General features: G+C 43.1%; 13 protein-coding genes, 2 long non-coding RNA genes and 1 pseudogene across 18 annotated transcripts in view; 7 read left to right on the top strand and 9 right to left on the bottom strand.

Moving 5' to 3' along the window:
* The window catches only part of LOC121684412, a 16,348-nt gene extending 7,854 nt beyond the window's left edge, over positions 1-8,494 (top strand). The window contains exon 3 of the long non-coding RNA XR_006023125.1: positions 6,156-8,494. This is a non-coding gene — a long non-coding RNA (uncharacterized LOC121684412). The remainder of the gene's footprint in view (positions 1-6,155) is intronic.
* A 20,566-nt stretch (positions 8,495-29,060) lies between these two features.
* Positions 29,061-34,002, top strand: aipl1 (aryl hydrocarbon receptor interacting protein-like 1). Its single transcript, XM_042063891.1, has 6 exons — positions 29,061-29,389; positions 30,040-30,219; positions 31,048-31,236; positions 31,936-32,112; positions 32,392-32,533; positions 33,130-34,002. Exons 1-6 carry the CDS (start codon positions 29,294-29,296, stop codon positions 33,426-33,428), a joined length of 1,083 nt encoding a protein of 360 aa, XP_041919825.1. The 5' UTR covers positions 29,061-29,293; the 3' UTR covers positions 33,429-34,002.
* A 3,926-nt stretch (positions 34,003-37,928) lies between these two features.
* Positions 37,929-49,282, top strand: trarg1a (trafficking regulator of GLUT4 (SLC2A4) 1a). The gene is made up of 3 exons (XM_042064760.1): positions 37,929-39,157; positions 46,515-46,641; positions 46,986-49,282. The coding sequence occupies exons 1-3, from the start codon at positions 38,753-38,755 to the stop codon at positions 46,994-46,996; spliced, it is 543 nt and encodes a 180-aa protein (XP_041920694.1). The 5' UTR covers positions 37,929-38,752; the 3' UTR covers positions 46,997-49,282.
* Positions 49,283-49,948: 666 nt separating this feature from the next.
* On the bottom strand, positions 49,949-85,576 carry gosr1 (golgi SNAP receptor complex member 1). Of its 2 annotated transcripts, XM_042063596.1 has the most exons (10): positions 85,448-85,576; positions 84,212-84,323; positions 83,960-84,047; positions 83,740-83,847; positions 83,264-83,355; positions 83,023-83,049; positions 76,686-76,760; positions 58,798-58,827; positions 55,122-55,204; positions 49,949-53,289 (listed from the first exon to the last, which is right to left on the bottom strand). In XM_042063596.1, the coding sequence occupies exons 1-10, from the start codon at positions 85,476-85,478 to the stop codon at positions 53,165-53,167; spliced, it is 771 nt and encodes a 256-aa protein (XP_041919530.1). In that variant the 5' UTR covers positions 85,479-85,576; the 3' UTR covers positions 49,949-53,164. The 2 variants fall into 2 exon arrangements, with proteins under 2 accessions (XP_041919530.1, XP_041919531.1); XM_042063597.1 differs by lacking the exon at positions 83,023-83,049 and having other exon boundaries at positions 85,448-85,493.
* Positions 85,577-96,933: 11,357 nt separating this feature from the next.
* Positions 96,934-114,411, bottom strand: cpda (carboxypeptidase D, a). The gene is made up of 21 exons (XM_042063678.1): positions 113,638-114,411; positions 112,761-113,008; positions 107,773-107,915; positions 107,458-107,627; positions 106,716-107,155; positions 106,292-106,483; positions 105,709-105,876; positions 105,484-105,593; positions 105,253-105,355; positions 104,902-105,044; positions 104,488-104,657; positions 103,620-103,925; positions 102,401-102,596; positions 101,883-102,015; positions 101,522-101,668; positions 101,070-101,168; positions 100,866-100,924; positions 100,608-100,739; positions 99,462-99,647; positions 99,195-99,297; positions 96,934-98,067 (listed from the first exon to the last, which is right to left on the bottom strand). The coding sequence occupies exons 1-21, from the start codon at positions 114,294-114,296 to the stop codon at positions 97,841-97,843; spliced, it is 4,134 nt and encodes a 1,377-aa protein (XP_041919612.1). The 5' UTR covers positions 114,297-114,411; the 3' UTR covers positions 96,934-97,840.
* Positions 114,412-115,606: 1,195 nt separating this feature from the next.
* On the bottom strand, positions 115,607-118,518 carry cryba1a (crystallin, beta A1a). The gene is made up of 6 exons (XM_042063644.1): positions 118,484-118,518; positions 117,881-117,947; positions 117,533-117,651; positions 116,730-116,871; positions 116,388-116,530; positions 115,607-116,017 (listed from the first exon to the last, which is right to left on the bottom strand). The coding sequence occupies exons 2-6, from the start codon at positions 117,917-117,919 to the stop codon at positions 115,870-115,872; spliced, it is 591 nt and encodes a 196-aa protein (XP_041919578.1). The 5' UTR covers positions 117,920-117,947; positions 118,484-118,518; the 3' UTR covers positions 115,607-115,869.
* Positions 118,519-120,315: 1,797 nt separating this feature from the next.
* crybb1l3 (crystallin, beta B1, like 3) lies at positions 120,316-123,715 on the top strand. Its single transcript, XM_042063643.1, has 6 exons — positions 120,316-120,389; positions 121,329-121,402; positions 121,645-121,763; positions 122,030-122,162; positions 122,336-122,478; positions 122,581-123,715. Exons 2-6 carry the CDS (start codon positions 121,337-121,339, stop codon positions 122,747-122,749), a joined length of 630 nt encoding a protein of 209 aa, XP_041919577.1. The 5' UTR covers positions 120,316-120,389; positions 121,329-121,336; the 3' UTR covers positions 122,750-123,715.
* A 371-nt stretch (positions 123,716-124,086) lies between these two features.
* Positions 124,087-136,673, top strand: unc119a (unc-119 homolog a (C. elegans)). Its single transcript, XM_042064461.1, has 5 exons — positions 124,087-124,545; positions 133,361-133,474; positions 133,726-133,825; positions 135,317-135,489; positions 136,070-136,673. The coding sequence occupies exons 1-5, from the start codon at positions 124,257-124,259 to the stop codon at positions 136,180-136,182; spliced, it is 789 nt and encodes a 262-aa protein (XP_041920395.1). The 5' UTR covers positions 124,087-124,256; the 3' UTR covers positions 136,183-136,673.
* Positions 136,674-139,391: 2,718 nt separating this feature from the next.
* On the bottom strand, positions 139,392-163,761 carry foxn1 (forkhead box N1). The gene is made up of 9 exons (XM_042064615.1): positions 163,730-163,761; positions 162,386-162,557; positions 160,837-161,127; positions 157,684-157,749; positions 157,316-157,449; positions 156,154-156,250; positions 144,409-144,616; positions 140,123-140,581; positions 139,392-139,732 (listed from the first exon to the last, which is right to left on the bottom strand). Exons 1-9 carry the CDS (start codon positions 163,759-163,761, stop codon positions 139,479-139,481), a joined length of 1,713 nt encoding a protein of 570 aa, XP_041920549.1. The 3' UTR covers positions 139,392-139,478.
* Positions 163,762-175,563: 11,802 nt separating this feature from the next.
* On the bottom strand, positions 175,564-180,746 carry LOC121684527 (annotated as a pseudogene).
* A 15,960-nt stretch (positions 180,747-196,706) lies between these two features.
* On the bottom strand, positions 196,707-201,464 carry LOC121683404 (rab proteins geranylgeranyltransferase component A 1-like). The gene is made up of 2 exons (XM_042063022.1): positions 201,340-201,464; positions 196,707-200,539 (listed from the first exon to the last, which is right to left on the bottom strand). The coding sequence occupies exon 2, from the start codon at positions 200,523-200,525 to the stop codon at positions 198,516-198,518; it is 2,010 nt and encodes a 669-aa protein (XP_041918956.1). The 5' UTR covers positions 200,526-200,539; positions 201,340-201,464; the 3' UTR covers positions 196,707-198,515.
* On the top strand, positions 200,597-211,174 carry slc46a1 (solute carrier family 46 member 1). Of its 2 annotated transcripts, XM_042063024.1 has the most exons (6): positions 200,601-201,432; positions 204,846-205,237; positions 205,370-205,830; positions 207,085-207,168; positions 209,773-209,929; positions 210,499-211,174. In XM_042063024.1, the coding sequence occupies exons 1-6, from the start codon at positions 201,115-201,117 to the stop codon at positions 210,554-210,556; spliced, it is 1,470 nt and encodes a 489-aa protein (XP_041918958.1). In that variant the 5' UTR covers positions 200,601-201,114; the 3' UTR covers positions 210,557-211,174. The 2 variants fall into 2 exon arrangements, with proteins under 2 accessions (XP_041918959.1, XP_041918958.1); XM_042063025.1 differs by lacking the exon at positions 209,773-209,929 and having other exon boundaries at positions 200,597-201,432.
* Positions 211,175-211,890: 716 nt separating this feature from the next.
* Positions 211,891-218,090, bottom strand: sarm1 (sterile alpha and TIR motif containing 1). 2 transcript variants are annotated; one of them, XM_042063020.1, is made up of 9 exons: positions 217,432-218,090; positions 216,354-216,755; positions 215,618-216,236; positions 215,252-215,464; positions 214,960-215,051; positions 214,528-214,854; positions 213,875-214,064; positions 213,619-213,740; positions 211,891-213,424 (listed from the first exon to the last, which is right to left on the bottom strand). In XM_042063020.1, exons 1-9 carry the CDS (start codon positions 217,512-217,514, stop codon positions 213,307-213,309), a joined length of 2,166 nt encoding a protein of 721 aa, XP_041918954.1. In that variant the 5' UTR covers positions 217,515-218,090; the 3' UTR covers positions 211,891-213,306. The 2 variants fall into 2 exon arrangements, with proteins under 2 accessions (XP_041918954.1, XP_041918955.1); XM_042063021.1 differs by having other exon boundaries at positions 216,354-218,090.
* A 283-nt stretch (positions 218,091-218,373) lies between these two features.
* vtna (vitronectin a) lies at positions 218,374-248,160 on the top strand. The gene is made up of 8 exons (XM_042063023.1): positions 218,374-218,528; positions 218,768-218,887; positions 219,236-219,853; positions 220,159-220,298; positions 220,415-220,571; positions 220,667-220,819; positions 247,041-247,580; positions 247,714-248,160. The coding sequence occupies exons 1-8, from the start codon at positions 218,468-218,470 to the stop codon at positions 247,833-247,835; spliced, it is 1,911 nt and encodes a 636-aa protein (XP_041918957.1). The 5' UTR covers positions 218,374-218,467; the 3' UTR covers positions 247,836-248,160.
* On the bottom strand, positions 239,927-242,849 carry LOC121683408. The gene is made up of 4 exons (XR_006022776.1): positions 242,351-242,849; positions 241,279-241,466; positions 241,092-241,184; positions 239,927-240,607 (listed from the first exon to the last, which is right to left on the bottom strand). It is a non-coding gene; the product is annotated as an uncharacterized LOC121683408 (long non-coding RNA).
* A 17,122-nt stretch (positions 248,161-265,282) lies between the features above and the next one.
* The window catches only part of scarf1 (scavenger receptor class F, member 1), a 7,009-nt gene continuing 1,776 nt past the window's right edge, over positions 265,283-270,515 (bottom strand). The window contains exons 4-11 of the mRNA XM_042064411.1: positions 270,032-270,515; positions 269,285-269,503; positions 268,904-269,032; positions 268,532-268,635; positions 267,892-268,009; positions 267,494-267,618; positions 267,011-267,148; positions 265,283-266,648 (exon numbers count right to left, since the gene is read on the bottom strand). The exon at positions 270,032-270,515 is cut by the window's right edge and continues 51 nt beyond it. Coding sequence (XP_041920345.1) covers positions 265,501-266,648; positions 267,011-267,148; positions 267,494-267,618; positions 267,892-268,009; positions 268,532-268,635; positions 268,904-269,032; positions 269,285-269,503; positions 270,032-270,515 — 2,465 coding nt within the window. The 3' untranslated portion in view covers positions 265,283-265,500. The remainder of the gene's footprint in view (positions 266,649-267,010; positions 267,149-267,493; positions 267,619-267,891; positions 268,010-268,531; positions 268,636-268,903; positions 269,033-269,284; positions 269,504-270,031) is intronic.

Below are 270,515 nucleotides of genomic sequence, written 5' to 3'. Positions count from 1 at the left end.
TTTCAAATGAGGGAGAGTCAGGAACATTATCATGTCAACTGACAACCCACCATCCCAATAAAAAAAATCTCTATCCCCCCCACTAACTAACTATCCCCCCCACTAACCCACCCACCATGGCTGCACACAGACCTGCGGTCCATGTTTTGGGAGAGATTTATGGAAAGTCTACTCTCCTCTCCCGGCTCCCGGGACTGATATTAGCAGGAGATTATGGGAATTCCTGGAGTGGCTCTGCTACTTCCGTGTTTGCCCCACAGTCCTTTCCATTGTATAAGCGGCGTGGAATTTCCTCTTTTGCATCTAAACTATTTTGTTTGCTTGCTTGCTCGCTCGCCCGTGTGTGTTTGCCGAGTGAGGCCTCAAGGAATGAGTGCTGCAGCATGAAGGTCAAGGTTCAAAGTTTAACTCTCACAGCTACTCTGAAGGTGGGCCCTACAGACCCATCAGTGGACAAGCATTTCAACTTCCACTCACACCAGATGCTCATTCATTTTTTAAGTGGGAATGTGGCAAGCAGGGAAGGCTTATACGTTTATTTTAAAGTTACAAATGAATTATAAACATGCTATGCAAGGGACATAGTTCTCCTGCGAAAAAAGGAAACTAAGAGGGACTGCGTTTGTGTGGATGGGGGTAGTGGCGGTGTTCTGCAGGCTAGGTCCTGTTGGAGGCAGTGGCGTGGGGTGTGCTCTCAGTGTGTCCCCTGCTGAAGGAGACCGTGCTGAGGGCTCAGCAGCATTCGAGCAGATCAGCCATTTATGATGTGTCTGTCTGTGTCTATGCAGGGCATGGGGGTGAGGAGCATCCAGCCAGGGTTGAGGGCGTTTAGAGATAGGCATCTCTCTCTTTCTCTTTATCTCTCTCTCTCACACACACACACACACACACACTCACACTCGCTCTTGTGCTTGCTACGTCACGTCGTTAAAGGCAGGATGAGAACCCAGCATCATTACCACGTCTGGGAGCCTGTGGGCTTGGGGCTTCGTGGAATCCAGCTGGCAGGATGTGTCTGTGACGTCTGCGGCCCGGATGACACACAGCCTTCACTTCCTGTTTACTGCCACTCCCCCCCCCCCCCCCCACCCCCCACCCCCCACCCCCCTCCAATCCCACCTCACTTTTCCCAGTAGCCAACACCAGTGGGTCTCATGATACATCTGAGGAACCATTTATAGCTCATTCTAAACAAGTCACACTGCTCCACGCTACTTTACATGTAAATGAGTAAGATGCCGTTCTGAATGTCATAGGAGTTCGGAATGGCGTCTCTGTCAAGTGGATGTGATTCATTGGACTTGATGCATTGCATTGAGGCCTGGTAAGCAGGCGGTCCTGTTGGATAGTTTAGTGCTGTTGTTAGTGATTATGGGTAACTGAAAGGGCAAACAATGTAAATGTATCAGGAATTATAAGTAAATGCTGTAGGTAAGTGGATGAGGTGGTGATAAATTATTTACAGTGGCCACAAATCTAAAGGGTGCACTCTCAAATCAGTAGGACAGGCAGATGCTGCTCTTCTTCTTCTTTTTCCAAGGTGTGTGGTGGACCACTGTAAGTAAACGGTAGATGTGTATAGTAACTGTTTGGTAAGGAATTTGAAGTAAAGGTGTGTATGTATGTGTGTGTATGCACGTGAGTATGCATACTGGGTAAAATGTAGTGGGATACACTTCCGGTTGAAAAGAATCTGTGCAATTTTCCGTGCTAGCTGCGTCAAGTGGCACTTCATAACTAAAATGGATTCTCTGTTTTCCCAGAAGGCTCTAGCGGTTTCCATCCAGAGATTCTTGCTGCATTCTGGAGGGAATGCCAATTTATGGCTCCAACCTCAAATTATTCAGAGCAGCAGAGAGGACAAGAGTGCTTCCAGCATTTCCACCACTGGGTGTGTCTCTCCCTCTCTTTCTTTCTTTCTTTCTTTCTTTCTTTCTTTCTTTCTCTCTTTCTCTTTCTCTCTCTCCCTCTTTCTTGCTTGCTCTTGTTGTTTTTCCTTTTCTCTGTTTTTGTACACTTCTTTCTTTCTTTCTTTCTTTCTTTCTTTCTCACTCTCTCATTTTTCTCTCCCCCTTTCTCACTCAGTCATACACACACATACACACACACATATACACACACACACACACACATATATATACACACTCTCTCTCTCTCTCTGTCCGTCTGTCTCTCTGTTCTTTTTGGGCTTTTGCTTGAGGAGACAAGTATGACAGGAATTTCACATCTCCAGCCACGGCCTCTGTGAATGGCGTGGAGCTGCAGTTCCGTAGAACACGCTGTTCCTACTACATAATTGTTATTGCTGTTTAGCTCGGGTTTTATTTTGGAACGCTGGCTTCCTGTGCAGAGGAAAGGCAAAAAATCAGGATTTTACATGAATTAAATGGCTCTCCCTCCACCCCCACCACCCCCACCCTGCACCACCCACCCCTTGCTCTCCTCCCGGCCCCCCCTCCCCTCCCCCTTTCCTCCGGCCGCCCGGCTTCCTCTTGGTTATTCATCCGGGTGCTGAAGAGAAGCCTGACTCATTGATCCGGGTGTCACGTTGATAGATTTATATGGCCTGTTATTTACTGCTTTATGGCGGACAGGGAGCCGCTGGGATTGACTGCGGAAGACTGACCAGTCTCGCTCGCTCGTTTGCCTGCACTCTTTCTTTCTCACTTGCTTTCTCTCACTCTCTTCCTTCCTCCGTCTCTCTTTCTCTCTATCTCTCTCTCTCACTCAGCCTGTCCAGATTCTTCTCTTAGTTTAGTGGTCAGATGAGAAGCAGTTGCAGGATTGTGGTTTATATGCTCTGTGTGTGTGTGTGTGTGTGTGTGTTTGAATGTGTGTTAAGGGTTAGCGAGTGCACCACCTGGAGAGGTTCCCATGACTGACTCCGTGCAACGAGGTGTGTGTCTGCTCTCCTTAGATGTGCACGGCACCAAATTTGGGCCCATTCACCCGTCGCCACCAACCTTTTAACTGCCACGTCGAGGGTGGCGGCGGAGTACGGCCATTTGCGGAAGGGCAGTGACCCGGCTCCCCACGTCACCCCGGCAACTGCCGTCCTGGCGGAGGGAAGCTGGAGAGAAGCAGGCAGGAGAGGAGAGGTCTGAAGCACATTTTTTTCCCCCTCTCCACGTCGCCACAGGTCTTTGATTAATGGCTTCATTTGAGGAGCGGGGCGCCGTGCTCCTGTGACTTTAGGGGGGATGGGAGGGATGGTGGGGTGGGGCTGCATGGTGGGGGTGCTATTTAGGCCACAGGGAGTAGCATGTGGCTGAGCAGAATGGGAAAGGGGGGTGGTGGTGTGTGTGTGTGTGTGTGTGTTAGGAGGGGTAGCAGAGGATAAGTCACCACACCAGGCAGCCTCATCTTCAGTCTGGTTTGCCGGCTGACTGTAATTGTTCTGGGAAATGTCCACATTGGACAATAAATCACTCACTGGGAACAGAGTGTTCCATGGCGACAACGAGCGAGGTTGTGTGCAACTGTGTGTGTGTGTGAGTGTGTGTGTGTGTGTGTGTGAGAGAGAGACAGGAAGAGTGTAGTATGCTTGAACACTCTCGTTTGTCCTGTGGTGGGACCAGTCCAGTATCCACCCAGCCCACCCCACCCGCCCCCCTCCAGCGGGGTCAGGATGAGGTTGGCATTGTGTGCTCTTGCTGGGTGGGTACTGGCTGCCCGGGTACAGCGGAGAGCACAACAGTGGTTTGGGGCAAAGCTGTTTTGGTCATTTTGGAGGTCTAGGGTAGTTGGCTTCACAGTGTATTTTTAGAGCGTTGGACAAGTGCATCGGCCTGCTTGTTGCCCATTGTCTTGGATGATGGCATTGCCATGCCATGCTCGGTAAAGTATAATGTTCCAACTGATCGTCAAATGTATAGTGTAGTGTTTGTGTGCGTTTGCGTAAATATTAGTGTGTGCGTTTGTGTGTTCGAGAGAGATGAAGGTCTGCAAACTAAAGAACATTGAAGTGCAATGAGGTGTATCTGTGCGGGCGTGCACATAAGATAAAATGTGTGTGTGTGTGTGTGTGTCTGTGTCTGTGTGAGTGTATGTATGTGTATGCATGTGTGTGTGTGTTTGACTCCTGAAACTATACTCCTCAGTTGTCCCTGCTTGTAGCCTCCTGGACACAGAAGGAATTTTATCTCCAAACTAGAACAAAGAACAATTCAGGCATTTAGGTGTCTGATATCCACACGCCGAAGACACGGCGGAAAACACAACGGAAAACAGGGTGGGGGTGGATAGGGGTTCACCTAACCCAGTACGATCGGATTGTCACAGGCAAACCACATTTGTAAATTCCTTTTTCCGGTACACACACACACACACACACACACACACACACACACCTTTTACCCTAGTCTGGTTTCATCTATCTGGCAGTCAGTTGAGGAGTTAAACGAGTGAGGCCAGATGAAACAGGGCTTTGCTGTTTGGCAGAACCAGCCATTTCCGTGTCACAGTGTGTTTTGAGAGAGCAAGTGTGTGTGTATGTGAGAGAAAGGGTGTGTGTGTGAATGTGTGAGGGAGAGAGAGGGAGCGAGAAAGAGTGTGTGTGTGTGTATGGTGCCTCTGGCTAGTGCTTTGCGCTCTGGCTCTTTCCAGCGTGGCGGTGGTGGTGGTGGTGTGGTGTAGCTCCGCTCGGCTCAGCTCAGCTCAGCACAGGCAGGGGTCGATGGGTTCGTGCCTCTGCCTGCCTGCTTGCCTGCCTCCCTGCTCACCCAGGGCTCGTCCTTGAACCGCTTCAGAAATGCACGGCCACAAAGCAACCTTTAACACACTGGCTGGCCCAATCAATGTCTCTTTGAGGTGCTGTGTGCAACCCCCCCACAACCTCCCCACCTCTAAAAAAAAAAAAAAAAAAAGAAACACTCAAGTCTTTAAGCATTACTGCACGCATTGGTGTCGAGGAAGTGACTGCATACTGAATCTGCTGGTTTTATTTTTAGAATGAACTAGACATCAAATTTTAGCTTTTTCTGATAGTCGGATGTACAGTAGTTCAAATATAGCCTACTTTACTTTTTTTTTTTAAAAACACATCTTTGTAGGAGATTGGCTTTTCTCCTGTAATTCAGTAGGATAAAAGTACCCAGTTGCCTACATGCGCACAAGAGTATTCCTGTTTGAGTCGGACAGCAGGAAAGCGATCCTGATGATTTGACGATGAGGTTTACAACACGAGTCATGAAATCTGGAGTGTTTGAGCGCTGAGGAACTCCAGAGCTGAGCTGCCGCACGCGCCCACACGAGTCCAGACCGCCTCTTAAACACACGGCCTGTGTTCCCTGGCGGCCACGCCGCTCCCGAGCTCCCGTTAAAAAAAAAAAAATGAAGGGGGAACTCGAATAGAAACAAAAGTTCTTCCCTGCTGATCAAACAGAGCTCCTTCTCTGTCCCCGGCTTGTCCGCAGGGCCAACAGTCTGTCTGTATTCAATTAGGAGCAGGGGCCGAGGAGGATGGGGGAGAACAGGGAAGTGGGGGATGAATGTGCCACTCAAATCGCCTCCCCTCGTGTGTGTGTGTGTGTGTGGGTATGTGAAGATATTAAGGCTCAACCAGTAGGGCCTGTGGTGTCTGTCACAGACAGTTCTCATATGAAGTTCCAGGGTTCAATCACACACACACACACACACACACACACTCAAAGTCAATCTAAGCTTTGTCTGGCTAATGCCACAGTAAAGTGCCATAAACCCCGACAGGCCTGTGGCTCTGGGTGAGGGATGAGTGCACACTGTGGCCTGTGCGCTCTGAGGGCTGGGGCATTTTTACAGTGGCCGGCCCGCGGCTATCATTTAGCACTGGGGAGAGGCCCAGGAGATGGGGTGGGGCGCCAAACGGATACTTCTCAGCTCCACTGGGTGTTTTTCAGTGGAAGGACTGAATGTTCACTGGCTGAATGGCTGGAGTGAGGGGAGTTTCTTTTTTTTTATTTTTTTTTTTTTTTTAAATGTGTGCTAAAAATAGGTTTGTAAATGGGATCAAAAGAAGAATTGAGAAAAGAGAGAGAGAGAAAAAAACAGAATCCAGAATATTCCTTGTCTATAGCTCTCACAACTACACACCCACTGTCTTAACACTTGTTTCGCTTTCTTTTTTCCTCTCTCTCCTTCCCTCCCCTCCTCCCTCCCTTCCCCTTGTCCACCTGCAGGGTAAGTCTGTCCAGCAGTGTTCTCGTGGCCGGGAGTGAGCAGTGAGTGGACCGCCATGATGGACTCACCTGAGGGAGACCGTGCTCACTGGCTGACCCGCAGCAGTTCTTCACTGGCAAGCTTTATGTTCTTGTGTACCAGCTAAAGCTGCCAGCTGAAGAACTGTTGTGGTTGGCTCTTGCCCTGCACACACTCTCCTCTCATGGCCACCCCCCTAGCACCAGAACCTCCGATGCCCCACAGAGAGGAGGAGGAGAGGATCTCTTGGGCTTGAGGGAGGTAGAGCTGCAGCTGAAGAGTAGCGCTCTCTGCTTGCTCGCTGAGGCTCGATCAGACCAGACATCAGACACAACATATCTATCTCTACTACCCACCCACTGCCCCTCTCGCTTTCTCCCCCTACCTCTCTCTACCTCCGTCTATTCCTCCCCTCCCTCTCTCTCTCTGTCTTCTTCCATCCCTCCTCCCCTCTGGCCAGCCTGCCTCCCCTCCTCTCCTCACTCTCGCCTGGCCATCTCTAACTGGCTGAGCATTTTTGCTCAGGCATAAACAAAGGCAACTGGGCAGGGCCCGTGCTGACTCAGCCACATTCCACACCCTGGTCACGTCCCCCCACCCTGTCCTTATTTGGGTGCGGAGTAGGGCAGGGGGCTGCATGATGTTTTTACAATGCAAACAGGAACCAATAGCCTCCATACATCTGCCTCCATCCCCCTCTCTCTCACCCCCCCTCGCTCTCTCTCTCTCTCTCTCTCTCTCTCTCTCTCTCTCTCTCTCTCTCTCTCTCTCACCCCTGCTATCATTACTCTCTCCTTTGTGGCTGATGGCAGAAGAGTAGATGATGAGGCCTCTCCCTCTCCCCATCTCTCCTCACTGTCCCTGGGTCTCTGACTGGGACATGTGTTTCTGTTTATTAGTGAAGTCACAGCGTTCTGCCAGAGAGTTGATGCTGAAAACACTGGTTGGTCATGGAACCAAGGCTGATATTTTTTTTTTATTTATTATTTTTTTTATTTTATTTTATTTTTTTATTTTTTTATTTTTTTGTAATTTTCATTGTTTTGTGTTTTGTTTTGTTCCCTTGCCCCATGGTCTGAATGCCCTTGCTGATTTTGTTGTTGTTGTTGTAGGTTTTTGTTCGGGCTGAATGTAACCATAGACACGCACACCACACACACACACACACACACACACACACACACACACACACACACACACACACACACACACACACACACTTTCATGCCACAGAGGCCAGCCGGACCTCGATGCGTCGTAAATCGTACTTCAAGGGCGAAAGCCGCCGCTGAAAACAGGATATGAAAAAATGGCCTGCTGGAAAGTGCCAAGCCAGATGAACACAAAGGTAGGGAATGTTCTCTAGATACCAGATGCCCACGAGGAGTCCAGTCAAAGAAAGAGACAGACTTTATTCATTTAAAGTCCATTCAGTTTCTGTCAGCATCACATAGCATAGTGTAGCAGTACGGTGTAGTCAAAGAATTGTTTTTCAAAATAAAAGATGCATAAAATATTCAGGAAATATAATTTCTCTTCTCTTCTCGCTCTTTCACTTTTTCTTCTTTCTTCCTACTCCCTCTCTTGTCTCGCCCTCTACACTCATACTATACCTGCCTAGACTCGTGCACACACACACACACACACACACACCCTGTCTACAGGATCGCACACACACACCCTGTCTACAGGATCGCACACCTCTTAGATCTTCACCCTGTAAGACATCCTACTTTGCTCATGTAACAGAGCCGCCACACTCTGACCCCTGTGCAGGGTTTTCCCCGGTCATGGGCCAAGGTGCCTTACCTGATCCTCTCTAGGCTGCAGCCAATGTGGCCCCAAGTACATTAAAAGATTGCAGAGGGTCCTCTCGGCTCCGGATTTGAAGCGACACACCTAAGAAGCCTGTCTTGGTCAGAGGTTCAGATGGTGTCTGTGGGGCTTAGACCCCAGGTTGCATTATTATTATTCTTTTCTAGATTAAATATAATTTCTGCTGTTTGTGTGCAGAGTAAAATATGTATATTTGTATTTATAGTGAAGATTAGCATGTGTGAGTGTGTCCTTGGGTGCTCTCATGGACTATACCTGCTTACCTGGTGCAGTCTGCCAAGAGGATCAAGAGGTCAGACAGATCGGCTTCTCAGAGATCACATCCCTTTGTCACACACACACACACACACACAAACTCACTTGCTCTGTAATTTGGAAACTGGGTGAAGGGTCACAAGCAGGAAGTCCTTGCTTTGTCGTATCAATAGCCATGTCAGTGACATATTTTTGAATAATCAGTTCAATAAACTCCTAAGCAAATTAATTATGTTGTCTGAGTGTTTTCCCTCTTTATTATTAACCATACACAATGTTTTTTTCAAAGTACAATACCAATACGATTTTATTCAAACCAATTACAACAATTTCTACAATTGAAGAACAACAGTCACGCCTCAGTAAGTTTAGGGATTTTTAGAGAATCAGCACAAAGTATTACGAGTTCAAGTAGATATGCATTGTAAGTTTGAGAACGTGAGGCATGTTAGGATTGTCCGAGGTGTTCAGAATGGAGAGAGATTCTTGAAGATGGAGAGGGACTCCTGCTCTGCTGGCATTTGAGTTTTCATTTCACCGTTAAGGAACTAAGTGACAACAGTGAACTGTGACTGCCTCGTTGCTTGCCAAAGCTAGGAAGTTTAAAAAGAGACATTCAATGAGACAATGGTTGCCCCCATTCAAGGAAAGCTGAGCACTGTGTGATGATTTGAGAATCTGTGTGTGTGTGTGTGTGTCACTGTTCTGACAAGTGTGCTGTAGGCTGTATGCCCCTCAACCTCTCCAATCCTCCTGTTGGATGACTCATCTCTCTTCACATGCTCTGACAGGGATCGGGGAGCAGAGAACACATCGGGCTCCGTACCAGCCCCCACCCCTCACACATGCGCATACACACACACACACACACACACTACCTCTCTTCCCGTCCCAAACCATGTGAAAGCTGCTTAAAGAGATTATCCCAAGTACCAGGCTACTGGGAGATCATTAGGCCCACACCTGACAAAGACGGTGTTGCAACGCTGCTCCCTCATCCCGCAATCTCAACTTGACCTCTGCATACCAGGGTCAGCGGAGTGGGCAGGCCATGGAGCGCTACATGAGGAGATGGGATGGATGGTCATGTTTTACTCAAATGGGCTGAGATACTTAATGTGTTTTTTATGATTACTAGCAATTAGAATTCTTCTAAGTGAAAGGTATAAAATAACATAAATATAAAAATGTAATGTACTTCAAAGTAAAATGAGATGTGATCTGACAAAGATATAAAGAGTTAATTTATACTGTTAAACAAATGAGTCTTACTGTGAGAAACTATGCTATGCAGTGGGTTCACATACTGTAACACGCTCAGTTTGACCTAAAAAAGTGCTCTCCAGCGGCCATTTTGTCTGAGTGGAAGCGAGTCACATGTCTCTAGACAGTGACTCAGTGCACTGCTTCCCCGGGTTCTTCTGCTCTACTGCGGCTGTGGCCTAGTCTCTCTCTCTCTCTCTCTCTCTCTCTCTCTCTCTCTCTCTCTTCTCTCTCTCTCTCTCTCTCTCTCTCTCTCTTTCTCTCTCTCTCTCTCATACCCACTCAGTGCACATACTGTCCCTGAGTCTACACCACATCTAAACTGACCCTTGGTAAATATGAATTCCAGCACATGAGTCACTGCACACACACACACACACACACAGACAGGATGTGGAGTGAATTCCCCTATATGTGCACTGAGAATTGCCATTGGAGAAGAAAAGAAAATGGCCGACCGCTGATATTTTTCCAAAAAACTATCATCTGTAATGCTGAGATGGGGGACGGGGGAGGAATAGCAGAGAGACCCTTTCTCTCTCCATCCTCCACGCCCCCATGCATACCCCAGACCGGAGGGGAGCGTCTGTGCCTCCTGCTACCAGAGGCCAGGCGGTCTGTGGGACTCATTAGGGGCTCCTGTAAAACCCACCCCTGGGTGTCTCATGGCAGCAGATGACTCAGAGTGGATGTACGCACGCTGGCTACGCCTGCTGTCTACGCCCGCCACTGACTAACAAGCCAAACCCCCACAGCCCTGTATACGTTCTACTCAACACACACACACACACACACACACACACACGCTAAACACACACATACACGCTAAACACACACACACATGCTAAACACACACACACACATGCTAAACACACACACACACACACACACAGACACACACATATGCTACACAGCTCGCTTGAAATAGATGCAAGAGATTTGTGTGGATGATGGGAAGAGAGGAAAAAGGTGGAGGAGTTTTGAGCTCGAGGGTGGGAAAGAGAGAGCGCGATAGAGGGAGAGAGAGTGATACAGAGAGGGAGAGAGAGAGAGCGATAGAGGGATAAGGATCATTGTGGGCCTGAATGAAGGGAACAGGAAGAGGAGAACAAAAAATGCATTGTGAATCTTTAATCTGCCGCTTCTGTACCTTCACACTTAATCCCGATAGTGACGTCAGGTACAGGAGCTGTCAGACAGACAGACGCTTCTCTCCCTGCTCGGCCGCAGGCCGATTATGTAATCCCACGGAAAGTCTGAGCCGGGGGGACACACACACGCACGAGACAGACAATCTTGTTAAAGGGACATGGTTCCCAGGACATGGTTCCCAGGACATGGTTCCCTCTCAACATCTGCCATTCGCTGCAGGTTACATACTCCACACCCGGAAGCGGTTTAACCAAGAGAGTTAAAGCTCACCCTCCTGCCCGCCAACCTCCCCCGAACTGGCGCTGATCCGGGTGAGATGGTCCATCTGCAGCTGCCCTCTACAGACACCACACCCAAAAGAGGGTCCGCACAAAGAGCAGTGGTGGCGCTGGACTGGGCTCCAATCGGAAACAGGTCTGGGTCCGAACCGATCCCGGTTCATACAGTGTTTAGGATGTGTGGGAACTATTAACATACTTATTTATTTTGTAAAAACTGTCCTACTGCTGGTGGTGCTCCCATGTGAGGAGTCTGGGCAGTAGCAGTCGAGTGGAGCTGCTATGTTTCCTAAAAGGTCAGAGGGCACAACACTTTTGGAACCTACTGGAGGAGGTAACTCAGAGTTTACTATGTTTGAAAATAGCACAGGTAATTAACACCTGCTTAACACACACACACATATACACAGGCATACAGTATGAACACCCAACTTCTCTTTTCCTATCTGTACTCCAAATATGTCCTCAGAACACACACACACACACACACACACACCTTTTACCCTAGTCTGGTTTCATCTATCTGGCAGTCAGTTGAGGAGTTAAACGAGTGAGGCCAGATGAAACAGGGCTTTGCTGTTTGGCAGAACCAGCCATTTCCGTGTCACAGTGTGTTTTGAGAGAGCAAGTGTGTGTGTGTGTGTGTGTGTATGTATATGTGTGTGTTTGTGAGTTTGAGGTGTGTGTGTGTGTGAATGAGAGAGCGAGAGTGTGAGAGAGTGGGTGGGTGGGTGTGTGTGTCTCCTCCTCATGTATATGCTAAGTCACACTATCCGCACACACTCACTGACATGTGTAACCTGATCTTTGTTCAGTTCTTGTATGAGTTAGCTGTCATGGTCAGTTCCAGTTTCTTCGCTGCTAAGCTAAGCAGAGAACAAGCTGTCCATGTGAACATGGTGACATGGCAACAGACCAATGGGGACAAGCAAGAGAACTAATGCACAGACATTGTTTGGTAAAAGAGGAACGACAGTCTCCACAGTGACTCTTTGTTTCCCTTCCACTCTCTCTCTCTCTCTCTCTCTCTCTCTCTCTCTCTCTCTCTCTCTCTCTCTCTCTCTCTATGTAACTTACATAGAGGCTGTCCTATGGTAAACCCACAGGTTACGTAGCTGAAATCATGGAATTGTGCTGTATATGCATAGTTCTCAGCTGGTTCCCGAGGCAGCAAAGGCTGCTGAGGCCTCTCTCTCTCTCTCCCTCTCTCTCTTGCTCTCCTCTCTCTCTCTCTCTCTGTCTGTAATCCACATGTAAGGCCACGTGAGAACAGTCTGCCTTTGATTTACCCAGGCTATGGGGCCCTATTGGGATGTGCGCCGCATGTGCGCTCGCATACTTCAGGAAATTGTCAATAGCTGTTCTCGCGAGCGGAGAGCACAAGTTCCTCTTCCTCTCTCTCTCTCTCACTGGGGCCGACAGCACATGGAAGCCGTTACGACAGACATGCGATGGACGGATATGCCAGGCAGACAGACAGACGGATGGATGGATGGATGGATGGATGGATGGATCGTTTTTTCACTGTTTTGCCATCTCAGCCTGTCTGTGTTGTCATTCTCTCTGCCTCTCTCCCCCTCTCTCTCTCCATTCTCCCCTCTCTCTATCCCCCCCTCTCTCCCTCATGCACCCATGGTTTAATTGACCCAGTTCAGGAATGCCTCAGGAGAGGGATGACTCTGGAGGGTCATGGAGTGCGTCTGGGAGCGGTCAGCGCTGTCAGAGCAGGCCGTCAGACGCCCCGTTGTCTGCTGCCGTTGCCGCTGCTGCAGCAAGCCATCACCTGCGGCGCCACGCTCCGCCACACTCCACACTAGGCATGTGCAGGAGAGCGCAGCTGACACCCCAGAGAGGAGGCGGGGAATACTACCGAGTCACACACACACATGAGCATGCCTGTACACATGCACGTACATATCACACATACATACAAAATGTACCATACAGACAATAACATACACAATTACATACAATAACATACACAATAACATGTTATATTCATTAAGTTAATGACTTGATTTTGATTTATATCTGTGAGTTTATTTTTGTCTGTTTTCATATATAGTATATGTACTATATATGGTATCAGTGAAAACATTGTGATATACGTTCAGTATATTTCCTCTATAAATTTCAATTAGCTCTAATGGAAAATAGCTCATATTGACTCCAGGGGGGGTTGACACAGGGTGCTCTATGCTTAATAATAATAATTCAGCCCAAAAGCCAACCCTCTATTTAGAGTCAGTCTTATATTTAACCCAGACGACCAGACACACATACACACTCTGCAGTGACACCCCTGCCTTCAGCACACATGAAGATACTGGGTGTATTGAGGACACCCACTTACATTTTTTCCCAGAAGTGTTTGCAAATCCTCTGACCTGAGACGAACTCCAGATTACTCAAGAGCACAGATTTCCCCCTAAAGTCAGCTGGAGGTGCCACTCTATACTACCACAGCCTTTTGCATCACATCGAAAGTCCCCCTTCCTGTTAATATAGGATTATATCTGAAGTGACATCATTAAGCTGGAAATCCACCATATGAATTCAGGTCCCACTTGTTAAGATTAAATAGGCTTGAGGAATGTAACACTTACATATTTCATAGCAAAATTTACAAAAGAAATAGGCTCTGTTGGTGTCTACAAAATGGACCCAATTTGTGGAAGAAGATAGATAGATAGATAGATAGATACTTTATTGATCCCCAGGGGAAATTCAAGCAAGCAGTCGAACAAACATTAGTGAAACTCCCTACATCTGAAAGGGATTTAGTCCTTCTCTTAATAATTAATTGCAGCATTAGTCTTATGAATGGGATGTCCATTGTCATCAGACTCTGCGTTGTTTTCCTCTGCGTGTGTCTTCCATAACTGTCCTGCCACCCAGGGCGTTGCAGGGTCCCTGCGTGGGAGTGTTTAACTGACCCCTGACTCCAAGGCTCTCTGTGGGGAAGAATGCGCTAATGCAGCGCAGCTTTGGCTTGGACCCCACAGCTCCCAGCACGGCTCTCTGCCTGCGTCGCCACAGTCCGCAACGGTCCACTCCCCCCTGGGGACCGGTGCTGACCAGTCACGCCAGGCGCATGCCGTACTGTGGAGTGCAAAACCACAGACCAGAGCTCAGCAGAGCATAGCCTAACTTAGCATAGCTCAATACAGCACAGCCTGCTATGCAGAGCTAACATAGCTCTCTGTGTAGAACACAACCACAGGGTACAGCAGCACAACGCAGCAGTGCATAGCTTAACAAAGCATTGCATAGGAGAGCACAGTATAGCACAGCACAGCTGTTTATCATACAGTTACCATACAGTTTACTACTGAGCAGCCTACAGCACAGCCATAGCAGCATACCACTGAACACAACGGCATGCCATTGCATATGACAGAACAGCAACTTGAGCCATGTAGCACATGACAAAGTAGTATTGAATTATATAACATATGCTGTATGTACAGTGCATAGAAGACTGCAGAAGCTAATAACGTGTTATTATATAATGATACAATTTTTAGTCTAGTGTCAAGTGTCTACAGGGTGCACAACTTTGAGGAGCACTTCAGCTGATGTCACGGTGGAGTCATGCCATACTACATTCAGCAAAACAGTGGAACACATCATAGCACAGTGAACAGCAATGTGGCACAGAGGAACACATCATAGCACAGTGAACAGCAATGTGGCACAGCCCACTGGACGTGTGCATTGGGCTTGGCATCCTGTGGGACTCAACACAAAAGAGCGCATTTTTACAAGTCCAAATAGACTGTGCAGGATGAATAACAGAACAACACCTCAGTCTCAAACTCCAGTGTTGTCGGGTGAACAAACACACTGTACATTACGAAAGCCTAAACCAGAAGTGGGAGTATGTGTGGTGTTGGTCAGTGTGTGTGTGTGTCCTGTAGGAGTGGCCAGGCGTGTGATTAAAAAGTCCCATGCAGCTTCATCGGTGTAGGCTAGAGCACAGACTGAGACGAGACTCCACAGCCTGTCTCCACTGGGCTGAGCAGAGCAGTAGCAGAGCTATACTAGACCACTAGACAGGATGCAGTACTGTGGTGGTGGGGCAATGCACATGGTCCCGCACAACCTCACAATCACAGCATGGTGCCAAGCAGAACAGCATATTATATAAGAGCACAACAGGGCACTGTGCAAGGCCACATATTAGCACACAGCACAGTCAAGCCAGCTTTACTGTTGCAGAGGGCATTATGAATCCAGAATGGCAGCATGGTTGCAAAAAAATCGACACAGCTTGGGACAGCACATAGTTTGTGGTAAAAGCAGTCCTATCTTCTGGCTGCATTTTCCAGAATCTACTATCCTATAAGACATTTGAGACGCCACAGTGATAAAAAGGGGGAGCTAAAAAATGACTGCCAAAATAGTTGGGGTCCAAGGACATTAAAAGAGATCAGGTTTGTAAAGGGTGCTTTTGAGATGTAATAAGTCACAGGTTACCAGTTATACTGTAAAAAAATGTAATGAGTACTGTATTCACTTTTTCAATTACTTCATCCAAATAATGTACCAAATCACATTTGATTTCTACATGGTAAATAATGCAAAACAATGGAATGGTATAGTCTACATAGTAGCCCTCAAGTCTACAGAAAAAGTAAATAATCGGATTTACTGCCCAACCTGAAAGAAATATAATTTGGTATGTTCACTGAGCAGACCTAATTTCTTACCAAATGGGGATTTCTTCAACAGGACATAAGCAGTCGTAAAAACATAGTTGGAAATGCAGACCACATGTCTTGTCCAGCAAGCTGCAGATGGGTGCCATGCATGTCCATGGGTGTGCATTAATAGCCTATCAATAATACTGTAGCTCTAAGTATACATCTTTGAATATTAAAGTAGAGATCTTTACAGCAATGAGACAGCCTGTCAAAATTCTGAATGATACATAGGCTATAGGCCTATATACCACATTTCAATACTAGTTATTTTAGACCTTTGTGCTGCTTTCAAAGTATTGATCATCCTATTTTACAGAGACTCTAAATCCTGAACAAATCCTGAATACAGTGCCCAAACCCAGCTTTTGGTTTACCTCTCTGTCTTCCGCTGATCGATGATCATAGTGAACATTCACTTATATAAAAGTAAGTTATGTAGTTCTGCAAGGTTCACTTCTTGTAACCCTGCTCATTTCTTTGTACAGATTTTTTTATCTGTAAAAAGCAGTGTTATGCTGTTTGATGATACCCAGCTGATGAAACTGCAGCTATTACTATTGAAGACAATGTCAAAGCATGGATGTCTAACAAGTTCATGGTCCTTTTCTGTTAATTTTGCCTTTGTGTTGTGTGATTGCATTTGATTTCTATAATGTTCCTCATCGTAAAAATTCTAAGAACTTGGGGATTTCATCATCTATAGTTCATAATATCATTCAAATATTCAGAGAATCCAGAGAAATCTCTGTATGCAATTGGATGGCCACGATATTCAGGCCTCAGGTGGAACTGCATTAAAAACAGACCTGAATCTGTTATGATGCATGGGCTCAGGAAAATCTCCAATAACCTGTTCACACAGTTCAACGCTGCATCTACAAATGCCAGTTAAAACTCCACCATGCAAAGAGGAAAACTGTATAAACATGATCCAGAGACGATGTCTTCTCTGGGCCTGAGCTCATTTAAGATAGGCTGAGGCAATGTGGAAAACTGTCCTGTGGTTAGACCAATGAAAATCTGACATTCTTTTTGGAAATCATGGATTCCACATACAGCTAAAGACGGTTTCTTCATAGCTAATGAGTAGAAAATGCATTGTTTTGTCACGTAAGGACTCTGTTGATATATTACAGACATTTTGAGTCTGTTAAGAGGCAAAAAACGTTTAGATTATGCTCCCAGAACTAGCATTGTAGCCTAGGAGTACTGGCCATTAGCGGCAGCTACTCAAGTTCGGTAGCACTGATTTTGGTCGTCATTTTTCCTATCGACAGTAGGCCTACTCGACGACGTCTAGCGATCAAGATCCATGTAAAAATCGGCCGGATTTCTCCTTTAATATTTTGGAGCAACACATATGCTGCCATCAAGATGTCTTTTTTAGGGTCTTGAATATTCCCATTTGGCATGTATACACAAGTCAGGCAAGTATAGGACAACATTTTCATTCTCAATATTCCAGCAACTGGTCTCCTCAGATCCCAATAAAAAAGAAAAAGGTTATGCAACACAGTGGTCAGCAAGCTACTTTTTTGAAACGTGTTGCTGGCATCAAATTCAAATTCAAACTCAAAATGAACATACATTTTCAAAAAAAAAAAAATGTGTTTCAACGACTGATATGTTGACGGCACTATTTTCAGTAAAAAATGGGGTTTATAAGATTTCCTAAACATCCCATTCTGTTTTTATTTACAATTTACAAAGCGTCCCACCTTTAAAAAACAATTAAAAAAAACAGGGTTGATGCCATAGGTAGTGTAGCAACATGAAACACAAACTTATGGGAGTGACCGAATCAGTGTATGTTTAGCATGAAGTAACCATCAGCCTTGGTGACACAGTGTGGAGGTGTTTATGGTTTTGGAAATGAATGGCAGGGGAAAGACACCCAGCCAAACCCCATTTAGACTCACTCAATACCTCAGGATGGACCTTCTGTAATGGCATTTAACATGTTTCACACCTGAGACACACAAGGAGGTTAAAAACTCACTCCACGGGACTGTCTGATCCCACAGACATCCCAGAATATCCCGGTCAGCTGGTCTCCAAGGGTGACGGAGCTAAGCCAAGCCCACGTGAGAGTGTGAAGGTGGTGGCTACGTCAGCAGGGCCATGTGTGTGTGTGAGATTGTGTGTTTCTCTCTTTCTCTCTCTCTTTGTGTGTGTGTGTGTGTGTTAGTGAGTGCATGTGTGTACTGCACTGGAGTCAGAGTGTGTGTGCGTGTGCCCTTTGTACTGCCTGCTATGTGCGTCGGTATGTAGCTAAAGGTCGAGAGAAGGCACATGGGGCTCAGGAAAGGGAGAACTCTGGGCACTCCGTAGCCATGACACCCGGAGGCCAACAAAGCCTCAGTTTTCCAACCTACTGTAAAGCAGCTGTATGTTAAGGGCTGTATCCCAGAGAACTCTATATGACTTTAAAAAGACTTTTCACATATCAAATGTATACCTGTTTTTATGTACTTGCTGTGTGTGAGAGAGTGTTGGTTGGTTTTTTGTTCTCAGTCTGAGCAAAGACAATTAACTCACATGAATCCAGCATCACATAAATCAATTGTGAATTAATCAAAAAAACACATCAGTCTGTTGGTATTGGCTGAATGAATCACAGGTTCAATAAAATGATGAGTCACCCTCTCCGCCCTCTCCACCGGCGATGTAGCATGCCTACCGCGCCAGGCAATGGGTCTGGCAATAGCATCGCTCAGCACTGGAATGAGTTTCTAGAACATTCCCATGGATGCCCCATGGCTGGCGCTGGGACAACTCCTGTCTGTGAGGTGTGTCTGCAGGCCCAGACAGATCCTGATTCTGCTCCTCGTGCTCATGAGTGCTCCGGCTGCTGCTGCTGCTGCTGCTGCACACGCCCAGTGAGCCCAGCCCCAGCCCAGCCTCGCCCCGCTCCTGTCCCCAACCACCTCCTGCTGGAAAGCACAGGTACTGCACTGGCATTTACTGTGCGTGCAATGCACACACACACATACACACACACACACACACACACACACATAGAGAGAGAGAGAGAGAGAGAGAGAGAGAGAGACATATGCTCACTGACTGTCTAACCTTCATACACACAACCATGTAAAAACGCACAGACAGATCTGTCTCTTTCACATGCACATACTAAAACAAATCAATTCTTTTTTTACGCACACAAACACCTTCAGATATGCACATACATACTCTCATACACATACAGTACATACACTATCTCAGTTACATGCACACAGAGATTGACCTCAATAATATGCTTAAATATCACACATACACACACACACTCTCTCTCTCTCACACACACACACACACACACACACACGTGCAGTGGGGCAGATGTGCCGATATGATCACATGCAGAGACATGTCTCACATGCAAAAAAAAAGGTAAACATGATCTTTCGTATACAGACCAACAATCTTAGGGGTGCACATATACATACACAGATGCACATGTACATACATACACTCTCTCTCTTGCTCAATACATCATTCTCTCTCTCTCTCTATCTCTCTCACAGACACACACACACACACACACACACAGACACACACACACACACACACACACACACACGCACAGATGAGCTCCCTCTTAGTCTCTCACGTGAACACACACGGACACCTTTGCACATTCTGTGAGCTCTCCATCCTGTTTTCCAGCTGAGAAGTGCAGCCAGTTAAGCACCACAATGCTTAGCAGTGTGACAAACAAACCATTACGAGACTCTTCTGTCATTAGCATGGAAGAAGTGAGAGGGAGAGAAGTAGAGAGATTTTACCTAAGGGGTGACACAAACACTATTAGATTCCCGTGTGATGGCCCTTCTGCAAGCTTGGGCAAGCCACGTGTGTGTGTGTGTGTGTGTGTGTGTGTGTGTGTGTGTGTGTGTGTGTGTGTGGTGTGTGTGAATGTGTATGTGTGTGATGAGACAAGCTGTTTAATCATGCTGCTAAAAGTGGCAACATACAAGGCTCCGTGACCACATCCCCCCACCCCCTCCCAGTCTTATCTAGGGCGTCTAATGTAGCCCCCCCCCCCCACACACACACAGAGATGGGCAAAAATACATCAACATTTATTAAATACATTAAGTGTTCGAAATTGAAATACGAAATATAGTGGCCACGACATGTATCAAAATAAAATACTGTATTTTTCTTTTTTGAAAATTCTAAAAATATTATTTAAAGGGAGCATGAAATCTCTTTGCAAACCTTCCATATCTGTCTATTTTATCTCTTCCTTCATCAGTACACTGACTCGGTTGATTAAATAGACGGTGTTTGAGAGACAGAGCTTTTCTCTGCCTACGAGACATGCCGACTATGCTGACCTGCTTGTTCCATTTCACAGCCTAAATACTGTATCAGAGATGCACTCAAAAAGTCATAACTGAACTTAAAAGTGGTATAAAGTGGAGATAAGTCCCTGACATTGTCAGTGCATGCCCAGATTGCTTGATATTGCACTGTGCAACGCTGTTGATCAGGAAGGATCATGACCCTTTTAGTTGTTATTTACCTACCGTGTAAGAGCTAAATGATGTTATATTGCCAAGGGGATAAATGTGAATTTTTCATTGTGTTGCTTTAGGTGATACATGGGGTAACGTTTTGAGCAATATTACAGGGCAACCACAAAACCAGTTCCATGAATTCCAATTGGATAATTCAAGTTCTCAAGAAGCTGATGATTAAAGTTCTCAAGAACACGTTACTCATCTTGCACTGGATCATCTTCCTGAAACTCAAGAAGTCTGGTCAAATTTCTAAATCAGCACCAGTCGAGGCTACATTTATTATTTTGCACTTTTATGATGTTATCACCAAAAGTATTGTTTTTTCCAAAAATATTTGGCAGTATTTGTAAACTACAAAATACACACCTAATAAGTAATACTAAGTCATTTTCTTCAACCCAATAAAATACAAATGACAAAATACACACACACACACACACACACACACTGCATCCCACAATCTGGAGCTTGAACCCACCCAGGCTGCCTATTAGTTACTTGGCCCCGCGTGCCACCCTGGCAAGGCTGTGGACTGATGCCAGCTGAGACGGAGTGTCAGTGGAGAGTGGTGAGTTTGCAGTGGAGTCCACAGGGATACCCACTGCCCGACTACCTGCAGCTCTCGGAGGGCTAACACACACACACACACACACACACACACACACACACATACAAGAGCACAGACTGGGACGGTACAGTAACGCAATGTGGCATCGCGCCCACGCAGTGACATTTCAGCCAGCCAGTGAGTGACATGGAGTGGATAGAGTTAGAATCTGAGGAGGAGGTTAATATGAGACCAGACTTGCTGGTGATCAAGACGAGGATGTGACAAGCCATAAAGACCAGAATTTACTGCATCCTTTATTTAACATTGCATGACATAATGCACTATTTAAGGAAATGGCTGAATGCCTGTGTGTGTGTGTGTGTGTGTGTGTGTGTGTGTGTAGAGAGAGAGAGAGTTCACATGCAAACAGCTTATTATTATGTGAATAATAAAAATGTGGCATTCCATGTACATGTAAATGCTTATATGTGTCTTTGAGTTAGTGTCAGTACATATCCTCATGAATATCATGTGTCTGTGTGTCTGTGTGTGTGCGTGTGTGTGGCCGGGGGTTTGGGGGGTATAGTGTTCTGATTACAGAGTGCTCTCTTACAGAACCAGCAGGCTCTTGAGGGCTGCGGACACCTCCGGACACTTCAAGTAAGAGCTGTTCCTGGATTAACATTCTAATGTTGTTCCTGGAACAACAACCCTTTAACCAATCACTGCCATGTGATGTCATCAATGTGAGCCTTCTGCTGCACCCATTGCCATTTTGAAATTTCCCTCCAGAATGAGGTCACTACATCTTTTATCTCAATACAGTTAAGTCCTTGCATAGTTTTGTGTAAAATAGTAGTGAAATGAAAAGCAATGAGCAATCAGAGATTTATTACCTTAAATGGTGCTGGACCAACTTCCTTGATGACCCAGGAACAACTTCCGTATGATGGCCCTGGACCAACTTCCTTATGAAGACCCAGGAACAACTTCCTTATGATGGCCCTGGAACAAACAAGCAGACAAAATTCTTCTTCAGCGGATTGTATAAACTTACCTTATGTAAGCTTTAATGGTAATATCCAGGGGCAGAAATTACATTTTGAAAATGTGCACATCTACTAGCCACTGGCAGATATTTATATATTATTAGCAAGCTAATTAAACAGCTCTCCCTACCTGCAATACATCAACACCCTGACTTCATGGTTCGACAGCAGCTTCCTGGATCTCAACATCGCCAAGACCAAGGAGATGTGGCTGGGAAGCAGCAGGAGAGGAAGTAACAAAGACTCTGTGCCCACCTGCAAGCCAATCAGCATGAAGGGTCAGGAAGTGGAGCTGGTCACTCAATTAAAATATCTCGGAACAATAATAGATCACCAGTTACAATTTCAAAACCATGTGGACTACATATTCAAAAAAGGGAGACAGCGCCTGGCCCTTCTGAGGAAACTCAGGAGCCTCAACACCAGCCAGCGCACAATGACCATGGTCTACAAATCACTGACCAAGAGTGTGCTGACGTTCAACATCGTGTCATGGTATGGGCACCTTTCGGTCAAACAAAAGAACACACTGGCACAAATAGTCAACCAGGGCGGAAAGATCATTAGGCATAAACAACATCAACTCTCACACCTGTATTCACAGATTTTATTTAAAAAGGCATTACAGGTTTATCAAGATCCAACTCATCCCCTCCAGCTGCTGCCATCAGGATGGAGACTTGCAGTCCCAATGGCAAGGAAGAATGATTACAAGCGGTCATTCATTCCATCAGCCGTGACCATCCCTAGCAAAGAACTGCCCATAGTCAGATAAATGTATATGCGGTTAGGCACTTTATGTATTTTACTCATTATTATTTATATATTTTAACTCTTCTCTGGAGCAAACTGGACTGATTTCATAGTTTTTACCTATATATTATGTTTATCTATTTATTGTGCATATTGTTGTCTGTGATGTGTGTGTGTGTGCTTCTTGTATGTCTTTATGCCACTGTCAAAGACAATTTTCCATTTTATGTAAGTTTTATGGACATTAAAGAAGTCTAAGTCTAAGTTCATTAGCCTAAATAGATAGATAGATAGATAGATAGATAGATACTTTATTGATCCCCAAGGGGAAATTCAAGAGTATATATGAGTATATAAGAGAAAATATATGGTTCCTAGCCTAGCAGCTAACATTGGCACAAATTAGCATAGCACCAAGATTGCTAAATTAACTTCAAAGTTACTTCAACTGCTGGGTCCCCTCAAAATAAATGCATAAAAAACAAAGCATAGCCTATATGCATTGTCTATATTCAATGAATTTTGAGAAACTCATTTGTTATCATAATTGTATGGTCCCTAGCCTGGCTGCTAACATTAGCACAGATAAACTTGGAACCAAGTCAGCTTAATCAAAACGGCAAGGTGCATATGTTTAATGAATTTGAGATTTTGCTCTGAAAAATGTTACTACTATTACACAAAACTATGCAAGGACTTGGAAGGAATGAGAGCTCCTCCGCTGCTCTGTTTATTACCCTGCTGTCCAGGACAGAGATCTTTGAGTCATCTCCACTAAATGTTGTACAACCAATACTACTCCTACCTTTAAAAATCTGCTATCTGAGGACGGAACTGAAAACTCTTTTAATTTCCTTAAAGCCACACTCTGTTTCCCTTCCTCTCTGTCTGATGAGAGGAAAGAGGGAAGCCATTTTGAGACTGCATAGGTGGCATTGTCTTGGCTATGTGTGTATGGTTGTCGGGGAGAGCTGGGATGAGGGGTGTGCTTGTATGTGTGCACTTGTCACAAGGAAGAGATCTAACAGACAAGCAGGCAGGGACAGGGTGTGTGTGAATGACACAGGGGGTGGGGTTCAGACCTCATATCATGCTGTCACATCAGCTGTGGAGAGCAGGCCAGGCATACACACACATGCGCACACACGCACACATGCACACACACCCTGTCTCATGCTCTGTCACATACACATTTTCAATAATAAATGATACTCTACTCTACTCAAATGCTCTCAGACAGACAGACAGACAGACAGACACATTCACATACATACTCTTTCTTTCTTTTTTTCTTCCCTGTATCTCTCTCTCGCTCTGTCACGTACACTCATTCAAATACTCTCAGACAGCACACACGCACGCACACACACACACACACACACACACACACACTGCGGGTGGCAGCAGCCTGGGGTATATCTAATAAAGTACCAGCTTAGTCCGGCTCAGCTGCACGAGCATCCAGTAGTTTCAGTGGGCGGAGGAGAGCGTTTGAAAAGGGCAGAGATGAGCTTCCTGAGGAGGAGCTGCGGTAGCTCCACACACACACACACACACACACACACACACACACACACACAGACACACACCCTGTCCCCCCTACTGCTCCCCACCCGCTGGGGCCTGTGCCTGTCTCCCCTCAGACAGCACTGCTGGGTCAGCGCCACGTGTCACACTCTGACAAGCCCAGGGAGGGCGGGACGCTCGGAGTCCTGCTGTCTCACACACACACACACACACACACACACACACACACACACACACACACACACTTCTTCTCACACATAAATATACACTCCCTCTCTCCGTACACACAGACTTGCATTTCTTTCTGTCAGACAAGTGCCTTTACATACACATACACACAGGCACACACAAAGGGGCAACACACACGGACAACACACACACACACACACAGACACACACACAAAGGTACGCACACACATTCCCCAGTTAAGTGCCCAGGGACAATTCATGGTGCGACGTCAGACTCATACTCATCAGCACACTTTCCCCTGCCTTTGCTCATTACCTTGGTTGGGCTCCAATCACAGAGATGCAGTAAGCTGTTAGTCTGCATGTTAAGTGACCACTAATGCAAGTCAGTTGGGTGTCTATTTGTTTGTGGCTTTGACAAGACATCCATCTGAGAGCACACAAATGCATAAACATACTCTATGTATGCATGTACACCACACAAACTCAAGCATGCAGGCATAGACACATGCACAGGCATACACATACACATGGACAGGTGTGTGGAATCGTGATATACTGTACATATGCACACACGCACACATTTTACACACTTATTAATGTTTGGACACACACATGCATACATATTCACATGCTTCAGTACACACACACACACACACACACACACACACACACACACACACACACACACACACGAACACGCACACAATCTGTGGAATAATGTGTGGGCTGAGTAACGTAATCATGAGTCATCCTGACATCAAATCTACCACTCAGTGTCATGAACATCTGCTCACATGCAAAGCAGGTGGAGAAAGGATTGTTGCACTGGATAAACCATACACACACACACACACACACACACAACACACACACACACACACACACAGGAATACACACATTACGTAACATATACATAATGTATATATGCAGACATTAAGAAAAATATGCATAAACAAACATTTAGTTGTACTGTACACTGTGTCTGTGGTTTATTCACAACATATAAGTGTGTGTGTGTGTGTGTGTGTGTGTGTGTGTGTGTGTGTGTGTGTGTGTGTGCATGCGTGTCTGATGTTTATGTGTTCAAAATCTTTCTCAGTTTCTCAGCCATAAAGCCATATGGCAAGTTTCACTGGTAGTAGTCCTACCCATGGCAACACACTCAATGCTAGACCTTGGAGTGAATATATTCTGCACCTACAGTAGAATGATTGTGTGACACCCAAACATTTTCAGTCAGACATTTTTCAGTGAATGCATAAGAATTCATAAGTCTGTTTTTATCATAATATGAGGTGTAATTGGTCAGTTCCAGTAACTGATCCACTTAAACCAGCCTTCCATAGAGACCGTCATACTCATAGACTGTCACTGGTCACACCAGTGTGATGATTACAATGTTCTAGTATGGTAGAAGGTAGAATGTTTTTAAAAGTATCTGAGTTCATCAAAGTGGGATTCTATAGTTTCTATAATTCTATAGCAATATAGCATGAGTGAGAGTGGGATTGGTCATGGATATTCCCACGGGTGTTGTTCGGATTCACATTCCTTTTTTTTATCCGTTCCAAGAATGTTTAAAGCACAAAGTGTAAAGTTCCAAAAGAACTCTTCAGTTCTAAAGTAGAGCACAAGGATGTAGGAGTTCCTCTTCCATTTCACTTCCTCTTTGGGGTCACTGATTTATACACTCATCTACAATACATCTGGCAGCTATTTTCATTCATTATGAAAGCACACATTTTTATCATTTCTTTCTTCCTTAACAGGCCTTGAGGGTTGAACTCTTGACCTTTTGCAGTGTCTCTCTCACCACACGTTATCAGCTGAGCCTTGGAGTGTGAGTGTGTGTGTGTGTGTGTGTGTATGCTTGCACGTGTGTGTGTGTGTATGTGTGTGTGTGTGTGTGTGTGTGTGTGTGTGTGTGTGTGTGTGTGTTTTCAGGCCTGCCAGCACTCTCTGAGCCCCAGCCTGCTTCCCGTGGGAGGACAGCTTCAGCAGGGCCTGGTGGCTCATTCAGCCAACCACCCACACATACACACACACATGCACACACACACACGCACACCCACCCACCCGCACGCACACACACCCACACATACACACACAAATGCACACACACACACGCACACTCACCCACCCGCACGCACACACACCCACACATACACCCACACATGCACACACACGCACACCCACCCACCCGCACGCACACACACCCACACACGCGCACACACACACACACACACACACACACACACACACACACACACACACACACATAGGCACCCCAACAGCCACAAGAGGGCGATAAACTGTCTCATAAAAAGAACTGCTTGGGCAGGGTCCAAGCACACATACTGAACAGTTGTGCAAGAGTGATGACCACATGATGTAAGGAATGCAAACTAAAGAACAGTTTGTTGCTTTGGACAGTTACATTGGATTCACACTCAAACACATAGCACATGCACGGCTGTGTCCCCCAACACAAATGTCAAGACACCAGCAATCTGTGCACTATGCAGATATATTCGGCAGGGATATCTATAAATAGGCCTTCATTACATATCACCAGTACTTAAACACTTACAATAAATTTAGATTTCTCACTATCAGCAGAGGCTGTTAAAGGAACACGCCAACTTTTGGGGAAATGAGCTTATTTGGCATCTACCCTAGTTATGTAAGAGCATACATACCCATCTCCTCTCTGTGTGTGCAATAACCCAGTCTGACACTGTTAGCCTATCTATCTTGGCATAATTCACTGAAAGTGGGTTAGACCAGTTATCATATAGCTAGCCTATAGCTAACAGGGATCTAGGCTGACTGGTCTAATCCACTTAATGCCAGAGGTGGATGAAGTACATAATTCCTTTTCTTAAGTGAAAGTGTAGCTACATCATGTCAAATATTACTCCAAAACAAGTGAATGTTGCTAAGTCAGATTTTTACTTAAGTTGAAGTACAGAAGTACTTGCTTTTAAAAATACTTAAGTATCAGAAGTACCAAGTATTTTTCCTTTTTAATGTATTGTAATGTAATGTTTATTTGGACATTAATAGGATATACATCCTTTGGTCGGTCATAGGACTTGAAAAGACCTTTAGTTCCTTACATCCAACAAAAACATTTTACCTATTGTCGTGACTTTGCAACTGTTCAAATGGATACAATAATATAATTTAAATCATTATTCATTCTCTGTTCACAAATCTAAAACAATTTCATTAGCCTAGAAATCTAGACGTACCCTAGCGGCAACAAATTACATTTGCTTCCAGGGCTAGTCTAGCAACTCTCCGTTGGCTTGTGAGCTCGAAAAATTAAACTTCTATCAGGCCAATCAAATCGTGTATAGAGTCGTTAGGCGGGCTTAACGTAATGATTGATGCCAGAGTTGCAACGGTTTGGCTTGAATTCCCTGCTACTTGAAAACAAAGAAGATGGATGTTGCTGTTGGCCAACAGTGTGACACGAGTTAAGCTTGTTTTAAGTTGGCAAAAGTTTAAACTAGCCAACTAGCTCCGCTGGTGGGAAAACGCATGGGACTCAGCGCTGTCCTATTGCGTGCAGAGGGAATTTGAAAGACAACCGATTATCCCGCCCCTCGGACTGAGCACTGCGAACGGTGAGTGCCCAGACCCTACATTTTAATGTGGGTCTGGCTCGTCAGGCTATAATTTCATTCCAATTTCACAATGATCATGGAGGATAGCCTGGTTAACACCATGCCACTTCTTAAATGTCAATTGTTAACAGGTTTGTCTGGGTTCTCCCAGGCTACATGGAGGATGTTCTGATGAAGAATCTGTTGTCACCATCATTACCACAGCCAATTCATCCAAGTTCAAATTGAACTACTAAAATGAACTTCAAGATGCTCTATCACATTATTGCATTTAAAGAATCAAATGTGGTTAAAAGAAACAAGTACTTCATGTTCATATTTCAAATGTAGTGGAGTCAAAAGTACAGTATTTGTTTCCAAAAATATTAATACTCAAGTACAGATACTCAAAAATCATACTAAAGTACAGTAATCAAGTAAATGTACTTAGTTACTGTACACCTCTGCTTAATGCTTATATGAATCAAATTCCACATAAATATATTTGTACTCTATATAATATGTATGTAGTGTATTGTTGATGCTTGACAGCAAAATCTTGAAAAGATTCTAATTCTGTTATGCAACAAGAGCTGTTCCTGGCGGTAATCCCTGGCTGTCTTTACAGAGCAATAGTGCTCGTAGGCTGTTCAAAGGCTCGAGCTCCGCGGGATGTTTCTGTGCGCGCCGCGCCGAAGCACGTCACTCAGCTGGCAGCCAGATGTGTGCAGCGAACGCTGGGGTCACTGAGTCCATTTCCCCAGCCCCTCCGCCCGTAATCCCAGGCACATAGCTGAGGACCACCGTGTCTGGCAGACAGCATTGGAGGTTGGGAACAGGGTGGGGAGCTCTTTTTCCAATCTCTCTCTCTCTCTCTGTCTCTCTTTCTCTCTATCTCTCTCAGCTTCATGTGGGATAAGGTACACATCCTAGCCCAGGTGTTTTGATGGAAGAGCCGAGGAGTTCTGGCAGGTTCCAGACCTCTCGAGCAGTAAATGGTAATCAGAAAGAAGTGCTGAGGTGAGGGCTTCTATGGATGAATGGGTCCAGGAGAGGGAGGGGGGAGGGGGAGTTTCTGAGCCGTAATCTCATTATCCTTGTCCTTTTAATCCCAGAGAAGCGTCGGGAGTCTATAACCGGCTCTCTCACACCAGCACACTTACTTGCACTGCTCATACAGGGGAATCTCTTGCACTGCACTCAAACCCCAACACACACACACACACACACACACACACACACAGTGAATTTTCCCTCACAGGGTTGAACGTGCACATTTACACACTCACTGAGACTCACACAAAGACACAGGGAAACACACACACACAGGTTGATAGTATCTCCAACATTCAAAACGAACACATCCATTCTTCTAGGACACTTCTAGACCTGTTGCAGTTCATACAGATCCAGACGAGATGGATCAAACCATGTGTCTTGGAGTGGAGGGGGTCAAGAAGACCATCCTATATGGTGGCACTGGGGAAATACCTAAGTTCATCACTGGATCTAAGGTAAGGACCTGGACACGCCACAGCTCAATCCTGGCTGAGATTGCACAGTTCAGTATTTAGAAAGATTCACAGACAAAATTGGTTTCAACCTTAGCGTCAACACTCATGCAGTTAAACATGCAGTTAAACAACACTATATTTCAGGATTGGGACCTTTACAGTGCATTAGAAAACGACCCCAACATTACTGAATCACATGTACAGTAAATAACCTTGAAACTGATATAGGTCACTATACAATCTGTAAATGTCTCCTTTCATTCAATCTTTAGCAGACACAGGCAGAATGGGAGAGTCAGGGTCTGACAGTTTCATGCACTCTTTTAGCAGCATGTTGCAGCCACTGTAAACGCATCCTGTTGTTGCCTCATAGTAAACTGTGGTGCTGACCAAGATAAATCAAAAAAAGGAAAAGGGTAGATGTGTTACTTTTTCTGTCAAAACTGTTGTTTTAGCTGTTTTGCCAGCTGTGTTCAACTAACTTGGAATTAAAAGTGCTGAAATCTTTGTTTTGTCATTCCCAATATCACACACACACACACACACACACACACACACACACACACACACACACACACACACACACACATAAACACACACACACACACACACACACACACACACACACACACACACACACACACACACAGGTGAAGTTCCACTTCCGTACAATGCTGTGTGATGATGACCGCACGGTGATTGATGACAGCAAGAAGGTGGACATGCCGATGGAGATTGTGATCGGCAACATGTTCAAGCTGGACATCTGGGAGACCCTGCTCGCCTCCATGAGAATTGGAGAGGTGTCCGAGTTCTGGTGTGACATAACGGTGAGTGAGCTCATGTTTAAGGAAGTGAGAGGTGCATGTCCCATGTCCATTGTCTCAGATTACCCAATGCATCCTCTTTTCTCTTCTTCCACCATACAAATGAATGCTTACTCAGGGCTTAACACTCTCAAAATGAATGTGTTGTCCCTATCTGGACACAGAGATGTGTTAAAAAAAAAACAACGCAAGTTGTATTGTTTTCAATGCAAGTTGTGTTATTTTCAACACAAATTGTGTAACAAATAAATAAGTGAAACAACACAGTGTTAAAAACGATTCAAGTTGTGTTGTTTTCAACACATTTGTTTTGAGAGTGCAGATATGCAGAACTAATTTGTTTTAGATGGAAAGTTAAGTTGGGTTATGAGGAGGCCTCGTGGAGGTAAGGGCAGTAGTGCTAGCTTTGATAGATATTTGTTTGCGACTTTAGGTTTTTAGAAAACACTTTCACACGATTACACGTCCAGTGTTGTCTGATTAAACACCACCCTAACTGTGATTGACAGATGGACTGCTTAGAGTGGGTGATAATCTGCACCAGAGCCACCTTTCTTAAGCCTACTCACTGAGTCACTGCTGCAAATCCATTATCACATCTGTGCCATAGACACAGCTAACTTAATTTAGTCTGCTCCTACCTAATCCATTGGCTGGTAGTTATTTATAAATTGGACAGCTGTTGCCATTTTTGTGTGTAGTAGTTGTTGAGTTTTCACATTCTTTCTTTTTTCATTTGTATTTGTTTTAATGGGTAAGATATGAATAGTGTTATAAGATACAGTGTTGAAGTGCTAACTGTGTGAATGACATATCGTCTCCTCCTGTCAGCACACTGGCATGTACCCCATCTTGTCCAAGAGCATGCGGCGCATCGCAGAGGGCAAAGATCCGACGGATTGGCATATCCACACCTGTGGCATGGCCAACATGTTTGCCTACCACAGCCTGGGCTACGACGACCTGGACGAGCTGATGAAAGAACCAAAGCCCCTTTACTTTGTGCTTGAGCTACTCAAGGTTAGAGGGCATTGTTATAGTATATAGCAAACACAAATACATACATACACACATACACAAACATATACTGTATACACACAGACACACACACACACACACACACACACACACACACAAACACACACATACACATATACTGTATACACACACACACACACACACACACACACACACATATATCTAAAAACCCCACCCCACCCAAGACATACACTTAAAAACCAGCCTGGCAGAAATGTTTTAAATATCAGCTATTAGAGTGGCTTTCATGATGTATTTCCTATAGAGAGCACAGCACCTTATGAGCCTTAGGTGGGCTGAACTGGTGGTGTATTGGGCCATGCCTGGCCACTACAACTAGTGTGTAGCACACAGCTCTCTCTCTCTCTCTCTCTCTCTCTTTCTCTCTCTCTCTCTCTATTGCTCTCTCTCTCTCTGGCTGTACACTGCAGTGGCCACCTGTGGCTTTATGGGCCATTATGAGGGACCAAAGAAGTGCTGACCCCAGCAGAGAGAGATGCAGAGGAGAGCAAGGGGAGATTCTCTGTCTAGCGGGACATAAATGATCACAGCAGCTCACAAAATGGCCACTAGGATGTGCAATAGGACCATGTACTGCAGTCTAACAGATATAGAGTGGTTTATTGTGTGTGCATCTGTGTGTGTATGTGTGTGTGTGTGTGTGTGTGTGTGTGTGTGTAGGTGTCCCAGCCGAGTGAGTATAACCGTGAGACCTGGGCCCTCTCAGATGGAGAGAGAGTGAAGGCTGTGCCTCTGCTCCATGCTCAGGGCAACAAGTTCTTCAAACAGGGACGCTACGAAGAGGCCATCCAGAAGTACAAGGAGGGCATTGTTTGCCTCAAAAATGTACAAACAAAGGTACAATGAAAGTACTACCTCTGCAATGTTCAAGTTATGTCCTTGATAAACAGAATGATTTGAACAGAGGTCTCTCAGCAAAAGATTTTGGGAAAAAAGCTGAACCTTTATTCTATAAAAATGTGTGTAGGGTGTATTACAATGTATTTCTGAATGTTTTTATTGTGTGTGTGTGTGTGTGTGTGTGTGTGTGCGTGCGTGCGTGCGTGCGTGTGTGTGCGTGCGTGTGTGTGTGTGTGTGTGTAATTGTGTGGTTGCGTATTGTGTATCCTTAATTAGGAGAAGGCATGGGAAGTCTCATGGCTGAAGCTCGAGAAGATGGCGAACACACTCACACTAAACTACTGCCAGTGTCTGCTTCGCACAGAAGAATACTATGAGGTCATTGAGCACACCACTGACATTCTCAACAAACACCCAGGTAGGCTATGACTGTTCTCTCTGATGCATCAGCATATGCACTCATGCTTACCTTAATTAAAAAATTGTTCAGATGGTCCAAATAGAACTGAGGCAAGGTTCAGATACAGAATGTGAAGATCCCTCCTAAATATTCATGCAAACCACCTGGATTAAGAAATTAGCAAATGTCCTTGTAGCATGAGGTCAAGCCGAACTTACTCAAACTTTGAAGTAAAATGTCTGGGCTCAGTGCAAGGATATAGTGAAATCTTTGCTGGACCTTTAAACTGGCTCTTAAATTCCAATTCAATTCTTGAATTTCACTTGCATTTCAATTTAGGTAGCAAACAGGAAGCAGAATTGCAATTCAAATTGTGCACAACCCTGACTCCTGGACATAATATAGGTGGGATAAGAACAGTATATTAGTATGTACTGTGAGCTGTGTAGCAATTCAGTTCAATTCAATTCAAAGTTGCTGTATTAGCTAGATCCAGTTAAGATACAGTTTGGCCAAAGCACAAAGAACAATAAAAAATAACACATTCATGTGTAAGATAATACTGACTAAGAAAAAAAACAGGCAAATTGGCATACCCTTACCTGTTTTCACAGGCATCATGAAAGCCTACTACCTGAGGGCCAGGGCCCACTTAGAGGTGTGGAACGAGGCGGAGGCTCGGGAGGACTTTGAGAGGGTGCTGGACCTGGAGCCTGGCATGAAGAAGGTGGTGACGCGGGACCTGGGCGTGCTGAGCATGAGGATGGAGGAGAAGAATGAGGAGGACCGCAAGAAGTACAAGGGCATGTTCGAAGAGAAACGCAAGCAGCGAGAGATGGCACACAACACAGAGTCCGAAGAAGTGGAGCAACAGACCGGAGAGTCTGAAGTGTCCGACACACGCCAGGCGTGACTGTTGACGTTCACTGTGTTAGATGAAGGAGAAAGAAATTAGCATTTTCACTGCTGTGTGCTGAATGTAATGGAGTTGGAAATGGGGTGTTGGATGTTGTTTGCTCAGTAAGAATGCAATGCTGTCACACTAAGAGGTCTGAATAATTGTAGAGAATAGATCAGATTCAGTCTAGGCAGCATAAAAGTGTTATTGATATAAACATTGTGAACACTGGAAGGTTATGAACTCTAGTCTGAATGAAAGAAACACCATTTAAACACTTAATTATTTATTAAGACATTACTAAAGCATGAACTTCAGCATTTAACATCAATTATTGTTTTATTATAGCCTACTGAAATCCATGGTTTGACTGTTACACTTTCTTAGATACACCTTGCCGTAAAGCATTATTAGATACTGCATGTGTAAATGGAGTGGATGAATGCATTTGGCATACACCAATGTCTTACAGTCAGATTACCCTGCTGTCTACCCATTCCCTGTTACAGGTGATCAAACACTGCCATGATGGTGTCCTATAGCATCATAAGATGTACTACAAGGCATATTGCATTGTTTTGAAAGTAACTGAAATAAACAGAAATAAACACAAATGTGTGTTATTTCTCCTCCATTTAGTAAGAGATTGGAAGATTACTAGATTATTCTAGTACATTTGAAAAAGGATTCAAGTCGAGTCAAGTCGAGTTATCATAAAAGGAGCAAGATATCTCTAATAATAATCTAATCAGAAGAAACAGTGGCAGTTATCTATGATGATTTCTATCTTGAATAACATCTTCATTTCAAGTTAGAAACTGATCACTTTGGAGAACTAAAATATTCTTCAGTGGAGACCATATTTGGTATGTTACTAATTTACGTAGGCTACCAACCATCACCATGTATTTTTATCCAATTTGGTTTGTAATACATTGTTCAAAATGACCAAATATAGATGGCAGTATTGGTTGTACGTAGACTGTAATGGATGGAAGCTTCACAAGATCAAGATCGTCATCTTCCTTGATTATTACAAGTCAAATTACAGTTATTTTGACACTGGACATTAATCATACCTTCTTGTTTTTTAATGCTGTAGATTAGAACAGTGGTTCTCAACCTTTTTTCAGTGATGTACCCCCTGTGAAATATTTTTTTAGCCAAGTACCCCCTAACCAGCGCACAAGAATTACCGCTACGCTTCAACCACGACTCCATCGTTTGAGTTTTGACAGTGATTGACAGGTGATGGCGGGTGGCATGTGACAGGTGGGGTCAAACCATCCTGGTATGGGGGGGACACTGGGTTTTTAGGATAATGAAATTGAATAGCCTACTGAAATATAAAATTCATTTTATGAACTTATATGTTCCTGAAATATTTATTAAATAATTGTTTTTAAAGTATTTTTGCATGGATTCTACTTTTTTAATATATGTATATTTTAAAATCTCACGTACCCCCTGGAGTGCCTTCACGTACCCCCAGGGGTACACATACCCACCACTGGATTAGAACATGCTTCTTTTAGGACAGTTCATATTATTTCAAATTGCCAATGTTTTTGTTTATCTTTATACAAACAACAACATCGTATGAGTTTATCACAACACTCACACAGGAAAGAAGAAGCACAATATGTGGCTTGCTATGTGACATAAATTGGCCTTAAATTCTGGGAAGGACTGCTGAACTACATTTAGATGAAGGGCTGTATCCTGGACTTATGGGGTCTTCCTCTCATTCACTTCACCCAGGATAGACACTGTGGTGGACGCATATCCATAAAATCAAACAGAAAGGTCTAGAATCTTCCATCTGCCATTATAGGTTGACAGTTGATATTTAATGGAAAGTATAGCACAATGGAAAACTCCTCAAAGTGGCTGAGCAAACTGAATGAACTGAATATTTGAGTACGTTGGTTACATGCCCTTCGAGCCAACAAGACTGATATTTGAGTAACCTTTCGTCAACAAGAACAGTTAACAAGAGAGAATCAATCAACTCACTGTAAATACAAGTGCCTCAGGCCTAGATTAGCCATTCCTGAATGAGCTGGAATGTAGTGTGACAAAAACATGCTCATATGCAAAGCACATAAATAGTCTATAGGTAGTAGCCTATATACTGACTCAATAAAAATAGAGATGAAGATACACAGTCTTTAAAAATATGTGTGATACGCCAAAATAAATATTTTCCCCCAACCACAACTAACAAGAACCATATCCTTGCATTAAACTTATTCAAGGGTACACTCATCACAGTTTTTGTAACAGAAAAGGGCAGATTTTGACGATTGATCTGATGTTTTGGCTTTGGCTGTATGTGTGATCACTAACATCAAGTACACAAGCCCACAGTCAGAGATCACTATACAAAGAACAAAATGTACAGTAAGTGTGTGTCTTACTGTAAGTTATCAAATGGAAGGATATTGGTTCCGAGCAATACTGGAATGTCTCGGATAACCATATAACTCCATATGTGAGTGTGTGTGTGTATGTGTGTGTGTGTGTGTGTGTGTGAGAGAGAGAGAGAGTGATGACTAATGCTCCAAAGCTGACTGCAGTGAAGGACATGAGAAGGGCCACAACCCAGGTCGATGTCATTACATCATATGGAGCTTACTTTCATCCTGAGGGAATCCCTCTTCATTGTTATGCTGGGAGAGACACAAGATGCACGCAGTGTGGTGCTGATAAGAACAATGCAGACTTAGTGAAGCTGCTTTTCCTTCAAATGTATTTTAAATGAACTGAATGATCAGTCCATCAGCTCACAGGATTAATAAAAGTGGAATGAAAACAGATTTGGTAAAAGCAGGGAAAGACAGCTACACTACCAATTGCTAGGGGCACTGCAATGGCACAAAAATGGGAGACATATACAATACTTATCATATGCAGCTATATGACTTAAATGAAATAATCACCTAATCATGAAGAAATACACCATCCTATATGATATAATGGCTAACAATGCTACTTAAAAAAACACACATACATTCTCTCAATCGTACTCAGGTTGAGAACTATCCCTTTCTTCTCCAAAGCTATTGAAAGTGTGGCCTCCGTACAGGTCTCAGAATTCCTCTCACAGAATAACCTCGATCCAAATCAATCTGGCTTCAATAGCGGCCTCTCAACTGAAATGGCTCCGTTGTTTGTGAGCTCAGTCCTCAGTACTCAAGCTAAACGATCAGCTGCTTTCGTTAACCAGTACATCCTACTTTCCATACTCAGATATGGGTATCAAGAGCACAGCAATTTCCTGCATCTCACTAACTTCACCACAAGGGTACCCCAAGGCTCGATACATTTATCCGCTCGCAAAGCTTCTCTCATGTCTTCTTTATTTTGCTTTGCAGATTATACACAACTTCGAGGTTGCGAAAAACATAGGTGTCATGATTGATTTTAAAATAAATAACTATGGCCATGTTGCCTCGGCTCCTGGTACAGGCCATGCTCACGGTACAGGCCATGGTTAGGTCACTGAAAGACTTTCGCTGGCCCTTTTAGCCAGTGAAACAGCGGGGTGTCTGTTGGTCTTTCATCAAACCAAATATTCACGCCACGCCACCGGTCTGAAATATCTCTAAGGCCCGTTTCACTCCGGGTTCACTACGCAGTTGTTTTCTTTTACTATCTATGGTTTCTGGTTATCAGCCCACAATGTTAAGCTAATTCACTAACTCAAGATCCATCATGGATATATAAAACGATAAAAAAAAAAACGACAACAAAAAGGATGGAGGCATAGGATGGAGCAAAGCTAGATGAGTTATTTCAGATGGGCAAGAACAAGGTAAGCAAAATTGGTGTGCTTGTCAAAACGTTAGCATTACAGCTGTTTAAAGCCATATGTGCACAGTATGCTAGGGCTGTATAAAATTGTCCAAATGAATAGGTCGTTGTTAGGCGTTGTTGTTGTAAAGATATTGCATGTGGATGTTAGTAGGCCTAACAAACGAACCTAAAAAGACAAATATTATCAGCACTATGCACGTGGGGCATGGTGGGGGGCTCTGTAGATGGGTGTGCATACCATAGCATAGAATTCATTCCTGCAGGCGCCCCTGGACACTGCATGCACACTCAATCCAAATTCTTCTCTGTGGTTCCCCTATGGTGGAAAGCCCTACAAGGGGCAGGGGCGTTCCTGTCTATCTTCAAAACTCTTTTGAAGACCCAGCTCTGGCAAGAGGAGCCTACCCCCCTCTCTTAACACCAATACACTTAACTTGTTGCACTTACCATGACGTTCTTCTCTATCCTGTCTAACCCTCTACAACCCTAACTTGACTCCAAATGCTTAACGAAATGAATACATGTGAATGTGTTATGGCACCTGAGCCTATTAGAAACGTGTCGAGTATCACAAATCTTATATATGTACAACTACTGTATAAATTATGGCTGCACTTTATTCATACGTGTACCCAGTAGCTCGAAGAGAATCACATCAAGACTGAACCGCGACAAAATATGTGACAGCAGAACCTCGCTGATAAAATTTCGCGTAATGCTAGACGGTATTGCAGCATGCCCCCAGGGGAGCTGGAGCAATAATAACGCAGCAGCAAGAATCCGCCCCGCGTACTGCTCACTCTTGGCGCCCCTCCACCACAGCGGTGCTGATGCTGAGGGTTGTGCGGTGCGCTGCTCTGCTACAAGTTCAGCCAGTCACTCTTGTTGCTGCAGCGTGGAGAGATCAAGCCCTTTCAAGCGGCGCAGTATCGCTGCGGAAGCACAGCACGTTCTTTGTTTGTACACAAGACTGCCCAGAAAGTGACTTTGTTACTAGAGATTTTCCCCTTAAATGTTTACATGTTAAATGCAAGCACGTCGTTTTTCACAAGGATGCAACGGGGAGAGAGCGCGGGACAGGAGGCTTTTGAGTGATTTGTTCCTGTGTGGAGTTTTTTGTCGTTGTGGATGGATAAGGCGCGTGCACGTTCAGAAGAAGATGGTTTTCTGATGACTGTGGATTGAATGGAGCTGCGGAATTGAAGTAAATTAATTACTGTTGATCCAGGAGGAGGGATGCCCATATGCCCAAAAGGAGAAGCAATAGAGGAGTTCTGTCTTTTTATCTAATTGCCCAAAGCTCGCATTTATAATTTAATTCATTGTAAAGAGGAGACTCTATCTCCAGCTTTTATCAGATTTATACAATAATTGTAAAACTAAATGATGAAACATGAAGAGAAATATGTTTAATTCACGTATGGGAATTTAGCATTTCAAAACGTATCGATTACACAAGATATTTTCTTGAAGACCGGGAGTTTTTTTTTTCCATACATTTGTCGCTTTGTGCTTGAAGAATGGCGATTAATACAGATCCAGAGTTTGAGAAATCCACCCTGGGAGAAAATGCCGCCGCGCAGCCCCCCGAGTCCCATGAGACGGAGAAACTTCTCAGCGTCACCACCACCGAGCCCGGGGGCAATGGGATGAAGATGTCCAGCTCCTTCACCGTAAATATGGGCAGCGACAAAGCCTTGGATGCTGACCAAAACGGCCACAGTGTGCCATTGAGGTCTGGTTCCGCAGGGCACCTAGGGGCTGCTCCGCTGTCCCCGTCCCGAGTCAGTTTAAGTCGCACTTCTTCCACTGGGAATGCCGCGCAAGAGCAACAGAAGCCCAAAGACTATCTTATTTTGGTTATTCTGTCCTGCTTTTGTCCCGTCTGGCCCCTCAGCATCGTTGCACTGGTATATTCAATTATGGTAAGTAGCCTACCCGTCTTTGCCAAAGCCCCATGTGAACACGTTCATGTCCTTAGCTGGAGAACAAAAAGATTTATATGGTGTAAGAAGGAAGAATATTATTGAATTCATAAAAATCACAAGGGGTTTCACGGGGGCTGTATGGTCCTCATGGTAAAACCTGCATTCATCATATTTCTATATGTATGTGTATTCCTCACTGAATCCAGAATGGGAAAGTTTTTGCTTAGGACTTACTATACACACATTTGTCTGCCCAGATGCTCCCATTCACACTTTTGGTAAAGAGGAAATACGCACTGAACACCTGTCCAGGTGCACCCTCGGGCACATGCGAGCTCCTGTCACTTAACACAGCTGAGATGAATGATCAACACAGTAGAATATTGATTTTCATTGTGTAAAAGTGACTAAAGGCATAATTGCTGCTAAATTGTACGTTTTCACAGCCAATCATTTGACCTTTGACAAAGGAAAGTACAATGACATAATCAAGTTGAGAAATTATGTAAAAACGTCACAACCCCAAAACATCCAACTTCCATATTTGTAAATCACATTTTTTAATCTTAACAGACGGTGCATTTCAGTACTAAAGTTACCTGAATAACGACGTTAGCCTTCAGTAAATGCCATATATTAGAGGGTGTAATTTGGACAGTGTTTCACTTGCAGGGCGTGGTGCCATTCAGTCATTCTTTTCCATTGGTTTGTGTAGCCCTACATCCAGTCAGAAGAAAATTGGACGTTTTGAACAGCTGAAATGAATGCAAATATTGTACTGAAACGGAATAATGTGTGAGTAAGCGTTTTTCACGACCGTGGCACACGTGAAAGACTGTTTAGGTCATTGTGCGTGAAGTTGTTCGCTTGGTGCGCGTTCAACACTGCAGCTCGGACTCAGAGACTCTATGTAATGTTTTGTGTGAGAAACGTCTGTATTGCCTGTGTCATGCGTGTTTGTAGTGCAATATGTTCGCGTTTCATCCAAGCATTTCAGGTTAGCCTTCGGCCTCTGGAGAGGTTTCTTATCCAAGTATGTGTGTTCTCATCTGGACGGTCGGTCTGAAGGCAGAGTAAAGAGGAGAGTCCACGGAGTCACACCGATAGATTAGGCTGACAGTGGGACATGACCCAGTGCAAAATTAGGCTACTGACCTAGACTGCAGTACATAATGCACCGACTGAGGAAATTTCAGATGTCATTTTCACAAAAGTAAATGTAAAATAACCCTAGAATTTATAATGTAACTTACTTAACAGACGTTTACTAAAACACCAGAGACAAATCTGAACATTAATATTTCCATGAAGCTGTTTAATTAATAAAGGGTGAAAAGCTACTTTTTGCCATTTTATTTTGGAGGGCTTTAAACTCAAAGGTTGAGAAATTTCCCTTAGAAATAAATGCCAAAAAAGTGGATAATTAAACTTCAAAATGAGGTAATAATAAATTGATGATTTTGGACCCACAGTGTTTCATCTTTAAAAAAAATAATACAGGTCTGCAACTCTGAACTGCAGATTCATCAAAAATATTTTGTCTTTATACACTAGCCTTACAAAGTGTTGTATAATTAATTATGTCTTGGCTGGAGATACGGAATTCTAAACCCATTTTAATTATAACCTTGTAATTGAGCCAGCTTGGAAGTAGAATGAAAACTTCCTGATACTGGCAAACCCTGATAGGACTATGAAAGAACTGATGGCCAGTGTGACTGACTCCTCTAAACAACAAATGAACTCATGAACAAACATGAGCAACTCGCATAGAAGCATGCTCAGCAAAGGAAGAGTGGGAGGGAGACCTTGTCACCAGTGACAGTGAGTAATACACATAAACTCTGTGTTCATGTGAGCCTCTTGTCCGTTTGGAGGTGTACAAACAGCCTTTACCTTCCCCTCTGTTTGTGAAGTCCCAGGAAGAGACAGAGGGAGAGGGAATAGGAGAAAGGGGGACAGAGAGAGGAAATAAGAGCTGGCATCTAACTCAATACAAGGTGAGAGGAGTCAATTAGCTGCTTCTGCAGAGGGCCGTTTGCAGCAGTTAGACATTAGACATCTCCCAGATAAACATCCCCTCTATGACTTCCCCTGGAGCAGTGGAGAGAACCCCCACCCCGCCACACACACACACACACACACACACACACACACACACACACACATACACAAACACAAACACATACACACACACACACACATACACATACATAAAGGCACCACTGCTTCATCAAAGGCAGGTAGACCAGTCATGTGGCCTAGACTGTGGACAAACTGGAATGAGGTTCCAGGAGAAAACCGATTTGAGGAAGGGGATTTCCTGGTGGCAGTTTACCGAAGCAGAAGCCTAGGAGTCAATTAAGGGGAGTGGAGGGCTGTGGAGTAATGGCCTTTTATTGCATTGACCCAGCTCTGCAAGTAGAGCAGGCAGGACGCAGGAAACACGCAGCCACCACCACCTCAACGGCTGCTGCTGCTCCTGCCAGGGCACGCTTGGCAGATTTACATGTGAAATACGGGCCATTGTGCGTGAGTTATGAGTGAGTATGTGTGTTTGTGTGCTGCTGGGACTGCAGTGCTGATGGCGTTAGAGCTGCATGTGAGTGTAGTCAAATGGATGCACGTGCAGGAGGTTTCTGTTGATGTGTGTGTGTGTGCGTGTGTGTTTATGTGTGTGTGTGTGTGTGAGTGTGTGTGTGTGTGTGCATGTACGGCATGGGCAGAGGGTATAATGGTTCAGGTGTGTCTGTGTGCAGTTAGTCATTCATCTATTTTTGTTTTTTAAAACTTGACTACCCTGATTGGCATTTAACTAATGAGAGGGAGAATTCACAAGGGGGACCCAGATCTCTCTTAGACCTGCACAAAAACCAACCTTGATCAAATATGGGCTGTGAGGGGAAAGAGACAGTGTTCAAGAGCAAAGTCTAAAGGGCAAGCAGTCAGATTCAGCCCATGATCGGATATCCAGCACCTGATTGGCTGTGGAGAGTGAGGCAACCAGGAGATGGATTCTGTGTGGCTTTGCGTTTAGCAGGTTTACCTCCTGCTTTTTACAGTCACTAAACCCATACCCCCCCCCCCCCCCCCCAAGTGCCGCGTTCCCTTTGCTGCTGGCTGGCTGGGCTGCTCTCTGTATTATTAATGGCTGAGGCTTGTGAGAGAGCACTTAGCCCCCCCCCCCCTCACACACACACACACACAATCTCTCTTTCTCTCTCTTTCTCCCTCTCTTTTTGTCTGCAGTAGAGGATGCTGTGGGGGATTGCTGGGAGTGGTGGTTGGTCGTGGTATAGCAAGAAGGATGCCGATAGGTTTGTCAGGAACGTGTATTGGCCATCGATTGGCCTTCCTCCAAGCCGAACATGTGGCATGTGAGGAAGAGGAGGAGTTTGGGGGGGGGGGGGGGGTTGGGACGTCTCACATTCATGAGAGAAATACAGGCATCCCTGCCTTCCAGGCAAATCAATATGCCCATTTATCATGAGTAGGCCTGCTCCCCCTTCACCCCCACCCCCCACTACCCAGCTCCTGGGCTCTGGAAAAGCCACCCTGAGACTGGCTCAATCCCACTGCTGCTCGCCATTACTCCCGAAGTGACATTAAAGCGAAATGAAATCCTCTCGGAAAGGACACGGCTCCCGCCTGGAGTGTACGGGGGCTTGAAATGACAGCCATTCAGCTCTTTTTTTTTTTTTTTTTTTTTTTTTTAAAAAGAAGAAATTCCGGAACATTAATAATAATTTTTAAAAAATCGTACTGTAGAAGTTCCAGAGGTATTGCACAGAAGGAGAAAGTTACGGGGAGCGTAAGTGCACCTCGAGTGGACGGCTCTCTATCACCGTGCTCTTGTTTTTAAGGGCCTCCATTGATTGGAGGCGCTGATGCGGCTTTTCGCTGTGATTGGACTTTGGATCAATAGAGCTTTGCTGCCCTGGCCACATATTATACCTCTGCTAAGATATCAGGGCCAGTCTGCAGTATTTGAACTCAGACTGGGGAATGTGCCGAGATGTGTGTGTGTGTGTGTGTGTGTGTGTGTGTGTGTGTGTGTGTGTGTGTGTGTGTGTGTGTGTGTGTGTTCGGGGTGGGTGGTATAGCTAAACAAGAGGGGCTCACTTTTTGATGAAACTATGTAAAGCTACCCCCTACACCCCGTCCTGCCAGGAGAGCAGAGCAGAGCAGGGGGGTGTGTGTCTGTGGTCCTAATCAGAGCTGTGGAGCCAGAGAGAGGTGTCAGAGAGGGAGGCCGACAGGCAGGGGGACGTTAGCCTGCACACCCAGCCAGCCTGCCTGCCTGCCTGCCACTCTCAGCGGTGGAGCTTAGCTGTGCGAAATCTCAGCAGCCTTGCCGAGACACTGTGGCGACAAGGAAGTCCACTGGGAAGAGAGGGAGCAGGGGAGAGAGAGAGAAAGAGAAAGAGAGCAGGAGAGAGAAGAGAAAGAAAGGGAGATCAAGAGAGGGAAAGAGAGAGAGTGTGTAAGGGAGGGTGAGTGGGCTTCTTGTTTTCCTAGGCTACAACTGTGACAGCTGTAATCCTATCCTTTATTGTAAATCTCCCTGTCCTAAGCAAACACAGCTCAGAGTGGAGCACGGATAGGCCATTAGCATAAAGTCATATGTGCTAACACAATGGGAACTGGCAGGACACACTTTCATAAAAGGCCTACTCTGAATGGTGCAGTGATGTCATTGCACACTAGGAAGCGAGTGCAGGTGTTTTTCAGAAAATGAAGGCAACATTTATTATCTTGATTTTTATATTACTGCCAGGTTTCCTGGCATCTGATTATGTTGAATGGAGTTCTTGTAAATGAAGATTAATGCGGAACGAAATCATAAAGTAAGAGTACACCAGTTAAATATAATTGGGAAGAATCTGGTCTTGTAAAACAACTTCTATTTTGATTTTCATTGGTGACTTCTAAAATATTGCCAGCAAGAATATTTGTAAAGGGGCTTTTGAAGACTTTTTTGAAGGTCCACTTCAGAACCAGTTCTAGGATTTTGAGGGATTTTGACAGCACTACTGTCCGACGCTACCAACCCTCCCAATTCTGTCCCATCTCTTTGTAAATGACACTATTGCATTTCAATGAGAGTCGCTCTTGCAGTAAATATCCTTTCCAAATTTCCCACCTGCTAAAATACATTTTCTCTCTGACTTGCTGTATTATTGCCTTACAGTGAAGTATTTTAAGCTTCCACATCTCCACCCCCACCCTGCAACCAACAAACCATAACACATACATTATTCAGGGGGTGGAACAGGAGGGGACTTTTTAAAGAAATTGTGCACTAGTTGGACTGTGAACTTTAAGTCACCTACAGGATGTAGTCAGGGTTTCTTCCAATGCCACTTGGACAGCACTGAGGGGTGGAGGGGTCCGTAGGCAGAGATGTAGTGGAGGCTAAACGCAAGTAAACACAGTTTATCCACCTCTGACATGTCAGAAATAGAGTTTATCCACCTCTCAAAAGAGTTTATTCACCAATTGCAACTTTTTACATTCAAAAATCACACTTTATTATCCACATTCACAATATGTACACTCACCAACATTCTAGGAACCATTTAATACCACTGGTATTGTTATAAACATTGGACAATAACCTCCATCATCATCAAACATGTTCTGAATGCCTTTTTTAAAAATCTGATACGGCATGGCGCAGTCCACCTCACATTGATCACAGAATTCATAGTTTACCCACCTCCTATTTTACCATACATCTCTGTCCAAAAGGGACACTGACTTTAGTCCTGCATCCATTTCTTAAAGACCAATGTGGGTTGCCTGAGGGGTCTTACTCTTAGCCTAAAATACCACAAACATATGGAATCAGGATGTGTGATAAAATAAGGCATCTGAATGAGATTGTCATGATAATATGAAAATGCACCACTGAGTGTTTTGAGGTTGGCCACTGCATCTACAGTGTGTGTGTGTGTGTGTGTGTGTGTGTGTGTGTGTGTGGTGTTGTCCTGGAGGGTATGGCAGGTGGTATTGATTTCTTTAATGCAGTCTGCTGAAGGGACGCCCTCCCATGGGTGCAGTGAGAGTTAATGGGAAGATGTGGCGGAGGGCCACTGGTAATGAGAGCACAATGCCATTGGTCAGGTTTCTTGTGTTGTCCTGGTCAACTCAACACAACATATAGTCCCCTCTGACCTCTAGAGTCATGGAGGAGTCGTTCCCTCCAACCAACCCTGGCCTTTATCTTACAAGCTCTGCTGGTCCATCACTCTGTAAAACTGTTTAATTGAGCTTGTGCGTATAGGTCAATAGAAAAGTGTAGTCTCTCTAGCAGTTTTTCGTAGCCTTGGTGAACCCAGATGAACCTATACATTTGAATGTGGAAAGAATCCCATTGACACCCATTTCAGAATCACCAAAAACCCAGGATCCAATCGCAAATCATTTTAACATGATGACATATGATGGCAGTGCATTCAACACAACCAATGGCAGGGTTAAACAAATATGAAGGTTTATTTTCTTTGGAATCTTTAAAACAACTGCATATAAAACCTTCATTTACCAGAAAGAGCTGTTTGCTGCACTTCTGAAATGATTTGGTAAGACTTTAATGCACCAGTTTAAGTTTAATTTCACTGTTGGTTACGCCCCTGGAAGACGTAAGTCAATTAAACCTTTCCCGGCCCACTCTCAATCTCAATTGAGAAGCAGTCTGGTGTCAACCAGGCAAAGTTTTTCTACCCTTCCTGCAATTTCAGCCGGTTTCAACGACCCATGTGCAACAGCAAATAAAGACAACAGTGTGTAACAACAGTCACACATGCTGCTCAGAAGCACACACTTGAGAGAAATCTGAATTGAGAGGAGCATAATGCACTGCACACACCCCTCCTACCTCACTGCCTTAATGGTTTCCCAATGAAAAAGTAAACTTGAGGTGTATATTATGTATGTAATAGTATTTTTGATATTAGCTTTTTGCACAATCTTTTTTAATCAGTGGCGATGTTTCACGTGCTTATCGGTCAAAGAGTATCTGGTTGAGATCACTGATTTATCTTTCTTTCCTTTCAAGTATTTCTCTGCTGAACATCACTGGAATAAGTTTCCCAGCTCCATGTAAAAAAGTATGTCTCAGTCACAGGAATATGTGTCCTTTATCCACTGGCTGTTTAGCAACAGTTAGTTTCCCTTACCTGCATGAGATGGAGAAGACAGAGGGCTTCTCTAGTGTTGACTAATGGGTGTTCATTCATATTTGAAAAGGATGCACTCAGTGTGGTGGGTTTCACTGTGGTCTCATGCCATGTTCCTGTCCCGTGTGTGTGTGTGTGTGTGTGTGTGTGTGTGTGTGTGTGTGTGTGTCCAGTCCAGAAACAGTCAGCAGCAGGGCGACTTGGATGGAGCTCGGAGACTGGGGCGTCTGGCTCGCCTCCTCAGCGTCGTGTCCATCATCCTGGGCCTGGTGATCATTATTGTCTACACAGTAGTATTAAGTAAGTAAGGCAATACAGCATCTTTTCCCTGCTCCCCAAGACCTATGTCTGCTTGTGTGCCATTTGGTCCTTTACTTGTCATCAAATTTGGAAAGATCTATAGAGAATTCCATCACAGAATGCAGATCTTTAAGCAAAAACACTGAGAGTTGGGGTGGGGTTGGTAAGGCATATTCCCACAGCTGTGCTCTGGCTATAAATATGAAACCTGAATGCACATAGGTCTTTCATACAAATCTCTAACTTTCATTGATGAAATGACTGACGAGGTGTGTAGGAGGTTCTCTTAGGCAGACTGTTATACAGATAGGACTAACCTTGTTTTTCTCTCGTTTCATCAACAGCAACACAATGAAATTAACATGCCGAAAAACAAGCAACAGCAAGGCCACGTATCATTAGAAAATACCTCCTTCTCAGCAACCGACAAAAAAAGAAAAAAAAACAACAAAAAAAACAGATGCAAAGTAAATTCATAGGTGCAAGTGATGCATGCTTTAGGGTTACAATATGCTTGATGAAAAAGAATATAAAACCTGATATACTGTCCAACGTGTCCAAAAGTAATTAGTGGTTATGACTTGCATTCAGTACACAAGCCGCACTCAGCTGTGCAGATTCGATGAGAGAACAACAGAGGAAGAAGCTGACGGAGGTTTCTCAGTTGTACAAGGACCACTGGGCCTGAAGGGAACCAATGGACTTTGCATAACCATTCTTTAGTCCCAGCTGACTAAAATATATGAATATATTTGCAACATACATATTATATATATATATAATATATATATATATTGATGTACATTTTTAAAGAGATTTGTATGCAGTGGTTGCAGAGAGTCAGAGAGTCACTGTTTGTTGGTTGCCTTGCTGCTAACTGTAGGATTTGTACAGACTGGCAAACTAGCTGGGGAAAGGGAAACCATGAAGATGGGCTGTGGTTTTTATTTTGGCTAATTACTTTGTAGCGTTAAAAAATACCACGTGCATGTCTCTCTGAAGCATAGGAAGCCAAACGATTTTCTTATTCAAAGAGAAACTGACTCGACGAAAATCATTATTTCTGTGCCAGTGAGAAAAGGGTGTGGTTCCAATAATCAGTGGTAAATGTACATACTGTGAGATCAGTGCTAGAAAGTCCCAGAAACTCATGCGCCTCTCCATATCGATAACGCATGCCAAGCCTGATTGAGCCTGACACACCCCAGATTGCCCCCTGTGCATGGGTGCAACTGAGGAGGCATGAAGAACCCCTGGACTTCGTCCAGCTCAAACCCCTGACCCCTTTCCCTGCCCCTACCCGACTCCCCTGATATGTGTACTAGCCGTCCCCCGATACCGTGTAGTGCAGTATACTCTTCACCACTGCACTATGCCCACTACCCACATACAGGCCTTACCTACTGTCAACCTGTATTTGTTCGATTATATATACATGTATATTTATATATCCAAGTTTATGTATTCACACAATATATAGGCATGCTTTGAACAAACAGTACACCATCCCTCACGGAAATCCCTGTTGCAAGTAGGCTGAGGCCAATGCAGGGTGGGTACATTGTGACTGGAGACACTGTATGGTCTTAATAGTACTGTAATGCGCACACTGATCTGTGACATCATTTAAAAAAAATGCCCATTTGGTTTTTGTCAACTCGTGCACAATAAAATTTGCCCATCTGCCCATTACTGAGAAGTTTGGATTTTTTTTTACTACTGAATAAGCAAATAGTGGGTCTTTCATAGGGATTGGTTGGCATAATACATATTGTTCAGTCCTACTTTTTGACGTTTAAGACTTGATGAGCAAGAAAAGCACTGGTTCAGTGAAAGGCATGACTGTCATAACGGTCAACAGTTATATGGTGCCTGGAAAGAACACAGGGAACTATTTCCTGGGTTTTATGTCTCCGAGGTCATATCTGCCGAGTACAGACGAAGACTCTCCATTCAAAGATCCCTGGAGATAAAGCTCAGGTGTACTGATCAAATTCTTTCTCAGCCCCAAGTATAGACAACAAAGCACTTGATACATGCTGAACATCCCCCATCCACAGTCACTGAAAATGGGAGCTAAAAAACCCGTCCAAAACCTTTGACCAAAAAGGCACCTTTCACATTCAGTTACACATAACTCCTCAATCAGTGCACTGTGGACATTTTCCATTGCTGGTTTTCCAGAACAAGATATTTTGGTGACCTCTATCTAAAAGTGTTCAAGCATCATCTAAAATGTGCACTGATCTGGACTGAGATTGAAAAAAAAAACATAACTGTGAAATTTACAAATGATCAGGACCATACATTTGATTGAGAATAGTGCATCTTCTTTTGTATGTATATTGTTTTTTTTTTTTACAATGGCCAGTACAAAATTTAAGAAAATGTCAGTGATGTCCAACTCATGACTACTATTTTCCACTGAAGAGAATGATTTTACATACTGTCTTGTACGTCGCACATATCTTCAAAGACTGTTATTGTGTATTCAGTCATCCACTGCTAAGACCTTGAATGAAATGTGACTTTCTATCCATGTATCTTTTTAGCAGTTTAGTTCTCTTTTGGATATGTATGTTTTTCAGACCTTTATTGTGTACCTTTCGCATGTATGGAATAAACTTTAACATGCATGGACCATGGTGAGTCTTATTTACTTGTAAAGTTATGGTTTAAAATACAATAAATTAAATACAACAGTAGGTGGATTCTATAAGATATTGAAAATATTATATTTTTGGAATATTTCCATACTGGACACTGCTCTTTTGATATCCACTACAAAATGAGATTTTGAAAAAAACCCTCTACTGATTAGTCTGAGACTATTCTGTGATCAATGTGAATTAAATCAACAGTTCAATTAAAATTGAACAGTTACATTTCAACATGAGTAAGGGGAGGGGAGTATGAAGGCTTACATACAACACATACGTGGGGGTGGTTCACCCCATAAACTGACGCGGACACGTCTGGTGGATGTTTGCGTTATGTCAGTATTGTGGCCTTGAACAAAATGTTACCCAAAATTCGTTCTATTTGAACACGACAAGAAGTGAAGTCCCCACCCCCCACCACTTTCCCTTAGAAACACACTTACATAGACACCCGCCTTTATTTTTAATGGTCCTGACTGAAGTTACCCTGAATAATGGATGACCTAGGAAATGGCACAAGATCTACTGCCTGTTTGGGCACTTCGGTCTGCAACGGTTCTGTAGATCCCCAGATCTGCCTCACGCCATGTTTGCACTTGCATGCCCACATCACACATGCTCACAAACTGCAAATATGAGAGCTTGTATTATTGGTTGATATTTTTTATTAACAATAATCATATACAGAAGAAGCATTACAATAAAAATGGTAATGAATTACACTTTGCCTTGGCAGAAGCCTAAACAACCAACAGTCAGAACCTCAAGCAACTCATCTATTTATCCATAAAAGAAAAAAAGATTTCATGGCAAGGACACCAAACCGTTCAACAGTCTTTAAAACTATTAATCCAGGGCCAACACAAGCTAGAAAAAAGCTGAGAGAAAAGTGTTAAAATTACCAACTGAAGCATGTAATTAGATTGTCATACACTCTCATCACATATGTTTAGATGGGTCGGTAACTCACTAGTCATACTTAGATCAAAAGGGGAACAGTCTTCCAGCAAGTCTAGATTAGGCTGTATGCTATAGCATGGAGGGTCATCAGCCTGTCGTACTTTGCGCACGTTTACTCTTCCAGAGGTCACAGTGAGAGGGGAACCATTATAGTCACAGTACACAGTATTCCATTACGCTCCAGTAACCAGCTTATTAGTCAAAAGGCCCTTAAATATTCACAAGCACCACACTGTCGTCATCACAGCCCAGAAGCTCGAGGCAAGCAGAATATGGAGTTGTGCTGGAGGTTGCCAAATGCAAGTTGTTACACACACACAAAGGGGCTGATTTCTGCAAAAATGCTAACAGATTAAAATAAAATGGTCTGTTGGGCAAGGGCCACTGGCTGCTGTTTAAAAAAAAAAAGTTCTTTCACAAGCAGAAAGTACAATTCAATTGCTGAAGTGATGTTGCCCTGCTTGGCAATACCAATCTTGGCATTGGTTACCAATTGTAGCCCAATTCTTTTCCGTTACACAGCATTCCTTTGTTACTTACTTACTTACAAGAGCCAACAAATGTTTGACTGCACTTTACTTGCAACGTGATGTGGCGTTCATGCTGTCAGAAGTGTCAGTTTGGTAAATGCTACAGGTGTGCAATGGGGCATTGTTCAGACAGCGCAGCACAGGAAAGGCAGAGGGCTGATTACAGCCTCCTGGGGAGAATGGTGTGCTGCCCTCACCCCCTACAGCTCCATTGCACTCTCTATGTCCATCCCTCCCTCCCTTCATCTCACTATGTCCATCCCTCCCTCCCTTCATCTGTACATCTCTATCACTTCATCTCCATCTCTCCAGGCCTCTGTGACTGTGTTAAATCCTCAGTTCCATTACTAGGAAAAATCTCATTATGCTCATTGTGCTGTACACTATCACAATGGCCAGCGGATATTTACTAAGCCATGGTCCATGGCTCCAAAACGGACTTCAAATCATTAGAGCATTCTTCTACTGACACACCCATTAACTTTTGAAGGAACTCTATTCCCATAAAAATGTCAGATGAGCAGATACACAAATACGGTCTGACAGATCTGATAGTTGCTGTTCACTGATAAGTGTGTTGAAACACCAAGACTTCAAGATATACCATCCATATGAACACCATTTGGTTTTCGGTCTAATCTGCTTTGCCTATACAGTATATAATTGCACCACCACCTAACTGACTTGAAACAGAGCTGCTAAGCATATAATTATATCTATGTACATTATTTACAGAAAAAGAAAGGTCCTTTTAGACTTCTATATGCTGACTGTGTGCAGACAACACCTGAAATCCCATAGAAACTTCAGAAAAAACATTCACCAGAGGATGAAGCTCACCTTCAAATTTACTTCAATAAGACGCAAGTACTGGTACCAAAAATGACACCTGACTGTAAAAACCGCACATGGAGGGAGAGTATTTTTCAGACAGGAATCTGAAGAATGGATTTGCCATCAGATGGACGTGTGGATCCAGAAGGTCATGAACAAACATTCACGTCTTGTGCTTCCACCAGCAGACAGCAGTGAGATCCTTGGCCAGTGCTGATGCTCTAACAAGGTGCGAGAATGATGAGAGCCCCTAACATGGCCAGCTCTGCGGTGACAGAGCCATCAGAAATGGATAGTACCCAAGAACCCGATGCCTTCACAGCCTGCTGCCTCAGCAAAGCAGAGCTGTCGGATGCGGAGGAGGCCTTGTTTGTCAGGAGTCCAGGATGAAAGAAAGTGGAATAAAAAGGAGCAAGGGCAATGTAGGAGCCAAAAGGCAGTGTGTATTGTATGACTTGCGGTGAAAGGTGCTATCTAGACTTCCACTGCTATTTAGTAGCTTCTCCTGCAGCACCTTTTGGTGCTACAGGGTTTATGTGACAGCCTTGCTGTACGTGTGCTTATTCCCCTCACTCTTCCTCCCGCTGTGTCTCTCCCTCTCTCAAAAAACCAGGGATGTTCAACTTGTATATTCATCAAGGAGAGAGTGCTGGCCCGTTTCCGCCATCACGCTCCAGTTCTTCAAGATGCCATCAGCGGCCGCCCGCGAGGAAGGCAGAGACGCGCGTACGATGGGGAAATCTCACGGTCACGATCGGCCGACAATGCTCTACTTTCACAGACCTCTGTGGGAGATCCCTCTCTCTATTACGACCAGCCTGAAACAGAACTGTGTTTCAGACTGGGCTTGCAATGCCTTCATCATGCCAGGGAATATATCACAACATGTCAGTGTTGGCTTTTTTCTGTATTTGGATTTCTGTATGTGTTTTAAATCCCTGTTATGGGGTTAAATCTTGAAGTTGGACGAAAGCTTCTTGAAAGTTTTTGAGTGCCTACTGTCACACATTTTTTAAACATTTATATGAATAATTTATTAATTAACAGGATACATAACATGATGAACATCTTCCTTCACTAAAATAACCATCACATTAAAATGTCTTGCTTGGAAGGAAAGAAAGGGGAAACAAAATCACCACAGAGGGTATAATTTCTTGTTGACTTCCCTTTCAGAGCAAATGGCGTTACATTACATTTTTGCTTCTTAAAAAAAAAAAAAAAAGATCCAGATTAGTCATATTAGATATTTGGTCTCTGTTCCCTTCTCCTCACCCCGCAGTATAACTGTTTGTGGGGGGAGGATGACCCCCCAAAAATGCTTCAGGATTGCACCAAACTACCACCCCTCCCGTTGATAAATACAAATAAGGAAGTCCATGCTGGCCACAATCAATACCATTATCTGATTAGGCCAAGTGGGCGTTTGCTTAGTAGCCTCCAGGGTCCTCCTATTGCTAAGTCCATCCTTCCGGGTTCCACCACAACTCGCACTATGCCAGAGGGAAATAAAAAGCGATTGGTCAACTCCCGTGTCCGTCAGTGAAATGCGTAGAGCAGCAGAAGGATGGTGCAAACGCCAATGACTCCGCCCAAAATTAACGAGTCCCGCCTCTTCCGCAAGTTGATTCGCTGGATGAGGCTATTGATGGCAGGAAAGCGATCTGAGAGAGAGAATTGGTCAAGGAAAAGAAAAAAATAAATACTAACCCCATTGCCCCTGATCCTTCTCTGATCTCAACAGTCTCTGTTGCCCTCATCTTTTGTAATTGTCACAATGGTGAGAATGCAGCACTGAAGTCACATATCCAGTTGAAACACAGAAAGACACAAAACAAAGGTTTTCTTTTAGATGATGTTCATTCAGCTCAACAGCAGCATGTCTGCTGTAAACATGAACTCCAGAGTTTTGAGAGAGAGAGAGAAAGAGAGAATGATTCTGTGGAGAACTGGATTAGAGCCTGCACTAAGGTGCTTCAGTCAGCTAAAATGGAGCTGAGATGGGGACTAAAATAAACTGCTTTTGACTATTCACAATAGCTTACCAGCAGGATTTTAATATAATTCAAAATTCAAAGTGTTTTACTTATTCAAAACGAGAGAAATTTAAATAATTTATCACTCATTATCAGAAAGAAAAAGGAATGCCGAGGCTAAAAAAAAAGTTCATTAACTCATCACATAAAAATTCTAAACATGGACTATATCCTGTTTAACATAAAAAATAAAAAGACAAAATCAATTAATAAATAAACCAGCTACCAAATAGCATGTAAGAAGCGCCTTACGTGGCGAAAGGTTCACGGTACTTTAGGTAACGTGAACGGATTGGGCTGAGAAAAAGCAACATACAGTAAAACTTCAAATAAAAGCCGAGGCCCAAATAGACGCCTGTCTCTTTTACATGCCTGGTCTGGCAGGCCTGGTTTGTTTTTTAGTTTCGGGTTGTATTTAATCTCCTAAAATCCGCCAGATCGTCAGTTTAAGCCAGTTCTATGGTCCAGATTGCGCACAATAAAGTTCTGATTAGATGGCATTAATAAAGAATGCGCTGGTGAAAGCCAAAGTTCCAAATTGTTTAAACTTTTTTTTGATATGGACTAAGCCTATGTGCAACATTGTCCAATTCATCCCATTTTGTTTGAAATTTGCGCATTAGACAAAATATTTTATCTTGTCATATAACAAGGATAGGCCGACGGTATGCCTATACGGTATTAACTTGTATTGTTCAGCCCAGTCACATCGTTTTGCCTGGCACAGTTTTTTTTATTTCTTAAAGCTCCCAATAATCTTAGAGAAAATACAGTATGTCATGTATGTCTTACATGAACTGATGTTAAAACACATTCTAATTATAAATAAATCATAATATAATGTGGTAATGCTATTTGGATCATCTCTATTATCTCTAACCCTCAATGAACAACATCTCAACACTAAATGAATGATCCGTAATTAATCGGATAGCCAAATGGGTAGGCGTGTATTCAGCGTCTTTGAAATAATTAATTTGATAATATATCCCATCTTTGCAGAGGAGAAGTTTTGTGTGAAAAGAATTAAAGGCCTGTCTCATTTAGACGCCTGTCTTATACATGCAGTTCGGCGATTTTGGAAAATAAAAGCCTGGGCTATTATTTGAAGTTTTCCTATTTTTAGCTGCTGAAATAATGAAATATGTATGCATGAAATGTCACCAAATTTGGCACGTATCCAAAGAATGTGGTGATAATTGACAGTATTTTGTTCGTTTTGGTCCTTTACAGTGAAAATCCCATATAAAAAATGAAAATGTATTTTCTGGAAATGCAGAAAATACTTCCATTGTTTGTACATACCTATAATCAAGGTGAAAAATATGTGAATGTGGGCACTAACAGAAAATAAAGAAAATGGAGATTTCCATTGGGGACAAATAACTCTGTGACACATCTACAAGCTTATGCAACTCACACATTAACACAAACACTCAAAGTCAGAAAGCAAAGGATACTGGCCAAAGTGTTGACCCTGCTCTGTATGGACTTCAAAAAACCCCGCTGTGAGGTCATGTTCTCCTTAGTTGCCATGGCAATGCTATAGAGAAAAGAGAAAAATCAGTTAAACAAGAAAACAAGGTATGAGTGAAAAACTATGAGTAACCTTGACACTCCACAGATGATGGAATCTCTCTGTGTATTAAATTGCATTTTCCCCCAAGACACACATACAACAACCTTAACAAAAATATGTGTGTGTGTGTGTGTTTGGTTGGGTGCAGTAGCTTGAGTCCATTGAAGCTAGGTGGACACATACCCACGCAGACTTTGGTTCAATTAAGTTACTGAAGTTAACCCCCTCAAAATATGCCAAATTTAAGATAATTCCATGATTATTATTCATTTCTATGTATTTATTTTGACCCCCCAACCACACTCTAACTGTGTCCACCCAAATTTTAAACAGTGTAGTTCACTTCACACATACGCAGGCAGAATGGATCAGCATTAATATCCTAAAAACTCAGGAGACCAAAGCACAGCTCAAATAATCAGTAAGACAAAATGCCTCAGGAAAAATGATCCTCAATTAGAGATTAATATCCCAAGACATCGAGGCAGATGTCTTCAAGGGAGAAAAAATATAGCCACGCATTTCCATTTCAGTGAACAAACACATTGGTTTTCCCCTTGGGATTGGGTATGAGCCACTTGAAGAGACTGGAAAGATCTTTGAGTGTTTACTTGCCATTTGTAACAAGTTTGACATTTCTGAGAGGGAGAGTGATCTTAAATCTCACTAAGGGAGAGTGATCTTAAAACGACTTGAGTTAGCAAGCAGAGAAACCTGCCCTTCTTGGGGGCTCTTGAGCTGACTCCAGATTTCTTGTTGTGTGTTGGAAGGGGATTAAATTGCCTGGTGACACTGTAGATCACTCAAGCCCAGGCTCAGCAGCTTTGGGAGGTGTAACGTATAGCCTGGCACTGCTAAGCCTGCCAGCCAGCCTGCCTGCCTGCCTATTCCCCATCCTCCCAAAGGTACCGCAGGCTGCAGGGCCATCCACTGCCAGACACCACAATCTAACAGAGCTGTTGGACCAATCTGACCAGGGAACCGTGCAGTGCCATTGTTAAGACATTATGCAGGAAAACAACCAAGGCTTGGATGACTTGTTTGGCTGCTATCGCGCTTTGATACAATAGGAAAAATTCCCCAAGCATTGACCGCATCATGGTCTGCAAATAATAAAGATAAACAGACTGTTCCATGATGTGGCAATGGCGTGACTACTGTCTGGTTTCACGTTACGGAAACCAACAATGAGCGAGCAGCGAACAAAAAACAACGACAACGTGGAGAAAAGGTTGGATGATAAAAGGTAGGTAAAAAACAAGAGAGGGGCTGGCTAACAAAGCCCACACGCTGTCCTCTGAGGACACGCCAGAGACTCTGGGGGCTCGGCCCAGGGGTGCCTGCAGTCATAAACAAGCCAAGCAATAGCAAGCCCTCCAGAGATCAGGGCGGTACATCACATGGATGAGTAGCGGAGTGTCTCTCTCTGTGTGTATAAGTGTGAGTGTGAGTGTGTGAGAGAGTATACTGGGAGAAACTGTGCGTATGTCTGTGTGTTTTTCAACATGCTGGTAAGGGTCGGCATGGAACACGAGGGAGCTGTAATCTCTGCAACATGAAGACCTTTTACTTTCAAAAGTGCAGGAATGTCTCCATAGAGGTGGATTTAGTTAAACCCTCAGGCGTAGTAAGGAATGAAAATCCCCAGCAGATACACTAGTCTGCCAGTGATTCAGTAGCTCACCTTAAAACCCATACCACGACAGGTGAGGGTTTATAGCATTGCATTGCTTATATGCTGATATCACTGGATTTAAAGTGTTTTATCCCCAATACACCATATACACGTGAATCACTCGAGTGCTAAATCAGACTTAGAAAATAGAACAGGTCATGAACACAGAGGCACTGAGGCACATTTAGACATTGTCGAACTACATCTTTGGCATCTTCGTTGAATAAAGGGGCAATCAATATGGAAGTTCATCAAAAGTCGTTCTTTGGCATCTCTAAAACAGCACAAAGTAAAACAGGCCTCTTGGGTACTCTGCAGAGGAGGGCCTGATGAAAGTTTAAACGGTGTGCTCCTGCATCGCCTCTGCTCTGTACTGAGTGAAAAGACAGAGAGGGTCTGTGACAACGATGCAGACCAGCTGCTGTTGGGTAATTTTCTGCTTGGGCGAGGAGGAGGAGGAGGAGGAGGACGAGGAGGCGAGTTGGTGCTCCACGGCCCACAGGTCTCCTTAATTAAGCACCTGTGCCTGCCGGTGCTTGCGGGCTTCCCCATCAGTGCCCCAACGAGAGGAAGACAAGGAAGGCGAGGGAGATGGGGGAGGGGTAATGAGTTAGAATTGAGGAGGAGAAAGGAGAGTGGAAATGGAGGAAGAGGAGCACTAAGGCAAAGAGCAGCGGGGAAGATAAATTTAAAGGGCAGAACAGTAGGATACAGACAGAGTGAATGATATTGGGCAACTGGCCAGAGGGGCAGAGAAGAGGATGAGGGGAGAGAGAGAGAGAGAGAGAGAGAGAGAGAGAGAGAGGATACAAGAGAGGAGAGATCAGAGGAGAACAGCTGGAGGGAAAGTCATGGATGGAGGGGGGTGGAATGGAGAGGGGAGGTCCACATCCTTCCATTTCTTTCTGGTGAAAAAACAACTATTAAGGAGATACTGGATAAAGGGAGAGAGAGGGGGGGGAGAGAGAGAGAGAGAGAGAGAGAGAGAGAGAGAGAGAGAGAGAGAGAAAGGGTAGGGGAGAGAAGAAGAGAGTGAAGCACAACAGAGGCTTAAGGGGTGCAGAGCTCACTGCTGGGCAGGAGAAAACATCACAGCAGGCAGCGTCTTTTTACTGAAATTGACTTTTTTTTTCCGCCAAAATGAACTAACTGTGATGGCTCAAAAGCTGTTGCACAGTAAGCAACAACTGGGCTTTCCTAGTATTCCCCTTCAAGAAAGGAGAGGCAAAAATGGCTGCCAAGAAAGCGGTCTTGCCAGCTCCACTTTGAAGAGCAGATTTGCTTTCAGCCTAATCAAGAGAGAGAGCCAATCTAGTGCTGTCAGTGAGTGGACAAGTAATAGGTCAGTGGCTTCACGCTGTGCATTGATAAGCCTATTTCACAGTGTCCAGGTGTCCGGCCTCGTTGATGTTAATGATGCCTTAATTGGCAGGGTAAAACGTCTTTGGACTTTTCTTTTGCCGTCTATGGGACTGCTGTTCCACAGGAAGTTGATTTACACAGCGGCCCCATCTTGTGAAATGGGCTAATCGAGGTCTCTCTTCGACTTGGAAATGGAAGTGTCACAGAGAGAAAATCAAAGACAAAAAGATGGCCTTGGTACCGCTCATGAACCAAGCAAAATGTGCTGATCCACAACAACAGTGTTGTTAGACACACAACACACAATAGTGATGCACTAACCTGAAAGTGCACAGAGAAACGTTACACTTGATTACATGGTAAGGGAATGTAAACAGACTTCTTAATGAATGTAGAGAGTCTGAAGTGGATATCAAGCCAATAATGTGTAATTACAAGTACAAATCAATTAATGTATGCTAAAAAATTCTTTATTTAAAGCTGTGTGTGTGTTTGTAGTGCGTCAGTTCAGCACACTCACCTTATAGTGTCTTCGATCAGTCTGTCTGAGCTGTGGGGAGACAGGGAGAGGAGAGAGAGAGTGAGTGATTAGAGAGGGGTTGTGGGGACCGCGTGCAAACAGGCTCTCCTGAATGACTCGAGCTCTGCCTGTGCCTCTGGCTCTCCTCTCTGGGGGGGGAGGCAGGGTCAGAGTAGAGGTGATCGATGCCGAGCTGCAGTGAATTTTGATGGCTCACTTGCGCATATGCGCAGACACTCAAGGCACGCTCGGTCACTTTCACTCTCTCAAAGACACACGCACTGAAACACTCTCTCAAAGGCGCACGCAAACACACACAGGCGTGCTCACACACGCTCATGGGAACACGCTTACACGCGCACACTCATATGGACACACACACCCCTGCTGCTGTGCTTGGATGAGTCCCCAATCTCTCAAAGCCCCCCCCCCACACAGCCACCATGGGCTCCATGCTCCAGCGCACGCACGCGCACACACACAAACACACAAACACACACACACACGCGCACACGCACACGCACACGCAAACTCAAGTCAAATAAAATCACATACACACAAGTATAGAGGCTTGAGCCCTGCCCTCTCTAAAGGTGTTAGGGGATACCACTGCAGTGGGCTCGTGGCAATGCCCAGCAATTACCACAGCAGCCTCTAGCCAAGTGTGTGTGTGTGTGTGTGTGTGTGTGTGTGTGTGTGTGTGTGTGTGTGTGTGTGTGTGTGGTGTGTGTGTGTGAGAGAGAGAGAGTGCGTGTGAGTGTGTGTGTATCAGACAGAAACATCTCTTTCTGAAATGTGAGTCGATGAGCATATAATTCAATGCAACTCAAAAGAACCGATACTAAAACAGGATTATTTGCCTCAAGTATTATCAGGGCAAGAGAAACTGGTGTCACGAGGTTATTATATGTACAGGAACAACATCCTTTTAAAAAAGCAGCTTTTTTGATTGTATGTTTCTGTTATTTTTCAGCGTGCTCTCATCCAAAACCAAGCTGCTGACATTAGTCTTCCTTTGCGAGCGTAATTACGAGTCTCTCCAGCAGAATACACAGGCAGCAGAGCGCCCTCCGTGTGGGGTTGTGGCACTGAATACAAAAAATGTCTGCACCGCTACACAAGTGACACGAGGGTTGACATCTGACAGCTGACAAGTTTCCCATTTCCTTTCTGAGCGACAGATGACACACGCGAGGCTTGAGATTCTAGTGTGCATTTCCGACGTGGGGAGCTGCAGGGAGACGGAGGCTGGAGAGTGGGCTGGTCCATGGAGAGCGAGCTGAGAGGCCCAAACAGATGATGGGAAATGGAGTCTAATGGGCCATATGCTGCTCTCTAAACGACCGCCACACCATCATCCTCATTCTTGTTCTCTTGCACGCTCACACCCCCCCCCCTCCCCCCCTCTCTCTCTCTCTCAAACACACACACACAAAATGCAGCAAGTGTTGTTCTGCTCAGCGTTCACATTACAACAGTAACACATTGCATGTTATTGACAAGACAACCAGGCTGAATTTCTCTTGCTCTACTTTGTTCTAGTTGCTCAAGTAGCTCACAAAATGCAGCAGACTTTGCCAAACCTCTCGGACACGCCTATCCATCCTGAAGTAGCAGGGTCCACCACGTAACCTTAAGCGTGAAGGAGGGTGGATCCATCACTTTAGTGGCCAAAGGACATTAACCTTGTGGGGGCAGGCAGCACACACATCCTGTAGTCTAATGATCCCTAATGGGCTCTAGGGTTTCCCCCATCAGTCAGCCATGCCTATCAGACACCAAAAAGCTCCACAATCCTGCCAGTAGTACAGGGATGGTCCAGGCTCAGGTGCCCATCCCTTTCCATACCGGCTGGCTGGCTGCTTGGAGCTGAAAAAAGGGAATTAAACGCAGCTTTGCCACACTCATTTATCTAAATCTAGAGCCGGTGACAACAGGGGAGACACCGTCTCCCTGGCACACAGCAGCCTTGTGCCCCCACACACACACAGGTGCCAAAAACAGATCAAATCAAGAAGAGACTGTTCCAAAATGCCACCATCAATGTATCTGAAAGGGCAAATATATCAGCAGCAAGATGCTATGATGTCTACTCTCTTGCCATTAATCTAAACTTTAAGAAACTTTAAGGTGTCTCAGGGTTCAGGCTATGGGCTCCTGTGAGCTCCTTGAGACAAATCCAATAGGTATAGCTGGTGCCAAATACATAAAATTGAATTGAAAAACACGGGTCAGGGACTAGCAGACCCCAGGTACCTTACAACTATAACCTGATTCCATGCCACATCAAAACCATTCAGGTGCCCTGAACAGCGTGTTCAGCCAGTGTCTTTGTAAACGTATTGACACAAACGAATCAACTGGCTGGAGGATGGTCTGATCTGCATGGCCGGGGCGGCATGCTACATCATCATTGGGCCACTGGGGCTTTCCCTTGTGAACTAACAGCTAGCCTCTCGTTTAAAGTAGCCGCCAGCCTGAACTGAAGCACTCTGGCGACAGATGCATTAGTCCAATTACATTAACAAAGAGCACCGCACCCTACTGAGAGCCTGGTAACGATGGGAAGAAATGAGGGATGGGGGTGGTGGGGTGCTCAGAACAAACGAGTGCAAAGGGGAAGTGATGTCTTTAACGTGGAAACACTGCTCAGCATTATTTCAATCGCTATTAAAGGACTTCTGGTATTGGTCAATAGTGGTTCCTCTATTTATTGAATCTGTTCAAGGAACAAAAAGCTACATCTCTGGATGGTAGATACCAAAATGTGAAATGTCCACCTATGAGCAAACACTGAACGGATGGCTAGAGAATTTCAACACAGTGCCAATGTAAAATGAACATTTTGTCTTAGACCAAGCCATGAGTTTGTTTGTTTGTTTGTTTGTTTGTTTAATTTAAGGCCATTTAATGGCCAGAGCACTGTGTGTTATAGAAACTTAAATATGTTTCTTAAAATCTATGCTCCAAGCCAGTAACCGCAGCCAATCAACATGGTACTTCAGATGACCATGTCATTTGATTAACTGCACAGTGCACCTGGGTGTTTATCTGTAATTCCTCAAAATTAATTTGAAGATGATACCAAAAGTAGCTGCACATTCAAAAGTGACAACTAGCTGCGTAGCTCTGCTTTTATAACCAAGCTTGTCAGTCAGTTTACTGTCACCCAAGATATTTGATGTTCCTTCCCATCACTGAAATGCCTCAAAATCCCATCCACCACATCTTGTTTTTCTTCTGGAGACAGCTGCCCATGGTGCTTGAAATTGAGACTGAACAGGTAGCAGTTGATGTATACCTTTGGGGTGACATATTTTAAGGCAACTGCTTAACAATCTGTAGCCAGCAGGAAGCCACTAGTCACTGAGAGCGCAGACTGTTTTGGAGGGGGAGACTGATGCGGTCTCTAAATGAGTGGGCAAGGCTGCAGGCTCAGCAAAAGCAGTGGGGACGACAGATGAGAGGAGCTCAACTGGCTAAACACACCAGAAAGATCAAACCCATAAAGATTTGTGCTCTTCAAAGTCTCTGCTTTTGGCTCCTACAATTGTAAGGCCAAGTTTATTTCTGTCAAACTGAATGACTGCATTGCTGTGTAAAGCTGGATAGCTGGAAGCCTTCAGAGGAAACTTTTCCTCTCGTACGGCAACTTAGCCTTAATGGACAACTGATATCAGTCAGTTGCAATTACAGCTGAGTGACAGATTGGGAAGGTTGACCGTAGATGGTAAAGCAGACATTCCCTCTCTGAAATCTGATGACAATTTTTTCACTACGCAAACGCAGGGCTACTGAGAGGACCTGCTGAAGCCGCAATCCCATCGTTGATCTGGTCCTTGGGAGTTCACTGACGATAAGTCATGGCCGAGGGACAGCACAAACTCAAGGCCCTTCTAGGCCCTCGTGTGTGTGTGTGTGTGTGTGTGTGTGTGTGCTTACAAAGGAGTGCCCAAGGAGAGTCCCGCACACACCCAGGAGGTATTATGGGTCACAGTGGGACCTTTTAGCGGCTCTGCATTCACCGTTACTGTCCCCGAGAGCCCAATAACCACACACCCACACCTTGTGTCTCAGACACAAACACAGACAGACACATGACCCAAGGGGCTCCTTTACCAGCTTTTCTAATCAAAAACAAGATACTCTCTGTTTTAAATCAATAGTGATAATGCTTCAGCTTAGACAAGAGAATAACAAAAACAAATCTAGAAGGCAAAGTAGTTTGGTTGGTACTCTCCTGAGGAAAGCAGCTGGAGTTGGGACCACTTAAATGCTTATGTAAACACAACTTTGGAAAAGGGAAACATCTACTGTGGAACAAGTTTCCGTGAAACATAATAGGGCATTTCAAGGTAGCGTGCTCAAGCCAACAGACATTTTTACCCACCCATTTCTACAGTGTTCTTCTATGTGCTTGAAATGATGTAATGATAGACTCACTGAAATTGGTTGAAATGGCATTCATGTTTTAAGGATGTTCAAAACTATAGACGTGAGAGCCTGACTGTACTTATGTGAATCACTTATCAGTATGACCACTAATTTCTGTGTTACGGGGCAGTAGCACAAGGACTGAAATGGGATCATCAGCCAAACAAACCTCATATGGGACTACAACCACCACCAAATCCAAAGCCTTCATATACACCTCACATGGACAGGCACTTATTTTTAAGGACCATGACAATGTGCTGAGCCACATGCCATTCTCCACATTCCCTAAAACTGCTGTACTTCCACACTATTGCCCTCTGTCAACACACCCACGTCTGTGGAGTGGATGCTGGCCGTAGTGACAGATGGCCACATCTGCAGCGCACCTATGCTGGACCAGAAGAACCAGGTGTAGGACCCGGGCTGGGCTGAGCCAGGCTGAGCTGGGTTGGGTTGGGTTGGGTTGGGCTGGGCTCGGGAGGGGAGGCTTGCTCACTCACCATCTGTCTCTGGGAGCACTGCTCAGTAAATCCTACCGGTGCAGAGAGGGCCCTGGAGTAAAAGCGAGCAGCGGGGAGTAGGGAAGCAGGGAAATGGGGCTCTGGTGGCTGATTCATGCCGGTTTTATTGGCGCAGATGAGACGCAGTTGAAGGATTTACCATCACCCTCCATCAGGCAGCAGCGCATAGCGTTTAGGGGACGGGGGGGTGGGGTGGGGGAAAACACTGGTGCAAAGTGCCCGAGAATGTGTTTGTGTAGACAGTATGAATCTTCACTGGCTACTCAATGCGTTTCGCATGTTACCATGTTGTACAGTGCAAACAGATCTCTTCCTGTCTTTACTGCTTTTCTCTGCATTCGCAGCTCCTTAACAGAACAGGTCATGGTTGTGACTGTGTGTATAGACTGTGCTTTGAAAGCATTTGGTAATGACACATAATGCCTGTGTATAGGACGTGTGTCTGTCTGAGCTTTGAAAGAATTAAAATGAGCCTGTGTGTGTGTGACTTTGTTAAGGACACATACTGCCTGTGTACAGGATGTGTGAGTGTGTGTGTGAACACGCTTCTGCCCCGTTTCTCAGGCACTCGCTGCATTGCTGCTGCTGCTGCTGCAGCTGCAATCATTAAAGTGTTCATCAGCACAGACCTAATTCCCTCCCCTGTGTAAATTGTCCAGGAGTTCACACATGGGCCGTCTGCTCTTATTCCCCTCCCTCCCTCCACCCACTTTTCTCCCTCTCTCCCTTTCTCTCTCCATCTCCTGACAGCATCACACTTTCAAGGATTTATATGGGCCAATCTTCATTCCAGCTATAGCACATTAAGTCATTCACAAAAAAAAGAAAAGAAAAAGATCATGTGGAATACTGCCAGCCTCTCTATGCCTCCTGCACAAGATTGTGGCTGTTTATTTCAGGATTACAACAGGGAATTTCATTCTTTGTGCATCTCTGCCAGCCATTTCACTTGTTTTCTAGGGAAGACTATTGCAGGGAGACCCATCTGTGGGAAACAGCCAGAGGGACATGGGGCTTGGCAGCGGGGCTTTGCCATGGTGGCACTGGGTGAGTACCTGGCTGCCCTACTGTCCAAAAAACCAGGCATCTGCTTCAATTCATATTCATAAGAGGCTAGGGCAGCCAAACTCTCTGCAGCATCCCCAAAATGTCTGCTCTGGGGACGGACAGCAGGTCAGCAGACCCTGTGCCATTTAGCAGGGGATCTGTGAACGGCCGGACAGCTAGGCGGAGAGGTCTTCTCTGGCCATCTGGTACCTGATACCTCTGCTATGTTGTCTGACCCGTTTGGATTCACATCCTACCTATAATCCCATATTCTTACACTGGGGCTACTACGGGCGCAGAGCTGAGGCGTTCCGTTCACGAAGACTGGTCTGATTTCTTTGAATATGCACAGTGGTCTCATGTGTGGTTCAGTCAGTTCCATTGATTATAGTGGAAACTAATTGTTGCAGCATACGCTCTGTGAACAGAGCCCTTCAGATGCACTCCTGGTGTAACCCAGAGGATACAGCACATTACACAGATGCTCACTCGCTCACTCACTGTCCTCCAGGCAAAATAAAAAAAGAGTTTGGAGTGGTTCTGTTTCCTACAAATAGGAAAGCCTTTAAGCTACAGTCAGATATTTCCCTCAGCAGCACAGGTGTTGAAAGCTGATGTCTGTGTGCACAGTAGTGATGCTTACGTCCTACTTCAATGGGACTCAGCTTCCAATCAAATCGAGGTCTTTACTATAAAAAGCAAGCGGTAAATCATGGAGTTCCTCTTCGGTTTCGCTGCTGCATGCAAAGCAGAATTCAAATCAACAATGAGCGCTTGCTGAGAAAAGGGCTGTCAATCTCATTTAGGGGGAAACCTACTGCAGTGGGCAAATTTCAGGGATAAATCCATTCTGCTGGATAATAAATCCAACAGACAGCGCTAATGTTTCCTCACAGAGGGGCAGGTTTTTGAGGTGCCTCATATTGGACCTTCGGTGTCTGCGCAATACAGCAGAAGAAATTGGATTGGGTCACATGACCAAGTCATTGAGATTTGCTGCCTTGCTGTGGTGAACCCACCACCCTACCCCCCAGCCTCTCTCTTTCAGGAAAGATGGATTGACTGCGTCGTCAGGTGGATGCTAGCATTCTTCTTGTACAAGACACACTCTTAAAAATGACAACTGCGCTGAGTTATAGGTGGTAAGCGTGCCTAAAATTCCATTGAAAAATGATCAAATAAATAAATATTGATACAAGCACCCTTTAGAAAGCCTTCGTGGACTGCGGTGCCATCCAGGCGTCGACTGAGCGTAATGTGTGAATTGGATACTTGATCAGCTTGTCTGAGGTGGTGGCAGGCAGGTGTGGGGAGTGCTACAGCAGGACGCACTGTCACAGCTCATTCCGCCAAGCAGCCATGAAGCCATTAGCCTGCTGCAGCCAGAGGGGCTGCCGACTACACACACACACACACACACACACCGAAAAACAGGATATTACCAACACAGCCACACACACAGACAGACAAAACACAGAGGTTGGGGCATTACACACACACACACACACAAATCAGAGCCTTGCCCGTTTATAAACAGACCAACTCTGATACTCATTTTATAGACCAGCTTCGGCAGACAAACTCATTACAGCAGTAGCCTGAACAACACCACACAAACTAAACACTACAAACATACAGACTGACAATTATAGTCATCGTAGCCTAGCCCTTGCACACAAACACATGGATCATAACCTGGCCAATGCATGCATTACAAAAGCCTCCTCATCTTCGTCAATGTCTGGATACTGTACAACATGAGAACAGCTAAGACTTAAAGCCACTCAGGACTCCAAGACATTCATTAAATAGACGATCTCTAATTGATAATCAAACCAACATCAAAATGGTGAATCAATGCTAAGCTCATCATGTCAGTAAATCTGAGCATCCATGATAGGAGATAACAATCTTTGCTGCAAAGCTAATGCTTCCTTTATTAAGAGTTTTTGAACTTGGCTACTTCCTGAAGTCCTCTTCAAACAATCACATTAGTGTGCTGAAGTAGTGTAACATGGTCCTGATGCAGGACCATGCATTCAGCCTGAAAAAACAACAACAACAACAACAACAACAATTGATGGATTGCCATCAAGCATCTTCTGTTTCTAAACCCCCGTCCGCCTTGCTGGTGCGGGGGGGGGACTGCAGCCAGCTCATCAGAAAGGCTGCTTGTGGCTGATAGGCTGGGCTCTGAGAGGGGCCGCGCCGCTCTCCGCTGCTCTGCTCTGCTATGCGCTGGGGAGAGATTTATGCTCCTGCTTCAGAGAACTGACAGCATGAAGGAAGAAGGAAGGGAGGAGTGGAGCAAGATGGAGGATGGATGTGATGGAAGAGAGGGAAAGAGAGAGAGAACAGGGGGGAGAGAGAGAGAGAAAGGGATAGGGAGAGAGTGAGAGAGAGATGTAGTGAGGAAAGCGAGAGAGCGAGGGAGGAAATGTATGGATAGAGAAGGAGTGGAAGACTGAAAAGAGGAGAGACACGGAGAGGGAGAAACTGACGAGAGCTGGAGAGAGAAGGCAAAGGAGGGTATGTCAACAAATGAGTTAGGAATAGTACAGAGTAAAAGGGAGTAAAGGGGATTAAGTCACCAAATAGAAAAAAAACAGGTGATAAGTGATAAGCCTGAATGGAGAAAAGGTGCCAGAGGGAAAAAAAGGAGCGGTCAACAGTATAAGGTAGAAAGAAACAGAGAGAGGAAAAAAAGAGAGCATGAGTGTGTGTGTGTGGGTATGTGTGTGTGTGTGTGTGTGTGTGTGTATGTGTGCGTGTGTATGAGAGAGAGACAGAGAGTGCCAGATAGAGGGGCTGCAGTGAGTCCCCTGCTGCTGCTGCTGTGCTCCATCTGCTGCCCTGAGCGCCCAACTCGTCTGCCCTCTCTCCCATGCCCTCATCCTTCTGCTCTGCTCTTCTCTTCTCTCGTCCGCTCACTACTTCACCAGCAGCGCCTCTCCTCCACTACCCTCACCTCTCTCCTCCTCTACCCTCACCTCTCTCCTCCTCTACCCTCACCTCTCTCCTCCTCTTCACTCACCTCTCTCCTCCTCTACCCTCACCTCTCTCCTCCACTACCCTCACCTCTCTCCTCCACTACCCTCACCTCTCTCCTCCACTACCCTCACCTCTCTCCTCCACTACCCTCACCTCTCTCCTCCTCTTCACTCACCTCTCTCCTCCTCTTCACTCACCTCTCTCCTCCACTACCCTCACCTCTCTCCTCCTCTTCACTCACCTCTCTCCTCCTCTTCACTCACCTCTCTCCTCCTCTACCCTCACCTCTCTCCTCCTCTTCACTCACCTCTCTCCTCCTCTACCCTCACCTCTCTCCTCCTCTTCACTCACCTCTCTCCTCCTCTACCCTCACCTCTCTCCTCCTCTTCACTCACCTCTCTCCTCCTCTACCCTCACCTCTCTCCTCCTCTTCACTCACCTCTCTCCTCCTCTACCCTCACCTCTCTCCTCCTCTTCACTCACCTCTCTCCTCCTCTACCCTCACCTCTCTCCTCCTCTTCACTCACCTCTCTCCTCCTCTACCCTCACCTCTCTCCTCCTCTTCACTCACCTCTCTCCTCCTCTACCCTCACCTCTCTCCTCCTCTTCACTCACCTCTCTCCTCCACTACCCTCACCTCTCTCCTCCTCTTCACTCACCTCTCTCCTCCTCTTCACTCACCTCTCTCCTCCTCTTCACTCACCTCTCTCCTCCTCTTCACTCACCTCTCTCCTCCTCTTCACTCACTCAGGGAGGGCACAGGGAACAAGTTAACCTCATTTTAGAAAAGTCACACTGGACTAGTTCACAAGCCCAACCCAGGACCACCTCCTCCCTGGGATAAAAAAAGACCAGCTGTGTGTCGTCTCCCCTCCCTCACTGGGAGCTTTTCTCCTACTTTCCTTTTTTAAAAGCACCAATCCACTGCTTGTTTCCTATGTCCTGTTACTATGCACTTAAAACATGCAATCACATGATGAGCAGATCAGTGCTCAGATCAGTAACTCTGAACGGGAATATCCTCTGATGGTTAACTTCACTACGGTCAGCATTCATGCATTAAAAATGATCTGGACAGATTATTTAAAGAATAGTTTTGGGTGATTATTTCCTTAGCAGAGCTCTCTTGAAGTAACAAATGGCCCTGAGCGATTGTTATACAACTCCAACCCTGATTTTTTTCGTGCCTCTACCTAGGATCATTCATCTATTCATTATGTTGGCTGATGGAGAAGAACAAAGTACAACATACAAAGTATGATTTTAAATATGGAAAGAAAACAAATCCCTGTTTCTTATTTAAATATACCAGTGCCCTAAGTCTCAACAGCTTCAAAGGCTACACTTTGATGTCCCTAGCAGGCACCGAGACAAAGGACCCTTTCCCTGTGTCATAGAGATCTACCCCTCCAACGGCTCCAATGGCAGACTAGCTTGTGGATGAAAAGTGCTCTTTGACATTGCACCCTCTCTCTCCTCTCTGGCCATCTCGGCTGCTTGGCTCAGAGGCTGGGTAGGGACGTGCTGAGCAGGGCCTGCGAGCTGGCTAATGGAACAGCGCAGGACATTGGCACGGACACACGCAGGCTCTGGCATTCTGCTGGAGCACTCATTCCATAGCACAGCAGACACCATGATGGGCCAGCTTCATGATGTGTGTGTGTGTGTGTGTGTGTGTGTGTGTGTGTGTGTGTGTGTGTGTGTGTGTGAGAGAGAGAGAGAAAGAGAAATATAGAAAGAGAGAGAGAGAGAGAGAGAGAGAGAGAGAGAGAGAGAGAGAGAGAGACACACACAATGTTGCTTCGCCTCCATGGGACGGCCGTGATTGTTTCATAAGGCATTGTGTTTGCCTGCTCGGCCATGTGAGTCAGTATGTTGTTATCTCCAAAGCCACACATGTGGCAGCTTTTTGTACTGAGCAGAGGCTGCAGGGCCGATTTGGCTCTTTGGCAGTGGATGGTCAGATGGTCCATCAATAGTTATACAACTACATCAAATCAACACAGAATTCTGAACTAATGAAATACATGGTTCTCTTGGTTTGTTGTACATAAAAAAAAAACTGAAGAAAAAAAATTCCATTTGGCATCTGACAACTCTCTCCTCAAAAAAACTCTAGAGTGAGAAGGATGTCTCAGAAACAGGTTCTGCAGTGAGGTCATGCGGTAATGTACGACCCCACTGTGCTGCCATCACACAGCGATTTGAAGGGTGAAGGTGATATCTAACGTGACGGTGTTAGCTGGGCAGATCTGATCCGGTGAGCATCCAGATCAGTCCTTTGACAGTTTCAATCTCTTGTCAAAAGCCAACATCTCTGGAAAAAGCCCCTGACACACACAGTAACACACTTGAAGAGACAAGCGAGGCATCCGTGTAAAAGTGGACGTGTGGATCAGAGCATGATCAGAGTCTTCAGAGGAACAGCACAGTCAGGCTGCTGTTTGCGAAGCCGCTGACGGATAAAAAGAAATGCAGTCAGCACAACCCAGACTAGGGGCCGCACAAATGAGAAAAACAGCAAAGTGGACCCCCCCAGGGGAACCAATTGCAGGTAACTGTTAAATGAAAAGGAATCGCCTCCATCAACAAAACAGTGTATCTAAAAGGTTTACAGACAATCACTAATGACCAAAGAATAGGGTGATTACCATTTAAAATGGCTCAAATCCATCTGAATTCTCAAAATGCAATTACTTAGGGGAGATCTATGGTCATTTGCATTTGCAAGTCATTGTAAATAGCGCACATAGTTGATGTGGCATGTAGAGCCGTGTACTTGATCATACTTAGGCTCAGAGGGTTAAGTGGTGGGTCCTGGTTTGCATCAGGTTCACATTGAACTTGCCTTCACTGAGACCAATTGGAGCCAAGTGATCGATTTAGTTCTCATCTGGCCTCAATCGGTATTTTGGTGATGGAGAACAGGGGTACTGCAACGGGCCAATCCAACCACACCCTGATTCTGCAGTAAGACAGAGAGGGTATGCCCCCTCACCCACACACACACGCACGCACGCACGCACGCTTGCACACACGCACACTTCCTGCCTCCTCTCCCCGTTCGTTGTGATGACATTAGCATATCCGAGGCCTCGGGCGGAGAGCCAGCTACAGGATGAGCATTCTTGCAGTCAGTACTGCCAAGGCTCAGGAGACTCCTTCTCCATATGGCCGCCAAGGCGAGCCATGACGGGCATCCGCTCACTGGCTGCCCTGCCCGCAACCTTTACGGAAGCACAGCTTCGCCACACACTCTCTGCCACTTCCAAATCATTCACCGGAGGCTCTATGAGCTTACAGTATCTTCCTAATGTACTGTATGCTTCTTTGCATTCTCCCATACTGCTTACTTATATACATTTTATCCCAATCACTAACAAATCATTTCAAAATGTCTTTTTAATGGGGTGCAACATTATTCAGAGTTATGCAAAGCTAGTGGGCGCTTTGCTCTAGTCACACACTTTTATAGCTAAAAGCCTGAAAAGGCTGATAACGCCATGCTGTCACATGAACAGAAATGTGACCACGAACCAGGACTCCAACCCCGTCCAAGCCTAAGAGGCACTAATTTGAGAGGTACTAAAAAATAGGCTTGGACTGGAAAGTGATAATGCTTTGAATCTTCAGACATTATTTGCTTTTGGACTTAAAAACAAAGTTAAATCAGACTACTACAAGTCTGAAGTGAAGGCAGGCGGAAAACAAATGAACTTTCAGTGTTTGGCTGGGATGGTTTCTCATAGCTCTCCTTCTGTACATGATGGCGGTCACGTGATGCTCCTCACTCCATATGTTTATGGATTCCCAATGAGTGAAACCTTCTATTGCTAAAATAAGAACACCATTATTTGGAAGTGGTTGTTATGATTACAACTCACCAATTAAACTATGTCTTTCTTTGCCAGGCAATGTTGTATCAATCTCACATTTATCATTGTTGGTCTCAGAGAGTGTGTGTGGAGTGTGGAAGAGAGAGAGACAGAGACAGAGAGCACATGAGGCAACTAGCTCAACAGGGAATACAAACACATTCAAAGTCTCTCTCCAGGGGGAACAAAATGTCAGCTGCTGTGCGTCCCTGGGCTTCCCTGGACAGAGACACACACACACACAGTGGTGTTGTCCACGCAAAATATTCCACCATTATAATGCGGTCTGAAATATGAGGAGAGCTGATAGTGATTCATTGAGTCATTCTCCTAAATAAATAAATACAGTTGTGGTGAGGGCTAACCGTGAGGCACATAGAGGCTGCAGTGATGACAAACCAAAGGGATCCGAAATGCATATTATGCATTAGGAGAGCTCTGTGTGTGTGGGTGTGTCTCACCACTGCAGTTTTGGGTTTGAACCTGGGCTGACTGATTGTCAGGCGACGGTGCTCCCTGCTCCCCTGTTCTAGCTGTATGCACATTATACAAGTCTAACGTTCCTCAGCAGGATCTTTCCCTCACCACCAAGCCCACCCCCAAACAAACAAACAAACATACTGACTCACACAAAGAAAAGAGACGAAACATAAACTCCCCAGAACTGTCTAATAACAAGGACTCCATAAATTAACTGTCTAATGTTTACAAGCAGAGCAAGACCTTATTTTCCAGAGGCATGGAAAAGTATATTTCTACGCATCCACATTAAGTTCCCACTCCCATCATTCCCAACAGTCTCTTAGCACACATCTCCACTATGCTCCCCTCCTACAAGTCAGATATAGAGGGGATCAGTGAGGGATAGGTCCATCACTCCGGTACATGCAGGACAGTAGACCTACTGGACACACCCTCTGTGGAATTAATCCTGGTCAATCCCGTTTCTCATCTTGACTGACCACCAGCTTTCAATGAAGCCCATTCAGCACTCAAAAAAAACCCCAATATAATTATCACCGTATGGTCCCAAAGACCAGTTGAGAAAGAGAATGATTGACAGTGGTGATCTAGCCAAACGTCCCTGGACTAGATGAGGTCCTTCTGGAGTCTTTCTGTCTGACCATCAGGGCCAGAATTTCCTGGGAAGATTGTGGTTTTGTGCAGGCAGAGCTTGTGTCTTTAGGGGAAACTGTACTATCCTTTCCTCGACTTGATGGGTGGAGAAGAGCCAAGGGTGTGCCATTAAATAAGCACTCCGTGCGGTTGTCTCCGATCTTTTACATTCTGCCCTTCATTTCAGCAACTGGGAAATAATGGAATAGACACTCCCAGAGTGCTCTCTCTCTCGGTCTTCTCTCTCTCTCTCTCTCTCTCAGTTGGAATTGGCAACTGATGCACCCAGTGCTTAATGGCTTTAAATGGATGGCGTTGGCGTCCATTACTGTTTGCACTTGCATGGGCTGGGTTACTAATATCACAGACGGCTTCCTCTTGAGTCAGACATGAGATGGGACGAGAGGAGACGATAGGAGACAATGATGTATCTGAAGGGTGGAGTCTTTCGACTTCTCAACACCTTACATGATTTTAAACACACACAGGAGGGGGGTCTGCCAGTGGAACAGTTGTGCAGCTGATGTGTGTGTGTGTGTGTGTGTGTGTGTGTGTGTGTGTGTGTGTGTGTGTGTGTGTGTGTGTGTGTGTGTGTGTGTGTGTGTGTAGGGGGATGCTTGCTGAGGGATGAAGAAGCATTGCGTTAGCTCCATGGAGAGGGATGGGAACGGAAACAGCTGAGCTGGGAACAACGCAAAGTGTGTCAGCAACAACACAGCTGGTGAAGGTGGGTAAGCCTGGAAAGGGGTCTCGCTGAGAGGACCGCATCAGGGCCTCACGCACAGCAGGTGTGAAGGGGAGGGTGATGAGACAGAATGGATAACAGAAGAGAAAAAAGATAAAGGCTGTGGGGGACAAGGATACTGGAATCAGGGAGGGTGGAATGGAAACATATGTGAGGGGAAATTGGTGGGGTGGGGGGGGGGGGAGAGAGAGAGAGAGAGAGAGAGAGAGAAAGTAAGCAAGAAAAAGAGTGAAAGGAAAAAAGTAAAGTGAGGCAGGAATGAGAAAGAAACAACAGGGGAGGGTGAGTAAGTGAGAGAAATGGAGGGAGCATGCAGCGCGCTGACCGAAAACAAAGCAGGCTGCCGGCCAGTTCTACCACACTCTACTGCAGAGAGAGAGAGAGAGAGAGAGAGAGAGAGAGAGAGAGAGAGAGAGAGAGCAAGCAAAGAGTGAGAGGAAGAGAGAGAGAGAGAGAGAGAGGTGCCTACTGAGCTTCTGCCGGATTAATTAACAAACACAGGCCACACGGCTGGCGGCTCAGGCTAGTCTCCCAGCATCCCCCTTCCCTCCACTCCGCCCCGAGTGGCGGCTAATTGGAGGGAGAGGCTTTACTGGAAATCCACGAGTATTAGACCAAAGCACCACTTCAGCCAACTCAGGCCAGGGCTGAGTAGAGACCCAACCAATGGAGCCCAATGGTAAAAGAAAGCGGGAATTTAACTCTCAAAGGAAGGAGAGAAGCCAAATAAGTCCCACAGAGGAAATACTATGGGACGTTCAACTCACTGCGAAGGTCAAGATGAGCGACGAGTAGTGTTCACTCACAGATAGGAAACAATGGAATGGGGGGAAAAATCCTTTCCAAGAGCTAGATGGCCTGACATGATGATTTTCAAAGTCATCTGAAATGATCTAAGTACTTTTTTCAGTAAAAGAGAAAGGAAAAGAGAAAGGAAAAGATAGAGAGAGAGAGAGAGAGAGAGAGAGAGAGAGAGAGAGAGAGAGAGAGAGAGAGAGAGAGAGAGAGAGAGAGAGAGAGAGAGAGAGAGAGAGAGAGAGAGAGAGAAAGAGTTCTTTCCTCTTGAGAGCTTGAAGCCAGTTCAGTTGAGCGATGTATTGAAATACTTTCATTCACATTAACTCTTAGTCACAAAATATTATTTCCATCAATCATGTTAGCAGGACTTATTTCCCTCTAAGGTATAAGTGTGCGTTTGTGTTTATGTAAGAGACAGAGAACGAGAAAGAGAGATCAATATCGATAGTGAGAGCGAGAGACAGATAGAGAGAGAGATAGAGAGGAAGCAAGAGAAGGACAGTGTGAATATATGTCTGTATCTGTGAGATGCTGAGAAGTCCATTCCCCCGCCTCCTCTGACAGATAAAACTCCAGCCTTGGGAGGAAAACAAGCGGTTGACAGTAGAGCCGATGGACTGCCGCACCAACCCTGCCAATCAACCGCACTCTCTCGTGCATGATACCTCACCCTCCTGCGGCAACCCTGCTACACAACACCACACATTCAAATTCCAGGCCGTTTCCCCTGCTCAGCACATCCTGTGTAATCTATATGGTGATGAATAGCACCTCAAACACACACACACACACACACACACGAGCTGACGTGCGATGACTGGGCGGATATCAGTAATCTATCATGTCACGGGTGGGGGTGCGCTCAGGTAACGTCTCTTGCATTGAGAAGGCTGATCTCTCTGGAGAGTAAACGTGTCAACAAGTTTTTTTTTCTCTTTTGTTCAAACCAATGCTGTTATGAGTGTGTGGTTGTGTAAATTGTAAATTCCACTGAGGTATAAAAGGAGTCAAACATTGAAAAAGAGAAACAGAGGCACTGGTGTTCTAATTCTTCCTTCAGAATGACTCCCCTTGTTAAGCGCGTACAAAACATGTCTGTGGGGAATCGGGGTGCCCAGAAGACTTGAGCGTTTCATCACCATGTGGTGTTTAATTGGACATATCACAGAGGGAGGCCGTTCTGCCAGGTGCACAGAGCCTGGTGGCATGAGATGGATGTCGGCATGCCACCTGCATCTCCACAGATGAACCCCAGGAGGCCCCAAACACATGTTTCCTCTGACAATTCACTACAACCCATCAATCCATACTACAGCATATATCCTCAACCCTGAGGAGCAACCTGAGGAGCAAGCCTCTATACAGTTAAGCAATATAGCTTTTATAGTGCGCACAGGCAGCTTTTAAACCTCTGACTGCAAATCCATATCCAAATTTATACAGAGCAAGAACAGAGCATGTGAATTCCCATAACATAGAGCTCCCTCTTCTAGGCAGCGTTCGTCATGCTCTGGAGAAAGGGCCAAGAGAACATGCTGAAGACATAACATCCTGTTTGGGTCTAGTGGAGACAGACAGATGATGGTGGCCATGAGTGAGATCAGCATAGAGATAGAACTCCACAGTTGACCAGCTCTCTACTGTCCCCTACTGTCCACGGAATGTACTGTCCCTTACAACTGCATAATCCTTTAACATGTATGACCTAGCCTCTCATTAACTGGTCGTTTCTAAATTATGTAGCAGATTGATGAGCCTGAACCATGTCAAATGAATGTGTGGTGTGGATGTGTGTGCATCTACGTACTCGTGCCATATCTAATAAATATAAGGCTTTGACCTTTAAGAATTTTACAGCCATCTCTCATTACAGTATGATATATGGTGTGAAAAATTGCAGATACATGAGTTATGGGTTCCATCTTAATTGAGTTTTGGGACTAAGATAATTGGTTCTGAATTACCCTTGGCCTCAAATGCTCAAAGTATCCCCCCACCCACATTGTTCTAAACAGAACATTAATTCCTAAATTCCCAAAGCTAAAACTTTAGCTGAGATTCTCTTGGGTCCAAAATGAGTCCATCTCAAAATATCGACCATCTGTCCAATGTAGAAAGTGCTTAACCTGCAATTGCTTTTGGAGGGAAACTGCAGGTGCTCCTTTACAATTGCGTTGCCTAGTCGCATTAAATTAACCCTGGTTTCCATTCGCTAGATTGAGATCGGCAAGTATTGCTAATGCTAATAGCTAAACCCAGTCTATCCGGGGAAAAGGAGGGTGAGGTGGTGTATGTGTGTGTGAGCGTGTGTGTGTGTGTGAGAGGGGGAGGGGGGTCTAGGAGAAGGGAGGGGCTTACTTTCGAAGGTGCTCGTGCTCCTTTAGGAACAGCTCTGTCCTTCTGTTGTTCACTCCTGAACCACTCTTGTATGTCCTGCAGGGGGAACACAAGAAAGACGGCACATTAGATATTAGAGACGCCACATAGATAGTTTGAGGAAAACAATTTCTCCTTTACTGAAATGCTTGGGCAGGCTGAGAAAGCAAGCAGCTTTATGAGAGCCCCTGTGCAGTCACTCAGAATAAAATTAGCAGCAGTCTCATTCCATTAAAGGCATCTCTCTCTCACGCACACACAAACAAACACACAAAAACGCACACACATACAAATAAACACTGTACAGAAGGGATAAAGTGCCAAGTCATCCATTATAAAAAAGGACATCCTCCCTAAACGGCTCCGTCCGGTAAAATAGTAATACAGTGAGCAACTCTTTTGGAGGCAAGGAGTGGGACAAGGCTAGGGACTTAGTGCTGCTGTGCTTGCCTGACTGCTTTGCCTTGTGCTCTCTGTGGGCAGAGCTGTGTGTGCATGTGTGTGTGTGTGTGTGTGTGGGGTTGGGCCCACCACAGAAAAGCATTTCCCTGTGAATAATGAATGAGTGCCGCGATGGGAAGAGCTCAGCCCTTCCGCAGGAGTTAATCAGGGGGACGTCAGATGAAGGCAACCCCCCACCTCGCTTCCCAGCACCTTCATCAGAGAACACCACCCACACAATGGACAGGCGTGTATTACATACCAGATTTAATATCATCTAGATGTTCAAATCTGTGTGTGCATTTATGTGTGTGTGTGTGAATCAATTGTATGCACTGCTGTGTGTGTAAGAGAGAGTGTGCGTGTGTATGTGAGAGAGAGAGAGAGAGAGAGAGAGAGAGAGAGAGAGAGAGAGAGAGAGAGAGAGAGAGAGAGAGAGAGAGAGAGAGAGAGAGAGAGAGAGAGAGAGAGAGTGTGTGTGTGTGTGTGTGTGTGTGTGTGTGTGTGTGTGTGTGTGTGTGAGAGAGAGAATGAGTGTGTATGCACGCACATGTATTTGTTCACTTTGTCCGGAGAGGGGAAGCTTGCCTGCCTGGGTCCCAGGTCTATTCAGCCATCAGGAGGCTCTAAACTGAAACGACAGCTGACCTACTCATCCCAACCACCCTTCCAAAGGGCACAGCTCTGCGTCACCTGCGTGGGGTCCGGGCAGCGCTGCAGAGTGGCATTCGCAGGTGCGGAACATGCGCCGCTGTGATCTGTCAGCCTCCTTTAGGAACAGCAGGAGAGGCAGGCATCGTGCCTGAGGAAGCCTGGGGGCATCGTGTGGAGGCGTGACCACAAACCGCCTCCGCATCGGAACAGGAGCCATGCAGGCTGCAGGTAACGGGGGGGGACGGATGAGGTTGAACTTACAAGCAGGGATGCTTCAGCAATGAAGCGACATCGAGACTTACCACCAGAATAAGAAAAGCGTACTACTGACACCTAGTGGTGACAGAGCAGAATGATTGTGGGAAAGGTCTGTCTGCATTTCTATATGAATTTTTTCTAGGAAGCCTTGGGGCAATGCTTTTGGTCAAACGCTAGTTTAGATCAAATGCTGTTTAATTGAGGGCAAAAACAACAGGGAGAAAAACTTCCACTTAAAATACAGCATTTTATAATTCATTACTGGCAAAGAAATAAGGCTAGCAAAAAGAACATGGCCTTGTGATTACTAGTTAAACTAAACTTGGCTATAGATGTCCTTCACAAGAAAATAATTACCACTCATTGTACAATAAACAACATTATAATTCTAGAGGTATGAGCAATCATCCTCTTCTACCCAAAACTTCTGAGCCTTAATACAACCCACCGGTAAAACCTTGCTACATACACTAACACTATCGGTCAAGTTCTAGAACACTGAAGAGTTCTTTAAATTTTATGAGCTTAAATGCAATGTATGACCTGTATTGGTGAAAAGAACCAGAGCACTGCCGGAGATTTATATTTAAAGTTTAGGTTAGCAAAAACTGAGAAAAAAAGTTTCAGAATATCACAAATGGGCCCTCAGGAAATAGCTAGTAGGTTACAACTTAGAGATGTTCTTCAGGCAATTAAAGTTAGGGTTATTCCACGTCAATTCAACCAGGACCCACGCACTTAGGTCTCAAAAAGATTCAGAAAAAATTACCAGGTGTACCTATGTTACCCAGGAGACACACTGTAAAATTACTCTTATGTAAGATCAATACTTTCCAAGATACAGCCAGTTTTACAGGGGGAGGGGGTGTCGATTTTGTTCGGCCTCTTTTTTTGGTCAAAGTTCACAAGCCCACAGTGCAAGAACTAAACCATGTAGGAGGCTCAAATTTTGCATGCTGGTACATAAATAGGAATAGTATGTAGCAAAATCGTCACGTTTGGTCTGGATAATCCTGCATGGCCATAGCCGTCCCTCAAAGTTGATACAAATTTTATTGGAGTTTTTGGCTGGGCTCTGTTTAAGACCTAAGTGCGTGGGCCCTGGTTGAACTGACGTGGAATGACCCGTAAGGTAAAAAAAAGCAGCCCAACGTGTCCCAACTTCTGATTATTACTTAAAACCCCTCTGACTGTTTCTCTTAAAGCAGAGTTGCCATAGACAAGTAGTACCGTACAAGTAGTGCTTGGACAAAATTGCACTGAGTTAAGTTGTAAATTCCAGTGAATATGGCAAGAAAACGGCAATTAAATGAAATGAGACAGAGCATTATTACCCTTAAAAGTTTGGTAGGCTTTTCCTTTAGAGCAATTAGTGTTTTTCCACCATTTCAGAAAATGTGTTTTAACTTGTGGAATGTGCTGCTATTGTTTCATGCCATAAAGACACACACACACGCACACGGCGAGAACCAGATGGTCGGGTTTTTTAGTCACCAATCAGGGAGCTGATACTAGAGAGCACTGACCCATGCATGGGGCCTAGATCACAGAGGTTTAGGTGCACTCAGGTCTCTGTACTGTAGGTATTTAAATCAGGACAAGGCCTTCAAGTCCATAACAAGTCCAAAATAGATCTACTCTCTAGATCTAAACTAGCAGGGGACATAACAGAATATAGACATCCAAAGGCCTCATTAGTGGGTGGTTACCGTTATCCTCTACAACTGTTTTTCCTTTTGATTGTCCCATATGTATGTAAAGAAGGGGACAGATCAGTTCCGTTGCCATTTCAGTTCCTGATGCTGGCTAAGATTAAGACAAATGCGCTAATGCCTTCAGTAAGATCTGCCGGCTAGACATTTCTCTCACGCTCTGATATTAGTTTTGATACTTAAAGGTACCGTAAGCAATTTTGAGCAATATCTAACCCGTAAGACTTTTTTTTTAAATCACAGATTCAGCGAATATCTATTTTGACATGATCTGCTAGCTCTATATTACTTGAGTCCACTGTCAGAAAACCCAGCCCTGGCTCTGTAAACTGGAACCAAACAAAGAAGAACAAGGTTGTCCTCCAAACCATAACAAAACAGTTCCAGCCAATCACAGAAAGAGGGGAATGGGAGTTTTCAGAGTGGAGGTACAGTATGAGTTTTCTTTCTGGTGTTTTGTTGGTGTTTGGTTCAAATATCAACGGACTTGACGTCATCCAGAATTACTTACAGTACCTTTAACGCACATCAGGCCCGGAGTGGGTAATCGGGAGAATTCCCGGTGGGCCGCTTCACTTTTGGGCCGGTCGAGGGAAAAATATTGACATTTGTCACGTTAATCTATCTTCTCTTAAAGTACACACGTTCGCATTCTATGCCCAACACCGCAGCCTCTGCATGGGTTGTTCTCCCCTCCCAAGAAAAGTTAACTGGTTGGGTCCATTTAGCCCGTCTTTCCTAAAAAGTTTTCTCAGATAGCCTAGGCCGGCCCTACCGTAGTGATAAGCGTCAGGGAGGATGGATGGTAGAAAGAAGCCAAGAGGGACTGAAAAGGCCAGGAAAAAAAAGACGAAAAGTATTGGAAGAAAATGCTGCCAAATGTGCCAAACTTCCAATACATGAGGCTACATGATCAACGTATATGCCTTGTTTGCTCAGAAGTGAGTGTAGTAAAGGAGCAAATCACCAAACAACAACATGATAGCTGACCCATGCAGAAAAAAAAAAACATGTAAACAATACAGTAGTTCAATATGCCTCTTAGTGGAATTGTGGGATACATTTAAAATGCTTTATTTCTTCCTTCCTGTTTTTGTTAACTTATCAACCTATCCTTGTGGAATATTGGTAGCCTATAATACAAACTACAGGATAAGAGCTGAAATGTTGTCTTATTTATCCAATTTTCTACCACCACAAAAAAGGTGGGCCGGTCTTGGCCCTAAAACTCCCGGGCTGAAAAGTGGCCCCACTCCGGCCCTGACGCACATTCATTTCTGTTTTTTTTTTTTTCTGTGCCGGGAGCAACAACAGTAACAAACCCACAGGAAAGGACTCTCTGAAGTCATCTAAAATTTTACGAAGTAACGGCTTAAAAATAGTAAACTTCTTAATCTGACACTGAAGGTTTTATTTTGATGCAAAATGTTGTTTGTATGCTTATCACTCGAGACAAAGGATATGTTGGGTTAAACAAGGCAACTTGTTTATATTTAATGAAAGAATAATAAAAAAAATCGGACAAAGCAATGCACAACTGCTCTGTAACATGCGTCCTCTTGGTCAACTAATAAATATTCAAATCCAACATGCATATCTCAGTAGGCACAGACTGAACTGAACTCTTTACCACCAAATCAGAAGACCTCACAAAATTGCATTTACTTTCCAAATACAATTTTGGTCCCAATTTCAAATTTCTGCCAAAACAAGACTTACAGGTGTGCTCACGGACCAATAGACCTGTAAGGGTCTATTAAGGGTCATTATCAGCATGCATGCCCAAATATTTATAATATAAACAGTCTTCAACACCAGAGGCCCTAAGAGGTCCTGTTTGTCCACATCCTAAATGGATTGCAGTTGGTAAAGTGTGCGTAAAGGTGGTGCCTGGATTATACTGTGCTCTCTTAACAGCGGGCCATATGGGAGACGGGCATGGCAACTTTGCTGAAGACAAAGAATGTGTTCAGGCAAGCTTTTGGAACCAGTCCAAACAACTGCCACAAAGATGTTTACAGTTACTAAGGAGGAAAAGTATGCAGCTCCAGCAAGCAGTGAGGATATACGCAGGGGGAAAATGCTGTGATTTACGATAACAGTGTGTAGGGCGGTTTTGATTTGCGGTGATCAAACATAAAAAAAGAAAGGAAAATAAGTAATTATTCACAGACACCAGTGCAGATTTCTGCTAAAATGCTCCAGCGATGTGATTTGGGATCAATAAGTCATTAACAGAGCAGCCATGGCCTTGTGCCATCTCCTGATTTTAAATTCCTTTCTGGGAGAGGTTTAGGGTGTTCTTATCTCTTTCTCACACACACTCACACACACCCACATACACACCAGATAAAGAATATTCACTTTTCTAAAATAATTTTCACTTCTTTCTGATTACTGGATTACAGCAGATAACACACATATTCCTGCACACAAAGCAACCGCTGTGCCCAAAGCAGAAGAGGTCTCTCACTATCAAGTGGTGCAGACTTAATACTGCATAACATTCTTCAGAAAGCACATTAGGCTATAGGCTGGCACTGAATGCATAACTCAATCCACTATCTTAAAGTGTGACAGCTCAGCCAGACCCCACTATTGTCTGGTTTGGCGTCATGCTCTGTCCTGCACCTTTGATTAATACAAGGACTGTATCCTGTAATCAGCTCAAGAGGTTATTGTGAGCAATTGTGAAAGTTCTCAGGTGAGTGGACTCTGACTGGAGCCTTATATTTTCCCTACGGCCCAGTCAGTGAGATAAGTGTTGATGAGTGAATATCAATGAGCATCAATAAGGACAGAGCCCATTTCTAACATCACGGACCCACAGATCATCTAACACAACAAGGAGCACAGTAGCCTCGTTTACATGCACACTGTTCTCCCAGTCGGATTGAAATTATTCTGCTTGAAGGCGTCGGACCAACTGTTCACACGGCTAAATAATAATCTAATCCAATTAGGTGTTTATACATGAACACATTTAATCGGAATAGCCATGAGACATGCAAATATTTAATTCTGTTTGGCGAGGGGTTCAAAAGTGGCTCAAAATACAAATCTATCATCCTGTCCAGCATCGCTATGAAGCATTCCATTCATACTGAAAGTAAGGAAGAGAGGCAAGCCCAAGAAACTGACTTTTTGGTGTCGCCAGCTGTCTCAGAAAATATATTAAAAAAATAAATTAAAATATAATAATTGGTTGTGTGGATATGTTAAGATAAGCACAGGGGTGGGGTGAGGGTACTTACTGAGATATCTTTGTTGACATCTTGACACTAAGTAAAGTTAACACAATACAACAAAAATACAATGAATCCATGGTGTCAATGGCCAGGTTTAACCATGAGAATGGTTCAAAAATTCTTGCTGACCAACACAAACAGACAGAACACGTCAAGATTCAGGGTACCTCATCTGTATAAACTGCTTGTGCTCATGCCAACACTGCAAGGTGATATCCACATAATTGAGATAATCTCAGATACTCACTCTATGTCTTTTCTGACAGATCCCAATAGATCCTCCCTTTCTCTGATCGCCAGAAAGTTAGATTTAGTCTTGTGGTATTCATGAGTGTAATCCTAGAAAATGCAAAACAGAGTCAGAATGTGTGAAACCATGACCATAGAAAACACAGACTACTGCTTATTACCAAGGACAACAGTCAGTGTTTGAAACAACGTATGAAAACCTCCAATTGGCCACATTTTTTAATGCCATGAGTGACCATGTTCCGAACTAACAACTGTTAATTTCTATTCTTCACAAAGCACCGTCAAACTTTCAGTCTAGCCCTGAATACCTCTCTTTATTTTGTGAACCTTGATATTGAACATTACTATTGAACATTACTCTAGTTCAGTTTTGTTGGAACAACATGGATGAATCGATGCTGTGCTCAGATGGAGCCAGCTGTTTTCCAGAGGCAGCCAGAGAAGGGGCCTCTGGAAAGGTGTCCTCCTTACCTGCAGGATGTCTCTGTGTCGCTGGAGCGTATGCATCAGAGCAGCATTGTGAGACGTGACGCCTGGCGTGCTGCTGTACTCTGCCATCTTGTCATTTACGCCTGTTAGCTGAGAGAGAGACAGAGAGAGAAAGGGAAAAGAAACAGACATGTAATAAATGCTGGCAGCACATAGGTACCAATGGCTAAAGCCATGGGAAGATAGGATGCTGGAATCTTACTTTAGCCAGAAGCTGCTCAATCTCTACAGACATGGCCTCAAACATCCTGTCCTGGGTGGAGTTGTTCAGGAGTGGAGTTGTGTCAGAGCTTAATGTGTGGAGAGAAAGGTCGTGAATCAATTTTGACAAATGAAGAAAAATCAAATTCTTGTTTAAAGCATAGAGAGCAGGCTCATGACTATGAAAATAAAGTCTTCCACAGAACCTGATTGGCTGTAGTCTCTCTTACTGAGAGAATGGAAACAAGCCTACCTGTCTCCTCGCCGCCCATCCCTGGAGCTGCTATAACTGGTGCACAACTTACTGAAGGAAACCAGTTTTAGATCAAGCTCATTCTCCAGCTGACGGGCCTGCTTTCGCAGATCTGAAACACAGCATATTATCTGATCACAAATGATACACAATTTACCAGTGATATGAAATATACACAGATGGAACACATTCTAATCATCTTAGATTATGCTGTTATGCAATTTAGTTATTGTGACAAAACGAGAATATTATCAGGACATTGTCTTTTACTCAGGGGAACAACAGTTTAAATCTGGATATGAAACTTTTGTTAGAAACCAAAGACTTGTGTTCGTTACAATAACTTTATGACTTAGATATGTTGTGTGTGTCAAGGTAAGGGAGGCCTGGAGGTAACGTTACAGTGACAATCATAGATAGATAGATAGATTCTAGATATGGTGACAATCTTGATGACATCAATAAACGATGCCAGGAGAGCAGCAGACATCATGCAAGAAAGACATCCTTCTGACCAAGACAGAACGACGTTACCACCTAGCCTTATTGTCTTTAAATAACTCTATCTGAAAACATTAACTTCTCACTTAACTTGACACATCCTCGACGGCACATTTGCTTGCTACTAGCAAATTGATTGCGTAACGTTATCTGAATTACTTAGCTAGGATAGCTAACGTTAGCCAACTTGACAGCGGCTTCAAAACATTCATAACCAACGTCACAAGATTACTTTCAGAAACACTTCATTAGGTTCGACATAACATAAATAATACACAACATTCACAACTGTTGAAGACGTGGCGAATATGATGAGATGAGCTGTCAAATAATTTCATAAAACACCTGTATCACATGACTACTTTCGCTTACGTTAGCTTCTCATATCCAAACTGGACAAAGCTAGATGACATTAGCTAACATTACATTGGTCCGGCTGTTGCTAACTGAGCCAATGCTAGCTTTCTAGTCTCCAGCGTCGGGAAAGTTAGCTGGTAGCCTAGAGTCATCTAGCTTTTGCGTGCCTTAAAAGCTTGATAGCTCGCTGGCTAACTAGCTACCTACCTAGCTAGCATTCGACTGAAATTAAGCGACAGGCTGGAGTTACATTTTGTTCGCTCAAAAAAGCAAATTTCCACATATAACCACAACCAAGAGAGGTATTATGAACTAAAATGGCTCTTCACATCATTATTTTATCCGTCGCAATGAAGTGAAATCGCTTTGCCACCTCACCTTCCCAGTAATTGCTGTTCCCTCCTGCCATCTTTGTTATTCAACGTCATCAGCAGCGTGGAACCTAACACGGAACAAAAGGTTAGGATACAACATATCGTCAGACTGCTGCTGCACAGTAGGCTACCCTCTTGTGTTTGGGAAGACATTTTCAACAAGATGGCAAGAAATTCCGAAAATAGTCAAAAGTATTGGATGTCTGCCATTACAACCACAGGAACTTCAATGACATTCTAAATAAATTGATATATGGAGTTGTTCCCTCCCCTTGCAGATATACAGCTTCCACTTATTTGGGAATATCCACAAGATTTTATCAGTGTCTGTGGAAATCTTTGCCCATTTATTCACAAGAATAGGCAATTTGTGAGGTCAGGCACTGGTGATGACAAGAAAGTCTGGCTCGCAATCTCAACCCAGAGATGTTTGCATAGAGAAAGCTGCTCTCTGTGGGCCAGCAAGTTATATGAAGCTTCCACACCAAACTCGCCCAACAATGTCTTTATGTGCCTTGCTTTGCGCACTGCCATTAAAAAAGGGCTTCCCCTAATTGTTCCCAATAAATTGGAAGTAGCCTATATAATTGACTTAATTGGCATATGAATGTCTTGGTGTAGGCCTAAGATTTCCTTTTACTGACCCAAGCCCAACTCCTGTTTGGAAGAACTTGACTGGCTTGCAGAGGACAGTGCTCTCTACATCACCAAACACCTTTGGGATGAACAGACAACAGGCCTTCTTGTCCAGCATGACCTCACAGATACTCTTCTGAATCAATGGACACTCTAAAATCTTGTTGAGTGAAGCTGTTATAGGCTGTAAAGGGGGGTATCAACTCTATATTAATACCTATTCATTCAGACCACATTGCGTCACTGTTCTTTCACGCACCATACTTGTGCCCACCGGTCACAGGCATAGACAGTAAAAGAAATGCACTGTGCTCACTCCACTGTTATATTATACAAAATCAGGCACAAATATGCAGCTGGCATTTATGAATGGATTTGGAATGGAATGTTATCAACGTTACTATGGGTGTAATGGCAGGCATCCTACTTTTGTCTATATAGTGTATGTGTAGCTGCTTCCATTCATTTTTCCTGTTCAACAACACCATGGTGCTGTGTTGATCAATGAGTCACCATTGTCCATGGACTTATTAATGATGTCTTTGTTTGTGTGTACGTGAAGCACTTTGAGTAGCCACTGTGCTGAAAATGTACAATGTACATTTTTACCTTTCCTTCTCTTCATAGGCTACATGGCACTCTAGACAGCAAAATACAGGTAAGGTTAACTCGCCTGACTCTAGTAACCTAGGTTATGTTGTCCTTGATTTTGTGATCTTGCAATTTTGGAAATCTGCAACCTCAAGGATTTCCCCACCACTGAAAATTACTGCAATATTTCTGCAGTAAACATAATGGTACTTCTGCATCATTTGTGATTGAAGAATAAAACTCAAAAACTGAAAATTCAGTTACTTTTGGCCACACCAATGGAATTATTGTGTTTATGTTTATGTAATTTAGCAGATGGTTTTGTCCAAAGCGACATACAAATATAACTATATGTAGCGCCCTCAATTCAATGTGAGTGATTTAAAAAGAAAGATAACAGGTATGTGGTGTTAGTTCAAGAGTTTGGGTTGTATTTAGTTGTTCACTACATCAGCCGCGTCAGTAGGTGGCAGCAGAGTGCTGTGGAATCAGTCTGTATTCACGAAAATCTCAGCAGGGAAGTAGAGTAACTGCGTTCTTTGTTGAAGCAAGCATGAATGTTTGTTGTGTCATCCTACTGAGTGTATTTTGTATGTTTCTACAGAAACAAAGATTCATTAAATATGTGGCAACAAGACCATTGAGCCTTTGAGTCTTTGAGTCCGCAACATATTTTGGCGAGCCAGCCAGGAGAAGCTGTGTGAACGCCGTCGACGTCCAGCTTCAAAACAAGAGACGAACCTAGAAGGAGAAATAGAGAGAAAGATGGAGGAGTTACAGGATGAAGTGAGTCAAGCATTGCCTACACTTGGGAAGACAGACCTTGTGTGTCAGCAACTAAAGTGCAAGGAGCCAGCAACAGGAGGATTCCAGAGTCTGTCAAGGCGTAACCTCATTAGGCTAGCAGAGAACACTTTAGAGAACACTGAACAGGAGGACGACCCTGAGTTGTTTCTGCAATATCTGAAAGATCTCCTGTCCTTCATTGAGCCTCTTAAAACTAAGGTTGGAGTAGATCCAGTTCCATCACCTAAAGAAAATGCTGAGCTTGAACTATTAAAACAGAAATATGCTCAACTTCAAAAAGAACAGGCTGAGGCACTTCGACTGTTAGAGGAGGAGATTGGTGCAGCAGGAGACAGAGTAAAGGCCATTACCACTCGTGAGGAAAAAACATCAAATAAAGTTCCTGAGGTGACCCTGAGAAGGGAGTTCCGGATCTCTGGACAGATTGGGGAGGCAGGACAGAGGGACAAATTGTCTTACACCAGTCCCATGAACCAGGTAGAGACAGGACAAAGAAAAGGTCATTCTGAGGTAGAAATGATCGAAGCTGTCATTCGAGCCGTCAGTCCAGGGCTACCTCTCAGAGATTTGTTGGAAGTTAAGAGAGGTCTCACACCTCCCACCTTAAAGACCATATTACGTGGTCACTTTAAAGTAGACTCATCCTCTGATCTCCTGCATAGGCTAATGACACTGTCACAGGACTCAAAAGAGTCAGCACAGAATTTCCTTTTTCGAGCCATCGAGCTTAGAGAGAAACTGTACAAGCTGGGTGAGGAGGATGAAGGGGAAAAGTTGAGCTCAGATCTGATCCAGAGACGATTCCTACGGTCATTGGAGACTGGACTGATTAGATGCAGTGAAGTTTCAACTCAAGCCCTACCTATGTGATAGGTAACAGATGATGTACTGATAGAGCGTGTCAATGAGGCTGCTAATTTAGAACAGGAAAGGCAGCAAAAGTTGAAAAAGACAGTACTGCCCCGACCCACCAGAATAAGCGATGTTCAATTTGAGCTGCCATCAACCCTTCCTCAGTCTGTGTTGAGTGGCAAGGCAGAGGTACAACATGCTGCAGTAGACATAGTGGGTAAAGTAGAGGTCTTCAACAAGAAATGTCAGGCACGTTGCACAGGCCAAGACACAGGCTCAAGTAAGCAAATAGAGGACCTCAGAGCTGAAATAATGGAGATGAAAAAGGTGGTTCTAGAGACAGTGGGGGCAAGTAGAGAACAGTTATCACCAGCTACATCCATGAACACCTTCCGTAACAGGCCATCTAGATGCAGAGCCTGTCAAGAGTCACAGATGGGTGAGTCATGTAACCACTGCTTCAGATGCGGTCAGGAGGGACACCTCTCCCGAGGCTGCAGACAGAAGAGAGAACAGGGAAATGGGAGGGGGCTGCAAGGTCGGGACCGCCAGTAGCCCCACATCAACGGTCTCCATGCAGTAATGCCAACAAGCCGACAACTCCAAGAGACAACCAGCCTACTGACAGAACTTACCATGATCACCCTACCCATGTTTTATCCTCTAGAGCAACCTCCACAGTGGAAAGCAGTCCTGTAAGCTATCTCCCCCCTCAGCGCAAGGCCAAGCTGTTAAATCTGATCGGTGAGAGATGTCTGATACAATGCCTATTAGATGATGTGGCTGTGGAGGCACTTTGGGACACCGGTGCACAAGCCAGTCTCATCAATGAGGAATGGAGAAAGACGCACCTACCCCATAGTGCAGTGCGCCCCATTGAAGAGTTGTTAGGCCCAGGTACTTTGATTGGCCTTGCGGCAAACCAAACAGAAATACCCTTTTTAGGCTGGATAGAGGTGGAATTCAAGTTAGCTCAAAGTCTAAATTCATCAGAACCACTATTAGCCCCCATGTTAGTCTCAAGTGACCCAAATGTTGCCGAACAGCCCATAATTGGGTTCAATTTCATTCAAGCCATAATAAGTGAGAGGGAGGGAAGACAGTCAATGCCACAAGTGATCCAAAGACTATGTCAGGCTTTCTCTGTCACTTGTAGGACAGCAAAGTTAATGATGAAGCTTATGAAGGCTGATTCAGATTGTGAAATCGTAACAGTTCAATCTAGAAAGAAGATAATTCGTCTGGCAGCAGAAAAGGTGACCACTGTGCATGTAAGAGCTTGTACTGGAATACAGTTCAAAGGTCAAAGCCTGTTGTTTGTCCCCTGTGACCTCCTTGACCTACCTGAGGGCGTAACTGCAAAAGAAGGTTTGGTTACAGTGACAGGAAAGTCCATGTATGTGCCTGTTCCAATGATGAACACTAACAAATATGACATCACATTGAATCCACGTACAGTCCTTGGTCACCTGCAAACAATAAAAACAGCATACGCCGTCAAGTCAAACATGTCAAGTCCTCCCCAACCAGAGAATGAATATAGGCCTCCAATCAACACAAATTGAACCACAGACAAGGGAATGAAAGGCAAACCAAGCCAGTGGGATCCACCGGTTAACCTGGACCACCTAGACAAGTCTCAACAAGAGAGGGTAAGACAGTTACTGCGAGAAGAGTGTCATGCTTTTGCATTTGATGATGATGACATTGGCTTTATCCCATCCTTGAAATTACACATCACACTTCATGACACCACTCCTGTTAAGAAAACATACATGTCTGTGCCTAAACCGCTACATCAAGAAGTAAAAGAATACATTCAAGACCTGCTAAACCGTGGCTGGATTACCCAGTCAAGATCACCTTATGCCTCGCCAATTGTTTGTGTCAGAAAGAAAGATGGCAGTCTGAGGCTATGTTGTGATTATAGAGAGTTAAATAGAAAATCAGTCCCTGATAGTCATCCAATTCCCAGAATACAAGACATGCTGGACACTCTTAGTGGTAGCTCTTGGTTCTCGGTCCTAGACCAGGGTAAGGCCTACCATCAAGGCTCCCTAGATTAGCAAAGCCAGCCCTTGACAGCCTTTATAACACCTTGGGGTTTATATCATTGGATCCGTATCCCATTTGGGCTTAGCTCAGCTCCAGCTGAGTTCCAAAGAAATATGGAAGAGTGTCTGATTGGCCTCAGAGATGTTATGTGTCAGCCGTACCTGGACGATAACCTTGTACACAGCTCCAGTTTTGAAGGACACCTCCAGTGCATCCGAACAGTGTTACAGCGATATCAGAAACATGGTGTCCAATTGAGTCCACGCAAGTGTGAAGTGTTTAAAAGGAAGGTGCGCTTTCTGGGACGTATGGTCTCGGGTGATGGATATACTATGGACCCTGCTGAAATAGCCCCGGTACTCGCCTTAAAAGAAAAGACCCCTGCAACTGTGGGAGATTTGAGAAAATTGCTTGGATTCCTCTCCTACTACAGAGCATACATACCCAACTTTTCCAGATTGGCCAAACCTCTGTATGAACTGCTGTCATCCTCTACTGTCAAGCTGGCGTCTGTCGGGAAAGCAAAAGACAAGAGAGGAGTGAATACAAAAAGCAAAGGTAACCTGTCACCAAACTGTCCCATCACCTGGACACCAAGCCATCAAGATAGACTGAACTCTCTCATTGACAAGTTAACTGTCCCACCTATCTTAAGCTACCCAGATCTCACTGAACCCTTTACACTTCACTGTGATGCATCACAAGAAGGGCTGGGAGCAGTCCTATATCAAAGGCAGAAGGGGATAATGGTTGTTATAGGATATGGTTCACGAACACTGACACCACCTGAAAAGAATTATCATATGCATTCAGGTAAATTAGAATTCTTAGCACTCAAATGGGCAGTCTGTGAGAGGTTTCGGGACTATTTATATCATGCACCACATTTCACCATCTATACAGACTAATAATCCTTTGACCTACGTCCTCTCTACCGCTAAACTGAATGCCACGGGCCACCGCTGGGTTGCTCAGCTTGCAGACTTTAATTTCTCCATAAAGTACCGCTCAGGCAAGAATAATGGTGACGCCGATGGTCTCTCTAGAATGCCGTTAGACATAAACAGTTTCATGCAGCAGTGTACAGAAGAGATCAGTCAAGAAGCCATTAGTGCATCTGTTGATGGAGTGTCAGTGCAGAAAGAGATGCATCCCACCTGGGCCAGTACGGTTGATATCAAAGTCTTAAGTTTACTGGCCGATACACCTTGACAGACTGTGAGCCTTTAACAACTAGACACATTTTGGAGAGTCAAGAAAGAGATCCTGCTATCGGGCCATTCATGAGATTTAAGAGAATTAACCAGCCCCCACCAGCCAGATCACTGAGCTCAGAGCATCCAGATGTTAGGGCACTTCTTCGTCAGTGGAATAAACTGTATCTCAGCCCAGAGGGTGTGCTTTACAGAAGATCGGTAAATAGAACTCAGCTGATCCTCCCCAAAGAGTATTATCAGACTGTTTTCTTAGAGCTACATAAGGAAATGGGACATCCAGGCGGACTTTGGAGCAATGGACTTTCTGCATTTAGAAACATGTAAACACGGCTATGAATACATACTAGTGGTTATGGACCACTACACACGGTTTGCGCAGGCTTATGCCACGAAAAATAAGTCAGCTAAAACTGTTGTGGAAAAGGTCTTCAATGACTTTGCCCTTCGCTTTGGGTTTCCAGAGAAAATACACCATGATATGGGGAGAGAATTTGAAAATCGGTTGATGGCTCAGCTTGAGAGATGTTGCGGGGTGCGAGGCTCTCATACAACCTGTTACTACCCACAAGGAAACGGACAGGTAGAACGCTTCAATAGAACCTTATTGTCCATGCTCCGTACTTTGACTGACACAGAAAAAGCTGACTGGAAGAACTCGCTAGAGAAAATGGTGCATGCGTATAACTGCACACGCAGTGAGGCTACAGGATTTTCCCCATATTACTTGCTCTTTGGTCGCTCTCCAAGATTGCCAATTGATATCCTGTTCAATATGCCATTAACGGAGAAGCAAGAGAGTTACTCAGAATATGTGCAGAACTGGCAGGCCAGAATGCATCAGGCATACGAGATTGCGTCAAGAACAGCTACTAAAGAAGCTTCAAGAGGGAAGTTGTGCTATGATAGGAAAATCAATGGGACTGATCTGCAACAAGGTGGAAGGGTCCTAGTCCGAAATTTGTCTGAGCGAGGAGGCCCAGGAAAGCTTAGGTCCTACTGGGAGGACAAAGTTCATCGGGTAGTGACAAGGAGAGGTAGTGGCAGCCCTGTCTATGAAGTCACGCCGGAAGGAGGTGGAAGGACAAGGGTGCTCCACAGAAACTTGCTCCTCCCATGCGACAGCTTGCCACTCAATGGATCAGAGCCTGACAGACAGAATATGGGCAGACGACAACAGGCAGACTCCAGAAACACAAGAGCAGGTTCAATGAGGAAGATTAGCAGAAAACAAAAAGAATCAGCTGAACACTCTGACAGTGAAAGTGATGAGGAGCGTGAGTATGTCTGTAGGTTTCCCCGCAACACACATCAGGCCGAAGAAAATAATGCTCTGAACCCATATGCACAGCCCTTTGTTCCTGATCAAGATAACGCAGTGGAACTGAGGGACCATGAGGCGGGTGACCCTGACCTGCCAGACTTGGAGGAACTGGACGTACAGGAGGAAGAGGTTCAAATTCCGGGTGAGACTGATCAACCAGGGTCAGCACAAGCATCAGATGATGAACCTGATCTGCAACCTGTGAGTACCTACCCACAGAGAGAACGACGTCGACCAAGGATACTCACCTATGAAAAGCTAGGTAAACCATCTGTGGTGGAAGCAGGTATGAACAATCTGCAGATGAACTATAACCTTCCACCAGTTCACAGACTGTGGCACCCTTGGACAGTGATGGACATTGAAGTACAAGGGTAACCAAAAACACACACAAAAAAAAAAGAATTAAGGAAAAAAAAAATCCTGAGATGTGTGAACTGTTAATGAAAGAGAATGTCTGAATTACATAATGTTGCATGTTACATAGAATGGGTTTTGTTCATGTTAATGATGTGGTAACTTAGAGTGAGCTGAAAAAAAAGATATAGGCCTACAGGCTGGTCCCATTGAAATAAGTGTAATCCATTCTTTGAAATAGGTAAACTGAAGGAGAAAGTAGCAAACTATCGGTATTGTTTGTGACTGTATAGGGGGTCTTGTTACAGTGAGTGTTGATGGAAACAGGGTTATTATTTGAACATAAAAAGGGAAAATGTGTTATGCCAATTCTACCAGTATTTTATGAATGCTTTAATTATAAGTTAACAAAGAATACTTTAGGGAAAGTGTAAGAAATATACTGTTGGATAACAAAAGTTAAATGTGGATAAAAGGGTAATTACTTAGTAAGTAACGAAATGTTAAAGACATTTTAATTTGAGGGGGAGAGTGTAGCGCCCTCAATTCAATGTGAGTGATTTAAAAAGAAAGATAACAGGTATGTGGTGTTAGTTCAAGAGTTTGGGTTGTATTTAGTTGTTCACTACATCAGCCGCGTCAGTAGGTGGCAGCAGAGCGCTGTGGAATCAGTCTGTATTCACGAAAATCTCAGCAGGGAAGTACAGTAACTGCGTTCTTTGTTGAAGCAAGCGTGAATGTTCGTTGTGTCATCCTACTGAGTGTATTTTGTATGTTTCTACAGAAACAAAGATTCATTAAATATGTGGCATCAAGACCATTGAGCCCGCTACATATACGATAGTTAAAATAGACAATGAACAGTTATAAAAAAAGTTAGTAGAATTACAATTGAGTCAGGATAGTAATGATAACAATGTCAATACATCAATAATGTAAAATACCATAAATATACAAACCATAACTCATAAGAACCACTTAATTAATTACTTAATTAAGTGTAAGCTGAACAGATACATCTTTAGACCCCTCTTATGACCTAAAACTATCGCAGGAACGCAGAGCACTGGGTAACTCAATCCACCAACAAGAAACCACTGATGATTATGGAATGCTGCAGGCCCTGTTCCTTTAAGGAACAACATAATGCCACCAGACCTGATTTACAGTAGTCACCAAAGGAGATTTATAATGGTAGGAGGATTTTTTTTCTCCAAAGTATCTTGAAATAGGTCTAGGTGTGTCAGGGGACTTGAATAGTTCTCTAAGAGTGGGGCTTATAAAACACTAGATAAACCCTTCAACACTTGCACTTGTGGGGTTCATAAGAGAAGGAAGCAAACAGGATGGGTCTGGTTTGAGTTTTATTTCACCTGCATGTTTGAATATCATCACAATACAAACATAGAGATGACAGATTTTATTTGCTCTCTTGTGTAGATTCGTTTTTTAGATAAATTGCACTTGTTTTTTGTCATTCACACACAATTGGCAACATGTCATTATCTACAATCAATTATTTTGATATAAAAAAGAAAGATATTATACATCAAAGCCCACACATACAACTATTACAAGTCATTTCAAAATGTACAATCCCACTCGTTTCAACATGACAGTCCATATTAATGCAGTATTTATTGAACAGAAACTTTCAGCGGTAGCAGTCCATCACTGAAAAGGAAAAATGACCTAAATTCTCTCAATCAATCAACCAACAGAATAACCCACTTTCTTTAAAGGGGCACCAGGCAAGCCTGATGCTTTTTCTCTACGAAACTTCCCCTCGCTCGGTCTGAAGCTCTTTTCCTTTTCTTTGCGGCTTCCGTCAAGGGTTTTCGCTGCTTCTTCGCCGGCTCTGCCATTATACACACGTTTGCAACAATCTCTAGCGTTTCGTTAGCCTGCCTCTGTGCTGTAAACTGATCCTGCTTCGGTCGGCGGGTAGGATACACCGAACTTGCAAGTGGGATATTCTTCCTACAGGCAGTAGGGCCGGGCAAGAGAGCCTTCATTCGCCCCGTAATGAGTCATTTAACCATATACCGACTTACGAAGATGATTAATTAACACGAAAACATTGCCTGGTGTCCCTTTAAGCAAGACACTTTGTTCTTGCAGAACAACTCTTTATCTCTCATTTATGAACTCTGGACATGAACCTGGGTCACAAACTTTGTTGCATAAAAACAGACAAATCCAATAGTCATCAGTTCAACATACAGAAATGTACAAGGGATGTCTGAACTTTTCCATTGCATACTAATTGTTGTGGCGGGAGGAGAAGGTTAATGTTGTTAAGCTGTTTAAGAAGTATAAGAAAACATTGGTACAACCACGTTACTCTGCTGAAGTGTTCCCATACATATTTAAATCATAGCTGATAAGCGGATATCCATACAATTCGAGATCTTGGATACTTTCACCTGTTTTGTTCTTAAAACAGCACACTGTCATTTTGTTTACTAAGAATTGGGTTTGTTGAGATGAAAATTCAGAGTAGTGGTTTCTATACTGAGATGTAGCAAGAGTGGATGAATGCCAAACATCCAATATTCGACTATCCTTCGTTGTAAAGAAATTGTCTTTCCACATAGGCATACACACACACACACTCATACTCACTTGCACATTTGAAAAGAGAAAAAAAACATAAGAAGGGTTCAGATGCAAAAGCCTCTAAATGCTACCTATGTCAAAAATGAGAAAGATTTTGAGTGAATGCTCTCCACACATAGTATACATTAATCAAATAATTTAACTTCAAAACCCACTAAATAACACTCTTCCTGGTCTGAAATATTGATTTCTAGGCAAAAACCTATAGGAACCGGATTTTAAATGCTCATTTAAAGGAAATGTGGTCAGACGGATTTAGAGGGTTTTGCATCTGAACTCTTCTAAATCATTCCAGGCAGGTCATACCCTCTTGTGTGCCTCCGTCTACAACATATATGCTGACAAGGGAAAATAGTTTTGAGAACAGAGCAGTCCGTCCATTTAGCCAATGGACGGGAAAAGTGCAACATAGCTTTCAGGACAGAATTGTGTCTTTACGCGCCTGTGTCAGCAGATGGAACCACTGACACAGCGTTCACCTCTCACAAGCTACAGATCACACACATCACTAGTGACGCTTAAGGATTCCTGTGGAAAATAAATGGTCATGTATTTTTGTGCTTGATATATACAGGTATCCTTGCAAGTGTAAATAAAATTTCACAGGAAAGGGGAAATTTATGATCATCATGCTGGTATTGAATGTATTCACTCAAATAGTCATTCGCCTTATTCACCCGGCAGCCAGAACGAGGCTAAAGGGTACACTTGCCATTACACCTAAGTCCAGCAGATGGTGGTGGTACTTGCACTCCGTTTGCAAACTGCCAAAATAAACTCACTAAAGAAGAACAGGCCAGAGAATCCTTCTTCTTTTTCGGTGAGCTTATTTTTGGCAGTTTGCAAACGGAGTGCATAACTACCACCATCTGCTGGGTTGTGGTGTAATGGCAAGAGTACCCTTTAGCCTCGTTCTGGCCGCCAGGTGAATAAGGCGAATTGAGTCTAACTGCAGTGCTCTGAGGCAAGCCAAATTTACACAAACTTTTTCATGTATTGCAAACATAATGTGATAGCCCAAGTGAGTTTGGTGTGCACATACTGATGAACAGACCAAACAGTTATGACTGCGCATCCACAGTGAAAAAAAAAAACCCAAAACAGCAGAATTTGGACAGCAAAAACATCTTGGCTGATACATACTCGTGGAATAGGGAAAATCTATGCTCATGCCATTATCCAAATCACTTCTTACATACAACAGTTTCCCTGATACAAAACCAACGCTATTCTGAATTTAGACATGGCTGAATATTGTGTAAAATTCCTTTCACTGGATCCATAAGCATACATTTATTAAATGAGGCTCGGAAATCAAAGGCCTTGTAAGGTTTTCCTCTTCAGTCACTCAATCCGCATCTGTGCTGCAATCAAGACTCGGCTTAGGGGAACCGGAGTTGACCGTGTTCCATTCAGCGTGAAGGTGTAAGCGCTCTTCCCCACTCTGCTAACTCAACTAGCTAAACACAGAAAGTCGTGCTATCGCACTGGCAGCGGGAAGGCAGCCGGCTGGCATCACTCAAGGCACTGTGTTTCATGAAACAACTTGAAGGGTGCGTTTCTTCAAATGGACGAGCAACTGCATCGACGGGTGCCTACTTGCTGAGGTTGGACTGTCTGGAGAGGGTGAGCAAAGAGGACGGGCGACTGGAAACGGTTGGCGAGTAGTTGCATTTGTTTTTTGATGAGAATGTTTGTGTTTTGCAAGTGACATCAATCGGTTTAAATAAACCCACTGCTGTGGCGTCCCCACTGGCAGTCTGTGTAAGCACTGGGGGACGGTAGGATTGATCATGGCGCCCCTTGCGGTCTCTTCTGGGGTAGGGCCACTGGATTGGGGCAGGATTAGGGGGACTGGGGTGGGTGGATGATGGCCTTTCATTGTTCTAAAGAGTCCCCAACAGGACGGTGCCATGGGAGTAGAGGGATCTAGGGGGGCACGTTAGATTTTGTTGGCATAGAGCGTGTCCTCTTCACTCTCACTGTCGTCCTGGAACTCGTGGCTCAGCAATGACTTCTTGGAGCCCATGGAGGTGAGGTGGATCTCGTCGTCATATTCGTCACGGTGCTGCCGTAACCGGTGGAAACCGTCCTTCTGTCGGTTGGACTTGGCCGAGCAGACGCACCAGATGATGCAGGCCGTGACAATAAGAGCCGTCATGGAGGCAGCTGGAAGACACACAAAGAGTAGGTAACGAACAGCCACGAACATCCGACAGCAACCAACATCTGAAATTGCACTGATTGGCAATAAGCAGCCAGAGATGCTAAGCCGATTGACATGAGGTTCAACATTTAATACTCTTAAAGGAGAATTCCGGTGTGATATTGACCTAAAGTGTATTGAAACATGATACCGAGTGTGAACGTATGTCTCATTGCCCATCTCGGCTTGTCCCCTGCACTCCAAAATCTGGCGTTAGTTAGCCGATGCTACCAACAGCTTTTTCAATAGTGGTGCTTCGGCATCGGGCTAGCCATGCAAATAAATCACTGTTTTACACCCATTTACGAGGCTCAATGTATCTCCACACTTCATTGGTAGACTTCCGAGGGCCCTGACATTTAAAACGAGACATTGAGAACTTTGTATAAATCGTCTTGTAAGTAAACTACCAGTGCGTTTTCAGACAGTATCTTCACGAAGTTTAGCGTTTGCAGCCATCTTGAATTTAGTCACGATAAGTCGAGCAACGAGTAAGAATGAACAGGTATGATAAGGGATCAGATTCCAAAAATAATTCAGTGGAAATGCATGGATTCCAGTTTCTTCCAGTAGCAGCAACTGGAATCCATGCATTTCCACTGAATTATTTGTGGAATCTGATGCCTTATCATACCTGTTCATTCTTACTCGTTGCTCGACTTATCGTGACTAAATTCAAGATGGCTGCAAACGCTAAACTTCGTGAAGATACTGTCTGTAGGCCTATAAATCGTCTTGTAAGTAAACTACCAGTGCTTTTTCAAAGTTCTCAATGTCTCGTTTTAAATGTCAGGGCCCTCGGAAGTCTACCAATGAAGTGTGGAGATACATTGAGCCTCGTAAATGGGTGTAAAACAGTGATTTATTTGCATGGCTAGCCCGATGCCGAAGCACCACTATTGAAAAAGCTGTTGGTAGCATCGGCTAACTAGCGCCAGATTTTGGAGTGCAGGGGACAAGCCGAGATGGGCTATGAGACATACGTTCATACTCGGTATCATGTTTCAATACACTTTAGGTCAATATCACACCGGAATTCTCCTTTAACATGAGAAAGGACAAACCACAGAGGCAAATAATCCCCGTTTACCTGCAGTTGCCACCACAAACTCCCTCGGCAGACCAAATATGTGGTTATCCATGTCAAACTCAATGATGATGAAGCTGGCAGCGTTAAATGAGGACACTAACACCTGAAACAGAGAACACAAACTTATGTAGAAAGCAATATATTATTCTACATTACTAATATACATTAAAGCACTCTCTATATTATCCACAATCTAGTCTTCATTTGGAATGAGGGATTTTGGAAGTGATTTCAGTTGTTGTTAATATAGTCATGCTTTTTGCTTACCTCTTGCCGTTGTTGCTGGTAACCCTCAGCGACTGCCTCGATTCTGTGAGAGCCTGGGGCTAGGAGGGCATGGAAGTAGCCCCCCTCGCCGGTGAACACCCGCACACCGCCATTCAACACAATCATGGCACCCATGATGGGCTTCCCACTTTTGTCTCTGACCACCCCACGCACACCTTTGTGCACCTGAGAGAAGACGACAAGTTTCAGATAACACTCAGTGGCACACTATGAAAGCCAAAATATGAGAGGACCTCTGAATGATTTGAACACTACTTTGAACATGCTCCCAAATACAAAATGATATGGTTGATAATCTGAATATGGTGTGATAAACATGGCATGGTATGGTATGTTGAAGAATTATACAGTAGCTAGGACTGGTCAAGCAATTTATTGGACAAGCGGTATTCTATGAGTGGGGACATCCTGGCACAACCTCACTCTGTCTTCATAAAAGCAGTGACATTCTAGTCGTTAAAGGATATTCCCACCACTGTTCATAGTGCCATAGCCACAAGGACCGCAGGCCAAGTGCCATAGGTGATATCTTTTACCAACCATACTTTCACTCGTCATATTGCATGGTGTACTGATATGACCATTAAGACTGTAACAAAGTTCAACAGCAGGGCTGATTTACAGGAGAATACATCGGTAGTCTAACAATCAGGGTAAGCACCTTATTTCGCAAAGCCTAAACATGAAACCTTCGTGAAATATAATAATCTATACATTTTTGTTTAATCTGCATCCATTGAAGGATAGAAACATTCAGAATTCTGTGCTTTTTTTCAACATCACCATAGCCAAATTGAAACATACGTTGTGTGGTCCAGTTTTCTGTGTGTGGCTAATATATGATGTTGTGGTGTAGTTTTGAAATGAAATGTCAATTTGAGCTTAAAGGTAATTTTGCACTTCTTTTCCCAATTGTCTAACATAGTTATCCAACATAACCACATATTTTGAGGTAAAGTACACAGACATGTATGCGGACAGTGTCAAGCGCCTACCCAGATCATGAAACTACCCACATCTGGGCTGTACTATGTGATTACAACAGAAGAAAAATAACAAAAGGGGAGAAACTGAGGGGGGTAGAGAGGAGGAGGGGGGTAAAAGGTAGGAGAGAGGGATGCTAACCTCCACCAGCATGCTGACAAGTGACTTCCTGTTCTGGGCCCAGAGCGTGGCCAGCTGTTCGGCAGGGGGGAAGAGGCAGCAGTCAGTGTAGACCGTGATCTCAGGGCAGTGGCCGAAGTCCACGCTGAAGTCCTGCAGCGCACAAACACAAAGGCCTCACTCATCCACTCACCTCACACAATGCCCTAGTGCCAGCCTGCCTGGACAGCAGTGATGGATGGGGATGTGGTCATGAGAGCGAGAGGCGGTGGCACATACCTTCATGCTGCCCATGTGGCTGTGTCTCTCTGCGGCCCGTAGAACACCACTGTTCCCTACTGCAGACACATGGAAACAACTGATATCAGTAGGATGCAGCATATGGCATGTGGTAATGCAGCATGTAGTCATATTTAGCAGGACTGAGGTTCTTTTGTAAAATGCCAAAATGTCTGGAAAAAAAAAATGAAAACAAAAACATACTCTGGCTTTCACCACGACATCCGGCGTTACCAATGTGCATTGTGGGGTGGTTCTCAGCGTACACTGATGCCAAATACTTCAGTGTGTCTTCATTTTCAACTGAAGCAAAAAGACAAATTCTGTAAATCTACTTGCATGCACATAAACTGTCATTCACATACTAAGTCATTAAAGGATAATTCCAGTGTGACTGATAATACCAGTGTGAGGCGCCACAACGAAACACTGTGTTGGTAGCATTGACTAACTAGCGCCAGATTTCTGAGTGCAGGGGACAAGCTGAGGTGAGCTATGAGACATATGTTCACACTCGGTATCATGTTTCAACACACTTTAGGTCAATATCTCACCGGAATTCTCCTTTAAGATACATTAAGGCCCACAAAATGTTGCATGCAAAACAATGTAGTGTAGGGACTGCAGCAGTGTAGTGTTGCATGGCTCTCTCTAACCTGGTTGCACAGGTTTATCATAGGGGTATGTAGTCAGGAGCGATCCTCCATCCAGGGCCACTGAGAGAGAGTAGCCCCTCTCCAGAATGAGGTCCATCACAGCACGCGTCTCTGGCTGGGCCTCTACAACACGCTGGGATGCATTTCCTTTCAGGGCAAAGATACATTTAGCATTAGCAGGACAGAGCTACACTGTATGGTCACCATTCAATTTCTATTTCTAGAAACATCTTGGCGAGAGTCAGTCTTTTCTAGTCTTGCAGGTGTGTCTTGCTAGCATGATTAGCAACTCAAGTTTAAAAAGTTTTTTTTCCCCTTTGTAAAACTGGACATTGATCCAAAACATCACTTTGAGACTGACCGAAGAAGTCGGTGTCCAGGTCTTTGCCGTGGGCGTTTGTCATGCCTACGGTGGAGGAGCACTCGGGCCTGGCCTGCTCACGTCCGTCAGGATTGATGGAGGGCAGGATGACTATTCTAGTCTCATTGATGAGCTGCAGGGGAGGAAGAACAGGAAGTAATACAATGCTACAGAGATGCTACGTGAGAGATGCAGAGATGCTGTGTGTGTCACCTTCCCCACAGTATCACAGAAGTGTAATGATATTTTGAGCCTTCTCAACTTGCGGCTTAAAGTAATGATTTACTTTTACGTAGCGAGCTTGCCCCCAAGGCTAACGCTACGCTATTTCATTGTAAATGCACACTCAGGTCTTACTCAAAACTACTCTGATTAACGTCGATTTGGTTTCCAACAAAAGGTTATGCTCAGTATCATCCAAAAATAGACCCTAGGTTGTTCCTAGACCGGAGTTGTCCTTTAATATTTTAATCCTTATGCAGTAAAACACACAGATGGAGTGGAGTGGACTCTCTCACCCTGGTGATGGCTGGGTTCTTGCCATAGTTGATGCACAGGTAGGCTGCAAACTCTAGCAGCAACTCTGTGCCCACTGGAGCGTTACCATGGATACCCGCCACAAAGCGGATTTTGGGCTCAGATGGTTCTGGCACATCAGGGTTGTTGGAGATCTCCAGAGCCCAGATGGTTCTGACCTCCCAACTTTGTCCCAGACTAAAATCAGAGAGCAGAGAGAGCCAATGCATTTACCACAGGAAAACTAGTCACAATATACTGTACATGACGTCAGGTCTAAGCACTGTTAGTGCAGAGTATTTTCACACTGATGACATCCTGAACAAAAAGGGGTGGCTTCTCATCCATGGATCAAGACTAGTACTAGACTAAAAGCTTTTTCTCACCGTAGAGCACCATGGAAGTTCTCTTTTGTTCCAGGATTAGGCTTAATCCATGTATGGGGAACACTGGCCCAAAAACAGCAAAAGCCAAGATGGCAACATAGAGCTACTTAACGTCTCAAATGCAAATACTAAAGGACTTGTTTATACAGGATGTTGCTTCTTTCCTGTGTCAACAACATATGTAATGTGGACATTTCTAACAGATGGGCTGACCTGTTAAATACACCACGTCATTCTCCACAGCCTGGTGACAAACAATATACAACAGCAGGGCACTTGAGCAGCACTTGACTAACCATTCTTTCGTAACCCGGACAAACAACATGTGATAAGGACACATGCAGCCTTAAGGCTCATTATGTGCTGTGACTCAGCCGGTGACAGAGCCGTAAACAGAGAGAGACTATGGTGAAATCAGTTCCACACAAAGCTGAGGCACAGCTGCTAACATAAGGGGTTAGGAGTCCAACGACCTTTGAGAAAAGTACACTTTTAGTTATCTGACTAAAAGCCTGAAGCATTACTCTTACATAAAGATGAAGTCTTTTCCAGTCTGCTTTTGGTTGAAACTAAATCTAAAGAAACATTTTGAACATCAGCATGACTCATCAGCAACAAACGTGCGTGAACAAACGTGTCAGCAGACAAGAAGTGAACAGAAAGGCATCTACATGCCTGAAGGGGAATGCAAATTTTGGCTCTCCCTCAGACACTAAACAATGTCTGTTAATGCCTGAGCTTGCTGCACAGGATTGCTTCTGCAACAATGGACCACAAGTATGCTAACACTAACTACCCAGACTACTGTGATGCTCACATGTCCCTCATCTCATACCTGCGGAGCGAAACTATCTTAGGAAAGTTGAGGTGGAGGCCACGCAGAAACTCAGACAGCTCCTTGTAGTTGCGATAGCGGAACTGGCTCTCAGTGGCTGTGGTCTTAATGAGTTGGTCCAGGCCCGAGCCGATAGACAGCTCCTTGATGAAGCTCTGGAACTCCACCTCGTTGGGGTCCTGCGCGGTCTCGGCGCCACCATTCATCGCTTGGCCCGTCCCTTCTTCCTGCAGCCGTGGCAGGCGGAAGTTCACCTCCTTCGCCCCCCTCTCAGGAACAGTAACCATCACTCTCACTGGGGAGTACCTGCATGTGGAGTGGGTGGAGTGGGATATACTGTGATTGACTGTGACAAAAACACTGCACCATAGTCTAGATTTAACACTAAACACTGATACTAGTCATCTGTGAGTAGGCAATCCATAACCACAGACTAGAAACCAGAGCATGTTGCCTGAAACACTGCAATATTGCCAGAGTATCTATATATTATATATCTATATTATTGTGGAAAGGCTATATGGTGATGGGGAAACATGACAACATATTTATTTGACTATATCATTAAATTTAAGTGCTTGTACTGTTGAACAGTTGAACAGAAGGAAAAGCTGTGAGTGAACAAAACCTGTGTTTGAAGAACTTCATCAAACACAAACACGTGTTCACATGATGTGGGAACAACACCTGAGACAAAACAAACAGTGTGTAACAGGAACTGAGGCAGCTTTAGCTGACACAGCAAAGCGTTCCACTCCGCCTCCACACACTCCTGCAAATCAGCCTCTCCATAAAGCCTCCATTCATTCATCATCAACAAGGAAACCAGCACCCTGTCTCCCTCTCTTCTGCTTGGGTATTCCCTCACCCTTGTGCAGTGGCAGTGATGTTGTAAACTCCAGGAACCAGTAGTCTCCAGTAGTCCCCGGTTTTGTAGGTTCTCACGGGGTGGTCAATGTCCTCCACGGTGATGGTGGCATTCGGGATTCCTGTGCCGTCCTTGAGGTCAAAAACCATCCCCTTCACTCCTTTGTGGACCTGAGAGAGAGAGAGAGAGAGAGAGAGAGAGAGAGAGAGAGAGAGAGAGAGAGAGAGAGAGAGAGAGAGAGAGAGAGAGAGAGAGAGAGAGAGAGAGAGAGAGAGGGGAAAAGAACTTGAGTGGTGGTGGTGGTCGAGCGAGAGAGCGAGAGCGAGAGAGAGAGGAAAGGAACTCGACTGGTGGTGGTCAAAGGAGGGTGAGCCCCAGGCGTGTGTGTGTGTGTGTGTGTGTAGAGCTGCAGACCTGATGCATGTACTGCAGCAGGGCCCGGCGGTTCTGCTCCCAGTAGCCTCGCAGCTCGCTGGCCCGAGGGTACTTGACACAACCCAGCTCGATGGTCACCTCAAAGCAGTTAGTGTTCATGTAGTTCCAGTCCTGCATGCCTCCTAGAGAGAGCCAGACAGTAATGCTGTGGTCTAGTAGGGTGCTTTCTCTGTACAGAAGACTGTGTGCAATCCTTGAAATGCTTGTATGTTCACTTTAGCTTATGCTTGCATGTCAACATTAATCAATCAAGTGTACACTTCTAATGAATGCTTTAATAAACACAGATTATGTGCATGCATGTGGTCTTTAGTTGAGTCTAGTGCTCACCTGGGACATTGTACCACTCTGCTCCGTTGGTGATGCCGTCTTTGAAGTACTCCTCCGGATAAAGCTTCTCACAAGGGTGCCCTTTGTGCATGAGAGGGTTCTCCTACATGAACAAGCGCACACGCAGCAACACACACATGATTGAACACACAGAAAGAATATAATTATACAGTGTAACTGTCTGGTAACCAACCAGCGTTTGTCAACCAGAGGGAAGAATGGTGAACTAACCTGGGAGTAGGCCCGCGACACCATTTGAAAAACCTCATCGTCCGGTGACTTGCTGTATTCAGTGCGTCCCTCTGGGTCGTCATCGTATGGATAGTTCACCACCAGGGACCCTACATGAATAAAGTCCAGGTTTACTACACCGCACTGAGGACCCTCTATTGCTAACTACAACAACAAACAGGCCACTGGATTTCAGTGGGACATGTGGCTCCATGGGTCACTTACCTCCATGAAGGTTGGCAGACAGTACAAACGGGAAACTCCTCAACCAGTTCATCACCGCAATGGTCTCCGGCTGCCTGGGGTCTGTAACGGTGGTGTACTGGTCTGGAAAGTTCCGGTTCAGGTCATAGTTGTGGCTGTTGTTCCGCCCTAAGTACCCACGAACGTCTCCTGCAATGGATTTTTAGGGAGGAAAAATATCTATGACTTATGTTCCTCTTAACAATACACATCAAATCATACCTAATCCTTGTCCTGTTAATAACTCTAAATACAAATGAAATCAATAAAAACAGGGAGAAATCTGTTTGCTCCATACAGCATGGTTAAATATAAAAACATATTTACAACAGCCAGGCTACCACCGGGTGCACAACTGAATCGTTCCATTTGGGTAGCATGTACTGCAACAATTAGCTTCCACAAAAATCAATGGAGCTGGCTTCACCCAACCAGATGCAAGAGTGGGCACATTTGAAAAAAAATAGGCCAGTCTTCCAAAAAATATATTTTCGCTCCGCAAACAGAATGCTTCAGTTGCACGCCTGGTGAAGCCGGGCAGTAAGGTTGCTATGGAGACCCTCACCTTCCCTTCCCCGCTCATAGCCGTCAGGGTTCATGGAAGGCATGATATGGATGCGGGTGGAGTTAACAAGCTGTGTGACCTCGGGGTCAACGCCATAGTTACGGCACAGGTACTCAATGAGGTTGAGCAACAGCTCACGGCCCACCACTTCATTGCCGTGCATGTTGCCGATGTACTTGAACTCAGGTTCACCTGTCAAGGAGAGAGGTATGTGAGCAGTGCACCTGTGCAGCATTCTATGCCATGATTTAGAACAGAAGTTTCTCAATCGGAGATGCCATCAAAGAAAACATTTGTGAACAACCGCCATCATTACATGACAAAGAAGCAGGAGATAATTTTGTACAATTCATCTGTCTACAGTTAACATGGTGGTCGGCTGCTGAGTGACACGGTCAGGAAATGCAGTGTGTTTGGGAAGTACCTGGCTCATGGTCGCCAGGGTTGTCTGTGATCTCCATGACGTGGAGCTCACGGTTCTCCACCGACTTGCCGATGGAGTAGAGGCGCGTGATGGAGGGGTACTCGGTGTTGTACTTGCGCAGGAACAGCGTCATGTCGTCGTAGTGGTGGTGCCTGAAGTCCAGGGGCTGGAGCGGCTCACGCTGGACCGAGGAACCGGTGCCAGACGGGGGGCTTGTCTCACCTGTGGCATCCGAGCCCGAGGTCTCGGCACTGATGGCGTCACTGCCAGTGGGGGAGGAAGGGGCAGGCGTGGTGGTGGTGGTGGTGGCATTAGCGTCAGTTATAGGTACAGAGGTCACGGCACTTGCAGTGTCATCCGACAGGGGCGCCAGCGTGAAGTTGAGCTCTGTGGCCTTATCCTTCACCACCCGTACATTGGTGACGGTCATGGGCGTATATCTAGAATGTGCACATTACTCTGGATAAGTATTGCTTCTCTGTGCTTAGTAGTACAGCAGGTTGAATATAATAATAAACACAAATGTTCCTGTATCTAAATATAAACAAACTTTATGCACTTTATTTAACCAAGAAAGTTGAGAGGGAGAAGTATTATAAAGAGACAGAACTGCCCCCAGCACCATACACAACAAAAACAGCATGACCAATCATATGATGGTATTACTCCAATGCCAGAGCTGCTTCAAAAGGCCTGAGGGAGGAGGGAGGCATTACACAGAGTCTGTGGAAGTAGAACCCACCCAGCAGCAATGGCAGTGATGTTGTAGTCGCCCGGCAGCAGCAGACGGTAATAGTCTCCGAAGCGCCCTGTAGTTATGTTGTGATTGATGCCCACCACGAGAATCTGGACGTCTGGCAGCGCCGCCCCATTCCTGGCCTCCTTCACGTAGCCTCTCACTCCGATGTGGGCCTACAGCAGAGAAACACAGACACAACTATAAAACAAAACCTTGTAAAGTTAAACAATTGAAGACTGCGTATATTCCACTTGATAGCATTATCATAATTTGGTCTAGGAGGACCAGATTATGTGTTTCTGGAGCTGGGGGACTCACCTGCTCCATGTAGGCCAGCAGAGCCTGGCGATTGTTCTCCCATTCACGGGGCAGCTGGGAGGCAAGGGGGTACTTGCAGCAGCTTAACTCCATCGTGACCTCTAGGCAGTTTCCATGGACATAGTTGAAGTCCTGCATGCCCCCTTTGAAGAAATAAAAATGATGTTTTAAACATTATGATCAGTTTATTATGATATGACATTATGACAAATCTTGTCAAGAGCTCTCAATGATACTGATGCAATTCAATGCTGGTGAGATCATGGCAGACTTGTGAATATCTTGACCATGAGCGCAAGAAAGGGGATAAGACCCTGGTTAAATATTTTACAACTCTGAGGGGCGCTGAGGTGCAAGCGGATAACGCACCCCATGATAAGGCACCTTTACATCCGACCGAATCATAGTCATTTCCCGATCCCACCCCATCTCTCTCCTACTCACTTCCTGTCACTCTTCACTGTCTGGTCAGAATAAAGGCAAAAAGTGAAAGGTGAAGAGTGTGGATGAGAGTGGGTGGGGGGCTGTTTGCAGCGGCTTGGTGCCACTGGAGCAAACTGACCAGCTGTGTGTTCTCCTGTAAAAAGCCCAGTGGACCGTTGTCACCGAGGCCCACATGACTGGGGGGATGGAACCTCGTAAAAAAGGGGGGGGGGGGGGGGGGACAGAAACCAGACACTTCTGAAAGAGAAGCCACCCTGTTTTTTTGGAAAGTAATCCAGGTCCTAAAGTAGCACAGATACAAACACACGCAAGAGTAATGTCCCATAAAGAGTGGGTCAAGTCAGTTCAGCTCATGTCGTCAGTTCACCAAAGGTGAGAACAACAGTTAGCCTTCCAAATTGGGACTTGGAAGGAGCTGATTAACAGATTACGTAAGCCACACCGCAAAGACCAAGCACGGAGACCAACAGGAAGTTTTCTACTTACTCACAAACCCGTTAACCTCGGACTTGTTTAATCTGAAAACTGCTGGGCAATTTCACAACCGTTGACAACCACACAGGGGAATTACTTTCAGGAACTTGATCACTTTTCTTCACACATAACACACAGGTCATCACAAGCACTTTGGCGACCAGTGATGGCAGTGAATGGGGAATAGGATGCATGCTGCGCACGGGGCCATGAGCCGTGAGCGGTAATCACTTGAGGGGGGGCGGGGGGGGGGGGGGGGCAGATAAAAACGCGATTACGATTAAGGCTTGGGCTAATCCCACCGGGTCTATGCATACACTCACCCTTCCCTTGCACAAAAGCGACAGGAAACAGCAACAGCAGCATCAGAGGGCAGAGAGCAGCACACCACACAAAGAAAGAAAGAACTAAAGAAAGAAAGAAAGAACGAAAGAAAAAAAAAAAAGAACGAAAGGAAGGAAGAACGTATAAAAGGAAGATACAAACGGTCAGGAGGAGGATCACGGCTCTTATTTGCAGTTGCTAAGTGGCTTGGTGAACTGTATCCACTTAGCATCTTGCTGTTGTGGTTATGTAGTTCCTTTCCAGAGAACTATTGAGCAATGGTGGTGATTTTGCATTTAAATCATCTTGAAAAACACATGACGCACTATCCAACAAAGGTACTTTCACATAATTTATTTTAACATTGGCTCCATAAGATGCAACAGAGGAGTTGTCTGTGAGAGATGACCAAGTCAAACTTAAACAAAGGCCTAGACAGAATGAGCTCACCACCTTCCCCCTCCAGCTGAGTTTCAAGTTTACATGAGGGTGCGTGGCAAAATGCTATCTCCTAAATCAACAACAGATGCAACACACTGGATGTTGATTCATCATCAGCAGATAAACATGCCTCCGCCTCAGGTCTCATGCTGGGATGGGGAGCGGACAGAATAATAGAGTTTAGTCGGCCGATGCCAGGCTGCCCCCCCCACCCCCAATACATCCCTAGCCACACCCCTCCACACACAGGCCCAGAGCCATGAGCAAACAGAGTCAACAGAGACAAAGCCGACCCCACCCGAACATATCCGCAACCACGGTCAGCCTCCGCCTCAGTGCCAGCAGCCCTGCACAACAATACACCCTGGAGGTCTGAAGCCCAAGACACACACACACACACACACACACACACGACAATTGGTGCCTGGGTAATCACATGAGAGCACTCCCCGGTGCTCTGTCTGAACTGTGTACATGCCAGACATAAATCACAATTCACCCAACATGCACTACACCTGCACAGTAGAGCTAATCATGTGTCATCACTGATGTATGACGTGTATGCTTCTAAAATATCCATCAAACTTCTCAATAGAATACTGCAAATGTGTCACCACACCAAAACCAGTAGATGTGAAGAAATGAATCACAATTCACTCAACATTCACGACACCTGTAGAGTGGCTAAGCATTTGTAATTGTCAGGCCATAAATATGATGTGGTGCATCATGTACGCTGGAAACAGTCCTATGCTATGTTTGTTTATTGGGGGAAATTATCTGGATGTTTCAATACACAGCAGGCTTCTGCTATGCAAGTCATTCCATGTACCTGGCCCTGCATGGATATGATTATACCTATGCAGTGTGGGTTTGTGTGTGTGTGTGTGTGTGTGTGTGCAAACACTACTCTGCAAAGCAAACTACTAGACACATTCAAAAGCTGAGTAAAGAGTGCCATGCCATCTCCCCATTTAAATCAGCCGTCATGTGGCCTTACACTGAACAGCCTGATAAGTGGCCAGAGGGGAAAACTCACATCTCCCATGCAAAACTTTCCCTTATCAATCACATGAGTTGTAGAGTGTCCTTTCATTTAAGACTGAGGTGTGGTTGTGATCAGCCATTTGCATTGGGATAAACACAATTCAACATAGGCAGAATTATGTCAATAGACATCAAAGCCTGTAATCCACATCCGTATTTAATGTAATAATTATTTTAAAAGGATGTGACGGCAGTTTGAGCATTAACCTTTGCACAAAAGCATCTGACAAATACCATAACCTACTAACCTAGTTTGTAGTCTGTTAACGGCAGTTTGAGCATTAACCTTTGCACAAAAGCATCTGACAAATACCATAACCTACTAACCTAGTTTGTAGTCTGTTAACAAGGCTATGTCAATTTCAGACCCACCATACTGGAGATCCTATGCACACCCTTGTGTGATTCATTAAAACAAGTTTGACTCTGCAGCCATCTCCCTCCTCTCCTTTAAATCTCTATTGGGTTCAAAAATGAGCAGTGGCCCACTGACCCGAAGCAAGTTGATTGCCCCATCACTGGCCTGGTGTGGGCAACTGTCATTTTTTCCACCAATCACCATTACAAACATGAAGTACTGGGGAATTTTTTTTTTGTTGGGACACTGATTAGAGCGCCTCACTGGTCTTACAAGGGTTGTTTTTACTTTCAAGGAGTAAAACCACCTTGTCTACAAGCAATTTCTTGTTTTCCTTGTACAACCACAATTACATTGCGTTTCAGAGAAATGGACCCAGTCTCATGATTTGTTTCAATTCATAGATGGCTGTAGGCCGGCTTAACATTGCATGCACGGCTGGGTATTAATCTGCCTCCGCTGGTTAAAAACATCTACTGCCGTCTTCACCTTTGTTGTGCACCTTTGCTCTGCAGTCAGAAAAATCAACACTATATTTGTAAAATAAAATCTTTTGAACAGTGTGTGCAAGTGGCACATCTATCAACAACAAAGAATAAAAGGAAGATTAATATCCCCTCACAATGGCGAGGGCCTCTTGAGAGCCCGGAATATGACTCATTATGATGGCGTATAGTCTGGCATCGGGCAGTCTTCAAAGGCTCTCTTTCTGATACATTGACTGCAAGGTCCCAAATTTAGCCTCGGTTTGTAACAAGTCTGCCACCTCTAACTGCAACATCAGTCTTCATTTAACACTGCCTACAGCACATTGGACAATGGATGTAAACAGGGCCGACACACACCATTGTTTGGGGACAGTGATGCTTGAGCGCCTGTGCACAACTGTTGCCAAAAACAACCCTCTGGGTGACAACATGAACCTTTCCAAATAACTAATTTGGCTAAAGGGCTAGGAGCATGAACACAAAACAAAAGGAGAATCTCAAGCAGGATGTGATTTACAAGAGGCCCTGTTTTCACAGCAAACGAGAGCCTTTGTCATGGTGTCATTTGCTATCTGATTTACTCTAATCTGTGAATCAGTAGCAACATATGGACACTTGCTTAACGTGAGGCTGAATTCCTGCCCAAACACCTGGACAACCACCTCGCTTCACAATCTCTTATGCACACTCATGCACGCGCACACACACGGTGCCGAGATCAGATTGTGAGCTGATGGAAAGCAGAGTTTCCGGTTTCATGACACGACACAGCATGGTGGAAAACCTCAGGGTACACACTCTAGATCAGGTTCCTGTCTGGCATGGATGCTTCTCCATCTGACCAGGGAGGAGCGGTGAAACACAAGGAAGACAGAGAGTAAGTTTGTTGAAGAAAAACAGATAGAACCTGAAACCGGAACTGCTTCTGAACAATACGAGATGGATAAGCGAGCTTGTCTTGGATGTCGAGATGGATAAGTGAGCTTGCCTCGGATGCCTGGGTTGGTGTTTTACCATATGGTCTTAAAGTATGGTCTTACAGCTGAGGTCCAGGGTGACATGATGACCTTTTACATGTACCATAGTAGTAGAGAAAACAATATTGATCACACAACCCCAAGTTGCTGAGCATCATACATAGGCTTCAATACATATGGTTAAATCAGGTTACACATATTTTATGTGTAAAAGTCTACCTTCAAAATAATCTCTGGTTCTTAGGTTTAATGAATGAGGCCTGCAGCAAACTTGACACCGTCAATTATCAAGGAATGTATGGCAAAATCCTTTGAGAAAAGGCTGAAATACAAACCCAATGCAGGCTTTGTCACTATAGTAACTGAGAGCTAGTATAGAAGCGTACTCTTTAGTCACACTGTGAGATGGAGAGATCCATTGAACACCTTTCTTACCAGATATATCATACCACGCAGCACCGTTCGTGATGCCGTCTTTGAAGCGCTCGGTGGGGTCGTCCGGACAGTTGGGTTCGCCTTTGTCCATGGCAGGGTTGTTGGTCGCATAGACCCGAGCCAGGTGCCTGAAGAGAGCGTCGTCTGATGACCGACTATAGTGCCCCTTATTCGGATGGGAGGCGGAGTCATCAAATGGGTAGCTGGCCACTACTGTGCCACCATGGAGATTCCCAGAAAGGACAAACCTATGAATGAGATGCACAATTATTATGTCGAGATGTAGCCTACTGACATGAGGATGTCAATGTCTTAGGCCAAAATATTGAGCATCACAGGATGGTTATATGTACATACATATAAACATATTAGTCACAGCCAACTTGAATTGTTAGGCCTACTTGATAGTCTTTGACGTGTGTAGCAAGGCAAATTAATAGATAGAATTAATAAAAGTATTTGTGCACTGAAGGTCCACACATGTACAAAGATGTTGAGAATTTCAACACCCTTTTGAGAGCAAGACCCAAAAGAAATAAACAAACAAGACATATCTCTATCCTTGTTTATCCGCTATAGTATAGGCCTACCTCCTGATGTCTGATCTCATGATTAGCCTAATACAGTTTATAGGACACATAAACTAGGCATATGCTTTCATATTAGAGGTTTGTCTATTCAGACTCAGCAGAAACTATTTTGATGAACTGAACTCTTTGTGATAGCCCCTAGGCTACATGTCATGTAATGCAATGTTAAATATGAGTGAAAAACACTTGATTAAACTACTACTTAAACTACCAACACTAGACCTACTCTTTGGTGCAATGCCACCTTTAAATAACTAAAAGAGAGAAATGGCTACATAGTACATTACTTGTTATCTAAGATCCATTTTATCACAGCGTTGACTTCTGGTATTTCATCTTTCTGGACATGTATGTCATCGAACTGGTCTGGAAAACTTCTGTTGAGGTCATGATTGTGGGCATTCTCACGACCACCGGCGTCACCGGCGCAGTCTCCCTCCACAGACTTCTCAAAGCCATCTGGATTCATACTTGGCATAATGTAAATATCCGTGCTGTTGATCAACTCAGTCACCCGCGGATCAGAGCCATATTGGTCAAGTAAATATTCCACCAGATACACTAAAACCTGTCTAGAAATAGTTTCATCTCCGTGCATGTTTCCCACGTATTTGACTTTAGGTTTCCCGGGGAGATCGGCATTAGGATCCTTTGTGATTCGCATGACCCAAAGCTCTCGCTTCATCACAGACTGGCCAATGCTGGATAGATTGGCAAGATGAGGATATTTCATCGCCAGAGATTTTAGCCGTCGGGTAAGATCATCATAGTTGTAATATCTGCTGTATGATTCCCCCTCATCTGGCGTACTGCCTTTCAGAACCCTCGGCGTAGCAACAGCAGTGACGGGGTTGAGCGAGGTGATGGAAACAACAAGAAAGAGAGCATAAAGTGAAATGCATAGTCCCGTATGAAAACGTAGCTGCGCTTCTTTTAATCGCGCCATGTCCCTCCTTGAGAATCTTCTTCCTTAACCATCCAACTTTCTAGAAATGTGAAAATTGATACGCCTAAAATAGAAATGTCGCTACCTTCTCTTTGCCTAACGCCTTCCTTCTATTTTCGACTTATAACTTCCTGTTAACCTTTCCATGGGAGGAGTTTGATCCACTGACCAATAACAATCAGCTACTCGGTTCGCCTTACATATGAGTGGTTTGATAAGATGTCACTATTCTGAGGGCGGTGCTTGCTATTTAAGGTCGTTATGGTCGTGACGTGTGAACTGTTTTACCTGATAGATGTGAACAATCAAGTGAGCATGCAAGATGGTGTTCTCACAGCCACGGCTCATAATTTAGCAGATTATGCCTAGGCTATGCCTTAAAACAAAGTTAGCTTTCATAATGGGCAAATCTACTCCAAATAATCTCCAATGCAAAAAAGTATATTGCTTATCAGTGTGAAGACAGGCTCACACAATCAAAACAAATCATAAGACCATACAAATAGGCTAAGGGTAGCCTAAAGTAAGTTTCAGGATTTTGAATGACCATACTTTATCTCAACCAGTGTATCTATAGCCTAGGCTACATATTATAACATTTTAAATTAGCCACAATTTTGATGGTAGGCCTAATCATCCTGTGACAGCCAGGCCTTAGAGACTGTAATTTTACTGTCTACAGTCATGATACTCATGGTTGCTATTTGCAAAGCCTTGTGTGTATGAGTAGGTTTACTCCATTTTGTCCCCCTCTCCTGCAGATGTGCTAAATTCGCAGACATAGGCTACAGTTGGACATTCATCAAGGGATTCCAGTGGGTTTCTTCACTCTAACCCCCCAACCCCCATACACACACCCCACCCCTACACACACACGCCTCCCACCACACACATACAGCCTACTGACAATTCAGTTTATAAACTTGTCACTACTCATGTCTCTTCACTCATGGCTGCAATATCTGTTCTGTCCTGCAAGAGGCAGTGTGTAAATGGTTAACACACGTGTGCCTGCCAGCAATGTGGCAATTTGGTGGTGTTTGATACAGCAGCATCTGCCAAGTCTTTCAAAATACTGAAATGGACTGTGTGCATATAACAAGGGAAGTTGTGGTTTTGACCAGCATTATCACTTCTCAGAAACTCAATATGCACATTCATGCAAACATGCACACACTCTTACAAATGCACTGACACACACACACACACACACACACACACACACACACACACACACACACACACGTGCGCGCATACACAGACACGTACACAGTGGAGTGGTTTACATGCTCATACTGTTTATTGATCACTTTTGCACATCTTGCACAGTGACGGCGTTAAGGAGCAAAGACTGAGTTGCATCACAAGCCCGACACAGATCATTTCTGCTGGGCTGCTTTTCTCTTGCATGGTGGAAATAAAAGTGCTGTAAACTCAAGTTGGATAGCACCAGGTCGTCAGCCTGTGATCTTTGAGTTCTAACAAGCTGGGATTGGAATGCTAGGGTGTAAGAGGCAGAAAAAGCACAGGGGGAGAGGAGGAGGAGGAGAGAAGATGAAGACGGCTATCCCTCTCACTGCTGGATCCTGCGCAGAGACTGGATCTGGAAAGTCTGAGCGTGGGAGCCCCACTCTCTGTAGTGTTTGTACTCGCCGCCATGGCGATCACACTCCATGATGTACTGGTAACCACGGTATCCAGGGTACTGGTAGCAGACCCAGCTGAGGAAGGGGAAAATGAGCAGAATGAATGAGCCAGTAGCAAGGTCATATGAATAACACGCCTGACACAACTATATATTGTATGTTGTCTATATATTGTCAGGCCTGGTAGTTAAATCATTGATCTGAACCTAATTCCTTGTCAGTACTGCTTGGCCAAATACACCTGATTTGAAGGCCAGTATGAACAAGCCTTCAGTCACAATCATGAATGCACATTCAGTGGAAATTCTCATTTGGTATTTTAATGCAAATTTCCCTTAAAAAAATATATTAGTAGGTAAAGATATGTGACCCACTTTCAGTGTTTTTTTTTTTTTACAAATATTTTTCTGAGGACACAGAACAGAAGATGCATAGGCCTACTTACGCTCCACCCTGGATCTGCATGGATCCGATCTCATTATTGGGCCAGCCCATAGCCTGAAGAGAGGGGTAGTCATCGTTCATCTCCCACTGGCGGCCGATGAAGTTCTCTCCTTCAAAGACAACGATCTTGGACTCTTTGTGGTTCTGCTCAGGTGATAGAGAGACAAGAGATGCTTTGGCAGATAGTTCTGTTTCAGACAAGAAACCTCTCTGTGGTAGGCTACACAGAATTAGCCGGGCTTGTTGTTGTATATAAAAAAACTCATTAAAAACAGAAGCTCCTTGGTTTATCTTGGCTCTTTTTTCCCTTTAGTATCAAATCGTCAAAAGGGGACAAACTCACAGCAGAGCAGATTGGGCGGAAGGACATCAGCCTCTCAATGTGGTAGGCATTGCTTCCACTCCAGGATTCCCAGCGAGGATAGTCACCCCTTTCCAAGACAAACTGTTGCCCACAGAAACTGGAATGCTCATAGCCCGCCCAGCTACAGATACAGACAGATGCAGATATACCAGAATATGTACAAAACACTGAGGAGAATTATTTCAATTATTTTTTTATATTCAACTTGAATGTACAGTAACCTCCTGTGTGAGGTGGCTTTTTCAAGCAACAGGTACACAAGTAGGACATTATGTGTCCTGTTCTAACAGATGTTTCTTCCTCACCATATCTTACACTGTGGTCTACTCTCTTTTGACTAAATGTACTTCTACAGTCAGTTGCTAATTAGGGTATAAAACAGTTTATGTGTTTAATTGTTGCAGTATGCTGTATTCAACCAATGTACTTTTACACTCTTAAAATGAATGTGTTGTCCCATTCTGGACACAGCGATGTGTTAAAAAACAACGCAAGTTGTGTTGTTTTCAATGCAAGTTGTGTTATTTTCAACACATATTGTGTAACAAATAAAAAAAGGAAACAGCACAAACTGTGTTGTCCCTATCTGGCCACAGAGATGTGTTAAAAATAACGCAAGTTGTGTTGTTTTCAACACATTGGTTTTAAGAGTGTACAGTCCATTACGAATTAGGGTATAAAACAGTGTATGTGTTTAATTATTGCAATATGCTAACCGTAATGTTTCTGGCTGGGAATAGTGTGCTTGTGCAAAAGTAGTATAGAGAAACCTTCTGACTCACGCTCCACACTCCACCTTCAGAGAGCGGATGTTGTCATAGCCACACTCCATAATGTTCTGGCAGGACGCGGTGAACTCCATGCGCTTTCCTTGGAAGTTCTCCTGGTCATATACTGTGATCTGAACACATGGGCACACATACATTAGGTGCATATGGAGTGATCATGTGTGACAGAGCATACAAACATGCAAAGAAAACTCAACACTTGTTGACGTCAGGGTAGTTGTATGTGATGGCATGCAGACTGATGCAAGGAAAATGCAAGGAAATCCTCTTGCCAAGGTCATGTTGTTAGTGTGCGTGGTTCCTGTTTTGTCTGTGTCGATAAATGCACAAATGCTGACTCACCTTCCATGGTCCCATTGGCATGGGATTAGTTTGAGCCATGCTGTCCGATTTCTCAGTGTTGATTGACCTGCACATCAGACACATCAATATACGTACACATACAGACATGCAAAAACACGAGATGCATGAATATAGAAATATGATAAAGCATAAACTGTGCACGTGTTTATATGTATGCTACTTCAAAAAGCACAAACCATCACATAATGATTATGACAAAAATGCTACAATTGCAATTGCAACTATGAACAAACTAAACTGCTCACTCAAATCAGATCTTTAAGTGCATGCCAAATTTGATTTAATTTAGATATAATTTGATATACAAATGTTATTTTCAAAGTATGTCATTGTAAGCAAAAGGTATATAGATACATGAGCTGTGGACATCAGTCCAAAACTAAGACAGAGCTATTGTCTGTGAGGATGCAGTGAGATGTTTAGAGTGAGAGTTGTGTTTTGTTGAGGAGGAGGAGGAGGAGCAAAAGAAGCCTCCCGTGTATTGTTTATCACGCTTCGGTCCCCAAAGATTTCTATGCGTCAGCAAAATGCTAAATGGAAAATGTCAGCAATGGCTAAAAACAACTGAGGTGGAGGGCTTACCTGACCTACCCAAAAATAGCTGTGTGCATTCGGGGGGCTCCACACAACGGTCTCTTGACCCCCGGGACATGGGTCTATTTATACATGGCCTGGCTGAATGGTGTCCAGCACCACAGGCCCGGCAGGAGTCAGCACATTGCGACCAGCGGCATTGTTTCAGGCTGAGCCGCTGGCTTTAGTCCCCCTGCACAAAGCGAGCAGCCGTGTGGCACTGAGAGTGGAGGGCACGGTGCCCATTGCCAGGGTGGCATAAGTCTGGATCCCATGACGACTGCCACCATACATGCTTGAGTAGGAGGGTAGAAATGGCATGTAATGATGAGAAGAGGAAAAGGATGGTGGTGTGTTGTGTCAGACTTGTTTTCATCACAGCATGGGGCAGATGCAGTTTATGGTTAAAAGCAGCCAGCATATTCAACAGAGAGAGTATCCTACTAAGCGGTTGACCTGTTCTAATGTTTGTCCAAGCTAATAATGGAGCCTCATTCAAATCATGCCAACAAGCTAGCCTTGAGCGAGTAGTCGAAGCACATGCAAGCCCCCTCTCACCAAAACCTTGCAATCACCCTGTGACATCCACCTCAACTGACCCCTCTCTGTCTGTCTCTCTCCCATTCTTACACGTGTGGCCGGCCCGCCCACACACACATGCATGCGCTCATACGCTCATACACACGTACATGCACGCCCGGTCGCCATCCATGCTCGGCCCACTCCTTTTCACGCTATGCAAAGCATCCTATTCATGCCCTGAGACAAGGCCATTGTGAGTCAGGCTGAATGAGGCGATGTGAGGGGTGGGCCCAGAGGGACACCTATTCAAGACTCAGGGCCAGTATGGGCTATGAAATATGCCTACTATGAATACTAATCATTCTTGTTAATGGGTGATAATAAGTCTTTGGGTGCAGCTAACTAACCACACACTGGCAAATTATTATTAATATCCCATACTGTGATACACATATACTTTCCCACCAGTCCACGAGCAGGTGAACATGTCCCTCACCACACTTGCTTACTCCTGACTTAGACAGCAGGGTAAGAAATGAGCAAAATAGCAAAATAATCAGTTCAGAAGCTCAGAAGAGGGCCAAATTGTCATGCTCTGGCGCACTGGACACTGGCCCTTCGGAGCGACTATTAGGCTATGTGATTGAGGCCGGGCAGAGGGAACAAAACCCAGTGGTGCGCTGGCTGGGCGGTGGATACAATACTGGCAGCGCGCAAAACAATAACAGTGATATTTCCTGCACAAAAGAGGGGATGGTGAGGAACCTCCTGAGGTCAGCAAATCGCCCACCCAGCCACAAATTGGGAAGAGAGAGGGACAGAGAAGGGGACAGAGAGAGGGATAGAGAGATGGACAGAAAGAGGGACAAAGAGGGGGATATAGAGGGGGACAGGGAAAGAGATAGAGAGAAAGAGTGGCAGAGAAGTGGGGTGGGGCAGGGACAGAATGGATGGACATAGAAAATAAAGAAGAAGAAAGGGATGGAAGACAGGAAGACAGGGATGAAGAAAAGGGATGGAATGAGAGGAAGAGAAAGAGAGAGAGAGAGAGTGAGAGAACAAACAGAGCTTTACTGCTGATAGTGATACATGCACAGTGGAGGCCTGGGAACAAAGCAGTGCGCCGAGTCAGCAGTGCTGTGGGGATGAGCCCCACTCACCACGCCCCCCTCCCTCCCTCCCTTCTCCCCTCCCCTCCCCTCAACAGCACAACCCTCCCATCCAATGGCGCTGGGGGGGGAGCCAGGGCCGCAGGCAAAAGCCTCAGGATATATATGTATATATATAACCCCCGCGCTGGCCTAGGGTGCGCACTTCACTTGGGCCTCGCCCTCCTCTGCCTCCAGTCCTCCTCTTACATTCCAGTCCTCTGTACCTGACTACAGCGTGTTCGGTGAGACTTGTGCTCGGGGGGCTTTTTTCACGCGAGGGAGAGGGCGGGGGAATCGGATCGTGAGGTTGCCAGGGGAGCCAGGGACCGCCAAAAAGGAACGCCTCCCTTGCTAAACTTTGACTGGATATGAAGTTGTCACTGCTCAGGGGGGAAACCTGAGGAGGAATGAAATGTCACCACATTTTAAACTGGGACCAGTGGCGAGAGTTACTGTGGAGAGATACTGTGATGTTTGTGGTCCACAGCAACTTGCAAATAGGACCTGCCATGACTGACAGGCCATCTTGTTGTTTGCAATGGTCGCTGTAAAGCTGTTATGGTGCTATTTTCAGCATGATTTGGACTGATATTTGGCTGATGTTCTGAATTATGTACAGAACTAAACAACAGTCCAGGAGAGGCTAAGAGAGAGTAATTTGTTTTCTGTGTAGGAAGGTGCATAGTGATGGAGAAGCAGTCGATAGCAGTAGCCTACTACCATCCTCATTTTTCTGTAGTCATATTGATGTTTGCATTTTAAATATTCGATTGAACTGCAAGATAGGCGTAATTCACTGATATGTTAAGTGATTGTAAATTTTACATGATGGTCACCCTTCACTTACTGTTTGAATTCTAATGGACATTATGTCAGTTTTCAGGCCACACTCTCCCAATGCTGCAAATAAATCGGTCATTCATGGGCTTTCAAATGCAGTTTTCATCACAGTAGAGTCAAAAGGAAACTTCTGGATTTTTCAACCTGGGCCCTATTTCTAGGTCCACGTTTTTAGTACAAAAGACAAAAATGATATTTTGAACCTGAAAAAATCCCAAAAAGAGTCCAGGTTAAATACTTTTGAAGTGATATGAGTAAATGAGAGTTAGCTGTATTACTATTATTTTTCTCTCTGTAACTTTGCTCTCTCTCACGGTTCCCTTCTCTCTATTTGGCTACAGCTTCAGCCATGTCTCACTCCGCTGTCCAGGGAAGCATCGGGAGCCACTCTGCCATGGGGTTCCGCTCCCACAAAGTAGGTCAACTGTGTCCCCACAAACAGGCATATACTGTACAGACATGTACACATACACACATACACACACTTACACACGCACACACACAACCACACCACACTTATAATATTGCACAGCATTGATTATTATTACTCTCATATCTGGATCACTAGTGCACTTTGAATGAAGAAACCGTTGGGCAATGAGAGAACAGGAAACTGTAGAAGAATGCCAGTTGTGACGTTGGTATCTCCATTCACAGATTTACCTCTACGAGTTTGAGAATTTCCAAGGCCGCAGGATGGAGCTGACTAACGAGAACCGTAACCTGTGTGAGAAAGGCTTCGACAGAATCGGCTCCATCAGAGTGGAGTGTGGCCCGTAAGTCTTTACCAGTATCATCCCAGAGAACCGCAGTGAATATTCTATTTTATATAGGACACATTGGATCACTGACCAATGTCAGGATTCCCCCTGGTACCATTCATTACATCAGCTGCACTGAGAGGAATTGGCATTGTAGAGTTATCAAGAGCAATATACTATGTAAAAATGTACTTTTTTTTGTTTTAGTAAGTGACCAGTTAGATTTCTTTATCATTGTATGGGGAAGAGGCTGTATTTTGATGGGGCCTTGTCTCTTGCAGTTGGGTGGGCTATGAGCAGCAGAACCTGACTGGTGAGATGTTCATGCTGGAGAAAGGGGAGTATCCCCGCTGGGACACCTGGTCCAACAGCTACAGGTGTGATCGCCTCATGTCCATCAGACCCGTCCGCATGGTGAGTACAGCGCAATGGCCATCTATCTTGAAGGATGATCAAAATACCATCTGGTAATATTAAACATGAATAATCGCAAGAAAATATATTTTAGATTGACAGTATCTAAACATTATCCAAAAGGGTCGATTTCCTAGTCAGTAACACTGTTACTGATATTCTTCTCATTGCAGGACACTCAGGATCATAAGATCTGCCTGTTTGAGTGCATGAACTTTGAGGGACGCAAAATGGAGGTCTGTGATGAGGACATCCCCAGCCTGTGGTCTTACGGCTTCCAGGATAGAGTTGCCAGCATCCAGGTCCTCGGTGGAACGTAAGCCCTCCCCCCTTGTTTTATTATCATTGTCATAATCAGCATTGCATGACAAAAGACCCTTTTTAACCCAGTCAGCTGTTCTGATTGATCTTTGTGCAGGTGGGTTGGATACCAGTACCCTGGTTATCGTGGCTACCAGTACGTGTTTGAGTGTGGACCCTTCAAGCACTGGAATGAGTGGGGCGCACACCACCCCCAGATTCAGTCGATACGCAGAGTGAGGGACATGCAGACACACCGCCGCGGCTGTTTCGAGATGAACCCATAGGAGGGACAGTGGTTGCACGCAACTGGACAGAGGGACAAGGCCCTGTAGGAGGTGACCCCCTCCCCCCCCTCAGGAAGACCTCCAGTCTTCTCAAGAGTTCCAATCATCTGGGAGCTGTTACTTTTTTTTTCTAAAAGTGCCCTCTATCACTTTCACCAGTTCTATATTAAAGGGATTTTGGGAATCAGTCAAAACACTGCCATAGCAGTATGGTGGTAGTAACTGACAAATACTGGAAGACTTAGAAAATACTGGTAATAGTGATGGAATGAAAATGAAAATGTTCTTTATTGCAACCCTATACTTATATTATTGGACACAGATTTGATATTTCCCACCATATTACAACTCTTTTAACCAAGAACAGTAGATCTTTAGTTTTGTTTATGACTTTGTTCATATTACAGCACCCCCTTTTCTTTAAACTTTTATACACCTTTTTTCTCTTTTACATTTCTTAACTATATTCTAATTTGTTTGATTATATCAATTAAGTGAAAGGCTTTTCCATGCATTTATGTCATAAGGGTTTTGGCCCATTTTCGAGCCAATGTAAATCTTCTCAAAGCAGGCCTCACCGCCCTGACAGATCACTGTAGTGAGCACAATCACCCAAAAGAGGGCACTGTTCTGCCGCCCTGTTTTCAGATGTGGCCCAGATTTACCCCAAGGTCACATTTGCCACTTTAGAAACCCCTAAATGAGAAATTACCATGAGAAGTTTGCACTCATCGGATGGGCTCCACCAGGTTCGTGTAGAGCTCGCAAACTCGTAATGATCTCATATGTCTGCAGCTGGGGATATCTGTAAATGACACTTTCAGTGGAGGGGTCGCCGGATGGTGGAGTGCGTGTTTTCCGTGGACAGACTTTACACTCCCCTGTGACTGGCTGATCCTGCGGTCATGTTACACTGTATCTTTCTCAGGGATGCTGGCATCTGGAAAGCAACTTTCCTAAATGATAATAAAGATTTCAAACCTTAAAAATGAAAAGGTCACATACTGTTCCCACTGTTTACAGTATATTTGTTGTCTACAAGTTGGATGTTTCAATTTCTGTAGATACCCCGCGAAAATATTTATTTTTTCTCCAAGGTCTTCATCAGTAGCCTATATGGTTTAAAATTATAGAAGTCCTTTCCATTGGTTCTGCCATTATATCTGCAGTTATCCTATTAATGGCAACATTCAATTAACCTCACTATCATGGGAACATAATAGTTCTCAGTCTGAGAAAAAAGTAGCCAGAAATGTCAATTTTGGTCCATCCTCTACACAGTGGAACACCAACGCCTGCTTCCTTCCTTCCACCACAATACCGCTGCCAGTGCTCATCTCGACACCGCCAACAGCACTAGAGACGAGCAGATGCGCCAACGAGTAGCCGGAGGTTTAAAGGACGGGAGGATTTAAATTAAATACTGTGTGAAGCAACGGCTGATCCTTCGTGGGAGGGGGTAGACTCGGTATCCTTAGCAGCCTGAGAGGGGGAGGAGGTGCAGAGAATGAGCTATTCTTGTACCAGCAGAGAGGCTGTATGTAATAGCCAGGACGCGTCAAGCGCCAGTGTTTCGTTAAACGGTCATAGTTGGAGCGGGAGTGGAGGTATCGACAGCAACATTACCATCGCCAACAGTCCGTCGGAACCGGACTCCGAGTCGCAAGCGGCAATGAAAGTGAAGACAGGGTGCAACGCAACAGACGCGGGGGTCCCGGTTACAACAGAGGAGGAATTGGTTAAAAATAGTGTCATAACCCCGGAGGATGTATTGGGATTACAGAATATCACAACGAGTAAGTGACGCCTGCCTGTAAAATGTCATCATTGAAGGCGCGCGCTCAGCTTTGGTTCATTTCTAATAGTTTAACGACCTGCAAACCTGCAAACCAAAAGTGCTTTACCTCTGGTATGTCATGCCAGTGAAGTGTTAACACATCCTTGTGGCTATAGGCGAATTTATGTCTAATGTTTCGTGCCTTTTGTTGTCATAAGACAACCACGAACATCAACACAACCCATGAGGAACTGAACAGTATTGATAGTGATGGAGATGGGGATTAGTGAAGGACTAAAAACACTATAGCCTTATGCAGATGGTTGTCTGACCTTTTAACTATTCGTCTAGATCATAGTACATTGACATTCATATGTAATTACATGTTTTATATCACCTGGCAGTAGATTGAACATTTAGTGTGACCTTTTTAAAGTTGGGAAATTAGTTTGTGCGCTGTGTGTGTGTGTGTGTGAGAGAGAGAGAGAGAGTGTCTGTCTGTCAAGTTGCCCAGACATGGTTGGGTAACAGGTAGGCTATTTTGTGCAACTTACAATGTATTAAGGCCTCTTTAAGTGAGGAACTTAACACACTGTCATTCCCATCGTCGGTTCATCTAACATTTGAGGAGATTCACAAGCATATTCAAAGATACTATAGCCTAATACCTCACTGTCAATTCATTAACTTATATGACATCTTCCTTTGCATATGTGCCTGTCTGATTATGGTCATAGAGCATATACAATACCCAATGCTCAATGTTTGCATTAGCTGCCTAATTCAATGGCCCTGCAAAAAAAAAAAAATGTGATTGGGCTTCCAAGTGAAACCAAGGGCAAAGAGATTCCACTGACCATGTTTAATTGGCCATGCATAAAGAGTCTCGCTGAAGAAGAATGAACAGTGATATGGCTGTATGGCCATTTGTAATGGCTTAACCTGAATAATGGCATTAATTCAGCAGTTGCTCTCTCACGTATCTTATATAATTTGACATGGAATCAACCAGCAGTCATAACATCTCATGTATGTATTTTTTCTCTGTTCCTTTTGTTTATTGCTGGAACAGAACTCAAAGGAAGTAAAGTAAAGGAATGCCGTCATCTAAAAACACACACACACACACACACACACACACACACACACACAAAAAAAAAAAAAAAACAATGCAACACCCCCCCTCCATATCCTGGCATTTGTGCTCAATTTGATTTGGTTTCACTCTTCCATAACTATTGTATGTCAGAGGACTACAGGACAGAATTTTGTGAAACCACAAAGCTCTCTCGCTTGTATGACAACTTGGCATTCCTGACACCTGAAAGGCTGGGCTGAAGCCTACCTGTATACTGTGTGCAGATTGAAGAGGCATGTCAAGTAGACAGACAGAGACAGGATTTGAGATTGGTAGATACAGTGATGTACTTGAAATATATTACATATGCGGCATACATGTTGTATAGCCAAGACTATTCAGCTCTAAAAATTATGCATATGATGATTGAATTTGGAATATATATGTTATATGTATACAAACATTAGAAACATAACATCATACAGGCCCATATCATTGTAAAATGACAGTAGTTTGAATTCCAGTACATTTTGAATATGTTCTGTTTCATTGCTCTCAATTTCACTCCCTCATGAAAATGAATACCTTCACTATTCAAAGGAATTAAATCATGCAAACACATTTAAAAATCTAATTAAGTTTAGACACAGGGAGCTAGGGGTCCGTTTGTGGGTAATATTTCTTCTCAACTATGTGTTAGTGATTACATAACTCCCACAGAACAGTTACTGGAGAGGAGAGATTTCAATTGTCCTGGACTAATGCTGATATTTATTAAATCGGATGATAGCTGATGTCTGTAGCCACATCCTGTCTCAGCTATAGAACTTTCAAAATGCTTAATTCATTTCAGTCAGTCAAGTCTTGGCCTCAAATGGCCTCTTGTAATGAGAACTGACCTGAGTTCCCCAAACACACACCACCACACACATACACACACCACCACACACATACACACATGCATGCACACACACACCACCACACACATACATGCATGCACACACACACACACACACACACACACACACACACACACACACACACACACACACACACACACACCACACACATACACACAACACACACACACACACACACACACACACACACACACCTCCACTTCAAGGGCAGTAGCACTCTGGGTGTGTGTTGAAGGGCAGCACCTGGAGCAAATTACCAATTTTCTCTGTTACGGAACCGAACACAGATATTTGATGATGTTGTGTAGAATCATTTGTTCTAGCAAATAATGTGAAAGGACCTCGTCTTTTCCCCAAAATAAGCCTAGTTACATGTTAATAAAAAATGCCTTTAACCATTCACCAATAATCTGATAAATGTATACATCGGAGGTGCAAAGATATTTGCACGTAAACAGTGCATAGGACTGTGCATTCATGCCAGTACATTCATGCTGGTTTCCTCATTTACTCCACAGAGACTTTTGTCAACGTTTAACACTCAACCGCTATTAGACCTCAGGGAGATGACGTTTTTAATTCACAGTGCAGTGATCATCATCTCAACTGAACTCTAGTGAGGCCCGACCACTAGGACCAGAGCCAGAGCTCACCGTGCACATCCTGTGTGACTTAGTGATGAAAGACGTTAAACGTTTAAACCATTTGTTTCATACATGGTATTAAGAGATCACGCTGCACTGGCTGCTAATTTGAAAAGAGAAGGCGGCTCTGCTCACTGGCCTGGTTGATAGCATATCCCAAGGAAATGCCTCTTGGACCATTGGACACTGTGTAAAATGAAAGAATACTGTTAGTCCCGCCCTACTTCAGGATTCAGAGTGTTTAGCAAGGTTACTCAGCTGAATTCATTTAAATATTTCTGTGATATCCTTGTTAGTAAGGATGCCATATTTGGCTGACATCATTCACTTCTACTACTTTTACATTGTAGACACTATCTATAGCGTGTTTTGTAAACATTATTAGTGCAATAGAACAGTGGTACATTTGTATTAATTTAATTTTCATTATCCTTCTGTATACACATCGCTAGTGCCTCAAATAGTGTGAATGTAAACCCACTTGAATGACCCTTTGCCTTTCCCTGGGTGATGCTGCCCAGAGAAGCCAGTGGAGTGGTGAATTGTTTTGCTACAGGCCGCCTGTCAGGGAGATAACACTCGTGCTCGGGCAGCCCACTGAAATGCCAGTCGTCGGGCCCGGGGGAAGGAGGGCTTTGTCTTGGCTCCGCCCTGCCATGCCCTGAAAACATCCAACTTGTTTCACTCGATTCGCCCTTTCTCTGTTTCTTTACTGGACTGGGCTGCTGTGCCTTTGGTTGAATGACTGAGTGAGAATAAATGGCTGTAACCTCATCTTCCTTCCACCCCCAGCCAGTAGGCCTACGGGCGATTTATTCCCATTAATGTTTTCCTTTATACAAGTGACATTTTCCCTTTGAAGATACTATCGGTTATTTAACCATCTGGGAGTTTTAAGATTGAATCTGATGGTGTCAAATTGTCTAAAATCTAGTCCTCTCTAAGCTCACTCTGTCAGACCCCACAAGTACTCCAGATTGGAAACTATTCCTCTGCTAAAAAGATATGAGGATGAATTCACTCGCCACATGTTTCAGAAAAGGTGGCCTGCGTCATTGTGAGCATGTGAGAACTGAAATATTGTGTGTGCCAATTCTCTGAAGCAAAAGGAAGTCTCTTCAAGGTGGGGTTGTTTCATAACCCAAATAGCTCGGCTGAGCAACAAGCTGCTTGACTTTAACAGAAGCTTGGCCAAATCAAGTGTCTAATGCTTAGCTATGAAGCCACAGATGCATTGCTCTATATAGTAACACCAGTGTAGCACACTTTTACATGAAGGCCCTGCTGTTTAGTGTCATTTTGTCAGTCGCACACCCTTGTCCGATGGAAGACATAGTGTGACCTTTCTCATGACAGGAGCAGTACAACAGAGGCCACAGACCACAGCGCTAGCGGTGGATTTAGTTAGGTCTCGGTCTGCTGCAGACGCACGCTGCCTCTAACCACCAGCTGACTCATCGGAGCGCTTTTTGTCGAGGTTTGTGAAAAGAGAAGCAGAGGTCTGAAACGGCATCTCCTCCCTGACAGACGGGAAATGCATTCTTCTTCTCTTGCCTCCTCCGGCAAAGCTGTCTTTTATGCACAGCAACATCAAGAGACTCAGTGATTTCAGTAGATGCAATCAGCCATCAGAGAGTTTGTATTTGCAACAAAACAACTAAACATCAACTCTCCCCGCTGCATATGCCCATGAACATTGCCATACTTGTAGCTACTTACAAGGTATCTAATGTGTACTATATATACAGTGTGTGTGTGTGTGTGTTTGAGGTTTATGGTGGTTGCCTGTTCACTGAGCTATCTCTATGTCTAAAGAAAGCCTATGGCTGAGGCTCTAACTCCTGACTAATCACCTGGATTATAGTCTATAAATGGCTTCTGCTCTTGATTAAGGCCACTCTCAGTTCATTTTGTCACCAGATGGATCCCCTGTGTCGATGGCAGGGTTCAATTGTTCTGCTGTGTCTTCACAACCAGACGTCTAGAGAGCAGAAATGTCTTTCAGCGTGTTTTGCTTCATTAAGTTGATTCAATTGAATAATGATTACTTTGCTCTTAGTATTTCTTTTAGTTTACCATAAAATCCTCTCTGTATTATTCAAGATGTCAAAAATGGAGCTGTGTTATTAGACTATTTTATTTGTTTACCTCAATAGGGCAGGTGGTGAGGGAAAGCAGGCAGATATTCCGTCTTGACATCAGAAAGCACGTTGCTAGGTGACAGTATTAGAGGAAGTGAAGTGTGGCAGCACTCAGGTTATGAATATGAGCCAGATCAACGATAACACTCAGAGCTGTCAACTACCTCTAATATGCAGGCCCACTTCAACCAGTACACAATAGGGCAAGTGGCTGGTGTTAGGGTGAGATACAAAAACATCTGTATGGACACTCAGAGACATGATAATTTAAGCTTTTTGCAGTAAGGTTTCACAGGAATAATCCATGGAAATGGCCTTTGATATTTAAAATGTCGCCACCATATAAAAAGCAAACTAGGATCTGGTTGTTTAGATCTCTACTTTGAGCTCATTACCTCTGATGAATCATCTCTTGCTCATAGAGGCAGAAATTATATTAAAAAAAAGAAGATATTTGCCGGTTTGAAAGAGGAAGACTGTTTCAGTGTTATTGTTCATGCAAACCACACTGTACTCAGATCTTAAACCTTAACATTTGAGGTTTCCCTGAATCAATTGGTTAGCCTGTTCCCATTAGTTGTTGAGCAGATAGGTTTGGTGGTTTTTGAGACACCACCTAGTAGAAACCATTTCAGATTCCATTTGTCTACCTTTTGAATTGTGTCCATAATGTCTGTTATTCCCCCACTCCATCCACACAATGGAGACTGTTATCATCAGCTGCTGCAGCTGTAGCCAATAGCCTATTTGATCATATTTTCTGGCGTGATTCATGTGAGGGGTTAAGGAGAATCTAGATTTCTTGTGTGATGTTAAAGCCTGGTGCTCATAGGTCCTCTTGCCAGAAACAGCTCCACTCCTCAGCCACTCCAGCACCACAGGGTTTCTCCAAATCAGCCCAAGGAGAATGTCATCATTAGTCAGGGCTTGGGCTCGCCAATGGTTGGCTGATTACGGAGAATCAAGGGACTGTCACTGTAAGAGCATTAAATTATGTAACTTCAGATGTCAGGCTTTAAAATGTATTGACATGCCTTCATCCTGAATAAACGGATGGGTTATCTTTTATCACAGTGGACAATAAGGATCACCACTATTCACCACTGTTTTCTTTTTATTATGATCTTTACCTTTTAACTATTCTTTGACTATATTGCCCTTCTATGCTTTTATTTGTTATTATTGTTTGGTTTTGTTTATGTAAAGCACATTGAATGACCTCTGTGTATGAAATGCGCTATATAAATAAACTTGACTTGACTATTGCAGTAATAAAGCTTTTACTTAGGAAGCTGAAATTTGCTGCTGGTACTTTCTTGATTTTAGTTCACTCTCATGTTAGACATCTTTTGTATTTTGTTTTATATCTGTTTCATTCATTATTTTTTATATCATGAAACACATTCTTATTTAGGCCTGATACCACATCAGAGTTGGGATGCCAAGCCAGTTAGTTATTATGCTCACTGTGAAAAGGTTGCTGAGACTCATTGACAGACTCACTGCATGAGTGCCAAGCGCCCTAAGCACGAGAATGATGTTTGGCGCTGAAGTAGGACTTCAAGTGTCAGGGCCGATCATGACCAAGGCATGGGTAGTGGCAGTTAAACAAGCACCCTTGGATCTTGGCTGACCAATAAGCAGTGGTTTGGAAATGCATATCTATATTCACCACCAGTTTTTTTAAGTGAATTCTGCAGCCTTTTCTTGTATTTGTCACTGTGTGTTTGTTTGTTACTAAGGAGCCTCTGGTGAATTACAGTTGGTGTTGCACTCTCACTTTAACTTATTGATTCTCCATAAATATTCCGGAAATTATTTGTAGGTCATTTTAGAGTAAACTGTAAAAATGCTGATTACTTTATGCTGTGGTGTGCGGAATGCTTTGACAGTGTTTCAAGCTCAACACAAGAACAATTGTTTGTTGGTGTTTAAGCAGGAGAGCTACTTACATTCATAAATCTCTTCATTGGCATTCTAGCAAGCATGTGATGGGTTGTCTTCTTGCTGTCTCACTCCTCCATACTTACCTTCCTGCCCCTGAAAATACACACACATTATGTTGGCTGTGTGTGTGTGTGTGTGTGTGTGTGTGTGTGTATGAGAGAGACAGAGAGAGAGAGAGAGAGAGAGAGAGAGAGATTACTGTACATGCATAGTGTTATCTAATGGCCATTTTGTTGTCCTCTAAAGCTTTTGAGAGCTGACTGCCAAAAGACATCTGCTGTGAGGAAGTGAGGTAACGAGTTTCCAAAAAAAGGAGAAAGTTACCCATAAACAAAACAATAGCCTACTTAAAAGATATAAGAATGTAGTCAAAAAAGGAGATCACTACAACAAGAATGTGAACAATTTAAGTCTGTCATTTCTAGGTAAAGGGGGTTTGAAAGCACATCAGGGATTGGCAATGAACTTAATAGAATGGCCATTAAGAATGTGACTTCAATAACCGCAGTTCTAAAAATGAAAATGTTTCTGATTTTAATATCAATAAAAACAGCTTGAAACTCAGAAAATGCCTGAGCCCCAATGCCTTCAAGAAACACCACAGTCTTGCCCTTCAACAAAAAAAGAGCAATTTCATTAATTCATCACACAAGAGAGCCATCTGAAAGCCCACAGACGTTAGCAGATATGTGTCCTGTGACTAGCCTTCTCCACATGGCAGGAATAGGCAGCAGGAAGGCTAAAAATACAGAGTGATTGGCTAGAGCCAGTTGAGCCCATCTGTTCGTTAACCTGAAGGAAGAGAGGGGCTTTTTTGTGGGCAGGTTTTTTGTAATCTCAGCAGATCCAGCTTTTAACACAGCAAAATCAGCTTTTGTTCGACAGCACTGAGGGCCCACAATGGGCTGATCATCATCGTCATCGTCGTCATCATCAGGGTCTGCAGGTAGATCGCCATCAGTATGATATGAGCAGATAGCACAGTGAGAGAGGGACATGTCAAAACCCTGGAGTTTCTTCAAATCCCCTTAGCATCTCCCAATCTGTACCATGTGACGATGAAACAATGTAAGCCTCTTAGGGGTAATCCAACCACACGGAGGAGAGGGGAAGAGAGTGGTGCGGGCAGCCAGCGTTTCACACGCTGCCCGACTGCCCGCCACTGATAGGACAGCCAGGGACAGGAAGCCAGCTGTCCACCCCGGGGGAAGAGGGCCTCGCTCACCACTGACCACTCCCCTTCACTACAACTGCGTGCCAAAATGTTCACTATGCACTGTCCAGCCATTTCCCTCAGTTAGGAAAACCATGCTTTGGTGACATTTATTTACCATGGCTTGTGAGGAAAGCTGATGAAGTCACAAGAAGTGTTAATTTTATGGGAAGTGTTATTCACTATTTATTTGAGAAGCAGTCCTTTGCATCCAAAGACATGTTGTAACTGTGACCTTTCCTATTATAGTCAGAAGGTGCTAGATTTGGGGGGGATCTAGATATTCAAATAAAATTAAATTGGTAATTTCCTATAATGAGGTAAAATTGAAATAGGCATGGCATCCTGAACATTGTCACTCCATAGCCTACCGGTACATGCAATTATTTTGCTATATCATTAATAGCCATTAGTCCAGCTCTTAACAGTGCATTATTCCATACCAGGCAACATCTTTTCATCTCACCTCATTTGCACTAGCGTCTAGCGTATTGCACTTTTGGATATATATATACTGTATATACTCCTATCTGCACGTAACTGGTTGTGGTTGTAAATGTGTGGGGAATTTTGCTGAGCAAAAACAATGATTCTGCATTTTCTGCTCAGTATTTTCTCAAGCTCTAAAATATGTTCCTTAAAGCATGAAAGACTTTGCCAGCCTGAGAACTGTGTTAAAATCTGAGGTCCCTTGCGGTTACACTCATATGTTCTATGAGCTTTATGTGCTGAAACAAAACAGTTTCATTTAATATCTTGTCCTCATAGCTGAACAGAGCCATCCACTGTCTCTAGGGTTGGCCCAGGAGGAGGCCAACACTATCTGATTTGACATGGAAGGAACTGCATCAATAACTCAGTGCTGTTGCATTTTTTTTGTTGCTGTTTCAGATTATCTATGTGGACCAGAAAATAATGTACACAGCATTGACTTCACACGATTCAAGATCCGAGACATGGAGACCGGCATGGTTCTCTTTGAGATAACAAAACCTCCTGTCCCAGGTGAGCGCCAGGCTTCTTTTCTCCTTTCCCATTTTGACGACCTCTTCATACCCTCATCCCCCCTCACATATCGACCTGAAAGACTGTTGGTGTTAGAATGCCCCAGTTCAGCCTCGGTGGATTTTATAATGCCATGATTACCATTTAGATGTGTGTGTGTGTGTTTGGGGGGGGGGGGGGGGGGGGGGGACTAAGAGCACTTCAAAAGCGTGGTGGGGCATCCATGCTGTTGGCCTTTGTGTCACACACAGAGAGCGCCAGGGACAAGAGGGACCTGGACCCCAACGCTGGACGCTTTGTTCGCTACCAGTTCACGCCTGCCTTCCTGAGGCTACGGCAGGTTGGAGCCACGTAAGTGCAAAGACAGCAACAATACACACACACACACACACACACACACACACACACATACATACAGGCCACAGGCAGCATGCCATACAGACACACTCCCAGCGTGGGATTGATGCATTTTGATTTGATGTGGAATCTATGGCAGAGTTATTGTGTTAGTGGATACATGTAAGAGGCCATTTTGCAGTTCAGCTTTGATCACTCAAATAGAGGAGGACATCATTAACAGAGGATGCTGATGATTGAGGAGTGTCTTAAAGCATTTCTCTGAGATCGGGTGGCGTTTATATTTTAACCTCTGTCATCAAGAATAAACCTTTAGTAGAACCAACACTGTAGAAAAGGACTCAACACAAAACAGTACATTTGAGTTAAGTTATCTCAGCATGTAGAGTCAAGTTTATGACCTTGTGCATCTGCCTGTAGTAGAATGAAATAGAATGATGAGAAGTGCAAGGGTGGTGAAAGCAAACAAGGAAGAAGGATAAAAGAAGTAGGAAAGCAGGTGATCACAAAAAAGTCCAAGTCAATGTACCTTTATTGTCTCTGAGGGTAAAGTGGTTTGCAGCTGAGGTCATGTAAAAGACAGACAGACAAAAGACTGGTAAATAAACACATCACAGTGGTTGAATAAACACATTTAGCACAAACACAGCACTGAGAAGGCTGTTATGTAACTGCAACTGAAAGAATACTCTATGAATATGCACCTGCCGTCAGCAGTGTTGGGTTATCTTTAGTCTCCTGACAAATTTGTTTCGAGAGGAATATTTTGCTCTGTGTATCACTGTGTGTGTAAGGGGAGTGGATTGGTGATTCTGAACATCCTCTTGTTTATTTTTTTCTGTTCTGCCACCACCTGCTTATTACTCATTTTCACAGACACACACACACACATACACACACACGACAGACACAGGCGTGCACAGACACACACACACGCACACACACACACACACACACACACACACACACACAAATGCATGAAATGCACATTGCAGAGTAATTTTACGGAGATGCTGCTTGGCCATTCTGATATTCTAATTGCCTGCAGTACTTCAAATGAACAGATGGATGTGAGGGGGTACTTGTGTTATTCTTAGAGAGCGAGCCAGAATGGGAATGGCCAATGACAGACTCTTGATGTATGATTCAGTTGTCAGCTGCCCAGACGTACATCATATGACACTGACACAACCAATCTGTGACCAGCCCCTTACACCTCATCTACATACAGAAAAGAGCCAAAATCTCAATTCATATAAGATATATTCCTATAAGTCAATTCATAACAGAGGTGTCAAGTTTATTGCACATAAATTTGACACAACATATTGACATAACCTAACTCAGTCAGAACAACAAGATTACTTGATTAGGTTAAGTTGAGTCAATATGTATTTTTTTATATTGACTTTTATATATTGATATATTGAAGTGAGTACATGCTAATAATAACTGAGTGCTCTGTCATTCACTGTTACCCCATAGTGTGGAGTTCACTGTCGGTGAAATTCCCATTAACAACTTCCGGATGATCGAGAGGCACTACTTCCGTGGCCAGCTCCTGAAGAGCTTCGACTTTGAGTTTGGCTTCTGCATCCCCAGCAGCAAGAACACCTGCGAGCACATCTATGAGCTCCCGCCCCTCTCTGATGACATCAGTATGTATTCTCAGAGTCATTGAACACGTGGAGGACTTCCTATATTGTTTTTGAGTTTATTGAGATTATTTCATTTTTAATCTGATGTATGGTTCATACAGTATATGACACATTCCCTTGCTTTATAACTGCAGATAGAGAAGTGAGCCATTGTGTTTTGTTTCATGATTTGTTTATTTTCCTGCATACAAAGCGTGTCTATGGCCTTGTAAGTAATATATTTGTGATGGTGTAGAGTGGGTTATCCTCCTCACTCCCCTGTAAACATTCGCAGCTATTTCATGCAGGCGTTCTGTCAGAAAGACCAGCACAACCACAGAAAATTACCCAGCTGAGAAACAGGGAGCAACTGAACACAATTACATTGGGCCACTGATGCACTGGCTTCATTCACAAATGTACTTTTCTTGCACAGAGAGAAATGAAATTCTTCATTTTGTCTGTTTCAAACAAATATAAATCGCTGAGACTGATATAACACGCCACTATACCCGTTATATCCATCAGCTACAGTGCGCTCGGTGTCACTGAGGCCAACATCTTTTATTTTCTGCTTTCTCCCATGCATTCTCTCCCTCAGTGCAACAGATGATCCTCCACCCCTACGAGACGCAGTCCGACAGCTTCTACTTCGTGGACAACCAGCTTGTGATGCACAACAAGGCAGATTACTCCTACAATGGGGGGGCCTAGGCCTCGCGCTCTCCGTCCAGAGGACAGAGGGACAGACGGACAGACATAGTAGGAAGCAGCATACTGGAGGATTCGTAACGATGCAATGGCCTCGACCCCCCGATCAACGCCCCCCACTCTAACCTCTCACCCCTCCACAGTCTGCAGCACCAGCGCCATCTGTGGAGGGCATGATTTCATCAGCGCAATCACGCCTTACTCAGAATAACTTCCCCCAACACACCCACACCCAACCTCATATGCCACCTCAGCCCTCCATGTACACACTGACGACAACACACACACACACACACTCTCTCTCTCTCTCTCTCACACACACACGCACACACTTTCTCTCAATCTCTCTCTCTCTCACACACACACACACACAAACACACACACACACACACACACATACATACATATAATGTACTGGCATAACCCTATTGCACCTACAGAAAAATCCCTGATATGATACTTTGCCAAGCTGTACATTGAAATCTCAAACACAGTTTTCATTATTTCCAGAAACAAAACAAAACAAAAAAAATCCCAGGATGTCACATAGACATTGAGATAGAGGACTTTTGAATAATTGGTTAAAGCAGGAATATGTTTATTTCTGTTCTTAGCAGTGGCTGTACATGAGAGATTTAAGATGTCATTCACCTTATCCTCTGCACTCTTGACTATTTCTGGCGGTTGTCTTTCCTTGCTTGATCTCATGGATCTGATGGGATCTCTCCCTGTGGAACGACTCCCTGTTGTGTACAGGCTTTACACATGCCCTAATAAGAACCAGCATTAACTGAAATTAACCGAAACCAACAATAAATGTCTTTATAAATGGCATGGTCAAAGCGCCTTCCAAAGAAAGCAAAATAAACGCTGCTGTGTAGTTCAGTAGAATATGAACCCATGTGGTCATTCCAGTATCCTGCTCTTGTTTTGTACAATAGTAGAGGATCTTCTGTATTTGGAAAAAAGTGTCAGTGTTGAGTGGGTATTTGTGACATACGCCTCAGCACACACACTCAAACACAACACATAGTCATTGAAACCCTAGCACAAGCATGCAGACTCACACAGACATGCACACTCACACACAACTATCCTCAGGCATAATGCATTGGAATGCCTTTGCGGTGAATAATGTCATTCATCAGCTGAAGCTCTGTGGCAGAATACTGCCATCTTGTGTGGCATTGTCAGTTTTGTAGAGTCATGATCAGTATTGACTGATACTAAAGAGCTAGCGTGACAAGCTATCCTAACAAGATAACTGCGTCATGGTCTTTTTCAAACGCAGTTAAAAAGCAGATTTTCCGCAGGCATCTTGGTGTAACAGCATCCCCCCCCCCCCCCCCCCTTACATCTTTATTTTCCTTTCAGTGGTTTTATAGCCAATAGACCTCATTCTTTAGGCTACTAGTGGACTTTCCACCCATTAGTGAATACAAAAGACAGCATACAGTAGACATACAGACCAAGAGACTCTTTTCATGTGAATGTGTTGTATTTATACAGTATATACATATATATATATATGTCTTGTTCCATGTCAGAAATATTTTTACATAGCTTCTATGGTCGAAGTACAAAATAGACAAATCAGATGCTTGTTTTGATATACATTTTGTTTAGTCATAAAGGTGTGATAGCTTTATTTTCTGTGATATTTGTTGAATAGAAAATAATATATACTGTATGCACTTGGGGACTTTACATGGCATTCTGGAAATAAATATACTTTATGTGGTTTTCTGTATAATTTCTTGTCCTGACAATTTCCTGAGCATTCTTATGAAGATATAATGTTAAATTATTATGAAAAGCTAAATGGAGACATGTAAAAAAAGCCAATGACAAGACCATTTATAGAGGGACGCAAAATACACCAGCCAGCAGACAAAACTTAGATTAAGTGTATAAACAGCATTGTACACAGGGCTTTGGGGTTCAGACGGTAATACTGTGGTTGTTACATGCAATGGGCCTGCTTGCTCGGGCAGGTCAAAAAGACATGACGTCAGAGTTACTAACAGAGTGGTTTTACAGCACCACCAGATGGAGTAATGCAGCAATCTTGTCTATACATTGCTCTGGAAAGGCTCAAGAGAATAGTGGCCTCTCCTCAGAGCAGAGAATTGGGCCTCCGATGTATAATGAACAAAAATGTAACATTTGAACATTTTTGTTTTTGCTCCCATTTTTCAAGAATTGAAGTAAAAGATTAACCTGGAAGCCAGCCGAACTTAGCCCCGCCCACAACATTGGAGAAGATATATTTTTCTTCTATACACAAAAAAGGCTTATTTCTCTCAAACTGTGTTAATAAATTACTCTTCACTGAGATAATCCATTCACCTAACACATGTGACACATCAAAATATAATGATTAGAAAACATGACTATTGCAGTGTCATCCCTTGGACTCGTCTCGTAAAAGGTAACTCTAAAATGTGCAGTTTAATCACAAAACACAATGCCATTGATGCCACATGTTTTGAGGGAGTGTGCAACTACCTGTGAACTGAATATATGGAGTGCTCACTAATATAGATTTTCAAATAAACATTTTGTGCTCATAGAGGTAGAAGATGGGAGTGTGTTGCATTTATATTTTTGTTCAAAATGTTAGACTTTTATTTATCTCCCTGTGTATTTCAATACGTATTCCAGTATTTGCATAAAATCACTCTTTGCAGTAAACTGCAATGATACATTTGGTTTGGCTGACATTGTTTTGTATTTGTATGTCGCTTTGGACAAAAGCGTATCCATAACCATAATCATATCCATAACCATAAAAAAAACATCTTAGACAGAATGATTATTATGAAAAGAGCTGACACATGTGTGGAGCCACCATTACACACTGATACAAATACATTTTACTATCTGAGTGAGGTAATAGATGTTTAACACACTCAAAATCAAATTGCTACATAATTAATGTGTACAGTTAATGTGTACAGTTAAAGTGTGTAGTGTAACTATAGCATGCTAAAAAAAAGTGCTACTTTAACAATGTTGAGTATACATTAAAAACATACTTTTTGACTATTTTAATTCATTAATCCAAGTAAAAATGTGTTTCATCTAATACACTTTCGCCTCTAGATGGCAGCACTTCACCAAGTCGATGCAGCCATGATATTTCAGTTACGGATTGGGTAAAAGTTTTGGCTAAGGCTGACATCCCAAGAAAAAATGAATCCAGTAGCAACAACATTCTTATTAACTTTATTTTGCTATTAGAAAATTCTTATATACAAAACAAATGTAAGAATGTGATTGAAATGTGGAGCAGAGAGCTAGTATGTGGACATGCTATCCATGTTAGGGAATGTGGTGGAATTTTGTGCTGTGATGCTCAGCTCTAACATTCCTTTCGGGTCCCCTTCCCCAGCACCAGGGCCACTTGCATCTGCCCTGGTCGAGCCAAGGCCTTGCAGGGTCACCACTCTCTGCCAGCCAGGGCTAGCCTGGAAGGAGGACAGGGTGACGGGTGTGGTGGTAACAGTGTCTGGAGCCAGGCTATCGTCCTTCAGCTCCTCCCACAAATAACCTGAACAGAGACATTTACATTAACATGTATTCATTTAACTGTTGTTTTCATCCAAAGCGACTCACAAAATGAAGATAAACATTCAAGTTACATTGTAAAGGAGACCTTAGGTAACAATAAGTTCTACTATACAAACACCACAAGACTGTTTGAAATAGAGTCCCGCGGGCATGTTGTAGGACGGCTACGTGTTAGGAGTTTACACACCTCGCTCTGAGTGCGAGTGGTGAAATAAATAAATAATAGACCATAAACGGCGGAAGATATACGATACGATACGATACGATACGATATACCTTAGGACAAAGTCAAAGAGAGGGATGGCAAGAGAGAGTGGTGTTTGGCAGAGTTTGGCTCCCAGAACGCCCTACTGATTGAGCTTGTGCTTACCGTGCAGCTGTAGGTCTGTGAGACTTGGGTTGAGCATATCGATGTCTGTGCTTTGGTCCCCCTCCAGCAGCAGCTCCTGCATGCTCTGCGAGACGCCGTTATTGGCCTGCAGGGCGGCGCTGTAGCTGGGTGGGGTCTGTGCGGGCAGGGGAGACTCCAGAGCGCCAATGTTGGAGGGAAGGATGGTGCCAGGCTGCTGGGTGACTATGCACTGGAAGGGGAACACAGTGGGATTGTGGGGCAGGTATGGAGGCCGCTGGCTGGCAGCAGGTGAAGAGTAGCTGTACAAGGGCTGTCTGTGAGAGTGAGGGTCATGCTCCCTTGGCTGGGTTGGGACATGAGGTGAGACTGTGTCATATCCTTGTTTTCTCAATGCTGGGTATGTCTGTCGGTGGTTTAAGCGGACGGATGACGATTTTATCTTGTCAGCTCTGTCCTCAAGAAGGTGATCTAACTCATCTGAAGAAAAGACAGAATTTGGCATGGTTTAGAAATCAGAAGGATAGGCCACTGAAGCCATACAGACACTGTGATTTGGCCCCAGATTTTAGGCCCAATTCAGTCAGCCTTGACAAAGTTTAGAATCAAGCTAAATTCCTGTCTGACTGCTTGACATTGGTAGTGCAGTTTGAGTAGGCTTAAGAAGATCAACATCAATCAACAGCTCCTGACAGATCAGGATTTCTGGCATGTTTGAAATTGTTTTGGCTGTCTTGCAATGTCAGTCTGTGTCCATGCAGTGATCGGCAGCAGAATCTGTGGCTGTGTGTTTGTTTGTTTTTATAGTAGCTTGATATCCTAACCGGAACTAAACTGAACAGTGAGATTCTGACTGAATCTGATTGATGAAGAATGCTGTTCTACATTAGTGAAGTCTACACTTTCAAGAGGACATCCTGGGCTTTCTGGTGATGTCACAATAATGTATGTGATTAACAGAGCACACAAACGTTCTTTTCAAAATGGCGGATATAGCATTTTTCTCATTTTGTAGTGACAAGAGAGGTAATTGATGAGTTTTTTGTAGATATTATGTTATGTATTGCTAATAATCAAATTGCTTCCTAAATATGAGGGTCTTAACTTCAGAGAGATTTCAGAAATGGGCAGTAATTTTAACACTTTAAAAACATACCAGTAACTTTTATTCAGTGTCCTTTATAGTGGACAGCAGGTGTTAATACCTCTTGTTTTGAACCAATGCCCATGCTTCAAAAGGCAGAGGGCTGATTCTCATAAACTAGATGTACCGCACAGCGGTACAAAATATGACCGCCGCTCAGTGCTGTACATCCATTCCGCGAAAATAAATCACACTTATCAATTTGTCTCTATCTTCTACTTCACCCCCCACTCTTGAAACGTTTGTGTATGCTTGTTCGCCATGCCTGTGTGTGTGTGTGCGGGCCGCACAGAAAGTAGCCTACTGGCGCTACAAAGGTGAATAGATTTGTAGCACTAGCCAAAAAAATTGTAGCATTGTTATAAAACCTTTAAAATCTCTAAACAATCACAAGTAGGGCAGTTTGTCATAGTTCATCCATTGTAACTGGACTGATGAAAGGTCATGTATAGGCTACATTGTATTTGAGAAAAGCAGAAGGTATCAGCATAATGTTTTATTTTTATTTATTTATTTATTTTATTCAAAAAACCTTGGAGTGAGATTTGGTGGGGCCCACCAAAAATTTGCTGCGTAGGCTACATAGGAAATTTTGTTTGGCTCATTCAGCATTATTATCGTAGGCTACAGCGGGGAAACAAACGTACATCAGTGGTTCTCAGGTGTAGGGACCAGGGTCCCAGAGTTAAATTAACATTGGCATCAAAGGGATCTACTACTAGGACTTCGGCCTGAACCTGCGTTCATCTGATGCTGTGTCCTCCTAAGGTTGTTTTGTAAGAATTTAAGAAATGTTTGTATATTTTAACTTTTAAATGCATCAATCGGGTGCACTTTCAAAATAAATTGAAAAAATGCTTATTTTTATGGAAATATGTGTGTTTTAGCCTAAACTATTTTGCACTTCAGAATTATAACCATGCACACACAGGTGGAATAGTTATGGTGATATTGCAATAAGTTCACAACCACAAAACATATGCTACATTTCACAGTTCCGAAATAGTCAAAAATGTGTGTGCATTTCAGCACTCCATGAAATTATGCAGAAGTGGTCACCTTTGTTATTCACCTAGTTCATTTAAGATAAGATATTGGTCATTGTAATGGCCATCTAGCCTATGCTCTTCATTTTTTTTTAGGACGTACCCATACCTGGAAATGTATGATGTAAATGTTTGCATATGGCTTATGTCAGGCTTTATATCAAGAAAAAATTATAATATATATTATAAATTTATATTTATAAAAATATATATATAATATGTGTGTCTCATTATTTGATTTTCGTCATATTTTGGGCTAGGTTGATTTGGGCCCTTGAGACCAACATACCATAAAAATTTCTTCATCCTCGGTACTATGGTTCATGGTTTAGCAAAACTGCATTTTTTGGGTTTCGGGGGGCCCAGCACGGGTAGGGAGTGGCCCCCGGGGACCAAATGAAATTTTTCCGTAAAAGTCTAGTGGGGCTACATACCCACCAAATTTCATGTGCCCCGGTGTTTCGGTGTCCCGGGTATCGTTGACCAAAAATTCAGGAAGTAGATGACGGGGGAGGGGGACTTTGACGATCCCTATATGACTGTTTCGCTAGCTATGCTAGCTAGACTAGACAGGCTAGTAAGGAAAGCTGGCTCTGTTGTGGGAGCCGAACTGGAGTGCATCACTTCAATATCAGATAAAAGGACCCTGAGCAAACTGATCAACATCTTGGACAATGAATGTCATCCACTCTACAGCACTATTAAAAAGCAAAAGAGCTTGATCAGATGGAGACTTCGCTCACTGCCATGCACAACTGAAAGGCTGAGAAAGTCATTTGTCCCCAGGGCTATTGAACTGTTCAATGCTTCAGTGCTTCTAAAGGGAAGAGGAGAGATAGACTTCTCTGCATAGTCTGTCTGCCTCTCCACCCTCTCCATGTTTGAGTACTGACTGCCCACTACTGTTTTACTACTGTTTTACTACTGTCCACAGCCTAATGTTTTTACTACTGTTTTACTGTTACACTGTTTTTCATGCTATATTAGCACACATGACCAATGGCTTCTGCTACAATACTGAATGGCTGTAACCCTATTACCTCAACCTATTCTTGCACTGACATAGTTTTTTATATTACCTTGTCTACATTATACTCTACTCTCTTATTTGTCCATATTTATGCTGGTCTCTAGACCTTATTCTTGCACTGTTGGACTACTGTTGGACTACTTTTTGCACCTTCACCATGACACTCACTCTCTTGAGCACCTTACATGCACACAGAACTACAGGCCAGTCCCGGCCCGGTCACTGGAAGTGTCTCATGCTTGATCACCCTCAAGCACACTGTGGATTATTTTATTTAATTTATATAGTATATTTAGTATTTAGTTTTGTTAGTTTTTCTTATCTTCTACTGTCTCTATTGTACAGTGGAGTTTTGTTATATGTTTATACTTATATTTACCATTTCTGCTGTAAGTGCATGTTGTGTGTGATGTCTGTATGCTACTGAGACCTTGAATTTCCCCTTGGGGATCAATAAAGTATCTATCTATCTATCTATCTAACTATCTATAACAAAGGGTAGTCAGTCTTAAAGGATAATTCCGGTGTGATTTTGACCTAAAGTGTCAAGCACCACACCAGGAGTGTCGCTTTTTTTGCGACAACGTTTTTTTGAAGGAGGTGATAAGGCTGGGAGTATGCTAGCCAACTATATTAAAAAGCAAGAAGAACATATGGCTATTCCAGCAGTATATTACCAACAGGGTGTGCTGCATACGAGCCCTGCAGAACGAGAAATACGAGAAAATGAATGTCTAGTTCCCAGACCCCATCTCAATGAGATGAGGTCTGACGTTAGCCAGGCTATTGCACACATGCATTTCTGCCAAAATAGATGTCTGATAAGTGCCCAAAAAGCATTGCAATATGGCCGCCGAGTGGAGGGATCTGCCTAAAAGGACTTTGGTTTTACTATCAGTGTAAATTTAAATTTCATCCTTTGTTTGGAAAAAAATGATCAGTATATGGACACCACTGTGGGTCATTCATTTGGTTGTCTTACTTTGGGCCATCTGAGGGTAAGGTCCATTTCAGGATAAGGTCCAATAAGGTGCTTCTCAATGGTCTGTGGCAGTATACTCAAGGAGAAATATTAAAGTGGTCCTACCTGGTCGAGCCATGCTCTTGCGGATAGTGAGGGGGTCTTTGCGGCGCCATTTCTGCAGCTCCTCCTGCATCTTTCCCACCTTAGCGGGGTTCAGGGCCCACAAGCAGCCTTTCCGGGAAGCATGACCGCTCTTGTTGTCCACTTTCTCAAAACACTTGTTTAGGGATAGATTGTGGCGGACAGAGTTCTTCCAGCCATCAGGAGCTGTCTGATGAAATGAGATGCGATGAAATGAAGACCCAATACACAAGGCTACATTAGAACAAAGCTACGTGTTGTTTACATTTTTTGCATAAAGGTGACAATCAGTAGACGCACCCTAGCGGCAGCAAATTTAATATGCTGCCCGGGCTAGTCTAGCAACTCTCCGTTGGCTTGCAAGCTGGAAAAATTAAGCTTTAATAAGGCCTAGAGGATGAACTAGAGTGGTGGAAATTTTGACGATTGGTCCTGTCTCGACCCTTCTGACTCGTTTCGAATCGCCTTTGACTACTCCTTTGACTACGCCTTTGGCTGCCAACAGGCATACTGTAGGCTACTCAAACATGTCCTAAAACAACACTTAACGTTCGTTTTCAAAGCTGTGCAACTCACCGGGTGGTTAGTGGTGTTCGTTGATGTTCCAAATCAAGTAGCGTAGCGAAGTACAGTTTCTGTCGTGTTTTATTTGGCATTTTGTAAAATCCCATTGATTTCTGTTGGAAGACTCATTGCGCGTTGATATTACTGCGCCACCGTCTATGCTTCAGGTTCAAATATTAAGCGGAAGCTTATATAGATTGTGAGGTGTCTGAATAAATAGTTCCACAATAGTATAAGACGGCTGGAAATCATACATTGCGCTGATATATTTGCTTTTAATAATCAACGAACACCGCTAACCACTCGGTGAGTTGCACAGTTTTGAAAACAAACGTTAAGGGTTGTTTTAGGACATGTTTGAGTAGCCTGGCTACAGTATGCCTGTTGGCAGCCACTCTGAGTAGTCAAAACGAGTCAGAAAAGTCAAGACATGACCAATCGTCAAAATTTCGGTGTCCACCACTCTAGTTCATCCAAAACAAACCAGAAAAGGGACTCCAAGTGCTAAATACCGGAATTTTCCTTTAACATAATGATTAATGGCAGAGTTGCAACGGTTCGGCGTGAATTCCCGGCTACTTGAAAACAAAGAAGATGGATGTTGCTGTTGGCGAACAGTGTGACACATTACATTACATTACATTAGGCTGACGCTTTTTTAGCCAAAGCGACTAACAACATGGTAAACAGTTTAAGTTTTAGAGCAATTCACAACAATTTTAGTACAATTTAAAAAAAACATTAGAGTACAGTAAAAATAAGTGCCTCAGTGAGTGCTGTTTTTAACAGTTACGTGTCAGTTTAAGACGGCTGGTGAGTGCTAGGATCAGCAAGACTTGTTGTAAGTGTTGCTATGAGAGGAGATGTTCTCTAAAGAGCTGGGTCTTCAGGAGTTTTTTGAAAATGGAGAGGGATGTCCCTGCCCTTGTAGGAACTGGCAGTGTGTACCACCAACGAGGAACAACAGATGAGAAAAGTTTGGATTGGCCTGAGCGTACTGGTGGTAGAGCTAGACGTCGTTCATCTGAGGAGCGCAGCGGTCTGGAGGTAGCGTATGTCTGTATGAGGGCATTCAAGTAGGTGGGAGCAGAACCAGAGACTACTTTGTAGGCAAGCGTTAGAGCCTTGACTTTGATGCAGGCCGCCATAGGTAGCCAGTGTAGCTGGATGAGCAGCGGGGTAACATGTGCCCTTTTGGGTTGGTTGTAGACCAGGCGCGCCGCCGCGTTCTGGATCATCTGAAGTGGTTTCACTGCGCAGGCTGGGAGACCTGTCAGGAGGGCGTTGCAGTAGTCAAGTCGTGAGATAACTATTGCCTGAACCAGAAGTTGGGCAGCATCTTGAGTCAAGTAAGTCCTGATTTTCCGTATGTTGTAGAGTGCGAAACGTCATGACCGGGCGACTGAGGTAACATGATCTGAGAAGTTTAGTTGGTTGTCGAGAACAACTCCTAGATTTCTTGCAGTCCTGGTAGGTGAAACAGACAGGGAGTCAAATTTGATGTTGATGTCGTGGTGTATGGTAGGTTTAGCTGGGAGGACCAGCAGTTCAGTCTTTGAGAGGTTCAGCTGGAGGTGGTGTGCCTTCATCCATGTAGCTATGTTTGAGAGGCAATCCGAGATTCGTGCTGAAACCAAGGGGTCATCAGGTGGAAAGGACAGATAGAGCTGTGTGTCATCTGCATAGCAGTGGTATGAGAAGCCATGCGAACGGATAATCTGTCCCAAGGAGGTGGTGTAGATAGCAAAGAGAAGAGGGCCCAGCACTGAGCCCTGGGGAACCCCTGTGGTGAGATGGTGAGGTGCAGATAGCTGACCAAGCCATGATACGTTAAACGAGCGTCCTGTGAGGTAGGATTCAAACCAGGAGAGAGCAGAACCGGAGATTCCCATGTTAGCAAGTATAGCGAGAAGGATGCGGTGATTAACCGTGTCAAAGGCAGCCGATAGGTCAAGCAGAATGAGTACTGATGACCGAGCGGTCGCCCTGGCTTCTTTTAAGGCTTCTGTTACAGACAGCAGAGCCGTTTCGGTAGAGTGGCCGCTTTTGAACCCAGACTGATTTGGATCCAGAAGGTTGTTCTGTGAAAGGAAGTCGGAGACCTGTTTGGAGACTGCTCGTTCAATGCCTTTGGATAGGAAAGGCAGGAGTGAGACAGGGCGGTAGTTTTCGACTTGAGCAGGGTTGAGAGAAGCTTTCGTAAGTAACGGTGTTACCCGGGCCATTTTGAACGCTGTTGGATATGTGCCGGAGGTTAGCGAGGCATTGATCACATGTGTGATAGCTGGTGCGATGGTCGGGCTGATGGACTGAAGTAGGCTCGTAGGTATAGGGTCCAGCGAGCATGTGGTATGACGGCTGCATGTCAGGAGTCTAGATACTTCACTCTCGGAGAGGCGTGAATGCTGAAAAGCAGTCCCTAGAGGTTGTAGGAGTGCGGTATCTGAGTCAGATGCGTTGAGTGGGCATGTAGAGAATTGACTGCTGATTGCCGCCACTTTGTAAAAAATGAGGCGAGGGTATCTGCAGTAAGGCAGGATGGAGGAGGAGGCAGCTGAGGGTTGAGTAGCGATTTGAAGGTTGAGAAAAGTTTGAGTTTCTGTAGTGCTGTTGATTTTGTCATTGTAGAAAGCCGTCTTAGCAGCAGTGATGCTAAGGAGTGTCAGGTAGTTTTTGAGGTCATCAGTTAGTTTGGATTTGTGCCATTTCCTCTCCGCGGCTCTGAGTTTGGTGCGCTGCGATCGGAGGGTATCATTTAGCCATGGATGAGAGTGTTTGGATCGAGCTGGCCTTGTAGTAAGAGGGCACAGCTCGTCTAGACACAAGCTCAGTGTGGAGCAGAGCGAGTCTGTGGCCTCATTAACCTCCAGAGAGGAGAAGGTGTTGAGTGGAGGTAGACCGGAGGCAACCACAGAGGAAAAGTGCGTTGGAGACAGGTTCCGAATGTTGCGGCGGAACGTGACCATCGGCTGAGGAGCCGGAGGCTGTTCTGTCAGGCTGACGTTGAACTGGATGAAGAAGTGGTCAGAAAGATTGAGAGGCGCCACCATGAGGGTGTCTGTGCTGCAGTTCCGAGTGAAGATCAAGTCAAGCTCTTTGCCAGCTTTGTGAGTCGGTGGGCTTTGGACCAGTTTGAGGTCAAAGGAGTGGATCAAGGGTCAAAAAGTCCGCTGAGCCTGGGGCGATCACTGTGATGGCATGGAATTCGAATGAGACATATTTGTTTGAAGGCAGTAGCGGGGTGAATTTCCATTTGTTGGAGATCAGCAGGCCCGTCCCACCTCCTCGTCCAGATGTGCGAGGGGTGTGGGATAGTGTAAGGTTAGTGGAGAGTGCAGCCGGGGTGGCAGTGTTCTCAGGTTTGATCCAAGTCTCAGTGAGAGCAAGGAGTTCCAAAGAAAGGTGGTTGGCATAGCCAGCTATGAAGTCCGTTTTGTTGACTGCGGATTGACAGTTCCACAAGCCCATGGAGAAGGAGGTTTCTGTAGGTGAGGACCGTTTAAGTTGCTGGAGGTTAAGGCGATTTCTGCCCCTTTTGGCATGATGCCGTTTTCTGCGATGGCCGGTGATAACAGATATGGTGGAATGGCACTTTTTTCCTTTGTCGGCGCCTGTGCTCGGTTAAATTGCACAGGTAAACTTGCTTGTCTTGACCGCGTCCGTCTTAAACGAGGACGGCTTAAACAAGGGCTGACGCTGACGCTTCAGCAACAGCCTCTATTGTTATGCTGACAGGAATTGCATGCAGCTGTCCTCGTGTCTTCACTAATGATGAATCAGCGTAGACACGAGTAGGGTTGGGTATCGTTTGAATTTGAACGATTCCGATTCCAATTCCGATTTCTTATTTCGATTCCGGTTCCTAACGATTCTCGATTCCGATTTTTTTAAGAGGCAGGGTCAAAAAAAGTTTAGGATATTTTAAATGAGCTAGCTAACCAACTTCTCAGGGTATCTGCACATTTTCCAAGTGCAAATGTAAAGACTTTTAAGACCTTTTCAAGACATCTAAATGAAACTTAAGACTATACCACGGCAAAAAGATATATATGACTGTTTATGCAATAGTTTTTTTTTTTCCTACTAATTTAACCCCCACTTTTAGATGTCTACAGAAGTTACCAAAAATATTTTGGCGAAAGAAAAATAATTGTGTGTGAATTACCTTCAAAGCTATTAATGCCCAATTTTAGGGTCTGGGCTGCTTGCTTTTGAAGCTGGCTGTACATATTTGGTTAGACTAAGCTATTTACATATTTTAATAAGCCTACTTTATATAATTTACTATGTGCAACTATAGAAAAGATAGTTTGGGATGGGTGTGAACACTAAAGGCTCTGGCATGGTCCTGCGTCACATTTGCGCGTGTCCAAGACGTGCGTCATTTTTGCCGTGGACGTGAAGCATACTCCAATTTCTGCTGTCCTGAATGCGCGTTAAATTGTTAAGGTTAGCGCCTGCGCACTACGGATTAACTGTGATACTCTGCCCCACCAACTGGGGGCGGTACGTCGAGCCTGAAAGTAGGACACAACCACCAAAGAAGCCTGAAACGCCTGAAGAAAAGAAGAACTTGGGATGTGCTAGCACTAAACGAAGGAAGAGCTGATGAAGGAAAAAGCACCACGAGTACGTTCGCCTGTCTGCTGGGAAGTTTGATAAGCTGGCCCATCGCATCGCTCCATTTATCATCCACCAGAACACACACAGCACACCTGTTGGTATAGCTGAGAGACTAGCTTAGCCTACTTGCTTATTAGGCTACTTAGCCTGTAGCGAGGGCAGCAATATTGGTGCGATACAAAGTAAAGACATTTTTCTGAACACATGCAGCAGTGTCATGGTAAGAAAGAGTTGTGCGTACAGATGTCCTCAATTAAATTTGTATTGAGTCTTCACACCTGCCTCATACCAAAAAGTATGAACCAAAAACCTGTAAATATGACGTGTCAATAAAAGTTTTGAAGTAACTATTTGTGTTCATAATGTATGTCTCACTGTGATAATGGGTGTATTTAGAGCGAGAGGTAGCCTACACTGTAGGTTATTCCTTCAATTATTATTATGATAACATTATCCGGTGTTGACAGGCGAGTTTCGAGATTGAGTTCAGCATTGTTCAGGAGTAGGCTAGGTGATAATGATTGCACCTGGGAGAGGTAGGCTACATTCCCTTTATTATTATAATCACTATTGATAATGCATTATATATGGAACAGGCGAGAATGCATCTCGATCAGCAAGTGTTTTACTGGGTTTTGCCTGAGCGTTAGATATACCTTTATATGGCTCTGGGTTTCGCGATTTGATTTCAGCATACGCTCATTTTTAAAAGATGCATTTAATCCGAAGTCATGTCAGCTCTCTATGCAAGCGAGTAGGGCTGTCACTTTTATTCGAACATGATGTGAAATATCCGTAGTCGAACTATAAATAAACTATTCGGTTTTTAGTGCTGTGTAGCGCATTTCCCGGTGTTGACAGGCGAGTTTCGAGATTTGAGTTCAGCATTGTTCAGGAGTAGGCTAGGTGATAATGATTGCACCTGGGAGAGGTAGGCTACATTCCCTTTATTATTATAATCACTATTGATAATGCATTATATATGGAACAGGCGAGAATGCATCTCGATCAGCAAGTGTTTTACTGGGTTTTGCCTGAGCGTTAGATATACCTTTATATGGCTCTGGGTTTCGCGATTTGATTTCAGCATACGCTCATTTTTAAAAGATGCATTTAATCCGAAGTCATGTCAGCTCTCTATGCAGCGAGTAGGGCTGTCACTTTTATTCGAACATGATGTGAAATATCCGTAGTCGAACTATAAATAAACTATTCGGTTTTTAGTGCTGTGTAGCGCATTTCCCGGTGTTGACAGGCGAGTTTCGAGATTTGAGTTCAGCATTGTTCAGGAGTAGGCTAGGTGATAATGATTGCACCTGGGAGAGGTAGGCTACATTCCCTTTATTATTATAATCACTATTGATAATGCATTATATATGGAACAGGCGAGAATGCATCTCGATCAGCAAGTGTTTTACTGGGTTTCGCCTGAGCGTTAGATATACCTTTATATGGCTCTGGGTTTCGCTATTTGATTTCAGCATACGCTCATTTTTAAAAGATGCATTTAATCCGAAGTCATGTCAGCTCTCTATGCAGCGAGTAGGGCTGTCACTTTTATTCGAACATGACGTGAAATATCCGTAGTCGAACTATAAATAAACTATTCGGTTTTTAGTGCTGTGTAGCGCATTTCCCGGTGTTGACAGGCGAGTTTCGAGATTTGAGTTCAGCATTGTTCAGGAGTAGGCTAGGTGATAATGATTGCACCTGGGAGAGGTAGGCTACATTCCCTTTATTATTATAATCACTATTGATAACGCATACGGAACAGGCGAGAATGCATCTCGATCAGCAACGCCTGAGCGTTGTAGATAGATACCTTTAATTGGCTCTGAGTTTCGCGATTTGATTTCAGCATACGCTCATTTTTAAAAGATGCATTTAATCCAAAGTCATGTCAGCTCTCTGCAGGGAGTAAGGCTGTCACTGTCTATGATTAGTTTTATTTTATTGTTTACCATCTCATTCAGTGCTATATGATCCAGGGCTCATGACCAAATCAAGCCAATATAATAGCCAGTAGCCACAATGAGCCCATGCAGCCATCCTGTTTCGACAATCAAAGGTAACGCACAGAACGACCAGCAGACAGATAATTACGTCCCCAACTCATCTAAAATGTGGTGTCTTGAAATACTTTGGGTTCTACACCATAGATGGTAAAGTGACCGTTAAATATAATGTTAAAGAATGTATCTGTGGATTGTGGCTTTACATCGGTCGAAGTTGACTCCATGTCGTGGTGTCTCACGTAACTCAAAGCCAGGCAAGCTGAGGACAGGCGCTCTGTTCCATCGTCGTTATGGTAACCAAACAAGTCTTCTTCTGTCTAGGTTTGTTTCTACGTTTAAGTGTTGTTCTTCTATGTGGTCCACCTACTGGAGGGGAGTGTTTACAGCAGTTCCGTTTCACACATGCGCAGTCTACACGTCACTTTGACGCGCGGTCTTAAATTTCGGTCGACTCAAAGACGCGACGCATGCTGTAAAAATGACGCAATTCTCGTCACACGTTCACCAGTGCCGCGTGCGCGGGACGCAGACGCAGGACCATGCCAGAGCCTTAAGGGTCATCCGATTAGAATGAAAAAAGAATGAAGGTCCAGACAGCCAGTTTCTTCTTATTATTCTTGTATTAAACTGTTGGCAGCACAAGGCACTTACATTGCATAATTATTGTGTGTGGTTCTGTAAGTTAAGCACACAGAAAATCGTATCCATTAACATACTATGTAATGTTTCCAATACATATTAAATTATACAGTGTACAAGCGCCCTCTTGAGGCCAAAAAAAAAGACAGCATATCACCGTGCCTAAGAAACGTGATTCACACGTGTAATCAAGCTGACCAACATACAATGGTATATCTGTTAGCCTACACTTATAACCATAACAATAAGACCTTTGTAGTAGCAATAATAGCATGGTACTGCCTCAATACAAGAAAGACATACAGTAGCCCTGTATAATAGCGAAAATAATGTTCAAACGAACTTAGCAAACTTACATTATACTTTGCATTAGCAAAGGGAGCTAAGCTGATTTACAAACGGTTTAATGCAGCTTCATTATTAAAGTAAATCAACATCATCATTACAAGCATGAAACAAAGATACAATTATGAATGCAAAGGGTTACTTACTGAATAATGGACGCACATAAACTAGAAGACAACCTCCTAAGCTGCTACTCCATCCCCATACTCTCGGTGCTTGGACTGAAAAGAACGTAACTACGTGACACAAGTCACATGACCCATTTTAATACCATAAGGTCTGGTAACAGAACTCCCCTATGTGGCCTTTTTAACAGCAACTATTGTCCAATATGCAGCACAGCAAATTAAAGTTAATCCACTACTCTACATTTTGCATACCAGTTGTATCTAAACCAACCAAAGCTTGACTGAAACATTGACTTGTTTTAAATGAATTAAGAGACAGGTCCTCCTCGCATGATCCTGCTGAAAACTGCTGGTTTCATCTCAAGCACGCACGTATTATGAACGCACGTTTTTTTTTAATGTAGCCAGTCGCCGACATTCAAAAAATATGCGGTTATAGTTCACAACTTTTGCGAAGTAGGCTTAGCCTACTGGGAAACGCTGGCAAGCAAGCTGCTGGCAGATATTACAGATAGGCTATTATAACTTAGACAGATATTTTCTTCCCTAGGCTAGGCCAGCAACACACGCTGGAAAGATGCAAACAGATCAACTTAACATACAGTATTTCCTCCTGATTGCAAAGCACTGCACATAATTTGACCAGCAGTCTTCGCGTACGATGCTGCGCCAAGCGCAACTCCAAAAAGGAGAACAAATGAGCGTCCGGCTTGAGGCTGCGCCGGACGCCGGACAGGGCTTTTAAAATCCATATGTCCGGCCTAAATTCGAACGTATGGCCAACCTATCGCTCTTTCTTCCGCTTATTCTACCGTAGGCTTCCTTATTCCACGTAGGCTACCTGTATATCTCTCTGGCCTCAGCTACACCACGAAAACGTCAGGCATATTATTTTGTAGGCTACATAGGCCTACTGTACCTACAAAATGTACTGTACCTCTCACACCTTTAACCACACCCGTGAAAAACATCTTCACTCTGCAACCACTACTTCCTCCCGTAGCCTAATAGCCTATTCACTTATACAATTGCGTTTTAAATACACGAAACTGGATTGAGACATCACTCGCTCACCATACGCACATTTAATACCTCTCTTTCGAAAATTCAGTTGTATTTAAGACTATTTAAGGATCCGCGGGAACCCTGCTTTCTGAATTAAATAGTCTGACCTTCAACATGAATTTTAATTCTATGAACTATGCGCTTCTTCGTTGGTTATCAGCCGTTTCTTCTTCCGGTCGGCGGACTGGGAATCGAAACTAGGAATCGAAATTTAAACTTTTGAATGATTCCGGGAAAATCGCAAAGATAGTCCCGGTTCCAACAATACTCGATATTCGATACCCAAGCCTAGACACGAGTTAAGCTTTTTTAAGTTGGCAAAAGTTTGAACTAGCCAACTAGCTCCGCTGGTGGGAAAACGCATGGGACTCATGAGTTGTAGAGCGTTTGGGCAGCCGCGGCCTACTGGTTAGCGCTTCGGACTAACCGGAGGATTGCCGGTTCGAACCCCGACCAGTAGGCACGGCTGAAGTGCCCTTGAGGAAGGCACCTAACCCCTCACTGCTCCCCGAGCACTGCTATTGTTGCAGGCAGCTCACTGTGCCGGGATTAGTGTGTGCTTCACCTCACTGTGTGTTCACTGTGTGCTGAGTGTGTTTCACTAATTCACAGATTGGGATAAATGCAGAGACCAAATTTCCCTCACGGGATCAAAAGAGTGAATATATACTTATACTTCATATGTTACAAGTATATAAGTGCATTAAAAATGAGTAAAATTGGTACAATTTTGGAAAGGGATTGGTCCTATTAGACAAAGATGATTAAATCGCTAAAGCATTCACAAACTAGATATGTACCGAAATGAACCGTACCGCTAGGTGGAAACAAGCGGTTGGTCTCAGAGGTTCTCAACCTTTTGGGGCTAACCAAAACGCCAAGGTATGGTGACTGATTATAATGAATGTCACAAACATTAGGCTATAACAGTCAGTTCTTCATTATCATACAGGCTAGGCTATTCTCATATTTGCAATCTGGGAAAACCACCAATTTAATTCAATTCTAATACCATCCTAGCATAATTCTGGATACCGTCCCCTGGACATCATCCTCGCAAATTCTTATATGTTGCTAGGATGGTATAAAAATCTTAAACTGGTGAAAATGTATCCATGTGATGGGTTTTCCCAGATCCCATCACATTTTCTTGATACTGTGATGTCTCACTAAAATGCCAGTGATTAGTTATCTCATTTATTAGCCCAGCACGATGAACAGACATAAGAACACAGTGGCCCAGAACAGAAAGAGGCAGAACTTCCTCAGCAGGTAGCATACTGTATCCCCAGGGGGTCTGCCACCTCTGGCCAGGCTGCCTACCATCAGCGTGCCTGGGATTAAACATAGCGCGGGCACTCTGAGATTGACAGCCAGTCTTTACAATACATATAAGTGGTCATGGGACCCGTTTTCAATGTTTGGTAAAAGAAATAGGCTCATTTTCTGTGAAGAACATAAAACAAAATATTTTCAGTGAATACACACGGTCCACCCCCTCTACACATAACTATTGCTTACTGTATGTGGTTTTTGGGTCTTCTGGACCCAAGTGTAATAATTGTAGGTGCTATCCTCCCCCTAACTGGGCCTGCTGTGTGTGACGTAAAGAAGGACAAACATCAGTGCATCACTCCACCAATCAGGCCTTTATGGCAGAGTGGACAGATGGAAGCCATTTTTTGCCGGGAGTTTCCCAAAAAGCACCTGAATGGCTCTCAGACCATGAGTAGTAAAATCATCTGATCTGATGAAACAAAGACTGAACTATTTGGCCACAATTCCCAACGGTGTGTGTGGAAGAACTTGGGTCCTTGGTGACCTGTCTGACCAAGGCCCTTCATCCCAGATTACTCAGTTTGCTGTTGGGCACTTTCAATGCTGCAGAACTTTTCTTGTATCTTTCCCCAGATCTGTGTCTTCACACAACCGTATAAAACAAAAGCCGGTTTGGAACGTGGCACCTTGGTTTGGAACTTGAACCATAACATTGTTGTTTTTTCCTGCAAACCGGAGTGGGCGTGGCATTCTGCCGTTCAGATGGGAGAAGGCTAAAAGCATGAGTTTTCTGTCCATGTCAACTGTTGCCATGTGTAAACAAAATTATGTTCCCTCCGAAATAGAATAGAATGGCACCATATAATTTACCTGAGACAGGTTGGTTGTATGAGCCTAGGATTTACCCCCTTCTTCACCTGTTTATCTTCATTAATATCTTACTTGAGATTTTTTTAGAGATGCCTTGGGCTGGCTCCACGTAAAGCAAAATATTAGTGTTGGGGAAGGCAGCTGCTTATTCTTGGCCAGATTATCAAGAATATCAGAAGCTTGCCATAACTGACTTTTACCTTGAAATACGGGAAGTGTTCGGTCATGAAGCTGTAGATTTCACTGACAGGCAAGCTCCCAGTCTGGCTGCTCCTCAGTGCCATAAAGATGAGGATGCTGGCAAGAGGGATAAGGGTGTTACTGTACAGATTACATTTGTGTGTATAAAGGGCTGTTTACACCAGAAATGATAACTATCAAGATAACTATAATGATAAAAGCATCCACACTGACCAACGATATGGCAAGTCTCTCCTCATGTTGATGAATGTGATGGCTAAAATTGAATAGATCCTTCAAAAGCGCTCTGAAAGTGATCTCCAAAGATATTGTTCTTCATGACGTTATCATTAGGCTATAGTTTATGTGCGGATGTCGTCATTTATATTAGCTAGAACAATACTTTTCTGCTGTTATCATTTTCATTAGTTATCATTAGTTATTATATTTAATAATAAATATATTCTTTCAATATTTTCTTTCATAAATATATTTCTATCAACGATATAGCGCGATGATATTGTTAAAATAAATAATGAGTTAATTTTTCGCATGTACAGAGGTGACCAAGAAGCTAGCAATTCTTGTCCAAAAACTATTGCTACACAACAATACTCAATATGTTGTGCAACGGTGAGTCATTTTTCCCCGTTGAACCGACACTGGATTTTAGGGTTCCCCCACCTGCCAAATCCCACTTTAACCACTGGTTATAGTTATCGTTCTTGGTGTGAACGTCCCTTAAGTGTCAATAAGAGTGTGCTCACATTTGTGTTAAATAAAAGCATGCTTGCCCATGTACCTATGGGAGCCAATAAAAATCTGAAAAAAATCTGGAGGTGTTTTTTCTGTTTGTAATCAGTATAATGATTTACTGAGTCTCTATGATGGAAAGGATGCACACACTTTTCCCCAAATATTGTTTTAATCTCACAAAATGGGATAGTCTCTTTTCCTTCTCACTGTCTCAAATGGAATCTACTCTGATCAACTGTCTGGTATACTAGTGCCAATAGTCCAGGGGGCATGGAAACATCCTTTCCACCTGAGAGCCTCCCAGCTAAACTATAACACTTGAATTATGATGAAAAATTCATGCATAATGAAGTCATCGCATAAAATGCTAAACCAACACTTTCAACACCTCTACCACATACTTTATCTGTCTGGACAGTGTCTTACCTATATGAATAGATGGGTTTAGGGTAAAGCATTTCTGCTGTTTCGGGTTGATTGGTATTAGAGGAAATTCTGTTATAGGGGTCATAGGAATAATTAATCTGCTCTCCGCTTGTGAATTCATCTGGAAACTGGAACTGAACCAGACACACACACACACACACACACACACAAAAGAGAGAAGGAAGAAGGGGGCAAAAATTATGCCATTTTTTGAACTAATTAAATGTAAAGTATAGGCTAAGGTTTTTATAGTATAAAGTATAATTAAGAGTGTAATTTCCTGACAAAAGCGATCTTTACAAATACCATTAGAATGGCCAAGGGACACAGAAATTATTGAAATGAACATAATTAGAAACCAAGCTCACCTGTTGGAGGGAGCCATAAGTGCCTTCAGTCTGAGAACAGTAACTTTGAGGATTCTCAGCCATGCCCTGCCATACACACACCACACACACACACGTACATTGCAGGCAGGTGCTTGTGATTTATGGTGATCATTATCTAAAAGGGTATACTAAGGACATCTGAACAGCAAGTCTTGCTATACATAAAGTGTGTGCCCCTGGCCATTGTGTAAATCAAACTGGGAGCTAACATGAAAAGCCCCAAGAAGGAACCGCCACAGCCAGAGGCGGACTGGCCATCTGGCATAAGGGGCCCAGTGGGCCGAAACACGTTTCAGGCTGATAGAATAGAATTTATATAATTTAATTATTTTGGCCAACGATCGGCCCAAAGGAAGGACAATCAGCGGCCATTGGTTACATTTCCATATTGACACTGGACTGATCCAATAACAGCTCACGTCAGGCCCCACCCCTCCCATTTTAGCTCAAAGCCAGAATTCTGTGAGTACATCAAAAGTTAAGGGTAAGGCTAGTGTCAATATAGCAGTGTATGTTATTCGTACCCTGGTGCAATTAGAAGTGAATTCTATTCGTACCCCAGTGCACAATAATCAATATGTTTTATTAATACTCCATCTGGTGCAAATATCAATGTATGCTATTCGTACCCCAGTGCACACAGCAATGTGCTCTATTAATACCCCGTCTGGTACAAAATATCAGTGTATGCTATTTGCACCTCTGTGCATTTACTCTGGCATATTGATCACACAATGTAATAAAAAAAAAACGAGCAACGTGTTTTTGTTGTTACGTCACAGGGTGTGAATAGCTCAGCTGTGTAATAAACACTCTGAATAAGGTATGCTGTTTGCATAGAAGTGGATGCTATTTGTACCCTGGTGTATATAGTAATGTATGCTATTTACACCCTGGTGCGTGACTTAGCTAATTGTTGCAGTCAAAACTTCCATTTGAGAACCGATTTCTTGTTCAAATTGCGCGCCTTCTCCAGAGACGTTGGTTGGACGCCGCTGCATGAAATCCATTTTTTTTCCCAGTGTTTGCCAATTAAAAACTTTGGTGCTGATGTGCCGGTGTGCAGGGGATTAAATTGAACGGAGACTTCATAACATCTGTGGTTGCCCTACTGTTTCATATCAAAATGATTGCTGTGAAAAAGGTCGGTTACACTTTACTAGACAGTATCGACATAAGAGTGACATGACACTGTCATGAATATGTCATAAACAAGTCATAAACGTTTATGACATAACGCTTCTGTTATTAAGTGATATTCGGTTTTTGTCATCATAACAAGTTAGGGTAAGGGTTAGGGTTAGGGTTAGGATTTGGGTTAGAGGTTAGGAGGTTAGGGTTAGGGTTCATGTGTGTCATGACAGTATCATATGTTCATGACAGTATCATGTCACTCTTATGTCGATGCTGTAAAGTGTTACCAAAAGGTCTAAAAAGTAAAAGTGGGATACTCCATGCATCATTAGTTGAAACTGCACAATTGGGTAAGGCGGTAAACTATTGAAACAAAGAAGACAGACTAGAGCACACTGATTGAACTTGCAGTCTTTACTAGTGCAAACAAAAACGACTACCCAGATAGCAAAATCAGATTGGCAGATAGCGGACCGCTGGTGGTATGCCACTTGTGGTCCGCTGTTGGACCACCATCTCTTTAAATTTAACTTGTCATGAGTATTAAGAAAAGTTAATACAATTATATATGGACTATAACTGAACAAATGAAAAAGATTTTAAACCAATAGTGGCAAAATATTGGGCAATTTGTCTGCAACCCGCCAACGGACCGCCAGAGAACCGATGAGCAAAATGCCAGCGGACCGCCAGCTATGCCCCCAATGGACCGACAGTGGTCCGCCAGCCTCTTGCTATCTGGGTACTGTTTAGACATCACGACTGATGAAGACACAGTGGTGTCAAAACGTTAGTCTTCTTTGTTTTAATAGGTATCAGGATACAAAATACAAACTAGAAATGCAATTCCAAGGAATTACCAGTGCATAAAATGCAAAAAGTGTAATGTAAAATATCATGTAGGCCTATAGTTAAAACAGATAATGCAGAGGTGGTTACTAAGGTGTTGATAGGATAGACATGGTGGTTGCAGACACGAGTGAACAGAGGGCGAGCTTTTGAGGAATGGCGTCAAGTGAGAGACTCTGAAGACTGCAAAACGGACGCCGACTTGGCTTTGTTGCAGTTGAAATTGTAAGTAGCCTACCCTTGGGTGAACTTCGTCTTTGTAATGTGGTTTGATAGTCTCTTGAACAAGTGTTTGCTCGACTGTTTTATTTTGAGCCCTGTATGTGTTTAGCTTGGTTTCTTGATGGCTAGCTTGCTAGCTAGTGGGGGTTTAGCGTAGCAGTCACTTGCTACCAAACATGTTTGTTTGCGTTCTGGATCCAGGTTCTCGTTGTGTATTTACATATCGCCCTTCGAATGTCGCCTCATTTGTCGCCTGTATCATGCGATATGTCCGGCTGAACATAATAGCACTAATGCAGTGCCCTGACCTCTGCTAGTTAGAACATATTCGACAGTGTTGTATTCCGAAGCTGCAGGGGGAGAGGTGTAGTGAAAAATGCGAGCCCAAATCCAGCGAAAACCCAGAAACAGCGAAGGAATAACCAGACCTGCAAAGTGCTTCTTTAAAAGTAGATGGTTTAAAAGTTGAATGTAGATAGTTTAAACATTGTTGATAGACTGATAGTTTAATGCATGTTGATAGGCAAATAGTTTAATGGATGTTGATTGGCTGATAGTTTAATGGATGTTGATGGACAGCATGTTTAATGGATGTTGATGTCTATCAACATCCATTAAACTATCTACATTCAACTTTTAAACTATCTACTCACCAGGGCTTAAAAAACAATAGTGGATTTTGACATCAACATTTCAAAAGGCCATGGCTTAAAAGTGGTCAGAGGATATAAGGCATATTCCATCCAATGTTCTATCCATCCATCTTCCTCAAACCATTCACTCATCCACCCATTAAACTATCTTATCAACATCCATTAAACAATCAACCTATCAACATCCATTAAACATTCTGTCTATACACATCCATTACACTATCTACAGTACATTCAACTATCTACTCTGTCTCAGCAAATGGTTGTTACACACCATAAACAAGGAAGTCTGAGGAGTCAAACTGTAGGGCAGCCATGGGCCTCGCTCCCCCTCTCGATCGGCTGCTGCTGTTACAGTCGACAGCTGGTTGCTCGTCTGTGGCGTCTCCTCCTTGACACAGGCGAAAGGGGACGAGCAGAGGGGTGGGCTGCCCTCGCTATACTGGCGGCAGTAGGGGTGAAAGCGCCGCTCCTCGCCCGGCTCCGGGGCAATGCCAGTCCCGTCTGTGCTGTGCCTGCGGAAGCCCTCTGAAGCAGACTTGGGTCTGTAGGTAACACCCTCACTCTGTGGAATGAACAAAGACCATGGAGTCAATGCAATATTTGGCTGTTTTGATTTTAGCTATCCAGAATCCAGCATGTAGAGGCAGAGAATTATCATGATTTTAATGAAAATGGATATTTAAAATATGGTCTAAATTTCTGTCAAACAGACGTTCAGAAATATAGTTGACCTGGTTGACCTTATTTAACAAAGTAAACACTTCAGATATGCATCAAACCAAGTAACAGCCTACCAACAAAATTTCTCCATACAATTTCAACATCATAATAACTGACCGGCACTTAATTTTTCCATCAGTTTTTTAACACATTTTCCATAAATACAGTATAAAAAGTACATTAAAAATGTAAAAACAAAATTTCTTTCAGGTGTCCTCTCCCAACACATATTTAACATTGGAAGGATACATGTGAATTGTCAATGACCAGATACCATGACACATTATTTTTTATCCCTCAACAGAAAAACATAAATAAAACATTTTTAAAAATAGGATAATAATAATGATATAGGCCTTGTGAAACAAAGGGCCAGATGTACTAACACTTTTGCGCCCACTTGAGGCGTATTTGTTTCGCAACGTGCACGTAAAAACATGGCGAGATATGTACAAGCAGGCCGCACTTGGGTAAAACTGCAGACTGCCTGTCACAGGAGCTGAATATGGCAAATTGCACTTTCTCGTGTCATGTACATGCAGATCTCTTGTCATGCATATGCATATTCAGAGGAGGGTCAGGGGAAAGTGGGAGTTTCGTGTTAAAAGATGGGAGGAAAAGTGTAAAATGCGCCTACTGTAGGTGCGCACGTCTGTTTTGCGGTGAAATATTACCTCCTGGTAAAAGTTGACATTAAATGTGTCAATAAGAGGAACTTTCAAAGACAACAGAATCGCTATTCAGAGCACCAGTTTTGCGTCTTTGCACTTTATTAAAAGCAACCTTAACTTTAACTGAAAGTTTGATAAATACCACGTACACTTGGGTATCACAGCCTTTGCTATCTGCGGTTTGTCCATGGCGCTGATAACGCTACGTTCGCAAATGTACGTACATCTGGCCTAAACTACTCACCCTGATTTTGGGTAACTACACACGTAATATAATACTAGGAGGCCTTGAAGAATAAAAAATATATATAATAAGAAATAATAATGTACGTCATATAAAATGCTAAAGTTCCCATGGGTAGTGATTCACTGAACTGATGACAAGATAAAACAGATTTGCCCAAGGAGGTGATGTTTAAAGCAAATTACTTTCTTGGATGCGAAGGTTAGTTGACCGTGGGCCATCTGTAGCTGAGGTGAGCTCAGTGTCTCCAGACTGCGAGTGCTGACAGGTGGAAACTGGGAACTGGTGGTGGCAGTGGTGGCTGAACACACAGAGAAGCATGGGAGCTCTGTGGACATGATCCCAGCCACTGTGCACCTGCTTCAGGCACAGACAGAAAGACATGTTTCACCTAGAGATCATGCAAATGTTTTAAGCACATTTAAAAGAATGCTATGAAGTGAGGTTGCTGTGCTTTTTGAGGTTAAAATAATCTATTTCACTCTACTCAGAAAGAATGCTCACAAATGTAAATATATCTCCTACTGACATGCTCATGGAGAATATAGTTCAGACAAAAGGTCCACTTTGTATTTATCTGTCCTCACTCCTGCATATCTACTGAACAGAGGGGAGATGTGTCAATTGGGTTCCTGAAAGAATAAGCCTGGAATTATCTCCCGCTTTCTCAAAATACATCCTCAAAGCTCATTAAATTCCCCAAGCAAATCATGAAAAGTTAGGTCACACAAAGCCAGATCTTGCATAAAGGGGGGTGGGGTGGGGGTGGGGGGGGGGGCAGGTTAACACCCTGAAACCAAGACCGCTGTGTTTCCCCTGGTCCCTCTGCTTCGAAGCACTCACTTAAGCAGAAAGATGAGATGGCCTTTGTGCTATTGACATGACTCGACCGATACCCCTGGCTGAAGACCCAAACCCCAGGTCCCTCCCCCTTTCAAGTGAGGAGCCAAAAGGGAAAATAGCTGAGCACAGAGATGGGATCTGACTGAGTCAGGCCGCTTCAGGCGAGAGATGAATGGTTGAGCGGTTCAGTTCACTCCTTGGTATCTCCTATCGCTCAAGCTCGATCATATTTTGCTTTGTCTTGCTCCACACAGAGGCAGTATTTCCTTACTCATAATACACTGTATATCAGTCTTGAGATACATACGGAAATCAGATCCTGGCCGTGATAGAAAAAAAAAACAACAAAAGCAGCTTTTGTCCGCTTATGGACAGTTAATTGAGCGTTCAACTTGTCCTTTCCCACTGTTTTGTCAGCACAAAACACCCTTAAAATGCAAGAAAGGGAGAAGGAACAGAGAATGAGCAATAAAGACAAAATGTCCTCTCATCGCCTTCAGTTATCTCTCTGGTATAAGAGGATGAAACTTGGCCACAGATCTCTCTCTCTCTCTTACACACACACACACACACGCAGGCGCGCACGCACACACACACACACACAAAAAGCATTCAAAAATGGGATGTTCTATTGACGGTGCCAGATTTCACTTCATACTCTATTTCTTCCTCTGGTCTCGTCCCACCTTGCTAGTCTCTGACATGTCTCTGCAGCCATGGCCAGCTCTGTTTCCTCTGCTCTTGTTGCAGCTTGATGGACGTGTCTAATGGACTGTGTCCATCTTCTTTTACACTTTCATTCATCACATAATTAGGAGAATTTCACTCCATTTGTCTTCCCTTCTTTTTTCCACAGGGATTTGTGTTTACCTGTGCAGATGGCTTCAAAGACACACAATCCACACACGGAAACGCAGTGTATGGAAGTGTGCAGAAGTGAAGTACATTTGAGTCCACTGCCCAGTGTCACAAGAGAATTCATTAAAGGTGTGAGTTTTTGATTCCATTCAATTCAAGGTTTTAAAATTCCATGTTCAATTCAGTGAACCCAGATATTCTTTAAAACTTTCAGTTTTCAATGTAAGGGTTAATGTCTTATTCCTCTATTGCAAGAAATTCGCTCACATTCCGTAGCACAAATTTGAATATTCCTTCACTGCAGAATCAAAAACGTAGATAATTTGCATATAGTACTCGAAACTGGGTCACTGGGTAGTGATAGCACGAGACAAACACGAGACCACCTGCTGTCAATTGGGTCACATGACTAACAAATCAAGAAACCATGAAAGTGATATATGACATGTCAAAAATGGAATGCTCTTACTAACCTGATTTGCATATGTAGTACAATAAATGGATCAGCTGTGCCAAGTATGATCTGCCTACCAAGTAAACACCCCCGACACACACACACACACACACTGCTTATAGGTCTGTAATGGAAATGGCATACGGACTGCTTCTATTCTGCTAAACAGCATTACAATATTTATTGAAGAAGCACTATGTAGAATTCCGCATCATATAAATTTTCAACGTACTGGATCCCCATCTAGTGCTAAGAGGGTGCCCAGTGCTCCTACATGTGTTCTGGGCACACACTGGCAATGTCGGATACTCCATTCTCTCTATTGTAAATCAGTGTAGCATCAACATGAGTTTATAGTCGTTACTTTAAGGTAAACAAACTTGTGTCGCCTTCACAAACATATCTTAGAAGGGTACCTTTTGGGCCAGGGTTATACGCCTGACTGGACCCCGTATCCCAGATGTGTCACCTGGTTTTGAAAATAATAATAATAAAAAAAAACCTGTATACCTTACAGCCAGAGATTACACATAGAGCTAGCTGTAAATCTAATCTTACATGCCTAGATAAGTTTACAGCTGATCTAGGCATGATGGGGAAAGAATGCAGTGACACAAACAGTCAGGGGTACATCATAAATATGAGGGAAATCCACCCAGAGAATGTTACATTATGATGGCTATGAGAACAACAAGGATTACAGTAAATGTGATATTTACTTGAATGTTTTCTAAAAACTGTGCACATGTACAGTAAGAACATTCACCTGTCAAAGCAGTTCTGCACTGTTCACTTCTCTCTCTCTTTCTTTCTCTCTCTCTCTCTCTCTCTCTCTCTCTCTCTCTCTCTCTCTCTCCTTTGTTATTTCTAGCTACCTCCTCTTTCCTCCTTAGGCGATGTGCTGGCCTGAGGGACCATTGAAACCATGGGACAACAACCTGTTGCAACAGGCTTCCAACAGAACACATAACTAAAACCTCCACCAGAGTCTCTTGTCTCCAGACAAATTAGAGAATTTCAAAAGGGACTTTGAGGGACATTTGGACACCTCTCTTGGGTCACGGTCTGTGCTGCTGCCCTGTCTCTGTCACAGATATCACTCGGCTGGAACAGTTCAGCTAGCACTGCTGGAGTGCTAGGCACTGATGTAGTCACACACCCATCTAAATGAGATGTGGGGTCATAGGTGCACAGTGTGGTGTGCAGTAAAACGGCTTATTCCAGCAGAGCTGCAGGCAGATATCATGTAATATCGTTTTGCTTCTCCCTTGCGATTAGGACTGTGAGGAATATATCTGTCTAAAATGCACTGGATATCTACCCATGAATTTGCTCCAATAACCATCTGAGGGACATATCAACCCAATGCCCAGTTTTCCACAGCAAAGCACAAGCAGCCATTTGCTATGCAATAAAATGTCATAGATACACAGATAACTAAACACACACACATGCATATAGACATACATAGATGTACATGCAGGCAGACAAACAAAAAAAACATATGTATTTACATTATAATATAATATATTAGTATATTATATGAAAATATATGGCAAGTCAGGAGAAAACATACCACTGTAAGCTTGGGTACCCAATGATTGGTTGGAAGACTGGTTATAAAAGCTTGGTTCTGCTCTGCTGATATCTTAGGAGCCCAATATTTCAACAAGATCCTCAGTGAGAGATTCTTGACAACAGTCCTGGAGGGAGGCTCTTATATATAGACTGACAGACAGGCAAAACAACTGACTGATGTGGAGTGTGTAGAAAGAGAGAGAGGGGAGGATGTCTTCTTAATGTATCCTCCCAGTGAACCTCCCAAAAAGCTGAGATGGTTATTTCAATGATGTTCTAATCAAACAGAGAAAGGACTGGATGAATAAACTAATGGCCACCTTACACTAAACAACTTTGACAAGATTTGGGAAAGATTATTGAAAGATTGTAGTCTTTTAACTAATGCCCCCCATTCAAGCTTTACTCAAAAGACTCCAATCTTTCAAGAATCTTTCCCAAATCTTGTCAAAGTTGTTTGGTGTAAGGAGGCCATTAATGAAACTTTTAAAGGTTAAAGGCACACTATGCAGGTTTTTTAGCTTAATATGCAAGTTTTTTTAGCTTAATTTACCTTCATTTAAAAGCAGTGCCGGCCCGAGCCTTTTGGAGGCCCTAAGCAGAATTTGATTTGAGGACCCCCTCCCACAACGCAGAGTCACCTGTGCTTGGCAATAATTGACAACTTCACACTATAATGTTATATTATAAATGAATAGAGTGAGGTTATGTATTAATACAGTGACGGATTATGAACCACTGTCCCCCTGGACACAGATGCATAAGGACCCTCTCCCCCTACCCTATTTGTGCAAATGTGGGTACAAACGGGTGTGTGTGTGGTTGTAGGCTGAGTGGGGGGTCTCGGGGTACTCCCCCAGAAAATTCTGAATTTGGTAGATGTGATTTCCTGTATTCTGGTGCATTTTTGGGATGGTCAGCTGGAGAAGGGCAGTAAATGTGGTAAACTATGGTAAATTTGCCTTCAGCTACGTTTTCATGTAGCTAGTGCTAATAATACATAACATAAGTCCACCTAGAGCTAGTAGGGTACATGCTTGATTAAACATCCAAAACAATCCCAATATTCTTGACATCTGAAATACACCTATAAATATATATTAATGGGAGACATTTCTCTGGTGATGGCTTATATTAGGTCATGACAGCTAGCTAGCACGAATCAAGCACAAATCATACTGTAAATAATCATGCAAACATCTTGCTCGTTTTTTCTTCTTTCTGTTTTCGGCACCAGAGGGATACATCCTTTTTTGTGACTTGTCTTAACATTACAGTCTCTTACGATTTTTGAACTTGATGCAGTGTCTGCACGAATTGTCTATGCACGCGAGGTGTCTAGTTTATGTGCATGACTCAAAGGCTGGTAGACACAGTAGCAGTAGGCAGGCATATTGATCATGAAATCAGAATTTTCTTGTTTTGATTTATTAATTGTTTCATTTATTCATTCATTTATGTCACTTATTTACGTTATTTAATATGTAAAAAAAAGAAACTCGATTGGGGGGCCCTAAGCAGCCGCTTAGTTCGCTTATGCCTCGGGCCGGCCCTGTTTAACAGCTTCAGTGTCATTGGAATGGTTATATTACTTTTTTGGGGTTGAATTGTGGCCGTCTCGCTTCCCCCTAGTGCCTGTGAGCGGAAATACCACCCTTGCAACTGTGGGCCGGCGGGCCGGCGGCCTCAGTGTCAGGAAGTATAACGAGTCTAACGAATTGCTTTACTGCATTCAAATACACATACACGCCAGGCACCAGCTAGAAAAAGGTAGCGATGGAGTTTCTCAGACATTCGTCATGACAGAGCCAGTGAAAAAGAAGCAAAAACAGTAAGGAAATTGCCAATGATGCATAGTTTACCTTTAAACAAATTATCTCTACAGTATGTCAGCTGCAGGCACTTGCTTCAAGCTAAAAAAATGTGCTCAGAAATACAACATTGTCTTTGTAAATACATAAGGTGAGCATACTTTCTTGGTCATATTGAACAAAATGTCAGACATCAGTTTGCTATAATATATTGTTCAGGAAATTAAATGGACGCCACGACTGTGTCATAAAAAGTCCTTAATAATGACCTGCACACACCAAAAGACCTCAGTCTTCTCAGCAAGTGGAGACGACTTTGGCCCTTCTTGTACAGGGCATCTGTGTTTTGCGACCAGTCTAGTTTATTGTTAAGGTGAACACCCAGGTATTTGTAGACTGATACCACCTCAATGTCTATTCCCTGGATGTTCACTGGTGCAACTGATAATGCCTTACGGCTGAAGTCAATCACCATCTCCTTTGTCTTACTGGTGTTTATCTGCAGATGGTTCTTTCCACACCATTCAACAAAACTGGTGATGACCCCCTTACACTCCAGATCATTCCCCTTCTTAACACAGCCAACAATAGCTGTGTCATCAGAAAATTTCTGGAGATGACAGCTATCTGTGTCGTATTGGAAGTCTGAGGTATACAGGGAAAAGAGAAAGGGGGAAAGCACTGTGCCTTGTGGGGCCCCCGTGGTACAGACCACCACATCTGACTCACAGTCACGTAGCCTCACGTACTGTGGTCTGTTGGTGAGGTAGTTGATGATCCAGGCAGCAAGATGACAGTCGACTCCAGCTCCTTCTAGCCTCCCCCTCAGTAGTGCAGGTTGTATTGTGTTGAATGCACTGGAAAAGTCAAAGAACACGACTCTAACAGAGCCCCCAGTACCCTCCAGGTGAGAGAGAGAACGGTGGAGGAGAAAAACTATTGCATCCTCCACACCGACCCCTGGTCGATATGCGAACTGGAGGGGGTCCAGCTCACTGCCCACTAGGCAACGGAGGTAGTTCAGTACAATCCTCTCCATGCTCTTCATAAGGTGTGATGTCAGAGCCACTGGCCTGAAGTGATTGGGCTCTCTGGGGTGTGCTATCTTTAGGACAGGGACCACACAGGAAGTTTTCCACAGGACTGGGACTCTCCCCAGACTGAGGCTGGTGTTAAAGATGTGCAGAAAGACCCCACTGAGTTCATCCGCACAGTCCCTGAGCAGTCTGGGGCTGATCCCATCAGGACCTGTGGCCTTACTCACCTTTGTCCTCCTGAACACATCCCTCACTTATTCTTCAGTTATGAGGAGGCTAGGGAAAGGGGGTGATGTACTGATACTCCCACAGGCAGGGGAGGCATTCCCTGAGTGAGTGGGGAAGAGGTGGTAAGGGCTGGAGAGTACAGAAGTTGTAGATGGACACAAAGGGCTCTATCTTGCACTCCAGCGCAATTGACTTTGTATACTCGCGCTTTTGTCTTTCCTATTTTGCAGTCAGCGCATATTGGAATTTTCCCTCCACAGGTACATGTCTGTAAATTAGGGAATTAGATTGCGCCCACGGGGGCGGTTCAGCGAAAAGACGGGGCATGTTCCGGCGCAATCGTTCCTTGTTGATATTTTGCAGTTTCAGAAAACAATTCCGCCACAGACCAGGAACTCCCTGGTCTAAAGTGAGTGGCGCAAATTCAAATGCTATTTTAAGGGTGCATGCATGGCCACAGGCCTGCAGGAATTAATGCGTTGCACACCGATCTACAGACACTCCCGTGCACAGAGGGAAATATTCAAAGCCTTGATAATATTTGTCCATTTCCCGGTTTTGTTCGTGCATTGGTCACCTAAAAATTTAGTAGCCTATATAGTCTCAGTCATCTACAGTACATGCAATATCTTTACAACAACAATGCCTAATTACGACCTATTCATTTGGACAACTTTATACAGCCCTATAAAGGCTAAAGTTACCTTTAGTTTTGTTCCAATTTACCGTTGTGTATGGCTTTAAACATCTTGTGCGCTTTAACATCAGCCTAAGCATTATTCCAGGTTTTGACAAACACCACAATTTTGCCTACCTTGTTGTAGCCCATCTGAAATAACTCCAAGCTTCGCTATGTTCCCTCCATCTTTTTGTTGTTTTCAAAAAACGTTTTATATCCATTATGGCCTTGAAGTCTTGAGTTAGTGAATTAGCTTAAATCAGCTTATTAGCCTATGTGCTGTTAACCAGCAACCATAGATAGTAAAAGAAAGCAACAAGTAGGCCTATGGCTACAATTTCTGTAGTTGCTGCGTCCATTCATTGTTATTGTCTCTCCTGCTCAAACAAAATTTGTGCATGCATTAAGTTGATGGTCCGTGTAACGCTTTGCAGTGCTTTGTTCTATTTGTTCCATCCATCTGGTCCAAATAAAAAATGTGTTCGATAATCCAATTTTCAATTTGTTTTAACTGGTCAGCAAATAGATAATTGCTGCTATTTTCTAAATGTGTCATTAGTCACGCAAGATAAAGAAAACAGAAACTGGATTGGAAACAAAAGTAAAATTCAGTTAATATTGGATTTTGGCCCCTTTTTTTACTGTTTTTGTTGGGCTGAACCACGCGTAGGGGTGGGTGACCTGATAGATATTGGCGCGCGATGTTGGTGATCACATTTTATCAGCGGATGTAGAGCATAGACTGTAAAAAATAGATGTAGAGATGGAGGGCTATCAAACACAGTTCCGCTTGCATCAAGGTGCCAAGCGATTGATAATGTCAGCTCGAGATCAGAACTTCAGATGCAGAGGGAGACATTGCTGCGTCCTGACACTTATGAGTAGGCCTACGTGAGCCCCAGTAGCCTACAGGCCAATGTAGGCTATTTGCTGTTGAAATTAATAAATGGATAAACGGATAAATTAGGCTCACCGTTGTGTCTTCGTTTAGCCTAATGAAACCTAGTCTAGCGTAAAGCGTTAAATAAGCAAAAATACCATGTCAAACAGTGCTCGGGGTAGCCTGTATAGTCCGGTATAGCCAAGACTGACGTCGATGGCAAAGCATTCTGCTTTGGGGATTATTTGCTATGGCCATGGTATTCAAATATAGGCTACTGTAGATATGTTCAACATAGGCTTATGTTTAACGTGCCTTCTCCCAAAAAGTTTGTCATTCATCTCTAAAGTAATGAGTCAAAATCACAAACAACTTCAGGCGGCGCTCCCTTCCACCATCTAGCCTGGCCCAGCTAGATGCTGTTCTCCCCCCGGCCTGGCCCAGCTAGATGGTGTTCTCCCCCCGGTGTTCGTGGTTCAGTCCAACCACAAGGGCAAAAAAGGAAAATTAGAAAATTGACGCATCATTTCAATTTTTAACTTCTGAACAGAAAACCGTAACTGTGCTCAATTGAAAATCAAAATAAGCAACAATAACCCATTTACTGTGCCGTCCTAAAGAATGGATAACGGATTTTTAAGCCTATTTTTATATTTTTTCATGTGAATTCTGCAAATAGAACATAGCACTGCAAAGCGTTACACGGACCGTTGATGATAACGTGTTTACAAACTCTACTTTACAGCAGTGTTGGGAGTAACACGTTACAAAAGTAATGTAATTACTCTAATATATTGCTGTTTGCGGTAACGCGATAATGTAAGGCATTACAAAAAAATTGGGTAATATTGCACTCGGTACAAACTTCAGTAACGCGTGTTACAATGCATTTTAACCCCAAATTAAGTGGTGTTTTGTTTTGATACATATTTGCAAACACCACAGGGAGAACAACAGAGAAGAAAAAATCGTGCAAAATAATAGAACGTTATCTCCTGATACTGGTTGAAGATGACTGTGGCTGCAGCAGACTCAAAGTCGGATTCTATTTGCGGATGGACGCCTACGCTCATTATTTCCAGCTTGTCAGAGACAAGGATATGAAGAACATAATAGTTAACTGCACTTTGTGTGCGAAACCGAAAGATCTCTCTATACCTCGCGAAATAGCAAGTAATTTAATGAAACATCTAAAGTGGTGCCACGCTAATCTTTTTGATTCTTGATAAAACACAAACTATGCTCTTGTAGTGCATGTCAGCGTTGTGCTGTGAACTTGAATTAAAGAGAATAAAGGGATAGAAATGCAGAAAAAATAGTGTAGCCTGACAGTGCCACCACTCCCACCACGCGCATCATGGACTTTGCGTATAGCCTACTGTAGGGCACTATGGACAGAGGGGGCACCCAAATGTAGCCAATGAATAGTAGCTTTACTGCAAACTGCGTTTCACTCAAAACACTCTTCATCAATAACGTTTACAATGTCAAAACACCATGTTACATGGAAGTTTGATACTTTTTTGGGTTCTCTCAATCTCCACCACGTAGTAGGGGAGACCGGGGCTGGTTGGAACAGGGGCATGTTGAAACACTGTTAATATCAGGCTACTAGAGGGAGCTGCAACAAAATTCCAACACTAAACTGACGGCCTTATTGAGTAGCGTAAACTCAGGTATGTAACTGGTCTCCCGGTCATTAACCCTTTAGGTGAAAACAACTTTTTAATTTTGTAGTGTCAAAACTTAGAATATGCACCTCCCACTAAATACATCCTAGAAGGGTAATAGTTAGGGATATAAAAAAAATATTGATTATAATTGATTGCTAGGGGACTCATCTATAATTTAAAATGAAGTTTGAAAACCTGAGGTGACTGATATTAGCAGGCTAACAGCATTTGTGCAAAAAAGTTTGACCTAATGTGGGCGGGGCAGGTTGGCACACTGATTTTGGGGTTGGTTGGCACATACATTCCCTATGGCTATTTTGTGACAAATCTATAAACTTTCTATTTCATGCATAAAAACATCATCAATCTTTATTTTAACATAGTTATTGTAATTACTGAACATAGTTTTACATTTGGAAGCATTTTAGACATTTTTAAACATTTGAAGTTAAAAAAAATCGGTAGGGACCAAATTGGTCTTGACAGTGGGCCCTAATGAAGAAAAACACACAGGAAAGACATCAGCAAAGCCCTACAGGCAGTGATATAGATGAGCACTTCAAACAAAACCAAAAGGAGTACTGCAAAGGACTATAAAATATGTGTTCCAACCAACCCCGACTACATGTGCCAACCAACCCTGTGCATGGGGCAGGTTGGCACACATGCACAACACCACTTTAATCATAAATAACTCAAAACAAGGGATCATTTGTTGACATTGAATGTATACATTTTGTAGCTGAGATCCCAAGCTTTCAGTTAATCACAATTTGACCATTTCAACGCATTGTAAGACGGAGAAATATAACCGAGAGTGAAAAGTGTTCCAACCAGCCCCGGTCTCCCCTACTAGTAGAATGGAATTGGTGGGTCTTCAATAATTAGTTTTCCAAGTATTTACATGAAGCACATGATATGCCAAGTCGACTGAAACGCATTCCATTCAGATAGCTAGCATATACCAGGTGTCGTGGAAAAACTGGTCCACTTCCGAATCCAACTAGCAATTTATCACTTGACTATTTACTAATTAGCACTCTGGGACAAGGCATCCGAAGCAAACAATACAGACAGGAGATCTCTGAAGACTGTTGAATCTTTATTCACCATATTGCAGTGATATTCCAGCCTAAACAATGTTCAGACCAGGCGTCAAGCAATAGAGTGAGGTGAGATGTCATCAGCTGGCGGCCCCCGATGAGATCTGAAATCAAAATGGCTGTGGCCTATCTTTTATACTCATTAACCTTAGAGTTGGGCCCTCTCGCCACCCTCGAAAGACACCTGTTGGCCTATCAGCATCCACCGAGGTTACGGATATTGGTGGAACTTGTCTCATCATGCATAAAATTATATGCAAACTGTCTGATTCTGTTTTTTTCCAGTTGGGTGTAACAGGGCTTCTTATCTTGCCACCTGTACTTGGCCTTGATATTTTCATCACCATTTCCTCATACTCTCTACAGGGCATTCATTAATACTAGAGACCATGGCAAAATTAATGAAAAAACGATGAGATGAGACCTTTAAAGTTACAGTATTTCTATCACAATTTACCAGACTTTGACCTTTTTTCGCTTTTTAACAAAATTCTGACTATGATTGTTCCTTGTATTGTATTGGTGAAAGCAACTCAAAAGTAGTGTAATAGTAGTGTAATTCCTTACAATTCAGAGACAGTAATATTATAATATAACAAATTACTTTGAAATGACAGTAATAAGTAATAAAAAATACATTACGATTTTGAAGTAACTTGCCCAACCCTGATTATGTTAAGCCTATTGCAGAAATGTCTTAGTTTTTATTAAATATCTCAAAAAGTATAAATCTCACAAAAATGAAAAGTCATGTAAACAATTAGATTCAACAGCTAGTACACTAAGCGATTCAAGTTGAATTATACCCTGGAATAATAAGAAGAAGAAGAAGAAGCCACCGAATAACAATACAGTGCACTGCTTTGCATGCAATGTAAATATGCATTGTGCCCCTGTTTAGGGATATTTGATGAATGTTGGTGAAAGTATTTAGTAAGTGATAACTACTGGAAATATTTATAGCCTAACATTACACCATTAGTGCAACATTCAAAGCTGACATGTGCCCTCTTCTGTTGTGAGTTCTCAAATGAACAGCTGTCTAAAGTACCTCACAAATCGGGTTAGAAAGACTGAGAGGAATGTGTTTCTCTTCAGACAGCTGTGGGAAACCTGCTACCACTCTAGGGTACAGTATTTATTATAGCAGTAAACCTCAACCATATTACCTGTCACTGAGAGACTGTGTAGCCTACTTTAACTCCACACTGAAAAATCTTGCCTTACCTGTATGCACTGCAGCAGATTTGATCCCTCTGATCGGGGCCAAGGGTGTTCTGCAGATACCAGATTCGCTCTCACTTACACATCAGAACCCCTGTTAAGCACGAGTTGACTGTGTTATGACACTGTCACAATCATTCAAGTGGACACTAACGATGCGGGACTCCACTATTCGCTCAGAGCTTAGTCTCCTAGTCAGATGGTCATCATGGTGACCAGGATATCTGCATAGAGAACCAATGTTGGTCCCTGTTTATTGTTTTTTTTTTATCAGTTATTTGGTTAGGCTGACCTATTTGAAAGGATTTGCGTTCTGGTCACTTGGGTCAATCCAAACTGACAAGAGTATGTCTTTGTAATCCCACTGTGGACATGGGGATTGAACCCTGTCATTAACTAGTCACACAGGACAATGATAAACACTCATATATTATGATGCAAACTAAATAACAACAGTGGGCATTTAGCAATACTCATCACATGCAACTGTCATACAAACATATATAGAGCAATACAGTAGTTTAAGTTTTTGTTACATTATCATCATCAGTATGTCCATCAGAAGATAAAGTACAACTTGACAAATGACAAGCACAAATAATAATTTAAAAAAGCTATTTAAGCCAAGAGAAGTGGCAGAGATTTACAATAGCCAATGTAATTTATGATGCAGACTTTTGTCGGTGGTGTCTGTGGTGTCCAAATATCATATTTCTGTCATATTGGATAACCAATTCAAACAAAATTAGTTTCGAGCTTAACAACGCCTATTTGGCTATGTCTTGGATCCAAAAAAAAATGGATCAAATAATCTCTATGCAATTTAACAGTTAACTGCTTCTTAAAGCTGCCCCCTCCCCACTAATAACATAAAACATATGTGATACATATCGATAGAGTCCAGAGATGAAGCTGGGGGCAAAGTTTCCCTTTTCTGAGCACAGACAAATTTGTTCCTGTGGAGTACAGCACCTATAGGAGCAGCTTCGCAGAGGCCCCTCAGGCTTGACTGAAGCCAACGGCTCTCACGTCTCAATTTAGCTGTGCATGCATGTAGCTTTGTATCCCTTGTTCTGTGCTCCCCCTCTTCTCCCCTAGGAGAAGCAGAGTGCAAGTTTGCTCAGGGTTTTGATGTGGTTAGGTTGGCCCATGTGGGAAACTCTTTCAGCTGGAACATCGCCACACCACAGGTGTTTATGGCAAGTTGGACACACAAGACACCCAACAGGTTCAGCACAAAGCCAGCCTTTGCCTGGTAACGATTAGCACAACACAGTCACAAGTACAAAGTGTGTGTGTGTGTGTGTGTGTTTGTGTTTGTGTGTGTGTCCTTATTTGAAATTATTTAGTCAGAGAAGTAGCTCAAATGTTTTACCATGTCTATGACTTTGAGGTTCCCGTATGAGAAAGCGATGGCGTTCGGTGGGGTAGCCACTGGCAGCATGAACGCCAGGGAGGCACAGATGGTACTGGGCAACATGACGTACAGTGGATGCAAACCAATGTTGCTAGCCTAAGGATGGACAGCACATTATTGTATACCAGGCCATACATTATGCATTATGGACAGAAGGGGAGACTTTCCACACTGAGCCCCTCATCCACACACACATACACACACACACATTCCAGCGCCACCTATACATGCACCATTACGTAACAGACAATCCTGAAGGTTTAGGTTCAGGACTATAAATTAGTGTTATTAATTAAATATTATAACAAAATAATAACAAAATGTCCTACAACCTACAACTGATTTCTGCATACTGTATAAGTCAGGCCTTTCTCACACCACTCGGTGCCACCCGGTCCATGTTCTCTTACCATGGCGCCCAGTATGGGCAGGAAGAGAGTGGTGGTGGCTGTGTTGCTGGAGCACTCGGTGAAGGTGGCAATGAGCAGGCAGATGAGGAAGGCAATAGCAAAGTTAGGGACATTCTTCAGGGGCTCCAGGCTTTGACCGAGCCACAAAGAAAGTCCAGATGTCTGTTTAGAGGCACCATGGGAAGTCCAAATACAAAAGGGCCAATGAGAAAAATGCTGTGTTGCATGATATCGAGATTGTCCTCACAGAGACAGAACATCAAGACTTATCTGATTGTGTTTTCACTAATATATAACTCAATGTAAATAATTTACCTCAAATATAGTCTTAAATGGCATTAACAAACAAAAATCTAAGCAATTTTTAAAAAAAGGAAGTAAAGGAAAAAGAATGCATGGGTCATATAGTCATATGGCTTACGACTAGAATCTTTGTCAAATTTTCCAAACTGACAATTTGGGCCCTATGTATAATTTACTGTAGTACTCCACTATTAGTACTGTATTATGCACTGTATCACTGTAAACACAGTATCACAGCGTTTTATCAGAAGAGAGGGAGAGTGTATTATACCTCACTGCCACTTGCCAAGGCAAAGCCTCCTCCCAGCAGGAGGAGAATGTTCCAGGGCATCTTTTCATGAACCACCTCCCAGTTCAGCAAAGCCGGTGGGGCCTTCAGACTTTCCCCTGTGAAATAAATCACAATCTGTCATCATCAGCCTCTGTAGAGGTGAGAGACCTGTTCGGGCCACTTCAAAATGATCCCATTTTTCATGCAAAGCATTTCAAACCCAGTCAGTTCACAGGATAGTTCCCCAACTTGGTTTAAGTTGTAGAGCTTTGCTGTTCAGGGAACCGGGCTGTAGCGTTAGAATAATATATCTGAAAATGTCCTGTTTCATTTAGGAGGTGGTTTTCTGAGATAATCCAGGACACCATTGATAAATCCTACGTTTACAAATAATAATCTTCTCATATACAGTACATACGGTTACCATATCATATCATATAGACAGTTCCAAGTGTTTCTTGTGTTCTTACCAAATTTTTTGAAAAAGTAAAATGCACCCTGTTTGCCACAATGTCATAAAATGTACGAGAACATTGTAGTTTCTAAGAAACGGTTCTCCGGTAAGCAAATAAATGCGAGGAGTGGTGAGAATCTCTCCCATGTCTTCCATATGAATGCTGGTAACATACCTCCAGGTCAAAGCTATTTTTCAAATGTAAGTAATCCTAACAGGCTGCCTTTGTTTGGTAAACAGAGCACTTGACACCATGACAGAGTGAATCGAATATGAGCTTTTTGAATATGAGACTTAGAGAAAAACATCTGTGGGAGGTTTCATCCAAGAATTGGAGAATAATTAAGAAAAGGATACACAGGGACACTTTGCTGGACATTATAAAAATTATGAAAATATTGTTGTGTGTGTGAGATCTCAGTCATCATACCATTCATATCACCTGTCCTGCCCCTGAAACATTGTGGCCTTTGTGAGGGAATAATGAAAAAGAGCAGGGACATGAAAATGGCCACAGTCCCATCAGTGACATACCTGAAACACAAGACGCCAGACCGTTAACAATTCAATACCCCCATGCATGAGTCACATAGGACTAATGTGAGTGATTGATCCTCACTCATGATTTATTAGAACACTGGCATGAAATGACCTCTGGATATGCACAAAATAGTTACTTCATTGATAAATAGCACTTACAAAGCAACTCACCAATTATTTTTGAAATTGGACATATAGAAATTGCTTGGTTAATGACTAACGTACCTACCCAGCACAGACGTAGACTGTAAATGTTTTAATTCAAATTTGTATGTTATCTCTAAAAATTACCTGTTTTTCATGACTAAATGGGGTGGGGGTTTACTTACTCTTTCTCCTGGTTAAAGAGCACTGTGGCCCAGCCGGGCATGAAGCCGGGCTCTCGGGTGAACCACAGCAGAACCAGCAGCACAAACACCATTCATTCTTCATCACTTGGTACGCTGCCCGGTCGCCATCAGATTTGGACCCACATCCAAATGATTTCTTGAAACTGTTGAGTCAGAGAAAGTGTACAATTCCAAATAATCAAGGCCAAAACAATGCTGTACACTGGATTGGTGTCAGTAACAGTCTGTGAAGTTGAAACTCAAGGACACTCTGTCAGGGTATTTAGCAGTGCGATTAGATACAGTAGGTGTTAGACATATAAAATTTCCCAAATATCTGGGTGCATGCTTTTTTGGGGCGCTAGAGCAATGTCGGATATTTCTACACACTTTTATGCAATCAGTCAGTCTGAAGAAGTGGCGTATGCTTGTCATGATATTATATGACAAAATATTGTATTATTTGTGTGAGGCCAGCTGTGGCCTACTGGTGAGGTCTTCGGGCTTGTAACCGAAGGGTTGCCGGTTCGATCCCCGACCTAGTAGGAAAAATGTGGGCGGGGAAAGTGGTTGTGTCTCCCATGCCCACATCCACGGCTGAAGTGCCCTTGAGCAAGGAACCTCACTGCTGCCCGAGTGCTGCTGTAGCAAGCAGCTCATTGCTCCGGGTTAGTGTGTGTACACTGTGTGCTGTGTGTGTTTCACTAATTCACGGATTGGAATAAATGCAGAGACCAAATTTCCCTCATGGGATCAAAAGAGTACTTATACTATACTTAGGGTAACATATACTACACTTAGGGTACTTCAGATTCATTGAAGTACAGAACTAGCCACTGACGTTCGACTACATACTTGAATCCCAGGTACATGAACTGAAGCCAGAGCCAGGCAATCACAAGCATCAACATCATATTGGGAAAGCATAATCCAAACCAGATGGCGAAGTTGATTATTCCACCATTGCCTGGATACAGTCTGTAAATAGTCAGGGAGAGAGATTTTAGTCTTCAAATGGCAGGAGATATCCCGACAAGTTTTGGCATGTTTTTTAACAGAGTGTTTGAAAATATCTCACTCATCCATCTGTCCCTTGAGGATAAGGTTGGGGGTGGTGCCGGTGAGGGTGGCAGTGCCCCCGATGCTAGCCGAGTAGCACACACACAGGCTCATGCCCTTGGAGAGGTTGCTGTACTTCTGCTCACGTTTCTTGCGCCTTTCCTCAGCCAACATGTATCCATCTTCTACCACTTTCTCTGAAGGCAAACAATGTCAATATTAGTCTCCTCTATAACACACTCAATCACTATGAAACCAGTAATAAGTGAGATCTGAGAAACACTAAAGTTTACCCAACTGACTGTGACCCGAAGTGTTTGCACAGCAGAACATAAATCAGAAAAAGCTCCTTTCCTCTATAACATGAATGTATCTGGTAGTAACTATCCACCTGTGGTGATGCCCTTGGTCTCGTCCATCTGGATACCCTCATTGGTCTGTCCCCTCTGTAGTCGTCAGCCTCGGCCTCTGTCTTCTGGAGCTCGTCCAGCACAGCGTAGGCGATGGGCAGCATCATGGCTGTGGTGGCCGTGTTACTGATCCACATAGACAGGAAGGCCGTGGTGCCCATGAACCCAATCATGAGGCTGTAGGCCAGGAGAGGAAGGAGAAGAGCAGGATAAGGAGAGGAGGACAGAAGAAAGAAAATAGGAGAGGGCATGGGGGCAATAAGGCAAAGAAAGAATTGAAGAGTTGAGAAAGAATTTAAGGAAATGGAGTAAAACAACCCAGGACAGTAGAGGATTATTGGACAGAATAGTGCAGTGGAGGATCAGGGTACACAGAGAGAAGGGTAAAAAGGACACAAAGAACAAACAAACAATAAAGGACCCTTCTGAACAATCTCAATCTCCTGTGTAGATAAGATAGCGGCTACGTACAGAGCTGGTTTCACCCCAACCAGGAGCAGCACACGCAGAGCAATGCGCTTGTGAAGGTTCCAATGCTCCACCGCAATGGCCACCAGTAGACCCCCAATGAACAGCATGTTAGAATCTTTCAGATACTGGATAGACACCTAAAGACAGGTCATATTATACATGTTACTCATCATAAGGCATCAAGGCAGGGCAAGGCAAGGAGGTTCAAGGCAAGGCACATTTATTTAAAAGGTGAAAGGCATACATTGGTAATAAACAGAGAAATAAACCATTTAAAAAGCCTAATCGTGATGCATATAAAACAGTTGTGAAGAAGAAAAGGCAATGTCCTGCAGATAAGGGGGGGGGGGCACAGTCTACCTCTGAGGCCTGCATGATCCCCATCAAGGGGAAGAGGATGACAGGGAGCAGCGCTGTGACAGCCAGCGGAATGCACTCTGTGCACCAGTACAGAGCCATCAGGATGATGGCAAAGCCACATTTGGCCTCCTGTAACACAAATCCCACACTGTGAGATGCAATGCATGGAGCCACACTGACAGCAGTACAAGGTCACACCACCTGGGATATATAGATGCAAACAAGTTTGGCAGAACCATGGGACAAAAAACTTTGTTTGAATACAAATTCAATTATAAGTAATTCGATTTTAATTTCTCAAACATGCTTTGGGCATTTTATATAGAGATTAACTTTATGATCTCTAGCTCATTTTAAATAAAAGCATATGACAATTATTGTAAAAATTACTGTTTAATTTCAGCAAACGAAATATATCTATTAAATATCAAATACTAGTAATACCATCAGCCATCACCATTTGCACACCTAGTTGCAGCTTTACAGTCATTTATTTGCATACAAAAATGTTTACATGAAAAAGTTATGTGAGTCTTTCAAAAACTTAAGAGTTAACTGTGACTTCTACACAAGGCAGAATTTAAAAGGATACTAGTGAAGACTGCAGAAATAAGACCGGGCCTATTTGCCAAATACTGTGCAACCATAACGTCTGTTTAATTACTGTGATGTCCCACCATAACCTCTGATACTAAGTCATGCTTAGCCTATCACCTAATACACAAACATACAAAGAGAACTAACACAATAACACAGACATTTTAACAATGCTCCATCATGATTAACTAACCTAATCCCATCTTAAATCCCTCAGAGGCCTAACATTTCACACAAGCAATGATCCCTCAGAGGTCTAACAATAAATCCCTCAGAGGTCTAACATTTTTAACACAAGCAATGTTTAATTAATTAGTAAAGATATTCAGTAAGCACATACATTTTCCACCATGTTCCTGCAGAACAATTCCATATTTTTGAATGAATCAGCTCAAGTGTTTGTTATTCAAAGTGTTATGCATGGTCTCACATACGTACCGGCTCATCAATGACCAACGGTAAGGGCAAAATCACAAGTGGTGTGACAAAGATGATATTTCAATTCGATGCGATATTTCCAGAGCCATCTTAAAAATCCTGCCATTGCTTCTGCCCAACAGATAAATGGAAAAAGTAAATTCCCCAAAGAAAATTTTAATTAACGAGAGGAAAAGATTTTATGAGATAATTGAGGATACAGCCACACTATTTAAAGAGAGTGCACCAGATAAAGTTGGGGTATATATAGTGCACTCTGGCAGAATTAAACATTAACCAAGGGGGGCTGATAAAATGAACGAGTGGTGTAGTCTACAGGTACGTGATACGCAGGACTACGCAGTATACCTACTTAAAAAGCATCACCATCTCAGTATACCCACTTAAAATAGGCAAGGATACGTATCAACATTAGGGGTTGATCATAGCATACTACAGCTATATATACTTATATATAACTGCTACATCACAATATACCCACTACAGCTAACTACACCACTGGAATGAACAGTTTGAAAAAGGAATAAGAAGACAAATGGAGGGAACCAGAGGGAAAATGAAGAGAGGGAATAAGAAGAAAAAGATGGGTCAGAAAGAAAGAGAAGGAAGGTAAACTCAGGAGAGAGTGGCAAAAATAAGCACAGGGGGGGGGGTCTGGAAGGAGTTATGCTTAGGTCATAAAAGTTCAATGACTGGATTTTTTTTTCTATATTCCAAACAAACTATTAGGTTTAATTAGAGTAGGCCTAATCAGAAAACAACACTACTGTTACAATATACATTTCTACGTAATTAGGTTTACACCTAAGTCTATCCTTAAAGGAGAATTCCGGTGTGATATTAACCTAAAGTGTATTGAAACATGATACTGAGTGTGAACGTATGTCTCATAGCCCATCTCGGCTTGTCCCCTGCACTCCAAAATCTGGCGCTAGTTAGCCGATGCTACCAACAGCTTTTTCAATAGTGGTGCTTCGGCATCGGGCTAGCCATGCAAATAAATCACTGTTTTACACCCATTTACGAGGCTCAATGTATCTCCACACTTCATTGGTAGACTTCCGAGGGCCCTGACATTTAAAACGAGACATTGAGAACTTTGAAAAAGCACTGGTAGTTTACTTACAAGACGATTTATACAGACAGTATCTTCAAGAAGTTTAGCGTTTGCAGCCATCTTGAATTTAGTCACTATAAGTCGAGCAACGAGTAAGAATGAACAGGTATGATAAGGGATCAGATTCCAAAAATAATTCAGTGGAAATGCATGGATTCCAGTTTCTTCCAGTAGTAGCAAATTCAAGATGGCTGCAAACGCTAAACTTCGTGAAGATACTGTCCTTTATCTGGTAGCATCGGCTAACTAGCGCCAGATTTTGGAGTGCAGGGGACAAGCCGAGATGGGCTATGAGACATACGTTCACACTCGGTATCATGTTTCAATACACTTTAGGTCAATATCACACCGGAATTCTCCTTTAATGCCTTACTTTATGGTTAGTCCCACTTTAATGAATTTTAGCTTTGAAATTCTCTGCTGGTGTGTCCACAGGGCAAAAAGCAGTCTCCATAACATACATGACCCAGGAGGCTCTGCGGAAACATTTTAAAGGTGCCACATGTCAGGTGCCACAGTCAGAACTTGGCTCTACACTGAGCACACCCATTATCCAGCACAAGTTATATAAAGACTGTTTATGGCCTCAGACAACCTTGGGTTGTTGTGAAGCAAGCAATCAGCTAAAAAAACTCCACTTGCACACTTGCACACTTGTACACTTTACAACTTGTTGTTGTTGTCCTGAAAACACAACACTTCTGCTGCTCTTACATAACTTGCACCACTATGCCACTTTCTTTCTTACTTAGGTCAAACAGAACTACCCAAGCCTTTTATTGGCCTGACTTTGCACTAGTATTTTATTGACTGTCTATGCACAGTTTCAACCAAATTTTGCTGCTCTTATTTTTTCATTATTATATGTGCCCTCTTATTTACTTATTTACTTACTTTTTTGTTTACTTGAATGTTATGTTTTTTTTTTGTTTGTTTTTTTTTATTTGCAAACATCATTGACATTACAGAAAATGCAACACTATGACATGCACATGAATACTACATACGACAAACAGACGTACATTACATAAACACATACTGTAACTTAACAAGACATAACATTGACTTGGCTTCCACAAACATAACACAACATAACATTAATAACAGAAAGGCTAAGGATGATTTGCGTCCAGGATGATTACAGATATGATTATCAGGGATGAAATTGATGACCGGAATGAAAAGAAGGGGGGATGGGGGGGGGGTGCAGATGGTAGCTCTAAGAGTGTGAATGAGGTGGTGTTGGGATGGGGGTGGGGATGGGGGGTGAGGGGTAGTGAGTATGTGAGGATGTATGTGTGTGTGTGTGTGTGTGCGCATATGTATAAGGCTGGTTTGCTGTTGGGCCAGGAGGAGAGAAGCTGGAACATAGAGAGGGAGAGAGGGAGGGTTTCAGAGGAGAGGAGTTGTAATTATTCTATTAATGATAAGTATAATAATAGGAATAACTGATTGCCTGGTTGATTGCCTGACTGATTGCCAACCTGGGCACCCATTAATGGCCACAGTTCCACCCAGCCCCTGCAGTTATACTGCGACGAGCTGACAGAGGGGAGGACCTGCGTGCCACCCATCGCCCCAGGCCCCCAGCATATGCACCCATCCCCCACTACCACGACCAACCACACCTCGCCCCCAGACCTTCACCCAACACGCCACTCTTGACCTAAATATGTACAGTATGTGAATGGCTAGGTTGAGGGGTCTATCTAGAGTGTAGCATTAAAAGAAGTGGGCATGCATGGTGAATATCTGTCAGGATTTCCCCATGCACACCACACTTACCCTGTGTAAGATGTATGCCTCAACAATGTGTGTATTAAAATAAGTGAGGCATGTAGATAGACACCTGATGAGGCATCTACCTGCACTCCACTCTTACCCTAGCCTGTTATGTAGTTTTTGTTTATGTATGTCACCTAACATGTAGTGCGATTAAAAGAGAGTAAAGCGTGCTGTGTGCTTCCAGGACAAGGCGTGTGCATGAGCGTATGAGGAGGGTGCACACCGGGGGCCCAGGGCCAATAGATAACCCACAGGACCCAACCAATGCCAAAACCACACAGCGACCCGCCAGGACTGAGTCTCCCAAGCCATCCAATGGGGCCCCGGCAGAATAACGATGGGAGAGGCAGAGAGAAAGAGTGAAATTAGTAAAGTTATCAGAGAATGTAAATAAAAGGGGGAGGGAAAGAATGGGATGCTATTTATATTACTAATAATAATAATAATAATAATAATAATAATAATAATAATAATAACAATAACAATAATAGTTCCAGCTACCCTCCCCTGCCTAGTGTTCGATGATATGTGTATCTGTTGATGAAGTGTGTTATGATCGTGTGGAGATGGAACTCAGGCAAAGAGGGTCAGGACTGTAAGTAGGTGATAAAGGGGTACCAAGGAGAGGTTGTATCCTGAGTATTGATTAAGTTTGTAGTTGATAGGTTTTCTAATGATATATAGTCTGTTAACAAGTTTTTCCAATGAGTGATGTGAGCTTTTTTCTTAGATTTCCAGTTCATGAGGATTGTTTTCTTGGCGATAGTCAGCGCTACCAGCAGTGTTTTATTGCAGGAGTTGCTTAAATTGACTGTGGATGTATCACCAAGTATGCATAAGGAAGGGGATGCTGGGATGTGACAGCCAAAGATGGAAGAGAGAGATTTTGTGACACTCACCCAGAAGTGGTTGATTGGAGTGCAATGCCAAACCGCATGAATGTATGTATCTGGGTTATTTTGTGTGCAGTGAGTGCAAAGATCCGAGCCAAACCCCATTTTTGCCAATTTATGTGCAGTGAAGTGGAATCTGTGAAGAACCTTGTATTGTATTAGTTGTAGATTACTATTCTTTGTCATGAGGTAGATGTTTTTGCACATTTTGGTCCAGAAGTCGGCACCGGGAGTAATTGATAAGTCTGATTCCCATTTGTGATATGGCAGGCCAATTGTTTTTTCTGAACGAGATATAATTTTGTAAATTTGGGAGAGTATTTTTTTGGGAGAGGGAATATTAAGCAGCTCTGAGATTGGTGGGGGAATGTCAAGGTTAGCTGTCTGGATGTTAATTTTTCCTAGGATAGATGATTTAATTTGCAGGTATTGTAAGAAGTGTTTACTCTCGATGCCGTGCTTCTGGACCAAACAGGAAAATGAGGCCAGATTATTGTCTTGAAGAATGTGTTGAAGGTGAGTGATACCCTTTCCCATCCATGTGTGAAAGTTAAGTGTTTTTTTATTGACGGTGAAATCTGGGTTATTCCAAATCGGGGTGCGAATTGATGGTGCTATAGGTGAATCAGTGATGTGGTAGAATCTCCACCAGGCTGTCAGAGTAGCTGAAATTGTTGGGGCTTTGAAGGATGGATGTTTTTTGACCGACTGACTGCAGAAAGGGAGATCTGAGATTTTAATTTCTTTACAGATTGTTTGTTCTAGGTCTAACCAGGTGTTGTCTGAGGGGGTGGGGTGTAGCCATTTGTGGATGAAGTGGAGCTGGTTGGCCAGGGCATAGTGCTGGAAGTGTGGGGCCTCTAGTCCTCCCATTGCTTTTGTTTTTTGGAGAGTGGCGAGTTTGATCCTTGGGGTCTTATCTTTCCAGTAGAATTTAGTGATTAATGAATCGATAGACTTAAACCAGAGGGTGGTGGGCTGGGTTGGAATCATAGAGAATAGATAGTTTATTTTGGGCAGTATTGTCATTTTGATTACTGAGATTCTGCCCATGATGGATAATGGGAGGTTCTTCCAGCGTTGAAGGTCATCATCTATTGAAGTGAGTAGAGGGGAATAATTTAGGCTAAATAAGTCTGACAGCCTGGGGGAGACTTTTATCCCTAAGTAAGTGATATAGTTAGTGCAGAGTGGGATAGGTGAAGAGTTGGCTGTCACATCCCAGCTGTTGGGATGTAATGGGAGAACTGCAGATTTATTCCAATTGATTGAGTACTTGAATGTTATGTTTGTCTGTGGACTTAAATTGGTAAAATATGTCTTGTCTTCACCGTGGGATAGTAAGAAACGTAATTTCGATCTCTTTGTATGTCTGGAACATGTGAAGAAATTGACAATAAAGCTGACTTTGACTTTGACTTTGACTTTGAAAGAGGGAAAAAAACCTTCTGAATAAGTTAACTATGAACCATAAAAGACAAAAAGAGGAATACAATTACTTTAAGGTTTTCAATGAAATGTAAATAGTGTGTAGCCAGATCTTTCCACTGGGGGATCTTAAATTAAAGAGTTTAGGCAAATCTCGCATTTAAACAGTAGCGTGCAGTGACCATACATTTTGGTAGGGCAGAAAGTCTGACCTTTTTTTTAATAGCCTATCATTTTGAGCTACATTAACAGACCTCTCAAGTCTCACGCATTGAGCGTGAGACACACGCATTTCAATGACTTCACACGCCACTAATGGCATTTCTCACTCCGAGAAATTATCCCCGCACAGAAATTTCTAAGGGCTATATTTTACAAACGTGTCACACAACGTTGCTGTTTGTGCGCTCATTCAGCTCAGAGAGCTGCTGTTCAGTTACTAACCTATCGGCCAATCAGAAAATAGTTTTGTTTTGATGTGGGTCCGCAACGTGGAGACTGCTGGTCCGCGGAGTCGTAGGCCCGGTGCTTCGTCTGATAATTTGTTGATCAAGTTGATCAAGATAGTTGATCAAGATACCGCGTACCAACAAAAAAAGAAAACAAACGTTTCTGCTATCGATGTCATTAAACATGGAGCCATGCAATAAAGTGGTGGTATGAGCGTACATTCAATGCAGGCGTCTGCGCGAGAGAAACTGAAACTAATGGATAACGTTGGTATCAAAGCTCTGCTTCAACCTGTTGAATGCTATTTAATTGTTTAACACTTACGAGCCCGACCGTTCTAATTTCGTTACAAAAGTAACGATGGCCAATCGTCTAATATCTCAGCTGTCCAATGACTGATTTTATTTCTGAAATCTTCCCCGTAATGCTGACAACATAAGCTTCAATTTGATATGATTGGTTAAGGGGTTTATGGCGCGAAATGTTTTGGATACTTATAGATGAGTCTTGAAAAAATATTTTCACTTGAGTCAGTGCATTTGACGTGGACAGCCGGATGCCACCTGCACTTAAGTTGGAGTTTACCTCGACTGGAAACCACACAGCTGGATAAACAGGTAATATTGTTTTTACATCGGTTATAGTTATGGTTTATCTTAATTTGAAGTCCTTAAATCATTTATTTGACAGTAATATGCTTTCTCATCAGCGTCAACATTATGGCTTGGGAGGGGGGGCTAGTGCATCGTCACGTAACTTTAGCTAACTGTATAATTCTGAACTGCTTGCAATATTATCGTTTGCTTTTGATGTCAGTTATTTTCATTTGACAGTTTCATTTAAAAACCTGTTAGTAGCCTATGTAACCTGTAGGTAAGTTTGTTTTCTAGTACCAATTTGCTTGTTAGGTAAGCATTATATTGGCAAGACAGTATAGCAAATCAAAGCTGAATAAATCAATGGGCGCCGCGTTTCTAAGTTGCGTTCTCTTACATGAAATAAGTTGAGCGATATTTTTACTCCTCTCAATATGTAACGTTAGTTGTAGAAAATAAAATGTGAAATCACATATTCTGTCAGAAATGTAATTAACTTATCGCCTTTCCTCCGGTTGTTATCTGTAGTGCAGTCTGTAGTGAACTATTTTAGCTTGCTAACTTAAATGACAAACATCAGACGTGCTTGTCTCAACATTTTTTAAGATGGCATGACTTGAAATAGATGAAGCACAACTCTTCTCAATATTTAGTTATAGAAAACATGATGTGAAATCACATATTCTGTCAGAAATGTCATTATTTTAGCAGTTTGTTACTAGGTGAAATGTAATCTGTCTTTATCTTGATGCCAGCCAGGCAATCAGATTTAGGGTAGCTAAATCCATGTGTAATACAATGACTTTTCATAGGCCTACTAATATTTCGAGTATATTCTGAGGATGCTTCAATAGTTTAGGCTACCTCTTCTTTTGTGTGCATACATGCACAAATCTGTAGTTTTGTGATTTTATTTTTTACATTAATAAAGGTATTTGTATGATTTCGCTCTTGTTTCAGATGGAGGATGACAAGACCTACACAGACCTTCTCGCAAGCCTGAAGAGGTAGCTGACTGCTCATGAGCTTGCGCTCACAATGCTGAAGACCATGAGGGGATGGAGGAAGAAGGTATAGATTTATGTGCCGTGCGTAGGATGGTGCAGACTAAAAAACTGTGTGAAATAGACATTGTTGTCCCAGGCATATGTGGTTTTACCAACCGGAAGGAATGGGAGCTTGTGCTTAGTAGGCCATCGTATGCAAGCTACAAAGACCCCAGAAGAGTTTCACAGGTTTCTGGGATTGATCATTTACATGGGGTTCACTTCTCTCCCTAATATCCATTGCTACTGGGGAACCAAGTCTTGGCAGGGATCAGGGGACATTGACCAAATGATGAATACATATTGTGTACTCCAAAAAACGCAGAATACCAGAAAGCACTTTTTCTCCATTGACATTGCCGTTGTCAGTAGCTTCTTGTTATTTCAAGTTTGACAATGCAATGCAGAATCTGGTGTTGAACCTAGATTTGGTAGCTACAACCAGAAAGTATTTGGAGGAAATCTATCACAACAGCTGGTAGGCATTTCCGTTGAAATTTCAGCCTCACCTTCAGCTGCTCCAACTACTACTCGTGTCGTCTTTCCATCAAGTACATATTCCTGTACAGCAGGAGCTTGTTATAAAAAACGTATATAATAAAACTAAAGTAGCTTGTATGGTCCTGGAGTGTAACGGTAGGAAAGGTAGCAAATTGCTGTCAGATTTGGCATTCTGCAAAAGGAGATGCGTTTAGTAATGAGTCATAGCTCTTCTGTGTTCAACCTTCAGGTTCCCCCACCCCACCTTTCCCTATCCTCCTCTGTGTGTGTGTGTGGGTATGAGTTTGTGTGTATATGTGTGTATGTATTTATTCTCCACAGGCTTGTTCTAAGTATGTAATCCACTTTCAAATGTTTAGAACACATTGAGTTTTGAGTGATGTTGATTGTATTCCTAGCTTTTCATAATAATAAGAATAAGAATAATAATACATTTTATATATGTATATAATTTTCATATTATACTGATTTATATAAGGAAGTTGTATTTGTTGAATCAAATGTATTTTATGTCTCTTTTCCGAAATGGTCTTCAATGAATACAGTATACTTACTTCCTGTATTACTGGTAAGGTACAGTATGTTTTTTTTTATGTCATTCTTATTGACTGTAGCATTTGCTTATATACAAATAAATGGTTTATTCTTATAGACCAAATACATCTAAACCATTGTTTCTGACCTGATTATTAGTTTTTATGCATACTTTTATGTTGTTGGTGAGAAAGTGAATGTGAATTCTGTCAACATTCTAAATCCCGTTTCCTGCATTTTTTACACTGATCACTAAAATTATCATAACTTTTGAAAGGTTAATGATATTCCAATACAAGTTGTTTGTTAAATAGCCCACAACTTGCTGAACATTTCATACACTCTATATTTTTCTCTATCTTGTAGATAAATATGATGAAAATTCATTTTTTATGTGAATTAAATAAAATTGACAAATTCCAGATATACATTTGGAGAGGATTTTCAAATACTTTACCATATGTATTTTACATCATTTCATAGAACTGATCCTTCTGATTACAATGGTATGTATATCCCATTGGTGGTATGTATTATACTCAAGAAAGAATTTTTTTTGTGTGAGGAGGTCATCCAGCACCAAAAATGGAATGTTCGGCACGGGCACGAAAGGGTTAACGACACTTAATAGAACAACGTTGATTTTTGGAACTTACATGGAAACAGAGCAGAGACTGTATAATAGCCTACACTGTATAGCACTGAGTATTGTATAGTCAAATTTGAATATAACGTGGCCAAAAGCTATTGTAGCCTTCTTTCTATCTGTTAAAGATCAACAGATCAGTGATTTACGCCTATCTGCTCGCCAAAAAAGCTGGTATTGTGTTTCCTGAATCCTTACATTCAGGCATTTAAATTAAACTTCATTACAGTAAAAAACATGTTTTTTTTCTCCATTTCCTACCAATGTATGATGCTTGCATGAGGGAAACATCCCAAAACAATAGCACCCATATAATTGTTGCTGTTTTGAGAAGTATTTCTGTTCTTATGCAAGCATCATGCAACTATGCAAAAGCAATGAAACTAATTATATCTTACATTAGTAAAGCAGTCCTCTTATCTAATGTGCATGTCCCAAAACATTTAAGTGAAAGTGCATGTATAACAATAGGCATAATAATGATTGTGATAATGATAATGACAATTTGACCCCTATGACCCCAAAGTCTGCCATGACTGGGCCTCAGGTCAAAGAAGTTTGAGAAAGGCTGGTCTACATAACCTGCATCAGATTGAGGTTTGCAGTGATGCGCCTGAAGGCACGGGTTGAGGACCCAGTCAGTTACGTCAATATGCACATTTGTTTAAATTCATACCTACGTAATCACCATGACCAAAATTTTACTTTTTTTTTACTTTGAATCTTGAAAAAAAAAATATTGACCTACCTATCGACCCATTTTTTTTTTTGGCTGTTACTGCAAACAAGAATATTTTTAAGGATGGCCTCATGACTGTGAAAATGGCTGACATTGAACCACAGTGCTTTAAATGGGAGCCCCCAGTATCAGTCATCAAGGCATCAAAATCTGCCACAAACACTTACAACACACATCACTCATAAACACACACACACACACACACACACACACACACACACACGGACAGAACCACCACTTTTCAAGAGTGTGTTTGAAATAATGGAATTTGTGCTCTCTCATGAAGCTGGGTCGATGGGACATGGGGAGGGTGGGTCTGTTGATCGGGGGGAGGGGGCGTGGCGCCACGAGTAGTTCAAGCATACGGTAGCAAAGGTTGTTAATCTTTGGACGTAGGACTTTCATGTACTTCGATCAGGGGGGAGGGGGCGTGACACTGTGCCAATGCCACGCCCCCTCCCCCCTGAGAAACAAAGTCTCACTCCTTGCAAACTTGAGAGCCCTGATCGCCACCATCATCCAAAAGTTGATGTCAATAGACCAAAAATAGTTGGAAAGCCTACAGAAACTATAGATAATTAATGTGACAATCACATTATTAAAAGTAGACTTGGAGCAATGATTTACTGAAGAACTATTTTTTGTGGAGGATGCTTCAGGTAGTTCGCTGCCCCACCTGCCCATATGGACCGCACGCTCCTGCATTTATAAATTACATTAAAATTATGCTTACACAAGTTTGCATTGCTCAGGACCCAAAGAATAGTTATTTGTTCCAACTGTGCACTTCTCTGTAAAAAAATTTCACCAGGGACTGAAAACAGAATGATTTTCATTTTGGTTCATTCTGAGCAAAAACATTATTTTTTTGTTCTCGTTCAAGTGTTCCACCCATACAGAAAAATCAAGGGGAAAATAAATTCACATATGCAGCTACATCCAGCTAATACTTGAATAGATACAATATACATAGCCTATAGTACAAGAATGTATGTATGCAAGTATATGTGGAACCTAGCAATAGCCTAACATATATGTGGATATCTTACATGAACGTATGGTAGGCCTAAATATATTCAATTAACTTATTTGCACACAGACAGAGGCAAGAGATGGGTGGGGTTTTGGGGGGCTACCTTCAACTTCAACATATGTCACTATCAATGTAGTGTAGGTCACTATGCTATATGCTTTCTCACCACATAAGTATAACTAGCAGCTACTACTAGTCCAAATGGAAAACGTTTGCTCTGGTTAAGTAGATTGGTGGGGAATATTTTGTAGTATTTTGCCGATTTACTGCATTAGTCATTTTGGAAAAATTGTAGACTTTTTCAATGGAATGGATGGGGACAACATCTTGCTAGAAGCTATGTGGTGGAGTGGAGGAAGACGGCCATTGGCCAAGAGGTGGTTGGCCAGTCTTCAAGGCCAAGGTGGTCAAAATTGCTGGTAAGTAGGTCAAACTTCTTTATGCTGAATTGCTTTCATGTAACATTTGCAGAAGTTTATTTCCGAATCAACAATGGTATGGTGGAGCTAACCTTTGCTACTTTCTGTAGTGTTAGCATAAACTAGAAAATGTAATTCCAAGGAATTAAGACTGCATGAAAATGCAAAACATTATGTAAAATATAGAGTGTAGATATAGTTAACTTACAATGGTTTTGCTCAGGTAGTACGGAAGCGTATTAGGGCCACATGAAGAGAAAATATTTTTGAAAATTCTGAGATAAAAGTCAAAATTTTTGAGAAACAAAGTCAGAAATAATTTCTGAGATAAGTCAGAATTTCTGAGAAGAAAAGTCAAAATTTTCGAGAGATAAAAGTCAGAATTTCTGACTTTAATCTCAGAAATGATTTCTGACTTTGTTTCTCGAACATTTTGACTTTTATCTCAAAATTTGTTACTTTTATCTCGAAAATTTCAGAAATTCCGACTTTAATCTCAGAAATTATTTCTGACTTTGTTTCTCGAAAATTTTGACTTTTCTTCTCAGAAATTCTGACTTATCTCAGAAATTATTTCTATGATGGTTGCTAGAGTAATCATGTTGGTTGCTATGGAAACTGACATAATTCTGGTATGTTGGTTGCTTGGTAGGTGGTGGTATAGTTTGCTGGAGGCATACAGTAGTTGATGATAACCGACAGTTGGAATGGCTGAACAGTTAAATATTTGAGTAGTTTAAATGGTTAAATTATTTAATAGTAAATTATTGTAGTGAGGATTTTTATTTTGAAACAGTTGTAGGAAGAGGAAACAGTTCACATGAGTCATATGTGATAACCACTGACAGTTGGAATGGCTGAACAGTTAAATAGTTGGATGGTATAGTTAAATAATTTAATAGTGAATTATTGTAGTGAGGTCTTTAATTTTGAAACAGTTGTGGGCAGAGGAAACAGTTGGCGGGAGTCATAGTTGATGACAACTGACAGTTGGAATGGCTTAACATTTAAATAGTTGGACAGTTCAAATAGTTAAATTATTTAAAGGAGAATTCCGGTGTGATATTGACCTAAAGTGTATTGAAACATGATACCGAGTGTGAACGTATGTCTCATAGCCCATCTCGACTTGTCCCCTGCACTCCAAAATCTGACGCTAGTTAGCCGATGCTACCAACAACTTTTTCAGTAGTGGTGCTTCGGCATCGGGCTAGCCATGCAAATAAATCACTGTTTTACACCCATTTACGAGGCTCAATGTATCTCCACACTTCATTGGTAGACTTCCTAGGGCCCTGACATTTAAAACAAGACATTGAGAACTTTGAAAAAGCACTGGTAGTTTACTTACAAGACGATTTATACAGACAGTATCTTCACGAAGTTTAACGTTTGCAGCCATCTTGAATTTAGTCATGATAAGTCGAGCAACGAGTAAGAATGAACAGGTATGATAAGGGATCAGATTCCAAAAATAATTCAGTGGAAATGCATGGATTCCAGTTTCTTCCAGTAGCAGCAACTGGAATCCATGCATTTCCACTGAATTATTTTTGGAATCTGATCCCTTATCATAGCTGTTCATTCTTACTCGTTGCTCGACTTATCGTGACTAAATTCAAGATGGCTGCAAACGCTAAACTTCGTGAAGATACTGTCTGTATAAATCGTCTTGTAAGTAAACTACCAGTGCTTTTTCAAAGTTCTCAATGTCTCGTTTTAAATGTCAGGGCCCTAGGAAGTCTACCAATGAAGTGTGGAGATACATTGAGCCTCGTAAATGGGTGTAAAACAGTGATTTATTTGCATGGCTAGCCCGATGCCGAAGCACCACTATTGAAGAAGATGTTGGTAGCATCGGCTAACTAGCGCCAGATTTTGGAGTGCAGGGGGACAAGCCGAGATGGGCTATGAGACATACGTTCACACTCGGTATCATGTTTCGATACACTTTAGGTCAATATCACACCGGAATTCTCCTTTAATAGTAAATTATAGTAGTGAGGACCTTTATTTTGAAACAGTTGTAGGTAGAGGAAACAGTTGGCGGGAGTCATAGTTCATGACAACTGACAGTTTGAATGGCTTAACATTTAAATAGTTGGACAGTTCAAATAGTTAAATTATTTAATAGTAAATTATAGTAGTGAGGACCTTTATTTTGAAACAGTTGTGAGGAAACAGTTGGCGGGAGTCATAGTTCATGACAACTGACAGTTGAAATGGCTGATAATTTAAATAGTTGAGTAGTTTAAATAGTTAAATTATTTAATAGTGAATTATTGTAGTGAGGACTTTTACTTTGAAACAGTTGTGGGCAGAGGAAACAGTTGAACAGAATCTGTAGTATTAATACTGCCTTCATGCCACTGGTCAAGTCGGAGGACCCGACTTTAAGAATCCCGACCCCCGAAAAAGTGTTCATGCACTGTAATAATAATAATAATAATAATAATAATAATAATAATAAGACTTCAGGTAACAGAACAGTGCATTTTCATGCACTGTAATAATAACAATAAGACTTCAGATAACATTTTCATGCACTGTAATGACATGCCTAGTCTTGTATGCTGCACTGTTTGTAACAGTGACTTTAGAATTTCCCATGGCGGGTTAAATGATTGCAAAAGACATGTTGAGGTGAGTTGAGTGATCCTTTCATGCCTATATGGCTAGTTTTTCGATCTATATTTCTATCTATAGGCCTTCCTTATTTAGTGTACTGACTAGACATCATTGAACAAACATATTAATCTGCATTTCGGTATCTAAGTAGGCTAAATTATTTTTAAATTTGATTTTGTTCCCATCCACATCCAACTTTAAGTTTAACTTCAGCACTGGTTGCACCCCTTGGAAATTGAAAGTACATTCTCTTAAGAATCTATTTGGTGTCTGCCAGGCTAATAAATGACATTTTTTAATATCACAATATAATTTTGAAATATCACAGAAAATCCTTTGTGACTCCATTTGTGATAGCTCATTTTCTGTTAACCAAATTGATTTGAAATATAAAATAAAATAAATTGATTTGAAATATAAAATATTGTTGTGGAAAAGTAATTTTTGTTGTGCATTGTATTGAATGTATTACATTTTTGATGTGGTGGGGTTCATTATTGTTATAAATAGTTTTCTGCAATTAACATTACATTCAGTGGTATTAATTTGTATTTTTTTGCTTGCATGGGCTTGGTTTTCCAGGTTTCACCTTCTATGGAAGACTTACAGTAGCAGACAAGGTGGCACAATGCATCAAAATAGCGTTTCTCTCAAGTCTCCCCTTCCCATTATCCTCCCATTCCCAGTTACCTAATCCTCTCATATTTGCATTATTAAGTATTTAGCTTCCTGACTGATGTGGTGGTAAACAGTGTCATATGCTTTTGGATCCCATTCACCATCTTCAAAAATGGAAAAAAAAGTATTTCACGCTTATCTGACCACCACATGGCAAAACAACAACACAAAAATCTGTTCAGAGAATATTTACCAAGCCGTAACAGATCATGAATCATTTGTGAATCATTAAGGTGAAGAAGGACTACAAGCACAGGGGAGGAAAGATCATCCAAAAAAGTTAATCAAGGATGTTCTACACAAATGATCTTTAAATTGGATTTGGGACGACCAGTGAAATGACCTTTATCTTCTTAAATATAAAAAGGCTAGCTATTCTATTTCACTGTTTTCCATTTACTGTTTTTCTGTTTCTTTTATCTCATGTATATGTTATTTTTCATCCAGAGAAAAAAAAAAATCACTGTAAATCAAGGACACAATTCTTCAACTTAATCCAACTTTAAGCTCTTTAGCCAATTTAGACCTCTGATAGGTCTTTTGTCTATGGTATCACCCCATAAAAGGTTGACCTCTAAAACAAACATTTCATGGTAAAGATATGGACTTTAATGTTGGATACTCATTAAAAAGATACATTAAACACTGAAGTACATGCACAAAACATATAGGGACAAACAGGTTTCTGATAACACTTATGGCTGAAGGCTCCCTTAACTTTGTAACTCACAGGTGTGAGTCCAATAAATATTGTGCTTGCTGCACATAATATAAACATGTGACTCGCTTAGCATCAAATACAGGAGGTATACACTTTACTGTCAAATGAATAAATATTACATATAGAAGCAGACACATAGTGCATGTTGGCGAGCTACCTAAACACAGAATATCCGCCTTTGGTCAAAGGGCACATTCATAAAACAAAATAAAATATTTGCCAAGGCCAACTGCCAGGTGCCAACTAACTGATAGAAGCATGGGAACAAGGTAGAGATTGAAAGTTTATGTTTATGTTAACCTCAGATTACAGTCCAATTTAAGTTAGACTATGAACATCAAAATAGGCATCCTATTTAACTGCGAAACTATGAAAATGTAAAGAGGAGTGATTTACTTCTTTAATTTGCGAAAAGATTTTCTCACATTCACCAAGATTCCCCTAAGCCATAACAAACTAGAGTTTGCAGCTAATCTACAGTATAGTTGCCCAACTATTCTGTGCAAGTTATAACCTGATTCAGCCTCTGGCAACTGCTTAAATCAGTTAGACTGAATGAGCCTTTAAATAAAAAAAGGTAATTTACGTTCTGATCAAGGGAAACCACTGACTGATGACTGAACCACTGACTGATGACTGTCCACACACACAAAAAACAAAACTTTCCATGTTTCTCTGACATCTATATAAGATGGATATGCTAATCACTTCCACCATGGAGCAGGGGATACGCTGGAAATGACTGTCAAAGGTGACAATCTATAAAAATGACTGAAAACATATTGTGCAAATGTCAAACGATATTACTTTAAATATGGCTGGCAAAAGTAATCACTAACATGTGGCCTCATTTCATGCATGGTTTGTTTCAGCTGAGTCTATCATTTCACTGATGAGACTGATTTTAGGCAACAAACTGTTTGGGAAAACTTTTGGGGAGCTTTTAGAATCAGTTGTGCATGACAACTCAGGCACAATGGCTGACAATACAATACTCGGTCAAACAAGAAAAGCTGAGAGAAAAAAATGTTAACAAAGAACAATAGGCCTTCTGAAAACCATAAAATGTGAGAACTATGATAAGACAGAGGTAAGAAAAATGCACATAAATAAAACCTCAAAATAGAAAAGAGTTCAGTCCCTTTCATAAACTGCTGACAATAAAACCATCCTAGATGTTGTCACTCCATTGCATTGTCACTACTTCATTATTACTTATGGGAGAGTAAACAATCAGCCTGGTAAACTGATCACAGAACAGAAATGGTTTAAGAGACATGTTATATTTTCTGTATCATTACTCTGTGTTGTTTAATAAAGCATGTCTTGGACAGACACATTTGAGTGTATATACCGTATGATGATATAAGGGGTGTATCGATCACTGCTGTGATATATTTTAATATAACTGTATATGCCTGTAGGTACCATCTTTAAACATATTACTGTGAAAATTGATGTTCAGGTCACAGCTGGATCATGCAAGTCCTGAAGCTCTCTGCGTGTTACTATGATATTTGTGTCATGTTCTCTTTTTGAGGCAACTGTGATTCACTGGTTCTGGTGACACTATTTCCATAGAGGGAGGGGGTAATTTAGGGCAGTGGGAGGGAGGCTGGTAAGGCGGTAGGTTGTTGATTTAAGGAGTGGTTTCTCCATGAAGGAGTATGCTGTCTACTCTTCAGATGGGGAGGTGTCCTCTTTCAGGACTTCTTCAGGGGCTTTCTGGGCAGGAGTCTCCATTTCTCCTGCCTCTTTCTCAGTCTCTGACTGGCTCTCCAAGCCCTCACCTTCACTTTGGAGACTGGAGCCCTCGGTCTTGGAAGTCTCCTGTTCGAATCCCGAGCCTTCCCCCTGGGGTGCTTCGCCCTCATATATGATGTCCTCTGGGTCGGGGGCAGGTGGGCAGAACTCCTCATCTGGCAGAAGCTGGCGGAAAATCTTCTCAGCCAGCTTGATGGAGAAGTCGCACCCTAGGGTCACGTCGGGGCCAATGCAGACATGCACGTTGCTGGGCAAATCAAAGCCGCTGTTACTGCTGCTGCCGTCCATCCTGGAGGTGTCCAGCATGTTGAAGTACAATGCCCACAACACTGTTGGCTGGCCACTCCTCTCATCGCCTTCTGCAAGTTCCTCGCCGGGGCTGGGGGGCACGTAGAACATTTTGGAAACGAGGGGCTCTAGGTCCTCCTGGGCGGTTCCTTTGGAGGAGCAGGTGAGATGCACCAGGAAGGTACCGGGCATGCAGGTCATGGAGGAGGAGCAGAGCTCGACCATGTGGACTGCTGAGCCGCCCTGTTTTAGAGGAGGAACCGTCAACAGGGAGATCTGTTGCTCAGAATCAGCTGGCAGCACCGACCGGTCAGTGATGAGGACTGCCCTGGAGATGTACCTCTCATCCGTGCTCTTCCACTGTTCTCTCACAAAGCCGTCCTCCACCACAAAATGGGTGCAGCTGATTCGCTGGCCTTGCGTGTCGATAACAGCTTTGCAGCTGTTTGTTTCCTTGTCCACTACCAAACACTGGACGGAGTGGCGCAGGCAATAGATCCCTCCGAACACGGCACTCATCCTGCAAAAGCACTGTGGTATCTCACCTAGACCATACAAGGGGAACAGGAAGGGCGTGTTGCCGTAGCGACCCAGGCAGCGCAGGAAGTGCTGTGTGGCCTTGAGGCCATCCTCAGTACGCGTCTCCTTCGTCACCATGGCGATAGAGTAGAGGACGAAATGTTGGAGGTTCTCCGTGAGCTTCTTGGTTTGGAGGAACTCCCAGAACAGCTGGTCAGACGCCTCTTTATACTCTTCTGGATGCTGCTCGAAGTCCAGGCAGAAGGTGAGGAACTTCATCAGCATGCGCTTCTCCACCATAGTCAGCTGCTTGCTAGCGAACACATCAGCCCGTGAACACGGCACCTGTTCCACCCTGCCGTTGCGGTAGGTCAAGATGCGGGTGACGATTTTGAACTCGGTGTAGCGGCTGACTTTGGACTGGATCAGGAGATCGACCAGGCTGCCGCGAGAGTAGATCATCTTAGACACCAGGTCAATGTTGAACCTGCGTCCTTCTTTCACTAGATGAGCGTAGGTGATTTTCTTCTTCACCTCCTTAACTGGACTTGCTGTGGAGTCCTCTTGTTGGTCTTTCTTTTCCTCCGCCTCATCTTCTTGGCTGGCATCTTGAGAGACTCCTTCCTCTTGAACACCATCTACTGGGGTGTGTTGAGTTTCACCGGTGGCTGCGGTTTCCTGTGTGACATCAAGACTGCCTTCCGCCTCCCCCTTTGTTCCCTCTTCAGGTTCTGCAAATGAAGGTGCTGCCTCAGCCACTTCTTCCTTTTCCTCCTCTTCAGCCTCTAAACTGGCATAACAGAAAACCTCTAGGTTGGCGATGAAAGAGTCATCAGCACTGATGAGCAAAGCCTCCTCCCCGTCAACCAGTTTATTCCTCCACTCTGCACAGTCATCTTTGCTCTGGGCTCCCTGCTGAGCCTTGTGCTCCTCAATCCAGGACAGCAGGCTGTTGAAGTTGAAGCCAGCCCATTTGCTTGAATAGTAGTTCCGCCGGTCAATGTGCAGCACCTTCTGCCCCACCCTAGAACAGGCTGATGCTATGATAGACTCTGTGAGGCCCGTGCCAAGTATGACAACATCAAACTCGGATGGAAGGTTGTCGGATGCCATCTTCAATTTAAGACCTTTGGCAAAGACAGAGTAAAGGAAAAGATGAATGATAACAGAATGTTATTGTTAACCACAAACTCCACTACCGTAATGTTACATAATATTAAACCACGAGTGGAGACATCATAGCATTTCCCAGAAAAATTTCCCACGTAAAAATTACAGAGCCAATTAAAACATTTAAATCCCTGTTTAATTTATAAAACTATGGTGGCCTTACTTTATGATTGGTCGTGTGAACATGCATTCAAAACATGTAAGTATATGAGCGAAATGGTTACACTATATGCGTGTTTTTGTCCATGTCATGTCCACTTCCGGGGAGAGATACATTAGCTAGAGTAGTTAGCATTTGGCATACGACTATCACGCGCCTAGTTTAAATTTCGCAAAGTCCACCAACCCTAGAGGTCTGGGTCGTTTAGAAGTCGCATTCGGACATCTAGTAGCAACGATATAACGTAGTAAGTTACGATGAAACAAGGAGATGATTAAGATTAAAATTATTAGCTAGCTAGCTAGCCACCGCAAGAGAATCATTTCGCCAAACAGAATAATCCGCAACTTTAAACATCTAGATCAAACCGTCATGGAAGATTCCGACACGAATGCAATACTTCCTGCCGAAGAAGATTCGTCTCAAGATAATTATAAATCAACAACAACTCTTTGTCCGACATGTAACATTATTGGTGATAACGTAATTTGCTCAACACCTCCACCGTACTCATGTATACTTTCAGTTTCTGTCGAACCTGTTATCTTTCTTTCAATGTTTTCATTGGCACTTCAGATGCCACTTTATACACAATACCTGTGGGATCGCATTAGTGAAGATATGGGGTACAACGGGACGAAAACCGGAGGATGTCACAACAGCACTGGGCCTCCCGATCCTCTTGAAAAGGTGCGTAACATGTAAACAAACTGGATAGTTTCTTCTACGGAAGCCGACGTGTGTCCGCCGAACGACATTCACAACGCACCCAGTTAAGCAGGCTAGGCTTAGATTTCCATATCCATATCTGTTTGGTGTAGTCAGGCGCGCGGGAACCTATTTTTGACCAGGGGTGCCAGGGGTAAAAGTCTTAAAGTATCTGATATATACTGTACTTAAGTATCAAAAGTAATTTTCTGATATTTCATGTACTTAAGTATTTGAAGCAAAAGTAAAAAGCAAGCGGTTTTATTTTGAACTTTTATTGTGAACTTTATTTTGGCTTTCTTATAATAAAGCATATTCAGGGTTCCCATATATTCTTAATCTCACTCATCAAATCAAAATCACATTATTTTCTAGGACTTTTAGGCACAATTATCTTAAGTTCAAAGAACAAACAGCATATTTTTAGAGCTGACATCAAAGAAAAAAACAGAAACAGAAATGTCACTTATGTATGAACTTCAGGTAAAAATGAAAAATAAATAACTTATTTCTTTAAAAAAAAAATGACTCACTCTCACACACACACAGGCCACGTCCAGCAGCTACTAATATGCCAGTCATTAGTTGAAACTGAAAAGGTGTCTGTTCATCTTCAAAAGAAGCTGGTTTTCAAAGTTGCCAGAATTCAGTGCCCGGGAGTTTCAGGCCCAAGACCGGCCCACCTTTTCCATAGTGGTAGAAATTGGATAAATTAAGCAACATTTCAGCTCTTACTATCCTGTAGTTTTTATTAGTACCATGGTTCAACAAATGTGTAAATTATATAATTCATTTCAACTGAGAAGTTAACAAAAAATATTCCACTATTCCACAAGTTAACAAAAACAGAAAGAAAGAAAGAAAGAAAGCCTTTGAAATGTAGCTTATCCCACGCTTCCACAAAGAGGCATATTAAACTAATGTTTAGGCTACATGTTTTTTGCATGGGTAGGATATTGTTTGGTGATTTAGCCTACTCTACTAAACCCTCTTCTGAGCAAACAAGGCATAGGTTTATCATGTCGGTTAATTGCTCTTTCTTACATTAAATAACTTTAATGTATCCTCTCTACTTGTCCCTGTAGTCATGGCCTCCTCATCACTAATTTCGGGCTCATCATTTTCAGTGGTCGACTGGTTGATCCAGAGAGGGTTAAAGCGGAGCTAGTAATCAAGGATCTTTGGTTGATCTGCTGCTCAGTCTCTCCTGGCCTCTTTCTACCATCAATCCTTCCTGACGCTTGTGTCTACTGTAGGGTCGGCTCGGCTATCCGTATCTGAGAAAACTTTTTGGAAAAGATGGGCTATATGGACCCAACCAACTCTTTTTGGGAGGGGAGAACTCCCTCACGTAGAATACAACCCATACAGAGGCATTGCATTGGTGTCATGCACAGAATGCGGAACGTGTCCTACTTTAAGAAAAGATAGACTAACGTGACAAATATTTTTGCAATATGTTTTTCCTCGAACCGAGGTGAAGTTAGTTTGATATTTGATACATTGTCTGCAAACACGGGGTGAAACCGGGGTGACAGATTTTTGAATATCTGTCGAATATCCGAATATCAAATATCAAACTAACTTCACCTCGGTTTTCCTCGACCGGCCCAAAAGTGAAGCGGCCCACCGGGAATTCTCCCGATTACCCACCCGGGCCTGAATCAGTCTTTCTCTTCTTGGACTGAAGACTGAAGTCCTGCGATGCTAAATAGCCTTTCACAGGCCGCTGAGGCAGGTAGCGGAGTGTTCAGCTTCACAGAAAGCTGCCAATGTAGGCCTACAGAAACATTTCTTGCAAATACGGCCACGGGTGTATGACGTTATCTTCCACTACCCTGTTCACCGAGTTCACCACGTCAGGGTGGTCGTCTATGATAACGGGAGGTCCTCTAGTAGGTGCTTGTGCTTCCATGGCGGTTTCAGTTGTGCGTCCTCCTCCTTAAACAACAAACAAGCGCTGAAATAGAGCGCGCAGCGTGCGGAGCAATCTAGGAGCAGTGATTCGCCAAACCTCCCTTATTGCAGTCGCACACATTTCTTCTAATTTCATGTTTTAGTAACAAGTAACAAAGATGCTTAGTGGAAATATAACGGAGTAAGAGTAAAAGTGAAAGTTTACATAAATTTAAATAGCGAAGTAAAGTACATATACGTGAAATGTCTACTTAAGTAGGCTACAGTAACGAAGTATTTGTACTCAGTTACATTACACTGCATTTTAGTGCGGTGTGCGGGTGATGGAGAGAAGTTTTAGAAAAGTCCTGGGCAGCCACAAATTCCAATGTTCCGCGACAGCAAGTATAAGTAGTGTAAGTATACTCTTTTGATCCCGTGAGGGAAATTTGGTCTCTGCATTTATCCCAATCCGTGAATTAGTGAAACACGCACACAGTGGGGTGAAGCACACACTAATCCCGGCGCAGTGAGCTGCCTGCTTCAACAGCGGCGCTCGGGGAGCAGTGACTGTGAGGGGTTAGGTGCCTTGCTCAAGGGCACTTCAGCCCTCCTTCAGCAATCCGAAGCCACCTCGCCCACCCTAACCCCACAGAAGCGCACTTGACATCATTAGCCTATTTCAGTATAACTAAGGAAAATTACTTTTCTGATCGTCAAAACCACACCAGAAATGTTTGGCTATTAGGCTAATAATCAGGCTGCAATGATCTCGCAAATAATTTCTGAATAGCCTAAAGTGTGTCGTCTCCACAGCAAGTGTCCTAATAATTTCTATCTTAGCGACTAGGACAGTGAAATGATTTCACTAGCTATAGATTTATTAATTTTGCAAAACTGTAAAGTTTCTTTCAGCTTATCCATGCTTTTTTGAACGTGTAAATCGCATAGAATATGTAGACCTATATCAACCGTAGATCGCTATCACATAGGCCTAGGCCTAGCTGAAACCACGCTATGGTTCTTACAGTAACTGACTCACGTTCACGTTGATCTCTATAGCTGTTCATTTTTAGTAGCCTATATTCGAACCTATCCATAACCCTTTTTTGTTATTTGACTCATCATTTCACATACAAAAATATAAATAATGTCAGACAGCGAATTAGTAATTATTTAAACATGTATATAATATTTTTTAAAAATCTATCTCCTGCCAGCAGGGGGTGCTGCAGCACCTTGGGTGTAGTTTGTGATTTTTGACAAAATATGTATAACACTGAACTTCTTTCAATTTTTAGTCTAGATAGAAACACCTCAATCTAAGAATGCTACTATGAATACACCATATTGCTAAATAATCTTGTAAAAGATTGTTTCAGAAGTACTTCAATAATCTTAGATCCTAGATACAGTCTTTTTGTTAATAGCAAAAGCTGCAAACTGCACTTGCATAAACACAACATGAATGGAACAAAAAAAATCATTTATTTTCCTAGGAGGTGGAGACCATGACTGCGCACTGGAATTTGTACATCAACTTGGGAGGCTTTTTCGTCAGCCTTTTCTCTGCCACTCTATTTGGGGCCTGGAGTGACTGTGTTGGCAGACGCCCAGTTCTGATCTTACCCAGTCTCGGCCTGGCTGCTCAAGCTGCTGTTTATTTAGTGGTACTATACCTGAAGTTACCTGTGGCTTGGTTCCTCTTGGGGAGATTCTGCAGTAGCCTCACTGGGGACTTTAACACCATCCTCGCTGGCTGCTTTGCCTATGTGGCCGACACAAGTGACAAAGTCTCCCGCACCTTTAGAGTGGCCATACTGGAAGCCTGTATAGGTGTGGCTGGCATGTTCGCAAGCATCATTGGGGGACAGTGGCGACGGGCACAAGGGTAGCCTATGTCCTTTTTTTCACCTTTAATTAGTTAATTATTACATATCTTTACAACTTTTACACACTTACATTTTACACATATACATTTAATTTATACATTCTTAATTACTGTGTGTTTGTTCTGTTTCAGGTACATCAATCCATTTTGGCTGGTACTGGCCACCAGTCTAGCATCTGCCCTGTATGCCTACCTGTTTGTGCCCGAGTCTGTGGTTCCTGACCCCGGGGCCAGACTGCTCACCACTAAGCACCACCGGTCCGTTTGGCGGCTCTTCAGCACCCCAGGGCAGGGGGACCGCCGGCCAAAGCTGTGGCTCTACTCCCTCTGCTTCTTCATCGTGGTCACCGTGCACTTCGGGAGCCGGGACCTGTACGTGCTGTATGAGCTCAGCGCCCCGCTGTGCTGGGGCCCCGAGCTGATTGGCTACGGCTCGGCGGTCCAGCACCTGACCTACCTGAGCAGCCTGGTGGGGCTAAAGGCCATGCAGCGGTGCCTGGAGGACTCCTGGGTGGCCATTGTGGGGCTGCTGTCCAACATGTGCGGCCTGGTGGTCATCTCTGTGGCCAACACCACTGCACTTATGTTCACAGGTAACGTTACCTAATTTTGTCAGACATACTAGGTGGCTGTGTACTGTGATTTATGTTAAATCACATAAATCCACAATTTCCCCTTGGGGAGTAATACAATGATTATCTGTCTTTCTATATCTATCTATCTATCTTGAAGATGCAGTATGTGATTCCAGTAAATGTTTGTAATATTTCAATACAACAACCAAAAATGGCACACCTCGCTTTTCTGTTCCTAAAGCAACATTTTGATTGGTTGGTTGATTGTTTATGCCTGTGCTTATTTCCCACTTCCTGTCAGGACTGTATACTCTCTACAGGACTGGTGCACTCTCACACTGAATAGACAGCTAGAAGGCCGTGACGAGTGCTTTGCTGAATCTGACAAAAAATGTATTCGATTAGAATCACAGACACCACCTTTTACATGCTTATTTCACTTATTCAGCTTCATAGAGTACAGAGTACCATCACCTGGTGAACTTTAAAACTGTGAAGGTTTGAAAATTACAATGATCGTGTTCTTCTTTCACTATGCATATATTATCCTTCCAATGGAATAGACTGCTCCGATGGGACAATCATTTAGTTATGTTTGGTTTCATGGAGGATAAACATCTGCACAAAAAGATAATGATAGCAGCTGATTATGCTCCATCACTTGCTGACTGAAGTTAAAAGAGCCGACAAGAGTTTATACTGTTGTTCTGAAAGTAAATAAATGACCTAATGCTATCTACTGTTATCTCAGTGCAGTGCATGGCAGGAAATGTACAGATAAAGCCGCATCTCAGTCATACAGGCTCACGTTTTTATGACTTTCCGTTGTCAGTGTTGGCTGACTATTGAAGAGACATCCAGGGGCAAAGGTTGAGGGCCTCAAGCTGGGGCATGAATTTAACTGAAATACTCTCCTCCTCTGTTTTGCCACCTAGTGGTCTCCCTGTGCAACAGTACTGACATTGTGAATATATAAAGGCAACTGGTCAGTTGTTTACCAAGTTTCGTATGTTTTAGAAGCTATTTAAAATAGTGGGACAAATAGCCATAGAAGGAAATAAAATCCCTTAAAAACCCTCCACTGTATTGTTTATGTGACTACATTGTTCTACTCTTTTAGACTCAAAAGAGTATGGAAATGTACAGTATGTCTTTCCATGAGTCTGGCACATTGGAGGGGAGGGTGAATGGAGGGTGGCAATGGGCACTTGTCATGGCGTAGTCTTGCAGATGTTCGTAAAACTGCTAACACCTTTACCATGTGTTTCTCAGGCTATGGACTCTGTTTCCTGTTCATGGCTTCAACCCCAGTTTTGCGATCAAAGGTCTCGAAGCTGGTGGATCCTTCTGAGCAAGGTAAATGAAATTGTGGGGACATGTGAGATTTTTTTATGTTTTAAGCACCAAAAGTAATGCCATCCAATTTTATATTTTTTTCTTGCAATGATCCTTCAGTTTGGTGTAGATCAGCTTGGTGTGAGTTGTTATTGATGCAGTACATGTGTCTGAGGTGAACTAACACCTGTGGGGTATTCCAGAAAGGAGGTTTAACAAACACTGAGATAAAACTTAACCTCTGGGTTGTCTGAACCTGTGGCAACTAAACCCAAGCTGTCGGTTCCAAAACACCGGTTACCAGTTAGTTCAATCAACCCTGTGTTAGGCCTAGTCCACACATACGAAACCGATCTTTTTTTCCTCCGTCTTCCCTGAAACCGCATCAAGAATATTTGCGTCCAAACGGATCCATCTCAACACGACTCAACACGTTACTTCATACTCCAGGCCTATAGGTGGCACTGTTTCTTTACAGAAATTGACCAAAGTTTGTGCTTTACAAACAGACAGAATAGGCTATGACGAAATGGCTAGTGTAAGGAAACCAGAATTGTTTGTGCGGACTGATGGTGAACTGTCAACTGTAGTCAACTGTAAAACTAATAAACTTTATTTTACGGTTTGTGAAGGGTGCAGTCCCGTCCTTTATTTGGCTAACGCAGGTAGGCCTACTAATCACCTTTACTTTCTTTGGTTGTAGGATAGTCCGTGATTCACATTAGTTTTGGCTATCACCGCAATTAGGCTACTAAACGCAAGGCTTACCCAAGTTCTAGGCTATTCTGTCGCCACATTTATAATATTGCAATAAAACCTTCGTTAGTAACAGTCAATACGTTTGCCTGCATCAAATCGCGCATTTTCATTCAGTGTGCTACCATCGGCTTAACGTGAGTTCTAAGCGTCTTTGTATGCTTATATCTGATTTCACTCGACTGAATGCATGTATATATGTTGTAAGACATGTAAAATAAATGAATGACACTGGCACTACGCACAAATTAATGTAGCTTAAACTTACACCGCACTTTCCTAATAACTTAAGTTCTCTCGTGTCACTGACAGCAGCTAGAATGCATTAAAAAACACAGGGAAAAAACAGTGTTCAGTCCACCAAGTCATAAGCTATCGGCGCTGCGCAGCACCAGTTGTGATATTTATCTTACAGAGTGTAATCATAGGTAATGTCATGTATGAAAACTAGTATTGTTAGGCAATACTATAAGTGCAAGTCCAGGGCAGCTGAGGTGTGGCGATGACATCATCGATACGCAAGCAGGATGTGCGGTTTCGCTGTCTAAACGAATTCAAACGGGCTACGGTTTCAGATTTCTCCACTCTGGGACCAGGTTTCAGAAAAGTGCGGTTTCGGGCAGTGCGTTTACAGGATTCGTTTGGACGCTCGGCCAAGACGAAGCAAAACCTCTGCGTTTAACCTAAAAAGCGTCTCCGTGTGGACGGGCCCTAATGTCAAAAGAACAATTAAATAATTCACTGGACATCACGTATTGTATTGACTGCTTTGAATGATGCTTTCTTAAACTAGACTAGTTGTAATAGATTGAGTGGGCCATAGAATTCTTTGAGAATCCCAAATGTAATTTTCTATTTTAACGCGGGTCCTGCAGCTGTGGGCCAAGTTAAACTTTTGCGCTCCATCATCGGAAGGGTGAATGTCGGAAGGCATGGGTAACCTATTGGACACATTTCGGTGAACATTTGGAAAATGTAATAAGTGATGCTGACCTGCCAGTTGGTGAAACTACACTTTAATGATCCTCGTGGGTTTGTGTCCAGGAAAACGAATGAAGTTGCGCAGGAACTGCTTTAGCGCAAGGCAAACTTTACGCACCGACCGACAGTTTGCCGATATGCTCTGCGTCTCCAACACTACAAAAACTCCCAGTCGGAGAGCGTGTGTAGCCTATTAAAAAAATATTTTATCCCAAATTCCATCAGCATTCTTAACCAAACTTAGTGACAACATGCTGAGCTATATTTAAACTTATTTATTAATTTTCTATAGGCTGTTTCCCCTTTCCTGTACTGTACTTGTTTTAATTATATCTTCAATGTGTCTGAGATGTTGTTTGTCCATCTGTCTGGTGAGCCAAACACAAATGTCCACTATGGTGTAGGCTAGCTAGCCTACATTAAAGATTTTTTTTATTCTATTCTAATCCACCATGCGTAATGTAGGGATGGAGAATGCTTTTCAAGTAGCCTATATTTAGGATTCATCTGAAAAACTCTAGCGCTCTTGAAAAACTCGTTTGGAAAAGAATGGATAGGCTATCATGTGATGTCGTGGTCATATCGCCCTCTCACGGTGAATTGCACTCGGACCTTCGTCAAAATGAAACGCCATTGTTTGACAAGTGTAAAAATAGCGGCCTGATTGAACATGCACTGAAATAACCGAACATAATTGAACATAACCTGAACAAAACCTACCCCCTACCAGGTTAAGTTCAGAGCCTATGTTAACATAGTTACTTACATAGCCTGATCATTGTTGAGCTTTCTGGAACTGAAATCCAAGGTTTACCGCCAACTCTGGGTTAACATACCCAGTTAAGCCAGTAAACATGCTTTCTGGAATACCCCCCTGGTTGTCTGCAGGGGCTCTGTTTGCATCGGTGGCTTGTGTGGAGGGACTCTGTTCCCTGGTGTCTAACGGAGTCTTCAACTCCCTCTACCCTGCAACCCTACACATCATGAAGGGCTTTCCCTTCCTCTTTGGTGCCATACTCCTTCTACTTCCTGCTGGAATAATTGGGTGAGGCCATTTGAACCCCTTCATGCAATAACTACTCTGAGATGCACACCTGTCCATTGTAGAACACAATGATTGAATGGCACTGTCATTGACTAGAAAAAAACAGCTCCGTTTTCCAGACTGTTTCAAATCAAATTAAATGTTGGCACAATTTTGAGTTTGGCACTCCTTGTACGCTCTCATATCTATTTTATTTTTAACTGGTTTCTGGTCTCTGGCATCTAAATGAATATGTTCTTGTTTCTGTAATGTTTGTTTGGCTTCAGTATTGTGGGTTTGGTATGTGATTATTCAGCATAGATGTTTGATAAACTGAATTTCCCCTGGGAGACTAAAGGTATCTGAACTGAACTGAACTGATATTCCTTCATATTTTGAGATTGACTATAACTAATTTGTTTTGCCTAAAGAAATTCTTCTTGAATTATTCATTCAATTGAATTAGTATTTCAGTGGCAACTTCCCATGTGACGGTCGTGCTGTAGGGCAAAATTTCTTACTACAGTGCACATCCTGTATGCTTTTCTGTAACTTACTGAGTCTGAAGGGCGATGATTATGACTTTGCAGGACACTTGGCTGCCAGCAAAGGAGGATGGAGAACACAGAAAGTTCTGCAGTGTCTTGAGGCTGACCAAGAGTGGAGCATGTTCCAAAGAGTCTGTCAAACTCAGGACTTAGCTCTGTAAACCATACAGCGGTACATACAAGTGCATCTCAAAAATTTGAATATTATGGAAAAGTCCATTTCCTTGCTCATAAAGGCTCAGGTATTTTGACATAGCTGATTAGAGTCTTCTCAGGTCGATATATATATTGAGATACTGGATTTTTGATTTCCATGATCTGTAAACCGTAATCATCAAGATTAAAATAATCAAGTGCACTAACATAATGTGTTAAAAAATGTGTATATGTTTTAAGTGCATATTTTTATGTGCGTGCCTTAATTTTGACTTAAAATGCTGCCATAGTTTTTTCTTATCATAATACCTCTTTAAATTACTGTATAATGATTGAAGGCTACCATTAAAGTATTGTTTTTTTGTATTTAAAATTATGACAAATTATGATTTTACCACACTTCTTTGTAAAATAATCTGGGTCCTCTCGCTCAGACATCTAATAGTGGGATTAGACACACAGTAAATAATGTACCTTTAATACACCTTAATACATAAATAATGTACCCTTCCTTTCAAAATCTTGTGAACACAAAATAAAAACGTTCTAAAAAAATAAGTCTTTATGATTTGAACTGGTAATTAAGCTTGAGTTAATGTAAGTGATTATCTAACAGTATGTCTCTATTGCTGGTGAATAAAACCAGTGACACTGAGATTAGGGTCTAGACATATCATCAGCAGATTGCCTGAGGGCTCCCCCATAATCCCTGGTTGAACATCTATTACACGGGTAATGTGCTTGGGTAAGACTGACCCAGCTGATCTCCCTGAAGTGGACTCAAATAACATCTCAGGACTGGTCATACATGCTCCTGGAACAGACAGAAACCCATCAGTGTGGCTTTCAGAGGGTGCGGACCACTCGTGGTCATCTGTTTCCGTATGTCGAGCTGTAAACTTATACTCCAGTCACAACACAGGACTTGAGGAATGAGGGAGAGACGAAAAGGCACAATGGATGTCGTCATGTGGATGTGACAGAGCACAGAAGGTCTGTCTGTGTTTACCCACAGTGTGCAGTGGCCGAACGACCCACAGGGGAAGAGAGAAAGGGGCCAGTCACATGCTTCCTGTTAACCTCCAGTGATGTGTCGCCAGAGTAATGCTAACAGCTACAAGCTGTCTGACTGTGTTGGATTGAGATGAGACCTGATGTCACAGCATTTTTAATGTTATAAAGAAGGATCGCTTTTTATTGCTCCCATTGGGTCTGGCGAACAATTTATAATTTTTATTATTATCTTTGAATTTTACAGCACTGCAAGATTACATAATGTCCAAGTCTTATCTTTCTTTTATTAAATGTTATGCACAAACCTTTGTATTGACATTTGATTTTTATATTTGACAGACAAGAACAGCAACAATTGTACATTAAGGCAACGAAACCAAGCCCAACATAGCTAAAGCCTATAACATTGTTTGGGAAACTACAATAAATTCCCCTGACAATGACTGGTATTGTATTGTGCCATAAGTGGCAGTTTTCTTTATTTGCACTTGCACTTATCATACATTGTGTGACACTGGTTATCTACATAGCTGGAGAGTTTTCGACCTCTGTGAAAGTACTGCAAAACTATATGGCGTGGTTTGTGGAGGCCGGTTTCTCTCTTGGTAAATACTGCACATTGTTCCATTGGCTGATAGGTTTGAGCACTAGTAGACTGATATGGCCTCAGCACGGCCCGACATCAAGCACAAAGTATTTTCACAGTGATACTGACAGCCTTAATCATCATTACAGTTACATTTTGTACTATATACAATTTCCTCTAAAGGGCAATCTCTACTCAGTACACTTATGTGCCTGGCAAGTGTATTATATTATGATTATATGTAAGCTATGTGCTTCAGAACTTCATGCCTCTCATGTTTGAATAATCCCTTCATACATAATTTGACTTTGCTTTCCAAACTGATAATATTCCTATATTCACAAAGCAATGTCTAAAGACTATCTAACTTACAATCTGCATGAATAGGATGGGATAGAAAAAAGCATGCTGGTTACTGTAAAGGCACCTAAAAAAAGATCTTGCTCGTCCACCCTCTTTATAGAACCATTACCTACCTAAAGAGATTGTTCACAGCAATCCTTGACATGGAAAATGACTGCGGTTGTGGTAAAATAAAGTACAGTAATTACTGTTATTAGTAGAGCATTCCTCACAGAAAGCATCAGTGAGTGGTGACAAAAAAAGTGTGTTGTGTATTCCTGAGAGGTAGGCAGCACATCCTTCTCAGATCACCCAAGGCTATTGGAACGATAAGGTATTCAAAGCATTCATATAAGAGACTGGACCCCTGAGCTCTTCATATTCTACCTGGTCTAGAGGTCAACCTTGAACGATAAGGTTAGTAGGAGTGAAAGCCAAAGGTGGAACTTCCAGGACAGAAAGAGTTGAAACCCCTTCCAAATTAGTTCAATCACATGGATTTGCTTTATAATACAACCAAGGGGGCAAACAAGCTGAACAAGATAAGATGATAAGTTCACAGTTAGGGTAAAAACATGGGGGGGGAGACTTCTCTGCTGTTAGTTACATGCGGAGGTGGACGGAGAGGTTGACTCTAAGCTACTGTTAAAGGAAGGAACAGAATACATAGGGCTCTTTGGATGACGTTACAGAGGCCACACGAAATATACCTTGGACCATGTGCACCCTGTCCTGGTGGGCGATCTTTAGATCTACTCCTGCTTCGGTAACTCTGGGTCCTTGGCTCTGTCCAGCTGGTCCTGGCTTGGGTTCCCCTTGAGGAAGCGCAGGATCTTCTCTATGGTTGCCTCCTGATACTCATGGGACCATCTGTGCATTTCGAGACAGAGGGAGTTGTATTGTAAAGCTGATTTATAAGTGACAAAAGAAAACTTTAATAATAATAAAAAAACACAGAGACTATTTAGCAAAAATAGCTGCATGAACTCATATGACAACAATGTCTGTGGAATGAAAAACATAGTCTTTAATGTTACACTGCTACATGTTCAAAGCTGACTTACTTGATACCATTGAAGTTGAGAATGGAACTCATATCATCTGGAAGAGATTTGGGATCAGGCCACAGAAAGTTATCTGTGACCGGAACAATGTTCTTCTTCCCACTGAGAGCAGTGACAATCTCCTGCATGGGTTAATGCAGCCTTTTAGTCATTCTAGCAGATAACCAGATGTCACATGGTGTCATGATACAATTTAAAAATGGGGAAATGAGATTTAAAGAGTGCAATAAAACCGCCACAACCGTCCCCATCTGACCTTGTGAACCCAGTCCTTCATGGCTACGTCGCCCATGCATTTGTCCAGGGCGTTGGCCGAAAGGACCAGGATGAAGTTGTGTGCCCGCTGCACACTCTGGATCAGCTTCTCCTCAAAGCGACCAGCCTCCAGCTTCTCCACGTCGATGAACACACTGTAGCCACGCAGCTGAAGATGCACCTTCAGCAGACTACAGAGATGGAGCGAGAGAGGGAGAAAAAGACGGAGGGTGGGGGGACCAAAGAGGAGGGGGGGTATAGGAGGGAGTTTTAAATAACAAGTAATATCACCTCAGATACAAAAGAGGTGATCTCATTATAAAGTCTACACAGTACATCTTATTGTAGTTTTTGCTTAATGACTAGTAACTAATAGTACCCTGGCATGTAAAGTGTGAAGTGATTCCAGAACTTTAACGAAAGCATGGATGACAATGTCAAAATGATATGAAGGAAAAAATGACAAAAGAAAAAAAAATGACATAAAATATAACAACAAAAACATACCACTGAAGAACTAATGATCCAATGAAAATGATATCAAATATTTAAGATTTAAAGGAAAAATGTGACATAACCAAAACAAAAAGATAACAACAAAAACCCTAAACCAAGTTCAAGTAAAGATCGCCCCCTGTTTGGCAATCTTCTGACCTGGCCAGCTGGGACCCGGTGGTGCGGCGGTAACTGATAAAGACGTCTGGGCCGCGCGGCTGTGCGTCGGTCAGGCAGGCCTTTTTGGGGTGGCGCAGCGCAGCCAAGATTTTGGCCCTGTGCACCCCATTCTCAACACTGCAGTCGGTGCGGAGCTGCTCGTCGGTGATGTGCACAATGTTCTTACGGTCCACGCCGGACTGGACCAGGCCGTAGGTGTACTGGCGGAAGCGCGGGTCCACGTCTGCCAGCCAGTCGGCCAGGTTGTTGGGGTCACATGTGGAGTAGTTGGCGTAGGTCTTCAGAACACGAAGGTCTCTCAGAAATCTGCGGTCAAACAGACACAGCCCGTGAGGATGTAAAAGCTGCCCGCATACACATGAACTCTTAAAGGGGTCTCACAGCACATTTTTTGGGACTGTAGACAAGTACCTTTTGCGAGTGAGCCCTGAAGACATGCCCAGATCATTGTGCAGGTCCTCAGCTGTAATGTTTAAAAGTAGGTCTCCATCCACCTGCAACTCCTAAAAAGGAAACACAACACTGAGGAAAAGAGTCATAGTGACGAACAACATCCTGGCATGATATTGATTTACTTAACTGTGCGTTTGCTTCTGCACAAATTACTGGCAGATCATCACATAGTGGCAGATCACCACCATTTTCTGCCAAAGGTTTTTAAGAAATGTGAATGACACACAGTTCCAGCTACACCTGTTCAGACCTGAAAGCGCTCAGTGTACGTGCTGAAGCCAATCTGCTGCAGCCATCTTTGCACCTCCCCACTCTTCCAGTTTGGCACAGAGGAGAGGATGTGGCGCGGTACTTCTTCTCCCATCATGCCCAGGGCTCGCTTGGCAAGGGAGCAGGCAGTGGCGTTACTGGAGTACATGACAATCCTCTTCAAGCTCTGCACAGCACCAATCTCTTGGAAAATCTAGTTGAGGAGATATACACCATAAGATGTGCTTATAGCAGACAATTACAAATACACTTCAACTTCAAGAATATTATTCACAGAGTGAATACTCACAGTATTCAGTGTAAACATAAACAGCATGTTGCATCACTTGGCCGGGCAGGAGCTCACCTTGGTGTTACGCTGCCGTGATTTGATGCTGGACTCCACGCACAGGTAGAAGGCGGCGATGCACTTCCCCTCCAGGCGTGTGCCGTCCAGCAGGGGCAGCAACTGCTGCAGGTCAGCAGCTGTGCGGCCCTGCATGCTGTCCGTGCTGTCCAGCAGGCTGCGGGCGAACTCGTCCGGGTCCAGCGAGGCGATGAAGGGCTCCACCAGCTCCAGCGTGCCCGACTTCACCACCTCCTTCTCGATCTCTCGGTTTGCGGCCAGCATAGCCACGGCCAGGCAGGCGTAGAAGCGGATGAGCTCGTCCTCCTTGGAGAAGGCCAGTGGGAAGAGCCAGTCGGCCGCCTGCTTCTCGATCATGAGCCGCTGGCACCGGTGGCCGCCGTACATGGCACAGTTGGCCAGTGCCACGGCGCAGTGGCGCAGCACGGTGGGGTCCGTGCCACGGCACCAGAAGAGCAGCGCGTCCAGGGCGCCGTTGGAGATGAGCTGGACGGATGTCTCCTCTGTGTGCTTGAACATGTGTTCCAGGATGCCGGACACGCTGCGGGCAAGCTGGGCGTCCTCCTGGGACCGAGTCAGATTCAGGATCACGCCCAGACCCATGCGTGCCACATAGTCTCTGAAAAATGCGGAGATGCCATGCTTTGATTAGGCCTATGCTTTTTTGCCAAGCTAAGAGTTATAAACGTGACAAGTCATGGAAATATATTCAGCCTGATGATTACAGATATCCTACCTGTTTTCTGCGACCAGAATCTGCTCCAATAACTTGGCTGACTCATAGGTGATTTCCACAGCAGGTGAGTGGAGATGCTGCAAGAGCAGCTCCAGACCACCATCCAGTCGTATCCTGTTGCATATCTCCTCGGCGACCTGACGCCCAAGGGCAGGTAAAACCCAGGCTTCCTCTACTAGCTGGTAAATCTCAGCGATTGCCCGGCGGGTCTCCTCCAAATCTGCGGTGTCCTTGGCTGATTTTAAGGTTTTGACAGCTGATCGCAGTGCTGGTAGAGAACCATCCAGCACTGACTGTACATCAGCTGTAATGCCCGGCGAGACAGCCCTCGGGTCAGGGGCAGGGCTCGATTTCCGGCTTTGGAGGCGACTGACATACTCAGGAACCGTGAGTCTGTCGGAACTGAACATTGATAAATATCGGCAGAGCTTACTGATGTATACGAGGAGAGATAAGAACATCTAATGGGCTAACTGTTTACATGAGACAGGCGTGCCACAGCTGAACACTGAAACCAACGATAAAACGAACTGATATAACATTTTAAAAAATCAGCCTACTTTGGAGGTTAATACATCACACATCCTCCCCAAAAGAAATTGATTCTGATGCTTGCTATTGGAGAATAGCCTATGACAGATCATCACAAGGTTATATTTGCTCGGAATCGGAGGCCTATCATCATAGTCTAGTCTAGACTACCTGCTGCTGCTACCAACCTCGGCGTTGTTTACCTCTTAAATATGTGTCCACGACGTGGACAAAGTCCATGCATTACCAAACAATAGTCTACTGAATAAAGGTCTGACCATAACAGCAACACACAACGCTGCGTAGTAGAAGTCGCCCCCTTCAATTCTGACAAAAAATGATGTCCCGGAAGACAAACAGCTGAATGTGACTGACTCTCTCTCTCTCTTGCTAGGTCTAGCTCACACAAACAAAGAAAGCAGATTAATCCCTAGTCAGTGTCTTTTATTTAATAGAAGAAGCCAGAGTAATGCTACAGTTTGCGTCCATGTATGTGCGTAATTATTAGTAAACTAAATTTAGATACGGTTCTCATAGTTTTGCGTACCCTGGATTTCTCAGCATCCTCCCTGCTAGGACCGCCTTCCACTGATACCTCGGCCCAGATAAAGAAATCTCCCTCAGCAACATGCCGAGCTGAGCGTCTAGATATCTCCCTGTTGCTCTGCTGCCCCCAGCGGATGGTTAAAGGTGCAGCCCATTTAACAGCGAGTGTGTTATAGCGCTCAAGAGTCCATAGTTCATCAATGCTCCTCTGTCGAATCGCCCAGAATTGCCAGTTGTAGGGAAGTTTGAAATAAGTTAGACATTTGGAATTTGTGGTGTAGGCTGATGATATAATTATCAGTGATCCTTTAGTTTAAAATATCACTTGGTGATTGCTCAAGTACTGCATCATGTGTGACATACGGACTGAGTGCACAAATATGTATGTCCCATATAGGTTTATGACAGTACATATTATTCTTTCGTGGTTAAAGACAACTTGCTGCTGGCTATCCATGATCCTGCATCAAAGAGAGTTCAGAGGTGAAGATCTATGACACAGAAAGATCTATGACACAATCAGGCACTCATATGTAGGTCATCAGTGTATGTCATCAAAGGGATGTGGTATTAGAGCTCACACAAAATGGCCTTTTTTGAAGTAGGACAATTATGGAATTCAGCTGAAATGTGTAGGTTAACATAAGTGAAATTGCACACTGAAAAGTAATAGGCCTATGTATATTTTATCATGATATATTTAGAATAGAGAAATTGATAATGATTAGTGTATTATATACATGCACTTACAACAAGGGTTAAACAAAACCAATTAATTACTGGGGTATTTTCTCCATTTCTTGTTGTTCCCTCTTATGCACCCCACTCTGTGTGTGTGTGTGTGTGTGTGTGCGCATGTGTGTGTGTGTGTGTGTGTGTGTGTGTTTGTGTTTAAATTTTGCTATTGCAACATGTGTTGAAAACAGGCTTAAGTAAACAGTTGGAGGGTGAGTGACATTGGACCCCATTGACCAGCCATGTCCCAAACATCGCAGTGGATTCTCCAACTGTAGCATTCGGACTATAAGGCTCTCATCATGAGGCCAAGGCTGATTCTGCTGGCACTGACGCTGCTTCATACAACGTGCCACTCACAAGGTATGTTACCATGTTTTTAAACAGTTTCTGTTTAACAAGATGCGGTTTCTGCCATATGGCTCTACCTGTATTGCACATAAATCAATTTGTTGTTATGATGATTGCAAATTGCACCTCAAGAGCCTGGCGCTATAAGTGCGAACATTCCTCTTTGTGAGACCTAAAAAGCATTGTACGGCTTGCAGGATGATTATGAGGTTTGATGATCTGTTGTTTGTTTTTTTTGTCTTGTGCCTCAGAGTCCTGTGAGAACCGTTGTGAGAATGGCTTTGATGCTCAGAAGACTTGCCAGTGTGACACCATGTGTCGATACTACCAGAGTTGCTGCTCGGATTACGAGACCGCCTGCCGTATGCACAGTAAGACCTGAGGATCCAGTTATTCCCTGTTGAGCAACTTAGTCTAGCAGCAGAAGTCAGTCTCCTTAAGCAAATTGGGCAAATAATACTGATTCTGCTTCCGAGAGAGGGAAGTAAATGTTTTTGTTTGTGGTTTTTGACACTGTTTTGAAGACTCTTACTCTTGACTATATTTAATGTACACATATGTTTGCAAATTCTAAACACATATAATGCAGACATTATTGTGCAAGAATAAAATGTGGTTTTAGTGATATAATAGTTTCTCTGTTGATCTGAAGAAAGAGACTGAATAATCAATCTTATCTGATGCATTAGCTAAGTTAATGTTATACCCTGTTCTTTTAGTACGTGGAGACACATTTGTGTTTGCTGAGGATGACGATGAGCAGATGAGCCCCACCAAGGCCACAGGTGGAGGCCGGTCACAAGGGAGGCTATCAGGCCCCTCCACCACTGCCATGACTGCCACAGATGCAGGGACAAGAGCAGGGAGCACAGCAGAGCTGAGGCCAAAACCATCCATCGCTACACGCATCCCCCTTGAGGGCCCAACAGAGGTTGCACCAAGTAAAACAGATGTTCCAAATACCGATGTGTCAGATACTGCCGATGCGCTGATTACTGATGTGCTACGCACCACTGATGTTTCAAGCGCCACTGCTGTGGCAATTACTGCTGATGTGCCACGTATCACCAATGTTTCCAGTGCTACTGTTATGCCAATCACGGCTGATGTGCCACGTGCCACTGATGTTCCAAGTGCGACTGTTTTGCCAATCACTGCCGATGTGCTACATACCACCCATGTTTCAAGTGCTACTGTTATGCCAATCACTGCTGATGTACTTAAGGTCACTGATCCCAAGCCAACACAGCCTCCAGATCCAGATGCGGATGCTTGCAGCGGTAGACCCTTTGATGCCTTCCTGCAACTCAAGAATGGCACACTCTTTGCATTCAGAGGTGAGTTTGAGATCACTCAAAGATATACAGTATACCCAAGTCGAAACTGTGGTGCTGGACTCAGTTTCAACCTTTGAACTTGTTCTTCCCCCCCTCACACACACACACACACACACACTATCTATGGCCACATCCAGTACGTCATCTTGGGCCTAGATTCTAGGCTAACACAGTTACCACATCCTGATAACACTTGTCCTCATTTTACCAGCTAATTCGAAAGGCATAAACAGTCCAGTCAAACCCTTAGTTATATATCAGTGTCATGGCATGGGTAATGGTACATACGTGTTTGTGTCCCCCAGGTATCTACTTCTTTGGCCTGGATGACAAATCAGTGCTGCCAGGTTACCCCAGACTCATCAAGGATGTCTGGGGAATATCTGGGCCCATCGATGCTGCCTTCACCCGAATCAACTGCCAGGGCAAAACATACTTCTTCAAGGCATCATATTCATTGCTTTGCATTTTTGCTGTGCATTTTCCATGTCATAGTCTGTGAAAGTTTCACAAATCAAAACTGCAAATGCCGTTTACTCATTTTGTTTCTCCCAATCTTAGGGAAATAAATATTGGAGATTTGAAGATGAGGTGCTGGATGAGGACTATCCGCGAGACATCAGTGTGGGCTTCGAAAAGGTCCCTGATGATTTGGATGCGGCCTTCTCTGCTCCTGCCCATGGCCACCATGGCAAAGAGAAAGTCTACTTTTTCAAAGGTGGCGTAGACATACTCTAGATCTGGCAAATGCACTGATGCATAAGACCACATGTTTCAACACATCTGAATTGTATAAATTGCCTTCGTTTATAGGAGATCAGTATTACCAGTATGAGTTCAAACATCAGCCAACTCACGAGGAATGCATACAGATGTCCTTAAGATCACCCTCTATGCCTTTTCTTCATTATACCAACATGTACTATCAGAGCTGGGAGGAGTTTTACAACATCATCTTTGGAGGATGTAAGTAGGCTACAATCAAGTACACCCTTTGCTTTATTAATGCACACATACCGCAGGGTACCCCCAGAATTGTCAGACCTAAATTTAAGACTTTTTTTAATACCACTTCAGATGAAATTTAATACCTACATCGCACCCATTCGGATAGAATAAATAATATTAAAGGTAAGATTAAACCTCAAATAATTACTATTTACAAGTGTTTGAACATGCCAACATGAACATGACAGCAGTGCAGTGGCAACGCAAAGATTTGTCGCGGTAGTAACGTGAATGAGGCTACGTTTATACGGTGACGATGAAAAGAGAAGACGCAGAAGTGGCGTCTCGTCTTTTTTATTCGCGTTTAGACGAGCATTCTCAGGGGGAAATCTTTGTTCATATGAAGACGCAAGAGTATGTGATATTCGATTGGATATGCATTCCAGACCGCTGGGTGGTGGTGTGATAGAACCCCGGTACGTCACGCGCAGACATTCTAATTTGACAGTTTAGCCAGAGAGGTAATCAAGGATCTTTGGTTTAGCCGTTTAGACGGAGACGCAACCCGGGTCGTCTTCAAAACTCTACACTCTGGAACAGTCTTCAGATTTTTGCGTCTTCAAGCCCCGATGGCGGGGTCGCCGTGTAAACGAAAGGCACTTATGATAAAACATTTTGTCGTCTTCCTTCGCAATCGTTCTCGTATAAACGGCCCCTGAATGTCCTGCTTCATGGACAAATTTACACGGAATAGAACCTAGTTGATTTCAGGGATTAAAGTGAAAAAAAAAACTTTTTTCAGGCCATAAGTCATACATTGTTCATATCTACCTATAGAGATAGCACCCCTTTTGCGGTCGCGACCTATTGGTTTTTAATTAAAAGATGCAAACAGCAAAGTAAAGCACCAAATAAACACCAAAACGAGGCTACAGGGTACTCTTAAGTTACTATATAATTAATGCCACCTACAGGTGAATGCATAGAACTTAACAATCCTATGGTTTATGTACCCTGTAGCCTCGTTTTAGCCGCCAATGGCCGCCATGTGAATAAGGCGAATTGAGAGTGTTCTTGATTGAGATTGAGTTTTCCTGATGAACAAAACAATATTTCAATACCATCCCTGACCATTGCTGATTAGCCATTGCTGTTCTTTTCTACTGCAGCAATATTGTAGCAAGGCTTTAACTTACACTCTTATTTAATTACTTCAGGCCAAAAGTATTTAAAGGGGAGATTTTTTTTCTTGTTAATATGAAATTCAACACCAAGTAAAATCTATAAAATCAAAGTTTGCAAGACTTCACATTTCCTCATCAAAGTAACGAATCAGAACAGTCTAGATATTGTTCATATTTCCATTTGTTGCCTCGTCCGCATTTAATGAAAACATGGTAATTTTGAGTTTTACAGACAACTCAGTTTTCCAATGAGCAGCAATACTGTGTGTGCTCATGCAACAGGTCTGCGCATCTGATAACGACAATCTGGAGAGGGCGCTTTTGCAGTGGTGGACGAAGTACACAAATCCTGTACTTGAGTGAAAGTAGAGATACACATGGTCAAATGTTACTCCAGTAAAAGTAGAAGTCCTCCTTTTACATTTCCACTTGAGTGGAAGTACAAAAGTACTTGCCTTCAAATGTACTTAAGTATCAAAAGTAAAAGTCCTGAAATGTATTATGCCTAATACAGTTGCATTGTTGAAATGATTCGGCACAGACATAGGCATTCATTGAGCCTTTCTCCTCCATTCAAGGACAAAATCAGCTAATACTTGTTGTATGTAGAAATAACTAAAAACAAACTAATGTGATATCTTATCTTAGATACTTCAAAGTAACCACATTTTTCTTTGTTAAATGCTTTACACTTTCGGACCAAATCAAGATGTTCCCTTTTGTGTTTGATAGTGTCAGATTGTCTATCATTTGCTTGATGGCGTCAAGAGGCTAGTTATGGTAACATCAATATTGTGAAAAGGGGTCAACAAGGTACAGTAAATAGTGCATATGACAATAACATAGGTTAGGCAACACCATTATTTGATGCCTAGCTCGCTTAATAGAAAATATACATTTACACATGTTTTTGTACAGTCTTTTTTCCAAAAGGAACTTCAGCTGTACTTCAGCTGTCACAAAATGTAGTGGAGTAAAAAGTAAGATATTTGGCCTGGAAATGTACTGGAGTAAAAGTAAAAAGTTTAACAAAATTGAAATACTCAAGTAGAGTACAGATACATGAAAAAGCAACTTAAGTACAGTAATTGAGTAAATGTACTCAAGTAATGTCCACCACTGCGCTTTTGTCTTCAGCAACAGATTGTATAAGGTTGACAAGAGGTTGCGATATGGTGAGGGACAGGTCGTGTTGCGCTATGAAAGAACATGCGTAGCCTACTTAGCGCAAAAACGGTCAGCCATAGATAAACGTACACAAATCATGACGCTAATATGCGAGGTTCTGGTAGGCCTACTGGTTATGGTTTTGTGCTATACATTAATAATAGCAAAGTTTTAAGTTGACTATTTTAATTGCATGGTTATTTTTTGTCAACATACGCTCACAACACCGTGGTAAAGTTGGTTTTATATTGGACGTTAGATATTCGACACATTCGAAAAATCTATTTAGCACCGACTACGAGGGTCGAGTTTGTGTCAAACCAACTTTAATGTGTTTAAACAAGGCCTGCCTATATTACACAAAGCTTCTTTTGTCCAAAAACCCATGTTTTGATTTTATGAATTGTTTATGCTGATGAAAGATTTCAATCTATTATGTGGCTTCACCTTTTGACTTACCCATACTAAAACACATCTCCTGAACTCGCCTTACTGCCCATTCTAGTACACAAAGCTTCTTTTTCCCTAAAACCTAGCCTACTCTTTGATTTTATACAATTTATTTTTAAATGTTTATTTGTTAACATTTTAATGTTAAATGTTTCAAATCTATTATGCGGCTTGCCCTTTTGACCTACCCATGTCAAAACACATCTGGTGAACTCGGATTACTGCTCTATAAAGTACACAAAGCTTCTTTTTCCCCAAAACCCATTCTTTGATTTTATAAATATTTTTTAATGTAAAAAAAAAAATGCTATAAATGTTTTAAATCTATTATGCGGCTTGACCTTTTGACCTACCCATGTCAAAACACATCTGTTGCACTCAGCTAACTGCCCTTCATAGTGCACAATGCTTCTTTTTTCCAGAAACTCACTCTTTGATTTTATATGAATTTTTTACTTTATAAAAATGCTATAAATCTATTATGCAAATTGACCTTTTGACCTACCCATGTCAAAACACATCTGATGCACTCAGCTAACTGCCCTATATAATACACAAAGCTTATTTTTTCCAAAAACATACTCTTTGATTTCATATTAATTTTTTACTATTCAAAAATGCTATAAATTTATTATGCGGCTTGACCTTTTGACCTACCCATGTCAAAACACATCTGCTGCACTCAGCTAACTGGCCTACATAATACACAAAGCTTATTTTGTCCAAAAACTTACTCTTTCATTTTATATTAATTTTTTACTATTCAAAAAATGCTATAAATCTATTATGCGACCTGACCTTTTGACCTACCCATGTCAAAACACATCTGGTGAACTCGGATTACTGCTCTATAAAGTACACAAAGCTTCTTTTTCCCCAAAACCCATTCTTTGATTTTATAAATATTTTTTAATGTAAAAAAAAATGCTATAAATGTTTTAAATCTATTATGCGGCTTGACCTTTTGACCTACCCATGTCAAAACACATCTGTTGCACTCAGCTAACTGCCCTTCATAGTGCACAATGCTTCTTTTTTCCAGAAACTCACTCTTTGATTTTATATGAATTTTTTACTTTATAAAAATGCTATAAATCTATTATGCAAATTGACCTTTTGACCTACCCATGTCAAAACACATCTGATGCACTCAGCTAACTGCCCTATATAATACACAAAGCTTATTTTTTCCAAAAATATACTCTTTGATTTCATATTAATTTTTTACTATTCAAAAATGCTATAAATTTATTATGCGGCTTGACCTTTTGACCTACCCATGTCAAAACACATCTGCTGCACTCAGCTAACTGGCCTACATAATACACAAAGCTTATTTTGTCCAAAAACTTACTCTTTCATTTTATATTAATTTTTTACTATTCAAAAAATGCTATAAATCTATTATGCGACCTGACCTTTTGACCTACCCATGTCAAAACACATCTGCTGCACTCGGCTAACTGCCCTACATAGTACACAAAGCTTTTTTTTCCCAAAAACTCACTCTTTGATTTTATATTAATTTTTTACTATTCAAAAATGCTATAAATCTATTATGCGGCTTGACCTTTTGACCTACCCATGTCAAAACACATCTGTTGCACTCAGCTAACTGCCCTACATAGTACACCTACATAGTTTTTCAAAAACGCACTCTTTGATTGAATTATACAAAATCAAAGAGGGAGTTTTGCCCCAGGCCAATGAGACAAGCGTGTAGCTACAACATAAACAAAGCGAATCTCATGGCTGACGTATCTTCTTGAGCGATCTCTGATTGAGACACAGAAAGTTCTCAAGAACACTATTAGGTCTTTAAACATCTACCATCACACACATTCATTCATCGGACCTAATATTTGTAGTTGCCTTAAAAAAAGGAAAAGAAAAGGTGATAGACCCTACCTCCTATTTTTTTTTCTCACCGGATCTGCATCGATCTCAAATATGACGATAGGCGAGTTCGACTTGCGGCAGATCTGTGCAGACAGAGCCCGTCTACGGAGAGCCTTGCCACTCCGTATTAAAGGGGAACTTGGCAACTATTTCAACGTAATAAACCCATTTAGAAATCATTTGGATGGTTAAATGACCTGTTCCGGTGAAAATGGTGACTCCCCGCTGCGCCTAGCGTCCTCAGGTGAAAAACCAACCTTGCAACATTGAGACTACCGTCCCGGAAAGAGAAGTGAGAAACAAGAAACTAGTTTTAAATCGTGTTTCTTACCTTGTAACATCCACATAGTTCTGCCAAACTTATGCTAACCGTTCGCTAGCTTGTAAACAAATCCATGTGCTTTATCGTTACCTTTTCCCACAGTTTGAAATAGCATAATGGACAATTTCTCCAGCAGAGGGGGAAATCCTGCCAAGTTTCCCTTTAAGTCCCATTGTACTGAATTTTGGATGCAGTTCCACCAGAGTTCCACTGGGGGCGATCGCCATGAGTGCAGAATGAATGGGAGTCAATGGAGCTAGACGGCTAAAATTGTCTCTTTCACCTGATTGTCGTTGACAAATCTCAGATTTGATTGTAGTTTGTATAACTTCAACATGGGTTATAGGTCAAAAGTTGAATGAACGAGTACTTATGTCCTTTTGATTTCTTACAGGTTGGGTCGTTGTTGCACATAACACGCTAGCATTGTGCTAATGAATGACGTCATTGACACATTTGAAAGGCTTTTAAGAACAATTAAGTGACTTTAAAAAATATAATACTCAACCAAGTGTATTTTCTTTGCCTCCCCTTTCGAATACAATACTCAAATTACTTGAAAAAAAATTATATCCCGAATAAAGTGGATTTTGAGGGGTACAGCTCCATAGACCTCCATGCATTCTGCACTCATGGACGAGCGCCCTCATGTGGAACCACAGAAGGAACTGCAACCAGTTCAGAAACCGGAAGTTTTCCGAGAGTGGCAGTTCATCCCTTATTAGACATTCTCTGGTGCAGATCTGACTTGATGTGATGCATGCTGGGTTGAACACAATGCATACTGGGATGGACGCAATGCTTGCTGGTTAGAAATTCTGTCCGACTTCTGTCAGCCGGGGAGGGACTTACCACCGTGACACCATGTCACATGACCTTAAAATATCGCGGGAGTCTTAGCCTGCAGACAGATCTTGCAGTTGCCTTCCACGAGCTGCACGAGCTGAAACACGCCCTCATGACGTCAGTTCAAAGACGTGATAGGGCCATTTGGGAGGAATGTCCTCATGACGATTATGACGGGAGGCTCATGCTGCTTCCTTATGTTGGAATATGCGAAAATAAACAGAAATCGAAGGGATACCTTCTTATACGTGATTTCTGCAACAATGGTAGGCTAGCCTACTGAAAACGTTTGGATATTCTGTTATTTTCTGCTGTTGGCTAAATAGATAGACACACATATAGGGAAAACACTTGATATTGAATTTATGTGCTACAATGCAGGCCTGTTAACTGTATGACAACAGTGGTTTATTTAAATTACATCATAAGAATTTATTTCGTCAGTCATCATGCTCATTTTAATGAGTAGGAATGAAAGTTCTTCTGTGTTTATTGCAAACAAAATTCCGCGATATCTCCCGCGAGTCACGTTAGGCAGACTGTAGCCTGCCTGTCCGGGATGAGCTGCCCTCTGTTGTAGCTCCTCCCGGCTAGCCTCTGAAGATCACGTTTACGTAGAAAGCCAGACCAAGTCAAACTCAGCCGAAGTCGAACAAGCCTATTTCTAAAATCAAATTGACGGAAATCCGTCGTACGACGGAGAACTTTAATCCTTGTTTTACGCTACGTGAGGATATTAGACTAAATCTACTGATCATTTGAAAAATTAAGACCTCCGTGAAAAAATTCCAGACTTTGAGGTGAAATTCAATACTTTTTAAGGCCTTAATTTAGGAAAATGAAATTTAATACTTTTTAATACTTTTAAGACTCCGCGGGTACCCTGTACCGTAGTCAAGTCAAGTCAACTTTATTTATATAGCGCCAGTGGCGGAACAAGTCAGAGCCGGGCCGGGGGCGGGGCACATGACCGGGCCCTTTATTAAACTCATCATAACATAATTTTCCAACATAGGCTACACATGCCTGTAAAAGCGGGTCTTACAAGCGTCAGCGCCACGGAGAGCATCGAACGTACATGAAGTGTAACCAAGAGAACAACAACAAAAACATTAGGCTACATGACCCCTAATAAAAACAACAATAATACGCAGCACTATTTGAAGGGCATACGACGAGCCTTGCGTTCCGCGAACTCGTCCACGATGCTCTGTGTATGTCCATTTTCTTTGCTCTCTCATTCTCTATGGTGGTTTTTAATGATCTTTAAAGGGACACCAGGCAAGCCTGATGCTTTTTCTCTACGAAACTTCCCCTCGCTCGGTCTGAAGCTCTTTTCCTTTTCTTTGCGTCTTCCGTCAAGGGTTTTCGCTGCTTCTTCGCCGGCTCTGCCATTATACACACGTTTGCAACAATCTCTAGCGTTTCGTTAGCCTGCCTCTGTGCTGTAAACTGATCCTGCTTCGATCGGCGGGTAGGATACACCGAACTTGCAAGTGGGATATTCTTCCTACAGGCAGTAGGGGCGGGCGAGAGAGCCTTCATTCGCCCCGTAATGAGTCATTTAACCATATACCGACTTACAAAGATGATTAATTAACACGAAAACATTGCCTGGTGTCCCTTTAACTTGGAGAATGAGTGCTCAGAGGTTGCAACGGTGACGGGAAGAGTCAAAAATAAAATTAGGGCGGTGCAAATCTCACTGAATGCAGAAGTTAGCCTACGCTGGGTGGTTCCATTGGCGGAGCGAGGGGGTGGTTTCGGGGGCTCAAGCCCCGAATCTCTTTTCAAAAGCCCCGAATATTTTTTTGTATGTGTTTTCAATTTCCAACGATTCTAATTTCTAATTTAACTTCCCCTCGGTTTCTCTATAAATGTTACAAAATGTAGCCTACTATTACTGAGCAAAATCCTTACTTTCAAAACCCAATATTGACAGAAAATCTGATTTCCCACATGATGCAGGCGCGCGGGAACATATTTTTGACCAGGGGTGCTGAATAACAACATAATGGATGTCCGACGGTTTCTCCTCTAGCATGGTATGATTCGAATTTAGACAGCTAAATACGCCATTTCAGCGCCGTGTATGAGTAGACCCTCTGGTAGACCAAAGAGCGAGAACAGCCACATTCCACTGCAACTATGCGCAGCACTTGCCTAAGTGTCCTAACCACCAATTACAGCGGTTTCTATCTGAGCGACTCCAATAGTGAAAGGATTTCAGTGTCATATTTCGGTGGCACTAGCTAAGCTGTCGTGGAACTCGAGATGACATGTCTACTGATAGGCAACAGGTTCGTGGATTTGGGCTAGATCAGCCATATTGCTAGCCTGGCGGGCCATCCTATATCATTGAAACGTATAGTCTGGAATCGAACCATCACCTTGCTTAATCCAAGGGGCGGGCAGAGAATTGTCTTTCAAACTGCCTAGGCATGCAATCAGGGGGTCAAGAGCGTGCAGATTACCTTCGACATGTTAGTATACGCCATTTTCAAATATGGCGCTGCATGGAGCATTTGGAACCAGCTCCATGCACGAAAATCCGTGTTGGGCACGAGCTCTCATGCGCGTACATGTTGGTGGGCAGGGTACCTATCCGGCGGCTAAAACCAAACGTTATTCAGTGCGTATTTCTTGAGGAGCCTATGAGAAGACGTGCATATTATGGTTGTTTATCCATCATATGACAAATAAAGAAAATTCTATTGATCTTGTTTCGTTGTTGTTTGTCCCGAACAAACATAGCCTAAACATGATTAAAGACAATATTACACAACAGCGGCATAAAGACTTTGTCTCGTTGCACCATGGGTCTCCAACAGCTCTCAACCTATAGCCGCCCCCTTTGGAGCTTGCCAGAGACTGAAGCACTAGGCTACTACATTTAAACACAATTATTGCCGCGAGGCATTCCTGTTATGTTGCTTCCTAATGTCTTTATATAGACAATTCTATATTGCACCAGAGCAACACTCACACGCTTTTGCTGGTTCACGCACTTCTTCTAGACTGGTTTATTACATACGAGAACTCAACCAATTACAGAACACTGATGCGCCCTAGTGGTCACTATTTATATAGCACAACATTTAGCTACATACATAACATTTCCTCCCCAAGATAGGTTGTCCCTTAACACAAAATATATTTTCTTTAACACAACCTAAATGATACACTTTTCCGTGCACAACATAAAAAGTACATTTGTACAGTTTTCTTTTTCTTTGTACAACAAAATAACAATGAGGAGTTATCTTACTTTCGCGGTATAACTATGTTGAAAACAATATGTCCCAAAACTCAAACTGTACTACAAACTTCTGTGAGCTAATCACTGTTCACTCATCACGGTAACGTACTGGTGGTTTTGTGATCCTCACAGGATAGCGTTTCACAGTCTCTGTTACCTGCGTATGTCCCGTAGGTGGTGGTTCAGGGGAATGGTGTGTATTTGATGGTTCGATGATCTCAGGAACTTGATCATCATTCTTTTCTGGTGGAGGTGTATAAGGGTGCATTGTGGTACAACTATCACTCTGGGGTAGTAACACCTGTGGGATTACAGGAAGGTTCACCGCAGTCTGCTGAGGCTCGGGCTCCGGGCGTGTCAGCATCTGGTCCACATGACGTTTCCATACCCCTGGTGATCCCACATTTACCTTGTACGACACCGGTCCTGTCTTTTCTATAACAACACCTTGTGCCCACTTTTCCTCCCCTTTCCTATAATCACGCACAAGGACTGGCTCCCCAACATCAAACTGTCTGGCCCTAGAGTGACGTTGGCGGCGTTGTTGTTGGGCATCCTGTGACCTGCTCCAGCAACACTGGGTTTCAGGAAATCCAGTCGAGAACGCAGCCTGCGCCCGAGGAACAACATAGCCGGCGTTTCTTTCGTTGTTGCGTGAGGGGTGTTTCAAGTCGCTGACGCACACGTGCTATGCCTTTGGATGCTTTTAAGGCATGTTTGAACGTCTGCACAAAGCGTTCGGCCAAGCCATTGGTGGCAGGATGGTATGGCGCTGAGCGGATGTGCTTGACTCCATTGGACTTCAGGAACACACTGAATTCTTCAGCACAGAACTGTGGTCCGTTGTCACTCACAAGAATGTGTGGAATGCCATAGCGACTAAAAAGGCCCCTGAGCACTTGAATGGTCATGCTGGCAGTGGTGCTGTCCATGATGTGTACCTCAGGCCACTTAGAATGTGCATCCACAGCGACCAAGTACATATGTCCTTCAAATGGACCTGCAAAGTCCACATGTATCCTTTCCCAAGGACTGGAGGGCCACATCCAAGGGTGTAGAGGTGCTAGCCCAGGCTCTTTTTGTACGCTCTGACAGGAGTGGCAAGATTTGGCCTTGAGCTCAATTTGAGAGTCTATGCCGGGCCACCAAACATAACTGCGTGCCAAGCTCTTCATCCTCACTACACCTGGATGTGCTAAGTGTAGCTCTTCCAGAACCCGGGGGTGCAGTTTAGGTGGCACGACCACTCTCACACCCCACATAAGGCATCCCTGTTGTATTGTGAGATCATGCCGGCGCAACAGATAGGGCGACATCTCTTCACCTGCTCCCTTTGCAGCTGGAAAACGACCAGTTGAGACCATTTCTAAGACACGAGACAAGGTGGGGTCAGACAAGGTGTCACATCTGATCTCGGTACTACTGACTGGTAGTGTGTCCAACTGAGATGTGTAGAATACCTCTACTGCGCCCCGCTTCTCTTTATGAGTGTAGGAGAGTGGTAACCGTGACAGTCCATCGGCATTTGCATGTAATGTACCTTTCCGGTATTGAATGGTATAATCATGCGCTGACAGGAGGAGCGCCCAACGCTGCATTCGGGCGGCAGCCATTGACGGTGTACTTTTCAATGGACTCAGGATGGAGGTCAGCGGGCGATGGTCAGTGAGTAGGGTGAACTTGTTACCATAGAGGTACTGGTGGAACTTGCGTACTCCAAAGACTATCGCTAGCGCCTCCTTCTCGATCTGGGCGTAGTTTTGTTCCGCCTTGCTGAGCGTTCGAGATGCATAGGCTATTGGTCTTTCCTTACCATCAGGCATGACGTGCGAGAGCACAGCTCCGACCCCATAAGGCGAAGCATCACACGCGAGGCGGAGGGGCAGCTTAGGATTGTAGTGTGTCAGTACTTCCTGTGATACAAGTAGTGCTTTAGATGTCTGGAATGCTGACTCACAGGCTGACGTCCATTGCCATTTCTTCCCTTTATTTAACAGTTCATTCAGTGGTTTCATGACAGTGGCTAAGTAAGGAATGAAACGTCCGTAATAGTTCAGCATCCCTAGGAACGAACGTAGCTGACTGATATCACCTGGTGCAGGTGCTTCCACAATGGCACGTACCTTCTCTGGTGATTTGTGGAGTCCAGCTGCGTCAATGATATGGCCCAAGTATTCCACGGACTCCTGGAAAAACAGGCACTTCTCTGACTTGAGATGCAGACCCTGTTCCTCTAGCCTGCCCAGGACTGCATTCAGAGTTTTTAGGTGAGTCTGTTCGTCAGGACCACTGATCAGGATGTCGTCCAGGTAACAGTGCGTGTACGGCAGTCCGAGAAGCACTTGGTCCATAGCCTTCTGAAATAAAGCAGGCGATGATGCTACTCCAAACGGTAAGCGGTTAAAACAAAATAGCCCTTTTTGTGTAGAGATAGTCAGCAGCTCCCTAGACTTCTCTTCTACCTCCATCTGTAGATAGGCATTTGATAAGTCTAACTTACTGAAGCGTTGACCTCCTGCTAGAGAGGCAAAAAGGTCTTCAATACGTGGAATTGGATACTTATCCACGCACAGAGCTGGGTTGAGGGTGACCTTGAAATCTCCACAAAGTCTCACTGTGCCATCCTTTTTGCTGACAGGCACCACGGGCGTGGCCCAATCACTATGCTCCACTGGTGAGATCACCCCAAGCTCAGTCAGTCGTTTTAGTTCGGCCTCAACTCGAGGTCGAAGAGCATATGGCACGTTACGTGGTGGACAGAATTTGGGTACACTGTTAGGTCTAATAGTCAATGTGGCCTTAATTCCCTTCATTGTGCCTAGCGTTTTAGAGAAAACCGCTGAGTGTCTCTTTAACACCGTCTCCAAGTTGTCTTTCTCTCTCTGCTCAATTGCATGCACAGTCTTTAAGTCTTTCCAGTTCAGTTTAATAACTCTCAGCCACTCTCTACCAAACAGTGCGGGTGCATCAACTTTAACTACATACAAGGGCAAATCAGCACATTGCTTGTTTAACTTTACTTGCACCTTGATGACCCCTTCTGGTGCCAAAGGCTCTCCAGTGTATGTCTTGAGCATGATATCAGTGGGCTGCAGTGGCAGTTGGCCCAGCATGCTTCTGTACTGTTCCCATGGAATCAGAGACACAGCAGCCCCTGTATCCAGTTCCATCTCCATTTTCTTTCCATTTACTACAGGCAGCACTGATATTCGTGAATATTTCCCTTTTTGTGACATGGAATACAGTCCCAACTCACAGTCAGTGTCAGATTTATTTTCCTCACTTTCGCTTTGATCTTCTCTTGCCTCAACGTGATAAATTTTCTTCTTTCTATCTTTTAAACTGCGCTTAATTGCATTACCTTTCTGTTCAGGTTTTTCCACTTTCTGTTTCCATTCTCTGTCTTGGTTGCTTTTGGCTTTGCTCTTACACATGAGCTTAGTGTGGCCTTTCCTCCCACACTGGTGGCAGTCACGATCTTTGTACCAGCAGTCCTCATCAGTATGGTTAATTTTCCCACAACGGCGGCATTTTGGGGAAAACACCGCGTTCACGTTGAGCGAGCCACTTAACTGCTGCACGTCGCGCGCCGCTGTCTCTGCAGATACAGCATAATCGACTGCTTTCTGAAACGTGAGATCTTTCTCAGTCAAAAGGCGCTTCTGTACAGTTTCACTCTTAAGTCCACAGACAAATCTGTCCCTTAGTGCGTCTTCCAAGTAAGCACCGAACTCACAATGTTCCGAAAGTCTTTTCAATACCGCGACATATTGTGCAACTGTTTCCCCTTCCCCCTGATTTCGCTTGTGAAACCGGAACCTCACAATACGGTCATAGTCCATCTCCCCAGGCTTGTTAGGAGCAACCAAACTTCGAAGTAGTCCATACGTTTTCGGACAGCACACTAAACAGCACAGGCACTTTCTTTGCATCCCTAATCTCATTTGCCAGGATGTAATGTTCAAAACGTTCAATATACGTTGCCCACTGCTCACCGGCCTCATCAAAGGGATCCATATGTCCAATTATTCCCGCCATGATGTGTCTGCTTCTGGTGGCTTGCACTGTAACGTTAGACTCTTCGGAAGAAGACCGACTCATCACCTCCTAACAGCTAACACTAAGCTCACTAGCTAGGTGCTTCCAGCGTGGTTGTTCTTTTCTTTGTCCAAACTTGACCAACATCGGCAGTTCACTCGCCGATGCAGTGAAAAGTCTTCAGGACTACACAACTCGTTGCCAATTTATGTTATGTTGCTTCCTAATGTCTTTATATAGACAATTCTATATTGCACCAGAGCAACACTCACACGCTTTTGCTGGTTCACTCACTTCTTCTAGACTGGTTTATTACATACGAGAACTCAACCAATTACAGAACACTGATGCGCCCTAGTGGTCACTATTTATATAGCACAACATTTAGCTACATACATAACAATTCCAGCCTACGAATTTAATAAAAAGTAAACCATGCATAATTTAAAAAAAAAACTCAATTTAGGCTACTTCGCTATGCAATATAGTTTCCATTAGAGCACAGCGCACGTTCAATGAATGCAGGAAAGGCCTTGTCTCGCAATAAACAGCTGGAAATTCCAACACTTTTTCAACTACACGAAACTTTACAGTGATCATCAAATACCCTCTAGATTTAAATGCCCATCAGTCTCAACATTTAACTATATAATAAAAGTCAAAAAGTAAATTAAATCCCATACCAAAACCGAAAATCGTCTGCGTTTGATAGCCTGGTATGCCGCTCCAAACAAAACGCATGTCTCACAATAACGTACAATGTAAGAAATAAAGGTCTGCCTCGAATAAGCCTACCTCAAATAAATAGTGCCTGTGCTTTGCAGCCTAAATAGCAGACCCTGGACATAATTTAGGATTTACGGAAAGTATGCAATCATACGATGTTGCACGCCTGGCGATGCTCTGGCCGTCTACTGTGCCTATGACACCGCTGCCTCATTTGGATGGTAACTCCACAGGTGAGCGCGAAGATTGGATGTCGTGGATGCGTAAGTAAACAGTTTTTTGCTGAGTCCGCAGACAACATTCTCTTTAACCGTTACTTTACCATCTGCGGTGTACAACTCAAAGTAAAGACACCACATTTTAGATGAGTTGGGGACGTAATTGTCCGCTCAGGCTGACCGTTCTGTGCGTTATCTTCAATACTATCTTCAATAATATTGAATATCTTCAATATTATTTTCAAAACAGGGTGGCTATTGAGGGCTCTGGCTCCAGTCATTATTGTGGCTACTGGCTATTATTGGCTTGATTTGGTCATGGGCCAACGAATACGTTTAGAGCACCCGCTATGAGATGGCAAACAATACAATAAAAAAACAAACTAATCATAGACTGTAAAAATGCGCTACACCTGGCACTAAAAACCGAATAGTTTATTTATAGTTCGACAACGGATATTTCACGTCATGTTCGAATGCATATTTGCAGCAGGACAGCAGGCAGACCGCTGTGTTATCCAGTGAAATTAAGTTGCGCTTCAGGGCGACTCCACTCGGACTCCATGCGCGTTCCCGAGCCACTTTTTCTTCTTCTTGTTATGAGGCAAGAACTTTATGTGCATTATCGCCACCCTCTTACTGGAGGACGACTCTCTTTTTACAGAATTTCCAATAAAAATCGACGTTGGTCCATGCGTCATTTCCAGCTTTGTAACTTGGCGCATGGTCAGAGCCGACTGGCGCTGGATCCGAACCCCAGTGTTCAAGATGGCGTTAGGCGTGTTCGACTTCGACTGAGTCTGACTTGGTCTGGCTTTCTACGTAAACGTGATCTTCAGAGGCTAGCCGGGAGGAGCTACAACAGAGGGCAGCTCATCCCGGACAGGCAGGCTACAGTCTGCCTGACGTGACTCGCGGGAGACATCGCGGGAGATATCGCGGAATTTTGTTTGCAATAAACACAGCAGAACTTTCATTCTTACTCATTAAAATGAGCATGATGACTGACGAAATAAATTCTTATGATGTAGTTTAAATAAACCACTGCTGTCATACAGTTAACAGGCCTGCATTGTAGCACATTAATTCAATATCAAGTGTTTCCCCTATATGTGTGTCTATCTATTTAGCCAACAGCAGAAAATAACAGAATATCCAAACGTTTTCAGTAGGCTAGCCTACCATTGTTGAAGAAATCACGTATAAGAAGGTATCCCTTCGATTTCTGTTTATTTTCGCATATTCCAACATAAGGAAGCAGCATGAGCCTCCTGTCATAATCGTCATCGTAATCGTAATCGTAATCGACATTCCTCCCAAATGGCCCTATCACGTCTTTGAACTGACGTCATGAGGGCGTGTTTCAGCTCGTGCAGCTCGTGGAAGGCAACTGCAAGATCTGTCTGCAGGCTAAGGCCTAGTCCACACGTACCAAACCGATCTTTTTTTCCTCCGTCTTCCCTGGAACCGAATCAAGAATATTTGCGTCCAAACGGATCCATCTCAACACGACTCAACACGTTACTTCATACCCCAGGCCTATAGGTGGCACTGTGTCTTTACAGAAATCACCAAAACTTGCAAAACTTGCGCTTTAAAAACAGACAGAATAGGCTACGGCGAAATGGCTAGTGCAAGGAAACCAGAATTGTTTGTGTGGACTGATGGTGAACTGTCAACTGTAAAACTAATAAACTTTATTTTACGGTTTGTGAAGGGTGCAGTCCCGTCCTTTATTTGGCTAACACAGGTAGGCCTACTAATCACCTTTACTTTCTTTGGTTGTAGGATAGTCCGTGATTCACATTAGTTGGCTATCACCGCAATTAGGCTACTAAACTCAAGGCTTACCCAAGTTCTAGGCTATTCTGTCGCCACATTTATAATATTGCTATAAAACCTTCGTTAGTAACAGTCAATACTTTTGCCTGCATCAAATCGTGCATTCGCATTCAGTGTGCTACCATCAGCTTAACGTGAGTTCTAAGCATCTTTGTATGCTTATATCTGATTTCACTCGACTGTGAATGCATGTATATATGTTGTAAGACGTGTAAAATAAATGAATGACACTGGCACTACGCACAAATTAGTGTAGCCTAAACTTACACCGCACTTTCCTAATAACTTAAGTTCTCTCGCGTCACTGACAGTAGCTAGAATGCATTAAAAAAACACCGGGAAGTGTTCAGTCCACCAAGTCATAAGCTATCGGCGCTGCGCAGCATCAGTTGTGATATTTATCTTAACGGAGTGTAATCGCAGGTAATGTCATGTATGAAAACTAGTATTGTTAGGCAATACTATGAGTGCAAGTCCAGGGCAGCTGAGGTGTGGCGATGACATCATCGATACGCAAGCAGGATGTGCGGTTTCGCTGTCTAAACGAACTCAAAGGGGCTACGGTTTCAGATTTCTCCACTCTGGGACCAGGTTTCAGAAAAGTGCGGTTTCGGGCAGTGCGTTTACAGGATTCGTTTGGACGCTCGGCCAAGACGAAGCAAAACCTCTGCGTTTAACCTAAAAAGCATCTCCGTGTGGACAGGCCCTAAGACTCCCGCGATATTTTAAGGCCATGTGACATGGTGTCACGGTGGTAAGTCCCTCCCCGGCTGACAGAAGTCGGACAGAATTTCTAACCAGCAAGCATTGCGTCCATCCCAGTATGCATTGTGTTCAACCCAGCATGCATCACATCAAGTCAGATCTGCACAGATCTGCCGCAAGTCGAACTCGCCTAGTGTAGCTTTGTCTTAAGCAATAACCATGATGGTGTAGTGCAGTGGTCTCCAACACGGTGCCCGCGGGACGGCTATGAGGCGCCCCCAGCGCACTTTCTAAAAATAGCCAACAGGTCGCCTGCATATCATGCTCTAAAAACACGCTCTATTGTGAAGTTTTCAATCGATATTTAAGTCTAGACCAGAACCATTTTAAGAATGTATGTAGCCATACATCTGTAACATTAAATTGATAATGGGAAATACGTTTCCCATTCAGTCTTTAAACAACAACAGAAGCGGAGCGCATACACGCTGCTCGCACGCATAGACAGTAAAGGGGGGGAAACTAGCTCGTCTGGTTTAGCCAATAGAAGCATATCTTTGCAAAAGTTCTGTGGCCATTCCATGTTCGTCAAATACGGTTCTTGCATGATTGTTCAAGAACTGAAAAACAATTGCTTTAGCTCACAGGCCTTTTCTCCTCCGTAGGCTACTGCCGTATAGGCTAATAGCGCTGAAAATGCTGTGGCATGCATGACTGAGCAGGACTGTGCATTACCTTTTTTGTCAGATCATGGAGAGATTTCAGGTGTGCAATAGCTTTAAAAGGAGTTTTCATATGTTAGGGTGGTGTGGGCGATTACTATTGAAATGTTAAAACGGAATTGTCCACTGAAATCAGAACTTAAACAACCCCTGAATTCATAATGGTGGGTGGGTATAAATTGGGTACAAATTTTAACCCAAATTATTAATTGCACAAAACGATTGTTTTTTTGTTAAAAAAAAATAGATTAGATTCCCCATGCAAACTTTGAAATGAACAAACTGAACAAAAATGTTGGTAGTGTTGCATAGGCCTACACAGTATTGATAATTTAAAAGTACAAATCTCACAGGGCCTATTATTTAGGAGGACTACCCTCGCAAAAAAGGGGTGACTGTATGTTTGTTTCAAATGAGTAGCCCTCCATATGATTTCGGGTCCTCAGGTAGCCCTCATTCCCAAAAAGGTTGGAGACCCCTGGTGTAGTGGTTAGTGAGGGTGTTTTTTGCACGGTAGCCCAGGCTGCTCAAATGTGGTTCGATCCCCGTTTGATTTGTAAGGTATTGTTTCAGATCGTATCTGTTTGTTTTCTTACTTCACCATTAACCACACAGTTTCAACTAAACTCTCAGAATGGTCAAAAATCGAGAGTTTTTATAAGAAGAAAGTGATTTAGAGAACACATAGTGGTAGCAATAAGACTCTCTTTATTGTGACTTCATGAGGTCTCCCATCCAGTATTTGACCAAGGGCATGCTGCTTAGCTTTTGACAAAGACTGAACACAGGTAACACAGCGAGCCATGAACTTTAAAGACTACATCTCCAATACGAAGCATTTGACAGATTTGTTTCACCCTAAACAGCTCTGAGGTGTCGGAATTGTTTCAAAGCTTCGGAACAATTCGGCACAATTGCTTCGAACGTTTCAGTGTTTCATAAAGCCTCGCTTTGCCCATTCCTAGCAAATACATCCTTCTTCGAAAGGAATGACTTAAGTGCATTGTGTTGCTCAACTTTCAAAGAAAAGCACAAGTCCAACTCCTCCAAAGTTGACGCCAACGCCAATTCAAACAACCGCTCTTCGTTCGCCATAGCCACCTTCCTTGTTGTTCACCGTCGCAGGACTGTCGTTATCCTGTTAAGCCCGCCTCTAACAAAATAGAGCGCTGTGATTGGATGAAGTCCACGGCGTCAGCCAATAGAAATCCCTATGGTTTGATACTAGACGTACAGGCTGAGCAAATTAATTTGCCGCCGCTAGGGTGCGTCTAGATTTCTAGGCTACCACATTGCCTGACACTAACAGAAACTGAGCCGTACGTGAGGTCGTGGGCTTGCCAAAGACTAATTGCAAAAGATGCATCCTACCTCATCTGTTGTCGTTTGGTATTCGAAATTAGGCTTTTCACAATCCAACAATATACACTGATAAAAATATTGAGCCTGATCTACTTAAAAAAGGTAAGGCAACTTTTTGCATCAGATTAATATGTAGTTAAAGTTAAAGCTAAACTTAAAAACTTAAGTATGTGTCATCTATGTGTTCGAAAAGACAATCCTCTTATCACATGTCAAGATATGCTGCCGTGCAGCCAAGTGTAGACCATACTGATAAAAAGACAGGAGCTGCAACAATTAGTTGATTGATCAATTAGTTGCTAACAACTAAATAATTTGTCAGTAATTAGAATTTTCTTTGAGTCATTTTTTTTAAGAAGAAGAATCCCAGATTCTTTGATGTGAATGTTTTAAATTGAGAACTGGTGATCAGGACAAAACAAGACATTTTAGGTTGCAGCTTGGGCTTTGGGAAAGAGTGATCGATTTTTCACCATTTCCTTACATTGTATGGACGAATCCACAAATCAATTTATCAAGACTATCGACAGATTAATTAATTGGTTGCAGCCCAACACTGGAAACTTAGCAACCCACATGAGTCAAACAATCTCAGATATAATTATGCATCTTAACCCAAAACAAGACTTGGAAGTCATTTAGCTCAAATAAATAAATTTATTTGACAAAAGCCAAAAAAACAAATCAAAATACATTCTATTACAAACAAATCAAAATACATTCTACTGTATACACCATCTGTATAGATTTTAAGCTTGCAAAACAGACCTTGAGATCATGGACTTTGGAGGACAGTTTTTGGTTTGCATTCTCTAGCTCTAGGAAGATCTTCTGAAAGACCTCAAACGTGTATTTCAGTTTATTAGGGTACCTCAGTTCCAAGGCATAGATAAGGCCCATCAGATAGGTGCAAGCATGTGCCACATCTGGGATACCAAAAAGGTCCCTCGATGGCTATTCCAGCTTGCTTGGGGAGACCATCCCTGGCTTTGCTGACAACAAAGATGCCGAGGGCAAATGTAGTAATAGCTTCTTGGATGGTCGCAGCATCGTCGTCATTAATAACCTGTGAAATACAATAACACTTATTTATTGTATAGTAATGTGAATGATGCATAACTCTTTGTTCCCCTCTCCAAACAGATGATCAGATTGTTATGTGGTGCTTTTGAGTAGTATTGTAGCTTAACAAGGGTGTCTACAGGTATCACAGAGTTCAATCAAATGCCATTTAAGGCCATTTTAATTCAATTTGTTGGAGTAATTAAGCAATGCAGCTTTATACAGTATAAAGAGTTTCATATATTTGGTTCTGTTAACTACATAATTATACAAATGGTTATACATCAGTGTTATCAACAAACCCTGGGATATTCGTGTACATGTCACTAGATATCTGTGAGGATTTCCCATGTTTCACTACAGCATTTTTAATAATTAAATACTAAAATATTATCAGTACCACAATGGAAAAAAGTCCTGAACTTTGTGTTTTTTTTTTATTCTTGATTATACTTTGTGTCCTTCATGCATAGTAATATCTTCTTTACCTGGTAGTCCTTCATTAACTCTCCAGTGTATTCACCAAGGTAGAGTGTGAGTCCTCTGATCACAACTTCTCTTCGCGACTCAATTGTGTCGTCCTACAAAAATATGGAATGAGATTACTAATTAATACCAGAAATATGAGATTAATATAAAATATGAGATTACAGACATCAGAAAGCTACTACATACAACTAATTACTACCACACTGTTGTAAATACATGCCTCATTTAACATGTCAAGGGTCTCATCAAGTTTCTTCCCAACGGCTCCACCCTTCCTCCTGTACAGGCAACAGCTTGGGTGTGTGTTGGTCCAACTTGCCCAGGAATGTGGACTGCAATAGCTTCAGTGTGATCCTGCAGAATTCCTTCTCGATCTGAGAGACCAAGAGATGTAGACAAGACATGGAGATGTAGAAACATAATGAGACAGACACACATGGGCAAGAGAAACAGAACAAAGACATGGACAAATTAATCCAAAGACCACACTGAATAAATCAGTCTGCTGGTTGCAGAACTGGTTACAGAAAGACCTTGCCTCTCATAGACTTAAGTCTTACATGTACATTTTTGGCCTTTCCTTATCTTACTCAACTTCGAGAAAGATAGTTTTGACATGATATACTCGGTGTATATTAAATGTTACCTATTCCCAGGTATGATTACGTGTACCTTGGATTTATTTTAAATGATGTAAAAACGGCAAACTTTCGTTACGTTAAAAGGATATTGATGGCTGCACTTTTAAGATTGACCATGGTTTAGTTTTCGGTTCAAATGGCTTTTTGAATGGGTTCGCCACGGGCAGTTGGTTGTAGTGTTACGGTCCCTTATCACTCAAGTTTATCACTGTTGGCTGTGCCCATTCGTAGCGATCCCATTTAAGAATAGCGTAGAAATTCAGACGCACCCTAGCGGCAGCAAATGTAGTTCTCAGAAAACTAAACCATCGTCAATCTTAAGTGCAGCCTTTGTCAATATCCTTTTAACCTAACGTTTGCCTCGAGTATTTACACAAATGCATTTTGGCGAGGGTTTTGCTTTAACGTCACACACGACTAGTAGTGCTAGGCTAAGTCCACTAGTTGAGTAAGGCCACTTGCTAACGTTAACATTCATTTTCAAATTAAACAAAAAGACTCGACTAATTCTACTGTTCTAGAGTCTTTTAGTTTAACTTGAAGATGGAAGCTAATCTAACCATAGACAGTAAAATAAATATAATCAGGTATCGATAGTTGGCAAACTTTATTCTTACCTTAACGTTCAGTGGACTCAATCATAAACCCAGCCTCTGGAAATGCGGTGGTCCTCTGCTCTTTTCAACAGATGCGTGCCAGTTGGCGGGAGTACGAAACAGCGTAAATGAAACAAGCTTTTTGTTTGTTGAGTGTTTGTACTTGAGAAGATCGACTGGGGTAACTAAATAATGTATGTAAATGAAAAAACACATAATTTTATTGTAATTTGAACAAATGCAGATTAATTTCAAACAATACATTTTCATGTAAAGATACAAACTGAATTTCTTATTGTTAATTTCACAGATTTCATTAAGGCTATGTTATATCTACACATGCTCAGAAACACTTTTTTCAGTGCCAAAGTGCGAACTAGTTGGTGATGGTATATGGAAACTGGCAGTATGCATGCTACACGGAGTTCTAACAGGTGCATGGCCTAATAAGCAGACAAGATATAACCCACGATCGCCATGGTCTCGTTATCAATTAGTGTTTGTGGTAATAATGACAGCAACAATAAAACCATCTTGATCTTCATCATTTTGACAGATCAGCAGCCTCTGGATGGTCATATGCATAGTTAGCCTACCTTTAGTTTGCATTTACATTTTAAACACCGAATCTTTACTGCCGGGAGAGAAAAAAATCCTGTATTCTTTTCTGTAGCCTATTATTCTTTTCTCGAAGTCAACTAGCCTGCTTGCAACGTCTCCTCAGCGAGTCACGTCACTTTCACTTCTATAGCTAGACTATAACGTTTAATCTATGGATAGCTATATGCAAAGCTATCCATAACCTTTTTTGCTATTTGCCAACAAATATAATGACAAACTGCGAATTTGTAGGCCTATATTGACAAAAAGCAAGGGGTGCTGCAGCACCCTCAGCACCCACCTTCCCGCGCCCGGCGGGATTTTGAACTTGCATGTTTCATGCATTTTAGGGCAAAAAATACCATGGGATTGATGTGTTCTCTATTATAGGAACGTAATCAATTGCGGACGTGCACTGGCCTGGGTGTTCCCATGCTGCCTTGCGCGCGATTTGATTCACGCTGCTAAGGCAGCCTGGAGACCATGGAGCAAATTTTCGCCTGAGATAGGGAACCAATCACAGAACAGGTGGGAAAGCAAGACGATGATGAGCTATGCACAGACGCATTTGATAGACATCCGTGGCACCCAATAAACGGATCTGGGCATTTTTTTCAAATACGAGAAAATGATCGAACGTTTGGTTCCCAGACCATGTCTCATTGAGAAGTGGTGGCGCTATAGCTAGACGTGCACAGACAGCTCAGACACAGAGCGCATATAGGCCTAGGTTAGGCTACTTTCACTTTCTAGAGCGCATTCATTAGGCTACGTAAAAGATGCTTCATACCAAAACAACGATCAAACATTATCAAATGTATCATGACGTGTTGTCACAAAGACTTACTCCAATTAGAAAATCGAAACCAAAATCATGTAGGCTAAGTGTAAGTGTTCTCTCGTTGACGCCTGTAGGAGACAATATCGTTGATCCAATTTTGTAAATTTGCACGTCGTAAAGTTCAATATGAGAGTTAAAATAAAGCCAGTCATACAGCGTGAGTCATAACTCGTCCTGACTGGGGCAACCTATAAGCCTAATACGTCCCACTCTGATGAAAATGATTGAAAAGAAGGAAAGGTCTTGAAAAGAATGAAAAGGCCTTGTGCCGTGGGAGAGGCCCGTCCCACCTTACCCAGAGGTGGGGGAGGGGTGCCCTCGCACCGGGCCCCTGCGGGTCCCGGGCAGGGGGCGTGCCGCACCCCCCGCACACCCTCAAGCTCCGCCCCTGTGTAGCGCATTTCAGACACAGAGGTCATTCAATGTGCTTTACATAAACAAAAGCAAACAAGAATAGCTGATAAAAGCATAGAAGGGCAATAGTCAAAGAATAGTTTAAAAAGTAAAGAATAATAATAAAATAATAATAATAAGAAAACATAAAACACACAAGGTGATAGTACATAAAAGCATAAAAGGGCAATCATTTAAAAGTGTTTAAAAAGTAATAATTAAAACATAAAAACAACATAGAAACTATTAAAACATTTAGCTGAAACACTTTCCCAGATTTAGAAATGTAAAATTTATTGCAAAATAAGTGATCAGTTAGCAGAAAGTATCTGAGAAAAGTTTAAGTCTTCAGTCTTAAGTCTAGATTTGAAACTGGCTACAGTTGGGGCAACTTTGATCTCATCTGAAAGTTGGTTCCAGAGCTGAACTGCATAGCAACTAAACGCTGCTTCACCATGTTTAGTTCTAACAGTAGGTTTTACTAACAAGTATTTCTCCTGAGACCTGAGAGGTCTGGAAGGTGTGTACTGCTGAAGCATGTCTGCTAGGTAATTTGGTCCCGTTCCATTTAGTGATTTATAAACAAGCAGAAGCTCTTTAAAGTAAATTCTGTGACTTACTGGAAGCCAATGCCAGGACTTAAGTATTGGAGTAATGTGGTCAATTCTTTTAATTTTTGTGAGAACCCTAGCCGCTGAATTTTGTATCATCTGAAGCTGTTTGATAGTCTATTTAGGAAAACCTGTGAAAAGCCCATTACAGTAGTCAACCCTACTGGAGGTGAATGCATGAATATGTTTTTCTAGATCATGTTTAGACATTAGCCCTCGAAGTTTGGCAATGTTTTTTGAGGTGGTAAAAAGCTGATTTAGTTATTGCTTTCATGTGGCTGTTTAAATTTAAATCACTGTCAATTATGACACCAAGATTTCTAACAGTATTCTTTGCTTTAAACCCTTTAATATCAATGAGAGTGGCAACCTTAAAGGTGCCATGTGTAATGTCCGCCAAAAAATCAATTCATACTCCACATTCCATAAAAGATGGGGGCAGTATACCTCCAGAAAGTGAGTTGGTCTACCCTACGGTAACAACCGAGACATGTGTATTGCAGTTTGGCTGGTGGTTATGTCGCCCGCGTACCGCCTCCCATGGCCGAAACTGGCATTATGACACCTGTCGGGCTGTGGCTAGTAATTTAGCATGCTAATTCAGGTTGATATCCCTGCAGCGCTATACCGTGTCATTTTTTAAATGACACAATCGCCCTAATTTCTTCTCATTCTTTTGATGCGTGTAGCTCATTTCTTGGATATTTTTACCTCAATTCTTACACATGGCACCTTTAAGTCTTTCCTCTTTTTTACCAAATATAATTGCTTCAGTTTTTTCTTTGTTCAACTGAAGAACATTTTGAGACATCCAGTTGTTAATCTTGTCAATACACTGACAAAGAGATTCAAGGGGACCATAGTCATTAGGCGAAAGAGCTAAGTAAAGTTGGGTGTCATTGGCATAGCTATGATAGGAAATCAAATTGTTTGTGATGGTTTGTCCAAGTGGGAGCATATAGAGGTTGAATAATAGTGGCCCCAAGATTGACCCCTGGGGGACACCACAGGTCAAGGACGTTGTAGAGGTACAGTTGCCGATATGCAACAAACAAACTTCTTTCTTGTAGGTATGATTTGACCCAGTTGATGACTATACCTGAAAGTCCAACCCAGTGCTCTAATCTGTGTAGTAATATGTTGTGATCAACAGTGTGGAAGGCTGCACTAAGGTCCAATAACACAAGAACTGATGTTTTGCCTGCATCTGCATCTACTGTAGAATCAAAATCCAGCATTCTCTCCTGCAACACAGTTTTACTTTTTGAAACATGCTACAAACCAGTAATGTTATGGCATATTATTATGTTACAGCATTTATTTATTTCATTCAGCTTAAATTGTGTCACACAAAATGTAGTGCTTGACAAATGTAGTGCTTGACAAATCAACTCCACAACTGCATAAAGGCTTCTACATACCTGACGCACCCGACCGGTAGCGCGACAATGTGACGTCAAAATGACGTAGATCTCTCTGGCGCGCCAGGGTTTTGGCCGTGTAGCGCGAGGTAGCGCACCACTCATTTTTTTTCAGACGAGCGCGACAAGGCGGAAACAGGAAGATGGACTAGTTCGAGGGCAAGCGAGTTGCAGTGTTTTGTTACAGTCGTGAATTTTTAATAGTTTGCTGGATAAGTTAACAAAGTTACCAGTGAGAGTTTCAACACATGGAATTAAGAGGAAAGAATAGAAACGATTTATTTTCAAACAAAGGATATCTATTAAGGCCTGAACAAAATCTCTTTCCACTTCAGGAAATTACACAAACTCAGCCAGCTGCTAGCTAGCTAGCTAGCTAACTAAACTGTTTAAATTATTAAAATTTCCCTCGGGATGACTAAAGTACCTATCTATATATCCATCTATCTATCTATCTATCTATCTACCTGTGCACACACCTTGGAAACTACATGATAATGATGATGGTAGTTGTGAATAGTAGCAACCAAAGTCTGAAGTACCATCACAGAGGCTAGCTACTGGTGTTTCTTACTGCAGCTTCTTCTGCTGTGTAAGTAGTTAATGTTAGTCTTTTCACAACAGCGACACCTCTGTTCAGGAGAATATTGCAACTAGTGTTGCGACCACCACGCGCGAGTATAAATGGTTACGGCGCTTCTGTGACGTCACATTGTCGCGCTACTGGTCGGGTGCGTCGAGTATGTGGGACGTTTAACTCCACTACGCCATAACTCCACACTGACCAAGTCCACAACAGGAATCCATGACAACTGCTCAGGTTTCAATCTCTTGCTGTCTCTCAGTCCCAGGGCACCATCATGGGCCTCACTTCATTAACAAGGACTGGAAAGGACTCAAAGCCCCGATTGATGCTGTGATGGCGGGGAGGCTCTACGTCATTCCACGACCCCCGCCAAGGCAGGACCAGAACAGAAACAACCAGCAGCAGTGGGATCAGGGTTGGGGCCAGCAGTGGAGCTCCCGGCGCAGGCAGAACCGCTCTCCACAGTGGCCCGGCTCCAGTCAGTGGGGGGTGAACATTGGGCGAGAGTTCGCCGAACGCGGGATGAACGTAGGCCGGGAGTTCGCCGAGCGTGGGATGAACATCGGGAGGGAGTTCATGGGGACGAGGAGCCGTGACGACCGCCTGCGAGACGTGGAGGATCGCTGGCGAGACGAGCAGGACCGACGGCGAGATGAAGAGGAGCGGCTGAGGGACAGGTGGAGAGATGAGAACAGGAGGCGATACGACTACGATTACAGATTCGACCCACAGGATGACTTCCTCTTAGACAGGGTGCGGAAGAGTCAGCCGGTACAAAGCGTGTACTTTTTCAAAGGAGGTAAGGCCTGCAGGATGCAAACAAATGGAATTAACAGTAGCCTAACTGAATGAATGAAATGCATGAATGGAATATTAATACCATTAGAGAGTGAGAATAGCTTAGAACATCTTTCTTTTCTTTCTCTACACAGACAAATACTACAGGGTGGATCTGCAATCTAAACGAGTTGACCCAGCAAGTCCTCCATACCCAAGGTCCATCGGCAAATACTGGCTTGGGTGTAAGGAGAAACCTGGGGCAGAGAGGAAGTGAGCCCAAAGGGGGATGGTCACTAGCCTACACAAAGACTGTCTTAATAACCCTTCACTGAGAGCACAAGCCAATAGGAATCCTTGATATAATGTGGCACACGACTGTTAAAATTGTTTATCAAATATGAACCATTGGGTGACAAACATGGTTATGGATGGTCGTATGACTTTAGTTCTTTCTGAACTGTTGAGTTTTCTGTTATTGCCTGCTTGGCTTTCAATGGTTGATCCTCACTACAGGATAAACCTGTGTCTCTGTTATTATCCCTTACCTACTTCATAATACACTGGAACAAAGTCAATGTGCTTGCAGTCCTTACAGTAAATGTGGTCATATTTGTCTTTTTTTACTGCAATTACCTCAATACGAATACAAAGACGCAATGTAGTTGAATCAATTATCTGCCAAAATATAGGTTAACAGACACACGGTTTAGTACAGCAGATTGCCTACCTGGAAATAACTTGTACAGAATTGGGTTAGAAAAAAATGACTGAATGGGGTTAGAAAATAAGACCTTGATCTCAACAGTGATACAGTAGGCTACATGTATGTCCAGGCATGACACGACATACTTTTAGAAGTGGATGCTGTCATATAGTAAAAAAGTCCTCCTCAACAAGTAGATTGCTGGTCTACAGAGCCATGTATTTAAAATACAAAATAGTATGTTGTCATTTGTATTTTATTTAGTTGGAAAATGGCATCATATTTTGTATCAAAATACCTTATAGGTTTGTAGTTTAAAAATACAAATTACATTTGGTAAAACCAATAACACACTTAGTGATATGATTATAAAAGTGCAAAACAATGAATGCCGCACTGGTGCTGACTTGAAATTTGCCCAGAGTTGTTGTGATCAGAATATTGAGATTCAGGCAGATAAGTAACATGGAGGTTGCTCACACACACAATACACTCATACCAACCTCAAGTTTCTTGAGAACTTAAGTCATCCAATTCGAACACATGGAACCATGTGGTTGCCCTGCAACAAGTTGCCCTAAAGCAGGGATTCCCAAACTGTGGTACGCGTACCCCCGGTGGTACGCGAGCTGCTTCTAGGGGGTACGCGAGATGAAAAGGGCTATGGCGGACAGGTTAAACATGCAGGGTTGCCAACTCCCACGCATCTGGCGTGACACTCACGCTTTCAGCACCAATCTCACGCTCTCACGCACACTCAAGAAATGTCACGCTAAATCCATTCTTTTTTTTGCAATCCGTTCATTTTTTGTTGATGAACTAGACCACAGTATTGTTTCTAAATGACAGGATACGAGTTTAAGGCATAGGCCTACGTATGTCTAGACCAACCGCAGGTATAGGTCTAATATCCGCCTACAACGTTCTCAGCGCAGTTTTCTCTGATTGTTGATTCGCTGACTAGGCTATTTTAATCCGGTCCGCGACACCTTCACGGAACACGCTGCTATTTAGACATGAGGCAGACCGACATTTGTGTGGCCTCCCATTCTTCTCTAGGAACTACTCGCGAAGTAGCCTCACAGACATCACATGAAATAACGTTTTCTCATGTTTTATAAGGTGCTATAGCCGCTATTTGCTGCGATAAACGGTTTGCGAGAAAATTAACTTTCAAGAAATAATCAGTGTTGGGCAAGTTACTTCAAAATCGAAATGTATTATGCATTACTTATTACTGTCATTTCAAAGTAATTTGTTACATTATAATATTACTGTCTCTGAATTGTAAGGCATTACACTACTATTGCATTAGCCTACTTTTAAGTTACTTTCACCAAAATATTGAATATTTAAGTTACTTTCACCAAAATATTCGAAATGCAGTTTATTACGCTCAATCATAGTCAGAATTTTGTTAAAAACCGACAAAAGGTCAAAGTCTGGTAAATTGTGATATAAATACTGTAACTCTAAGGCCTAGGCCTGCTCATTAAAATCAAGAGTAGAGTACAATATAGTAGAGAGCCTACTATATTGTAAATCAAAGCTTAAAGAAACTGTATGTAAGATTGTGGCCAAAACTGGTACTGCAATCACTTTCAAACTAATAGAGCGATGTATCCTATTCCCCTCCCCTCTGACTGGCAGAGCTGGCAACACGGATGCCGAAACACTACTGACTTTGTGATTAGTAGATAGGTGGAGGGTGGCGCATCAGGACAAAACGCAACATGACAACATTAATATCAGTCGAGGGCTGCAACTCCACTTTTTAAAGGACAATATCTTGGCCAGACTACTGTTGTCAGTGATATAAGTATTTGAAATAACATGATTTCTTAATATCTAGTGACATATCAGGGCCATTTATGATTAATTTAAATACATTTCTTACATACGGTTCCTTTAATAAAGACATGTCAAGATGGTGGCCTACTGACCATTTTGGTGCCCTAAGTGAGTGTTTGAGTGAGTGACATTTAAATGACAACTCAAAAACCTAAAGTAAAATAAAAGGTATATTATTTACACACCATTACTGTGTGTTTTTAAACATTCATGCTGTTTTCTTATAAATGGTGCACTGTCACTTTAAGAGCATTGATCTTTACGTTCTCATAATGACTTTTTGCCAGCTCTTGTTTACAAGCCTTGTTTGTTGAGTTACATTGATAGCACAATATTAACAATAATATGCACAATAATATGCACCTAGCTATCTGAATGGATTATTTTTTTGTCAACTCGGCATATCATGTGCTTCATGTAAATGCTTGGAAAACGAATTATTGAAGACCCACCAATTCCATTCTAGCACTACGTGGTGGAGATTGAGAGAACCCAAAAAGATCAAACTTGCATGTACCATGGTGTTAGTGCATTGTGACATTGTAAACGTTATTGATGAAAAGTGAAATGCAGTTTGCAGTAAAGCTACTATTCATTGGTTACATGTGGGTGCCCCCTCTGTCCTTTGGTGCCTTAAGCAAAGTGCGTGATGCGCGTGGTGGGAGCGGTGGCACTGCCAGGCTACACAATCTTTTTTTTTTGTATTTCTATCCCTTTATTCTCTTTAAGTTCAATTGTGAATTCAAGTTCACAGCTCAAAGCTGACATGCACTAGAAGTCTATGTTTAATCAAGAATAAAAAAAAATTAGCGTGGCACCACTTTAGATGTTTCATTAAATGACTTGTGCTATTTCGCGAAGCATAGTGAGATCTTTCGGTTTCGCACAAAGTGCACTAACTATTATGTTCTTCATATCCTTGTCTCTGAGCGTAAACCCTGAACATGACGCCTGGAATAGCTAATAGAATGCGTTACTTTTGAATGCGTTGGATGGTCCGTGGTAGCCTGGCCTTGGCCTGTCAAGAAAGGTAACATTAAGCTAGGCTTTACATTTAACAAACTAAAGGTAGCCTAAGTTAAGCCAGATTTGCTCACACACACAATACACTCCTTCATACCAGCCTCAAGTTTTTTGAGAGTTTTATTGATCAGTTTCTTGAGAACTTTAATCATCCAATCGGAACACATGGAACTAGTTATGTGGTTGCTCTGCAACATTGTTCAATCTGGGCATGCAAAACTCAAACACTGTCCACTTAATCAAAGGCAAGTCCCTCCACTCGGCGGCCATATAGTAACGCTTTTTGGGCACTCATCGGGCATCCTATTCAGCAGAAATACAAGGCTTCACGACACCAATCTTGCTCCAGCGGCGAGTTCACAACACATTTGGCAAGATGTCTTCACAACACACCATATGATTGGCTCAATGTATTCACATCACACCACATGATTGGTTCAATGTATTCACATGTCGACGTTTTGCCGAGGAAGGGGTGGGATATGTGTAGACAACGGCCATGCATTTCTATGGAGGATTTTTTGAATGATGTGTCTCCTCATTAGAAAGTCTCTGACTTAATCAACAGAGTTAGTGTACTGATGAAGGAATAGATTAGATAGATATGGAAGGTTTGCAAAGTGATATCATGCTTCTTTTAAAGAGTATTTTTGGTACTTTCCAAATAGAAAAATTGTTGATTTTGATACATGGTGTGGTAAAAAGTAGTGATTTAGCTGCATAGGCTACGCTATGCCCCCACAGCTAGCTGAAAACCTTATGCAAGTTCGGCGAAAATCGGCGCAATTCAGAATACTAGGGGGTGACCGAAGGTGCCTATTGGACACATGTAAGTACTCGGCAACATCTTTCACTGCAGCTAAGGTCAATTTCACACCGGAATTCTCCTTTAATAGTAGGAGGGCCTATGTGTCTAATTTGGGGGCTTGTGGGATTCGTATGTTAATTTTTGGAGAGTATTATATCTTTGTTCTAGGGGTTCTTAAGAGTAAAAAAAAACATGTCTCCATTTTTTTTGAAGGTTTTGAAGGACCCAAATCAAAGGTCAAATTCAGAAAAGGTCAAATTTAGTGTTTTGTCCATAAACCTCACATTGTTGGTATTATAGCATAGGGTTTGGTGCCAAAAAGCAAAGATATTCTACAAGATAGTGTGCAAAAGTGGACCACATAAACAATACAACATTATAAAACATTTTTAGGCTGATGAATGATCTCTTTAACAAGAAATTGTGCCTAGAATTCTCGAAATTGTCCGCTTAAAAAAATAATACTTCAATATCAATACCATCAATTCATGCCTATTAGTGTGCTTGAGTTATTTGAGCAAGGACATTTTCATAGTTCATGGTGGCACAGTCTACTTAGGTTATATTCCGAGGTGTGTCTTTCTGTTAGTCAGGTGATGGCACACATATTTAGATTTTGGGCTATGTATCCAGTGGCAGATATGTGTGGACTGGTGAATGACTAGAGACATATGCCAAATTTCTTGTCTTTGTCCATGAGAGAGTATGGAGATGGTGATCACAGATCAGCCAACAATTACAACGTTACAGTGCAGTTATTTTACAACAGAACAAAGCAGTTTGGCACAGGAACTGCTACAAATCCACCTGTAACAGTGAGCATCTGCAGCATGCTAAGATTCGGTACTAGAAATCATGTGAAGCAGGCAGGACTCAGTGTCTTCAGAAAAGACGTGGTAGACCATCTTCTGAACCTGCAGCAACACCTGCAACTGCATCAAGTCCATCTACAGTAGAGGGACTTTGTACACTTGTTCAGCAGCAGCTGCTGCCAGCATAGATAAGTGCTTCTTCTGTCAGAAGCAGACAAAAGAGCGTCTTCATGAGGTGTCCTCTTTCAATGCAGGCAACAAACCAAAAGATATAAGTAATATTTTGAAGTCAATAACTTTTAACAGGTAGCCAGTGTAAAGATGCTAGGATGGAGGAAATATGTTCATATTTTTTTTTGTGTGTGAGCAGCTGCATTTTGTATAAGCTTTTTAGACAGGTATTATTACAGCCAGCGTAATAACATTGCAATAGCATTGCAATAGTCTATCCTTAAGGTGACAAAAGCATGGATTCATTTCTCTGGTAAGGATAAGGACTTCCTTATCTTTGAAATGTTCCTTAAATGGTAAAATGAAGTTTTGGTGATCTGTTTTATGTGATTATTTAGTGCTAGGTCCTGGTCAATTATAACTCCTAGGTTTTTAACACTTGTGGATGAAGTCAGTGGAAGATCACTATACAGTATGTAGCCTGTGATGTGGATCAATACTTATATCAATACTGAGGTCCAGGAGGACCAGTATTAATATAGGTTTTTTGAGGGAGGGCTTAATAACAGATGTCTTAAACGACTGCGGTACATGCCCTGATAGCATTGAATTATTTATAATCTAGAGCAAAACATTATCCAGGAAGGGGAGAGCAGTCTTAAGAAGGTGAGTAGGAATAGGGTCTAGTAGACTAGTTGTAGATTTTGATGGGGAAATTGTGGAGGTGAGATCTAATATGTTGTGTATATGTAAATGAATTAAATGTTGTTTGAGGTCTTATCTGTGATTCTGTTATGTTTTTGCTATCTTTCAGCAATGGAGTATGTGTATTTGGTGAAACTGATTGGTTATTGATCTTATCTCTAATTGTTTGACATACAATCATAATACTGACATACAATCATACTGTTGAAAATAACTGTTTTGTGAACTTTATTCAACATAGCCAGTGATTTAGGCGAAATTTATGGTGTTAATTACAGTGAAATATACAATTAAAAAAAAATAGGGTTGAAACAGGTAAAAAAAATACATCATTTTTCTCCATGTTCAATGACCTCTAAAGACAATCCAACCACTCTCCAAAAATTAACATTTCAAACCCACAGAAACCACATAGGCCCCCTGACTATAAGCCTAGCTCAGTCATTATGCATGGACGGATTATGAACTTTCGGGCCCCTGGGCCAAGATGTATTAAGGGCCCCCCACTAATTGACGCATGTGTGGGAGGGGGGGTTTGTGGGTCTTCCCCCAGAAATTTTTTCATTTGTTTGATGCGATTTCCTGTGTTCTGGTGCATTTTGGGGATGGCCAATACTTTAATTCAATCAGATTCATAGCCTACATCCTGATTTGTTGATATTGAGGCAATGAGTCTTGGGCAAAGGCTTGGGCCCAAGGGCCCCCTGATCTCTTGGGCCCCTAGGCCTGGGCCCGGTAGGCCCGTGCAGTAATCCATCCCTGTCATTATGCTATACCACATCTCCCTCCATGGGAAGAGCAAGCTGCATTGAGCGTAATAAACTGCATTTAGAATGGCAAATCCATATTTCTAGATATTTTGGTGAAAGTAACTTAAAAGTAATGCAATAGTAGTGTAATGCCTTACACTTCAGAGACAGTAATATTCTAATGTAACAAATTACTTTGAAATGACAGTACAAGGATACAAGGAAGTTTATTGTCACATGCATATAGTTACTAACCTGACCCTAGCCAGATGAATGTCGTTCCGCTTAGCTCCGCCTAGCTTCACTCACATCCATCTGGGACCTCTTCCATTGAGAGTGATTTCTCCAACCAACTTTATGGTTTAGCCAATCAGGACGCAGGGCGGGAGTTTCATAGATGTGACATAGCGTAGAAGCGACTGTGAGTCTGTTATTAGCGTCACGGGTTGGCTTCGATGTGAGTGGTTGAAGTAGCACGTCAATAGATGACGGACAAGTGGCTTATTCAATCATATGCAAGCATTTTTTGATTAGGCCCAGCCTTCTGAAGCAACACTTCAATGGATCGGTTCCAGATGGATGAGTGGAGCTAGGCGGAGCGAAATTCATCTGGCTATTGCCAGGTTATATAGTTACTGGAAGTAAGAAATGCAGTGAAATTATGTCTGGTGTCAGCCTATTTGTGCATTTATGGGGGGGTAAAAAGTGCAGTAGAAGGGGTTTAGTAGATTAAGTGGCAAGGGCTGCATAAGAAAGGTGGGGGAGGATTGGGATTGGGCGGGGGGCACCATCAAGGAGCACCCAAGAGCAACAGGGGCAAGGAAAAACTCCCTTACCAAGGAAGAAACCTTGGGCAGATCCACGGCTCAAAGGGCTAACCCAACTGCCAGGGGTCTTGGTGTGTGTGTTGGGGGGATGACAGGGGAGATGGGATAGTGTGCTGTGTATGTGGGGAGGGGGCAGTGTGCAATATGTGTGTTGGAGAAGCTTCCTCATGAGACAATGTGCTGTGTATTGGGGGGGGGGGGGGGGGGGGGGTCAGTGTGCTGTAAGTATGTTGGGGATGTGTGTTGGAGAAGCTTCCTGATGAAATAATGTGCTGTGTATGTAGGGGAGAGGGGGGGGGGGGGGGGAGTGTACTGCAAGTATGGTGAAGGGACTTACTATTGCAAGCAGAGTACTGTATGTATGATGTATGTGAGTGATGACAGTGAAGATGTGTGTGTGGGCGGGAGGGGAGTGGAGCAGTGACTGTGTGTGTGTGTAGTGTGTGTGTGGGTAGGTGAGGGCAGTGTGCTGTAAGTATGTAGAGGATGTGTGTTGGAGAAGATCCTGAAGACAATGTGCTGTGTACTGTATGTAGGGGGGGGGGGGGCAGTGTGCAGCAAGTATGTAGAGGTAGAGGAGGCTTACTGTAGCAAGCAGTGTGCTGTATGTATGTGAGGTGATGACAGTGATGATGTAAGTGTGTGTGTTTTTTGTGTGTGTGTGTTGGGGATGGGGGGGGGTGGGAGCAGAAAGGCTAGGCAATCAAAGACATGGGTAGATAGATGGAGGAGAAATCAAAAATAATAAATAAAAAGTTCTATGGAGATGTGCAAAAGTTGGAGAAAGTCAGATATGTGTGTGTGTGTGTGTGTGTTTTGACGTGTGATGAAATAAGAAAATAAATAAAAGGTCTGTAGCATAGGGAGAGGGATGTAAAAGTGCTAAAAGTCATGTAGTTGTGTGTGTGTGTGGGGGGGGGGGGGTCATGAGTGCTGAGGAGTGAATGAGTGCAAAGTCAGTATAGTGTGAGTTCAGAGTTGGGAAATGTTTGAGAGTGCTGAGGAGTGAATGTGTGCAAAGTCAGTATAGTGTGAGTTCAGAGTTCGGATGGCCTGGGGATAAAAACTTCTCCTGAGTCTCTCAGTTCTGGCTTTGTGACTACATAGGCGTCTTCTTGATTTCAGCGGTAGGAATAATCCATTGTTAGGATGAGAAGAGTCCTTCAGAATCTTTTGGGCTCTTAGGAGTACTCTTCTGGAATAGATATCTTGTAGAGCAGGGAGTTGAGTTCTTATAGTACGTTCAGCTGAGCGCACTACTCTCTGCAGAGTACTACAATCTCTAACTGTGGAGTTCCCATACCAGGTGATGATGCTACCAGTTAGAACACTCTCAACTGCTGAAGTACAAGGAAGTTTACAAGGAAGTTTATTGTCACATGCATATAGTTACTGGAAGTAAGAAATGCAGTGAAATTATGTGTATGTGTAATTACATTAAGTGTAGAAGGCCTTCATGATGGATGTAGAAACTTTGAATTTCCTTAGCTGACGAAGGAAGTAGAGTCGTTGTCTGGACTTCTTCAGAACATATTGAGTGTTAACAGTCCATGTTAAGTCTTCAGTAATGTGGACACCAAGGTATTTCAAACTTGTGACTCTCTCTACAGGTTGCCCGCTGATCATTAGTGGGGTGTAACTGTAGTTCTGCTGCTGCCTTCTGTAATCCACTACCATTTCCTTGGTTTTAGTGATATTCAGTGTCAAGCTGTTAGATTGACACCACTGTGCCACCTCATCAACCTGATCCAAGTAGAGCTGTTCATTGTTGTTACTAATCAGGCCCAAGATCACTGTGTCATCTGCAAACTTGATGATGGAGGTGTGACTACTGTTGGCTTTGCAGTCATGTGTGTAGATGTTGTACAGCAGTGGACTCAAAACACAGCCTTGGGGAGCACCAGTGCTGATGGTTAATGAGTCAAATGTCAGACCCCCCACTCTAACCACTTGTGAACGGTTGGTGAGGAAGTCAAATATCCAGTGACACAGGGTGGTGTTCAGTCCTAAGGCCTTCATCTTTGTGACCAAGGTGAGAGGTACTATCGTGTTGAGGTTTGAGATGGCATCCTCTGTAGACCTGTTGGCTCTGTAAGCAAATTGGAGGGGGTCGAAGGAGGCAGGGAGGGATGAGCAGATAATGTTTTTCACAAGCTTCTCAAAACACTTCATCACTGTAGACGTCAGGGCTACTGGGCGGTAGTCATTCAGACATGATGGACTTGTTTTTCGGTACTGGAACAATAACAGACTGCTTGAGGCAAGTAGGAACTGTCTCTTGAGCCAATGATGTGTTAAAGATATAAGTGAACACAGGAGCTCACTGAGCAGCGCAGGATTTCAAAACCCTGTTAGAAATAAGTAATACATAATACATTACGATTTTAAAGTAACTTGCCCAACACTGCTGTATGTGGTTTTAGTGCTTCCTGTCATAGAGAGCCATGTGATTTCACGGCAGTCAAAATTATTAAAATATATTGTTACTTTAGTTGTAGGGCAGGACCTCCATCACCTGACAACCTTTTGATGTAAGTAGGTCAGAGAAAATACATGTCATTCATACAGATCCTCAGGTGACCGATAACTTCACGTGCATAATTCAGCAGAAAGATTTGCATACAACAGAAACGTGAGGGTTGGGTTGTCGTGCACGCACATGCAAGGTAAATCGTAAATCTAAATGTCAGGTTTATAGGCCACAAGGAATTTGGTCTCTGCATTTATCCCATCCGTGAATTAGTGAACACACAGAGCACACAGTGAACACATCATGTATGATTTCACGGCAGTCAAAATGATTAAAGGTCACATTCACTGAGAAACCGTTTAATATTTGTTACTTTCGAAATACTATAGCTCACTCCAAGTTGCATATGCATGCTGCACGTGAAAATGTTCTTCTACCCCCATTGCCCGCATTAGCCAATGAAAGAAAATACACAGAAAAACAAGCGAATCAGAAAAAGCCCTTCCCAATGAAGGGAAGGGAAACTGACTATTCGAAGGGAAACTGACTATTCATGGCCTCGCCCACCTTGGCTTGTGACCGCCTACAGGAAGACTGGAAGATTTTGCTGCTAGGGGATTGTCTCTCTAACAGGAGCTAACAGCAAGTTGCCAACATGGCAGAAAAAAAATCTTGCCTGTTTTATTTCTGGCAATAACACATCAACGTTGCATGTCTTGCCTTAGAAACATGAGTTGAGGAAGAAATGGTTTGGATTTATCGTTGGAACACCACCACCGAAGTAGTGCAACATTAGTTCTGTGTTCCAATCATTTCGACAACACTCACTGCCTTAGAAAGTGGTTTTGCATCGATGTTCTGAAAACCTGGTTCTGTACCGTCATGACGATCAGTGCCGGCCCGAGCCTTTTGGGGGCCCTAAGCAGAATTTGATTTGGGGGCCCCCAACAACGCAGAGTCACCTGTGCTTGGCGATAATTGACAACTTAACACTATAATGTCATATTATAAATTAATACAGTTATGTATTAATACAGTGACTGATTATGAACTACTGTCCCCCTGGACACAGATGCATAAGGACTCGGTAGGCTCATTCAGTAATCCATCCTTGCTCACATGCCAAAAATGTTTTGGGGCTCCGCTCTAGACTTCTGGCCCCATGTGCTTGGTAAACCAATGTATTAATATAGTTGTTATTTACACCAACCCTGTCACCTTTTAATCTTAGAGGGTACTAAAATCACAGATTTATTTGAAACATTCATATTCAAAGTGAAGCACTAAGGGTGGTTTACTGAAGTTGAATTGACAAATAACAAAATACAACAGCATTTGTATTTGTTGTAAACAAGTACATCAGTTTAATGACTTGTTTTTCAACAGATTTGCAGAATAAATCCGCAAATGTGCATTAAATGAGCAATCTTCAACTACAAAATAAAACCAAAATAGACAAACAATAATAATAAAAAATAAAATGTCCCAAAAAATAGATACTTATTCCTACTTCGTTCCTGGCTTTCAGGCATCTGCAACTCTGCAGTGGACGAATCTGCAATGATTAAATAAATACATAAATAAATAAAAAAAACTATGTTAAATGTGTCATGTCATATTAACAGGCTATGTAACCATTTGCCATCAAGAAAACCTCACCTTCTGTGTCATCAGCCATGGAGGCAGACACTTGATGAAAAAAATTAAAATATTGCATAAGTGCATATTTGATCGAGCAGAATGAGTTTATTTTGCTATCATTACTTACACTCATCAACAAGCAATTCCACATCTAACAATTCATATTCTATTGGCAAATGAGGCATAATTGCCGTATAGTGAACGCTTAACATGGTGATCTACTGCAGCCTAAATATTAGGGTAGCACCGCTACATCACTTGCCACTATCTTAATCAAAAAGTCTATTTTCATCACAGAAGTCTCCCCACCCAACATGGTATATTTTCTCAAACACTACCATCTCTCTCCAAAGATCGAGCAGAGAGCGTACTGTTCCATCTTTGCCTATGAAGCTGGAACGTTACCGATGCCCAGAGTCGCGCTAGTCAGTGGGTTGGGGTTGGGACTGGGACTGGGAGCCTGGGCTTAGCCTGCTGTTGCTATCAGACTTACCACTATGTCACATATTATAGAACAGTAATAAACTATCAACACTTTCAAGTGCGAAATCAGAAACAATCCCTCTGTGGTAAATTTGCCTTCAGCTACGTTTTCATGTAGCTACTGTGCTAATGTCCACTTCAGTCAGCTAGCTAACTTCAATTTACAACATAAGCCCACCTTTGGCTAGGGAACATGCTTGATTGAACATCCAAAACAATCCCAATATCCTTGACATCTAAAATACACCTAGATAAATGTATATTAATGGGAGACATTTCTCTGTTGATGGCGGGGATTTAGCTCTGGTGATGGCTTATATTAGATCATGACAGCTAGCTAGCTACCTCAAGCACAAAACATACTGTAAATAATAATGCAAACATACCTGTATCTTGCTCGTTTTTCTCCTCCTCTGTCATTTTCTTCTTTCTGTTTTCGGCACCAGAGGGATACGTCGTTTTTTGTGACTTGTCTTAACATTGCCGTCTCTTCCGATTTTTGAACTTGATGCAGTGTCTGCACGAATTGTCTATGCACCCGAGGTGTCTAGTTTATGCGCGTGACTCAAAGGCTGGCAGACACAGTAGAGGTAGGCAGGCATGTTTATCATGAAATCAGAATTTTCTTGTTTTGAATTATTAATTGTTTCATTTATTCATTCATTGATGTCACTTGTTTACGTTATTTATTATGTAAAAAGAAAAAAGAAACTCGATTGGGGGCCCCAAGCAGCCGCTTAGTTCGCTTATGCCTCGGGCCGGCCCTGATGACGATCGACCACCAGCTCACAGGCTGTAAGTACAAACAAACTTTTCCACCTAACGTCTGTTACAAAATAGCATGTTCATATTCTTCACGTTAGCAAGCATGAAAAGGGTACAAGCTAGGCTTAGGCTAGCCTATATTACAGGAAGCTACACCAGGCACGTAACTGAAGTGTTCTGTTCGCGACGTGTAAAATCAGAGAATGCCTAATAGGAAGGGCTCTGGTAAAATCCATTAGAGGAATGGTCTATTTTCCCGAACGTAGCCTCTACAGGCCACTAACACGCCAGGTGTAGCTACTTCCATTGATTAGGCCTATTGGAAGCTAATTGTTGCAGTACATAACGCGAACGGAATGCTTCAGTTACGTGCCTGGTGTAGCTACACTCATAAGAAACTGACCACACTACCCAGAGATTTAGCTTGTTGAACCTATAATCTTCTAACCTAAGCGTTAAACCACAAATAATAATATTAGCAACAATATTTTATGCTCAACTAAGTACGGGTATTGTTCTAGTCTAAACAGGGAAAATCAAAAACACAATACCCCTGCACTATTAGGCTAAGTTGCTATCACTAGAGCTCAGGTATATACACTTCAGTCTAATTTATGTCTTCTTGCCATTATTACATTGACATACAATGATGTTTTGTTTGATTACTTGCTGTTTACTTAGTGTTTTGTATGTCTTCCAGAGCACATCCTCATGTCAGGCTACACAGCTTTCTAGCCTACATTAGGTCATCACGTTAGAAGCAAAGGTTTGTGATCTAACTTTTATTGTTGTGCTAGTTAGTTTCTAGAAGTCTTTTTCAGGTTCTTATGTGCTCGTCAATGTTTTGGAAAGTCAATTCATGGGTTTCTTCAGGTCACTTTCCACAGGTGTATAAAATCAAGCACCTCGATTATGAATGCAGACTGCATGATGCTTGATTAATACACCTGTGTAAATGGACCTGATGAAACCCATGAATTGCATAACAGATAGAATTGATATTACCGAATGTCTTCTTGTGGGTATGCTACTTAGTACATCATACACCTTACCACAGTCACTAAAATATTTTTGTTTCCATTGTGCCAGTACAGTTTTGTGAGATAGTGAATGTCCTGTGTACTATTAGTATCTTGTAACTTGACAGTAATACACATTTATTTACTTTAGGTACCCAAACAGAATACTTCATGAAAAGTATGAGTATTGATACAAGCACTTCAGATACACCATGGGCATGGGGGCCTGCTACCTCTACTGCCATCAAGCCTGTTCATCCAAGGCCAGCTAGAAGACCTCGGGTTGATCAAGAGGAGGAGGAGGAGGATGAAAGCGACATCTCCACAATAACACCTGATGGCTCCACCTATGGCCCAGCGCAATTAAAGAGCAATGTAATAAAATCATCACAGCCAACGAATGTGTTTTGTGTGTTGTCCCTTCGGATCCCCAGGACAATACAAGCCGAAACAACAACTCAGACCAACTCAGACAAACTTTTCCCTAAATAATCCCAGCACCATCTTACAAAGGATCTGTAGGCCAGATGTCTGCATTGTCTGGCAAAAAGAGGACATTGTTAATTCTGTGCATAGTTTGGATGTTCTTGTTTTGTGTTTGCATTATTTTAATAGACTGCAATATTATTATTTGTCAGTGTTTCACGGACCACCTAGCAAAAAAAAACAGTAGACCTACTTCAACAGTATATTACACAATAGGCCTTCTTACTGAACCACCTTGCTTATTGTCTTTGCACCTTGCTTATGGTGTCAGAGGATTCATATGATTTAAACTGGCATAGGTTACATCAGTGTTGCAGAACTGTTTGGATTTACATACAAGTTGGTTCAATATTGCAAACAACTCATCTATTATATTTTACCACATCTACTTGTGGAACACTTGAGATAGCTTGTGGACCACACTTTGAGTACCACTGCTGTATGTAAATATAATAAAGTTGTTTATAGAAAATTGACCTGTTTTGTATATTTGTTTTAGAAGTTTCATCAGTTTTTGTCCCTTTTAAGCTAAAGGTTTATCTTACCTTTCATATCTTCTGTCTCACAGAGGGCCATAGTCGAATGTTTAGTGCATTTTGAAGGGAGTACATTATGCTAAGGCAGACTGGTTCTAATCCTGGGTACAGGGTCATACAGACAACAGGGGTACTGGTGTTGCCCATTTTTCTAACCACATGAGCAATCCCCTTACGAAAAAGTAGTATAGGAATCTTATAGTATTTGGGGCAAAATATTATAGTAATCTTATAGGAATAATTGGGACATACTTTAGAAGTACTACTAATAACTATAATATCCTGTAACCGCTATAGTTTTTCTATAGTAGTCTTATAGTACCTATAGTATGTCCAAATACTATAGTATTGCTATAAGATTACTGTAATATTTAGTCCCAAAATACTATAAGATTCCTATAGTAGGCTACTTTTTCTGTCATACGTGAGTAGGCTACTATAGGAATATACTATAAACAACTTGAGTAGGCTAACCTCTGCCAATGTCAGGCTATCATAGTTCTCATTACCGGAGAAGTCTTGCAGCACACATTCTCTGCTTCTGTAGGCATTCTGGTACAATTCCAGCAAAATATAGCTAGGTAGGCGTGTTTGCATTTAGATCTATATATATATTGGGCTATGACCAAGTGGTCTTTCAATGATAGTATCATGGAATTCAAACCATAACTATCTAGCTATTCCGATAGCATTAGCAGGCTAGGTCAGTGGCTGAACTGCATTTAGGGTGCTTACCTGTGTTGTGAAGTAAAATATCTACTAGGAAGATTGCAAAGACTTTTGACTGTGTAAAGAAATAGGTCTTTATTTTAAAACGTTTCCAACTGTTTATTACTTGAAAGCAAGATGACGATTGTCACAAACGTTTACCTCTTTTAGGAGAAATTTTAAGCTGACAGGCAATTGTTACCATTCTATTAAACCAACGTTCACCAACAAACGATCAGGAAGCGGTTCTTCTTCCTACTCGAACACTAGGATCAAACACATGAAGTTGTATCTCCGAAGACATTTTGTGCAACAGTTTTGACTCGAGTTTTAGCCAGGTTTTAGCACTGTAAAGTTGAATATGGAGCATAGCACAGGCAGAATCGGATGAGGACGCACTGGAGGAAGCGTCACAGTACTGTTAGCCAATCAGAGGTGAATTCATTAGCATGTCATTAATATTCATGACTAGAGGCGAAATCCAGTCGTTCCTCCCCGCCCACCTTCCCCACCAAACTAGAACAGCATGAAACAGACGCAGGACAGCATTTTTTTCACCAAAACCGGCTCACAGGGCATTCATCAATACTACAGACCACTGCAACATTAATGAAAAAACCATGAGATGAGACCTTTAAGATATCGCTACTTGAGTTGTAGGGCAGGACCTCCATCACCTCTGACAAGTTGGGTTTGTGGGTCCTCCCCCAGAAATTTTTTCATTTGTTTGATGCGATTTCCTGTGTTCTGGTGCATTTTGGGGATGGCCAATACTTTAATTCAATCAGATTCATAGCCTACATCCTGATTTGTTGATATTGAGGCAATGAGTCCATGCAAAGGCTTGGGCCCAAGGGCCCCCTGATCTCTTGGGCCCCTAGGCCTGGGCCCGGTAGGCCCGTGCAGTAATCCATCCCTGTCATTATGCTATACCACATCTCCCTCCATGGGAAGAGCATGCTGCATTGAGCGTAATAAACTGCATTTAGAATGGCAAATCCATATTTCTAGATATTTTGGTGAAAGTAACTTAAAAGTAATGCAATAGTAGTGTAATGCCTTACAATTCAGAGACAGTGATATTCTAATGTAACAAATTACTTTGAAATGACAGTAATAAGTAATACATAATACATTACGATTTTAAAGTAACTTGCCCAACACTGCTGTATGTGGTTTTAGTGCTTCCTGTCATAGAGAGCCATGTGATTTCACGGCAGTCAAAATTATTAAGATATATTGTTACTTTAGTTGTAGGGCAGGACCTCCATCACCTGACAACCTTTTGATGTAAGTAGGTCAGAGAAAATACATGTCATTCATACACATCCTCAGGTGACTGATAACTTCACATGCATAATTCAGCAGAAAGATTTGCATACAACAGAAACGTGAGGGTTGGGTTGTCGTGCACGCACATGCAAGGTCTTTCAGACCTTCACATCTATACTGTGTGCTTTCAGATCTTGTTATTTGAGTGTTATGTGTGGAATCATTCAGGGATTAGGCTACAAATTGCACAATATATGAGCATGGCTACGTGACAGATACTGTAGGTCCTTGGGAAAATTCTGAGGGATATGTCTAGTATTCTGTTTGAATGAAAAGCCCTGAAGGTTTTTTTTTTTACGTTTGAAAACTATGACCATTTTCAGAGCCAAAATAAGATAAATCGGATATGATTGTAAATTGTAGAATTACACTGTAGTGTAATGCTAGATTTGCCAAGTTGTGGAATGCAATAAAACGTCACATTAAACTTAAAGTCTGGCTCACTGATTATAGAGGTTAGACAAAAAGGCTTGTTCACCAAACTGTTACCGGTAGTGATGTTATTTTGATTTTTGTTTTTGATGTTGAATTTATTTTCTTCAGATTTATCTGAAAGGGTGACCTGTATATTTTTGCTCAAATTGGGTGATTTGATATGGAATGAACCTTATAACATTGAATTGGGGCCACAGTCTGTTTAAATAATTTTTACTTGGCATAAGTCAAAAGAGGTACATTACAAAATACTGTGTCATTACAAATACACATTAATCAGACTTACAAACCTGTGTTACAAGACAGATTTTAATGCTGTCTCATCTTGTGTTAAATCTGTGCCTATATGTGTAGTTTTGTGACACCAAGTACCAAGAGACAAAAATGGAGAATAATTTGCAAAAGTAAAATGTAATCAGATATTATGGATATTTTCATAATTGGTACTACTATGGTTGCTTTCATAATGCATGACATTTTCATACTTTGGTACATCATCATCACAGGCCACAATGACTTCATTGGCAATGACTTCCCTCAGGTTGGTCGCAATTTGTGCAGTTCCCACAGTCAGATACCCGTCCTCTCCTGGAGGATCTGGGCAGCAAGCTCTGGGCTCGGCCAGCTGGACGTCTCTCCTCGGCGATGCAGGAGCCACCCACTCTGGGACGCTCTTCAAAATGGAGGACAGCGGCCTCTTCGGGGCAGCGCCCTCCTGTGAGCTCTCGTTGGAGCTCACGGGACAGGGGGAGCTGAGGGTTGTGTGCTTCCGGCGGCTGGGCTTCCTCATGGCCACAGCGCCAGGGGGGCTCCCCCCTCCTCCGGTACTCACCACCTGCTCCCAGACTGCGGCCCGTGCTCCCAGCTTCCTCCGCGGGGGCTTGACGATGGCCTCTCCACGGGCCTTGGGCTTGCTGCCTTCTTCCCTCTGCCTCTGGATGCTGCCCAGCCGGCGCAGCATGGCCTGTACTGGCCCCTCCGAACTGGTCTCTGCCTTGGACCCATGCGAAGCTTTTCCCACAGTCACATACACAGTGGTCACCTTATCCAACCCGTCCTCCGACTGGTGGCTACCGGTCAGGGCCGGCGTTTGGGCGTTCTTCTTGGTCGGGTTTGACAGTGTACGTCGCCGACTGCTCCCAGGCACAGCGAGAGTGCTGCGGGAGGGTGCGGAAGCGTACCTCCCGGCCTCAGGATCGTCCGGATCTTCCGCAGTCGTCTGCTCGTCCACGAAGTTCTCACCCACCTCTGGCTCTTGGTCACCCCTGTCCATCCCGCCCTCTTCCCGGCTCTGGAGAGCAGAGACCATGAGGACCCCCCAGGGGGTCTTGGGCTTGCGGCCGACAGCCGGTAGCTCCTGTCCCGAGCCACGGCGCTCCTTGGGGCTGAACTTGGTGCCCTCGGCGAAGGAGACAGATGGGCGCTTGGACTTGGCGATGCTGGAGGTGCGCGGGATGCCGAATGCCAGAGACATGTCCTCAGAGCTGAAGGCCGACGGGTCAGGGAACATGTTGCACTTAGAGCTCAGCTCCTGGAACTCCCCTCCCGCTACAGTGGAGATATCTGGACAAGAGGCAAAGATCAGGGCCGAAGGTGGGTCAGGAAGTGTGGATCTGACATACTATCAGTCATTACATTGTAAAAAAAAAATCTGTACAAAAGAAATTTGCCAGTACATTTTCTTTGTATTTTGTACATTTTCTGTACAGTTCTACAGACAATTCCCTCAATTGTTTCCCTCGCCTTGAAATATTGAATTATTTCTATGAATAAAGAATATTTCCTGTTATTTTAAGGAACCTCCAAGCATTAAAGGAATTGTCTGTAAACATTTTCAAAATTTACAGAAATTGCTCAAATTAGCTCAACATTGACTACACACTGTATGTATATTGACATTGGAATTAAAATAGGTTCCAATCTACCTTCTCTGGGTGGAACACAGTATAAGGCCTCTCCCTCCTCTCCATCATCGCTCTCAAATGAGTTGTCTGTTAACCAACCAGATGAGGGCGGCTCAATGAAGCTATGGTTGAACGTGAGCTCAGGATCGTGGTGAGACACTAAAGGCACAAAAGAGAATTTTCAGATCTCAAGATCTTTAAACTATAAACAATCTAAAAACAAAATATGCGGCTTTGAAATGACATCTACACCCTGAGAACTGAAACCAGAAATAATAGCTGTCATGCCGTATGACAGAGAGGTATGTAAACACTAAAAATTACTTCATCGATGAAATTATTACTTTCATAAAAGCCAAAGGAGTCAAATTAAATACTTTCATCTCAAATCTTTTAAACCCAAATCATCCGGTTACTTTGTTATAGGCAACTAAATAATGATGTGTCTCCCATACTGATGAATGTTCACTGTGGCTTCGGTGTCACGTGTGCCATACACCTGACCTGTGACTCTGGGCAACCCTGATGTCCACAAGCTGGTGCAAGGTATGGATGAGCTGACAGTAGCCAACACACTGTACACATGGTGTTTCATTCGCAAGGCAGGACCTCCGTCTCCCACGGCAACCCTTTGGTGTCAAAATATTGCAAGTCAGAGATGTAAATAGGTAATCTCGTACGCACATCTATGAATAGTACACTTCATGCAAAAAACAAATGTAAAGTATTTGAATATAACATACAGAAGCATGCACACGTGGTGGGGGGGGTGTTCCCATATGCACAATAATGACACTGCAGTGACGCTACTTGTGGTAACATGCTTGCATGCTTGTGTACGTGTTTGAGAGAAAGAGAGAGAGAGAAAGAGAGAGATGAAAGGAGTATTAACTAAGCCACACCTCTCTTTTCCATCCGTAGGAGCCTTTTCCGAACAGCAGCAGCAGCAACAGCAGAGCAGTACGATGAGGACAAGCAGCACAAGGATGAGAAGGCCCACGATGAGACCTGCCTGGGAGCCTAATGATGCATCCACAGAGATATGCATGCAAGCACAGGACGCACACAAATATTAACACAGACACGCACACAGCTTTTTACCAGCTCCACAACAGCAGGCGTGGACACGATTCAACATAATTATGCTTGCGCAAAACAGACTATCCCAGATACTGTAACCATTCAACAGGACAGCAGGCAAACATCTATGGAGCATCAATATGAAGAGTTTGGTTGCAAAAAGCTATATCTCAATTTTCAAAAACATTAAAAAGTCATGTCGTTTAATTGTGTATTTGAGGTTATATCAATAAAATTGCAGTTGTGTTGTTTTGATTGAGTTAAGATAAATCAAACAACAATACCCAACTAAAGTTCTACTGAAATTACTTTGAAAACAATATGTAAAATTGATTAAAAAGGAGGATATAGCATTTTGGAACCAAACTCTTCATATATCTCAACCCCAATTTGTCACAGCTCCTCTGTTTCCTGTGTTTTGTACAAGTAGAGTGGTGACCAGCAACGTGGGAAGAGACATACTGTAGAGGCACGCTCCTGAGACACGATGGCAGCCCACTTCACCACAGTTACACACAGACGAGCAGTTCACACCGTAGAGGTGATCTGGACAAGTGCTGTTGCAGCTGCAAGGAAATTGAAGAAGACACGCACACAACTTACACATTCACAATCATTGTATTTGCACTTGGTTGGTGCCTCCTTTTCTGAACAGCAAGGGCACAATGGGACACTGCATTCTAGCAAATATGTTCACTCTGTAATATGCTATAATATACTATACAGTAACTGAGCATTGAATAATGTAGTACACCGTATAGTACAGTACTGTAGTACATTTCGTTTTAATATGAGATTCAAAGCACAGAGGTGTTAAATGCACGAGGCCCTGACCTCTCGCCCTGGAAACCAGGTTGACAGATGCAGTTTCCTGCCACAGGGTCACATTGCCCATAGTAGCAGGGGCTGCACTGAAAGCGGCAGCCATCACCAAACGTTCCCACAGGACACAAATTGTCACACCTGCAGCAGTCAAACCAAGAAAAGCCATCAACGTGAAAATAAAATTAAAAAAACGTGGTGACCATTACTTCCTGTCCTGGTTTTTGGTGCCACAATCCTTCATTTCTCAGTGTAACACTGTGGTAATTTTAGAGGTTCATCGGACACACAGAATGGCTGATGATGCTGTTTCTACATGAGACACATTCAATGTTGAAGTTAGTATTAAGTAACTTAGTTTCTAAGAAAATACTGTTTGTTTTCTCTTCATACCTGGGGCCAATCCAGCCGGGGTTACAGTGAGAACACTCCCCTGTCACCGGATCGCAGGCCTCTTGGTTCTTGCAAGTTGGACATGCTTTACGACAGTGGTCTCCATAGAATCCAAGGGGACAGAGCTGGTCACAGCGCGTTCCGTTCCAGCCTGGATCGCAGGCCTTACATGAGCCGTCCACTGCAGAACACGCAGCGCCCTTAAGACAGTGACCACACCTGGACAGACAGGAGACTGGGCACTAATTACGCATGTGATGCACTTAACACAATATCCTCAAAACAGGCTTAGAAATCTACCATAAATGTAGTCTATTTAGTTTAGTCTACTCTCTAAACTAATTCTCAAAGGATAGGAAACAATACAGACAGACTGTATTTTATATAACATACAGAATGTACACAGGGTGATGTTTATATTCATAACACTATACAACAATTTAACATTTTTGATGTATGTTTTTCTATAGGCAACCATGTACAGTATCTCATGCAAACAGGCAAAAAAGGCAGAAAAGATTTCTCAGCCAGATATTGACAGACGACACCACTTAGCTTTCAATAGTGCCAATAGGGTTGTTGGTAGTGTTTGAAAGGGTTTTTGGATTACCTTTAGGTTTTGGATTAAAAAAAAACCTATCTGCTGTTTTAAATGACGCATAATAGCAGCACTAATTGTGTCTATGATGAGATATTGCAACGCAGTAAATGGCAATTATAGTGGCAAAGACGCTTTCGCCTCCCCACCTCGTCAGGCATCCTCTGCCGTGGTAGCCAGGGCTGCAGGGCTCGTGGCACACAGGGCTCTTGTAACCGGGCTCACACACGCACTCCCCATTGCTAGGGTCGCACTCCCCGTGGCTGAGGTCACAGTTGCAGTGTCGGTCACAGCCCGGCCCCCACCAGCCTCTCACGCACTGGCAGTGGCCTGTGTTCTGGTCACAGGGTGACAGGTAGCAGTTGCAGCGCAGGCTGCACTTCTGGCCGTAGTAGCCTTGCTTGCACACGCACTGGCCGCTCGATGGGATGCACGTCGTCGTGCCCTGCTCGAAGCAGTGGCACATCTTGCCGCAGGTAGACGTCCACCAGCCCTCATCACAGGTGCAGTTGCCGTGCAGTAGGTCACAGTGGCCGTGGCGGCCACACATGCACTCGTGCTGGCATAGCGGACCCCACCGGTTGGGCAGGCAGGTGCACTCGCCCGTAGCCGGGTGGCAGCGCCCGTTTGGGT

Source organism: Alosa sapidissima, chromosome 15 (genome assembly GCF_018492685.1).
Source record: "Alosa sapidissima isolate fAloSap1 chromosome 15, fAloSap1.pri, whole genome shotgun sequence".
Lineage (NCBI taxonomy): Eukaryota > Metazoa > Chordata > Actinopteri > Clupeiformes > Clupeidae > Alosa > Alosa sapidissima.
The sequence above is the reverse complement of the archived record's forward strand: the minus strand, read 5'-3'. Positions and strand labels throughout refer to the sequence as shown.

Excerpts from the sequence above, each read along its gene's own strand:
- cryba1a (XM_042063644.1), bottom strand. The coding sequence starts at position 117,919 with ATGGCTCAAACTAATCCCATGCCAATGGGACCATGGAAG. Across the intron at positions 117,652-117,880 it reads TGCCAATGGGACCATGGAAG|ATCACAGTATATGACCAGGA; the intron begins GTGAGTCAGCAT and ends CCATGTGTTCAG. Across the intron at positions 116,531-116,729 it reads TCCGCCCAATCTGCTCTGCT|AACCACAAAGAGTCCAAGAT; the intron begins GTGAGTTTGTCC and ends TCACCTGAGCAG.
- aipl1 (XM_042063891.1), top strand. The coding sequence starts at position 29,294 with ATGGATCAAACCATGTGTCTTGGAGTGGAGGGGGTCAAGAAGACCATC. Across the intron at positions 30,220-31,047 it reads AGTTCTGGTGTGACATAACG|CACACTGGCATGTACCCCAT; the intron begins GTGAGTGAGCTC and ends TCCTCCTGTCAG. Across the intron at positions 31,237-31,935 it reads TTGTGCTTGAGCTACTCAAG|GTGTCCCAGCCGAGTGAGTA; the intron begins GTTAGAGGGCAT and ends GTGTGTGTGTAG.
- LOC121683404 (XM_042063022.1), bottom strand. The coding sequence starts at position 200,525 with ATGGCATCCGACAACCTTCCATCCGAGTTTGATGTTGTCATACTTGGC.
- crybb1l3 (XM_042063643.1), top strand. The coding sequence starts at position 121,337 with ATGTCTCACTCCGCTGTCCAGGGAAGCATCGGGAGCCACTCTGCCATG. Across the intron at positions 121,764-122,029 it reads ATCAGAGTGGAGTGTGGCCC|TTGGGTGGGCTATGAGCAGC; the intron begins GTAAGTCTTTAC and ends TGTCTCTTGCAG. Across the intron at positions 122,479-122,580 it reads ATCCAGGTCCTCGGTGGAAC|GTGGGTTGGATACCAGTACC; the intron begins GTAAGCCCTCCC and ends ATCTTTGTGCAG.
- trarg1a (XM_042064760.1), top strand. The coding sequence starts at position 38,753 with ATGGCGATTAATACAGATCCAGAGTTTGAGAAATCCACCCTGGGAGAA. Across the intron at positions 39,158-46,514 it reads CACTGGTATATTCAATTATG|TCCAGAAACAGTCAGCAGCA; the intron begins GTAAGTAGCCTA and ends GTGTGTGTCCAG.
- gosr1 (XM_042063596.1), bottom strand. The coding sequence starts at position 85,478 with ATGGCAGGAGGGAACAGCAATTACTGGGAAG. Across the intron at positions 84,324-85,447 it reads GAACAGCAATTACTGGGAAG|ATCTGCGAAAGCAGGCCCGT; the intron begins GTGAGGTGGCAA and ends GCTGTGTTTCAG. Across the intron at positions 55,205-58,797 it reads CTGATCGAAGACACTATAAG|CATTGCCATGGCAACTAAGG; the intron begins GTGAGTGTGCTG and ends TTTTCTCTATAG.
- cpda (XM_042063678.1), bottom strand. The coding sequence starts at position 114,296 with ATGGCGCGATTAAAAGAAGCGCAGCTACGTTTTCATACGGGACTATGC. Across the intron at positions 100,925-101,069 it reads ATGTCGTGGTGAAAGCCAGA|TAGGGAACAGTGGTGTTCTA; the intron begins GTATGTTTTTGT and ends ATGTGTCTGCAG. Across the intron at positions 99,648-100,607 it reads TTGTCAGCATGCTGGTGGAG|GTGCACAAAGGTGTGCGTGG; the intron begins GTTAGCATCCCT and ends GTCTTCTCTCAG.
- unc119a (XM_042064461.1), top strand. The coding sequence starts at position 124,257 with ATGAGCTATTCTTGTACCAGCAGAGAGGCTGTATGTAATAGCCAGGAC. Across the intron at positions 124,546-133,360 it reads ATTACAGAATATCACAACGA|ATTATCTATGTGGACCAGAA; the intron begins GTAAGTGACGCC and ends TTGCTGTTTCAG. Across the intron at positions 133,475-133,725 it reads AACAAAACCTCCTGTCCCAG|AGAGCGCCAGGGACAAGAGG; the intron begins GTGAGCGCCAGG and ends TGTCACACACAG.
- sarm1 (XM_042063020.1), bottom strand. The coding sequence starts at position 217,514 with ATGTTGCTGAGGGAGATTTCTTTATCTGGGCCGAGGTATCAGTGGAAG. Across the intron at positions 216,756-217,431 it reads AGGATGCTGAGAAATCCAGG|TTCCGACAGACTCACGGTTC; the intron begins GTACGCAAAACT and ends ATCAATGTTCAG. Across the intron at positions 214,065-214,527 it reads ACCGGGTCCCAGCTGGCCAG|TCTGCTGAAGGTGCATCTTC; the intron begins GTCAGAAGATTG and ends CCATCTCTGTAG.
- slc46a1 (XM_042063024.1), top strand. The coding sequence starts at position 201,115 with ATGGAAGATTCCGACACGAATGCAATACTTCCTGCCGAAGAAGATTCG. Across the intron at positions 201,433-204,845 it reads CTCCCGATCCTCTTGAAAAG|GAGGTGGAGACCATGACTGC; the intron begins GTGCGTAACATG and ends TTATTTTCCTAG. Across the intron at positions 205,238-205,369 it reads CAGTGGCGACGGGCACAAGG|GTACATCAATCCATTTTGGC; the intron begins GTAGCCTATGTC and ends GTTCTGTTTCAG.
- vtna (XM_042063023.1), top strand. The coding sequence starts at position 218,468 with ATGAGGCCAAGGCTGATTCTGCTGGCACTGACGCTGCTTCATACAACG. Across the intron at positions 219,854-220,158 it reads CACACTCTTTGCATTCAGAG|GTATCTACTTCTTTGGCCTG; the intron begins GTGAGTTTGAGA and ends TGTGTCCCCCAG. Across the intron at positions 220,820-247,040 it reads CAACATCATCTTTGGAGGAT|TCCCAGGGCACCATCATGGG; the intron begins GTAAGTAGGCTA and ends GCTGTCTCTCAG.
- foxn1 (XM_042064615.1), bottom strand. The coding sequence starts at position 163,761 with ATGGCTGCAGAGACATGTCAGAGACTAGCAAG. Across the intron at positions 140,582-144,408 it reads CAAGAGCATGGCTCGACCAG|ATGAGTTAGATCACCTTCTT; the intron begins GTAGGACCACTT and ends TCTTTTCTTCAG. Across the intron at positions 139,733-140,122 it reads CACAGACCTACAGCTGCACG|GTTATTTGTGGGAGGAGCTG; the intron begins GTAAGCACAAGC and ends GTCTCTGTTCAG.